This window comes from Pristiophorus japonicus, chromosome 12 (assembly GCF_044704955.1).
Source record: "Pristiophorus japonicus isolate sPriJap1 chromosome 12, sPriJap1.hap1, whole genome shotgun sequence".
In the NCBI taxonomy this organism is placed as follows: domain Eukaryota; kingdom Metazoa; phylum Chordata; class Chondrichthyes; family Pristiophoridae; genus Pristiophorus; species Pristiophorus japonicus.
This window is the reverse complement of record NC_091988.1, coordinates 45230493-45518850: the sequence shown is the minus strand read 5'-3', so window position 1 is coordinate 45518850 and position 288358 is coordinate 45230493. Positions and strand designations below refer to the sequence as shown.

General features: G+C 45.0%; 1 protein-coding gene across 1 annotated transcript; it reads left to right on the top strand.

Annotated features, from left to right (window-relative positions):
* Positions 1 to 65534: 65534 nt before the first annotated feature.
* On the top strand, positions 65535 to 267178 carry slc6a11b (solute carrier family 6 member 11b). The gene is made up of 15 exons (XM_070895378.1): positions 65535 to 66002; positions 66293 to 66528; positions 66842 to 66976; positions 67077 to 67217; positions 67343 to 67433; positions 76901 to 77033; positions 104943 to 105077; positions 229735 to 229838; positions 241961 to 242085; positions 247576 to 247688; positions 256140 to 256277; positions 261212 to 261314; positions 263282 to 263382; positions 264861 to 265031; positions 266072 to 267178. Exons 2-15 carry the CDS (start codon positions 66309 to 66311, stop codon positions 266228 to 266230), a joined length of 1869 nt encoding a protein of 622 aa, XP_070751479.1. The 5' UTR covers positions 65535 to 66002; positions 66293 to 66308; the 3' UTR covers positions 266231 to 267178.
* Positions 267179 to 288358: the final 21180 nt, after the last annotated feature.

The window sequence follows — 288358 nt, the reverse complement described above, 5'->3', positions numbered from 1 at the left end:
GGAAAAAGGCCCACTTTGCGAGAGTGCCTGTCCTGCTGAGAAATCTATTTTCTTGCTAATAAAGTGAGCATTGAAGTGTGATAATCTTGAGGGGTGCATAAAGAACTATCAAGAAAGCAGTGTTAAACAACAGCATGTCAGTAGTCATTTCTAGTTAAAAAAATTAATTCCACATGGATTCCATACTGTAGTCCTGTTTAGAAATAGTATGTGCAAGGCAACATAAATTGTTTGTTTAACAAGTGTTAATCAATGTAAAACATAACCATTATGTTTGAAAACTGCGTGATAATCATTTAAAAAAAAGTTTCCTTCCTAAACAAAAAAGCTTCTACTTAAAATTGGTCCACTTATATCTGTTTAATAGTGACATCCCCAAGTTCAATGGGTTCAAGCACGTACTAGCAGTACGATTGTCTTTTGAATGGCACATTCATACTTGCAGCCAGAAAATGTTTCTGGGTGTGGTACAAACCAGTGTCAAATACCTGTGCCAAATCTGCTCTTCTAATAAGATGAGCAGGAACAAAATTCTCCACATCTGACCTTTTGAAACAAATCCAAAAATAACAGGTGATAAGGTAAATTAAATATGCAGAATTACTTGTTTATCTTCCTACTGCATTTTAATAATAGACTTTCTTTTTTCCTATTTAAAAATCGATTGCTATCGAAAATTGATTTGAGTTGGAATACAATCATCTTTGAAATATATATAATACTGTACTGCTTTATTTAAGTTGCCTTAAGTAAAAATACAGTTACAGATTTTAAAAGCCATTTGACACCCATAGGAGGCTCGTCAATGAAATAAAGGCGCACTGTATTAAAGGAAATGTGGCAACTTGGATAGGAAGATGGTTAGAGGACATAAAACAGAGCATAGTGGTTAATAAATATTTTTCAGACTAGAGGAATATAAACAGTGGCGTTCCTCAGGAATCAGTGTTGGGAATATTGATCTTATTTTTATATATATATTAAAAATAACTGATCTGCATTTGGGTACATAAGGTACAATATGAAAATTTGAATAGGACTCAATGTCACACAGCATGGTTAACTGAGAAGGACTGTAAATGACTGCAGGTTATAAACAAGTTAATAGAGTGGGCAGGTAGTCAGCAGATGGAATTTAGGGCCCAATTTTGGCCATGACTTGCATCAATTTTTTTGGAGTAAGTTGTTTTTTCTGGTGTAAGTTTAAAAAATGCCATTTTCCCCCAAAAGTTCCAGAGTAAGTTAGTTAGCTACGATTTTTTTCAGTTCAGTTTTTTTTTCAAAAAGGGCGTTCCCAGACACTTACGCCAGTTTTGGCCATTTATGTAACTTTGGCCAGCTAAAACTTACTCCAAATCGACTTAGGTCAGCGTATGTGGCCAGCTCTGAAAAACATTGCAGACAGTTAAGAATTCGACGCAGGTTAGTACATTTAAAGCACCAACACTTACAAAGCACTAAACAAAGCACAAAAATAAGCATTCAATAACAAATAAAATACAAGGAAGCTGAGGACCTGCACCAAGACTTACAAACCACAAAAAGTAATAAGCAATCAATCAATAACAAATAAAAAATAGAAGTCCTACCTTTATGCCAGAATCAAGTTTTTTTTAAAGTTCCCCACCCCCCCATCAAAACACTCTTTCTCCCCTCCCCCATGAAAATACTCTTTCTCCTCCCCTCCCCAAAACCCTCCTCCTCCCCTGCACCCCCTAATTAAAACTCTTGAGCACAACCATCAATAAATAAAAAATAAAACTGAAGTCCTACCTTGGCCCGGGAATTCAGCGATCCGGCCGGCCGGTGCAGGAGGCCACTCGGCCGGGGATAGGGTGCGGCGAAGATCGGGGCGCCCCTTCGGCCAGGAATAGGGGCTGCGAGCATCGGGTCCTGCTCACAGCCCACAGGACACGCTGGGAAGGCAGGAGCATGCGCGCAGACTTCACTGTGCATTCGTGCAGCTGCCGGCAGTACTTTCTGCGCTGGCCAGTTGCTCCGCCCCCCACTTCACTAGCTACGCCACACTGGGACACCGGAGACTCGGCAGAGCGGGCAGGATGAGGCCTCTTTTTCTCGGCGCTGTTTCCAGCGCGCAAAGTCGGCGCATTTAAGATTAGTGTGCCGAAAAAAGGGGCTGGGGAAAATTGGACCCATAATGTGGAGAAATGTGAAGTAATACATTGGTCAATGGTAACCCCCAGGAAGTTGATGGTGGGAGATTTGACAATGGTAATGCCGTTGAATGTTGGAGATAGTCATTGCCTGGCGTGGTGCGAATGTTACTTGCCATTTATCATCCCAAGCCTGAATGTCATTCAGTAGAAGTTACTAATCCACATCTTATCCTTTTTCTTGCAACAACTGACAGTTTGACTTCTAATTAATCTGCATGTGGTCAAGGGCTGCTTCATTGCCTGAGGAGTTGTGAATGGAACTGAGCACTGTGAAAATCCTCACTTCTGACAATACTAGATAACACTTTTCATTTTGTCAGGACATCCCAAAGCACTTCACAGACACTGAATTACCTTTGAAGTGTATTCACTGTTGTTATGTCGGTGGATGCGGCAACGAATGCACAGCAACGTCCCACAAACGGCAAATGAATAAATGACCAGGTAATCAATTTGCGGTGTTGGTTGAGGGAGGAATGATGGTCAAGACACTAAGAGAACTTACTGGTCTTCTTCAAATAGTGCCATAGGATCTTTTACATCCACCAGAACACGCAGGCAGAGCCTCAGCTTAATGTCTTATCTGAAGTCTGGCACCTCTGATAGTGCCGAACCCCTTCAACATTGCACTGAATGCTAGCCTTGAAATTATGCTCAAATCTCAAAAGTGCAGCTTGATCTGAAACAGCGGTGAGAGTGCTACCACTCAACCAAATAGATGCTTGGTTGGGTTAATGTTGATAAACAGGAAACAATTTTCCTGTCCTCTTATTCATTGTCATCTTTCAGCTCCACCATTGTCTACTCAAAATATATTTAATCATTTTCCCTGTTTTTAACTTTAATATGCATATCAAGCTCTCAACAGCACTTCCATATTTCACCACCTCTATTTTCTATTAGCAATTCTGTTTCCGTTTTCTTCTCATTCACAGTCCAGTTGAAAGGACTAACCACATTTTGTACTTTTATAGCAACAGCTGACAGTTTGACTCCCAGTTAACCTGCAGACTTCTGCAACTTGATTCCGGTTTTCAAGATGCAATGAGTTGTTGCCTAGGGCTTCTAAAGAGCTCTCTTAGTTTTCAATGGATCGGTTAACCAATTTCGCGCTTGCCTAGTTTGGTGTCACCAACATTTCTAGTGTCACTAAGGTTTAACAGGGACACAACTTTTTGAATTGGTAACATTTTAAATGGGTCTGAGTAGTGTTGGGTACAAGCGATTCCTTCACTCCAGATCATATAGGAATGTCCTCTTGTCTCCACCCACTGACATATGGTCTGACGGCTGCTTACAATGTTTAAAAAGATCTGCAAAAGACATACAGCATGATTTTCTGCTATAAGACTAAGGAAATGAATGCGGAGTGTTTACATAGTGAACAGAAAGTATCATGGTGGGTCACCTGCTGAAGACAGATAACTCAAAGACAGAAGTTCTCGCTCAAAACAGAAGATTTATATATTTTTTGGTCTGTTATGTGGATGCAGTATTTGAACATGTGGTGTGAAGACAGTCGTTAATGATACTAAGGGTCTTATTTTCAGACTATCAGATAGGGGAGCGGGCAGGGAAGTAAACCTGAGTCCATGATCAGATCAGCCAAGATCATATAAAATGGTGGAGCAGGCTCGAGGGGCCATATGACCTACTCCTGCTCCTATTTCTTATGTTCTTATAAAGGTACTGCTTCAAACTATAGAACTATGAAACAACTGCATTTTGTTTTTAGCTCCCTGCATTTTGTTACACTATTGGAAATTTAAGCTACCCAACCGTTGGGGACTGGTGGCAGTTGCAGCTGAGTGTTTAATCCCTTGAAATAAAACCTTTGACCTCTATCAGTAATTGCACAGGAATATAGACGGCAGAGCTGATCAAAAAATAGCGTCCTTTTCCAAAAGTACACCTTGCTCACGGTTTTCAGAGCACACAGTGGACTTCCTGGACAGGACAACAACCAGGAGCACCATCATAAGAACATAAGAACATAAGAAATAGGAACAGGAGTAGGCCATACGACCCCTTGAGCCTGCTCCGCCATTCAATAAGATCATGGCTGATCTGATCATGGACTCAGCTCCACTTCCCTGCCTGCTCCCCATAACCCCTTATCGCTCAAGAAACTGTCAATTTCAGTCTTAAATTTATTCAATGTCCCAGCTTCCACAGCTCTCCGAGGCAGCAAATTCCACACATTTACAGCCCTCAGAGAAGAAATTTCTCCTCATCTCAGTGTTAAATAGACAGCCCCTTATTCTAAGATCATGCCCTCTAGTTCTCCATCAGTAGAAACATCCTCTCTGCATCCACCTTGTCAAGCCCCCTCATAATCTTATTCATTTCGATAAGATCACCTTTCATTCTTCTGAACTCCAATGAGTAGAGGCCCAACCTACTCAACCTTTCCTCATAAGTCAACCCCCTCATCCCCGGAATCCACCTAGTGAACCTTCTCTGAACTGCCTCCAAAGCAAGTATATCCTTTCATAAATATGGAAACCAAAACTGCACGCAGTATTCCAGGTGTGCCCTCACCAATACCTTGAATAGCTGTAGCAAGACATCATTGGCCTTCCTGATCACTTGCTGTACCTGCACACTATCCTTTTGTGTTTCATGCACAAGTACCCCCAGGTCCCGCTGTACTGCGGCACTTTGCAATCTTTCTCCATTTAAATAATAACTTGCTCTTTGATCTTTTTTCTTCCAAATTGCATGACCTCACATTATACTCCATCTGCCAAATTTTTGCCCACTCACTTAGCCTGCCTATGTCCTTTTGCAGATTTTTTGTGTCCTCCTCACACGTTGCTTTTCTTCCCATCTTTGTATCATCAGTAAACTTGGCTAGGTTACACTCAGTCCCTTCTTCCAAGTCGTTAATATAGATTGTAAATTGTTGGGGTCCCAGCACTAATCCCTGCTGCACCCCACTAGTTACTGGTTGCCAACCAGAGAATGAACCATTTATCCTGACTCTCTGTTTTCTGTTAGTTAGCCAATCCTCTATCCATGCTAATATATTACCCCCAACTCCATGAACTTTTATCTTGTGCAGTAACCTTTTATGTGGCACCTTTATGTAATCTTTGGCCTCAAGCTCCAACCCTGTGCTCAGGAAGGAATCCGGAGAGGAACTCAAGTGGTTTGGGTCACCTAGCAAGTTCAGTCAAAAGTAAAACTTGGTTAGGTAGAAAACTGCATTTTCTGGGAGGAAACTAGAGCCCAGAAAATTCCTTCTGTTCTATGGCCTGTACAAGGCCATGGGGCCTATGAGCATTTGCACAAACCATGGTTGCCAATAAAGGTTTCAGGCACTTCTCTGCTGATCTTTGAAAACTGTATGCCTCAGCCTAAAGATTGACCTTTGCATCCAGTATTGGAGGACGTATTTCCCTCATTTGAATTTGTTTTATATTATGTGCCAACAGGCCAGGAAACCGGGAAGTGGCAGAGAGGAGCATGGAACCAAGGATGTGGTAGAGTACATCTCCGAATATTTTTCTGCACCTACCCGCCTTATATCTACCAACAAATTGGCAAGGGACGGCTGGACAGTCTAAGCCAATGCACTTAATGTGAAGGGTCACCCTTGCTCACCTTCTGTGACATGCATTCTTTCTTGTGAGTCCTCTTCTAACTCCAGTTTTAGATCTAGCTGTAACTCTAAGGGCTGGATTTGGGGCTTTTTGGATTTCGGGGCATTAAAGTTAGCGCCTCTGACTGCAAGTTTTGGCAAAATTGTAAGTTGGAGGAGTGTTGGCGTTCAGTCAGGCGTTACACAATGGATTTTGTGCGCCTGAGCCAAAACTTGCGGCAGTAAAGAAGTTTCATCGTTCAGTGCCCTGCAACATAATGTTGTATATTGTAAAGTTTTATTTTGGTGGGGGTGTTTTTGTGACTTTGTTGCAGTAAAATTTATGACTCATCATTTTTGATTGTTGTCTTGTGCATCATTCCAACGTTCATGATGTGCCTTTATGGGGCCACATAGTGTGTCCAGTATTAGCTCCATCCCTCAGTTTCCTCAATTTAGGAGAGCCGGTCCATTATGAGCTGGCAATGTGCGAGTGTTGGTCTGGCAGCATCTCCACACTGCCTTCCCCGTGGATGGTGTGGTTATCCAATGGGGGCCTCACCAGGCTCCTCTTCGTCGTTGTTCTCCTCCTGAGGTGGGCCTGCAATCCCCACTTGCAATGTCTGGCCACTCATGATGGCCAAGTTATGCAACATGCAGCACACCACACACAATGAATTTGGAAACCTGTAGAGGGGAGTATTGAAGGCTACCTCCAGAGCAGTGCAGGCATGGGTATGCCTGCAGGAGATGACATATCTTTTTCAGCACTTCCTTTCGGAAGCGTAGCCTTCTCACACACTGCTCCTCAGAGAGCTGCAGGTCTGAGCATTGGTGCCTGTAAACCCATGGGGTTAACCCTCCTCCTCGGATGTCTTCGGCCTCTCCTCAGCCATGGGCTGACATGGCCAGGAGTCCTTCCTCTAGCTTGACATCGCCTGGTAATAGCAAGGAGCATGATACGCTGACGAACTAGTCGTGCCCCGATTAAATTCTCTCACTGAAGTTGTAAGGGCATGTAATGGCAGATAAAAGAGAAGTTTTCAAGTTGGAGCTCCATGCAGCATTATGTGTGCAACCGTTGTAGTCAATATGACCTGCGATGTAAGATCCCCATCCCTCCATTTAAAAATGCTGCCAATACCGCCTGCCAATACCACATCCTGGGACTGCCTGGTTTTTGTCAGGCATTTCCTGGGGTGGGCGTTAAATGAGGCGTTAGGGCCGAATGTGCCATCCGGGGCGCTAGCACAGCATTGCATGACGATTGACGTCATCATCACGCTAAAAACGGAGGACGGGGCAGTAAGTTTTTGCTTCGGCGCAAACCAATAGCCAAATCTTCCGGCCAGGTGGTAAATCCGGGACGCCTGGCATAACGTCCAAAAACAGCAATTAACGCCTCGCTGAGGGGCTAACAGAGGCGCAAATGAGCTGAAAATCCAGCCTAATTGATGAGAGGTGTTTCAAATTATAATATGAATTACATAGAAATTACAACATGGAAACAAGCCATTCGACACAACCAGTCCATGTTGGTGTTTATCCACCATCCTCCACATGAGGGGAGACTAGAACTAGGGGGCACAGCCTCAAAATACGGGGGAGCCAATTTAAAACCGAGTTGAAAAGGAATTTCTTCTCCCAGAGGGTTGTGAATCTGTGGAATTCTCTGTCCAAGGACGCAGTTGAGGCTAGCTCATTGAATGTATTCAAATCACAGATAGATAGATTTTTAACCAATAAGGGAATTAAGGGGTATGGGGAGCGGGCGGGTAAGTGGAGCTGAGTCCACGGCCAGATCAGCCATGATTTTGCTGAATGGCGGAGCAGGCTCGAGGGGCTAGATGGCCTACTCCTGTTCCTAATTCTTATGTTCTTATGTTCTCATGAGTTGTAGTCCTAATCCCATGTGCTCATATCCCTTTATTCCCTTTTCCTTTAACCGCCTATCGAACTTATTCTTAAATATTGACACGGTCTCTGCTTCATACATCAATTCCAGTAGTGTAGTCCACAGCCTCATAAACCTTTGTTTAAAAAAGTTTCTCCTGCTCCCTGTCCTAAATCTCATATATTTAATCCTATACCTATGTCTCCTCATTCTACAGTCCACAAACACTGGAGAAAAAAAAACTGTTTCTATCTACTTTGTCCCATCGCATCGTAATTTGACACACCTCTTATCAAATCACTCGTCAAGAGTATGGTATCATAGTGGTTATGTGACTGGACTAGTAATCCAGAGGCCTAGAATTAATGATCCGGAGACGTGAGTTCAAATCCTACCATGGCAGCTGGGGAATTTAAATTCAGTTAATTAAAACTGGAATAAAAAGCTATTATCAGTAATGGTGACCATGAAACCACTGGATTGTCATAAAAACCCATCTGGTTCACTAACGTTCTTTAGGGAAGTAAATCTACCGTCCTTACCCGGTCTGACCTATATGTGACTCCAAACTCACAGCAATGTGGTTGACTCTTAACTGACCTCTGAAATGGCCTAGCAAGCCACTCAGTTGTATAAGGCGGCTCACCATCACCTTCTCAAGCGCAATTAGGGATGAGCAATAAATGCCTTGCCGATGACGCCCATATCCCATGAACAAATTAAAAAAAAAAATCTCCTCAAGACTTTCTCTGTGACATCCTTTGTGACTGTGACAAAGGTATCCCTCCTTGTCCTTCTTGATCTGTCTGCAGCCTCTGACACGGTTGACCACTCTATCCTTAAACGCCCCTCCACTGTCGTCCAGCTGGGTGGGACTGCACTTGCCTGGTTCCATTCTTATCAACTAATCTTAGGCAGAGAATCACCTGCAACGACTTCTCTTCTCGCTTCCGCATCGTTATCTCTGGTGTCCCCCAAGGTTCTATCGTTGGCCACCTCCTATTTCTCATCTACATGTTGCCCTTTGGCGACATCGACCGGAAACAGAGCATCAGTTTCCAAATGCACGCTGATGACACACAGCTCGACCTCACCACCACTTCTCTTGACCACTCCATGGTCTCGATATTATCAGACTGCTTGTCCGACATCCAGTTCTGGATGAGCAGAAATTTTCTCCAATTGAATATTGGGAAGACTGAAGCCACTGTTTTCGGTCCCCGCCACAAACTCTGTTCCCTAGACACTGACTCCATCCCTCTCCCCAACTCCTGTCTGAGGCTGAACCGTTCTGTTCGCAATCTTGGTGTCATATTTGACCCTAGAATGAGCTTTCAACACATATTCATAGCGTAAGGCCGCCAATTTCCATTTCCGTGTCATTGGCCATCTCTGCCTTTGCCTCAGCTCATCCACTGCTGAAACCCTCATCCATGCCACTGTTACCTCTAGACTTGACTATTCTAACACACTCCTAGCTGGCCTCCCACATTCTACCCTACGTAAACTAGAGGTGATCCAAAATTCAGCTGCCAGTGTCATAACTTGGACCAAGTCCCGCTCACCCATTACCCCTGTTCTCGCTGACCTACATTGGCATCCAGTTAAGCCTCGCCTCGATTTCAAAATTCTCATCCTTATTTTCAAATCCCTCCAGGGCCTCACCCCTCCCTATCTCTGTAATCTCCTCCAGCCCCACAACTCCACCCTCCACCCCCCAAGATGTCTGTGCTCCTCTAATTCTGCCCTTCTGAGAATCCCTGACGGTAATCGCTCAACCATTGGTCCCAAGCTCTGGAACTCCCTGCCTAAACCTCTCCCCCTCTCTACCGCTCTTTCTTCCTTCAAGACCCTCCTTAAAAAACTTACCTCTTTGGCCAAGTCACCTGTGCCAATTTCTACTTATGCGGCTCGGTGTCAAATTTTTATCGCAGTATCCTCCTGTGAAGCGCCTTGGGAAGTTTCACCATGTTAAAGGTACTATATAAATACAAGTTGTTGTTGTTGTATATGTATTTTCCTCATACTAGGCAGCATCCTAGTAAATCTGCACTGTATCCTCTCTATTATCACAACATATTAATGTGGAGCTCAAAACTACACACTATGCACGAACTGAGGTTTTGTATAGATTCAGCATTACAGCTCAACAACAACTTACATTAATATAGTGTCTTTAACGTGGCAAAAGATCTGAAGATGCTTAAATTTCAACTTCTATATTCTATACCTCGAGATGAAATCCAGTATTCCATTCGTTTTTTTATGGCCTTATACAAAAACATACGAAAATGACGGGCAGGAAAAGACCAGCTGATCCCCACAACACGGTGCCTGAACCATCATGGCTGTACACTCATTCTCCACCCCGACCCCCCTGCCACCCTGGCAGCCATGTCATCTTCTGGGTGAAGTAAAAATAAAAGAAAAAAAACAGAGCCAACAAGGGAAAAACTACTCTGTAACATTCCTCTCTGATCCTCTAGGGCGATCAAAACCAGGCCATGTGATCAAATGGACCAGGTGTTGCCTTCTATTCCTTCTATTCCTTCTTCTTAGGCAGTCCCTTGCTTGGATGACCTTCTTCCACACTAAAAATGAGTTCTCAGGTGACTGATGAGTCTGATGCGGGACCTACAGTATCTGTCACAGGTGGGGCAGAAGGTGGTTGAAGGGACGTTGGTTGAAGGGACGGGTAAGTGGGATGCTTGGGTTGTCGTGTACTCCTTCTGCTGTTTGTGCTTGGCCTCTGTGTGTTCCCGGCAAAGAAACTCGAGGTCTTCGGTACTTTCCTGGATGCTTCTCTTCCAACGGACTTGGGCAAGGGATTCCCAGGTGTCGGTGGAGATGTTGCACTTTTTCAAGGAGGTTTTGAGGGTGTCCTTGAAACAAAGAAACATAGAAACATAGAAAATAGGTGCAGGAGTAGGCCATTTGGCCCTTCGAGCCTGCACCACCATTCAATAAGATCATGGCTGATCATTCCCTTATTACCCCTTTCCTGCTTTCCCTCCAAACCCCTTGATCCCCTTAGCCGTAAGGGCCATATCTAACTCCCTCTTGAATATATCCAATGAACTGGCATCAACAACTCTCTGCGGCAGGGAATTCCACAGATTAACAACTCTCTGAGTGAAGAAGTTTCTCCTCATCTCAGTCCTAAATGGCCTACCCCTTATCCTAAGACTATGTCCCCTGGTTCTGGACTTCCCCGACATCGGGAACATTCTTCCCGCATCTAACCTGTCCAGTCCCGTCAGAATCTTATACGTTTCTATGAGATCCCCTCTCATCCTTCTAAACACCAGTGAATAAAGGCCCAGTTGATCCAGTCTCTCCTCATATGACAGTCCAGCCATCCCTGGAATTAGTCTGGTGAACCTTCGCTGCACTCCCTCAATAGCAAGAATGTCCTTCCTCAGATTAGGAAACCAAAACTGAACACAATATTCCAGGTGAGGCCTCACCAAGGCCCTGTACAACTGCGGTAAGACCTCCCTGCTCCTATACTCAAATTTCCTAGCTAGGAAGGCCAACATACCATTTGCCTTCTTCACCGCCTGTTATACCTGCATGCCAACCTTCAATGACTGATGAACCATGACACCCAGGTCTCGTTGCACCTCCCCTTTTCCTAATCTGCCGCCATTTAGATAATATTCTGCCTTCATGTTTTTGCGCCCAAAATGGATAACCTCACATTTATCCACATTATACTGCATCTGCCATACATTTGCCTACTCACCTAACCTGTCCAAGTCACCCTGCAGCCTCTTAGCGTCCCCCTCACAGCTCACACTGCCACCCAGTTTAGTGTCATCTGCAAACTTGGAGATATTACACTCAATTCCTTCATCCAAATCGTTAACGTATATTGTAAAGAGCTGGGGTCCCAGCACTGAGCCCTGCGACACTCCACTAGTCACTGCCTACCATTCTGAAAAGGACCCGTTTATCTCTGCTTCCTGTCTGCCAACCAGTTCTCTATCCACGTCAGTACATTACCCCCAATACCATGCGCTTTGACTTTGCACACCAATATCTTCTGAGGGACCTTGTCAAAAGCCTTTTGAAAGTCCAAATACACCACATCCACTGATTCTCCCTTGTCCACTCTGCGAGTTACATCCTCAAAACATTACAGAAGATTTGTCAAGCATGATTTCCCTTTCATAAATCCATGCTGACTTGGACCAATCCTGTCACTGCTTTCCAAATGCACTGCTATTTCATCCTTAATGATTGATTCCAACATTTTCCCCACTACTGATGTCAGGCTAACCGGTCTATAATTACCTGTTTTCTCTCTCCCTCATTTTTTAAAAAGTGGTGTTACATTAGCTACCCTCCAGTCCATAGCAACTGATCCAGAGTCGATAGACTGTTGGAAAATGATCACCAATGCATCCACTATTTCTATGGCCACTTCCTTAAGTACTCTTGGACGCAGACTATCAGGCCCCGGGGATTTATCAGCCTTCAATCCCATCAATTTCCCTAACAAAATTTCCCACCTAATAAGGATATCCTTCAGTTCCTCCTTCTCACTAGACCCACTGTCCCCTAGTACATTCAGAAGATTATTCGTGTCTTCCTTCGTGAAGACAGAACCAAAGTATTTGTTCAATTGGTCTGCCATTTCTTTGTTCCCCATTATAAATTCACCTGAATCTGACTGCAAGGGATCTACATTTGTCTTCACCAATCTTTTTCTCTTCACATATTTATCGAAGCTTTTGCAGTCAGTTTTTATGTTCCCTGCAAGCTTCCTCTCGTACTCTATTTTCCCCCTCTTAATTAAACCCTTAGTCTTCGTCTGTTGAATTCTAAATTTCTCCCAGTCCTCAGATTTGTTACTTTTTCTAGCCAATTTATATGCCTCTTACTTGGTTTTAACACTATCCTTAATTTCCCTTGTTAGCCACGGTTGAGCCACCTTCCCTGTTTTATTTTTACTCCAGACAGGGATGTTCAACTGTTGAAGTTTATCCATGTGATCTTTAAATGTTTGCCATTGCCTATCCACCATCAACCCTTTAAGTAGCCTTTGCCAATCTATTCTAGCCAATTCACGCCTCATACCATCTAAGTTACCTTTCCTTTAGTTCTAGACCCTAGTTTCCAAATTAACTGTGTCACTCTCCATCTTAAAGAATTCTACCATATTATGGTCATTCTTCCTCAAGGGGCCTCGCACAACAAGATTGCTAATTAGTCCCTTCTCATTACACATCACCCAGTCTAGGGTGGCCAACTCTCTAGTTGGTTCCTCAACATATTGGTCTAGAAAACCATCCCTAATACACTGCAGGAAATCCTCCTCCACCGCATTACTACCAGTTTGGTAAGCCCAATCAATAGGTAGATTGAAACGTTTGCTCTGCCCACCTGGGGCTCGCTTGCCATGTCGGAGCTCCGAGTAGAGTGCTTGTTTTGGGAGTCTCGTGTCGGGCATGCGGACAATGTGATCCGTCCATCTGATGTTGGTGTGCCTTTCGTGCCTTTCCTGCCAATGGGTTTGCAGGATCTTGCGGCGGCAGCGTTGGAGCTACTTCTCCAGTGCATTGAGGTGCCTGCTGTACATAGTCCATGTCTCTGAAGGATATATGAGGGCAGGTATCACTACTGCTTTGTAAACCATGAGCTCGATGTCAGGTTTAAGACATAGGGCCTATATTTTCCACTTTTTTGCATCGATACTGCCCGCTTAATGTCCATTTTAACGCTGAGATGAGGTATAACGCCCAGATATCACCCATTTAGCAACAAAATGGAGACTAACGCCCATGTATCGCTCACTTATCGCCCAGCATTACTTTCGGCATGTAGTTAGCGCCGAGAATTAATAACACCGCCCGCCCACTTTTTTTTGCTGTAAAGATCAAATGGGCGAAACTAACATCCATAATATCGGCGAGCGTTACTCTCGGCACCTCGGCCACATATCGCCGAAAATATTGCTCACCGAAAAACCCGCTGAGATAAAGTTGCACTCACCTGAACTAAACCCAGCGGTATGGAAGCCATGTTGTAAATCGGAGGTCGGTTCATATAAAAGGCTCCTTCAAGTTCTGGGGAGTTTTGATGTACTGTGCAGTTCTTTTGAGGTGATTTGAACATCTGAACAAACATCTTATCATACTGTGGACAATTTGAATTTATTTTAGGTGTTTTAGTCGGTAAATTTAATGTTTGTGAATAATAGGTATAATACTGATTGTGATTGTAATGGGCCTGTAATTTCTCAGCCTATCTTGATGACTACGCACATGCTGCAGACTAGAGATGGCAGAAGGTATATTCAAGAGCATAATGTGCCCAAAGAGGTGGACGAGAACTTACACGCCATGCACTTACAGGGAGAAGCAGTCTTATTTGAGACAATGCACAACAAGATTATGCAAAATAAAAAACATTTAATGAGAACATTTGTCTAAAATCATAATTATAACTGTAAAAAACAACTCCCCCCCCACCCCCACACGACAAATTGATGACATTTATATCATTCGGAGAAGTGTAAAAATACTGTGACCGATACAACTCCGGCCATGCACCTCACTTTCCTCCCCCCCCCCCCGCCACCCGCTTCTCCTCCCCACCTCTACCCCTTCCCCTTCCTCTCCTGACTCCAACCCACCTTGCCGAGGAGCTCCTCAGGTGCTGCTCCATTGGGGGGGATGACGGCAGAACCGCTGGTTGGCCGGATAGGGGAGAGGACGGTCCCGAGGTGGGAACGTCCTCTGAGCCAGAAGAAAGATCTTCTCCTGGCTCTCATGTGTCATTGGCAATGGGTGTGCGGCACTTTGGGGTGCAGTGCCGCGCTCCAGGACCACTGGGAGCCCTCTGCCACCAGCGAACCTGGCTATCACCTTCAGGGCCTCCGCCATCCACGGCACGTACTCCGACATGGTGACGGACATGCTGACCAGGTATTGGGATATGCCCCCCATTGTCTGTAGGATCTGCTGACCTATGTCAACACTCCTCCTGGACAAGTGTACCATGTCCCCGTTCAGATCTGCCGCTCGTGGAGCAGACCTGCTGCGGCGAACCAACTTCCGTGTGGTCAGCGCCGTCATGGAGACACCTCGGGTGCCCCGTGGCAAGGTGCTTGGGCCTGCTCCCTCCACGGTGGAGGAGGGCATGGCCGCAGGAGCACTAGATGTAATTGGTGTCTAATGCATTATGGAGCTTGGCAATGCACGTTTCTCGAAGTCCGCACTATCATCTGTGGAGAAGGCACACTGCAGCTCCATGGGCGATAATCGGGGCTCCTCAACATCAGATGGATGTTCTTCCGGCGACTCCGGCCCCAGACCCCCAGCTCCTGGGCTCGGTGGTCTTGCCTGGGGCCACGCTGCTGGCTGAGCTGCAAAACATAAATGAGGTTATTAGAGGAGAAGGGGGTGCTAGGGTCACAAGGTGATTCCAACGATACACACAGCATATGCACGACAAAAGCACCACCGCTATCAAAATCATCACAGACATCACATTTCATGACCATGACCAATTCTGCATTGCAATGATTCTCATAAGGCCATCATTATTTATATAACACTTTTATCAATCATCTATCATATATTATTGGTCGGATATGAGTGGGTGTGACATCTATTGACTTTACATTATGGCAACGGTGTATACTTTACTCACGTGGCCTCACATCAGGTTCTGCTGCTGCTTGCGTGGCCGACCGGGGGTGGCTCCCCACTAGTGCCAGCACCCGCTCCTCGATGTCGGTGAGCTCGATGATGACTGGTGGCCCGCCACCCGTTCGCCTCTGCTCGACCCTATTCGAAAGCTTCTTCTGTAAAAGGTAACACCAGCACGACATGGCATGAGATCATTGCGTGAGATCATTGCTAGGTACTGTCACAGAGACTGATACAACACATAACCAACAGATTTAATCATGATTATTACGAAAATTTTTATCTAAAGACGTACACCGTCAACGCAGGTTTTGAATAAAACATTCCCGGTATAAGTGCAAGACATCACATCTGATTTTAATCACTCATTACACTTATATTTCAAATTATATAAATATATAATTAAATGTAAATAAATGTAATACTTACTCTGGTGGATCCGACAAGATCTTTCCAGCGCTTGTGGCACTGGTTGCCCTCATGCACCTCGTTCGTCGCTGACGAGACCATCTCAGCTGTGTCAGCCAATATCTTCTGGTAGACCTTTGGGGTGGGTTTCCCACAAACACCCTGGGTCAATTGACCCCAGCGTGACTCCACCTCCTGCAGGAGGGAGGCATTTGCCTCATCAGAGAATCTCCTCATGCTTTTTCATCCTCCCAATAGTTCCTTTCCCACCTCACTGCTTTCGCCAGCATCCTCAGTCTCCACAGCGTGCTGTGTCGCCTCCTCCATCCCTTCCATTTTAACTATATTTTTTTCCCCAAAAACTCCATGGTAACAACGTTATTTGTGCTCAAACGTCTTTTTGCTGCTGGTAAATCTCCCTCCTACCCCCAACAGCTAAACAACCACACAACACACCCACACGGGCTTTCAGTTCCTCTCTGCTCCCTTTCTCTCTCTCCTCTTCTGCGCATGTATTGATGACCCCTGATTTCCTGGCACACGGGAAACGACCGTTGCCCTGGCGTTGCTATGGACGGCGACAGTTTACGGCAGAAGGTCAAAATTTTTTACGCTCATTTCAGATTATTCGCTGTAATGGCCATTTTATAAAATGGAAAGTTAGGGTTTTAAAAATGGGCAATAATCCGGCGATCTCAAAACCCATATTTACTGCCAACGCTGGAAATAACACCTATTTTTGGCCGATCTGCACAAAAGTGGAACGTCTAGCCCCTGGTCTTCAAACACTCTCTTCCTCAGGTGACTGAAGGCTGCACTGGCACACTGAAGGCGGTGTTGGATTTGGTCATCGACATCTGCCCTTGTTGACAGTAGCTCCCGAGGTATGGAAAATGGTCCACGTTGTCAAAGGCCTCGTTGTGGATTTTGATCATCGGGAAGTAGTACTGTATGGCAGAGGCAGGTTGGTAGAGAACCTTTGCCTTATGGATATTTAGTGTAAGGCCTATGCTCTCATATGCTCTGTGAAGGTGTTGACGCTGGTTTGAAGTTCGGCGTCTGAGTGCGTACAGACGCAAGCGTCGTCTGCGTACTGTCATTTAATGACAGAGGATGGGATGACCTTGGATCTGGACTGGAGACAACGGAGGTTAAACAGTTTCCCATTTGTTCTGTAGACTAGCTCCACTCTAGCGGGGAGCTTACTGAGGGTGAGATAGAGCATTGCAGCTAGGAAGATCGAGAAGAGCGTTGGTGTGATGACACAGCCTTGCTTGACCCCGGTCCGTACGTGAATTGGGTCTGTGGTGGATCCGTTGGTCAGGATCACGGCTTGCATGTCATCGTGAAGCAGGCGGAGGATGGTGACAAACTTTTGAGGGCAGCCGAACTTGAGGAGGACGCTCCATAATCCCTCACGGTTGACAATGTCAAAGGCCTTTGTGAGGTTGTTGTTGTTCCCTGCATTTCTCTTGAATTTGACGCACAGTGAAGATCATGTCCATTGTGCCCCTTAGTGGGTGAATCTGGGAGGAGCTCTTCAGCCAAAGGGAGGTGGTGATTGAGGAGGATACTTGCGATGACTTTCCCTGTGACAGACAGCATTCCTCTCTGACCCCAGGATGATCAAAACCAGGCCAGATCACATGGACCAAGTGTTAGCTATAAAGTCACTTATCTTCTATATCTTCAATCCTACCCCACAACGCAGTGCCTGAACCATCATGGCTGTACACTCATTCTCCACCCCTGAACCCCCCCCCTGCAGCCATGTCATCTTCTGGGCGAGGTAAAAAAAAACAGAAGAAAAAACAGTCAATACGGAAAAAACTATTCTGTAACATTCCTCTCTGACCTCCTAGGGTGATCAAAACCAGGCCAGGTGATCACACAGACCAAGTCACATACCTTCTATATGATGCAATCTTGGCCCCAGTCAAAAACTGGTCCAGCTCCATCTTGAAGGCAATGCAGAGTTAGCACCCACCTTCTTCTTCTTAGGCAGTCCCTCGGAGTCGAGGATGACTTGCTTCCACACTAATATGAGTTCTGAGGTGACTGATGAGTCCAATGCGGGACCTACAGTCTCTGTCACAGGTAGGGCAGAGGTGGTTGAGGGGTGCATGGGTTGTTGTGCGCTCCTTCCGCTATTTGCACTTGGCTTCAGCGTGCTCCCAGTGAAGAGACTGGGTGTTTGACACCTTCCCGGATGCTTCTCCTCCACTTTGAGTGATCTTGGGCCAGGGATTCCCAGGTGTCAGTGGTGATGTTGCACCTTTTCAAGGAGGCTTTGAGGGTGTCCTTGAAGCATTTCCTCTGCCCACCTGGGACTTGCTTGCCGTGTGGGAGCTCTGAGTAGAGCGCTTGTTTCAGCACCCACCACAGCAGCTGGCAATGTATTCCAGAGACTCACAATTCTCGATGAAAAGAACTGCCTAATATCCAGTCTATTCCTACTCTTACTCTTACATAGTTAAAACTCATGTCGCCATATACTCCTCAATCTGTTCAATTGGAATAATCTATCAATAGGGACTCTTTCCTGCCCTTTAATTATTTTATAGAAAGCCTTTGATAAGGTACCACACACTAGGTTATTTTGTCTAATCTTGTGGTATCAGTAGAAATTTGAAACGCTGGATTAGGAATTGGCTCCAATCCCGCAGCCAAAACGTTGTAGATAATGGCTGTGGCTCAGGTTCTAGACATGTTACAAATTGTGTCCCCTAGATATCGGTCCTAGGCACATTACTCTTCACAGTCTTTATTAATGACCTGGATACCGGTGTTGGGAGTATAGTAAGTAAGTTTGCAGATGATACTAAAATCTGTGCATGGATTAAGATGCTAGAGGATTGCAATCAATTCCACCTCTAAGTCTACACTGCTCTAAAGTAAATAGACCGAGGTCCTTGAGCCTATTGGAATATCTGAGGCTCTTTAAGCTAGGGATCATTCTTGTAGCTCTTCTCTGTACCTTTTTCAAGGCCACTATATCACCTACCATGTGACGGGACTAAAACTGGGCACAATACTCCCGATGTAGTCTGACCAGCGACCTGTACAGTGTCAAAATGGTGTCCTTTGATTTATACTGAATGGTTCCATTAATACAACCCAATACCTTGTTAGTTTTAGCTACAGTTTCTCTAGATTGGTCATGAACTTTCAGTGATTTGTTCACAATGATATCAATATCTTTATCTTTCTTGACCTCTTTCAGTATTGTTCCCTGCAAGTGGTACGTGTATTCTGTGTTGGCCCGACCAACATGCATGACATTGCATTTATCCAAATTAAATGCCATTTGCCAATATGTGGCCCACTCCCCAAGCACATCTAAATCTTTTTGGAATTGATTGCAGTCCTCTACCATCTTAATCCATGCACAGATTTTAATGTCATTTGCAAACTTACTTACTGTACTCCCAACACCGGTGTCCAGGTCATTAATAAAGACTGTGAAGAGTAGCAGGCCTAGGACCGACACCTGGGGGACACCACTTGCAACGTGTCTCTAAGCTGAGCCACATCTGTTATCTACAACTTTTTGGCTGCAGGATTGGAATCAATTCCTAATCCAGCATTTCAAATTTCTACTGATACTACAAGATTCAATCTTGTGAAGTAATCCAGTGTGAGGTACCTTATCAAAAGCTTTCTTAAAGTCCAGGTAGCCAATATCTATCAGATTTTCCTCATCCACCACCCTAGTGACTTCCTCAAATTTGTTAGGTTTGACCTATTTTTTCCAGAAGCCGTGTAGTGAATTTCAAATGACCCCTTCCCTTTCCCAGTGATCATAAAGGACATCTCTTATGATCCTTTCTAGCACCTTCCCAATAATGGACGTCAGGCTAAAAGGCCTATAGTGTCCTGGCTCTGATTTGTCCCCTTTATTTGAAAATAGGAGCTACATGAGCTAGCTTCCAGACTAAGGGACCAATCCCTGACTCTATGGAACTATTGAAGATATGGGCAAGGGGCTCACAGAACACCTGTCCAATCTCCTTAATGACCCTTGGCTGGATAGTATCCGGACCTGGAGCCCCATCAATTTTGAGCTTCCCTAATCAATCCAAAATGACAATACTATCTATTTTAATATTAATAATGCTATTCAATACTGAGAGCTCCTCATCTGGAGGAGTATAGACTGATGCAAAATAATCATTTAGCACTTCTGCCCTAATCTGAGAATCATTCTGAATCTGCCCCACAGTATCTTTAGTGGCCCTTTATTGTCTTTAAAGGTCTTTTGACTTCTGACATAACAAAAAAAGCTTTTGCTAGTATTGTCACAATTATGCACCCATCTTCTTTTCCAACTTGAAGTATTGCTTTTAACGTCTTGTGGACTTGAACCTCCAAATTCTTTTCTTCTTTTACATCAGCCAGCTTTCCCCCATTCAAAGTATAATTACTACTTTTACTTTGTTTTTAATCTAAATGTACCACCTCACATTTACTGACATTTAAATACATCTGCCACCCATTCCACCACCTTATCAATATCTCCTTTGTCGATTCCTTTGGTCCTCACAATGATTTACTATGCCTCCTATTTTAGTACTGTCTGCAAGTTCAGCCGTCACTACTTCTATGTGTAAATCATTGATGTACACAGTGAACAGAAGTAGTCCCAGAACAGAACCTTTAAATGCTTTCTCTCCTGTGTGTGCATCTGCAGACACTGCCATCTCCTCTACAACCTTAGGGCTTCCAGGTGTAGGTCTGTTGCTACTGATTTGCTGTACGCTCCTTCCGCTGTTTCTACTTGGTTGCTGTGTGCTCCTGACGAAGGGACTCGAAATGTTCAGTGCCTTCTCGGATGCTTATCCTCCACTTTGAGCAGTCTTGGACCAGGGATTCCCAAGAATCAGTGGGGATGTTACATTTTTTCAAGGAGGCTTTGAGTGTAGAACATGGCATACATAGCGCAGTAACAGCAATACCATTGGTATAAAAGTGAGAATGGCATGCTTCTGAAAGAAAATCTACCCTTATCAGATACTATTACTATAATAACACATTTGTGGATATGCAACCTACCTTGGGGTCGAGCATCCATTGAGCGTTGCAGGCCCAATAAAATCAAGCATGCATTTTTTTCCAGGGATGCAGGGGCTTTACAGTTCAACTGCTGCCACCAGTTCCTGCCCGCTCTGGCACTGTATGCGATCTCACCCTGCAACAAGCCAAATGAGAGCAAGTTCACTTTAATGCAAACACGCCGCTGTCTTTTTTTCCTCACTCCTCTGTAAATATCTTGGACTATTTTTTTCTATGTTAAAGGCACCAAATACATTTAAGTTGTTGCCACAAAACTTATTTCCAATTACAAACATTCCAGCTTAGTGGAAAAATAATTAATGCCAGTTGAAAGGATTTTCAAAAAATATTGATTTTTCTTCTTCCTTTTTCCTGGTAGATTTGGATGACTGCTCATACTTGATTTGTTGTTCTTGTATGCCCTTGCTAGTTTCTCATTGAAACTTTTCTTATTTGCTTTCCTGGTGTTTGATTCGTATGTTCCCCACCTCTTCATTTGTGATTTTCTGTGTTATGAATATGATGTCTGTGCCCATCAGGTGCAACACAGACATATGCATGTACTGTACGATAGCTGCGATGTCATGCCAAAGTGTGATGCCTGAGGGTTGATAGACATACATAGAATTACTGAATACTTGAAAACAGATGTGACACTATCGCCCCGATTTTAACCCGGCAGCTTTGGGTCAGACGCCCATTTTGCGTCCCACCCCATTTTATGCCCCATTGATTTCAGGCGAGCTAGCTTAAAATTGAGGCTTATATTCATTTAAATGGTGAGGATGAAATTGAGAAGAAAAGAATCAAACCAAACTTTGCCAAACACATTATTTTATTTACAAAAGCAAAATACTGCGGATGCTGGAAATCTGAACTAAAAACAGAAAATGCTGGAAATACTCAGCGGGTCAGGCAGCATCTGTGGAGAGAGAAACAGAGTTAATGTTTCAGGTCGATGACACTTCGTCAGAACATCAAGCCATCGTTTCCAAGGCTGTCACTGACCTCATCTCCTCTGGAGATCTTCCCTCCACGGCCACCAACCTCATAGTTCCCCGACACTTTTGCCTCCTCCCTTCCCACTGTCCAGGGCCCCAGGTGAAACCGCGATTTGCTTGTACTTCTTGCAATTTAGTATATTGTATTTGCTGTTCACGTGTGGTCTCCTCTACATTGGGGAGACCAAATGCAGATTGGGTGACCGCTTTGCGAACACCTCTGTTCAGTCCGTAAGTGTGACCCTGAGCTTCCGGTTGCCTGTCACTTTAATTCTCCACTCCACTCCCACTCTGACCTCTCCGTCCTCGGCCTCTTACACTGTTCCAATGAAGCTCAACAAAGCTCGAGCAACAGCACCTCACCATTCGATTGGGCACTTTACAGCCTTCTGGACTCAACATCAAGTTCAACAATTTTAGACCTTAACTTCTGCCATTATTTTGTTTCACACGGCAGCTGTTGATGATTCTGCCATTCCCATTTACACCTTATCTAGACTCATCTTTTGTTTCTTAACTTGCCCCATTACCAACTTCTTTTGCCTTGCACCATCATTCCTTTTGTCTTTTAATCTCTCCTGCCTTCCAACCTATCACAGACCTCTCCTTCCCACCCTCTTTCCCTGCCCCTACACTTGCTTAATAATCTGTTACATCTCTTAACTTTTTCCAATTCTGAAGAAGGATCATCAACCTGAAACGTTAACTCTGTTTCTCTCTCCACAGATGCTGCCTGACCTGCCGAGAATTTCCAGCATTTTCTGATATTGTTTTATTTGTTAATATTGGATTTTTTTTGTTTCAACATAAGAACATAAGAAGTAGAAACAGAAGTAGGCCATACGGCCCCTTGAGCCTGCTCCGCCATTCAATAAGATCATGGCTGCTCTGATCATGGACTCAGCTCCACTTCCCTGCCTGCTCCCCATAACCCCTTATCGTTTAAGAAACTGTCGATTTCTGTCTTAAATTTATTCAATGACCCAGCTTCCACAGCTCTCTGAGGCAGCAAATTCCACAGATTTACAACCCTCTGAGAAAAGAAATTTCTCCTCATCTCTGTTTTAAATGGGCGGCCCCTTATTCTAAGATCATGCCCTCTAGTTCTAGTCTCCCCCATCATTGGAAAGATCCTCTCTGCATCCAGCTTGTCAAGCCCCCTCATAATCTTATACGTTTTGATAAGATCACCTCTCATTCTTCTGAATTCCAATGAGTAGAGGCCCAACTTACTCAACCATTCCTCATAATTCAATCCCCTCATCCTCGGAAACAACCTAGTGAACATTCTCTGAACTGGCTCCAAAGCAAGTATATCCTTTCATAAATATGGAAACCAAAACTGCACGCAGTATTCCAGGTGTGCCCTCACCAATATCTTATATAGCTGTAGCAAGACTTCCCTGCTTTTATACTCCATCCCCTTTTGCAATAAAGGCCAAGATACTATTGGCCTTCCTGATCACTTGCTGTACCTGTATACCATCCTTTTGCGTTTCATGCACAAGTACCCCCGGGTCCCGCTGTACTGCGGCAGTTTGCAATCTTTCTCCATTTAAATAATAACTTGCTCTTTGATTTGTTCTGCCAAAGTGCATGACCTCACACTTTCCGACATTATACTCCATCTGCCAAATTTTTGCCCACTCACTGAGCCTGTCTATGTCCTTTTGCAGATTTTTTGTGTCCTCCTCACACATTGCTTTTCCTCCCATCTTTGTATCGTCAGCAAACTTGGCTATTTTATATTCAGTCCCTTCTTCCAAGTCGTTAACATAGATTGTAAATAGTTGGGGTCCCAGCACTGATCCCTGCGGCACCCCACTAGTTACTGGCTGCCAACCAGAGAATGAACCATTTATCCCAATTCTCTGTTCTCTGTTAGTTAGCCAATCCTCTATCCATGCTAATATATTACCCCCAACCCCATGAACTTTTATCTTGTGCAGTAATCTTTTATGTGGCACCTTGTCAAGTGCCTTCTGGAAATTCAAATACACCACATCCACTGGTTCCCCTTTATCCACCCTGTTCGTTACATCCTCAAAGAATTCCAGCAAATTTGTCAAACATGACATGCTGACTCTGCTTTTCCAAATGTCCTGCTACTGCTTCTTTAATAATAGACTCCAACATTTTCCCAACCACAGATGTTAGACTAACTAGTCTATAGTTCTTGCTTTTTGTCTACCTCATTTTTTAAATAGGGGCGTTACATTTGCAGTTTTCCAATCTGCTGGGACCTCCCCAGAATCCAGGAAATTTTGGTAAATTACAACCAATGCATCCACAATCCCTGCTGCTACTTCTCTTAAGACCCTAGGATGCAAACCATCAGGTCCAGGGGATTTATCTGCCTTTAGTCCCATTATCTTCCTGAATACCACCTCCATAGTGATTGTCAGATTATGCCCCCAATATTTATGTGGCGACGGGGTGCGGGGACTCGTAGCGGAAGGGAAACCCGAAAATGCCTGTAATGTGGAGGTCCTGCTGAATTTAATAGCAGGACCTCATTTGATTTTTTTTCCCTCCTTTCCCCAGCCAACAATCACCAGATTGAGAGGCAGGTTGCCTGTCGGAATAGGAAGGCTGCAGCTGGGGAGTGGAGAAGATGGAGAGATCGTAGGGGTTGAAGAGATTGTGGGTGGATGGGGGGAGATCACGGGGGAATTGAAGAGATTGCTCGTCGGGGGCAGGGGTGGTGGGGGGGGATCAAGGGTCGCGGGGGCAGGTAGTTGAAGAGATCGCAAGTCAGGGAGCAGATTTAAATAACTGACCTGCCTCACGAGACCAACATCACCACCTGACACCACCCCACCTCCTCCCCATCCCCACTCCCTCCTCATCCCCACCCACTACCCCTCCCCTCCCCACCCACCACCCCTCCCCCTCCCCACGCCCCTCCCCTCCCCTCGCCCCACCCACCCCCTCCCCACCCATTCCCATCCACCATCCCCTCCTCATCCCCATCCACCACCCCTCCCCCTCCTCATCCCCACCCACCACCCTTCCCCCTCCTCATCCCCACCCCTCCCCCCCACCACCCTTCCCCCTCCTCATCCCCACCCACTACCCCACCCCCACCCACCACCCTTGCCCCTCCTCATCCCCACCCACCACCCCACCCACCCCCTCCTCACCCCATTCCCAACTCATCACCACCCACCACCCCTCCCCCCCACCCACTCCCTCCCCATCCACCCCCTCCCCATCCACTGCCACACCCCCTCCCTAGCCCCACCCACCCCACACCCCTGCCATCACCCCACCCCATGCCCTCCCTATCCCTACCCCACCCCTTCCCCTCCTCATCCCTACCCAACCACGCCACCCCTCCCCTCCCCCTACCACCTCCGTTAAAACCAGAAGTGGCGGGTACTGGTTGGTTTTCAGATTTTTGAAAATGTTAACCTACCCCTCTTCCCACCCCTGCCCATCGTGGGGGTTTTAAATCTCCTCCCTCATGTTTTTGAGCTAGATATTCATTGTTGCTGCTGTGACAGCTAACATGAAAACTGAAAATTCAATGTGGTAATTCAATGTACAGGATCAGACGTTGACATTTACGGCTTCATGCATTTGAGATATTGCTTCATTGTACCTTCACATTAAAAAGAATATTCCTTATACTCTCTACAAACAGTTGCACCATTCCATTTTGATGTTTGACTGGGCTTTTAATCAGTTTTAATGACTAACTGAAACAGACTCTGACAATCTTTAAATCTCTCTGTTGAAACACGAAGGTATACAATGACCCATTCAAGGCTGCATCTGCTGGTCAAAGGAACAAAGCTTTTCTGCTTATGATCATATTTCAGAATAACTCCATAAATATAAATGAAAATGAAAGGACAGGAATGAAAATGCACAGGCCGTGATCCTTGCAGTCAGGCTGGGAATGTGCCTTTTGTTGCCCCTTAATCTGACCCTGCCAGAGTCTGCACGGTCAATGGGAGGCCACCACATTTTCACCAGCCCGTCCCATGATGCTGTAAACTCTGGGATACCAGCTATCCAGAGAGGGGTGTTTTGCTCCCTTTGGCAAGGGGGCTTATAGTAACAGTTTTTTTTTAAAGTCTTCAAGGGTGCAACCATTTCCTGCACAGCATGAACTATACTCATCTGCTTTTTTTTAACATTACCATTTATCTATTTGACGAGTGTGCAAGGGATGTTGGGAAATATATTTGTTGCAACGGTTCCCAGGCCATAACCATACCAGGAAAGCGAGTGTTGCAGGCCTGGCGCCACTCGGGGTAGCCTAATTTCTCAGAAAAACCCCTCTGAGAAGGGTTATGCAAGGTCTAACACCTGTTTTAGGCGGATGCCCCAGATGCCTGAAATCGTCCAATGCCAATATGGCGTAGGACATTTTTCAGGCATCCTTCAGGCACAGGGCACAATTAGTCATTTTTGCCCGTGTTTTCTGTCCAATTTTTACTCCAACTCCGACTGGCTAAGGCTTCTTCGGCAGCACCTACCAACCTGCAACCTCTACCACCTAGAAGGGCAAGGGCAGCAGGCGCATGGAACACCATCACCTCCACATTCTCTTCCCAAGTTACACACCATTCTGACTTGGAAACATATCGCCATTCCTTCATCGTCGCTGGATCAAAATCCTGGAACTCTCTCCCTAACAGCACTGTGGGAGTACCTTCACCACACAGACTGCAGCGGTTCAAGAAGGCAGCTCACCACCACTTTCTCAAGGGCAATTAGGGGTGGGCCTTGCCAGCGACTGCCACATCCCATGAACGAAAAAAAGGCCTGAGTTTTGCACCATATTTTGCACTTGGTGACTTCAGTGACAGGACCAATACAAACGACAGTCTCCTGCAGCCCAGATTTTGGCCAGCCGGAGGCTGATTAAATTTATGTCTTACAACGCATTCTCAAACAGGAGGATGAAAGAGCCAGAGAAAACCAGGCAAGGACTTTATTTAAACTGAAAACGGCAAATGATATCAGCGGACTAGTCTTTGATGAACGTGACCTGAATCTCATAAATAATGTCTCCTTTTGCTTCCCAGTATTTTTGACATTGTTTATAATCTGCATTTAGCAATGAAATGGGACCATAATCTTTGCATTGAAGAAAGTCCTTAAAACTTCTGAGTCAGAGCCAAAACTGGAGGTTGTGTAACAGAGTCTAACTGCCATCCCTCTGAGAACGTGTGAGTGACAGCTAATAATAAGCTTGAATTCAGATTTTGGCAATAAGCACTGATTAAAATTCAAGCATAAGTCCATCTCTACCCATGGATTTTCCACAGCTGCATTTTATTAACCACCCTTTGAACCTTATTCCACTCAATTGGTACCTGTCAATCATGTTTCGTCCCCTGCTTCCAACGTGACAATAATCAACTCTGAGAAAGTCTTACATTGCTCTATATTTCCCTGCCATTCTGTGTTGTATAAGTAGTATTTGAACATGTGAATCTCCCTATCGATTGCTACTGAGCCTATATGAAACTTTGCCTTCTTATCTGTGATAGATAGTAGCATTGTTGTCCCCTCTACCATTTTCAGCACAGATTTGAATGGTCATCTGGCTTTTCAGCCTAATCGCAACTTCTATTACATGTAAAGCAAGTTAAAGCCTGTTCTATCAGAACAGAATTTAAGACAAAATAGGCTTTAATTTTTACCTCATCTCTTCTATACCAGTTATTTTATTTTCTTTCTCACATTTTTTAACATTCTTCTATCATACAACAAATCCCTAGCTTTCATCTTATTACTTCTGTATAGCCTAAACCATGTCCCACAAAACGATCTATGGTTCTCCCATACAGGTATTCTGGATGTTATTGATCCTTAGGTCTCCTCCATGAAGTGTTCCTCAACCGTCTCTGTTTAACAAACTTTATTAAGTTCTGACGAAAGTTTTCGTAACAGATGCTGCCTGACCTGCTGAGTGTTTCCAGCATTTTCTGTTTTTATTTGTTCAATGAAGGTGTAAGGGGAGCTTGGGGTGTGGGTTCGAATCCACACTCCCCTGAGGTTCTGTACGTGCGATTTATGAGGATGGGTGAGTAATGAGGCACCAGACACAGTGGGTAAGAGTGCAAAATGGCTAATGTTGTTCATTTGGAATAGTAAACACAAAGATAGAGGGCATAGGAAGAGGTCATAAATAGCAGTAATGGCACAATCTCGCTCAACAACACGAAAAATTCTCGCAACAGGAAAGGGGAAGATAAGAGGTTGAAACATTCCACTCACACACAACCCCACCTCCCACTTTCACCCTTCTTACCAATTCCTATCCTAAATTGAGTCTGTGAGGGGGTTTGGGCTATCCTACTCACAATCCTATCAACTCCGGGGTTCTGGGGGGCACTGATTTCAGCTCGGGGTCCCTCTGGGGTGGGTTTTACATTGTTGGTCGGTTCGGTTTTCCTCCTCGATGTTGCGTCGGTTTCTTCTATTTGCCTCTCGGTTGGCTCCTAAGCAAAAAGCTGCTGGAGTTAAGCACACCTTCCCCAGAGCGAGGGCCCTGTGAAGAGCTGACTCAACTCCCCTTTAACTCAACTCAACCACAATGAAAACTGACTCCCACCTTCTTAACTCAACTCTACAACTCAATGCAAAAAGCTGACTCCAACCTCCAACCTCCAACCTCCAACCTCCAACCTCCAACTTCCAAAACACTTGTGTGTTTTTGCAGCTTTTTCTTATAGTCCGTTCATCTTCGTGCCAAAACTGCATGCCATTGTCTTGGGTCTTCCTTGAATAAAATGGGGTGTGAATGGCAATTCGATGTGTATCAATCTGTCTGGAATGGGAGATTAGCCACACCTGCTGTATCCTGTCGCTTGCTGATGGGGTGAATTGTTCACTATCTCGACAGAGGTGCCACTCTGTCTGGGCTGGCCAAAATGATTGCATCAGACCTGTGGGCCTTTGTTTAATTATTCAAACTGATACCCTTTGTGTTGCCTTGTGTATTACTGGGGAGATTTTGCCTGGACATGTTGCCTCTTCTGTGAGGGTTTTACACGAAAAGCTGGAGAAATGTCCTTTTAAAATATAAAGTTGCCTTGTATCCCTTTTCCTGCAAGAACCGAATGTACACTCTTCCCCCTTACGGTAGCTGGCTCATCCCCCATCCGGTTCCGTGCCCCTGCAACACTGTCTGTTACTGTACAGGGTGGCCAGAGTCCCATCATCCTTCGTGGTTTACAGGCTGTGGCTGCAGTTGGTCATTTTAAACATGGCATCTTCCCATTCTCCCTGCCACATGTCTCCGTGGTTGGTTTTGCAGAACCTTACAGTAGGATTATTCTCCATCTAATCTTACTGCCAATGGGTCAAGCACAACTGTAGTCAGGGAATGATTTGAGATGATGATATCTTTCGTAGCCACAACAATCTCCCTAGAATACAGAAGCCAGAAAATCTGAGAGATTGCCATCCCAGCACAAGTGCCAAGATGTGCCTTTGGCACTAACCCTGGCAAAGAATGCAGCTACAAAAGCAAAATACTGCTGATGCTGGAATCGGAAATAAAAACAGAAAATGCTGGAAATCTCAGCGGGGTCAGGCAGCATCTGCAGAAACAGGTCTGTGACCCTTCGTCAGGTATGCAGGTTCAGGGAAGGTCACCTCATTTTAATATGCCAGGCAGGCACGAATGGCCAATAGAAGTATATCTTGGGTGTTCACGAGAGGGGAACGGGGGGGGAGGGGATGGGGAGGAGGGACGTTGCCAGAACCCTGTCTCCCTCCCCCTCCACCACCGCACCAAAGCGTGTGCTGAAAAATAATAGCAACATTTTATTCCACCTTCAGGGGTCCAAATCATTACTCAGGCCCAGACCCCCAAGATAAGCTCCACATATACTGGCATATTGAGCTGCCACTGTTGTGCAGGCTGGGGATGAGGTATCTCCTGGCCTGGCAATCTCCTCTGCTGGTCACATCCTCTCTGATGTTGGTTCTTTGCCTGGGACAGGGGGAGATATACTAACATATGAAAAAGAATAAAAGCTCAACTGGTCCATCTAGCCTGCCCCATTCAGATATGGTGTGGCCCATCTAATCTAACCCCAGTCACGCAATCTCCTGGGAGAGACGAAAAAAAGAGATAAAATGCCTTAGGCAAATTTAGGAAAAAAACTCAGGGAAAGACTCCAATCATATCCCATGAAGTCTACATTTCTCCAATGTAAAAAGACCCAGTTCCCTCACCCCTGCCTTCAAAACCTCATTGTACTAAGTCACTTATTATTTCCTACCCCTGCAGTTCCCCTGGTACAGTTCCAATCTTCACTCCTTCAACTTAAAAGTGCACCTTGAGGACAACTGATATAGTTATTCTACTGCAGCACTGGGTAGGCCATGTTAAGCCAAAAAAGACTTACGACTCCAGGATCATCTTATAGAGGAAGGACAGGTTAAGGCCCATTTCTTTCACATCTAACTTTTTCCTCAAACCCCTTTCCCTCACCGTCAGTACCAAGTTCGAAGAGCTGATAGATACCTTTGTCTGTAAGATGGAGCCTATCTGTGCAATATATCCTGCCACTTTCCTTTCCTCTCCTCCCTTGTTCATAACCTCCCTAGTCTTCCACCTACTCTGGCCTCAATCACCTCTCTCCACCTACTCTAGCCTCAATCACCTCTCCCTGCAGCTTCTTTCTTATCTCTCCATCCCCAACTCCTCCACCATCTCCACGTACTTCTCTTTCATTAGATCCATCTCCTGCCCACTTGGTCCCCTCTCTACTCACCTCCTGGACTGCATGCTAGCTGACATTGTTAATTGACCTTAGCCTCAGACACCATTCCTCTCCCTTTCAAAACTGCTGTCATCAAAAAAACAATCATTGGACCCATCCTTCCTCTCCAACTGCTGCCCCCATTGCAATCCTTCCTTTCCTCTCTAAAGATCCTTGGACATATCATCACCTGCCATCAGCCCGAAAACTCTGATCCATTCACTGCACCATTCACAAAATTCTCTGTTTTGTTACTGTCTCCATCTTCCCATCTTCCCATCCACCTGCCCCCCACCCCCCCCATTCATTCAGGATGAAACAGGGCCATACTTGAAATAGACATTAGAATATGCAAATAGGGGATCTAGCCCTAGTTTGAGGCGCCCTTCCTGAAAATGGGCTGCCCTGAATGCAGCTGGCATTCAGGATAATCATGTCTATATGTAGCTCCTACCGCTCGGGACCAGTCCCAGAATCTGTTTCAGGCTCCCAATTGGCACCCTCCACCCCTCCTAATCACTTCCCCTCCCATCCAATTGCCTCCCTCTCCACCCCATGGGCCGCTACCAGGGAGGAAACCAGTCCAACATGTGCCACCAGCAAACTGCCTTTGGGTGTTCGATTGCTCGCCGGCAATATGCTGATGTCGGATGAACCTCGGGACTGTGGCACATACTCCCAGCACACCGACAATTTGAGGGCCTAAAATGGCCCAAACCAAATTTGCGTTTCCCCACCACCACCATCATATTTTCGACCGACCTTTTATTCAACCCTGCTAATGTCTTCTTCCTTGTCTTGGTGTCTGTCCTCTTATGTACTTTGTTCTCCCCCTTTGTAAAAAAAAGCCTTGAGATGTTTTCAATGTCAAAAGTATTATATAGAATTGTTTAGTTGAACATTATGAGTACACGCAGGGCCGGTGCAACCATTCGGCGAACTCGGCGGTCGCCCAGGGTGGCAGAATTTGGAGGGGGGGGGACCAAAAAATTGAATTAAATGAATCGCTCCAAGGAACATGCTGGGAAATGGGTTCGAATCCAGAGGGAATTCTCCTAACTAGAGCCCTTAATAATGAACCTGCCTTGAGTATTTTGTAACTAGGGCGTGAACGGCATTTAGTGTTATATAGAACTAGGGTGCATTTAGTGTTATATAGAACACCGAGATCCCGCAGAACTAAAAGGGAGCTGGTTGGAGAGGGGGAGGAAACAAAGGTACCCAAGTGATATCGCCCTCTTTCTTCCTGGTTCGTTAATCTGACGCTGCCCTGTGCTGTTCTTTCATTTAAACACCTTGACATCTTTGAAGATCAGGGCAAAGTGGGAAGATTTGGAACCGGAAACGGATGTAGCCAGGCGCTGCTTGTTGCTGAGCTACGGGAGACCATCAAAGTTAGCAGTGGGTTCTCTGTTTTCCTTTTTATTTAATTTTCATTTGATTTTCTTCGCTTGTGGGGAGTGGGGTTTTGTTTTACTGTTCACACGACACACCATGTGAGCCGCCGAACTGTCTGTTTGCCCCATCCCCTCCCTGACGTGGTCCAGATGGCCTCCCAGAGACAGGGAATGAAATGGACACGGTGAAACTGACAGCGGGAGGCGGCAGACACACTCCCGCCATCCCATGCAGATCAGATCAGATCAGATGAGATAACCATCCAGCCCCATGCATTAAAAGGACAAGCACTGTATGAACAATGGGTGAAAACATCCTTTCAATGGAGACAGCTCTGTTGCACAGAGTTTGGCCGCTGCTTCAGATTTATCCTTTTAAGATCCTTTTTGTCTTCCGAATGATTCCCCATTACAAATACTAATCTTGAAAATGTTCTACTTTCTTCCATCTTTATCACACTTCTTTTTCCCCAGGAAATCATCAACTCTCTGGCCACTGTGCTGTATATTTTTTAGCGTCACCTGGTCCAAAAAATGAATGAAGTGCCATTTTATATAATCTACTTTAAAATACAACAGTATTGTCCTCTGCAGAGTGAAACATATCTGGGTCATGATACATGGATGGTCACAGGATACTCGCCAATACAGAATGTGTTGTATACACTGGTGTATAATACTACTGGTGTATGGTACTATAGGTGCGCAGTTAACATACACAGAGGTTTACATATAAAACTTATAATATACAAATGTATATTATATGTGCACTGTAAGTATTATTGGACAAGCTGAAGATGCAACAAGTTGAATATATTTTATCACAATAGTGCCTGTGCCTATTGCAGCTTTTCATTGCAGGGTTTTACTGTGTTAGCAGCGATCAGTTATCGTCCTTTCTCCAGTGTTTGGAGCGTTCAAGGAATATTAATCAGCTGACTGTAAGTTGTATACTTACAATATATCCTAGCACATTGTGAGTACACGAAATAATCACTGCTTATTTCAATTTTCCCAATTTATGACCAAACATTGTGCAGCAGGCTCGGGTGTTTCCTGTCTCACACAATCTTCACCCTGACGAGGACTTCGCAAGAAACATATGGAAAAAATGAAACTCTTCTCCCAGTTTGTGGAACATCTGCTGGACAGTGTTTGGTCATAAATTGGGAAAATTGAAATAAGTAGTGATTATCATTAATAATTTTACTTTGGATATGATAATAAACCAGTGCTTGTAAGACATCTTGCAATGTTTTTGTCCTTTATATTGGAATTGGTTGAGGTGGAGGGGATTGGCGGGGCGCCGGGTGAACAGTTTGCCCAGGGCGCCAATTACCCTTGTGCCGGCCTAGAGTACGAGTATTATATCATCCAATAGGGATATTTTTTTCCACTTTTCAGGCTTATAGCAGGCTTTTCCAATTCCTCTTTAGCAAGTGAGATGTTGTCATCTAAGGCACATGAAACGAGCACTTCAAGAAATTCATCCAACAGTGTCATCATTGACAACTCAGAAGTGAATTCTTTCAAGCATTTTTTATTTTATTGCTAGTCTTCATTATTTGATCAAAAACATCCCATGAAGTAGAAAGACCACTATTTTTATATTTACATTTCATGACCTCAGGACTTCCCGTTACAGCCAATGAAGTACTTTTTGAAGTGTTGTCACTATTGTAATGTTTGAAGCGCAACAGTCAATTTGCATACAGCAAGGTCCCACAAACAGCAACGTGATCTTAAGCAGAAATCTGTCTTAGTGTTGTTGGTTGAGAGATATTGGCCCTGAAATTCCGGCCTCCCCGGGTCCTTACGGAGTTCCTACGGACCTGAGAAGGCAACGGAAATGTCGGTTTCCAGTGCGCAATGCGCATGCGCTGGAAACTGGCATTTCCGATCTGTCAAGTTTCTGGCTTGACAGATGGCCGCATCTCGGGAGCGAGGACATTGTAAGTGGAAATTTCTGATATTTACGCTTAGAAATGTCCTCAAAAATCTTGCGCCTGAAAAAGCAGGCGCATAGCCTACTTTTACAGGTGCAAGTGTTTTAAAAACACTAAAATATATAAAAATAAAGTTATTAAAACATATTTTATTAAAAACCCTCCCCACAACGGTAAGTTTCTTTTTTTTTTTAAATCGGGTATTTATCTAAATTACATTGCTAAATTACATTCAAAGTTTATGTAAAATCATTTATACTTAGCGACAGAATGCCATTCATGTGTGTACCTTATAATTTTATATACTAATAAACCTGTGTAACTATTTTTCGATTTTAAATCGCTAATGCGATAAGCTAATGGTGGCTCCTTCTGTCTGTACATAAGATTCACTTTATGTATTTACTGTTTGTGTATGGGTATTTCACATGGCATGGTGAGTGCTGATTTTTCTAGCAGCTGGATCATCCGTCATCTACTGATATACCTGGCTGATCGCCATTAGATTCCAACAAGATATTTCTTCATATCACATTGCTACTTAGCCCCCATTTAGCCCTACCCCTTCAGAGGTCCAAATCAATCACCTCACCTCAACAATGAATATAATTTTTTAGTGTTTCTTCTTAGAAATATTGAGCTGGAAATTGCTCTTTGCCCCGATTGGGGGCGGTAACCTTCCAGGGCCGGGACTCCTGGATCCTGGTCCGGAAGTCTCGCCTCTGACGCGAAAGTGGGCCGTCCGGTCTTCAAAGGAAGTGCTGAGGAGGCCAGCGCTACGCGGATGCTCTGCACTACAACACCCCTCCCCTTCAATTAAATGGGAGGGCCGCTGTGCACTCTGCAGGCCATTTGGTGGCTGGTACTGGGCCACCAGGGAGGCGATCGACTGGGCCAGCGCAACACCCAAAGCAGAGTGTCGGACTGCACAATGGTGGCCCGATCAACCTGCCGACACAAGAGTTGGCCGACAAATAAAAATGGCGGCACGGGAAGCTGCTTTTGACATTCACCCGCACCAGCCCGGCGGAGCAATTTCCTCTGTGGGGCACAAAGGGGCCGGCGTGCACGGCGATGACGTCATCGCCAGTTGGGCGTCGGCCCGGGGCATTAAACACGGGGTGCGGCACTGTCGGAGGCACTAGCGTCCTCCTCCCCCGGGCGAAAACCCCGGAGGTGCTAACAGGGCTATAAAAAGGGTCAGTTTCGGCCCCATTATTCTGCTTAACAAGAAGCTTCACATCTAAGATCATTACAGTTTTCTTTCAGGATCACCTCCACTTATTCCAACTTAATGCGATACACTTCTTGGTAACTGTTCTCCTCGCCCTTCCAGCAGCTTACGGGAAACACTTACTTCAGCATGCCTCGGAAATCCAATATTTTCCCAAAGTCATGAAGGAGTTTCCATAGTGAATGGTCAACATAGAAATGCTACAATTAATGTCTTACTCTCACATGCCCAATTCTTTTCTTTACAGACACTTTCAAAGGCCGGGTGCCCTACTCAAAGAGTCCACCTTCAGAAAACTCATATTTTGATCCAAGAACAAACAACAGCTGAGACGTTGTTTAGATGGAAAAATGGGTGGTCTGTCAACATGTATTTCTCAGAACAATTAGGCTCTCTGTGAGGTCCTTGCTCGGTGGTCCTGCATGTCTAGGCTTTAGAAAGTGAACCTTACTCCCTGGTGGGCAGAATCGAGCCAGGGTTCAAAGACAGACTGGAAAACAGAGATCTGATCTGATCACCCCAAGAACAGCATCCAGTTTTGCCATCACATTTCTGGATAATTTCTCGCAGTGAACTATGCGTAACTGAATCATAAACCTGCACTTTAGAGATGGGTTTACAATTTCATTACATGTGCAGAGAGAATTTCTCAATATTTATAGCATTTAGAACAGGATTTTTATTTAATGGTCAGATTGAATGCTGAAATACATTTGAATGACTTAGCATCCTGGATAGTCCTTTTTCTATATTATAATCTCATAGGGTGAATATGCCTTAAGAGTTAGGGCTATAAATTACGTAGTGTAAAAGTATCACCGGGTGACATTTGCTGCTGCTGGAATCTTCCTCTTTAGTGCTCCAAGTGGGAAGTGGAGCGCTAAATCAAGCGCCATCACTTCCCTTAAAGCGCTGAAGTGAATGAGAAGGGTGGTATCGGCAGAGCGCTGAGCGATGTTCAGTGCAGCACTGCCGGCTGTACAGGGTCCTTCCATCACTTAAAGGGAAGGGCCAATGATGGCTTGAATGAATCTTCATGCTGTCTGTTGGGCCACGGCACCAGCGCTACGTGCATAGCAGCCCCAAGCACCGAGAGAGTGCAGGGTTGAGCAATCGTGGGGCAAAAAAATTCAGGACACACCAGAAAGGGGAGCTAAATAAATTTTGCCCTACCTGACCACCACTGCCTTTAAATATCACTCCCCAAGTGCCAGCCGAGGTGACAATAGCTCCTGAAGCTGCTGTTGTTGACGGCCAGCGATGCTGCAGGGGACGGGAGCAAATATTACATCCGGGGCAGTAACAGGGATGACGTCTGCGGGGCGCAAGAGAGCAAGGCGGTAAGTGTTAGCAGCAGTGCAAAACCACCAGGGAAGTTTGTGGGTGTCGGTGATTTTGTCGCGCCCAGTTGGTAACCTCTTACCGCAGATGCTAACGGGAGGCACAAACCAGGACAGTTTCTCCCCTTAAGTCTCCATTGGGATGTTTATCACACCTAGGCATGAAGGGTGTCACTCCAAATAAATTTCTACTAGAAAGAACTTAGAAACAGAAATTTACAGCGCAGAAGAAGGCCATTTCGGTCCATCGTGTCCACGCCGGCCGACAAAGAGCCGCATGGCCCTTTGTCAGCAGCCCTAAAGGTTACATATAAACCTATGAACAATGACGGAAAGGCAAAGAGCACCCAGTCCAACCAGTCCACCTCACACAATTACGACACCCCTTATACTGAAACATTCTACACTCCACCCCAACCGGAGCCGTGTGATCTCCTGGGAGAGGCAAATACCAGATAAAAATCCAGGCCAATTTAGGGAGAAAAAATCTGGGAAAATTTGTTTCCGATCCATCCAGGCAATCGAAACTAGTCCAGGAGATCACCCTGGCCATATTCAATTTCCTGCAGTACTTATTATATCTGCACCGTCCAACAAAAGGTCATCCAGTCTAATCCCAATTACCAGCTCTTGGTCCATAACCCTGCAGGTTACGGCACTTTAAGTGTACATCCAACCATCTCTTAAAAGTGGTGAGGGTTTCTGCATCCACCACTCTTCCAGGCAGTGAGTTCCAGATCCCCACAACCCTCTGCATAAAGAAGCCCCCCCCCCCTCAAATCCCCTCTAAACCGTCCACCAACTACCTTAAAACTATGCCCCCACGTAATAGACCCCACCACCAATGGAAATAGGCCCTTACTATCCAATGTGTTCAGGCCCCTCAATATTTTGTACACCTCAATGAGATCTCCTCTCAACCTCCTCTGTTCTAATAAGAGCAAATCCAGCCTATCCAATCTGTCCTCATAAATAAGATTCTCCATTCCAGGCAGCATCCTAGTAAATCTCTGCACCCTCTCTAGTGCAATCACGTCCTTCCTATAATACGGTGACCAGAACTGCATGCAGTACTCCAGCTGTGGCCTAACCAAAGTATTATACAATTTATGCATAACCTCCCTGCTTTTATATTCTATGCCTCGGCCAATAAAGGCAAGCATTCCATATGCCTTCTTAACCACCTTCTCCATCTGGCCTGCTACTTTCAGGGATCTGTGGACAAGCACTCCAAGGTCCCTTTGTTCATCTACATTATTAAGTGGCCTACTGCTTAATGTGTATACCCTTTCCTTATTAGCCCTCCCAAAGTGCATCACCTCACACTTCTCTGAATTAAATTCCATTTGCCACTGCTCTGCCCACCTGATTGATATCCTCCTGCAGCCCATGACTTTCCTTTTCATTATCAACCACATAGCCAATTTTAGTGTTGTCTGCAAACTTCTTAATCATACTCCCTATATTCAAATCTAAATCGTTGATATATACCACAAAAAGCAAGGGACCCAGTGCTGAGCCTTGCGGAACCCCACTGGAAACATCCTTCCAGTCACAAAAACATCCATCAATCATTACCCTTTGCTTCCTACCTCCAAGCCAATTTTGGATCCAACTTGCCACTTTGCCCTGGATCCCATGGGCTTTAATCTTCATGACCAATCTACCACGTGGGACCTTATCAAAAGCTTTGCTATAGTCCATATATACTACTACTACATAGTATGCACTGCCCTCATCAACCCTCTTGGTTATCTCCTCAAAAAATTCAGTCAGGTTAGTCAAACACGATCTTCCCTGAACAAATCAGTGCGGCTGTCCCTAATTAATCCTTGCTTTTTCAAATGTAGATTTAGCCTGTCTTTCAGGATTTTTTTTCCAATAATCTTCCCACCACTGAGGTTAGGCTGACAGGCCTGTAATTACTCAGCCTATCCCCTTTTCCCTTCTTAAACAAGGGTACTACATTAGCAATCCTCCAATCCTCCGGCATCATGCCTAGGTCCAAAGAGGACTGGAAAATGATGGTCAAGACCTCTGCTATTTCCTCTTTTACTTTGCTCAACAGCCTGGGATGCATTTCACCCGGGCCTGGGGACTTATCTACTTTCAAAGCTGCTAATCCCCTTACTACTTCCTCTCAGTAAAATTTATTTCATGCAGAATATCACACTCCTCCTCGAAAGCAGTATTTGCATTGCCCCTTTCCTTTGTGAAAACAGATGCAAAGTATTCATTAAGAACCTTACCAACATCTTCCGCCTCCACACAAAGATTACCCTCATGGTCTCTAATAGGCCCTACCCTTTCTTTAGTTATCCTCTTAATCTTAATATGGTTATAGAGCATCTTAGGTTTTTCCGTTATTTTACTAGCCAAGAATTTCTTTTGCTCTCTCTTAGCATTCCTAATATCCTTTTTAATTTTGCCTCAACTTTCTATATTCCTCTAAAGATTCTATAGTATTTAGCCATAGGTATATGACATAAACATAGAAACATAGAAAATAGATGCAGGATTAGGCCATTCGGCCCTTCGAGCCTGCATCACCATTCAATGAGTTCATGGCTGAACATGCAACTTCAGTACCCCATTCCTGCTTTCTTGCCATACCCCTTGATCCCCCTAGTAGTAAGGACTACATCTAACTCCTTTTTGAATATATTTAGTGAATTGGCCTCAACAACTTTCTGTGGTAGAGAATTCCACAGGTTCACCACTCTCTGGGTGAAGAAGTTTCTCCTCATCTCGGTCCTAAATGGCTTACCCCTTATCCTTAGACTGTGACCCCTGGTTCTGGACTTCCCCAACATTGGGAACATTCTTCCTGCATCTAACCTGTCTAAACCCGTCAGAATTTTAAACGTTTCTATGAGATCCCCTCTCATTCTTCTGAACTCCAGTGAATACAAGCCCAACATAAGCATCCCTTTTTTCCTTAATCCTCCCCTGTAAGTCCCTAGACATCCAGGGGGCTCTAGAATTATTATTCCCAACCTTTTTCTTTAAGGGCACATGTTTGGCCTGAGCCTTCTGGATCTCCTCCTTGTTCCATTGCCTCCGTTGTTCCGACATGATTTACCCACAAGTAGCTGTTTCCAGTCCACTATGGCCAAATCATTCCTTAACTTAGCAAAATTAGCTTTTCCCCAATTCGGAACTTTTATTCCAGGCCTATCCTTGTCCTTATCCATAACTATCTTGAATCTGACTGAATTATGGTCACTGGCACCCAAGTACTCTCCCACTAATACCCCTTCAACCTGCCCAGCTTCATTCCCCAAAACTAAATCCAAGCCCGCCCCCTCTCATGTTGGGCTTGCTACATACTGACAAAAAAAGTTCCCTTGAATGCATTTCAAGAATTCCGCACCCTCTATACCCTTCACACTAAATTTGTCCCAATCAATATTTGGAGAGTTAAAATCTCCGACTATTACTACCCTATGGTTTTTGGACTTCAGAGCAATTTGCTTATATATTTGCTCCTCTATCTCCCTCCCAATGTTTGGGGATCTTATAATACACGCCCAGCAGTGTGATCGCCCCTTTTTTATTTTTCAATTCAACCCATATGGCCTCATTTGATGATCCCTCTAACATATCATCCCTCGTCACCGCTGTAATAGTTTCTGTAATCAGTACCGCAACGCCCCCGCCCCCCCCCATCCCACTTTTTACCTCCCTCTCTATCTTGTCTAAAAATCCTGTAACCAGGAATATTGATTTGCCAAACCTGCCCCTCTTTCAGCCATGTTTCTGTAATGGCTATAATGTCATACCCCCAAGTGTCTACCTGTGCTCTTAGCTCATCCGCCTTATTCGCAGTACTCCCTGCACTAACGTATATACCATTCAGCACAGGAAGACCTCCTTGCTTACTACTTACTAAGCCTTGTTTCCAACTTGCATTTGTATAGTGCCTTTCAGAACCACAGGACATCCCAAGCATTCTACAGCCAATTAAATACTTTTTTTGACTTGCAGTAATTTTTGTAATGTAGTAAATGTGGCAGCCAATTTGTGCACAGCAAGCTCTCACAAACAGCAATGTGATAATGACCACATAATCTATTTTTATTTAGTGATGTTGGTGAGGGATAAATATTGACCAGAATACCAGGGATAACACCTCTGCTCTTCTTTGAAATGGCACATGATATCTAATACGTCCACCCGAGAGGGAAGAATTGGCCTTAGTTTAATATCTCATCCAAAAGAAAAGCATATCTTCTTTATGTTATGAAAAATGTTATTTGGACAGCAACAGTTTAAATATGAAAACAGGCAGTTCCAGCAGTTCATTGGTTTATTAAGATACAGTATGTGTTTGTAAGATTTCCTTTGATCTGAATTACAATGATATTGTAAACATGTTCTAAAACTCTAAGGGCTAGAATATCCACTTTTGAGCTTATCGCCCAAAAATGGGCGTTATTTCCAGTGTGGGTGTTAAAAAATGGTTTTCAGATCGCCGGTTTCTCGCCCATTCTCAAAACACCTAGTTTACATTTTTGAAAATGGGCGTTACCGCGAGTGATATCAAATGGGTGGTAGCGTTAAATTTTTCTGACCTTCTGCCGTAAAGTGTGGCTGTCCTTAGCAATGGCATGGCAACACTCGATTCCCGTGATTCAGGAGGTCAGGGGTCATCATGTCATGTGCAGAAGAGGAGACAGAGAGAGAGGGAGCTCAGAGGCACTGCAAGCATGTGTGGCTGTGGTGGGAGGAACAATGGAGATTCACCAGCAGCAAAAAGCCCACTAAGCATCAAGAATATAGTTTTTGTCCAACAAATAACATATAAAATGGAAGGGATGGAGGAAGCCCTGGAGCTGGTAGCCAGGAACACCGATGGCAAAGGGCTCCCAGTGGTCCTGGAGCGCCACACTGCACCCCAAGGTGACGCACCCCCATTGCCAACCACACGAGAGCCAGCAGCAACATCTTGCTTCTGGCTCGGAGCACGTTCCCACCTCGGGACCATTCTCTACTGTATCCGTGTCCAAGCAGTGCTTCGGCAGTCACCCCCCCCCCCCCCCCAAATGAAGCATCGCCTGAGGACCTCCTCGGCCAGGCAGTTTGGAGTCAGGAGGTGAAGGGGAAGGGGTAGAGGTGGGGGGGGGGGGGGTGGTGGGAAGGGTTGATTTGTACAGAAATACTGATGATTTCAGATTAATGTTCGGTTTAAATGTTTTTTATTTAACAAAACCTTGTAGCACATTGGCTCAAATAGCTGCACCATTACATACTGGTGATTCCTTGTCAAATGGTATAATCACACTTAACTTCAATTAACTTAAACTTTAACTGTCACCAAGGTGATGCCCACCATTGAAATATGACCTGCACACCCAGCAGTGTGTCAGCCTTGTAAATAACACCAACGTTCTTTCAGGCAAAGCGATCGTTGATGAGCTCCTGACGCAAGGTTCTTGTAGCTATCATGCCACCACGGGCCCTTTCATACGGTCTACAGGGGGGCGGGGGCATGGCGTCAGTGTAATTGTCTGGCCCGATGTCAATGTCTGCCTCCTCGTCCTCCTCTTCCTCTCTCTGGTGAGGTGGATTGTCAGACTCATTAGGCAATTCTTTTCCCCTCCTGATAGCCAACTTGTGTAGCATGGAGCAGACCACCAGAAATTGAGCTACCTGCTCAGGGTGGTATTGGAGCTCGCTTCCTGAGTGGTCCAGGCATTTGAAGTGCTGCTTCAGCATGCCAATGGTTTTCTCCACGATATTGCGAGTTGCTCGGTGGCTCTCGTTGTATCGCCTCTCTGCCTCGGTGTCACACCAGGTGGCGAGGCCATATCCTTTGTCCCCAAGCATCCAGCATTGACCTTGTGGCTCATTGTTAAACAAGTCAGAAATAGTGCTCTCACGCAGGATGTGCACATCATGGATGCTGCCCGGAAATTGAGCATTCACTGCCAGTATAATTTGCTGGTGGCCGACAACCAGCTGGACATTCAGGAAGTGGAATCCCTTGCAGTTCCTGAAAACCTCAGCATCCTGAAAAGGTGCCTGCATCGCAATATGCGTACAGTCTATTGCTCCCTGCACCTTGGGGAAGTTTGTAATTCTGGAGAAACCTAGATCCCTCTCATTCTGTGCCTCCCTGGTGATAGGGAAGCTGATCAAGTCCCTCCTGCGTGTGTACAGGGTTTTAGTGATCTGTCTAATGCAGCGATGTGTGGCATGCTGAGAAAGTCCGCAAAGGCCGCCAGCTGTGGCCTGAAAAGAACCCGAGGCGTAGAGTGACAGTGCTGCAGTGACTTTGACCTCGACAGAGAGTGCAGTGCTGATGGTGCTGGCAGGCTGCAGATCTGCCCTTATCAGCTGACATACCTCAGTGATAACCTCTTTGTGGAAGTGCAGTCTCTGAAGGCAGGTGGTGTCAGGCAAGTCGAGGTAAGAATGCTTCTCCTTGTACTTGCGGGGGGTGTAACGTCTGGTCCTCCTCATCTGTCTGTCACTTCATACATTGGGCATATAATGCAGTGCAGCGTTCCTTCTGCGATGTCGAGTCTGCTGCATGTATTTGGTCAACAAGAGAGGATGAGAAAGACAGGCCCCATTGCAGTAGCTCTCTGTTTTCCACCGATTGCACACAAACAAGGAATGTCCCTCTTCAATTCCAATCGGTTACAGTGTGGTCAAGATGTTTTTAGAGATGTTCACATCAACTCCAACGACCCCCAGAGTACATCCGAACTCCACCGAGGTTGAAGCACAGCAGCCTTTTAAAGGACGCGACATGTGATCTACAACATGGCGTCCATATTCGTCCGGGTTAGTTCCACTTTTTGTGGACGATTTTTGAGCGAGCGATATTGTGGGCAAAATGTGTGCGAGGTGCTGAGATTATCGATGGGCGATCTCCATAGCCACTAGTTTGGGTAAATATGCTCTTTATGACAAAAAACGCCGGGCGTTAATATTAAATCTCGGTGTTAATTCCATGTGGAAAGTAACGCTGGGCGATATTATGGGTGTTGAAATCACCCATTCTGCTGATTCCGCCCAAAAAAAGTGGGCAGGCGGTAATACTTTTTCTCGCCATTAAACACATGGGGAAAGTAACGCTCGCTGATAAGTTTCCGAAAAATGCCCGCCAGTTTCCATTTTGTACCAAAATGGGCGCTATCTGGGCGTTATACGTCATTTCAGCGGTAAAATGGGCGTTAAGTGGGTGCTAAGCATGCAAAAAAAGTGGAGGTTCTTGCCCTAAAAGATTTACAATTTCATTCAAAATGCAAAACAGAAGAGTTCTTCACCTAAACATTTACAGTGTTGCTACACATAGCAACCAAAGGAATTCTTGTCAACCTGCGGTAGAGTTAGTGAATATTAATAAACTCGAGGAAAGGGCTACAAAAAGTTGCTAGTATGAACACAGGCGAATTACATGGAATCAGATAAAAGAGGACCGTTTCTGAGAAAACAATTTAACAGAAGGAATCTTATCACGAGGCATGTGGCAACCTAGAGGTTAGTTCTGAAATCTAATCTCCAGCTCACTGGAGGGAATAGTGGAGGGAAAAACTTCTTCAAAGAAATTATATTAATACAAAAGTCACAGATTGTTATAAGTTTTTTTTCCCATTGTGATTTGCAAAAGCAAAATCAACTAGCTATTGATTTGAAGTTTCCTAACAAGAATTACATTAAAGACCACATAGGGTGGCTGTATTAACAGTCTGAAATTCAGATTGTACATTGATACTCACCCATTGTGGGCACTAGTGCACCAATGAAAGTCAAAAACTGCCTTCAGTGGGAATAAAAGACCCTTCCCTTCTGGAATTCAGTTCCTGGTGTTCCCGTTCTCTGAGTATGATTGTTGATTTAAAGCCCTTTGACCATGCTGGCTCTGATCCTTTGCTGCAGCCTGTATTGCAGCAAACTCCTTAATATTTAACTTTGGGAAACATTTATCTAGTATTTCCATATGGCTAATGTTAAGTTGCTGATTAATGAAACCACTTCTAACATAGTCATGTTTTAAGAAGAAATGCTCCTCGATCCCCTATACACACAATGAGTTGTCATTAAAGCAATGAGAAAGCAGTTTATCTGCAGCCCTGAATGGCAAGCCTGAAATCAGAATCCATTATGTTCTAAATTGTAGCAATTTAAAATCATCCAGAAAATCCAAAGTTGGAAGCAGTTTGAATAACTGTTTTATTAAAGTTGCTGTCATTGCAATCTTGATAGGGCATAAGTATTCCATACAGCCCCTTCAGCCCAAAGGGCAGGATAAATATGTACACTCAGTCCGCTGATATAGTGCCATCCCATTCCTATTCACCAATATATTTGCATAAACTCTAATCTACACTAACCATCAACCCTTGGTGGCTTGTATATAGTACCTAATTACTCTATTATTTAACCCATTAAACACCATCTAAATTGAAATGTTCACCAATTTGAGGATCTCTTTAAGTCCAAGTCTTGCCCATTATTATGGCTTATGGGGCTCAATTTTCCCCAGTGATTTGCACTGTTTTTTTTGAGCAGGCTGCTCTTTCTGGCCTAAGTTGAAAAACCAGTTTCCTCAATCAATTTGCAGCAGTGACGATTTTTTTAGATCAGTTTTTTTCAGCCAAAGGGGGCGTAACTAGCCACCTACGCCAATTAGGGAAGTTTGGCCAGCTGAGAGTTACTCCAGTTCTGCCACACTAAAAGAATAGCAGCAATTTACCTCCAACCCTGAGAGAGAGAGTGTGTGAGAGAGAGAGAGAGAGAGAGAGAGAAAGTTGCTGCTATGTGTTTTTCAATTCTTTTAATGCGTTGGCAGCTGGCTGTATGCTTCAGCTCACCATGGCAACCCAACCTTTTTGGCGCAGATCAAGGCTCCACCCCTAAAACTAAAGGTCGGGTTAGGTCACGGCAAAATGTAGAAATCCAATGGGGAAACTTAGAATCGTTTTTTTTGCCGTACTTAGGCCCCAAAAAATTGGGTGTAACTCTTCAAGTACGGCAAAAAAATGCTTTGGGGAAAATTGAGCTGTTTATAACTATCTAGTTCACTTCACCTTTTCTTTTTTGCCGGATGGCAGCCAACTGATATTCCACGGAATTTGGTTTCTTCACCAGTTTTGGTTGGGAAAAAATGGATGCGAGAAAGAGTTGTGTGACTTTAGTAGAAAATGCAATGCATTAACAATTTCCTGGGAACTCGCCATTGGAATGATGTATCTATGCCATAGGGCCATTTTCCAGTGCAACTGTCCAAGGAAATTATGGTCTTACACCAATCTTCATGTTACGCCATAATTTCCTCAGACTTTTGCACTGCTGCATCGAAAACCTCGCCAGAAGTGGGTTAAGTTTATGATCACAGCTTGACCTACATTCAAGACAACATTGACTGAATTTCCTGCATTTACGCTCAGTTTCTCACTGCAGCCAGTTATGCTGGGAAATCATGGCACAGTTGGATGCTTGGTCAACTGGTAGAGGTGTGGCTTACAGCTCTCAAATGGTTCTCAGCCTAAGAGGACCATCAAACGTTTGTAGCCTCATCTCTGCCATTTGGAAATGGTCACAGATTCTTTTCTGCTACTGAGATCTTCAGTTTTGCTATGCAGAGTCCTATGACTGTCTAAAGCCAATATTGTTTTTAAAAAACACCCCCTCAATGTATTCAGAAGGGAAAAAAATTGCAATGGGCTTTCCACTGGGCATTCCCTCATTTAGCATTATTATGGATGAGGTGAAAGAGGAACAGGAGGTAGGAAGCATGGTGCATGAGCCACCATGGCTGGAGACTGCACCAAACCCGCTATCACTCTCCCCCCAGAGTGTAAACAGGGAACGCATGTCATACCAAGCACTGTCAGAGGAGCTGTGTGTCTGCACGCTATCAGAGAAGTAATTGGGTGCCTCTGTGAATAGCTGCAGGAAAACCTGAAGCCACAGTCTACTTCCCGCAGGGCCTGATCAGTCGAAACGAAGCACTCAATTTCTACAGCTCTGGTTTCTTCCAGTCATTCACTGGGGATCTGTGCCACACCAGCCATGGAGCTGTGAGGACCTGTATTCGACAGACGCCATCTACCACTGGGCATCAGACTTCATTGTTATGTTCGCTGTGCAGCAAAGAGACAGTGCCATCAACTTCCACAGACTTGTTGGCTTCCCCAGGATACCTATTGTATCCACATGCCGCTGATGTCACCACTCAAGGGCCCAGTCACATTTATCAACAGGAAGTGATTCTATTTGCTAAATACAAAATTGTCTGTGATGCCCAACAAAGGATCCTGTGTGTAAACTGAGCATCGGTGAAGCTGTCACGCTGCCTTTGTCCTTTGCCATCTCCGACTTATTCAGGAGGAAGGGACAAAGAGGCAGCTGCATCCTGAGGGACAACGCCTAAGCCCTGCAGCTGTGACTGATGGCACCGTTTCATATCAACAACAATCCAGCACAGGAAAGGTACAACCGCGCAGATCCAGCGACCCAGCAGGTGGTGGAAAGAACCATTATGGGAGCCGAAAGCTAGCTTCAGGTGCCTCAGCAGGTCAGAGAGGGAGGTCTTCCAGTGCACCTCTAATAAGGTGGCAATGATTGTAGTGGTGTGCTTTGCACTGCACAATTTTGCCCCGCAGGAAAGGCTCAGCCTGGACTTTTCAGACAAGAAGGCCATTGAACTGGAGGATGCCGACACGCGTGCCTCCGAGCCCAGGAGTGGTGGCCCCTCAAGGAATTGGTGCTCAGAGCTGCCGGAGAGCAGCTGGTGGCACAGTTATTCAGGCAGTGATAGCTCCCACCCTCGCAATCCACTCCCCTCCCACCATCAAACCTGCAGGTGCTTATTGGTAGGTACCTCGGAGTGTAAAGAGCGGAGAAGTTCCCTGGGGGCACAGAAGGTTTGTAGCAAAGTGTGAGATGATTCATTTTGATAGGAGGAATAAGGAGGCCCCTTATTCTTTGGAAGTAATGGAGTAGAGGAGTAATGAGATCTGAGAATACAGATACAGAAATCACTGAAAATAGCGACTCAAGTTGATAAGGCTATATAGAGAGCAAACAAGCACTGGGGTTCATTTCTAAAGGATTAGAAAACAAAAGCAGGGAGGAAATATTAAACTTATATAGAAGCTTGGTTAGACCACACTTGGAGTACTTTAAGCAGTTCTGGTCTCCCTTCTGCCAAAATGATGTTGAAGCTCTGGAGAAAATGCAGAATAGATTTACAAGGATATTTCCAGAATTGAGAGGATGCGTCTATCAGGAAAGATTGAGCAGACAGAGCTCTCTTCTCTGGAAAAGACTAATAAGATGTCTTTAAAGTTATGAAGGGTTTCAATAGAGTGGATATGGAAAAGCTGTTTCCACTTGTGGTTGAGTCCAGAACAAGGGAGCATAAATCTAAGATAGTCAGAAACAGAGCAAATGAAGACTTTAGAAGGAATTTATTTAAACAGTGGTGGTAATGTGGAACTCACTGCCACATGGAGTGGTTGGTACATTTAAGGAGAGGTTTAATGCATACATGAGGATGAAAGGAATAGAGCCATGGAGAGGCAGAGTGGGAAGGAGCAGCAGGTGAACCATAATGGAATCACCCACCTGTGCATGATGAAGGAATATTACAAAGGAGGCTTAGGTTTTGTTATGTATGTAAACAGTGTAACTGTGTAAGACTTGCCACCAGAGGGCGCAACTGTCGGAGGCAGAAGGGTCACCTGCACACCTCGTGCAAGGGAGTATAAAAGGTTGACTGCCATGCTGCTTAGGCACGCTTTAATTGTATTAAAGAGATTAAGGTCACATCAGTTTTAGCTCACAGTACTCAGTCTTGTGGAGTTCTTTAATACCTAACAATTAGTGACAAGTAACAGATTACAAAGTTTCACGTGGTCATGGCTGCCATTGGTATTTTCGAGAGATTTGTAGAGGGTGATGATTGGGAAGCCTTCGTTGAGCGTCTCGACCTGTACTTCGTGGCCAATGAGCTGGATGGGGACGATAGAGCGATCAAGCGCAGGGTGATTCTCCTCACCGTGTGTGGGTCCACAATATATGGCCTCATCAAGAATCTGCTCGCACCAGAGAAACCAGCAGAGAAGACATATACAGAGTTGTGTATGGTAGTTCAGAACCACCTTAAGCCGATGGACAGCGTCTTAATGGCCAGGTATCGCTTCTACACGCACCACCGCTCCATGGGCCAGGACGTGGCGAGTTATGTCGTCGACCTGAGACGCCTTGCGGGAACTTGCAAATTTGCTGGATTTTGGGGGGAAATGCTACAGGACTTTTTTGTGCTTGGCATCGGCCACAAGGTCATTCTTCGCAAGCTGCTGTCTGCCGAATCCCTAGACCTGAGCAAGGCCATCACGATAGCCCAGACTTTCATATCCATGAGTGATAATACCAGACAGATATTTTCCCAGCATCGAAGTTCACCGGCAAGTACTGTGCATAAAATAACATGGCTAGCAGGCAGAACTGCATATGGCAGGTTCTACATGCCTGCAACTGAAAGACCTAGGATGACTCAGAGTCCGCCATCGGGCGTGAAGGGGGGTGCAAAATTCACAAGACCCCCCCACTGTGTTTGGGCTCGTACAAAAGGAAATTTAATTTGGGACAATCTACTGAAAAGTTTGGAACCCTAAAATGCTTATGCAAGAAACTATGAACTTTAATAGAATTTTGAACTTTTACAAGACAAATTCAAGGCTGTGGGCAGGCCTAAAAGGACTAACAGGAGACAACCTGATTAAGGAAGACTACCTGGGTGTGAGGACTGAAGTAACCTGTCTGGAGAAATGGGTATTTGCGAATCCTTCTCCACAAGAGACATTAAAATTACAAAATCACCCAGAGATAGCTACCCACCAACTTGAGTCTGGAAAACCATTTTAGCATATACATTACAGAGAGGCCCAATCTAGCCTGTATGTGAAAAACTAAGCACAAAAGGACATTGCAATTACCAAACTAATATTTCCATCAGGAAACAGTTTTCGAACATCAGCCCACCCGAGACACATCAACTTTTAACGAGCCCGCCAAAATATTACAAAGAAGAGCCAAGCTCGCCAAATTTAAACAAAGAATTCTGAACAGATTTGGCGCCAAGATTAGAACCACTGAAATCGTATAACTGGCCTCTCTTTTCAACAGAGATTAGGTTGCTAAGTAGCTACAAAGTTGCTACTACCTCAGATGCCATACTATACCAGGTGCTATACTGCAAGTATGCCATCAAGACAAGGAGAGAAACCAACGCAACAGTTGTAAACTAACTTCTCCAGCCTTGAAGTCCTGAAGGAAGGAAGGATGTCATCATCGTGGCAGCAACCGACCACAACCAACGTGGTATCAACGGAAAACCACCGCGATCGACCAAACTCGAAACAAAACTCCAATGGGCAAAAACCAAAGAATCGAAAAGTTTCCACTCTACAATCTGATCCTTACCTACCAACAAGTAAAACATTGCCTAAAAGACCGTAGAAACCTATTTCTAACCAAGGAAAATGGGTACTTACCCCACAGATCCAAAACGCGCCTTACCGCATCAGCGGACTCAACCCAACTGAAGATTGTGCAGCAAGAAGTCTTCTCCGACATTCGGGGTATGGCAAGCAGACCCTACCGCATCCAGCGAACCCCGAAACCGCGATCTACCATTAAGGATTGGTAAGCATAGTCCCTGCCTGCCCTGGAGTCTAACCTAGCTAGAATCAGGTATTGGGAGGTGGGAGGTGTAATTCTACTGTAACCCCCTTTGAATATGTGATGCATTGTTCTCTATTAGAGTCATCATAAGCTATTGTAACCCCTTCTGAGTGTATAAGATACTGTTCTTTAATAAGTTGAATACGTTTTGACATTGTACTTTTTTATTAGAGTAATTCTAAGTTTATATTTTCTTGACTGTAATAAAAATCAAAGTTCTTTTGCATTAAACCAGTGTCCTTTGCACTTTGTCACATCCCCCAAATAAATCCAGAGTCTCGAACCCAAGGGAGTGGGAGCGATTCGAACCGCTCAAGTTGGTCAGAAGGGAACCTGACCCCCTCATAGAGACCACCCCCTTACAGGCATGAATACAAATCCATTAGCACCATGTTGGCACTGCGGGGGTAATCATCGAGCCCATCAATGTTGATTCAAGCACTACATGTGCAAAGACTGCGAAACAATGGGGCACCTCCAGCGAATACGCAAGAGTGCTGCGACTCACCATGTGACAGAGTCGGCAGAGGATGATTGATCCGGCACGGCAGAACAAAGAAGAGAGGGAACTCAACCCAAGGAAGAATTGTATGGGGTACACACCTTCTCCACCAAGAGCCCTCCTATTATGATGAAAGTCAAATTGAACGGTATTCCGGTATCAATGGAGTTGGATACGGGGGCGAGTCAGTCAATTATGAGCTAGAAGACTTTTGAGAAACTGTGGGGCAACAAGGCACAAAGGCCCAAACTGAGCACGATTCAGACTAAACTGCGCACCTACACCAAAGAGCTCATACCAGTCATTGGCAGTGCGGCAGTTAAGGTATCGTACGATGGAGCTGTGCATGATTTATCGCTGTGGATTGTACCAGGCGATGGCCCAACGCTATTCGGCAGAAGCTGGCTGGGAAAGATTCGATGGAACTGGGACAACATCAAAGCACTATCTTCAGTGGATGATGCCTCATGCGCCCAAGTACTAAGTAAGTTTCCGTTGCAATTTGAATCAGGCTTCGGCAACTTCACAGGCGCCAAGGTGCAGATCCATCTAGTCAACAATGCAAGGCCCATTCCATCACAAGGCTTGAGTGGTTCCATATATGATGAGGGAGAAAGTCGAGATCGAACTGGACAGACTTCAACGAGACGGAATCATATCGCCAGTCGAGTTCAATGAGTGGGCCAGTCCGATTGTTCCGGTGTTGAAACGCGATAGCACAGTCAGAATCTGCAAGGACTACAGGGTAACGATCAACAGAGTCGCGTTACAGGACCAGTACCCACTACCCAAGGCAGATGACCTGTTCACAACATTAGCAGGAGGGAAGTCGTTCACCAAGTTGGACCTAACCTCCGCCTACATTACGCAGGAGCTGGCTGAATCTTCGAAAAGATTGACGTGCATCAACACGCACAAAGGTCTGTTTATATACCACAGGTGCCCTTTTGGGATTCGCTCAGCTGCTGCCAACTTCCAGAGGAACAGGGAGAGTCTGCTGAAATCGGTTCTGCGCACCGTTGTGTTTTAAGACGACATCCTGATCACCGGTCGTGACACCACCGAAGTCCTGCACAACCTGGAAAAGGTTCTAAGTCGACTTGACAGAGTGGGAATCAGGCTGAAATGCTCCAAGTGTTTTTTCCTGACACCAGAGGTTGAATTTTTGGGGAGAAGGGTTGCGGCAAATGGCATCAGACCCACGGACTCAAAGACAGAGGCCATCAAGAATGCACCCAGACCACAGAACGTGACAGAGTTGCGTTCGTTCCTGGGACTCCTCAACTATTTTGATAACTTTCTACCCGGGTTAAGCACTTTGCTGGAACCATTGCACATGTTGCTACATAAGGGTGATGACTGGGTTTGGGATAAACCTCAAAAGACAGCCTTTGAGATGGCCAGAAATCTGCTTTGTTCTAATAAGTGACTTGTACTGTATGACCTGTGTAAACAATTAGTGCTAGTTTGTGATGCATCTTCTTATGGGGTCGGCTGTGTGTTACAGCAAACCAATGCATCGGGCAAACTTCAACTGGTTGCATACGCGTCTACAGGTCTGTCTAAGGCTGAAAGAGCCTACAGTATAGTCGAGAAAGAGGAGTTATCATGTGTATATGGGGTTAAGAAAATGCACCAATACCTACTTGGACTTCGGTTTGAGCTTGAAACCGACCACAAACCGCTCATTTCGCTGTTTTCAGAAAGCAAAGGTATAAACACCAATGCTTCGGCCCGCATCCAAAGTCAGGCACTAACATTGTCCGCCTATGACTATGTTATCTGCCACAGACCAGGCACGGAGAACTGTGCTGATGCCCTCAATTGGCTACCTTTGCCCACTACCGGGATGAAACTGGCGCAGCCCGCAGACTTGCTTCTGGTCATGGATGCTTTTGAGAGCGAGGGGTCACACGTCACTGCTCGTCAGATCAGGATCTGGACCAGCCAGGATCCTGTGCAATCACTTATAAAAAGTTGAGTCCTCAATGGGAGCTGGTCGGCCATTCCCGGGGAGATGCAAGATGAAATTAAGGTGTTTCACTGATGCAAAAATGAAATGTCCATCCAGTCGGATTGTCTCGCATGGGGTAATCACATGCTTTTGCCAAAAAAAGACAGGGAAACATTCATACGCAATCTACACAGTACTCACCAGGCCTAGTCATGATGAAGGCTATAGCCAGGTCGCATGTTTGGTGGCCCAGCATTGACTTGGACTTAGAGTCAGGCATACACCAGTGCAATACATGCTCACAACTGAGCAATGCATCAAGGGAGGCTCCATTGAGTCTGTGGTCATGGCCCTCCAAACCGTGGTCCAGGATCTATGTAGATTTTGCTGGCCCTTTTCTCGGAAAGATGTTTTTTAGTTGTAGTGGACGCTTACTCTAAATGGATTGAATGCGTAATCATGTCATCCAGTACATCCACTGCCACCATTGGAAGCCTCCGGGCTATGTTCGCCACCCATGGCATGCCCGAAGTCCTTGTCAGTGACAATGGACCGTGTTTCACCAGCTCGGAATTCAACGAGTTTATGAGCCGCAATGGCATCAAGAATGTCGGGTCTGCCCCGTTTAAGCCCGCATCCAATGGTCAAGTGGAACGGGTAGTCCAAACTATCAAGCAGAGCTTGAAATGCGTGACGGAAGGCTCCTTGCACACCCGTTTACCTCGGGTTCTGCTCAGCTACCGGAGGCGACCCCACTCGCTCACTGGGGTTCCCCTGCAGAATTGTTAATGAAGAGAGCACTCAAAACCAGGCTCTCTCTAGTCCACCCAGATCTAAATGATCATGTGGAAACCCGGCTTCGCCGGCAAAACACGTACCACGATCACGCGGCTGTATCGCGTGACATTGATGTTAATGACCCTGTGTTTGTCCTGAATTATGGTCATGGTCCTAAATGGGTTGCTGGCACTGTCTTGGCCAAGGAGGGGAACAGAGTGTTTATAGTCAAACTACTGAATGGACAAACGTGCAGAAAGCATTTGGATCAGACCAAATTGCGGTTCACTGACAACCAGGAACAACCTGAAGAGGACATCACCATCATCGATCCATCAACACACACCCAACCAGCAATCGACCTCGCTGTCAATCACGAGGATGAACCCACCATTCCCAACAGTCCTGTCAGACCAGCCGTGCCGCAGTGCAGCAATAGTCCGACCAACTCACCCATGCCTGAGTTTGAACTCAGACAATCAACCAGGGAGCGTAGGGCCCTGGATCGCCTCAACTTGTAAATAATTTGTATCAAAGACTTTGGGGGGGGTGGGGAGGGGGCGGGGGGAGTGATGTTATGTATGTAAACATTGTAACTGTGTAAGACTTCTTGCCACCAGAGGGCGCAACTGTTGGAGGCCCAAGGGTCACCTGCACACCTCGTGCAAGGGAGTATAAAAGGGTGTCTGGCATGCTGCTTAGGGACTCTGGAGTTGTATTAAAGAGACTAAGGTCACATCAGTTTTAGCTCACAGTAGTCAGGTATGGAAGAACTCCACAAGACTAACAGGTTTACCAGGGAGGCTGCATCTGAGGTGGTCTACCTCATATCAAAAAGGGATGCAAGTACAGTTAACCACCTATAATGCACTCGCTGTAACAGTGAATGCCACCACTGCTTTCAACTTTAATGCCACAAGAATCTTCCAGGCAGCCAACTGAGACAGCTCATGTTTCTGTGTTAATAAAAAATGCTGGAAATCTCAGTTCTGATGAAGGGTCATCGACCTGAAACGTTAACTCTGCTTTTCTCTCCACAGATGCTGCCTGAGCCGCTGAGAATTCCAGCATTTTCTGCTTTTATTTCAGGTTCCAACTTTCGCAATATTTTGCATGTGTATTCATGTTTCTGTGTGTTGGTTGTGAATGTAAGTTATTGCCCTCTTAACTGAAGGAGAGCATGGTGGCTGGCTGCATAACAAACTGGAGAGTTGCAGGAAGTTTAGTACATGTATCTTTCACTGATGTAGCTCTATCATTGTCAGGTTCTCCTTTACTGGAGTAAGTGTGGCTTCATTATTTTCATAGGGGACACCCAATTTTCCTGCTAAGGTGCACGCGTGCAGCCGCGCAGTAATCGGAAAGGTCACGTGCAGGCAACTCACCAGCTTTTACATTGTAAATACTGTGCATGCACAGAAATGTAAAGGGACCGCGTATTAAAAGAAACAGGCCTCGCAGAACAAAGTGCAGCTCACAGGGAACATTGGTGACACCTACGACCAGCCTATATAACATAAGAACATAAGAAATAGAAGCAGGAATAGGCCATACGGCCCCTCGAGTGTGCTCCGCCATTCAATAAGATCATGGCTGATCTGATCATGGACTCAGCTCCACTTCCCTGCCCGCTCCCCATAACCCTTTATTCCCGTAGCGCTCAAACATCTGTCTATCTCCGCATTAAATATATTCAATGACCCAGCCTCCGCAGCTCTCTGGGGCAGAGAATTCCATAGATTTACAACCCTCTGAGAGAAGAAATTTCTCCTCATCTCAGTTTTAAATGGGCGGCCCCTTATTCTGAGACTATGGGACCGAAATTCATCACTCACCGCTCGCTGCCGCCCACATTGTTCTTCTTGATCCGCCCAGTGCCACTTTCCATTTGGCCTGGAGCGGGCGGGAGGGGAAAGTGGCCGGGAAACACCCGCTGACGTCAGCAGATGGCCGAGTGGTGCAACTGACCTCCTGCCCGCCGAGCTCCCTGATTCTTGCGGGCAGGACTCGGCGGCAGAACGGGGTGGACCGCTGGCTGGAGGCTGGATTGTCCCCAACGGTGAGTATGAAGAACCTGAAAAAAAGGTAAGTGAACATTTTTTTTTAGATTTTCTACAGCGATTTAGCTGTATGGGGTTCCCTGAAGGTCTTCGGATAGTTATTTTATTTTTTAGTGTTGATTTTTTTTTCAGCTCTTCGACCTCCATGGGCCCTACTCCAGCCAGATTGGCAGTGTATGTTGTTGATTTGACACCTGTCGACTTTCGAGGGACCTCGGCCATGAATATCCCTACCAAAGTGCCATCCGGTACCTCAGCAGCCATCGGCGGCACTTTGGGCAGCACTTTGGGCGGGCAGAGGCCTTGAAGAAAGTCGGCCCCTATGTCCCCTAGTTTAAATTTCCCCTATGAGTGGAAATATCCTCTTTGCATCCATCTTGTCGAGCCCCCCTCATTATCTTATTGAAACTTATAAGATCACCTCTCATTTTTCTGAACTCCAATGTGTATAGGCCCAATCTACTCAACCTATCCTCATAAGTCAACCCCTCATCTCCAGAATCAACCTAGTGAACCTACTCTGAACAGCCTCCAATGCAAGTATATCCTTCCTTAAATACGGAGACCAAAACTGTACGCAGTACTCTAGGTGTGGCCTCACCAATACCCTGTACAGTTATAGCACGACTTCTCTGCTTTTATACTCTATCCCCCTTGCAATAAAGGCCAACATTCCATTTGCCTTCCTGATTACTTGCTGTTCTGAATACTAACTTTTTGTGTTTCATGCACAAGGACCCCCAGCACCCTCTGTACTGCAGAACTATGCAATTTTTCTGCATTTAAATTATAATTTGCTTTTCTATTATTTCTGCCAAAGTGGATAACCTCACATTTTCCCACATTATATTCCATCTGCCAAATGTTTGCCCACTCACTTAGCCACTCACTTTGCAGATTGTTTGTCTCCTCCTCACAATTTGCTTTCCCGCCCATCTTTTATCATCAGCAAACTTGGCTACATTACACTCGGTCCTTTCATCCAAGTCATTAAAATAGATTGTAAATAGTTCAGATCTCAGCACCAATCCCTGCGGCACCCCACTAGTCACTGTTTGCCAACCGGAAAATGACCCATTTATCCCAACACTCTGTTTTCTGTTAGTTAGCCAATCCTCTATCCGTGCTGATATATTACCCTCAACCTTGTGAACTTTTATCTTGTGCAGTACCTCTTATGTGGCACCTTATCAAATGCCTTCTGGAAATCCTAATACACCACATCCACTGGTCCCCCCTTATCCACCCTGCTCATTACATCTTCGAAGAACTCCAGCAAATTTGTCAAACATGATTTCCCTTTCATAAAACCATGCTGACTCTGTTTGATTGAATCATGCTTTTCCAAATGTCCCACTACTGCTTCCTTAATAATGGACTCCAGCATTTTCACAAGGCTTAACTGGTCTATAATTTCCTGCTTTTTGTCTCCACAGATGCTATCATACATACCTTTCTGCTGTTCCTGTGAAACTTCAAGCATACCACAGCTGAAGGACATCTATGTAAGTAAAATGGGAATCAACAAAATGTTTCCACATAGCATTTTATATAGGGATTTTATAGGTAACAAAAAGCTATGAGCAAATCAAAATACACCTGTAATAATGATCCATTAAAACATCTCAAGAAATTAACAAGCCTCTATCATGGTTGTCTGTAACTGTTCTCTAAGCAAGCTGGTCAAGGCTTGGACCCCAAAGCCTTCATAGTGGCAATTGGAGCATCTGTGGAAAAAGGTCCTAATGTATCTTTGTCTTGCACAACTGAGATCTCGATAGATGATGCCACCGGTGTTACCAAGTACTCTGTGGTAGACTGTGGTGCATACAACAATTGCTCATGGCATTACTTACAGAAAATGATATTGAACTGCTACATATTTTTCAGATCAGCACCACATGTTTCTACCATATGTTATTCTTTAAGTTGTGAAACATCTTCCAGATCTCCAGCCACACTTTCAGTGATATATTGCCATGCTTGTCACATGGTTTGCATGAGAGAATAGTGCTCCCCACCAAAAATCTGCTCACATTTCTCCAGAACACAGGTAACCAGCATGCGTATTGTCTCCTTTGTAAAACTGCATCTTTGAACTTCAATAGAGGCAACGTCCTGAATGACTGCAAATTATTTTACATTTATACCAGTTAAATGGCTTGTTAATTTCTTGAGATGTTTTAATGGATTATTATTATTATAGGTGTGTTTTGATTTGCTCTGAGTTTTTTGTTACCATATAAAATCCCTATATAAAATACTATGTGGAAACATTTTGGGGATTAAATTGGATAGCCCCCGAAAATGGATGTGGAGATTACGATGCGCAATTAACTTGTGCCTGCTGATTGCAATGCAGGCAGCAAGCCAACTTTGTGCTACCTGCTCATTTGAATGATCTCTGCGTCCAGCCAGCGCCAACTACGCTGTTCACTGGTTGGACGCAACAGCAGGGGGGCCAATATCGTGAGTGGCTAGTACCACTTAAAGCTAGTCTGCACTGGTTAAAGCTAGCCTGCACCTCTTAAAAGGGAGGTGCATTGTGGCTAGAGCAGGAGCTGGAAGCCATGGTTGAAGAGAATCTGACCTGGGTAAGAGTGAGGAATGGCACAACAGGGGAGAGAGGGGCCTCCAAGGTTTTCAGACACTGAACTGGAGGTCTTGGTGGAGGAGGTGGAAAGGAGGAGAGATGTCTTGTATCCGCAAAGGAGGGGGGGGGGAGGGAGGGGACCCTCCAGACACATGGGCAAAAGGCAGTGGGAGCAGATAGCCGTTGCAGTCAGTACCAGAAGTCATGCTCCAAGGAGCTGGACGCAGTGCCGCAAGAGTTCAAGGACCTTACAAAGTGATCAACGTCAGTGAATGCATCTTCAAATGTCATATCCTACCAACTGCACCACTAGCCTCAGCCACTGCTCAAATTATTACAGCCCCATCACTCACCTACCAACAATCTCTATCAATCAGGCCTCATACCTAACATTCATATGCTTCACCTCACCCTCACACACTTAGCATTGGTGCAAGCTTCATACCCACATCTCACAGGTTTCACACACTACCAGCTATTCAACCATGACAGCCACTTCAGCCAAACGGATTGCTCATTGACACATTTCCCTCTCTTGCAGGACAAGGTGGCACACAACCGGCAGCAGCAGAAGCTAACCGGCAAGGGGTAGACAGATACATCTGCATGCCCTAACCCCCATGGAGGTGGTGCTGGCCATTGCTGAGGCCGAGGCCAGCAGCGGGGCTGAAACCATAGAAGAGGATGGTATCATCAAACCTAATCCTCCTTCTCACATCCCTCTTTTCCCCTCATCCCACAATCTCGTCTGATTTACAAGCTGCAGATGGTGTAAGCATGCACCTGTAATTTATCCATCTCCCCCCGCCCCCCCGCAGCACAACTTTACTCTTGTGGCTTTTCCCTTTCAGATACCCAAGGTGCAACTGAGCCAGGCAATGGGGGAACATCAAGGAGAGAGTGCTGATGAAGACGCAGCACCATCACTTGGTATCACACTTGCAGCCACCAGTTCAGATACTGATCGTTACCTCTGATCTATCCTTGACCCCCTCCTATTTCTCATCTACATGTTGCCCTTTGGCGATATCATCCAGAAATACAGCGTCAGTTTCCACATGTATGCCGATGACACCCAACTCTACTCACTACCACTTCTCTCGACCGCTCCATGGTCTCTAAATAGTCAGACTGCTTGTCCGACATCCAGTACTGGATGAGCAGAAATTTTCTTCAATTGAATATTGAGAAGACTGAAGCCACTGTTTTCGGTCCCTGTCACAAACTCCGTTCCCTAGCCACTGACTCCATACCTCTCCCCAACTCCTGTCTGAGGCTGAACCAGACTGTTCGCAACCTTGGTGTCATATTTGATCCTGAAATGAGCTTTCAACCACATATCTGTAACATAACTAAGACCGCCCATTTCCACCTTCGTATCATCGTTCATCTCTGTCCTTGCCTCAGCTCATCCGCTGCTGAAGCCCTCAGCCATGCCTTTGTTACCTCTTGACTTGACTATTCCAACGAACTACTGGCTGGCCTCCCACATTCTACCCTATGTAAACTAGAAGTGATCCAAAACTCGGCTGCCCGTGTCCTAACTCGCACCAAGTCTCGCTCCTCCATCACCCCTGTGCTCGCTGACGTACATTGGCTTCCGGTTAAGCAATGCCTTGATTTCAAAATTCTCATCCTTATTTTCAGATCCCTCATGGCCTCGCCCCTCCCTATCTCTGCAATCTCCTCCAGTCCCACAGCCCCCCCGAGATGTCTGCGCTCCTCTAATTCTGCCGTCCTGAGCATCCCTGATTATAATCGCTCAACCATTGGTGGCCGTACCTTCTGATGTCTAGGCCCCATATTCTGGGACTCCATGCCTAAACCTCTCCACCTCTCTTTCCTCCTTCATGGCATTCCTTAAAACATATCTCTTTGAACAAGCTTTTGGTCACCTGTGCTAATTTCTACTTCTGCGGCTCAGTGTCAAATTTTTATCGCATAGTACTCCGTGAAGCGCCTTGGGACGTTTCACTACATTAAAAGTGCTATATAAATACAACTTGTTGTTGTTGCATGCATATTAGAGGATAGATTAGATACGGGATCTGCACGAGGTGAGACATCGCGCACAAGTGGCCTGCAACTAGGGCAGGGGACAAGTATAGTGTAGGTGCCAGCAGAGACTGAGGTCATACATGGGTTCCACTGCACGGGACTCAAATGAGTCCTTCGATAGGGCCGCCTGCAGAAGAATGCTGATGGGTATGCACAATAAAATGCTTGGTGTATTGGGAAGCCTGCCAGAAAGTATGTGGTCAATATCAAGTAGCATGGAGGAGTCCAGCACCAAGCTTGCACAGGGCTTTGCGCAGAGCTTGGAACCCATCCTTTCCAGCATGGTAGTGGTGGACAACTCAGTTCGCAAACTTGTGGACCCAACTACGGTGCAGCGTCTGATGGCCGATGTCGCAGCTTCCAATGTAGAACAAGCGGCAACCACCCGATGTCTGAATGCGACAGTGGAATCTCAGACTGCTGCCACCATGGATGGGGATGACAGTGTTCAAAGGGGCTTGCTGGGTTTCACAGCAATCCAGCAATCTGTCCTCCAACAGATTACTAGGATTGCTAAGGCGCCACCCCAGGATATAGAATCATAGAAATTTACAGCATGGAAGGAGGCCATTTTGGCCCATTGTGTCCGTGCTGGCTGGCAAAGAGCTATCCAGCCTAATCCCACTTTCCAGCTCTTGGTCCATAGCCTTGTAGGTTACAGCATTTCAAGTGCATATCCAAGCATTTTTTAAATGTGGTGAGGGTTTCTGCCTCTACCACCCTTTCAGACAGTGAGTTCCAGACCCCACCACCCTCTGGGTGACAACATTTCCCCTCAAATCCCCTTTAAACCTCCTACTAATTACTTAAAATCTATGCCCCCTGGTTGTTGACCCCTCTAAGGGAATTGGTCTTTCCTATCCACTCATAATTTTATACACCTCAATAAAGTCTCCCCTCAGCCTTCTCTGTTCCAAAGAAAACAAACCTAGCCTATCCAATCTTTCCTCATAACTAAAATTCTCCAGTCCAGGCAACGTCCTCGTAAATCTCCTCTGTACCCTCTCTAGTGCAACACATCTTTCCTGTAATGTGGTGATAAGAACTGCTCGCAGTACTCTAGCTGTGGCCTAACTAGTGTTTTATACAATTGAAGCGTAACCTCCGTTTCTTGTATTCTATGCCTTGGCTAATAAAGGCAAGTATTCCGTATGCCTTCTTAACCACCTTATCTACCTGGCCTGCTATCTTCAGGGATCTGTGGACATGCACTCCAAGGTCCCTTTGTTCCTCCACACTTCTCGGTGTCCTACCATTTAATGAGTATTCTCTTGCCTTGTTAGCCCTCCCCAAATGCATTACTTCACACATCTCCGGATTGAATTCCATGTTACTGCTCTGCCCACCTGACCAGTCCATTGATATCTTCCCGCAGTCTACAGCTTTTGTCTTCATTATCAACCACACGGCCCAATTTTTATATCATCTTCAAAGTTCTTAATCATACCCCCTACATTCAGGTCTAAATCGATGATATATACCACAAAAAGCAAGGGTCCTAGTACTGAGCCCTGCGGGACCCCACTCAAAACAACCTCCAGTTACAAAAACACCCATCGACCGTTACCATTTGCTTCCCGCCTCTGACCCAACTTGCCACTTTGCCTTGGATCCCATAGGCTTTTACTTTTGTGACCAGTCTGCCATGTGGGACCTTATCAAAAGCCTTGCTAAAATCTATATACACTATATCAATCATACTACCCTCATCGACCCTTTTTGTTACCTCATTGAAAAATTCAATTAAGTTAGTCAGAACGACCTTCCCTTAACAAATCCATGCTGACCATCTTGATTAATCCATCTCTTTCTAAATGAAGATTTATCCTGTCCCTCAGAAGTTGAACAATAATTTTCCCACCACCGAGCTTCAGCTGACTGACCTGCAATTACTCGGTCTATCCATTCTCCCTTTTTAAACAAAGGTACAATGTTAGTAGTCCTCCAGCACCACGCCTTCACCCAGAAAGGATTAGAAAATGATGGTCAGAGCCTCTGCTATTTCCTCTTTTGCTTCTCTTAACAGCCTGGGATACATTTCATTTGAGTCTGGGGATTTATCCACTTTCAAAGCTGCTAAATCCTTTAATATTTCCTCTCTCACTATGTCTATTTCATCTAATATTTCTGATTGCAATGTCTGCATCACCCCTCTGTTTTGTGAAAACAGATATAAAGTATTCATTCAGAACCATACCCATATGTCTTCCGTCTCCACACACACATTACCTTATGCTCCCTAATAGGCCCTACTCTTGCTCTTAATGTATTTATAAAACATTTTTGTGGCACCATGGAGCACGGATCCACTGTCCTCTCTCAGGAAGAGAGCATTCGTCCTCCCACTCTTGCCACCTCGCCAGTGCTCTTACTTGTCAGCCAGCCAGCCCATACTGATGCCGCCCATGCCGAGATGGTGCAGTCCGTAGCCAGGCCTTCTAGATCCAGAGCTGCCTGAGGTTGTCCTCCAAGGCCATCTGCAGTCTCCTCCACTGAAAGCCAGCAGCTTTCCACCAGCCATACTGCAGCCATTGGGGTAGCACTGCGACGGAGCATGAGAATAGGCAAAGGAACACTGAAGACAGGCACTAAGGGAATGCACAAGGGTGATTAGTTGACCTTTATATGCAATATGGCATGATTTCATTTATAGATTTTGTTTGGAATGTTTATTTTGTGGTGGCTTTTATTTTGGCATTGTGGCCAAGCGGACACTGTGAGGGTCAGTGACAGAGGGAAGGCAAGGTGTGGGACTGTTGGTGAATGGGGAGTTGGGGTTGCGTTTACTGCTATCGCAGTCAGATGAGTTGTTCATGGACAGCCCGGCCAGAAAGGTACTGTCCAGGTTGCCTCCTCCCTTCCTCTTCTTCCTCCTCCTCCTGCTCCTCATCCTCCGCCTGCTCCTCAGCTGCTCGGCATATAGCTAGTGGCAAAGGCTGTCCCCTCACGATGGTGAGTTTGTGCAACATGCAGCAGATCACCACAAATCTTGAAACCCGCTCTGTCGAGTACTGCAGGGCTCCTCCAGAGCAGTCCAGGCAGCAGAAGCGCTGTTTCAGCATGCCAATGGTCTGCTCTATCACATTTCATGTGACAGCATTGCTTTCATTGTAGGCATGCTGCCCACGCATGCGTGGGTTGCGCACCGGTGTCATAAGCGATGTCATAAGCGGATAGCACTTGTCGCCCAGTAGCCACCCTTTGCTTTGCTGGGGTGGCTCAAATGCAGCCGGCACAACGGACTGCCGCAGAACGAAGGCATCATGACTGCTGCCAGGATACTGGGCATTGACCTGCATGATTCACTGCCTTTGGTCACACACTAGCTGGACGTAGAGGGAATGAAATCTTTTTTGGTTCCGGTATAGGGCAGAGTTGGCAGGCGATGCCCACAAATCGATGCGCCTGCAGTCAATGGCATCCTGCACCATGGAGAAACCTACAATCCTCGCAAAGCCACGTGCTTGCTCCGCCTGCTTATCCCTGGTAAGAGAGTGAAATGTAGTCAGCTCGCTTTGAATAGAGAGTCTCAGTGACCTCCCTTACGCAACAGTGGATGCAGCAAATATCTCCAGCTCCAGCCTGGAAGGAGCCCGACACATAAAAGTTCATTACCACTGTCACCTTCACAGCCACAGGCAATGCGATCCTTGCCCTGTCTTGAGGTTGGAGTTGTGGCTGCAGCCAGTGGCAGATTAAGAACATAAGAATTACGAGCAGGAGTAGGCCATATGGCCCCTCGAGCCTGATCTGGCATTCAATAAGCTCATGGCTGAGCCTTGACCTCAACTCCACTTTCCTGCACATTCCGCTATCAGTGAGGGCATCCTTACTGAAGCGCAGACATCTCATACATTGCTCCTCGCTGAGAACTCCTCCCTGAACATCCTGGGCAGGTATTGGCCCCCACTGAGCCCTTATCCCTTCCTCCTCCCTCTTCCAGCAGCGTGTCCTACTCTCCATGGCCTCTGTTCATTCTCCAAGTCATGCTATATTCCAAGAAGAATTCCGACCAGCGCACCCATGTCCGTGAGCAATAGGTTTGTGCCGATGTCTTGGTCAGCAAAAAGCCCTTCAGCACCTGCCACTCCACTCCCTGTAGACTTTTGCAACTTGAAACAACTGTAGAAAGCACCAAACACTTGTAGAATTGTAGCAACAGCCAGAAGAAATCAACCAGCAAATAACTTATAAGTAGTTGCTGATCCCTTTAAATAGTGCTGGTGTGGGATCCTTCCTGTTGCTTAACACGTGTTCAGTTGTGTGTGCTTAAGAGAGGGTTTTCACTGAAACATTGAGCTCCAAAGCGGCATCGCTGGCGTCAAATCAGCATTGCACGCTAACTGACATCATGATCAGCCTGCATTGTATGCTTCCAGTGGACGTTCACTGCTCCACGCTAACACTTGCACCAGTAGGGCGTCCGGTGCGATTCACCCCGTAAGTGTGCTTGTACGCATTGGACGCCATTTTGCAGCTTTAAGAGCACTCGTTGGGCCCAAAACATGGGCGCAAACTGGACCAATTTCTCACCCTTCGTGTTTTAGTTCCTTATGTGGGTACACAGCTCCAATTTTTGTTGCACCAAATATTCCTTATGCCCATTGCTGAAGCCGACAGTGGTTTATCCTCATCATATGTTTTGAAATATCATTTCTGTTTCTCATGTGTTGTTTTTATGGTAGTTGAGTAATTGGAAGGGATTTACATGGTGGTCTGGTATCTGACTCCCTGGAATTGCAGTGAAGGATGTCGATGGAGCTTCACTGGCAATGAGATGGAGAGGCTCTCTATAGTGCCTGCGTATTATTTTACTTTTAGTTTTGGAAAATATTTTCTGGAAGAGGGATTCTTACTGCTCACTATTTACCTGTTTATAAATTAATCGGGAACCTGTTTACTTGGAAACCTGAACTAAAGATAGACTATATAACACATTATACCGTCCATTTTCCCGCGGGTGTAATAACTTTTACAGGTTCAATTAGCGCCTCTCTCTCACAATTAGGTGCAAGATATTCTGTCCAGAAAATTCTTAAAGGTTACAAAAATTATGTTTCTATTCACAAGTGTGTAAAACAAAACAAAAAATAAATGATTACAATCACAGCAGTGAAGATTCCAGACCGTAGAGGCACAGCCTTGCGGAACTGTACACAAACAATTCAAACATTTGCAACCATCTAAATATTCATGAGTGCCCCGTTGCGTTTGCCACAAGCCAAGCTCTCAGATTTGTGGGTGCTGTTAAATTGTGAAAGCGCGGGAGGATCTGCAAAGGGAAGAATGTGGATTAACTTTGTAAGCTAAACAAATCATCCTATTTGTTTTGATCTGACATTCGAATCTCCCCCCTGTTACCAAACACCCCCCACCCTCCGCTCCCCTGCGTATCAGTGAGGACTATGGACATCAATCACCTCGAACTAGCTGGCTGCTTACTTCTACTGGGACTCCCGCATACATCGCATGCCGTTCGAGTCATAGGTTTGGTGCTCTCTCTCATATCTATATTAACAGTTGCATTTCCTTTTTTAATTTGACGTCTTCAAACGGGCCACCGCTCATCTTGTGAAGATGCAACAAATGCTTTTCGCCTTCCCTCCACTAACTGAACTCACGATGTTGCGCTATTAATTGATACATTCCGTACGGCAAGCGAGAGGGCTCAGATAGCACATGGCTCGGCTCCAGTGAACCGCAGCAGCTTCTGAGAAAAGAGTGCGTTTGTTTGCTCAAGTCAGTCGTTTCGCAGAAGGCATCAGCAGAGTACCAAATGCATCTGAACTGAGCCGCGCACAACACACACACACACACACGCACGAAAAAAGCCGTTGCGGAATTCCCTCGGACCGGCTTTAGTGCATCCAGAAACTGAGAGGGCAGTAGCGAAAGGGAGCAGGCGGGTTTACAGCAATCCTCTGACCGGGTGAGTAATTGATCAGCAGCATGTCAATTGCAGCATTCAGTTGCGCTGTGAGCGGATCTTCATTAATTTATCAATGAAGACCTGTATCTCTAAATAACAGGGGTTTTTGTTGTTGTTGGCTGAGCTGTTCAAACTGTTTTTCGTCTGTGTATTTTCCAGCCCACTGCAAATGATAGTTTTAATACTAATCGATTTGCAGGAGAGAGAAAAAATGTGGAAGTTTTCAGTGGGATCGGAAGGAAAACAAGACGACCAGTGATCCACACCTAAACTTTCTATTTTCCTTTCAGGCCGTTTTAAAACGTCATGACAGCAGAGAAAGCGATTCCAATAATCAATGGGAAGCCAGAAGATGCGATGGACACCGAGGCTTCCAACGTTAATTTAGTTCGCACCAACGACAAGAAAGTGTCAGAAAGAGGCCATTGGAATAACAAAGTCGAATTTGTCCTGTCTGTGGCGGGGGAGATCATTGGATTAGGAAACGTGTGGCGATTCCCTTACCTCTGTTACAAGAACGGAGGCGGTACAGTTACATGGATTTTTTTTTAAAGAATCTTAAAATTAGTATTTTTTCATTTGCATATTAAAATCACTGGTTGAGAGTTTGTTCTTAAAACTGCAGCATGCACAGAATCCAGAAACACCGGAAAATGTGCTGTGTGCAGTTTGATTGAACAAATGTATGTAAATAAGTTTCACCCTCACAGGTACATTAAGCACCGGACTACCTGTGTGTTAACTGGTAGAATAACTATGCATAAAGGCGTGAAATACGTTTACTGATTTGATTCTGTGTTCAGCCGTTGGTTAAGATTGTTGGCCTCGTTTACTTCCAGGTGCTTTCCTTATTCCATACGTGATTTTTTTCATTGGGTGTGGAATACCGGTGTTTTTCCTGGAAACTGCACTGGGCCAGTATACCAGCCAAGGAGGAATCACATGCTGGAGGAAAATTTGCCCGCTGTTTGAAGGTAACATTGAAACACTGAGTCCGACCATTGCTTGCGAATTGCGCGGAAGAAACCTTTACGCTCAGCGAATAGAAAACCAACGTTAACATTCATTTTGCAGGTATCGGATATGCTACCCAGGTGATTGAGGCACATTTGAACGTGTTTTACATCATTGTTTTGGCGTGGGCCATATTCTACCTGTTCAACTGCTTCACAATGGAACTTCCTTGGGCCACCTGTGGACATTACTGGAACACAGGTAAGGTGTGAAGACTGCTGCGCACTTCTGACACCATTAGTTCAAATAACGTTTTGAAGTGTCACAGATTTACTGATTGATAATTGTTGTTTTAATCATGGATTGTTTCTCTTGTTCCCTTGAAGACAACTGTTTGGAGTTTCAGAAGCTGAATTCCACCAATGGCAGTCACATATCCACACGAAATGCAACTTCGCCTGTCATTGAGTTCTGGGAGTAAGTATCGAATGACCTGATTTTAAAAAAAATGATCGTGTAATAAGAACATAAGAAATAGGAGCAGGAGTGGGCCACTTGGCCCTTTGAGCCTGCTCCGCCATTCAATAAGATCATGGCTGATCTGATCATGGACTCAGTTCCACTTCCCTGCCCATTCCCCATAACCCTATATTCCCATATCGCTCAAAAATCTGTCTATCTCCGCCTTAAATATATTCCATGACCCATTTATCCCGACTCTCTGTTTTCTGTTAGTTAGCCAATCCTCTATCCATGCTAATATATTACCCCCAACCCCGTGAACTTGTATCTTGTGCAGTAACTTTTTATGTGGCACCTATCGAATGCCTTCTGGAAATCCAAGTACACCACATCCACTGGCTCCCCCTTATCCACCCTGCTTGTTACATCCTCAAAGAATTTCAGCAAATTTGTCAAACGTGATTTCCCCTTCATAAAACCATGCTGACTCTGCTTAATTGAATTATGCTTTTCCAAATGTCCCGCTACTGCTTCCTTAATAATGGACTCCAGCATTTTCCCAACGACAGATGTTAGGCTAACTGGTCTATAGTTTCCTGATTTTTGTCTGCCTCCTTTTTTAAATAGAGGTGCTACATTTGCGGTTTTCCAATCCACTATGACATCCCCAGAACCAGGGAATTTTGGTAGATTACAACCAATGCATCCACTATCTCTGCAGCCACTTCTTTTAAGACCCTAGGATGTAAGCCATCAAGTCCAGGGGACTTGTCCGCCTTATTCCCATTATTTTACCAAGTACTACTTCTTTAGTGATAGTGATTGTATTCAGTTCCTCCCTCCCCATAGCCCCTTGATTATCCACTATTGGGATATTTTTAGTGTTTTCTACCATGAAGACTGATACAAAATATTTGTTCAACGTCTCTGCCATTTCCCTGTTCTCCATTATTAATAAAATAAAGAATTTCATGTAAAATATACATTTAAAAAATGAATGTGTATTGAAAGTATGTATTGAGCATTTCAATCAATGATGTTTGCCATATATTTTGTAACTAATGAGGAAGCTTTCACATTCTTCTTCACTTCGAATCATAGTTTACAGCACAGAAGGATGTCCATTGGGCCTGTGCCAGCTCTTAGAGGGAACTAGTTGCTATTTGTTAATGGGCTTTTCATGTAGGTACAACAAATTTTAGACACTCAAGTTTTTCCAGTGTTTTATAGACTCCTGTTTTCCAGTTAAAGTGAATAAGATATGTTTTCAATGCATATGCACAGACACATACACAAAGTACTTGGTACAAAGCTTATTGTGGCCATTCTAAATGTTTTTTTGAAGATTTCATATCAAATCAGGGAATTTTAACACACCATTATCTTTTAAATCTAGGTAATCCTTTAGATACAGGAAACATATTTATATGACCCTTTTATGGCTAATATCCTTTGCAATTTCTTCTGGGAAAAAAAATTAAATATACATTTCAGATAATTAGGGAAAAAAGATAGTCAGGGAAGGAATTACAAATGTGCGGAGTTACTGCCCACATAAACCCAAAGGGAAGAAAATGCATCATGTGCATCTGTAATTCATCCTTTGACCATTTGTTATCTAGTACATCACTTATAAGATATTTCTATTCATGCAAAATGGCTGTCTCTAGGCATTAGAATAACCTGCCAGTTATCATTTTCGAAGCTTACTGGTGAAGCATGCTCACTTGGGTGAGGTACTACAGAGTTTCTGGTGGCATGGACATGCTCTGCCTTCAGGATTCGGCACTTTCAGGAAAGGAGGGGAGAAAAATGGAAACATTTTTTAAAGGAATCTGTGAAATAAGCTCAGAATGCAGCTCCGTAGGTAGCGCATATGGCCACACTGCCTCCTTCCATGTCAGTTCAGAAATGATATGTTCCTCTGAGCTGCAGAAACATTATGTGAAAGCAATACACAACATTTGATACTGTCCAATATCTCACGATTAGTTTATTATTGCCGGACATACATTAACCAGACTTCTATTTTAATGACACTAATTTACAGAGATCAAAGTGTGCCACTGTATCAATCTGTAAAGAAATTCATAGGGACCTATAGTAGTATAACGTTCTAAAACTATTGTACTTTACTTTTGTTATTGTGCTGACAATACTGTTATATATAATATATTTTCGTTTAATGTTTTCTGCATATTACTTATGTCAAGTGGGACAAGTAATATCCAAAGACATTGAAAGTTGTCTTGCTAATTGAAGCTTCCAATATGGTAGTAAAGGTTCATTACAATGTAGAATTTAAAAGGAATGAATGGTTCATTAGTTATCATGCTGGAGCATTAGACTTTGAGCTATGGGACCCAAGTTTAAAATATCATCTTGATTAACATTTGGATTAGGGAAGAGTGATTCGTTTATGCCAGATTGCATTCTTGGGAGGAATAGAAAGCTGATGAGAATGCATTCATTCTCATATTGTTGAAGCACACCCTTTGGTACAGTAATCAAAAATTAACAGTAAAAGCCTCTGCACCACTGGTCTAGAATAGCTAACTAATGAAGAAAAAAATGGATGTTATTGGTGGGAAACTTAGGGAAGGGAAGCAAACAGAAAAGTTTTGAAGCATTATCAGAATTCGTTAACAAGCATAAGCTCTGAATAAGACACGAGCAAGTGAGTTATTATAGTCCTTTGTACAAGTGAACCAGAGTTATGCACCGTTGATTGTATGGTGCTTAATTTATTGTGGGAGTTCAAAACGTTATAGAACAAGTTGCAGTCTTCAGCTCATTACATGATTAATTAACTACAGCCCATTATGATTTTATTTAACTACCATTTTTCCAGCAGGCGGAATTAACTATTGCTTTATTTTTTCAATGCAGTTAATTATCATGTAACTTGCTTCTGGAATTATCTCTGACATCCAAAAGACAAATTGAAATACTGATGTTAGCCTAAATGTTTATATGCATCATTTTGTAAGGGATGTATTAAGGGCCAAGGTGTCTTTTCAGTATATAGTATGTAATCCACTCCCTTACTATACAACTGAATTAGAGTGAGAGAGAATCTTAACTCCATATACTGAATGTATTCTTGATAGAGGTCAAATAATTTTTAGTATTAACCGATACATACTTCATGGTGTGATGTACTATGAGACTTGATCACAACTTGCTAATATAGCATTATGCTTTCTAGACCTAAATATATTGAAAATTGAGTACTACAATTAGGCACAATTTTCCGGCTGATTCAGTACTGACATTGAACATAGCCCTAGCGACAAGTTAACCGATCCTAATTACATGCAGTGACTGATAGCAATAGAGACACTCCTCTTATTATAGTATTTGTCATTCAATTTATGTTTGTGAATTATCAAGCTGCTACAAGAAATGTCTCATAGGTAGTGTTGCTCGGTGTCAACAGTTGTTCAGTGGTAGCACTCTTGTTCTGAGTCAGAAGGTTGTGTGGTTCAAATCTCACTCCAGAGACTTGAGCACAAAATCTAGGCTGACATTTCAGTGGGGGAGTGCTGCACTTTCAGAGGCGCTGCCTTTCGGATAAAATGTTAAACCGAGGCCCTGTCTGCCCTCTCAGATGGATGTAATAGATCTCACGGCATTATTTTGAAGAAGAGCAGGGGAGTTCTCCCTGGTGTCCTGAACAATATTTAACCCTCAACCAACATCCCTAAAACAGATTAAATTGCTGTTTGTATGAATCTTGCTGTGCACAAACTGGCTGCTGCTTGTCCTATATTACAACAACGGCCACATTTTAAAAATATTTTATTGGCTGAAAGGCTCCTTGGGAAATCTTAAGGTCATGAAAGGTGCTATGAAAATATAAGTTTTATTTATTTCTATAAAGACATAAGGGACGAATTTCCTTGCCATTTTTGCGTGCAGGAATTGTGCAGGATTTTCTTTTCGCAAGGAAATTTGGGAAGGAGCTATTTTCGCTACTTGTGCGCTTTTAATCCGTTTCCCTTGAATTTCCTCGTGCTTTTTGAGTCTTCCCGTAATCCACCCACTGCTTTTCCAGTGGTCTGATTCACACACCTGAGGCCCATTGGTGTGGCTGTTCCCACTGTCCTGGGTTTGCATTGCTATTGCGCTCTAGGTAACTTAGACTGAGGTGTATGAGGTGTCGTAGCTGGCAGAATGATCTGATCAGGACAGAAGTGAAGAGTTTGTGAGCCTGGAGACTTCAGAGTGATTTCTGTGGCACGGAAATGCTTTTTTAACCTGTTTAATAAAAAAAAATCTACTTAGATCCGAACTTGATTCTGACCGCTTTTCATATGGCTTTTCCTATGGACATATCACTGTTTGCTGTTATCATGGAGGAGGCGAAGGAGCAATACACCATAAAGAAACGGAAAGTAATGCACCATTTAAGGAATAAGCATTCCCCTCACCCCCTCCAAAAAGAATATACAGGCAGCACAGGTCATATCAGAAGCTCTGCAAAAGAATAGTGACAATGCCTGATATGCAGGACGTTGCCATGATGCCTCATCCTTTGGCATTTGAGCCTCCCTGGACTCTTCAGGGAAGAGAATCAGATCCACTGATGGATTATGGATGACAAAGCAGGCATCCAGCTCCCATAGCTGAAGAACACAATCAAGAGTGCCCCAAACAGCAGGAGAGGAGCACCACTGTGAGACACCTGCAACACATGATCAAGAAATCCATCAAGGTGTTGAAAGCAGCCCGGGCAGGTCAGGTGATGGGATCTGCGGTATGCTGCAGATCAGGTGTCCAGAATAGAGATAGCCTATTGTTCGCTTCACAACTTTCTGGACATTCTGGTAAAGCTGCGTTGTGACATAGCTGAGGAAGCGGCACTGGCCCTGCTGGATCTAAGATTGCATAGAACGGACCATCAGGATGATGTGCACTCAGAAGAGTCATCGCTTACTGCTGCATGGAGTACCAGAGGATAAATCTTCACAGAAATTTTCTCCTCTGTCTAACTTGGCATTCCTTGGATACCACAACCTGACCTTTGCTCCTCAATTGCAAATAGAGAGCCATTCATTCAATCCACTACCCATCTTATCATGTAACAACACATCAACTGTCTTTGCTCCGATGCGATCAAGCCAGTAATCATCACCTGAATAAGTCAGCACCAAATGAGCCCTTTTACTGTATGACTGTGTCCTCCATGAATAACAATGTGCCATGTCAGTGCACAGTCTATATTAATACAATAACTGCAAAGTGCAGACAAACAATCACCCATTTCTTGCCTAACTATGCTTCCTCTGGGCATCTATTCTATTGCTCCTTCTATGTGCCAACTGAGGGCCAGGATCACAGAAAGTGATTGGCTCCTCATGCTATACAGAAGGGGCATTCTATGAGGGTAGCTGGGTAGGCATAGTGCAAGCCACTGGGTTAGAGCCTCTCTTTATCAGAGGACAGTATGAAGAGTGTGCTGGTGCTTAAGGTGGGCAAGGAAGGCAATGAAAGAGTGCCCAGTGTGTTACCTTTCCAGCCCTGGTGAGGTCACTGAACTTTTGGTGGCACTAGTCTGCAGTCCCGGGATGAGAGAGTTAGTACCCGGTGATAGCATCACATCCCTGCAGACAACAGAAGTTACATTTCTGGCTGGCTTGGTGGCACCCACACCAAGTGCGTCCTGCCTTCAATTTCTTTGAGGAGGGCTTGGAGGTCTGAATTCGTGAAGTTCTGCATTCTTCCTCACTGGCTTGGTATAATGCTGTACAAGTAAACCATAAATATCACAAAAGCAAGCAGTGAAGGTACTTGAGAATGAAATAAAAGGCCCAAGCAGTTCTCTCTTGCCTGTTTGTCCCCTAGTCTGCTGATGAAGAATGCAGGCTGAGCTGTGATTTTAAAGGATGCACAGACGATTCCAAGTAATGCAGCTGTTTTTACATGGGTTTTGCACCAATACCTTACCAATGGCAATGCAATTGAGCAGACCCAGAGACCACCAACAGATACAGTTTTTTTAAAGGGGCAAAAGCTGTTTAACTCATTTCGAGGAACCACTAGGCAATATTCTTTTGGCAGCTGCATCTCAAACTGCTCTGGTGTAGAGCTTTATTAATGACGAGCATTTACAGTTCCAATTTAACAAAACAGATTAATTCTAATTCATTTTTAACATTTAAACTCAAAACCCTGCAGTAATTTTTGGACTGACCATGCTGTGAAGGCTAGATTATAAGTAGGCAGATAAAGTAACAAGGTCACTTAAAAAATTACTAAAGGAGTAACTATTGACCTGATTGTTTTAGAATCATAGAATCATAGAATGGTTACAGCACAGAAGGAGGCCATTCGGCCCGTCGAGCCCGTGCTGGCTCTCTGCAAGAGCACTTCAGCTAGTCCCACTCCCCGCCCTTTCCCCATTGCCCTGCAAAATTTTTTCCTTCAGGTACTTATCCAGTTCCCTTTTGAAAGCCACGATTGGGTCTGCTTCCACCACCCTTCCAGATCCTAACCACTCGCTGCATAAAAAAGTTTTTCCTCATGTCACCTTTGGTTCTCCTACCAATCATCTTAAATCTGTGTCCTCTGGTTCTCAACCCTTCTGCCAATAACAACAACAACAACTTGTATTTATATAGCACCTTTAACATAGTGAAACGACCCAAGGCGGTTCACAGCAGTATTATGAGAGAAAACAATTTGACACCGAGCCGCATAAGTAGAAATTAGCACAGGTGACAAAGAGGTAGGTTTTAAGGAGTGTTTTGAAGGAGGAAAGAGAGGTGGAGAGGTTTAAGCAGGGAGTTACAGAGCTTGTGGCCTAGGCAACAGAAGGCACAGCCACCAATGGTTGAGCGATTATAATCAGGGATGCTCAAGAGGGCAGAATTAGAGGAGCGCAGACCTCTCGGGGAGTTGTGGGGCTGGAGGAGATTACAGAGCTAGGGAGGGGCCAGGCCATAGAGGGATTTGAAAATAAGGATGAGTATTTTGAAATCGAGGTCTTGCTTAACCGGAAGCCAATGTAGGTCAACGAGCAAAGGGGTGATAGGTGAGCGGGACTTGGTGCGAGTTAGGACTCAGACAGCCGAGTTTTGGATCACCTCTAGTTTATGTAGGCTAGAATGTGGGAGGCCAGCCAGGAGTGCATTGGAATAGTCAAGTCTAGAGGTAACAAAGGCATGGATGAAGGTTGTAGTAGTGGATAAGCTGAGGCAAGGGTGGAGATGGGTGATGTTACGGAGGTGGAATAGGCATTTTTTGTTATGCTGCGGATATGTGGTCAAAAGCTCATTTCAGGATTAAATGTGACACCAAGGTTGTGAACAGCCTGGTTCAGCCTCAAACAGAAGTTGGGGAGAGGAATGGAGTCGGTAGCTAGGGAATGGAGTTTGTGGCGAGGACTGAAAACAATAGCTTCAGTCTTCCCAATATTCAATTGAAGAATATTTCTGCTCATCCAGAACTGGATGCCGGACAAGCAGTCTGACAATTTAGAGACCGTGGAGGGGTCAAGAGAAGTGGTATTGATGAAGAGCTGGGTGTCATCAGCGTACATGTGGAAACTGACACTGTGTTTTTGGATGACGTTTAAGGGGCAACATTTAGATGAGAAATAGGAGGGGGCCAAGAATAATCCTTGGGGGACACCAGAGGTAACAATGCGGAGGCGGGAAGGGAAGCCATTGCAGGTGATTCTCTGGTTATGGTTAGATAGGTAAGAATGGAACCAGGCGAGTGCAATCCCATCAAGCTGTACAATGGTTGAGAGGCGTTGAAGAAGGATAGAGTGGTCAACTGTGTCAAAGGTAACAGACAAGTCAAGAAGGGCGAGGAGAGATAGTTTGCCTTTGTCACAGTCACAAAGGATGTCATTTGTGAGAGTAGCTTTAGTACTGTGGCAGGGGTGGTAACCGGATTGGAGGGATTCAAAAATGGAATTGCGGGAAATAGGGGCACGAATTTGGGAACAGTTTCTCTCTATCTATTCTGTCCAGAACCTTCATGCTTTTGATCATCTCTATCAAATCTCCTCTCAACCTTCTCTGCTCTAAGTAGAACAATCCCAGCTTCTCTAGTCTATCCACGTAACTGAAGTCCCTCATCCCTGGAATAATTGTCGTAAATCTTTTCTGCAACCTCTCTAATTAATGCCTTCACATCCTTCCTAAAGTGCAGTGCCCACAATTGGACACAATACTCCAGTTGAGGCCGAACCAGTGTTTTATAAAGTTTCATCAATGGAATCTGTTTTTCAACGGAATGTGAGAATTAACCTTTGAACCATTGAAATGTGGTTTGCAATAGTAGAGGTGCTGCATCTCGGACAGCATATCAACTTATATGTTCAATGGTTCGGTGGGCATTCATTTAAAATTGTTTTCACTCCTCCCTCAGTTTTAGTTCTGCCAAACAGTGATCATGAATATTTGACCACACCATATAAGAACAAAATAGTGAACTACATTTTCCATGAAAAAAATCTCTCCTGTCTTGAAACATAAGAGCTTTACACAGTTGCAAATATTCAGGAGTGTACTAATCTAAGTATGTGTCTCACAAACAGCAAAAATTGTGGCTCCCCTTACCAGGCAGTCTTTCCAGATAGCATCAATTTCAGCCTCTATAACACAACAACAACAACAACAACAACTTGTATTTATATTGCGCCTTTAACGTAGTGAAACATCCCATAGCGCTTCACAGGAGTATTATGAGATTTAAAAAATTTGACAATGAGCCGCATAGGTAGTAATTAGCGCAGGTGATCAAAAGCTTGGTTAAAGAGGTATGTTTTAAGGAGCGTCTTGATGGAGGAAAGAGAGGCAGAGAGCTATCAACACAGCTCAACCTGGAAGCCAGCTAGTGGGAGTGTCGGTGGATTTTATTATAAGTCCCTGAACAGTTATTCTTGCTGCAAACCCTTTCTCTTGTGATAGTTAATAATCCATCGAATTGTACTCAATTTTTTTTCATGACACAACAGCCTTTGTTCCTCTCATACCTTGAGAATCTCCCTATCATGCTCCTCAACTTCTCGGGCGTGCACCTTATAGTTATTCTGCTGGTCACTGTACATATATAATGAGTTGGAGTAAATACACAAATGACCATCCCTTTGTGCGATGTAAATTCTGTATTAAGACTCTAAAGTCGTATTGTTTATGTTCTAAAAAATGTATTGCATAGTGGGGAATGAGGATTATTAGATAGATTTTAGATTTGGAACAACCTAATTAATTTGTTAATATAATAGAATTTCATAAAGACAGTTTACGAAGGTTTGTGACAAAATATGAAATGCAATTTTAATTGTGTCTGAATAGAGTTAATCATTTGGCACATATGTTCACATTTATTTCCAACTGCTTAAAACCCTTTGCTAAAAATGAAAAACTGTCAAAATGTAACTGACGTATTTCTGGTGCGTATTGTAGTGTGTTGAAAAAAGACTAATTTAAAAAGATTTTTAATAAAATATTATTAATGATCCCCAGACGTAGAGTGCTTGGATTATCGAGTGGAATTGACCATATTGGAAGTATACGATGGGAACTGGCGCTATGTCTTCTTGCTGCTTGGATAATCTGTTATTTCTGCATTTGGAAGGGACCAAAGTCCACCGGAAAGGTGAGTTTATGTACACCTGCCTAGTTATGTTTAACATTCGAAACTATAGAAATATAGACATCATCCGAGCACTGCTTTAGAGTCTGAATGGATGAATCCAGTTTCCTCAGTGGAGTTTCCTCTAAGCAATAGTATTTAATGTGGTTTGACATCAATAGTATCTAATTCTGCTGCTGGCTATGCGATTCCTTCAGTTATGAATGGTGGTTTAGGGTAATTTCCTTTACAAAGTCAGTTGGCCCAACATCATCCAATAAAATGGCTTTATAAAAAGTGCTGATCAACTTCCATATAAAGTAGTTCTGACATACATAGAAATAATTTAGCATTGATTTTAGAACTCTTTAATATTTTACATATTGCATCACTTTTAGTTTTAGGTCTGAAGCAAGCCAGTTTGTACTGTATAATGAATTGGTGTATAGGTTTCTCATGGATTAGTCTCTTCCTTGTACTTAATGATGTCCCTGCGTTTGGTCGGTCATTCAGTGTTACCTTTCACCGAGTAACCGACCTCTTTAGCTGCAAGGGAAGAATTGTCGGAGATATGTATTTATTCATGGCTATGATAAATACGATAAAATGATCACAAGCTCAACAGAATATGTCAATTTTTCCTCGCCCCCAAAAAAGAGCATTCCATTGCCACACAGTATTCCCGCTAATGCCCAGTGAAACACTGGCAAACCTTGCTCACTGAAAACAGGCACATATGAATGTGCGCCAAGGCTGAAATGTAATCACTCCCTAGTTTAATTGGCTCTTGACTTCAAAATTTACATTGAATACTGTGCTTGCCACAAAGGGTATTTTATTTATAAACCTTGTTACAATGTATATATCATAAAAATGTAGAAAAGTTACAAAGCCAATGACAAATGATAGCCACATATAATAGGCTTATGAATTCGCAGTCCACAACTCAACTGAAACGAAAAGAGATAGAATAGTGTTGCAATTCTGGTAGAGAATTAAATAGTAAGCTATAATGATGCAATTTATAATAATAAAAGTCTGTACCTATACTTTTATTAATTAGTTGAAACATCTTTGGTTTTAACGTGACAGCAACACAAAATGCAACCAGTCATACCCAAATGGAGGAGTCTAAAAGCCCTGATTTATCCCCAATCCCCACTTGTGTGTTTACAAGCCCAGCCTCATACATGGTCCATGCGGGTGCCACAGCAGTTTGTTTAGTTACAGTAAAGATAGCAAATTGAGCTTGTTGAGGTTTCAAAATAAGTAAAGTTTGAATGAATTCTGTAGCAGGATTAACATCAAACTGATGTTATAGTAAAATCATGGCAGACCTGGTTTGCAGCCTGGTATTGTCTTTACTAACATCAATACTAAGTATGCTGCCATATCAGTGACCGAACCTGACACACCACTGTGTGATCATTTGTTGTGTTACCTGCAATGTAAGAAATTACAAATGACCAATTTTACAAATATTTCAGTAGGCTCCACCCGTCCTATACCAGGTAAGGCCCTGGTCGTGGTTTCTTCTCCACATTTGAGTTGACTGGACTGTTCAGTTGCGATATTAATTAACTTTTGTTTCAGAAGAAACTGCCTCTTGTGCAGATGCAAATTGCCCTTTGATTACGAAAAAGTCACTGTTTTAGTGAACATTCAACGATATTAGACGCATATTAATTACACCTATCACTGCCCCAAGTACAGCTGGGTAGTAATACTGTAAATGTTACTTTGAGCATGTTTAATGGACAACTGAGACAGAACACTGTTAAAAATAAAAATAAGCTATTGTGAACCAGATTAAAAAATGAACGCAAGCTGTGGACGCCTTCCTTCCACCTTTGCATGTTGTCCAGTTTCCCCTCACACCAGAAGAAACCTTACTTACCCTGATGCCAGCAGCTCAGATTCTGCCATTGGTTGCGCTCAGAAGGGTTTTCAAAAGCACACTATAATGAGCCTAATGGATTCAATGAGGCATAAAGGAACACTGAAGAAAGGAAAAGAGATGTGTGAAAAAAAGGAATGAGCTACATTGTGATGGCCCAGGAAAAGGAGCTAGGCAGCAATGATTATATCTCCTGAAGTGTCTTTTGTTTCAGTTTGCAGTAATAGCAAAGAATGGCCCTTCACGGAGAGGCATTAATAGTAGGGCAAAGATTGATCTCTGCATTCACAGGAGGGAAGAAGAACGTTCATGCGATGCATGCAGAGTTTCTGCTCTCCAACCTCCCCTGTGTGAGGAATTAAAGCAGCCAGTGAAAGATTTGTTTTCCTGTTGAGATCTAAGCATTCAAGGCTGTCTCCAAGCTATTTGTTGGATGTCTTTGTATTTGTGGTTGGAAAGTTTTTCACATATTTGTCGACACCGGAGTAGTGGTAAACTGCTAGCTGAATCAAAAGGCTCAAATGTCAAAAAAATCGTAACCTTGTACTACACAGGTTGATCTAATATCAAATAAACTGGCAAAATCATTATAGAAACAGACTCCTAAAAAGATAGCTACTAATTATTTTCTAACTTGCAGAAAAGAAGTTGTAAAAAGCATAGCAAATATATACTTGAAAAAGAACGATTTGCACGGTTACGGAAAAGAGCAGGGGAGTGGGACAAATTGGATAGCACTTTCAAAGAGCTGGCACAGGAACGATAGGCTGAATGGCCTCCTTTTGTGCTGTAAGATTCCATGATGTTACTATGAAATATAGAGGTATACCTTTTCGTTTTCTGGTACTTTGTATTGGGATTGAACTGTGCAGTTAGGACTGCAAAAAAGGAGTAAGTCAGGCATGAAGCCACAGCTAATGTTACATCAAACACTAGATAATGGCATTATATTAACAGAACATCTAGGAACAAGTTCAATCTACATATACTGCACAGCTTCCAAATTAATGGAATGTTGGTGTTTGAGGGTGGATCAGGGGAGGGGTCATGTGAAAAGGCTTAGGGGCCAAAATTGCCTCTCCTGATAAGGCCTCTGGCCGCCTGAAAGCGGCGGCCATAGGGCACCGTGGAATGGCCGGCGACTCTCCGCGGAGGGGCCGCCAATTTGGCCACCCGTTTTCCTGCCATGGTGTGCACGTGCTGACCCCTTACCAACTGGCGGCGACCCCTTCCCAAAATTGCCACACGGGAAATATCCCTTTTGCGGAATTGCCCGGCAGGAGCAGCACCGCTGCCGGTCGGTGCCCCCGACAGCTTTTTCTGTCGGTCCACTTCTTGTTGGTCGACGGCGTGGCCGCCGTTAAAGGGGTGGCCCGACAATTATGCCCGGCCGAAACCCTCCCTGATGGCCTGGCGTTTGCCAATGAAATGGCTACAGAATTCGCAGCGGCTCTCCCCTTTAACTGAAGAGGAGTGTATCAGCAACACGCAGACATAATCAATGTGGCGCTGATAATTGGTCAGGGCAACAGACCCGATGCATGTGCACTTCCACCCATAGCCGCCATGACTTCCGCCTCGAGCCAAAAAAAACTACAAAGTGCCGAATATCAACGACATCTCCGCCGCATGGACTGCGGTGGAGAAAAACTTCAAGAAATGGAAGGTGTGCCCTGTTTCCATCCGAGGTCAGTTTCTACCCGTTAAGATATTCCGTTCAGTATAATAACTAATTAAAAGTGCATTTCTTTATAAATCCGATAAACACGTATCTAAAAACGAGAACGTTACCTCATCAATGTGAAAGAAGTTATGAGCGGTCATCAATCACGGGAAGTAATTAACGGAGTAACATTTTAATGAGGAAGTTGTCTACAGTTTATATTAATTAAAGTCAATGCAAGAAATGTTTCTATCAGAAGGAAATTCAAGAAAGGTTTTATTATGCCCAAGTTATTGGAAATGTGATTTTGGGCTTTGTGAATAATTATCAAATTCTTGATCTTTGGAAATGTCAGATAGATTTTTTTTGCCTGTGAAAACATATTGTTGTGATTGACTAGAATGATGCAACATTTTAGAGCTGTAAGAATCAATTTATAATAAATGATTAAGGGGCAAGTGAGGGAGCATATTAAATATTGTGAGTGGGATTTACAGAGCTAACTTGGGAATGTATCACTTCAGTAAAATCTGCCTTCCACGAAGCTCAGTAAGAATATAGCTGTGAATCTTTGCAGGAAACCCCCTTCCATCATTCAGCCAGCTGAGGAATAGTTTTGATACACTGTGCGGACACTTAGATGATACGCAGTTCTGTACTTTAGGACTGAAAGCTATTTGTATCAGATGGTTGTGTGGTAGGCAGGCTGTATCGAGATCCTTTGCTGTTGAGATCAATACATCACTTTCTATCTCTGCATCTTTGGTGTGTCCGTCTGTCTCACACCGTAAATAAGGCTTTGCTAAAACCTAGTGATCACTCATTGAATTAAAGGTCATATATGATTTGTGGATCCTATCGATAGTGTGCCATTTTTCTCTGCAAAGACTACACATAAACTACGGTAAAATTGTAGCATTTTTGATGGATCTTAAATCTAAGGTTATTTTAGATTGGAACAGTTGCTAACTTTGCGCATCAAAATGCGACTATAAGTGAAGCAAATCAGGACAAATGAGGAAGAAGTATCAGGATTATGCAGCATTAACCATTATTATAATCACATTATAGTACTGCAAATGATGTCTGGGATACAAATATTGTACAGTAGTCGTTATCGAATTCTGAATCTTGCATTTGATAAATGTTACATTTTCCTACACAATTGCTGTCTGTCATGAAATCCAAATTCAAAATCACAATCGTTGGAATGATCCCACCCGTGTATTTTCTGAGCACGAATGTTAAAGGATCTAGTAATCATTGTTATTAGTTGTTGCCTGTTAGTTGGAGCATCACCCTCATAAACAGAAAGAACAACAACATGTTATTATCTACAGAAACATTTTAATTATGCTGCATTCGGATTTTCTAAAACTGCCCTTGGATTAATGCTACAGCACGTATTATTGAGATAGACTAATTGAGAGTCTAAATCTTGTACAGTATTTAAACAAGTGGTGAACTTTATTTTGTATAACACTGATTAGCATAAACTGCTATAAGACAGCGTAATAAATCTAACAGACATTTACTCTTCTCTGTGCTGATTTCAATCAATACTAAAAATATGAAGTATGGTAGCAATCTCATTTTAACACTATCTTTAGGAACCATATAAACTAGTGAAGAGCATTTTGCAAAGGCAGTTTTAATCACTTGATTGGTAAGATAGCTAGAAGCAGTGGATGTTATAGCCAAGATCATGTAATATCAGGTTTCCCAGTGAGGAATTATCTTATATGTAGATTTGATTATTTAATGTTACATATAAATTGTTGTCCCTTTCATAGCAAGTATCTGTACAGAATAGATGTAAATAGGTTTGAATACTTTGCACAACTTCAGATGTGTTGTACTTGATCATTTTCAAGATCACAAACTATTAAAAGAAAGGTATTCAGTGAATACCAGCAATCAAGTGATTAACGGTGAAGGAAAGTCAAAGAGGACTGATTTTTATTCAAAATACTTCCACATTGTATATTGAAAAAACATAGGCTCATAAAATATTTGCTGACTTTTTATTAAATGTTTACCTCCGTGGAACAGTTTGATGGAACTTGCATATCTTCCAGGCTTTTGTTGATGCAGGCAGAGATTAATATAAGCAAACCATTTCCTCAATCAGCTTAGTGGGTGTTCTTAAGTAATGTGTTTCTCTAATTGAATGGTTTATGATTTGTTTTCCTATTTTCTTTGGTTAAGCTCCTTAGTCACAAGTTTGGACAATAGCCATAGCTAGCCCATAGAACAGAGCTTTCATCCTCCCTGACTCGCTTCATCAGCGGGAGAGTGTTACTGCTTTTTATAGGATGTCTTTTTTTTACATGGGATTTACCTTCACAATAGTATAGCTCACTAAGGCAAGGCTCAGTAAGAAAGTGTTACTCTCAGATATTAGCTAAGTGAGGAGCGTGCATTTATTCCCTCAGAATGGAACAGTTTCTCTTCGTGATAGCGTAGACAGAGACTCTATTTTGTTCTCTTCGGCCTCTCTTTATAATAGTGTAGTCAATTGAATTCTGATCCAAGCTCATGGTTTCCAGGGCCATAGTAATACCCGCCCTCCTGTATGGCTCAGAGACGTGGACTATGTACAGTAGACACCTCAAGTCGCTGGAGAAATACCACCAACGATGTCTCCACAAGATCCTACAAATCCCCACGGAGGACAGACACACCAACATTAGCGTCCTCGACCAGGCCAACATCCCCAGCATTGAAGCACTGACCATACTTGATCAGCTCTGCTGGGCAGGCCACATTGTCCGCATGCCAGACACGAGGCTCCCAAAGCAAGCGCTCTACTCGGAACTCGTCCACGGCAAACGAGCCAAAGGTGGGCAGAGGAAACGTTACAAGGACACCCTCAAAGCCTCCGGATAAGGTGTGACATCCCCACTGACACCTGGGAGACCCTGGCCAAAGACTGCCCTAAGTGGAGGAAGTGCATCCGGGAGTGCGCTGAGCTCCTCGAGTATCTTCGCCAAGAGCATGCAGAAATCAAGCACAGGCAGTGGAAGGAACGTGCGGCAAACCAGTCCCACCCACCCTTCCCTTCAACCACTGTCTGTCCCACCTGTGACAGAGTCTGTGGTTCTCGTATTGGACTGTTCAGCCACCTAAGAACTCATGTTAAAAGTGGAAGCAAGTCTTCCTCGATTCCGAGGGACTGCCTATGATGATGATCCATTTAATCAATGTGGAGGGTTTTCTCCTCACAGTAGTGCCTTAAGAGTTTCCTTTTGGTGGACTCTCAGTGGCACTATCACCTACCTGGCACTTTGTATATTTTTCACTATTCATAGTAACCCACCAGATTAAACTATTCAATTGACCACATGGCTATGTAATTTGGGCCAGAAATAGAGCCACAACCGATGATAAAAATAGGCCTAGAATCCCAGTTCAAGCAGATAAGTAGGGATTGAGTAACATCAATGGAATATTCATTGTGTTGCAAGCCCTCTCTGAAATGCTGTTGGATAGTTGAGTCCTTCCTGATATGGACAGGGCCCAACTATGTCACTGACATGACAGGGCATTCAAAAAAACCTCACCAGTGCCAAAATAAAGTTGATCTCCGGTTGGGAGAGTGGAAAGTCAGGACATCGGATTCTCCTGACCAGCTTAGCAACTGTATTCCACACCATTATCAGTAAGTAGTTGCCACCACTGTTAACCTTGGTACCAAAACCATTTGTTAATCGGTTATATTAGCATCAGATTAAAAATAAACCATATACCATATACCATCATAAGGAGCACCTAGACCAGTGTAGTTAACTAAAGCAGTGGCTGTTTAATTTCATTAAAATATTAGATCACCACAGCAAAGACACAGCTTAAGAAGAAATGCCTTTTGTTATTCTCTTAATGTGCATTAGTTAACACATTTATGGCTCAGATTTCTCACATGAAAGCTGCAGGGAGAAGAATGTTTTTCCTTTCAAGATGATGCAGTTGGATGAAGCAGCTACCCTAATTCATTCAGTCAGAGAAAGGATAACCTTATTCCATCCAGCTGAAGGACTTGGACTGGTCCTTACAAGATCTTTGTTTTTTTTATGATCACTTAAATGGTACTTTCAGATCGAAGACAATAGCAGATTTTCTTCCTTGGCTGTGGCTCAGTGGGTAGCACCCTCGCCTTTGAGTCAGAAGATTGAGGGTTCAAGTCCCACTCTCGAGATTTGAGCACATCGAATCTAGGCCGACACTCCCGTGCAGTACTGAGGGGGTGCTGCACTGTTAGAGGCGCTGTCTTTCGGATGAGACGTTAAACCGAGGCCCATGACACTATTTCAAAGAAGAGCAGGGGAGTTGTCCCCGGTGTCCTGGCCAATATTTATCCCTCAATCAACATAACAAAAACAGTTTATCTGGTTATTATCACACTGCTGTTTGTGGGACCTTGCTGTGTGCAAATTGGCTCCCGCATTACAACAACGACTACACGCCAAAAGCACTTCATTGGCTGTAAGGAGCTTTGAGACATCCGGTGGTTGTGAAAGGTGCTATAAAAATGTAAGTCTTTTTTTTTTCTTTCCTCCCTTCAATTTTTCTGAAGGTGTTAATTTTTCAGTGGGACCTGGACCTATAGGTAGCAGTTGTCTCTCTTATTTCACCCAATGTGTGTGAAGGTTTCGCTAATTTTACTTACTGCATTTTGCGATGATTAAAAATTAATTCATTTTTATATAGAGCTCGTTCTAAAGCAGCTTGATCATCATATCATCATAGGCAGTCCCTCGGAGTTGAGGATGATTTCCTTCCACACTAGAAATGAGTTCTCAGGTGACTGAAGAGACCAATGCGGGACTTACAGTCTCTGTCACAGGTGGGGCAGACGGTGGTTAAAGGGACGGGTGGATGGGTTGTCTGGGTTGCCCCGTGCGCTCCTTCCGCTGTCGACGCTTGGCTTCAGCTTGCTCTCGGCGAAGAGACTCGAGGTGTTCAGCGCCTTCCCGGATGCTTTTCCTCCACTTTGGGCAGTCTTGGCCAGTGATTCCCAGGTGTCAGTGGGGATATTAAATTTTTTCAAGGAGGCTTTGAGGGTGTCCTTGAAGTGTTTCCTCTGCCCACCTGGGGCTTGCTTGCTGTGTCAGACTCCGAGTAGAGCGCTTGTTTTGGGAATCTCATGTCAGGCATGTGGACGATGTGGCCCATCTAGCGGAGTTGATCGAGCGTGGTCAGTGCTTCGATGCTGGGGATATCAGCCTTAGTGAGGACACTGATGTTGGTACGTCTATCCTGCCAGTGGATTTGCAGAATCTTGCACAGGCAACATTGGTGATACTTCTCCAGTGTTTTGAGGTGCCTACTGTACATAGTCCATGTCTCTCAGCCATATAGGAGGGCGGGTATCACCACTGCTCTGTAGACCATGAGCTTGATGCCGGGTTTGAGGTCCTGGTCTTCAAACACTGTCTTCCTCAGGTGACCGAAGGCTGCACTGGCACACTGAAGGCGGTGTTGGACCTTGTCGTCGATGTCTGCCCTTGTTGACAGTAGGCTCCCGAGGTACGGAAAATGGTCCACGTTGTCCAAGGCCTCGTCGTGGATTTTGATAATCGGGAGGCAGTGCTGTGTGGCAGGGCAGGTTGGTAGAGGATCTTTGGGTTACGATGTTTAGTGTAAGGCCCATGTTCTCGTACGCTTTGGTGAAGGTGTTGATGATGGCTTGGAGTTCGGCCTCCGAGTTTGCGCAAACGCAGGCATCGTCTGCTTACTGTAGTTCGATGACGGAGGATGGGACGACCTTGGATCTGGCCTGGAGGCGGTGGAATTTGAACAGATTCCCGTTTGTCCTGTAATTTAACTCCACTCCAGCGGGGAGCTTACTGAGGGGGAGATGAAGCATTGCAGCAAGGAAGATCGAGAAGAGCGTTGGTGCGATGACGCAGCCTTGCTTGACCCCGGTCCGAACGTAGGACTGGATCTGTGGTGGATTCATTGGTCAGGATTATGGCTTGCATGCCATCGTGGAGCAGGCGGAGAATGGTGACAAACTTTTTAGGGCAGCCGAATCTGAGGAGGACGCTCTATAATCCTTCACGGTTGACAGTGTCGAATGCTTTTGTGAGGTCGAAGAAGGCCATGTACAGGGGTTGGTGCTGTTCCCTGCATTTCCCTTGTATCTGCCGCGCGGTGATGATCATGTCCATTGTACCCCTTAGTGGGCGGAATCCACATTGCGACTCTGGGAGGAGCTCTTCAGCCACAGGGAAAAGGCGGTTCAGGAGGATTCTTGCGATGACTTTCCCGGTGGTCGACAGCAGGGAGATTCCTCTGTAGTTACCACAGTCAGATTTGTCACCTTTCTTGAAGACGGTCACGATTACAGTGTCTCTGAGATCTCCTGGCATGATATCCTCCTTCCAGATAAGGGAGATGATGTCATGGATCCGCGTCAGTAGTGCTTCTCCGCATGTTTTAATGCTTCAGCGGGGATTCCATCTGCTCCTGATGACTTGTTCTTCAGTTGTCGATGGCTTTTTCAACCTCATGTTGGGCTGGGGTTGTGCTGAGATGGTGGCGGGTGGTATGCTGCGGGATGGAGTCGAGGACACTCACGTCAAAGGCAGAGTCTCGGTTGAGAAGATCCTCGAAGTGCTCCTTCTAGCGGGCACTGACTGCTTCTCTGTCCTTGATGAGCACCTCTCTGTTCAGCCAGCAGTGGGGTAGGGCCTTGGGTGCTTGGGCCGTGGGTCATCTTGATTGCGCTGAAGAATCCTCGCACATCGTGGTTGTCGGCTAGCTGCTGGATTTCTTGAGCTTTCTCCACACACCATCTGTTCTTTAGGTCATGGGTTTTCTGTTGGACCCCGGCCTTCAGACGTCTGTAGAGCTGCTTTCTTATCCTCGAGTTGTGTTCCTACTTCCAGTCCAAGAATTCCATGCGCTTGCGGCTTATTAGCTCCTGGATATCCTGGTCATTCTCATCGAACCAGTCTTGGTGTTTCCTGGCTGAGTGCCCGAGCGTCTCTTCACAGGTGCTGATTATGGAAGCCTTGAGGGTTCCACACGGGCTTGACAGAGCAAGGTCTTGGTCGAGTGGCAAAGGGATCCTAGACGATTGGAGACCAGGCTCTGCTGTATGGGCCTTGTTCATACACGCACGCGGGCTCAGGAAATCGCTGTTGGTCTGCACTCTGCTGTTCCTGGGCCATGATCCCGCTGCTGGTCTGCATTGCGCCATTCCTGGGCCACGACCCCGCTGCTGTCCTCCGACCTCTCGCTGTCCTCTGACTTCCCATTGTCCTCCAACCTCCCGCTGTCCTCCGACCTCCGATCTCCCGCTGTCCTCCAACCTCGCATTGTCCTCCAACCTCCCATTGTCCTCCAACCTCCCGCAGTCCTCCAACATCCGATCTCCCACTGTTCTCCGACCTCCCGCTGTCCTCCGACCTCTGAGCTCTCGCTGACCTCTGGGCTCCCACTGTCCTCCGACCTCTGGGCTCCTGCTGTCTCCACTGCTGTTTCCCCTCAGGTCGGCTCGTGCCGACACCGCGCTGTGTCCTGGGGCTCTCCTCCTTTGTGCCTCCTGCTCCGCTCCTGTTCCGCTGCTGTTACCCCTCAGGTCAGCAGCTTCAAACATTGTGCTGAAAAACAAAATACTTGCTGCCTAGCAACCACAAAAAAAAATCACACTGGTACTTGAATTTTTAACGTCTTGTGCCATCACTGTAGTGTCTAAATGTCCCTAGCAAGAAGACTCTGATGTGGAAATGTTTATTACCATTTGCTGCAATTTCTATGATCTGCTTCAAGCTCTCCCATACAGTTAAAATAAATGGGCTCAGTTTTTGCAAAATCACAAGATAATTACAATGAGGGAGCCATCCTGAGAGTCTTGTGAAATGTGAAATTGCAGCTGGGTGCAAAACAATTGCTGGAAAACGCGTTCCAACTTTTAGGCCCAGAAATTTGCCTCCTTTGCGTCTCTTGTTAGCACCGCCGGGAGGTGATAACGGGGCACTACCGTCTTTGCGACTGGACGCGGCGAGAGTACCGATGCCTGCAAAATCCCCGATGAGGTGTGCAGCAGCAGTAACCCCTAGCGCCCCGGAGATTGGGACGTCATCGTGCTACGCCTTGGCCCGGTAGCGGCGGGGTGATGCGGAGGTTTGGCTAGGGTCCCTGTACCAGTTTGCAATCCTGCCGGAAAGTGTGCATGTGTGGTTTCAGCTGCCGCTAGGATTGGGCTTTGTTGTGACCCCTATTCACCATCCCAGGCAGACAGTACTCCCCCGCCCAGGAACTCAACGATCACTCAGGGTATTCCACTATTTTAATACCTTGAGTGGCGACGGAATGAAAATTGAAGTATGAGAAAGGGACGAGCGAGGCAGCATCAATGTAGGAGCGGGATTTCTTTAATTTAATCTAAAATAGGTGATGTGCTCAGGACCAGTAAGTGATCAAATATAATTAATAGTTTTACAGTCCTTAGAAATAATTACCACATTTTAAATTTGTCAAAAATCACTTGTACACAGTGTTTATTACCTTAACCCCCTCTCTGGTTTGGTCCTGCAGTATATGATTTCTGTTCGTAGTCAAAGTTCCGCTAATTAATTGCGTGCAAACATGAGAGCTTCATTTCATTGATTTAGTCCAATAGAACTGAAGTAAATAAGTCAAACGATGTGGAGTGTTTTGTTGATATATAATTGATATATAACAGGCGAGCTTCGTACGGAACATTCAGTGCTGATACATAATTAAATATGATGAAGTCAGAATTATGGAGAGTTTAATTTGCCAGAAGCTCAAAAACACGTGTATGAGAAAATGAACAATCAATTAACTGTCCGGCTGTTTTCATCATTTAATAGTTTATCTGGCCGGGCTTCCAGCTTTTGGTTTGTGTGCTGAAAAATGCTTGCATTCTTTTGACTTCCTTACTTTGTATTTTATTTTCTCCTGAATTCAATTAAAAATCAGGTGAAATCATCTGCAAGGAACTCTTTGGTAAGCAGCAGTTTTGGGTGCCTGCTTTCGGAAGGATGTCAAGGCCATGGAGAGGAATCAGAGGAGATTGACCAAAATGTCAGCAGATATGAGAGCCTTTAGTTATGAGGAAGGACTAGGGAAACTAGGACTCTTTTCACTGTTATGGGGGTTTTGATAAAAGTAAATGGGAGAAATGCTATTTCCACTGGCCAGTGGGTCAGTAATCAGAGGGCATGAATTTAAAATCAAAAAGAATGAAGGGAAAAGTTAGAAGAGGTTTTTTTACACAGAGGGTTGTCAGGGCATGAAATGCTCTATCAGAAATAGTGAAAGAAGCAGAATCTATAACCGCTTTTTAAAGGGAAGTAATTAAATATTTGAAAAAAAACGATATGGGCATGGGGAAAGAGGAAGGAAAATGGGTCTAAGTCAATCGCTCTTTTTGAGAACTGGCATGGGGCAATGAGCTGAATGGCCGCCTTTCTTCCCTTAAGTTGATTTCATCTGATTTGGCACGGGTGCAAAATGGGTGGTTGTTGGCCAGGTTACATGTTTTTTCATAATTTAAGCACAGCGAGGAGAAAATGCATAGACCAGTTTAGATAAACTGTTGTATTGGCTAGCTAGACATTGTATTATGCTGCTTTAGTTGCACCTCTAGTAATTTGAAAGCGGTATTGAATGCTTAGTGGAGCAAAGCAAGACTAATGGAATATCAGTTTAAAAACTTACCTCAGAAGATCTGTCTAAATGATTTTCTATCACTTTTGCATTGGCATTGTGTGGCTATAAACAGTGTTCAGCCACCAGACGAGTACATGCACAGTACATCAGACATTACTGTGTGTGGGTGATGTAGACTGATTGCCTGTGGTAAACAGATGCTGCAGCGATTTTGCCTTTCCTTTCCTGTGTTGACCCCATTATTTTGAGTCTTTTGCCAGCAGTATTCAGCCATCTTAGTCTCTGAAATGAAGAATCCTGTTTTCTTAAAAGGGTGCAGCAGTGAAGAGAGATTTGGATAGAAACATTTTTGAAAATCTGCTCCTTCTAGCTATGAAAACACGCAGCTAGCGTCCCAACGCATGGGATACATGATCGCAGCTGTAATTTTTTTGCTCCCATTATTGTCACCACGTTTTCAATAGGATAAATACGGAATGGGTAGTAATTGCTCGGATCCCCAAGTCAATGAACATGCAACACGAACAAAATAATTGAGTCAGGGCCCGTTTGATGGAATGAGGGGCTTTTACAATTATTCTTTCATTAACGATTAGGATAATTCATCTGGTCTTGGCAGAAAAACATTATGAAGAATTACTAAGGGACCCCCACAATATCCAGCTAGCTCTCCCTCAGTCACAATGCACAGTCTGTAGTTTTCAGTCTGATACCCTGTTGCTATGGCTCAAATTTCCCCAGGAGTTGCTCCATTTTTTTTGGAGCAACTTGATTTTTCTGAAGTATCTTTTTAGTTGCAATTCTGGCCATTTAATTTGTGTCACTGTAAATTAGTTAGTTAGGTTTTTTTTTAAGTTTAGTTTTTATTTCAAAAGGGGGCGTTATCAGCCACTTACGCCTGTTTTGGCCATTTAAGCAAGTTTAGCCAGCTAAAAGTTACTCCAAACTAACTTAGGCCAGTGTAAGTGGGCACTCTTGTTCGTTCAGAAAAACCTTGTGGTGACAAGAAATCAGCGCAGGCAGCCAGAGATGGGGTGGGGGGGGGGGGAAGGGGACCTTGCAAAGCACTAAACATCTTCACAACAACATTAAAGAAGCATAAATACATTGAAAGCACCAAGCACTAAACAAAGCAGTACATTTGCACCAAGCACTAAAAGTAATAAGCAATTAATTAACAAATAAAAAATAGAAGGAACCCTGCACCTAAAGCACCAAGACCAAAGTAATAAGCAATCAATCAATCAGTTAATAACAAATAAAAAGTAGAAGTCCTACCTTAGGGAACGCAGCGGGCTGCCGATGAGGGAGCCCATTCGGCCATGGCTAGGGACGGCGTGCTTCGGGCCCCTCCCACACATCCTGCAGCACGCACTCATAGATTTAGCCTACCAGGAGCTACTGCACATGCGCGCAGACTCTAGCACACGTGCAGAGGTCGCGGCACTGTTTTCAGCGCCGGGACCTGGCTCCGGTCCCAATCCACTGGGCCACGCTACGCCATCACCGAGGAGAGGCTGGGGAGCAGCCAGAATCGGGAGGAAGATTTTCGGCGCGCTTGGAGGCGGACAAAAGCGCCGCACCTCGGGATTGGGGAAATTTGAGCTCTCTGTTTCTATCTGGCTTTCCTTCCCTTTCCTTTGCATAATGACTGTTGTTGACACCCCCCCCTTGGAGTTCTGGAGCTGGAAAATTGCACAAATAAATCTCACTGAGATGAATAGCAGGATGTCAACCCATACCTAATCGTTATCCAGCCAACTTTTGCTAAAACAGATGACAGACTACGTTTTATATTTTGTGGGTGATTTTATCATGCCACTGCATGCAACTCTAACAAAGCAGCTGGGACAGGGCCAGTTTGATGGAAAGTGGGATCCATTAAATCACTGTGGTATAATTTGTAGATTTTGTGTAGATTAATTGAAATTGTGCAATCGGCTATAAAACAGTGGGACTCATCAAACAGAAAATGGGGTTGGAGTTCACAGTCCAGGCCACCTCCCTGAGCTTATTTCCCTTTGAATAGTTCATGTGCTGTTCTCATTACACAGTGAGGGGCTTACACAGAATGCTCTACCCAAATAACTATAGCATGGTGGCATGTATGTAACATTATACCTGCAGTATTGCGGGAGATGGGACAGAGGGTTGGAGACCAACTCAAAAGAAGTAAGAAAGAATACTTAAATATTTGAGAGTGCAGCAATATATATTAACAATTTTTTTGTTACGTGAGCTGAAAATTACAGTCAGCATAATGCATTAACACCATCAACATCCTGAGAGTCAACATTGATCAGATACTCAACTGGGCCAGCCACATAAAGGCCGTGGCTACTGGAGCAGGTCAGAGGTTGGGTATTGTGTGGCAAGTGACTCACTTCCTGACTCCCTAAAGCCTCTCCACCACCTATAGGGCACAAATCAGGAGTGTGATGGAATACTGTCCGCTTGCCTGGATGGATACAGCTGCAACAACACCCAAGAAGCTCGACACCATCTAGGACAAAGCAGTCCGTGGTTCAAGAAGGCTCACTACCGCCTTCTCAAGGGCAAGTAGGGATGGGCAATAAATACTGGCCTCGTTAGCGACGCCCATAACCCAAGAATGGATCATTAAAAAGAACTAGTGTAATAGGGAGCAGCAATTCCCAGGGTTGAGTCTCATGATGCCTCCCCTCATTGAGTGCCAGGACTTTTCAACAGGTCTGTGTGCTCCATGCACAGTCTATGCAGTAAAGTTATTTGGAAAGCAGATTAGGGGATCATTGGGTATCTGTTCATCCACAGCTATCCATGCTCAGATGGAATCCGCCACACTCTTAGCCATATCTTTCAGGATATTTTAAACGGACTTAATTGACTCCTGTAGACAGTCCGGAGATTACTACCTTTGAGGTCCTGCTTTTTAATGTCTCTCCTAGCTCCCTAAATTCTGCCTGCAGGACCTCATCCCGCTTCCTACCTATGTCATTGGTACTGATTGTGGACCACGACCTCTGGCTGTCCACTCTCTCCCCCCAGAATGCCCTGCAACCGCTCAGTGACATCCTTGACCCTGGCACCTGGGAGGCAACATACCATTCTGGAGTCACGTCTGCGGCCGCAGAAACGCCTGTCTGCTCCCCTGACTATGGAATCCCCTACCACTATAGCTCCTCCATTCTTTTTCCTCCCTGCTGTGCAGCTGAGCCACCCGTGGTGCCGTGGACTTGACTCTGGCTAAGTATGGCAGAGAGGCACTATTGGCACAAATGCATGACCTCATCTCTCTCATCTGGAAGGAGGAGAGCATGCCGGGAGATTTCAGAGATGCAGTAATCGTGACCATCTTTAAAAAAGAGGACAAGTCTGACTGCGGCAACTACAGAGGAATTTCCCTGTTGTCAGCCACTGGGAAAATCTTTGCTAGAATCCTCCTCAACTGTCTTCTCCTTGTGGCTGAGGAGCTCCTCCCGGAGCCACAGTGCGGATTCCGTCCACTACAGGGTACAATGGACATGATCTTTACGGCGCGATAACTGCAAGAGAAATGCAGGGAACACCAATCCTTGTACATGGTCTTCTTTGACCTTACAAAGGTCTTTGACACCGTTAACCATGAGGGACTATGGAGCATCCTCCTCCATTTCGGCTGGCCCCCAAAAGTTTGTTGCCATCTTCCGCCTGCTCCACGACGAAATGCAAGCCATGATCCTGACCAACGGATCCACCACAGACCCAATCAGCGTCCGAACCGAGGTCAAGCAGGGCTGCGTCATTGCGCCAACCCTCTTCTCGATCTTCCTCGCTGCAATGCTCCACCTCACACTCAACAAGCTCCCTGCTGGAGTGGAACTAAAAGAGAGAACCAGTGGGAACCTGCTCAACCTTCGCCGTCTCCAGGCCAGATCCAAGACCGCCCCATCCTCTGTCATCGAACTACAGTATGCGGAAGATGCTTGCGTCTGCGCACATTCAGAGGCTGAACTCCAAGTCATCATCAACATCTTCACTGAGGCGTATGAAAGCATGGGCCTTACACTAAACATCCGTAAGACAAAGGCCCTCCACCAACCTGACCCCACCAAACAACACTGCCCCCCCAGTCATCAAGATCCACGGCATGGCCCTGGACAACATGGACCACTTTCCATGCCTTGGGAGCCTATTATCAGCAAGGGCAGACATCGGCGACGAGGTTCAACACCGCCTCCAGTGCGCTAGCACAGCCTTCGGCTGCCTGAGGAAGAGAGTGTTCGAAGATCAGGCCCTTAAATCTGGTACTAAGCTTATGGTCCTGTATGGCTCAAAGACGTGGACCATATACAGTGGACACCTCAAATCGCTGGAGAAATACCACCAGCAATGCCTCCACAAGATCCTGCAAATCCCCTGGAAGGACAGGCACACCAACATTAGTGTTCTCGATCAGGCCAACATCCCCAGCATCGAAGCACTGACCACACTCGACCAGCTCCGTTGGGCGGGCCACATTGTACGCATGCCTGACATGACTCCCAAAGCAAGCTCCTGCATGGCAAGCGAGCCCCAGGTGGGCAGAGGAAACATTTCAAGGACACAGTCAAAGCCTCCTTGATAAAATGCAACATCCCTACCGATACCTGGGAGTCCCTGGCCAAAGACCGTCCTAAGTGGAGGAAGAGCACCCGGGAGAGCGCTGTGCACCTCGAGTCTCGTCACTGAGAGCATGCAGAAAACAAGCGCCGGCAGCGGAAGGAGCGTGCGACAAACCAGACTCCCCATCCACCCTTTCCTCCAACGACTCTCTGTCCCACCTGCGACAGAGACTGTAATTCCCATATTGGACTCACTTTTAGAATGGAAGCAAGCCTTCCTCGATTTTGAGGGACTGCCTATTATGATGACACAGTGTAAGTGTTGGATAAAAACAGAAAATGCTGAAAATACTCAGCAGGTCAGGCAGCATCTGTGGAGAGAGAAACAAGAGTTAACGTTTCAGGCCGATGAGATGTTGCCAAGAGGAAAATGCAAGCAGATTATTGGAACTTGAGAATCTTCACAGCAATCTACTGAAATCCCAGGTTTGAAAATTCTGTTAGGGAACTGGACTATACAAATGGAGTGTCATTCAGATATGACATTATTTACAGAAAATGCCGGAACGATGCAGCAGCACAGGCAGCGTCTGTGGAGAGAGAAACAGAGTTAACGTTTCAGGTTGATGGCCTTTTGTTAGAATGTTTACTGTATAATAAAAAAGGCAAACTTAGCCAATCTTGAAGTCAATTACCTTACGAAAGGTCATCAACATGAACCGTTACCTCTGTTTCGCTCTTCACAAATGCTGCCTCCTGAACTGTTGATTATTTCCAACATTTTCTGTTTTTATTTCAGATTTCCAACATCCACAGTATTTTGCTTATGTAAATTTAAGACTTCATAAATTCTTCTTCACGTAAGGTCTAATAGAGCTATTAATGTCTAGGCAGACATTCCAGTGCAGCGCTGAGGGAGGGCTGCACTGTCGGAGGTGCCGTCTTCAGTTGAGACGTTAAACCGAGGCCCCGTCTGCCCTCTCAGGTGGACGTAAAAGATGCCACGGCACTATATCGAAGAAGAGCAGGGGAGTTATCCCCAGTGTCCTGGTCAATATGTATCCCTCAATCAGTGTAACAATAACAGATTATCTGATTGTTATCACGTTGCTGTTTGTGGGAGCTTGCTGTGTGTAAATTGGCACCCCTGGCGGCATCCAGACCTCTCCCCGGCAGTGTCTTGGCGTTCGGGTTCCCTTTGGGGACGACTGGGCCTCTACTTCCCCGCGGTGCTCCGGGTGTGGCCTGGCCAGGGCTTTGTGCAGCTGCAGAGGGCTGGCAGCTCCCATGGAGCAGTGCCAAGGGAGTAACCTACTACTGACTTAAATCGTAAACTTTTAATCAACTTTTAAACTTTTAATCAACTTGAGAAACTTTTTAAACAATTTGGGAAAACTTTTAAACAACCTGGAGAAATTTAAAAAAAACCTCTGGAGAAACTTTTAAGTAACTTTGGAAAACTTTTTTTTAAACTCTGGAAGGAACTTTTAAAACATTCCTCAGAACTCCAACGGACAAATGACCTTCCTAATGTTTGCCCCCAACCAAGCCTCGGGCCACCTACCATCAAGGGCGCTACTCGGCCAACATCTCGCTGTAGGCAGTTAGGCTCATACAGCAGTGCCTGGTCTCCAATCGTCTTGGACCCCTTTGCCATTGGACCAAGACCTTGCTCAGCTAAGCCTGTGTGGTTGACGGTGTGCAACGGCCACCCCACGTTAAAAGAACTCACGCACAGGCATCTTCGTTAACATGAAGTTCGGGACCTGGACTGTCAGGACCCTCATGGACAACTCCCAACAGCGACAGGCCGGAACGCCGCACCGCCATAGTTGCCCGGGAACTTGGACGCTTTGACATTGACATCGCTGCCCTAAGCGAGACCCAGCGGGCAGGGGAAGGCCAGCTCAAGGAACAATGTCGAGGTTACACCTTTTTCTGGAAACGATAACCAGAGGAAGAACGCCGCCTTCACGGAGTCGGCTTCGCCATCAAAAATGAGCTGGTCGACCGCCTCAAAGACTCCCCCTGCAGGGTTAACGAATGCCTCATGACTCTTCGACTGACCCTATCCCGGAACCAATGTGCCGCAGTCATCAGTGCGTACGCCCCAACACTTGATGCAATGGATGAGAACCAAGAGGATTTTTATTCCAACCTCGAAACATCCCTGTCCCACGACCCTGCGGGCGACAAATTGATCCTCCTAGGTGACTTTAACGTCAGGGTTGGCAAAGACACAGCCCTCTGGGGAGGCGTGATTGGCAGAGAGGGGGTATGGAAAGCCAGCAGTACCCTACTCCTGACAAAATGTCTAGAACATGAACTCCTCATCACCAACACCCTGTTCCACCAGAAGGACAAATGCAAGGCATCATGGCAAAACCCTCACTCCAAACACTGGCACTTGCTCAACTATGTCATCGTCTGAGTCAGGGATGTGCGCATCATCTGCAGCATGACAGGAGCTGACGACTGCTGAACTGACCACCGCCTAATCCAATCCATCATCGACATTAACATAGCCCCAAAGCAGAGGGGACAGCAGAAGCAGTGCCGCAAAAAAGTCAATGCCGGGGTACTTAAAGACCCAGCTAAGAGAACCCTATACAGCCAGCGTCTCACAGCTAACCTGGCGTGCCTTGATGACCCTGAGATGCTGAATGCCCACAGCGCTTGGTCTGCCCTCCAGGCCTCTATAACCAGTGCCTGTGAAGAGACACTTGGTCACTCAACCAGAAAACACCAGGACTGGTTTGATGAGAATGATCAGGAGATCCAAGAACTAATAGATCGCAAGCGCAGAGCATTTCTGAGCCTCCAGCAACAACCCAACTCGGCAGCAGCAAAACTGTTATATATGTGTAAACCTGTATATACCTTGTGTAGCCACTAGAGGGCTCATCCCCTGGATTCCCAAGGGATCCCACAATCCCTTGGGAGCACTGGTACATAAGGAGGCCTCACAGGCTGGAGAGGCACTCTGGAGACCTGCAATAAAAGACTAAGGTCACACTTCACTTTGAGGTCACAGTATCTAGTCAGACTCTTTATTCATACATAACAAAAACAACATTACAGGCGGCTCAAGGCTGAGGTCCAGCAAAAAACCCGGGACCTAAAAAAATGTGGTGGATGGAGAAATGACAGGAGCTACAACAACTGGCTGACAGCCACGATATGCGAGGATTCTTCATCGTAGTCAAGGCTACCTACTGTCCAAACACCCAAGGCCCCACTCCACTGCTGGCTAAGAACGGGGAAACACTCATCAAGGACACCGAGGCTGTCAGGACCCGCTGGAAGGTGCATTTCGAAGATCTCCTCAATCAAGACTCTGCCTTTGACTCGAGTGTTCTCGACTCCATCCCGCAGCATGCGAGCCGCTACCACGTCAGTGAAACCCCAACACTGCACGAGGTAGGCAAAGCCATTAAACAGCAGAAGAACAACAAGGCTACGGGAGCGGATGGAATCCCTGCTGAGGCGCTAAAGTATGGCGGAGAGGCGCTGTTGGCGCAGATACATGATCTCATCTCTCTCATCTGGAGGGAGGAGGTCTCAGAGATGCAGAGATCATGACCATCTTTAAAAAAGGGGACAAGTTCGACTGCGGCAATTACAGGGGAATCTCCCTGCTATCAGCCACTGGGAAAGTTGTCGCTAGAGTTCTCCTCAATTGTCTTCTCCCTGTGGCTGAGGAACTCCTCCCGGAGTCACAGTGCAGATTTCGTGCCCTACGGGGGCACAACGGATATGATCTTTGCCATGCCTCGCTGCCATGCTCCACCTCACAGTCAACAAGCTCCCCGCTGGAGTGGAACTAAACTATAAAACCAGTGAGAAGCAGTTCAACCTTCGCCGTCTCCAGGCCAGGTCCAAGATCACCCCAACTTCTGTCGTTGAGAACAGTACGCGGACGACGCCTGCGTCTGCGCACATTCTGAGGCTGAGCTCCAGGATATAGTTGATTTACTGAGGCATGGGCCTTACGCTAAACATCCGTAAGACAAAGGTCCTCCACCAGCCTGTCCTCGCCGCACAGCACTGCCCCCCAGTCATCAAGATCCACAGCGCGGCCCTCGACAACGTGGACCATTTCCCATACCTCGGGAGCCTCATCAACAAAAGCAGACATGGATTTAGAGATTCAACACCGCCTCCAGTGCACCAGTGCAGCCTTCGGCTGCCTGAGGAAAAGAGTTTTCGAAGACCAGGCCCTCAAATCTACCACCAAGCTCATGGTCTACAGGGCTGTAGTAATACCCACCCTCCTGTATGGCTCAGAGGCATGAACGATGTACAGAAGACACCTCAAGTTGCTGGAGATATCTATCACCAACAATGTCTCCGCAAGATCCTGCAAATCCCCTGGAAGGACAGGCGCACCAACATCAGTGTCCTCGTCCAGGCTAACATCCCAGCATTGAAGCACTGACCACACTCAATCAGCTTCGCTGGGCAGGCCACATAGTTCGCATGCCAGACATGAGATTCCCAAAGCAAGTGCTCTATGCGGAACTCCTTCACGGCAAATGAGCCAAAGGTGGGCAGCGGAAACCTCAAAGCCTCCCTGAAAAAGTGCGACATCACCACTGACACCTGGGAGTCCCTGGCCAAAGACCGCCCTAAGTGGAGAAAGTGCATCCGAGAGGGCGTTGAACACTTAGAGTCTCAACGCCGAGAGCGTGCAGAAATCAAGCGCAGGCAGTGGAACGAGCATGTGGCAACCAGTCCCACCCATCCCTTCCCTCAACGACTATCTGTCCCACCTGTGACAGCGTCTGTGGCTCTCGTATTGGACTGTTCAGTCATCAAAGAACTCACTTCAGGAGTGGAAGCAAGTCTTATGCCTATGAATGAATGAATCAAGAGTTACGGGAAGGTCGTGTCTACTAACTTGATTGAATTTTTCGAGGAGGTAACCAAGAGGGTCGATGATGGCAGTGCATATGATGTAGTTTATATGGCTTTTAGCAAAGCTTTTGATAAGGTCACAAATGGCAGACTGGTCACGAATGTAAAAGCCCATGGGATCCAGGGCAAAGTGGCAAGTTGGATCCAAAATTGGCTCAGAGGCAGGAAGCAAAGGGTAATGGTTGATGGGTGTTTTTGTGACTGGAAGGCTGTATCCAGTGGGGTTCCACAGAGCTCAGTGCTGGGTCCCTTGCTTTTTGTGGTATATATCAATGACCTGGACTTAAATGTTGGGGGTATGATTAATAAGTTTGCAGATGACACTAAAATAGGCTGTGTGGTTGATAATGAAGAAGAAAGCTCAGAACTGCAGGAAAATATCAATGTTCTGGTCAGGTGGGCAGAACAGTGGCAAATGGAATTCAATCCAGATAAGTGCATTTGGGGAGGTCTAACAAGGCAAGAGAATACACATTAAATGGTACGACACTGAAAAGTGTAGAGGAACAAAGGGACCTTGGAGTGCAGGTCCACAGATCCCTGAACGTAGCACGCCAGGTGGATAAGGTGATTAAGAAGGCATATGGAATACTTGCCTTTATTAGTCGAGGCATGGAATACAAGAGCAAGGAGGTTATGCTTGAACTGTATAAAACACTGGTTACGTCATAGCTGGATACTGTGTGCAGTTCTGGTCACCACATTACAGGAATGATATGATTGCACCGGAAAGGGTGCAGAGGAGATTTATAAGAATGTTGCCTGGGCTGGAGAATTTTGGATATGAGGAAATATTGGAGATGCTGGGTTTGTTTTCTTTGGAACAAAGGAGACTAAGGGGAGACCTGATTGAGGTGTATAAAATTATGAGGGGCCTGGATAGGAAGGCCCTGTTTCCCTTAGTAGAGAGCTCAACAACCAGGGGGCATAGATTTAAAGTAATTGGGGGGAGGTTTAGAGGGGATTTGAGGGGAAATTTCTTCACCTAGAGGGTGGTGGGAGTCTGAAACTCACTGCCTGAAAGGCTGGTAGAGGCAGAAACCCTCACCAGATTTAAAAAATACGGATGTGCACTTAAAGTGCCGTAACCTACAGGGCTATGGACCAAGAGCTGGAAAGTGGGATTAGGCTGGATAGCTCTTGGTCAGCCGGCGCGGACAGGATGGGCCGAAATGGCCTCCTTCCGTGCTGTAAATTTCTGTGATTCTATGATTCTATGATCCCCAGAGCTCTCTTCAGTATGCTGGGATGCAGACTATCTGGGCTGGGTAATTTTAATATGTTGCATATCAGGAGACCTGTGTATTTTTCCATCAGAATTTAAAAGTTTGAGAGAAGCAGGAAATAGTTATCCAGATTCATGCCAACTTTTTAGTCTGTGTGAAGAAAACTATTTATACTTGTATATGACTGCCAGTATCAATGTAAAAATATCACTCTCAGGCCCAGATGACATGTAAAATTTTCAACATTTGAAATATTTACAAAGGGGTTTGACAATGAGATAGTATACTTGCCAAATTTGGAGAAAAGGTAATGCGGAGGGGGCATTTTGCACAAGATGGAGGAACAGTTAGAGACAATGAAGAACATAAATGTTGAAAAATGTCTAAAGGCATTAATAGCACTGAGACATTTGATTGTAGAAAGACGTTGTAGAGTCATAACAGAAGATGCACACAGGTGTGCAGTATCTAAACAGTGAAGGCTTGGCTGATCACCAATTAAATACTGGGAAATCTTTTCTTTATATCCATAAAGCTAATTATTCATAAATTTCAAAAACTGTTACAAAGTATAACTAGCAGATTGTGGAGAACCATAAGATAATTCTATAATTAATGGTAATTCATAAAAAATGTGGATTTTTGCATTAAATGCAAACAGTTTTGAAAGTTTTAAAAGGAACAAATGTATAAATAATATCTAAAACAACAAATACCTGTTACAATCAACTTTGATGTAAATAAGAGAAATGAAAAATCCCTTTATGAATGTTTTGGAATATGTGGTTTCCCCTGTTTGTTGTATTTTTTTGTTTCCATTTTTTTCTTTATGGGGAGTGAGTCTTTGGCTTAATGTTAGCATTTCTGCCTCAGAGTCAGAAGGTGAAGGGTTTGAGCCCCACTCCAGATAGCTGCGCTGAGTGGACACTAGACCGTGAGGGGTGAAAATGGTTTTACTCTCTGCTCGATTTTCCCGAGTGCAATGAATCACAACTGAATTCCACGTGGCCCGAGCAACAACTTAAGCTGCCCCTGCTTCTGCACTAATTAGCACTTAATTGTCAGTCTCCTACATAGACGTTATCAACGTGCCTGGTATGAAAATTCAAAATGGGCCAGATTTTGCTGGAGCGTGCCCCATTAGACTTGTACACATTTAGATATGAAAATATTTTGCCCACACAGTTGCTGGAAGTGTGAGCTAATAACAGCACAGCAATGGCAACAAGACACCTGGGACCTGGGCCAAACAATGTATCCTCTTCACCAATGCGATTTAAGGATTGAGAAATAAACAAGAAGGACTGAGAAGGAAGGTGAATTAGAGTGGGTGAATGCAATGTCAAATCAGGTAGAGAAAGAGAAATAAGGAGAGGGAAAGAAAGATTGGATTAAGTGAGATCGAAATGGAGACAGAAAGGAAACATAAAAAAATAAGGAATAAAAATGTAAACTTGACATTTTTCAAATCTCCCAAAACAATTCACAACCTAAAGGAATGTGACTCCACGCTTATAGTTGTTCATTTTCTGGGCAAGAGAGGTTTAATACTTACCACATCATTGTGCTGTTAATTACTAGACTTAACTTTCTGTTTAATGGGTAATTAATGTGCAAATGCAGCAACCTCATAAACCTCACGGGGAGAATGAGGCGAGGTGCTGTTTTCGAGAAGCTAACAGCGGAGCGGCGCTAATCCTCCAGCAACTTGTGGCGATTTGCAATTCACGGGGTATCTCTTCCTCGCTTCAAGTTGCTGGTTGATTTGTGCATTAATAACGCCGTGTGTTGACAGGATCTGTTATTTTGTCAGTAAAATACTATGGTGGTGCAGCAGGAGTCTGAGGAAGTTGGAGGTTAAGGCACATTTGGAGACAGAGTAGAGAGCTTTGCTGTGCAGCTGACCAATGCTACATACCCTGGAACTGGCTTATACTGACAACAGTGTCCCTTCCTCTAACACTGGCATCTTGCACTTTGAACAATAGAAAAAAACCCCAACACATCTTTCCATTTTTAGTTTGATGTATAGTGTGACAAGTAATACATTACCCCTGATATTGATGTGCAGGATTAGTTTGATATTATCACTTTTTTTACTGTGGTCTCTCTACTTTGTACATTGGCACTACAACAGTGTTATAGCTGAGGGCTTATTCAGTACTGGTTTAGCCATTGCTATTGTATGCAAGTTTGTTTCTATGTAGTGTTTTCACAATGTTGGGACAATTTTATGAATGTATGCTGCTGTGGGAGCTTTGCCTGCCAGCTGTGTATTCTGGGACAATGCGGATATGCTGCCCACAATGTTCGATCTATAATGGTTGGAAATTGTTCGCAGTGTGTGGCTGCAATTTCTGCGATAAGCGCAGCCCTCAGTGATGATCCCCAATGATCGCCCACTCAGATCAAACCTATTGTGCTGAATTTAACTTATGGGCAACCAATTGGCAGAGACCAAAAGGTGCTGGTCGTCTGCCTCATTTAAATTTGGTGGGTGTCAAAAAGGCGGCCGCCAGCCAGGTAGATTGCGGGGGCTGTGGGGTTTGTGATTGTGACTGGTGGGGGTCCTGGGGCAGCAGTGACCTGGATTATTTTTGTAGGCCCCCGGAGGAGAACTTCTGTTCCTCTGGGGCTCACAAAAGTAATTCGACACTTACCTTTGGCGGGCCGCTTCAGTTCCATTGTCTGTGGAATTGGTGACCAGTTCTGACCAAAAATCGTAATCTGGGCTCCATTTAAGTCATAGCACCCCGATTTCCATATTAAACGGGGCCTATCGCCTGAAACAGGTGGGCACTTTAAACATGCAGTGGTAGGCACCTTTCAAAATGGAGCCAGGCACATCGTCATTGTTAATGGGACGGTAAGGTTACCGACGCTATATTGAGGCCGCTACTGCTCCGTTAATGCCAGACGAAGGCAGTGAAAATCGACCCTATTGTGCACAGCCTTTTGGATAATGTAACAATATATGCACTATTTCTATCTTCCGGGTGAAGTCACACTATGCGATATTAGCACGTACCAATGCATTGACGCATTTGCAGAAATTCTATTGTGCTATTTTAATAACGGCATTAACCCAATGGTTTTGGACAAATTAACACCTTTGTTAACAAATGACCACAGGAATTTCATATATAGCGCTACATTAATATCAGGCCGTGTGGTCTCATCCTATTTGTATTTTATTTAATTCCCTATTCATAGAACCACGGAAGTTTACAGCACAGCAATTTGGTCCATCACGTCTGTGCCAGCTCCTTGTTAGAGCAATCCAAAACTAATCCCCTGCCCGGCTCTCTCCCACAGTCTCTGCTTCAAATATTTATCCGACTTTACCTTAAAAAAAAAGCAGTGGTCTCTGCCTCAACCACTTCCTGTGACAAAGTCTTGAAAACTCCAACCACCCTCTGTGGAAGGACGTTTCTCCTAATTCAATTTTTAGGGGTAAAAATCCTCTTATTGAAAAATAGATGAATGAATAAAGTTTTTCCATAATTAACAACCCGTTACTGAAATTGTGGGAAAGGCTTGAAAATGCTGCTTCTCAGACTGTAGCCCCTTAAATATGGACATTATAGGGACTCATTATTTTTGCTGAAAGTGGAATCTCACTTTGAAAAATCTGCATATTCACTTTATAATTGTAATTTGACTACGTAGTTTGGTGCACTTCTGAATGGTAAGAAAATGACATTATTTTAATGACGTCATTAACCCAACAGTTTTGAACAAATTAACACCTTTGTTAAAAAGTGGCCACAGGAATTTCATATGTGGCATTACATTGAAATCAGTGATGGAATCATGCAATGTCTCACCCCATATATCACTTTTTTAAATGCATGATTTATGTAAAGCTAAATTTTTGAATACACAAAAAAATGATTTTCATATGGCCGGGCGTTATTGCAGATAATGCACGGTGTGTAACAGTCACCAGGTAATACTGATTAATATCGTTTTGTTGGAGAATAGTACAAAGGCAGAGCTGATGGTTTGTATCCTCTTTCTCAGGTGGTGTATGTAACGGCGACATTCCCCTACCTGATGCTGCTGGTTTTATTGATTCGCGGAGTGACTCTTCCCGGAGCTGCAGAGGGAATACAGTTTTACCTTTACCCGGACATCTCGCGTCTGTCAGATCCTCAGGTAGGAACACCATGTACAATATTATATTTCAGTCCTCACCTTCAGTCGATACAAGTAATGAATGGAGTGGCAAGCAGACCCCATATATATATAAAGTTCAGGGACCAGTGACCCAGTTACTGTAAGTAAAGTTCACTGAACGCATGATAAAAACAAACCGTATGATCACTGATTTATAGGGCCGTCATGGTAAATATGTTGGATTGAGGGTTGGAGCCTATAGCCAAAATATGGAGGAAGCTATTGCACAATTCAACATCATTTCTATAAATTGAGGCAGTTTACTGTTTCTGCTCCCAAAAGGCTAATTTCATGATCAGTTCCAGACAAGTGGATATATTGTTTATCAGCAAGCATTATTGTCATATTAGAACTTAAGAGTTTTCTGTCACAGGAGTTCTTCTGTACTTTTGATAGTGATAAAAGTATTCTGTTATGGTGTTCCAAAGTGTAAACATTATTGTCATTATTTTTATTGAATCTAATCTGATAGATTCATTCAATATAAGAATAATTGACAGGAGGTAACTGTGTGTTAGCACAGTATAAGGTCTATTCTGGACAAAGACAAAATGAACTTCAATGAACAGGAGTTAAACCAATGGACCTATGTTGGAATTGTTCATAATTAGAAGTTGAGGGGTCTTTGGTGGGAGGTTCCCTCTCTGTGAAACATGTTTCTGGCATCGGTGTTTATATCGAATGAACTTACTGCCAGTTTGCAAGACTTATGCAGCAGCTCTAAGCCCTGGGGCAACTTTGGTAGAAAACAAATTATATCACAACTTTGTTCAATTAAAAAGAAAGCTTTCAGCTTTTGTGTTATCCATGCAAAGATTGGACAGACATTCTGTTGCCAGGTCTCTGTCGGTGCCAATCTTCTTCTGGCGACTTGCTGTCGTGCAGAAAAAGCCAGGCTGACTAACCCTCTGATATTCTCTTCCTATTGTTGCAATTCCCAGCCTCTCTTCAGTGGCATCCCTTGACGGCGCAGTCAAGATCGGGAACTCAGAATCAGGGCTTCACACCTGCATTTCACCCCTCTCTGGCACAATGTGTTAGAGTCACTGCATCACCTGTACACACTAGTAGTTTTAATTGGGTTTGAGCCCATATCTGTCTCTGTAGCACTATTTTTAGAAACTGCAGCAATTGTCTGTCATAATTTTCTTTTAAGTATAACTTGGATTGGAAAAACACAATCGGAAAATGTACGCCACCCACTGCTTCAGTTGGCAGCAGTCAGTTACACATCACAAAACAGTTCTTGGGCTCCCACTGTGACACACAAAGCTTGCACAAAACCCTGAAGATCACTGGTAGAGTTCCAACTGAAGGCATAGATTGCATCAAATGCCCTACGGTTCATTGCGCATATTATTATATTCATGAGACACACAAAATTGCCCTTTCAAAAGTAATCAATATAAATAAATTTTAATGGGACAAGAAAATAGATGCCACACAATATACCAAAGCTCTACTCATGCAGCATTTTAAAAAAAAGTAATAGAATATATATGGGGCCAGACTTTGAATTGTGGTTCACTGACTATAATTCTGTGTACTGACCTCTATGTCCAACTGCCCAAACTGCTCTCCCATTGAACGAGGTGCCATGACAGGAGCCCTATATCATAAAAGTTACCCCCAAAGACTATTTGGTAACTTGATAACACTGAGCCAATTAGAGTCCAGTTGTAATAGGGTGGGTAGAAGTAGAAATGTCAGGAGAGGACCGCAGACAGTGAGAGGTACCTGGAATAATACTAATAACTTAAACTTATTTGATTCCTTATCAACAACAGCAACTTGTATTTATATAGCGCGTTTATCGTAGTAAAACATCCCAAGGCGCTTCACAGGAATGTTTTAAGACAAAATAAATAAATTTGACACCAAGCCACATAAGAAGAAATTATAGCAGCAGACCAAAAGCTTGGTCAAAGAGGTATGTTTTAAGGAGCGTCTTAAAGGAAGTAAGAGAGGTAGAGAGGTTTAGGGAGGGAGTTTCAGCGCTTGGGGCACGCCCACCAATGGTTGAGCAGTTATAATTAGGGATTCTCAAGAGGGCAGAATTTGAGGAGTGCGGACATCTTGTGGGATTGTGAGGCTGAAGGAGATTACAGAGGCGCTTGGAGGGGTGAGGCCATTGAGGAATTTGTAAACAAGGATGAACATTTTGAAATCGAGGCGTTGCTTAAACGGGAGCCAATGTAGGTCAGCGAGCACAGGGGTGATGGGTGAGAGGGGCCTGGTGCGAGTTAGGACACGGGCTGCCGAGTTTTGGATGCCCTCAAGTTTACGTAGGGTAGAATGTGGGAGGCCAGCCAGGAGTGCGTGAAAGTAGTCAAGTCTAGAGGTAACAACGGCATGGATGAGGGTTTCAGCAGCAGATGAGCTGAGACATGGGTGGAGACGGGCAATGTTACTGAGGTGGAAATAGGCGGTTTTAGTTATGCCACGGATATGAGGCCGAAATCATAACATATCGGGGTGAAACGTCTCAAGTGTTTTAGATGATGAAGTGCAAGTTATTACATTTGCAGTTTGAGACAGAGTGCCCTGCGGGAGTTCTATAAGTAAAAATAACACATCTTGTTACAGAAGGTATTATACTTAGCACCAATTCATTTAACTGGAATCTGTTATCTTAGTTTCAATTTTACCCTTCAGAAAGAGTCTGTATTGGAAGATACATGGGAATGCTGAGCTGCACCTTCCATGATTTCTGAAAGAAATGTTGAAGTAAGTCAGTGCAAGAGTATAGCTGTTTGGACATTGCCAAATCGTATTTTCCAAAGAAGTGGTAGTTGCTTTGAGAGGAACTTGTGTTCACATGTATGGATATGAAGCACTGGCAAAGTGCTTAGGGGTTTTCAGTCCATCTATTCCAATGAAGGCTGTGGCCCTCTAATTACGGCCCACTTATGCCCTATATTTGTGTCAGCTAATGTTAATGATGCTTGTAATTGGAGGGTAGACACCAGCAAACACTAGACTAACTTATATGTGAAAAGACAGACTGATTAAAATAAAAATAGTGTATTTTATCCTGAGCGATGCTGCAATTCTGTTACAAACCAAGAGATTGTTCTGTCTACTATTGATTTTGCAAGTTACAACTATACGCCCTTGACTTTTACAAATTCTTCATCTGAGTGCTTCAAAAAGACTTTACTCAGCGGACTCTGGTATTCCATAGAGCAGCAGCCTACAGGATGTTGATTAAACAGAATCCAGATGTGAGAGGAGTTGCAGTAAATAAAGGGAGTGTTCAGATGTTGAAAACAGCTCCACAAGCAGCCGTGATGCAGTTGCGGTAGATGCAGAAAGTCTAAACAATTACAAAGCGAAAAATGCAAAAGTTCAAGGATCTCTTACTCCATCATTACCAGTCAACTCTGAAAGGAGAGCGGAGAAGTCAGGGTAACTGGAATGCGGTGCGGTAAATGTGAGCAGTCACTGATGTTGATGAAAGCCCAAAGACTTGGTCAGTTTTTAATAGTTTTATGGCTGAACAGATAGGAGTGGCAAGAAAAACGACTGTACAGAGAGTAATGGATACAATTTAAGATCACTTGGTTGACAAGCTATCTACATTACAAAAACAAATGCAAAAGCAGCGAGTCAAAGATCATCAGAAATGCAAATGCAAATATTGTTAACTTGTCCAATTAAAATGAGATCCAGTACATGTCACACACAATAGGCAAGGCGCACATAAAGGAAACATAAATGTGAAGAAAGTTATCTCCACTAACTGAAGAAAATGCTACAACTCAGAGAAAACTGCAACGTCAGACATACCTGGTTGGCAGAAATGGCTTAAAAAGTTGATTGTGAATGGGAATTTATTTATATAGCATTTTATCACATCTTTCAGGTAAAGTGCATTCACTGTTGTTATTTAGACAAATATGGCAGCCATTTTGCTCACAAATGGTGGCACTAAGATGATTTAATCAGTTTTTGGTGGAATTGTAGGGTAAGGTTTAGGCCAGTACACCAGAGAACTCCCTGTTCTTTTTCAAATTTAAGTAATGAATTTTTGACATCTATCTAAACAGAGCAAACAGACTTGGTTTAATATCTCAGCTGAAGGATGTCACCTCCAACAATGCAACACTTCCTCACTGCAGTGTTAGCCTAGGTTATAGGGCCATTTTTTACCTGGAAAATTGCCGTCAATGGGGCAGTCAGGGCCTGAAATTGGGATTGGTAGCCTTACTGTTCCGTAAACCCCAATGATCGACCCACTAGGACTTTTACCCGCTACGGCTGTCTGAAGCGCTTGTTTGAAACAAATGGTAGGCCTCTTTCCCATGAATTTTGGGGTCCTAATGATGTAGTTATTACGTGCTTGAATTTAAAATAAAAATGCTTGACTGTTTGGAGAGGGTGCCCTTAGCTGAAGTGCGTTACCCCGACGGCCAGGTGCTGAGAGAGAAAAGTATATGATCGGTAAAGAGGTGAGTGAAGCTCATCAACTAAAAGCTGATGTTTTTGGGCAGCAGAGTCTTGGCTAACTTTAGCCGCCCTTGTGAAGTCATTGAACCTCTTTCTGCATTGTGTGAAAGTTCTTGATGTAGTGGAGATTTTGCTGATTGCCTCTGCCACCTCCCTCAAGGCAACCTGCACCACTCTCCTAAGGTGCCTTCTTCCCTCAGTGTGCAACAGACAGTCAGTCCCTCTTGGCCCTCACTTCTGCCAGTGACTCATTGGAAAATCTGGATGCTCTTCCAGCTGATGACACCCCGGATCTGCTACTCTTCTGTCACATTACTGAGAATTGTTGTTGCCTTTTAACTGGCTGCTTCCAATAAAAGGCTGGACCAGAGCAGTATTTATCTTCCTCCCAGTGGTGGTAAGACAATGAAGGATATTTTTTTGGCCTCCAAACCTCCTTGCATGTCTAAGGAGGGTTTTGGGAGGAAAACTGAGAATGATAGATTTTTGTTGGGTAAGGGTATTTAAGGGATAAGGAACCAAGGTGGGTAAATGGAGTTAAGATGCAGATCAGCCTTTATCTCATTGAATGGCAGAACAGGGTCGAGGGGCTGAATGGCCTACTCCTGTTCCAATGTTACTATGCTAGAGGCAAAAGGACAATATGCTAACTTATTACACCATCCAATTCCTCTGCCTCCTGACACGTAGATTATTGAATCATTGGTTCTGTTCTGCAAGTAAACGGATTGAAATATTTGATAGGATTTTAAAAAGTAGGTCGCACAATAGTGCATATTTTGAAATATGTTTTGTGGTCTGTGTATATATGTACTACCACTTATATTGTGGTTTTCCACTGCTAGACAGTTAGCACTAGATGAACCTTCTCTATGAACTTTAGTATGTACAATCGTGCAATGCTGGATGAAAATATTTGATCAGGATTAAGGTTTGGTTTAAATATTTATCTTAGCTCAACTATATTGAGTCCATATGAATATGTTTAATGAACAATGCTGATTTTATGCAGACATTCTCTGGTAAAGTCTGTAAGATTTACTATAATACCCAGGCTTCATTGTCTCTACGAAATGTGGATACAACCTTCCTCTTTAAACAATGATACAGTCAGCATGGATTAGTTCAGGTAAGGTCGTGTCTGACTAACTTGATTGATTTTTTTGAGGAGTTAACAGGAGGGTCAATTAGGGTAGCGCGATTGATGTCGATTACATGGATTTTAGCAAGGCTTTTGATAAGGTCACAAATGGTCGACTGGCCAGGAAAGTAAAAGCCCATGGGAACCAAGGGAAAGTGGCAAGTTGAATCCAAAATTGGCTACGGGCCAGGGAGCAAAGGGTAATAATGGTCAGTGGGTGTTTTTGTAACTGCAAGGCTGTTTCCAGTGAGGTTCCGCAGGGCTCAGTACTAGGTCCCTTGCTTGTTGTGGTATATAGCAATGATTTAGACTTGAATGTAGGGAACATGATCAAGAAGTTTGCAGATGATGCTAAAATTGGCCATGTGGCTGATGGTGAGAAAGAAAGCTGTAGACTGCTGTAATATACTTGGGTAGTCAAATGAAGGACAGAAACAAGATGAGTTGCTAGTCCATGTGCTTGTTTTATTAGGCCAGAGTGAATTGAACATACTTATACCAAACCATGTGATAATACATTACACTGCTTGCACCCTTAAAAAAAATGCATGTATTCCCCTCTCAAATACAACAAAACCATGGATCTTTCCCAGCATTACAGCATCACATAACAAAAACTCCTGGCTTTTTAAAATTTGTTCCTGGATGTGTGCGTCGCTAGCAATGCCAGCATTTATTGCCCATCCTTAAATAAACTACAAATTTGCGATGAGGAAAGATTGGATAGGCTGGGGTTGTTTTCTTTGGAACAGAGGAAGCTGAGGTGATTGATGTGACCTAATTGAGGTGTCTAAAATTGTGAGGGGCCTGGATAGAGTGGATAGGAAGGACCTATTTCCCTTAGCAGTGAGGTCAATAACCAGGGGATGTGGAATCTAAAATATTTGGTAGAAGGATTAGAAGGGAGTTGAGGAGAAGTATTTTCACCCAGAGGGTGGTGGGGATCTGAAACTCACTGCCTGAAAGAGTGGTATAGGCAGAAACCCTCATCACATTTAAAATGTACTTCGATATGTACTTGAAGTGTCGTAAACTACAGGGCTACAGACCAAGAGCTAGAAAGTGGGATTAGGCTGGATCGCTCCTTCTGTGCCGTAAATTTCTACCTATGATGCAGTATAAAAGCAGAGTCCCTTTGGTGCTGGATCATATTTAATTTGTTCATTTTATTAACTAATTCACAAAATGGATTTATTTTTAATTACAGCATAAGATAAACCATCTGGTTTTGTTCCAAATTATGATCAAGTTTGTTCTGTGGTACTTATTATAGCATCAAGTCAGTAACTGAGATTGAAACAAGCTGTGCAGAGCTTGAGACCGTGACAGGAATAAACCTGGACTAAAATTGAAACTGCAGAGATATGCGGTGTGAGGATTTAAGATAGAAAGTCTCTCATCTTCCTATCTAATGTTTTCTTCAGTTTTGGGAAAGGCATAAGCAAACCTATTTGTTTGCTTATTTATATTTTCAATAATGTGTGTTTGTGGAAGTCAATAAGTGATGAATTGGAGAGTTCAATGATGGTTTCACTTTCCAGTAACAATTGATGATTAATCAGTTGACTGAGAAAGAAGTGAGAGTAAATTAGTTCAGTAGTTTTGTTACGCACAGTTTTAACTCATTGCAACCTCTGACCTCTTCATGGTCTGGACTTCCCTCGAAAAGCCCCAGTATTTCGGTGGTTCTGCAACAGTAAATGGGGCAGTGAGGTGTTCACCATAACCCACCTCACAAATAGCCCGTCAGTTCCTCCCAGGAACCCTAGCCCGTGATTTAAGCCGTCCACCCTTAGTTTGCCCTGCGTATAAATGGTAGCGGGTGGGCTTGGTTTAATGAAGCCCCTCTACTTCTCTCTTCACTCCTAGCTGGCCTCCCACATTCTACCCTAGGTAAACTAGAGGTGATCCAAAACTCGGCTGCCCGTGCCCTAACTCACACCAAATTCCACTTACCCATCACCCCTGTGCTCGCTGACCTACATTGGCTTCCAGTTAAGCAACGCCTCGATTTCAAAATTTTCATCCTTATTTTTAAATCCCTTCATGGCCTCGCCCCACCCTATCTCTATAATCTCCTCCAGCCCCACAACCCCCACGATGTCTGCACTCCTCTAATTCTGCCCTCTTGAGCATCCCTGATTATAATCGCTCAACCATTGGTGGCCATGCCTTCCGTTGCTCTGGAATTCCCTGCCTAAACCTCTTCGCCTCTCTATCTCTCTTTCCTCCTTCAAGATGCTCCTTAAAACATACCTCTTTGACCAAGCTTTTGGTCACCTGCGCTAATTTCTACTTATGCAACTCGGTGCCACATTTTTTTTATCTCAGTATACTCCTGTGAAGTGCCTTGTGGCGTTTCACTATGTTAAAGGCGCTATATAAATACAAGTTATTATTGTTGTAGTATCCACCCTTATACCACCTCCAGCAAACAGTGTCGCTGCAAACATGGCACTGTGAAGGCCAGTACAGTGGTGGGAGTGCAGAGTGGGGCCATAGTTTCAGGAATATTTTCTAACCTGCAGGTCTGTCAGAGTCTGAGAAGGGACTATGATTTCTGAAACCTTTTTACTTCTCAGGCATTTAGAAGTATTCTGAAATTTAAAGTGACTATAGGAAAAAGAACTCAAGAATTTGTGGGATTTCCGTATGGGAATACCTTGGGGCCTTCTGATTGCACTGCTCCACTGCTCTATCTCAGGTGGGTGCAGGATTGGGGACAAGACCACACGCACAGCCAGGGTGGATTGCCAACACCTGCAAAGGCACATCAGTAGCAGCTTCCAGAGTGAAGTTCACCAGAGGCCCAAATGGGCTGAAGAATTAAAAACTTTTCAGGTCCCTTTGGAACCACTCTGACGAGAGAAGGAACTTTATTCCCTCTGAGATCGATCACCTTACTGTAATAATGGCTAGTGGCCTTCGGAAGGCCTCGAAGGGATTCACGGCAGGTCTCAACTGGCATGAGTTCCGCTGAGCCCTTTCAAGGGTGAAAAGGGAGGAGTTTCCCGTGGAAGGCTACGAACTACCTTGATACGGCGGTAGAAGATTCCCCTGCTCATGCCCTCCAACCCCCTCCCCCAAACTCTAAATTAAAGGTCAGGTCAGGCAGAGTCAGGATCCAGCCCATATTCTGACTGACGCCCCCCCCCCTCCGCCCCCCCCCCCCCAAACCCCCGCAGTCCCAGACGTTTTGGAGCCTGAAGCTATTCATTCATTTCTGAGAAGCTGAATGTGATCATATAACCTCCCACACCTATAAAATGTGTCAGAGTTAAAATTATTTCTGGTATGACTGAATTCTTGCAGGAAATTGTTGCTAAATCGGTCTACCACCGGTGATCAGTTCTCCAAGCGCAACTGTTACAAAACACAAGCAGCAACTGTAGTGTGGCAAATGGAAAAGCTGCCGCTGAATTGGGAAATTCATGTGCAATGATCCCGATTTACCAAATCATTTAGTATATGTGTTTTGCCACATCGTTGGGTGTTGTAACTTCTTACACTGTAAAGGTGGTCCAGAAAAAGAAAGCAAGTTGCCACTGAACGTCAAGTTTTAACAAGGGCAAAGAAGAGAAAGCATCAGCCATTGTACATGGTGTCACTGAATTTCAGCCATATCGCCATGACAGTGAATGTATTATGAAGGTATTGAATACAAAAGTGGGTGGGGTGGTGATAAATCTTTACAAGATGTTGGTTTTACAGTTTTGGGTTCTTCTTTATAGCAAAGGTATTGGAGCCATGGAAAACAATGACACCATAGGTAAGAGGATCGCGATGACAGACAGGGACTGTCTTCACTGGCGTGGAGAATGTTGAGGGAGTATCTGATAGAAGTGTTTAAAGTTTTGAAGGGGTTTGTTAGGATAAATAGTGGAAGAATATTTCCACTGATTAGTGAATCAGTGCAAGGAGGCATACATTTAGAATTAGTACCAAAAGCAGAAAGGAGGAGGTTAGAAAAATTGTTTTTTTTCATGTAACACAATATTAGAATATGGAATAAATTACTGCAACTGGTTATTGAAGCTGAGTAAATCACAGTATTTCAGAGAGGATTCGAAAACACTTGAGGAATAATAGTAGGCCAGAAATTGCGATCGGAGGCTTCCCGCGGGCGGATGCCTCTGACCTGAAGAATTTTGTTGAATCTACCTGGTATTCCAGGAGATTCAGGGACTTGTGGTCCTGGGCCTCAATCTGAAGGCCTGCGTAGAGGCCCACATATCCCATTCGCACATGTCCCTGGGATCACATGTGCCGACCCAACCAATCCAAGCAGGGGTATTCCCATTCATACTTGTGGTGAGTTCCGTATATACGGAATCACCATAAGTATGAATGGGAATACCCCCCAAAAATACACAAACACTTAATATAAATGGTGTAAAAACATCACAAATTTAAAAGTAATCAAAGTGGAATTTAATTAATTATTTAAAACAAAAATTTAATATTTTGAAAAATAAATTTACATTTTAAAGGTTTAAAAATAAACGTACCTTATTTCACAGTTTTTGAAATGTTTAAATTATTGAAATTTATTTATTTTTCTGTCCTTTAAAAGTCTTACGCTGATAAAAGCAATCCTTACATAGGAGTTGCTGAAAATTAGCAGACACTTGATATGTTTTCAATTCCAAATAAGGTCCTCGTCAATTTTTTTTGACAGTTTTTTACCTATCTGGTCTGAAAATTATTTTAGGGTTAATTTGTATTATGATGTTACTACAGAATTACATTTAGTTCACAAGGGGTTAGTATTGTGTTCCGAACACAGATGAGGCTGCACACAGGGAGGTCAAAGTAACAATGACCTCAGTCTTTAATAAGACACTCCAGAGTGTGGAACAGGCCTTAGGGGCCGGCTTATTTTCAGTGCTTCCAAGGGATGCTGGGATCCCTTGGGACTTCAGGGGATGAGCTCCCTGGTGGCGGAACATGGGAGTGCATGCTTTACAGATACACAACATCACTCCCCCCCCCACCCGCTTCCAAAGTCAAAGTGACAACTATTTACAAGGTGAGGCGGTTGGGAGCCTTTCTTTCCCTGGTGGACCACCTCGGTACAAATGTCTGTTCTGGTGTGTTGGCTGTGCCCTCGCTGGGCTGGCGTGTTGTTGGCCCTGCAGGGCTGCAGTCTGTGAACCGCAGCCGCATTTGGTCCAGGTGCTTTCTGCAAATTTGTCCATTGTCTAGTTTGACGACAAACACCCTATTCCCATCTTTAGCTATCACCGTACCCGCGATCCACTTGGGACCATGTCCATAGTTTAGCATACACAGGGTCATTCAGATCAATTTCCCGTGACACAGTGGCGCGACCATCGTTTACATTTTGTTGCTGCCGCCTGCTCTTTACCTGATCATGCAGGTTGGGGTGAACCAGCGAGAGTCTGGTTTTAAGTGTCCTTTTAATGAGTAGCTCAGCCAGGGGCACCCCTGTGAGCGAGTGGGGTCTCTTGCGGTAGCTGAGCAGTACTCAGGACAGGCGGGTTTGGAGTGAGCCTTCTGTAACTCGTTTAAGGCTCTGTTTGATGGTTTGTACTGCTTGCTCTGCCTGCCCATTGGAGGCTGGTTTAAACGGGGCCGAGGTGACATGTCTGATCCCATTGCGGGTCATGAATTCTTTAAATTCGGCACTGGTGAAACATGGCCCGTTGTCACTGACCAGTATGTCAGGCAGGCCGTGGCTGGCAAACATGGCTCTCATGCTTTCAATGGTGGCGGTGGCGGTGCTTCACGACATTATTTCACATTCAATCCATTTTGAAAAAGCATCCACCACCACCAAGAACATTTTACCGAGAAACGGGTCCGCATTGTCGACATGAATCCTCGACCATGGTCTGGAGAGCCAGGACCACAAACTTAGTGGTGCCTCTCTGGGCGCGTTGCTCAACTGAGCACATACGCTGCATTGCCGTACACAGGACTCTAAGTCAGAGTCGATACCGGGCCACCACACGTGGGATCTGGCTATTGCTTTCATCATTACTATACCCAGGTGTGTGCTGTGGAGATCCGAGATGAACGTCTCCCTATCCTTTTTTGGTAGCACTACGCGGTTACCCCACAACAGGCAGTCTGCCTGAATGGACAGCTCGTCCTTTCGTCGCTGGAACGGCTTAATTGGCTCTTGCATTTCAACGGGGATGCTGGCCCAGCTCCCATGCAGTACACAGTTTTTTACTATGGAGAGCAGAGGATCTTGGCTGGTCCAAGTCCTAATCTGGCAGGCCGTGACAGGTGATTTATCATTTTCAAACCCTTCCATGACCGTCAACAAGTCTGCGGGCTGTGCCACCATCAACAAGTTTGCAGGCCGTGCCATTTCCACCCCCCCCCACCGTGGTGGGCAATGGTAGCCGACTGAGAGCATCCACACAGTTCTCGGTGCCTGGCCTGTGGCGGATGGTAGAGTTATACGCTGATAGCGCGAGTGCCCACCTTTGTATGCGGGCTGAGGCATTAGTATTTATCCCCTTGTTTTCAGCGAACAGGGATGTGAGGAGCTTCCAACACAAATTTGAGGCTGAACAGGTACTGATGTATTTTCTTTACCCCGAACACACACGCTAATGCCTCTTTTTCAATTATGCTGTAGGTCCTCGCGGCCTTAGCCAAGCTCCTGGAAGCATAGGCGACAGGTTTCAACTTACCCATAACGTTAGCTTGTTGTAATACACACTCGACTCCGTACGACGATGCATCACATGCTAGCACAAGTCTTTTACACGGGTTATACAACACAAGCAGCTTGTTGGAGCATAAAAGTTTCTGGCTTTCTCAAAAGCAATTACTTGTTTTTTTTTCCCCATACCCAGTTCTCACCTTTGCGCAATAACACATGTAGGGGCTCGAAAAGAATGCTTAACCCGGGTCGGAAGTTACCAAAATAGTTGAGGAGTCCCAGGAACGACCACAGCTACGTGATGTTCTGTGGCCTGGGCGCGTTCCTGATAGCCTCTGTCTTGGCATCTGTGGGCCAAATGCCGTCCGCCGCGATCTTTCTCCCCAAAAACTCCACTTCTGTTGCCATGAAGACACATTTCGACCTCTTCAACTGCAGCCCTATGCAAGCCAGTCGCTGGAGGACCTCCTCCAGGTTTTGTAGGTGCTCGGCGGTGCCCTGACCCGTGACCAATGTGTCGTCCTGAAAGACCACCGTCTGTGGTACCGACTTGAGTGGGCTCTCCATGTTTCTCTGGAAGATCGCTGCAGCCGACCGAATTCCAAACGGGCATCTGTTGTAGATGAACAGTTCCTTGTGCGTGTTGATGCAGGTGAGGCCCTTCGAAGACTCCTCAGCTCCTGCGTCATGTAGGCCAAAGTCAGGTCGAGCTTGGTGAACGTCTTGCCTCCTGCCAGCGTCGCAAATAGGTCGTCTGCCTTAGGTAGCGGGTATTGGTCCTGTAGTGAGAAACGAGGAATAGTTACTTTATAATCGCCGCAAATCCTGACCGTGCCATCACTTTTGAGTACTGGAACAATCGGGCTGGCCCACTCGCTGAATTCCACTGGGGAGATTATGCCCTCGCATTGCAGCCTGTCCAGCTCGATTTCCACTCTCTCCCTCATCATGTGAGGTACCGCTCGCACCTTGTGGTGAATGGGTCGTGCCTCTGGGACCAAGTGGATCGCACCTTCGCCCCGGAAAAGTTTCCAATGCCTGGCTCAAAAAGGGAAGGAAATTTGTTGAGAACCTGGGTACATGAGGCCTCATCGACATGTAATAGCGCTTGGATGTCATCCCAGTTCCAGCGGATTTTGCCCAGCCAGCTCCTTCCAGCAGTGTGGGGCCATCGCCCGGGACAATCCAGAGTGGCAGTTCGTGCACCGTGGCCTCATAGGTAACCTTGACCATGGCGCTGCCCAGGACAGTGATAAGCTCTTTGGTGTACGTTCTCAGTTTCGTGTGGATGGGACTCAGGGTTGGTCTGAATGCTTTGTTGCACCACAGTCTCTCAAACATCTTTTTACTCATGATGGATTGGCTAGCGCCAGTGTCCAGTTCCATGGCTACGGGTAAGCCATTCAATTTTACGTTTAGCATTATAGGTGGACATTTCATCGAAAATGTGTGCACCCCGTGTACTTCAGCATCTGCCTCCTCTCTCTGAGGCTCGAAATTGTTTTGATCCACCATGGATCGATCTTCCTCTGCCACGTGGTGGTTAGCAGGTTTTGTAGAGCTTGCAGCTCGTTTGCAAGCTCGTTGAATGTGTCCCATTGTTCCACAGCTCTTGCAAACATACCCTTTGAAGCGGAATGAATAGGCTGAATGGAAGCCTCCACAATGCTAACAAGGTGTGAATTGCCTTGCATTCATCCTTTGTTGGGGACTCTGAGTCATCTGGGTCACCTGAGGCCTGCTGGCAATTGCAGACTCGTGGGTTCTGCCCTGTACATTTCTGCTCGCAAACACAATTCCAGTTAATTTCTGAACATTGCTCGCATTTGTGTGCTGAGAGATTTGTTTGGTGTTATCACTGGTGGACATAAACACCTGTGCTATTGCAATGGCCTTACTGAGGGTTGATGTCTCTGCAGTCAAAATTTTTCATAGGATGGTCTCGTGGCCAATGTCCAGTACAAACAAGCCTCTGAGCATTTGCTCCAGGTAGCCATCAAACTCACATTGTCCTGCAAGTCGCCTTAGCTTGGCGACGTCGCTTGCTGCTTCCTGACCTTCTGATCGCTGGCACGTGTAGAACCGATACCTCGCCATCAGCACGCTCTCCCTCGGGTTAAGATGCTCCCGAACCAGTGTACACAACTCCTCATACGACTTATCTGTGGGTTTCACCGGAGCCAGAAGTTTCTTCATGAGGCTGTAGGTCGGTACCCCGCAGACTGTGAGGAGGACCGCTCTCCTTTTTGCAGCGCTTCCTTCTCCTTCCAGCTCGTTGGCTACAAAGTACTGGTCTAGCCGTTTGACATAGGCTTCCCAGTCGTCACCCTCCAAGAACTTCTCCAGGATGCCCACAGTTTGCTGCATCTTTGCATTGGATTCATGTACTCGTCGCCAGTTATTGTGTTCCTAACACAGATGAGACTGCACACAGGGAGGTTAAAGTAACAGTGACCTCAGTCTTTAATAAGACACTCCAGAGTGAGGAACAGGCCTTAGGGGCCGACTTATATACAGTGCTCCCAAGGGATGCTGGGATCCCGTGGGACTTCAGAGGATGAGCTCCCTGGTGGCGGAACATGGGAGTGCATGCTTTACAGATACACAACAGTTCGCTCTCAGAAACAGGCACGTTATCCTGCGCTGTATTAGCTGGCAAAGTAGTTGGTGAAATTTTGATCAATTAGTTGAGCTAATTGTGCTTAAATATATAAGGGTTGATTTAACAAATTCGGATTCTGGGCAGTGAACTTCTTGCCTCGAGCGCAAGCAGGAATTAAGGCAAGGAGGCCAGCAGGCCCCACAGGATTTACTGTCCATCAGTGCAAATTTGTAAAGTTACCCCTCTCGTGACTGGATGGCCTAAAAATATCCGTCGTGATGTTTTGGAATCACACATTGCATTGATTGCGAGAACTGTCTGCCTGTATGAGTTGTGTGCTATGGCGATTATGTGTAAAAATTCCTGTGGTACTACCACCAGGGCTGTTATTTGAGCTACGTGAGCCACATTTCTGACCTGGTTAAAATAGAAATGTGGAGACCTCCATTAGATGATATGGGCCCCCGCGTAAACAGCTGCAAAATCCATTTGTCACACAGAAATACCCCTGCTGATGCTTAGCTCTATACTTGGAAGTAGATAAATGAACTGTGGCAGAGTTCAGGTTGGTTTAAAGGCAGACCGCTATATCTCACTTGTTATTGATGCTTATTCCAGATAGCCAGATGTGCTTACCATGTTCTCAACTTGCACTGCAAAATCCATGGGGATCAAAATTCTTCCTGTTAAATCATTTTTGCAAAACTGTTGTCATGACTACAATTGGATTTCCCAACGCTTTTAGCTAAATTTGTCAGCAGGAGAATTTTAATTAATAAGTTGGTTGCTTGCTGACTTAAATAAATGATCTCAGCTTCAACATATATCCGAGGAAATTTACAACATTGCTTATACTGAGTGGCATGACATGGTTTAAAGTTGTTTCATATCATCCTGCACTGGGTGAGTAATTTGTTCAGGTGTTAAATTGTTGGAGACATTTGCCATCCAGCAGTAGCATTCAAACGTTCTGCTGCTTATTTGAAGCACACAGCTAGGAATGAATTCACCTGTGGAGTAATTTTTGAATGAACTAACCGGAACCAGGATAATGTAAGCAAAAGTGGTTTGTTTGAAGCAATCCGTAACATTGCTTGTATGGATGAGAATTGTTTTGAAGAACAAAATGGCGCCCGCATCGCTTCTGTCCACTTCCGGCGCGGCCCGCGCTGAATGCTACCGTGATGAGGGCGATAGCGCGAGCGACACGTGCGTGCGCTGGCAGTATGCAGAGTAGGCAGACCGTGACATCAGTCAGCGTCTAACGCTGATTTGATGCACAACCTGCCATTTTCAACCTCGCCACCCTATTCAACGGCCTCTCCTAAACACACACAGCTGAATGTGGCACCCCAACCACCAGCACAATTTACAGGGATACGTCCAACTTGCAAGTAAGTTGATTATTTCTCTTGTACTGGTTCTTGCAGAGTTTATATGAATACTGACTTGCTGGAAGACATTTATAAAGTGTTCAGGGCATGCTGATGAATGTTGGGAAGGCCTTGGCTGCTGCTGGAAGGCCTCTGACTAAACCACTTGCCCCCAGTCATGGGGGCTCTACCTGCACTCCATCTCGTGTTGCAGCATGACAGGGAGATGGAGCAGAGGTAGCAATGAAGACAAACTGCTCACAGAGGGAGCAGCAGGAGGGGGAGGAGGTCTCTCCGCAGGAGGTCTTACCCACCTACAGTCTTCAGGGGGCACTTGCTCAGAGGCTGCAGGGTGACTTGGACAGGTTAGGTGAGTGGGCAAATGCATGGCAGATGCAATATAATGTCGATAAATGTGAGGTTATCCACTTTCGTGACAAAAACGGAGGCAAAATATTATCTGAATGGTAATAGGTTAGGAAAAGGGGAGGTGCAACGAAACCTGGGTGTCATGGTACATCAGTCATTAAAAGTTGGCATGCAGGTACAGCAGGCGGTGAAGAAGGCAAATGGCATATTGGCCCTCATAGTGAGAGGATTTGAGTATAGGAGCAGGGAGGTCTTACTGCAGTTGTACAGGGCCTTTGTGAGGCCACACCTTGAATATTGTGTACAGTTTTGGTCTCCTAATGTGAGGAAGGACATTCTTGCTATTGAGGGAGTGCAGCGAAGGTTCACCAGACTGATTCCGGGATGGCAGGACTGACATATGAAGAAAGACTGGATTGACTAGGCTTATATTCATTGGAATTTAGAAGAATGAGAGGGGGTCTCCTAGAAACATATAAAATTCTGACAGGATTGGACAGGTTAGATGCAGGAAGAATGCTCCCGTTGTTGGGGAAGTCCAGAACCAGGGGTCACAGTCTAAGGATAAGGGGTAAGCTATTTAGGACCGAGATGAGGAGAAACTTCTTCACTCAAGAGAATTGTGAACCTGTGGAATTCTCTATCACAGAAAGTTGTTGAGGCCAGTTCGTTAGATATATTCAAAAGGGAGTTAGATGTGGCCCTTACGGCTAAAGGGATCAAAGAGTATGGAGAGAAAGCAGGAACGGGGTAGTGAAGTTGCACGATCAGCCATGATCTTATTGAATGGTGATACAGGCTCAAAGGGCCGAAAGGCCTACTCCTGCACCTATTTTCTATGTTTTAATGCTTGTCCTACTAGCATCTAAACCAGGAGCAGTGTGTTCAACAGCTCTGCTTCACCAAGGAGGTGGTCACAGATCTGCAAACTCAGAGGCGGGCGCTCTGTCAGTGGCCCTCAAGGTGACCCTGATTTTCTTTCTCCAGCGGATCCTTCCAGGCTGGAACAGACGACATAGCAAACATCTCGCAGTTCGTTATCCATCACTATATCCATTGCTACATCCAGGAGGTCACGAAGGATCTGTACTCTAGGAGAGGGGATTTCATTGGCGTCTCTCTAAACAGAGAGAAGCAGGAGGAGCACGCACGTGTCTTTGCTAGAATATCAGGCTCACCCATGGTGCAGGGTGCCATCGGCTGCGCACATATGGCTTTGCGAGTGCCGCATATCAATACTGAGATGTACTGTATCCGCAAAGGCACCTACTCACTTAATTTACAGCTGGTGTGCAGTCCAGTACATCATGATGGTGAATGCCTGTTGCTCTGGCAGCAGTTATGATGCCTTCATCCTACACCAGCCCACTATGCCAACAATCTTCCAGCCACCACGTCGAACCCGTGGGTGGCAGCTTGGCAACAAGGGCTAGCCACTGTGCACCCGGCTGATGACTCCACTCGTGGCCAGCAATCATATAATGACACCCATGTTGCCATGGGGAAACTCATCAAGCAAACTATCGGGGTGCTCAGGCAATGTTTCCGCTGCCTTGACTGCTCGGGAGGAGCCCTCTAGTACACACCGGACTGATTGTCCCATTTCGTGCTGGTCTGCTGCATCCACCACAACTTGGCCATCATGAGGGCAAAGCCCTTGCCACCATGGATTCTGGGACCATCTCAGGACGAGAAGGTGGAGGAGGTGGAAAAGGAGAAAGGGAGGAATCAGCGGGCAAATCCAAATTCCGGACAGGTTGTCCATGAGCGCGGCATCAGGCTCCGCTTCCCCTGAATGAAATCCCAAATCTCCACCTTACCATCCCTCTGTCACGAAACATCACAGTGTCCTCTAGACCACAATGTTGAAATAAGAGCCATCACTTAACAAACATTCAAAACATAATTTGGAAATGGTTAATTCCAATATTACATTAAAATTTCAAATAATCAGCCTTGTGCATTCCCTTAGTGTCTGTCTTTCAAGTGCCTTTTCCTATTTCACTGCTCCTACGAAATGCTACCCAAGTGACTGCAGCCTGGCTGACTTTCAATGGGGTCACTGCAGATGGCCTTGCAGGACGACCTTGACCAGCTCGGGACCTAGAAGGCCCAGCTGTAAACTGCACCACCTCAGCAGCAGTCTGGGCTGGTTAGAAACATAGAAACATAGACATTTACAGGGCAGAAGGTGGCCATTTCGGCCCATCGTGTCCACGCTGGCCGACAAAGAGCTGCACGGCCCTCGGTCAGCAGCTCTGAAGGTTACATATAACCTATGAACAATAGCAGAAAGGCAAAGAGCACCCAGCCCAACCAGTCCACCCCACACAACTGCGACATCCCTTATACTGAAAACATCTACACTCCACCCCAACTGGAGCCATATGATCTCCTGGGAGAGGCAAAAACTAGACAAAAACCCAGGCCAATTTAGGGAGAAAAAATCTGGAAAAATTCCTCTCCAACCCATCCAGGCGATTGAAACTAGTCCAGGAGATCACCCTGGCCGTATTTGATTCCCTGCAGTACTCACCATTATATATGCTCCGTCCAACAAAAGATCATCCAGTCTAATCCCAATTACCAGCACGAGGTCCGTAACCCTGCAGGTTACGGCACTTTAAGTGCCCATCCAACCATCTCTTAAAAGTGGTGAGGGTTTCTGCAGCCACCACTCTTCCAGGCAGCGAGTTCCAGATCCCCACAACCCTCTGCGTAAAGAAGCTCCCCCCCCCCCCAAATCCCCTCTAAATCTTCCACCAACCACCTTAAAACTATGCCCCCTCGTAATAGACCCCTTCATCAATGGAAATAGGCCCTTACTATCCACTATGTCCAGGCCCCTCAATATTTTGTAAACTTCGATGAGGCCTCCTCTCAACCTCAAACCCAGCCTGTCCAATCTCTCCTCATAACTAAGATTCTCCATTCCAGGCAGCATCCTAGTAAATCTCCTTTGCACCCTCTCTAGTGCAATCAGGTCCTTCCTATAATTCAGCGACCAGAACTGCACGCAGTACTCCAGTTGTGGCCTAACCAAAGTATTATACAATTTAAGCATAACCTCCCTGCTCTTATATTCTATGCCTCGGCCAATAAAGGCAAGCATTCCGTATGCCTTCTTAACCACCTTATTCACCTGGTCTGCTACTTTTAGGGATCTGTGGACAAGCACTCCAAGATCCCTTTGTTCATCTACACTATTAAGTGGCCTACCGCTTAATAAGAACATAAGAACATAAGAAATAGGAACAGGAGTAGGCCATTTGGCCCCTCGAGCCTGCTCCACCATTCAAAAGATTATGGCTGATCTGATCATGGACTCAGCTCCACTTCTCTGCCCGCTCTCCATAACCCCTTATTCCCTTATCGTTTAAGAATCTTGTCTATTCTGTCTTAAATGTATTCAATGTCCCAGCTTCCACAGCTTTCTAAGGCAGCGAATTCCACAGATTTACAACCCTCTGAAGAAGAAATTTCTCCTCATCTCAGTTTTAAATGGGCAGCCCCTTATTCTCAGATCATGCCCTCTATTTCTAGTCTCCCCCATCAGTGGAAACATCTTCTCTGCATCTACCTTGTCAAGCCCCATCATAATCTTATACGTTTCGATAAGATCACCTCTCATTCTCCTGAATGCCAATGAGTAGAGGCCCAACCTACTCAACCTTTCCTCATAAGTTAACCCTCTCATCTTTCGAATCAACCCAGTGAACCTTCTCTGAACTGCTTCCAAAGCAAGTATATCCTTTCATAAATATGGAAACCAAAACTGTACGCAGTATTCCAGGTGTGGCCTCACCAATACCCTGCATAGCTGTAGCAAGACTTCCCTGCTTTTATCCCCTTTGCAATAAAGGCCTTCCTGATCACTTGCTGTACCCTTTCCTTATTAACCCTCCCAAAGTGCATCACCTCGCAATTCTCTGAATTAACTTCCATTTGCCACTGCTCTGCCCACCTGACCAGTAGATTGATAGCCTCCTGCAGCACATGATGTTCCTCTTCATTATCAACCACACAGTCAATTTTAGTGTTGTCTGCAAACTTCTTAATCATACTCCTTACATTCAAATCTAAATGATTGATATATACCAAAAAACCAAGAGGACCAGTACTGAGCCCTGCGGAAACCCACTGGAAGCATCCTTCCAGTCACAAAAGCATCCATCAACCATTACCCTTTGCTTCCTACCTCGAAGCCAATTTTGGATCCAATTTGCCACTTTGCCCTGGATCCCATAGGCTTTAACCTTCGTGACCAGTCTACCATGTGGGACCTTATCAAAAGTTTTGCTAAATTCCATATACACTACATCGTATGCACTACCCTCATCGACCCCCTTGGTTACCTCCTCAAAAAATTAAATCAAGTTAGTCAAACACGATCTTCCCTTAACAAATCCATGCTGACTATCCCTAATTAATCCTTGCCTTTCCAAATGTAGATTTAAACCTGTCTTTCAGGATTTTTTCCAATAATTTTCCCACCACTGAGGTTAGGCTGACAGGCCTGTAATTACTCGGCCTATCCCTTTCTCCCTTCTTAAACAAGGATACTACATTAGCTGATAGACAACAATGGCACTGGCAGAGTAGCAGTGGTGGAAGTACGAATACAGGTGCTGTGCCGAGAATCCGGAATGTTCCAGAATCCAGACCCGCCGACGCTGCCGACATCGGGGCCCAGCCATTGCCCGACCTCAGGCCTCGCCTTGCCGCCGTTCGCCTCGCCCCGCTTGCCACCACTGCCCTTACCTCGGGGCCTCCTCGCCGACCCATCCGAACACCTCCTCTGCGACAGGGCCGGCTGGCCTGAACAGCTCCTCCGCGGCAGGGCCCCGCTAGAACAGCTCGCCCTCGACCCAGCTGGCCGGCCCAAATAGCTTCTCGGTGGGGCCCTGCCTGACGACCTTATCAACGGGGGCGGCAGGCCCAAACAGCACCTCATGTGGACCCCCCGCCCACCCCCCCCGTTTCTGGTGTTCCAATATCCGGAAATACCCGAACCTGGGCTCGGGTCTTTCCGAATTCGTGACATCAGAAAGACGATCGAAAGTCTGGAAAAGCCCAGAATCCGGAACAGCCTCGGTCCCAAGGGTTCCGGATTCTCGACGCTGCGCCTGTACTGTCATCCTGAGAGAACCCAACAGGGTGGAGCCTCAGCATTTCTAGCCATTTGTTGGAGGACAGATTGCTGGACTGCTGTGACACCTTGGTAGCCCCTTTCTACACTCATAAACCCAGCCACTATGACAGCAGTCTGAGTTTGCGTGCGTCTGAGCTTAGATGACAGAAGTCCGAGCTTCCACTGCAGCACTGCGACAGTGGGTCGCTCCCGCTTGTGCTGCAATGGAAGCTGCGACATTTCCCATCACACCCAACATCATGGTTGGGTCCACAAGTGCTCTAACAAAGTTGCCCATAATTTCCATTCTAGAAATCATGGGCTCCGAGCTCCACACAAAGCCCTGTGCAAGTTTGGAGCCGGACGCCTCCATGCTCCTTAACCATTACAAGAGGCTCTGTGGCAGGCCAGCCATTGCACCAAGCATTTCTGTGTGCATGCCCATAACTCTTGTTCTGAAGGCTATTCCATCGAAGTCCTCAACTGAGTTCTCTATAGCGGCACTTGTGAGTGACCTGGTCCTCCGGGGAGCTGGCGCCTGCACTACCCTTTCCCCCTGGCCCTGGCTGCAGCCCACTCATGCTGGTGACTCACCACTTGCAGACCCTGGCTCAAACTACCTTGTAAAATTGGTGCAGTGCCATTTTCTGAGTTGGTACCTGCGAGTGTCAGATACAGTGACGGTGTCTGCTCTCTGTCACTCTCCCCCTTCACTTCTTGCTGCATAGGCTGGGCTGGTGGTTGTTCTTGGGTATCTAAAAGAAGAAATGCATAAGAGTTGAGTTTTGGTGAGGGGAGGAAGGGGAAGCAAGATGTGCATGCTTACACCATCAGCAGCTTGGAAGTGAGAATAGATTGCGAGATGATGGAAATGTGACCTTAGTGACGGTCCCTCTAATTATATCTAGAATCATCTGCTCCAGCAGGGTCAGGTCCTGCGACCGTGCTTGCCCGCCACCTATTAGCTCCTCCTGGTGTCGGTTATTGTGCCATCTTGGCCTTCAAGACAAAGGTAAGTGTGTTAGTGAGTGTGATGCACAGTGTTTGGGTGATATTCTCTCTCATGTTTGAAAAGCTGGCATTGTGTGCAAGGTGTGAGGCTTGCGACAGTGTTAAGTGTGTGAGGGGGGTGAGGTGAAGCTATGAATGTGAGGTATGAGTCGTGATTGCTAGAGATTGTTGGTAGGTGAGTGATAGGTTAGAATCATAGAATGGTTACAACACAGAGAAAGGCCATTTGGCCCGTCGAACCCATGCCGGCTCTCAGCTAGTCCCACTCCCCTGCCCTTTCCCCGTAGCCCTGCAATCTTTTTCCTTCAGATTCCTTATCCGTTTCCCTTTTGAAAGCCACGTTTGAGTGCCTTCACCACCCTTTCAGGCAATGCATTCCTGATCTTAACCACTTGCTGCGTAAAAAGTTATTTCTCACATCACCTTTGGTTTTTTTGCCAATCACCTTAAGTCTGTGACCTCTGGTCCTCGACCCTTCTGGCAATGGGAACAATTTCTCTCTACTCTGTCCAGGCTCTCATGATTTTGAACACCTCAGTCAAATCTCCTCTCAATCTTCTCTGATCCAAGGAGAACAACCTCCGCCTCTCCAGTCTATCAACGTAACTGAACGCCCTCATTGCTGGAATAATTCTCGTAAATCTTTTCTGCACCTTCTCTAAGGCCTTCACATCCTAAAGTGTGGTGCCCAGAATTGGACACAATTTTCCAGTTGAGGCCGAACCAGTGTTTTATACAGGTTTGTCATAATTTCCATACTTTTGTACTCTATACCTCTATTTATGAAACCTAGGATCCCGTAAGCCTTTTTAACCGCTTTCTCAACCTGCCCTGCCACCTTCAATGATTTGTACACACATACCCCCAGGTCTCTCTGTTTGTGCAACCCCTTCAGGATTTTATGATTTAGTTTATATGTCCTCTCCTCATTCTTTCTACCAAAATGCATCGCTTCACACTTCTCTGCTTTAAATTTCATCTGGCACACGTCTGCCCATTTTACCAGCCTGTCTATGTCTTCCTGAAGTCTATCACTATCCCCCTCACTGTTCACTCTACTTCTGAGTTTTGTGTCATCTGCAAATTTTGAAATTGTACCCTGTATACCCACGTCGAAGTCATTAATATATATCAAGAAAAACACTGGTCCTAGAACCGACCCCGGGGGAACACCACTGTATACTTTCCTCCAGTCCGAAAAACAACCGTTCACCACTACTCTCTGTTGCCTGTCACTGTGCCAATTTTGTATCCATGCTGCCACTGTCCTTTTTATTCCATGGGCTTCAACATTGCCTATTATGTGGCACTTTGTTGAATGCCTTTTGGAAATCCATGTACACTTTATCAACCGCATTGCCCTTAACTCTCTCTGTTACCTCATTAAAAAACTCGATCAAGTTGGTTAAACACGATTAGCTTCAACAAATCCATGCTGGCTTTCCTTAATTAATCCACCACTATCCAAGAGACTGTTAATTTTGTCTCTGATTACTGTTTCTAAAAGCTTTCCCACTATCGAAGTTAAACTGACTGGCCTGTAGTAGCTGGGTTTATCTTTACACACTTTTTTGAACAAAGGTGTAACATTTGCAATTCTCCAGTCCTCTAGCACCACCCCCATATCTATGGAGGATTGGAATAATATGGCCAGTACCTCCGTGATTTCCGCCATCAATTCCCTTAGCATCCCATCCGCTTCTGGTGATTTATCTATTTTAAATACAACCAACCTTTCTAATACCTCCTCTTTATCAATTTTTATCCTATCAAGTATCTGTACTACCTTCTCCTTCACTATATCTATGGCAGCATCCTCTTCCTTGGGGAAGACAGATGCAAAGTACTCGTTCAGTACCTCAGCCATACCCTCTGCCTCCAGCATAGCTCTCCTTTTTGGTGACTAATCGGCTCCACCCCTCCTCTTACTACCATTTTACTATTTATATGCCTGTAGAAGACTTTTGGATTAGCTTTTATGTTGGCTGCCATTCTATTCTCATACCCTCTCTTTGCCCCTCTTATTTTCTTTTTCACTTCTCTGACATTTTTATATATAGTCTGATTCTCAGATGTATTTGCAACCTAACATCTGTCATACATGCTCTTTTTCTGCTTCATCATATTTTCTATCTCTATGGAGAGAAGTCCATCCATACAGATGTTGGGGAGACAGAACAAAGAACCTGTCCTGCCTGCTGTGTTAATAATGGAACAAATAATGAAAATGATTCCGATTTAATGTAAAATATATTTTATTCAAAAGTTTAACAAACGGTTTTTGTACTTAACTTTAATAAAATTATTCTTGTATCAAACTTTAAAGTTTTCAGTTACACTCACTTACAAACTTAAAAACTTTAAGATCGCTTACTAATTTTTAAACTTGTAAATTTACATAACTTACAAAAATCTTTTAGTCTGAGAACAACAGTTACAACAGTAACAATAATAACAACAACAGCAGCAGCAAGGAAAGACTGCACCCATCTCTCCTCCACCTTATTCTAAGACTGCCTGCTGCGCTTGTTCTTGGTGACTCCACTACCCCTGCCCGCAGGCGGTGGCGCAGTGTTTCTGGTGTTGGTACCAAGCTTATTCTTTCTACGATCTCGGGTAATGTGCACCTGTTGGGGGGCGGGGGTGGCGGTAGGCAGCAATGTGGAGGGTCTGGCTTGGGGCTCTTCAGAGGCTGGTGTGGGGATTAGAGTGGTGGGCGCGGGGTCTGTGTGTGTTCCCTTATTGCAGCAGCTAACTCCAACATGCCGTCCCTCATGCGCCCGGACAGTGTGTCAACGACCTGCAACATTCCCTCCCTCATGTTGAGCAAAACTGTCTCAACTACCTCTGACATTCCCTCCCTCATGTTCAGTGATCGTGTTTGCACCATCTCTGACATTCCCTCCCTGATGTTTACTGACATCGTTCCCATTTCTCATGAGATTGCTGTTATTTCTCTCAACAGTCCCGCTACCTCATCACCCACCCCACTGATGGCGTCCAGGAGTGATCGGGTAAGGTTAATGCTCTCCGCACTCATTGCCATCATGTGAACCACACCTGTTAGATCCTGCACCTCAGGAGAGCGTGGTCGAGCTCTCCTTCCCCTCCTCCTCACAGGTGTGGCTCGCACCCCACCACTGAGACCCACAGCCTGGGACGGTGGGACCCTGGGTGTGTGCCTCACTGCATCACACCACTGGGACCCGCAGCCTGGGACAGTGGGACCCTGGGTGTGTGCCTCACTGCACCACACCACTGGGACCCGCAACATTAGAAGGTGGGGCCCTGGGTGTGCTTCGCTGCATCCCAAGTCTGGGACCCGCAGCCTCAGACGTTAGGAAACCATGGAATGTCCCACCAACACTCAAACCACTAGTGACGGAAGGGGCTGGCACCTCAATAGGCGGCACCTGCCAAAGTCAGTACAACAGTGGGGGCTTCATCCATGTCCATCCCCTCCCCCTCACCCCCATGCTCTTGGTCTGGAAGGTGGGATTGGAAGATGTTCTCCTCTTCGGGCTTGTCCTCGTCTGAATCTTCTTCTGCATCGTCAGAGTTGGACTCAAGTTCTGAAAAATATAACAGAACACAGAAAAATGTTTAGCAGCAGAGGAGGGGGCAGGGTGGGTGTCATGAGTAGGCTCACACAGCGCAGACAGCAGGCTGATTTGAAGGACCATGATGAATGATAGCTGACAGAGACATCCCTAGGAACCAAAGCATGGCTAGCCCGCGCAGTACTTAACATTTAGTAAAGCCAGATGGTGGAATTTGCAGGACTTACCCTCTCCCTCGAGTGTGGGCCCAGCTTGTGCAGTGGTGGTTCCTTTTCTCCAGGCAGGACCCATCAAAGCAGCGACACTCTCTTCCAAGGGTGTCAGTGGCTGCAGATTTGCCGGGCCTCCTCCTGTTCGAGTTCTTTCCCTTTTATTATGTGCCACCTTCCTCTAAAGATGAAAATACAACTTTTTAAAGAGGGTGTCTTTCTGCTGGGTGAGACATATACAGCTGGTCACACTTACAATTGCAATTCCATTGAATAAATGAAAATATTACTTACACTAACTACTTGACCAAGGTCCTGCCACTTCTTTTAACACTGGCCTCCAGATCTCGTGGTGGTCACCATTGCACAGTAATCTTCTGCAACTTGCTTCCAGCATTTCTTTATTTCTTTGGGTGGATCTTTTATGTGACCTCTGCTGGTGTGCAGCTCGTGCCATCAGACTTCAATCACAGTAACTAGTGCTTCCACTTCATCCTGTAAGAAATTCTTGGTCCTTGCACCGCGTTGCATCTTGTGTTGCTGCCGATCCGACTTTTCCAATGCTCTCACACAGCATTCCTTCTCATACAACTGGCTCTTTAAAAATGGCCAATTGGCAACCCAGAGCTGTACTGCACATGCGCGTATATTGAAATAATGTTAAAATTGTCTCTTTTATTGTTGCACATGCGCAGAAGGTGTGGCCTAGTTTTTTCGGCGCAGACAGCAGGCCCTACCTCTCCGAGGTGACTGGACACGCTGCGCGGTGCCAAATTTGAATTATACATCGGGGAAACTTTGGAAAACTATTTCTGCTGTATTTCTGGCCTAGAAAAACAGGCATAACTCTGGCAATATGCCAGAAAACCGGCTTGGGGAAAAATTGAGCCCAACAAGTTATCCTGTTAAGAAGCAATATTGCATAACTGTTGTGCAACAAGACAGAAGTTTCCTGCATATGTTTAAACATGTGATTGACCAGGCATTTCTGTGGAAATCAATTTGGTGAACTAAGCAGAGATTAAAGCGCTGTGGGCATGGTCAGCCAGCAGCCAGAGCAGACTTATGCAGTGAGGGAGAAGATCTGTACTATGTAGTGCTTATGCTGCAAAAGTCAAGAGAACTGGTTTGTCTGCAAGTTTATGTTCACAGTAAAGAACATTTCTGTTCAGTAAGTATAAATTGCCGTGCTTATGGAGCTGACTGTGTGAGTATGGAGAAGAAGCAGTTATCTGAGAAAGGTTACTAGTTTTACTGAAGGAGCTGAAGGTGAAAGAACAATCCATTAGAACTGAGAACAGGGCTTGAAATTAAAACTGAAGCATGAGATGTTAGTAACATATTTATATGGGGACTTGGACACATACTGGAAAAGGACAACATTTGCAGGGCTATGGGGAAAGAGCCGACATAGGCATGATGGGCCGAATGGCCTCCTTCTGGGCTGTATGATTCTATAATATGACCTCTATCACTGCATTTCAAAGTAATTCGTTATGCAAAGTGCTTAAGATGTTTTGACATGATAAGCCACTGTGCAAGTGTAAGGTTACAATGGGAAAGGAAGGAGAAAGGTAACAGTCATTCAAAGAAATATAGGCCCTGAACCTGGTGGAAGCTAAGTTCCGCCCAAGTGCCACCCAAAGGACCGTTGAGATCCTGATGGTACTTTGGGCAGAACTTTCATGAAAAAATCCCGGAAAGACCACCCGGCGGCAAAAAAAAGGACTTATGCCACGAATCTAGGCAGCAGCGGGCGGGAGATCCCAATCTCGGCGGCAAATGAGATCCTCGGAAAAATACCGGCAAGGATTGAGTCAGTCCCAGGGAGGGGGGAGCAGATAAAATTTAAAATTTCCAAAAAATAAGAAAAAAACCACTGGAAAACCTTCAGGAAACCCCATCCACCTGAATCGCTGGGAAAAAAAATAAAGAAAAGAAGTGTACCATGCTTTTTTTGCAGGTCTTCATACTAAATGTTGAGGTTAGACCTGCCTCCACTCGGCAATCCTTTTCCCCTGCTGTAGCCGACTCCTGCCCAGACCAAACTGGCAGCTCGGCGGGCGGGAGGACACTTACACACGTTGCGTGTCAGCAGTCATCAGCGGGCGGTCCCCAGAGGTCTTCCCTCCGGCGGGAGGCCTCCACCAAACTCGCTCAGAGGGGAGACCGCCCAGAAAACTCGGTGGCAGCGGGCAGTGAGTCCACCAAGTTCGGCCCCACAGAGATGTACTGCATGGGTCCCACTCCAATGCTCCCAGTAGGGAGCGGCATTCGCAGGTAGCATCTCTCGGGGGTATGTAAGTGTGAGGCTGTGATATTTGATCCATTAGCTTGAATGGATGAAAACCACAGGCTGTGCGTCTGTAAAATATTCCCCATGTCCTGCTTAGTGTAGGCAAACCGGTTTCATTCACAACAGAGTAACTTTACCTGTGGTGTACAGCTTGAATAACAGCTCTGGTCAGATATGCTGAACATTGGACTAATAACACCCAAAAGAATAAGTATAATGGGTTACCATCATTACATGACTCCATGCATCTATTTTGATTGTCTAATGCTTGCATTGTACAGAACAATACAAAATACCCAGATCACAGTAATCACATGTAGTGACCCACTGCTTTCAACAAGTAAAGTTTCTTAAACAAAGACACACAACTTGAATTCTGCATCAGAGTTTTGATAATCAACATGTGCCTCTCAAAATTATTATTTTCCTAAAATTTCAGTTGAGGGAAGCTTATTAATAATTAACTATTGAAAATAACAGCATTTAGTAGTACATCACTGACATTATTGGGCTGCATCACAATTAAAGAGGTGAATCGGTTTGTCAAAATTAAAATGTCAAGAGTTAGATGTCGGTTGGGTATAACAGTAATAATACTTGTTTTGGATGAATTCAGACATTTTAATTACATTTTCACTATAGAGCTGTTTATATCTGGCCAATTTTCTTTCATATATGATCTTGGCTGCACCCTGGACTGCAGACTGAGTTGGTCTGAGGTTCAATTAAAATGTGTATTCATTCAGTTATTTTCAGCTGGTAAATATTGGAGTTTAAAAAAAAAACTATTCACGGGATGTGGACGTCACCAGAAAGGCCAGCATTTATTGCTCTAGAAAAGGTAGGTGGTGGTGAGCTGCCGTCATGAATATAACTGAGTGGTTTGTTAGGCTATTTCAGAGGGCAGTTAAGAGTCAACCACATTGCTGTTGATCTGGAGTCACATATAGGCCAGACCGGGTAAGAACGGCAGATTTCCTTCCCTAAAGGACATTAACAAACCAGATGGGTTTTTACGACAATCCGGTAGTTTTACGGTCACCATTACTGATACTAGCTTTTTATTCCAGAGTTATTTAATTTACTGAATTTAAACTCCCCAGCTGCCATGGTGGGATTTGAACTCCTGTCTCCAGATCATCATAATTGGGCCACAGGGTCCTGAGGACTAGACCAAGACTTTGACTGAATGCCTAGGGTGAGACCGAGGCCTTCAACAGGTGCAAGTGATCAGAGAGAGACTTCTCCCCATTCTTGCCTTAATTAACCATTCCCCCGCCATTTGTCACATGTGGGACCGTTACTCAGGGAGCTACTGCCATGGTTCACATGCAGGTCCCGAGGAGCAGCAGAAATGGGATGGATGGGGGTGGGGAGATGGGCTGGGAACCCAGGTACTACCAACATTTGCATACGATGAGCAGGGAAGGAGTGGCCAGGAATGGAGTAAAACCAGGTCAGGGCGGTGAGGCGATGCTAGGGGGGATAATAAAGGAAAATCCCGCCCTCACTATCTAAGTTTAAAGATTTGGCTGAGGTACGGGAGGGCTGCCAATCCTTGAGGAGAGGAGAGTTGAATACTGAAAAAAAATCTAATAAAATTATTGTTGCCGTTGCATTTATAAAGCATGTAAGATAATGTCAGGCAGATAGAAAAACTTACTGGATGATGTTTACATTGGGTAAGTTGTTCTTAAAGGGGAATCATTTTTTTAAATTAATTCTCGGGATATGGGCGTCGTAGCAAGGCCAGCATTTATTGCCCATCCCTAGTTGCCCTTGAGAAGATGGTGGTGAGCCATATTCTTGAACTGCTGCAGTCCTTGTGGTGAAGGTTTTCCCACAGTTCTGTTAGGGAGGGAGTTCCCAGATTTTGACTCAGCAACGATGAAGGAACAGCGATATAAGTCCAAGTCAGGATTGCATCTGACTTGCAAGGGAACTTGGACGTGATTGTGTTCCTTTTGTAGTCGGTGTGTTGGTGATAATTTATCAGTTATCAAGGCCCTGATATTTACGGGGAGGAGAGAATGTTGGGAAACGCAAACAGACGAAGATTCTGGTAAAGCCGGGGACACAGAGGTCCTGTTGACAGCAGGACCTCATTATCATTTTTTGATCCATTTGCCACCCAGCTGCCAGCCAAATGGACAGCTGGCCAGCAGCAAAGAGGGAATACCAGTGGCAGGAGGCCGTAGCCGGGGACCCTTGGAGACAGAGGGGGGAGAGAGGCCACATTGTGGAGGAGGGAGTGAGACCGCGATGTTGTGGGTGGTATAGGGAGAGAGTCGTGATGTGGAGGAGGAGGAGAAGAGGTTGGCTATTGGGAGAGGTCAGGCTGAAGGCTTCTTTGTGAGGCCCTGAGGGGGCCACTCCTGTTCTTCCTGACCTACAAGAATTTTCAATTTCTTGTATCTTAAGTCTAATAGAAAATCAATGCAGAAATTATCATTTAAAAGAAAATAAATTTATATAGTGACCACCAGACATCCCAAAGTGCTTTACAGCCAATAAAGTATTTTTGAAGTGTTGTCACGGTTGTAAATTAGGATACGCGGCAGCTAATTTGCGCACAGGAAGCTCCCACAAACAGCACTTTGATAATGACCAGTTAATCTGTTTTTTAGTGATGTTGATTGAGGGATAAATATTGGCCAGGACACCGGGGATAAACTCCCCTGCTCTTCTTCGAACTAGTGCCATGGAATCTTTTATGTCCTCCTGAGAGAGCAGACGGGGCCTCGGTTTAACGTCTTGTCCAAAAGACAGCACCTCTGGAGTGTCAGCCTAGATTTTTGTGCTCCAGTCTCTGGAGTGGGACTTGAATCAATAACCTTGTGAATCAGAGGTGAGAACGCTACCTACTGAGCCACAGCTGATACCCTTTGTTCTGCCAATGTGCTGGCAGGTGGCAAAAAGAGAAAACGATGGCATAGACAAAGAAATATAATGGAAGTAAAATTGTTCCAAATTTTTTGGGAGATGCAGATTAAAGTGAATGCTATAATAAGGAAAGATTGTACAGTATTTGTCGATGTTTTGTATATGAAGACAAAAAAAGTGCTCAAGAAAGTGGACTATAATTTGCTATCAAAATAACGGTGAGGCTAATAGCACTCGCTTTGTTTATAAGCAAATGCTGCAGAAAATTCAGACAAAGGGCAGATGCGCGGTTAAATGAAGAAGTCCAAAAGTTGCTATCCGAGATGCGCTGCCCTGCCATTAACTCCACAAAATCAGCATCTCGTTGTCAGGCTCACCACTGAACGGCATGTAGTTGCTGTACTTGTACAGTAGATATGATCTAATCTCGCCATAGAAAGGTCAGTCCTGTCCATTTCAGTCCAAGTACCCTATAAATGACATGTTAAGTGTTAATTACTGACAAACAACCTCTCTGGCACTGAAAATTAACTATTACAAGTGTGGAGCCTCATTCCTTCAGGTTTTAATGGTTGTTGAAGATTTTAAAATTATAAAATTTAAAATAAAAGCTTAAAAAAACCTTTTTCCTTTCTGTCACTTTTTTCTCTCTCTCTCTTAATCTAATCTTTATTTCCTCGTCTTTATTTCTCTTTCTGTGCCTGAATTGGCATTGAATTCGTTGACTGTAATTTATACTTTCCCTCTCAGTCCTGCACTGTTAATTTCACAATCCTTAAATCTGATTAGTTGAGGAGACACACAGTGGCTTGCCCCGTTCGCTCAGGTCCCAGATGCCCGGTTTCCCTCGTTGTGACATTATCAGCTTGACCTTTCAGCAACTTGCGATGCTCAATGGGCAAGGGCAAGTCTAACTAATGCCAGGCATTGTTCATTGCCCTGCTACAGCAGATCATGGCCTAGTGTATAATGGCAGGCATCGTTCATTGCCCTGCTACAGCAGATCATGGCCTAGTATATAGTGTGACTTTGCATTTAAATAAGTGATTGGTTACCTGAAGTTTGGAGTAATTAACATTCATTTATTCGACTGGAATGGAAATGCATAATAAAAGATGAAATGAGGACAGCACCTTGCTCCAGGCAGAGAGCAAGCACTGCTTTTTATCAATGTGCTGAGAGTGCTGTGGCAAGTCAGGTACTGTTAAGTACAAAGATATTTTGGAAACAAGACATTGCATCTGCCTAGATTGATTGTGCATTCATTTTCAAAACGATTATGGACCAAACATCAAATGATTTTCTGAGTAAGAAAGGGGTTGAAGTGTTTACCTGTTTGTTTTACAATTGCTTCTTCCTAAAAAAAAATGTATTTATGCAGTGCCTTATGGTATTGTATTTCTGATCCTTGCCACTGGACCAAGACCTAGCTCTGTCAAACCCGTGTGGTGGCTGGTGTGCAAGGGCCACCACACGTTAAAAAAATCCACGCACAGGCATCTTCCATCCTTCAGGATGTAGTTCAGGATCTGTAATTTTAGGTCCTTCATTGGAACACCTGTGAACTTATCCTTTTTTGGCGTGGAAGTAAGTCATCCTCGTTTCGAGGGACTGCCTATGATGATGATGATGTATTCCTGAAACGTCTGCACTTTACATGCTATGAATTACTTTGAAAATCATCATCATCATAGGCAGTCCCTCGAAATTGAGGAAGACTTGCTTCCACTCTAAAAGTGAGTTCTTAGGTGTCTGAACAGGCCAATACAGGAATTACAGTCTGATTGTTGCTATGTACACACATGCGTTTCTTCAGAACTAAATTGCCAGAGGCAGCGATTTAGGTCAGATGCCCTCACACAAAATAGTGTGTGACAATCAAAATTAATCCTGACCAAATATTTTTTGCTGTCCTTCTCCTTAACCTATTTGCCCATTTCATTTATCGTAAAGTCAATGGGACTGATTTACCCCTGCATGCGTCCGTGAGCACATATTTCAGGGACATAATGCAGGTGCGTTAGGGATGTAGACAAGTTACATTGACTGTGCACCTCTTTTGCATTTGCTTTTCCTGCATTACAACAGTGACTACATTCCAAAAGTACTTCATTGGCTGTAAAACGCTTTGAGAAGTCCAGTGGTCGTGAAAGGTCCGGTATAAATCCAAGTCTTTTCTTTTTTGTTGTACGTTCCCTGGGGAATCACCAGACATGGGGCTCAATTTTCCCCAGTCATTTGCGTGGTTGTTTTGGCGCATACCATTTTTTTTTGGCATAAGTTTTTAAATTAAAGTTTCCCCAAGGAATCTGCGCCAGCGTAACTGAGTTAGTGACAATTTTTTTAGGTTAGTTTTTTTTGACGTCCTGTCTGCGCCAGTTTTTATCATTTTTCAAAATTTGCCCCCAAATGTTTTATTCTCGCTCTGGCCACTCCCGAAAAACCTTCTGGTGAGTTAAGAGAAAGCAGCGAACATTGAAAATCAGCGCAGACGCCATTGTTGTTCTTCGAAATTTTGGATGGAGATAAGAACACTTTAAATATGCATAATAAAGATTCTTTTTTTTAAAAGCTTATAACAGAGCAGATGGAAGTTTGATGGAATTCTGAACTTTTCAATTTTTTAAACTCACATGCCACCACTGAACGTCTTCAAACAGGGCTAGAGGGTCGAAGCGTCGGCCGGCAGAATCGGCCCCGCGCCTGGACGCAGGGGCTGGATCTCGGCTACAAGACAAGCCCAGGGGGGGGGGGCGGGGGGGAGGTGGTGACCGGAAGACTGCACTAGGCATCAAATGAGCCTGGGGAGTTTTGGGGGGGGAGGTGGGGGAGAGCGTGTGGGGGGGTGGAAGGGGGGAAGGTGCTATTGACCATGAACAGAAGAAGTCACAAGACTGCAATGAGCCCAGGGGGGGTTAGAGGGGGGGGTCCCGATCATTGCGCTTGCTCAGACCTGAATATGGTCCAATGGTACCCTACTCCTGACAAAATGTCTTGAACATGAACTCCTCATCACCAACACCGTGTTCCGCCGGAGGGACAAATAAAAGGCATCATGGCAACACCCTCGCTCCAAACACTGGCACTTGCTTGACTATGTCATCATCCGAGCCAGGGATCGCATCACCCGCACCATGACAGGAACTGACGACTGCTGGACGGACCACTGCCTAATCCGATCCATCATCAACATTAACATAGCCCCAAAGCAGAGGGGACAGCAGAAGCAGTTCCACAAAAAATTTAATGCCGGGGCATTTAGAGACCCAGCCAAGAGAGCCCTATACAGCCAGCGCCTCACAGCCAATCTGGCGTGCCTTGATGACCCTGAGATGCTGAATGCCCACAGCGCTTGGTCTGTATTCAGGACTCTATAACCAGTGCCTGTGAAGAGACACTTGGTCACTCAACCAGAAAACATCACGACTGGTTTGATGGAAATAATCAGGAGATCGAAGAACTAATAGATCGCAAGCGCAAAGCATTTCTGAGCCTCAAGCAACAACTCGGGAGCTGCAAAACAACATTACAGACGGCTCAAGGCTGAGGTCCAACAAAAAACCTGGGACCTAAAGAACAGGTGGTGGATGGAGAAAGCACAGGAGATACAACAACTGGCTGACAGCCACGATTTGTGAGGATTCTTCACTGCAGTCAAGGCACCTACGGTCCAAACTCCCAAGGCCCCACCCCACACCTGGCCAAGATCGGGGAAACACTCACCAAGGACACCGAGGCTGTCAGGGCCCGATGGAAGGAGCACTTTGAAGAGCTCCTCAATTGAGACTCTGCCTTTGACGCAAGTGTTCTCGACTCCATCCCGCAGCATGCGACCCGCCACCAACTCAGTGAAACTCCAACGTTGCACGAGGTAGGTAAAGCCATAAAACAGCTCAAGAATAACAAGGCTACAGGTGCGGATGGAATCCCTGCTGAGGTGCTAAAGTATGGTGGAGAGGCACTGTTGGTGCAGATACATGACCTAATTTCTCTCATCTGGAGGGAGAAGAACATGCCGGGAGATCTCAGAGATACAGTGATTTTTTTAAAAAGGGGACAAGTCCGACTGCGGCAACTACAGGGGAATCTCCCTGCTATCAGCCACTGGGAAAGTTGTCGCTAGAGTTCTCCTCAACTGTCTTCTCCCTGTGGCCGAGGAGCTCCTCCCGGAATCACAGTACGGATTTCATCCTCTACGGGGCACAACGGACATGATATTTTCAGCGTGACAGCTGCAGAAAAAATGCAGGGAGCAGCGCCAGCCCTTATACATGGCCTTTTTCGATCTTACAAAGGCCTTTGACACTGTCAACCGTGAGGGTCTATGGAGCGTCCTCCTCCATTTCGGATGCCCCCAAAAGTTTGTCAACATCCTTCGCCTGCTTCACGATGACACAAAGGCCGTGATCCTTACCAACGGATCCATTACAGACCCAATCCACGTCCAGACCGGGGTCAAACAGGGCTGCGTCATTGCTCCAACCCTCTTCTCAATCTTCTTCGCCGCCATATTCCACTTCACAGTCAACAAGCTCCCCGCTGGAGTGGAACTAAACTACAGAACCAGTGGGAAGCTGTTTAACCTACGTCGTCTCCAGGCCAGGTCCAAGATCACCCCAATCTCTGTCGTTGAGCTGCAGTATGCGAACGACGCCTGCGTCTGCGCACATTCTGAGGCTGAACTCCAGGATATAGTTAATGTATTCACTGAGGCATATGAAAGCATGGGCCTTACACTTAACATCCGTAATACAAAGGTCCTCCACCAGCCTGTCCCCGCGACACAGCACTGCCCTCCAATCATCAAGATTCAAGGTGCGGCCCTCGACAACGTGGACCATTTCCCATATCTCGGGAGCCTCATATCAACAAAGGCAGACATTGTTGTGGAGATTCAAGTGCGCCAATGCAGCCTTCGGCCGTCTGAGGAAAAGAGTGTTTGAAGACCAGGCCCTCAAATCTACCACCAAGCCCATGGTCAACAGGGCTATAGTAATACGCGCCCTCCTGTATGGATCTGAGGCATGGACGATGTATAGAAGGCACCTCAAGTTGCTGGAGATATATCACCAACGATGTCTCCGCAAGATCCTGCAAACCCCCTGGGAGGACAGGCGCACCAACATCAGTGTCCAGGCTATAACATCCCCAGTATTGAAGCACTGACTACACTCAATCAGATTCACTGGGCAGGCCAGATACAAGACTCCCTAAGCAAATGCTTTATGCGGAGCTCCTTCATGGTAAAGGAGCCAAAGGTGGGCAGCGGAAACATTATAAGGACACCCAAAGTGCGACATTACCACTGACACCTGGGAGGCCCTGGCCGAAGACCACCCGATGTGGAGAAAGTGCATCCGGGAGGGCATTGAGCTCTTCGAGTCTCAGCGCAAAGAGCGTGAGGAGGTCAAGCGCAGGCAGCGGAAGGAGCGCGCGGCAAGCCATCCCCACCCACCCCTTGCTTCGACGAATGTCTGTCCCACCTGTAACAGGGTCTGTGGTTCTCGTATCGGACCGTTCAGCCATCAAAGAATTCACTTTGGGAGTGGAAGCAAGTCTTCCTCGATTCCGAGGGACTGCCTATGATGATGATGGGGAGAGAGAACAAAGAACCTGTCCTGCCTGCTGTGTTAATAATGGAACAAATAATGTAAATGATTCAGATTTAATGTAAAATATATTTTATTCAAAAGTTTAACAAACAGTTCTTTGTACAGGCAATTCTCGATTATCCGTACACGGATCTAACGGAGAACCCGCTGTAACGGCATTTTTAAAAACTGTCGCACACGCGACTATCTCGATCACCTCAGGTATCAATCACACATAAATTGACTCAGGCGTGCACTCCTTTCTCACTTCACAACTGCCACAGGCATTAAATAACTGTCACACACGTGAAAATATCAATCACTTCAACTAGCAAGCACACATAAATTGAAGCAGGTGAATCCATTGCCATGTATTTTATTATGTTCATGCTATGATAACACGAACTAAGTCTTCGTGGTTGGTTGTATCACCGTCAAATTTCAGCTCTGAGACGTGCACTCTTCCCAGCGGCAAAATCGTTTACCCGGAATCGCCCAATCCCCGAGGGACCCGATAATCGAGAGTTGCCTGTACTTAACTTTAATAAAATTATTCTTGTATCAAACATTAAAGTTTTCAGTTACGATCACTTACAAACTATAAGATCACTTACTAACTTTTAACTTGTAAATTTACATAACTTACAAAAATCTTTTAATTTGAGAACAATAATTACAACAGTAACAATAATAACAACAACAACAGCAGCAGCAAAGAAAGGCTGCACCCATCTCTCCTCCACCTTATTCTAAGACTGCCCGCTGCACTTGTTCTTGATGACTCCACCACCCCTGCCCGCAGGCGGTGGCACAGTGTTTCTGGGGTTGGTACCAAGCTTATTCTTTCTAAGATCTCGGGTAATGCGCACCGTTGGGGGGCGGGGGCTGGGGGGTGCGCGGTGGAAGCGGCAGGTGGCAATGTGGAGGGCTCAGGCGGCAATGTGGAGGGCCTGGCTTGGGGCTCTTCAGAGGTTGGTCTGGGGATTGGAGTGGGAAAGGCAGTTGATTCTGTCAATGAGCACGGGGTCTGGGCATGTTCCCTTGTTGCAGCAGCTAACTCCAACATGCCCTCCCTCATGCGCCCCGATAGTGTCTCAACGACCTCCAACATTCCCTCCCTCATGTTGAGCAAAAGTGTCTCAACCACCTGAAAAATTCCCTCCCTCATGTTCACTGAGAGTGTTTGAACTATCTGTGACATTCCCTCCCTCGTGGTCACTAACAGAGCATCAGCTACCTGTGACATTCTCTCCCTCATGTTCGCTGACATGGTTTCAGCTGACTGACATATTCCCTCATTCATGGCCCCGGACATCGTTCCCATTTCTCGTGAGAGTGTTGTTACTTCTCCCAACAGTCCCGATACCTCATCACCCACCCTACTGATGGTGTCCAGGAGTGATCGCGTAAGGTCAATGCTCTCCGCACTCATTGCCATCATCTAAACCACATCTGTTAGATCCTGCACCTCAGGAGAGCGCGGTTGAGCTCTCCGTCCCCTCCTCACCCTGGGTGTGGCTCGCAGCATTCCAGTGGGACCTGCAGCCTGGGACGGTGGGGCCCTGGGTGTGCCTCGCTACACCCCACCACTGGGACCCACAGCCTCGGACGGTGGGGCCGGAGTGTGTTTCCCTGCACCCCACCACTGGGACCCGCAGCCTGGAACGATGGGGCCCTGGGTGTGCCTCGCTGCACCCCACTGGAATCTCCAGCCTTGCACGGTGGGAAACCATGGGATGTCCTACCAACACTCAAACCACTAGTCAGGGAAGGGCTGGCAACTCAATGTGCGGCACCTGCACCTCCTCCAAAGTGAGTACAAGAGATGGGGCTTCATCCATCCCCTCCACCTCCCCCTCCCCCTCACACTCTTGGTCTGGAAGGTAGGATTGGAAGATTTTCTCTTCTTCAGGGTCGTCCTCATATGCATCGTTAGGGTTGGCCTCAAGTTCTGCAAAATATAACAGAACACAGACAAATGGTTGGCAGCAGAGGAGGGGGCAGGGTGGGTGGCATGAGTAGGCTCACACAGCGCAGGCAGCAGGCTGATTTGAAGGACCACGATGAATTACAGCACATTGCATCAACCTAATCGTAGCTGATGGAGACATGCCCCTGAACCGAAGCATGGCTAGCCCGCGCAGTACTTAACATTTAGCAAAGCCAGACAGTGGAATTTGCAGGACTTACCCTCTCCCTCGAGTGTGGACCCAGCTTGAGCAGTGGTGGTTGCTTTTCTCCAGGCAGGACCCATCAAAACTGCAACCCTCTCTTCCAAGGGTGTCAGTGGGTGCAGATTTGCCGGGCCTCCTCCTGTTCGAGTTCTTTCCCTTTTGCTATGTGCCACCTTCCTCTGCAAAGATGAAAATACAACTTTTTCGAGAGGGTGTCTTTCTGCTGGGTGGGAAATATACAGCTGGTCACCTTTACATTACAATTGCAATTGCATTGAATAAATGAAAATATTATTTACACTAACTATTAGGGGTGGTCACCATTGTGCAGTAATCTTCTGCAAGTTGGTTCCAGCGTTTCTTCATTTCTTTGGATGGAACTTTTATGTGACCTCTGCTGGTGTCCAGTTCCTGCCATCTGGCCTCAATCACAGTAACTAGTGCCTCCAATTCATCCTGTAAGAAATTCTTGGTCCTTGCACCGCGTAGTATCTTGTATTGCAGCTCCGATTTTGCCAATGTTCTCACACAGCATTCAACGTTCTCACACAACTGGCTCTTTAAAAATGGCCGATTGCAGCCCGGGAGCTGTACTGCGCATGCGCGCCCATCGGACCAACGTTAAAAACTTCCTTTTTTTCCCCGCATGTGCAGAAGGTGCGGCATCATTTTTTCGGCGCAGACAGCAGGCTCCGCCCCCCCCCGAGACTACTGGACAGGCTGCGCGCCGCCAAATTTGAAAAATACAGCGGGAAAACTTGGCACAAATATTTTATGCCACATTTCTGGCCTAGAAAAACTGGCGTAACCCTGGCAATACGCCAAAAAACGGCTCTGGGCAAAATTGAGCCCGTGGACATGAGCATTTGAATTGAATGATGTCAAAACTTTACTGGGTTTCTGGCCCTTAAAGGGTGTGGCCAGCCTTTTGGAGATTGGGGAATTAAAAAAAGACTGCCAGAGATCGCTTCGACCCTCAGATCATGGAATTTTCCACTGTTCCAGCCTAGCAGGAGGGAGGCTGCTGACCATCTGGCTGTGGTTTTTAATCTGAAGCCAGCAGGCCACATTCCCTCGCTTGATCTGGGGCACCAACCCATTCTTGGCCATTTCCATGTTCGAATGAAGGCCAGGCATGCAAATGAGCTGAGTCTCGACACTCATTGGGTTTCAGCTGTGCTCCTTTTGAATGCAGTGCAGCATTTTACACTGAGGCAGAGGTGCCGAGGAAAATCAGCAAAAGACACAATTCCATACTCAGTTTTTACATATTGAAATAACAATTTTTTCTTTGTAATCAACTAACCCCTTGTAATGTATGTACTTGTGAGTATGCTCACAGGTTTGTAGAGCTATTGCACTCTCTACACGGGGGTCCTCCCTCTATTTATTGGGGTCTTGGCCTGGAGGGTGTTGCACGGAGCAGTACCATGCATTAAATTTTTAAGTTGGCTCACGGGCTTCCAGGCCGCCTGTAGTTTCTGCGGTCTAGAGGAGTCCGTGTTCCATGTGTATTTTGAATGTGCGAGGTTGCAGCCCATCATCCATTATTTGAAGGGGCTGTTCCTCAATTTCTGATTGCACTTCAGTCCCACACTCCTGATCTTTGGGCACCCTGTGCGGAGGGGAGCGGGCAGGTCGTAAGTCCTCCTCGTAGGACTGCTCCTGGGCACGGCCAAGGGGGCCATCAACTAGTCCAGGCAGCGGGCGGTTGAGGGGGTCGTTCAGCCCGACTGCCTGCCTCTCTTCCTCAGTTACATCCGAGCCAGGGTGTCCCTAGAGATTGAGCACGCGGTGTCCACCGATACGCTCGCGGCCTTCCACGAGAGGTGGGTGCCGGAGGGACTGGAGTGCATCATCACCCCCGGCAACCAAATTTGAATTTGGACCATATAATGTCTAAAGTTTAATTTGTTCAAATTTGTCGGTTTTAGTGCCCCCCCCCCCCACCTTTTGATCAGGGGGCACTTGATTTAATGATTTATTGTTTTACAGGTGCAACTAAAATAGTTGTAGAGCTATTGCATTGTGAGTGGCTTAACCAGTCACGTGATGTTCACAAGACTCAATAAAACCCCAGTCAGTTGGGTCTAGGTCATCCATGGTGAGGTATGCAATTGTGAGCCTAGTGGATGAACTGGTAATGTGTAGTGTGATTGTTAAACCTTTGTTAATAAACCAACTTGTTCTTAATAATAATGTGTTGCTATAAATTCTTAAGTAAAGAATCCATGAAGCAAATACATTACACTCCTGTTGCATCTAAAATTAAGTCCTGTGAAAATGAGAGGAAAAATGGCTAGGTAAACTGTCCACACTGCTGGCAGATTGCGAGATGCGACTCCCTTCTGGTGCTCACAAAGCGGCTTGCTGTACTTAAACAAGTATTACTGAAAGCCACCATTGAGTTCAGCTTGTTATGATTTAAACACATTCCAGATGAATTATTTGACTTACGACCTTGGCATACCTTGACATTCAGTTCATGACAGAAGAAGGAAAATTTACATTTCTGGTTGATGTTATAAAGGTGCCAATTGATTCTGTACTTATACAAGATGCTGGATTTTACAATAGAATGTTTCCTAACCTTTTCAACTGTTGCTAAGCATTAAAAATAGTCTACAGCAATGTTATTAAAAGGTACAAAGGAGAAAAAAAAAGGTACAGCACAATGTAGTACAAAGTCATAGAATCATAGCATGGTTACAGCATGGAAGGAGGCCATTCGACCCGTCGTACCCATGTTGGGTCTCTGCAAGATCACTTCAGCTCGAACTACTCCCATTCCCCATAGCCCTATAAATTATTTTCTTTCAGGTACTTATCCAATTTCTTTTTGAAAGCTATGATTGAAACTGCATCCACCACCCTTTTGGACAGCGTATTCCAGTGATAAATATAGTTAAGTGAAGTAGATACAGTTAAAATGTAAAAGATTGCACTGCCAGGTATAATTGAGGGGAAGGTTCCCTGAAGCTTTTAATGTAACACTGTCTTGTTTTTAAGCACATACACTATGCACAGTGCAGAACCGCATATTTCCATTTGTATGCTGTAAGGGAGGCCAATGCTGTGTAATAGATAATCAAAGCAGCCTGTCCAGCATTTGAGTACGAATAAATCAAGGTTCAGCACACCTGGTCTCACTCTCGCCTACTAATTCCTCTGTGTGCAACATAGGCTGCAGATATGGACGTTGGTGAGGAGACATTGACTACCTGCACAGCAACAGATATGTATAAATAGTTACTTTTTATCCGGTAGGTCCTGCGGATGCCTTTCCGAGAACTTGGGCCTTTTTCCTCAACGTGGAGCTTGACCAGTTGCCATAGGAACTGCCCGAAGTAGAACAATTGAATTCATTTAAGAGACAAAGCTGTGCATTTGGTTATGTTAGCTGCAACAAAAACTCCCACACAATCACCAGCAACATACGTGTTTATTTTCAGATAAAGTTAATAACCAACATTAGGCTTCAGTATTGAGGTAAAGACGGAAAATGCGGGAAATACTCAGCAGGTCAGGCAGCATCTGTGAAGAGAGAAACAGAGTTAACGTTTCAGGTCAATGAGGTGCAGCACTTCACAATGAGATCTAATTTATTGTATAGATTACAACCCTTCAACTCGAGTGTTGTTATGCTTCCACAGAAGGTTTCCTGGAGGCAGTTACAGAACGTCTGAACATGGTCTGATTTATTTTAAGGAAGATGAAGGATCCTATCAATTCTGATGGCTGCAGCTCTTTTAAGACAAATTATTTTGCCTGGGAAACAGATGTCTGTTGCTCAATCTGAGCATTAAAGCAGATCACATAAACTAAAATGCACACAATCTATGTTCTCTGCTTTAGTGTCAGCTGTGGCTCAGTGGGTGGCACACTCACCTCTGAGACAGAAGGTTGTGGGTTCAAGTCCCACTCCAGGGACTTGAGTACAAAAATCTACACTGACACTCCAGTGCAGCATTGAGGGAGTGCTGCACTGTTGGAGGTGCCAACTTTCAGATGAGATGTTAAACTGACGCTCTCTCAGGTAGAAGTAAAAGATCTCATGATACTATTTCGAAGAAGAGCAGGTGAGTTGGAATATTTATCCCTCAATCAACATAACAAAAACAGATAATCTGGTCATTATCACGTTGCTGTTTGTGGAAGCTTGCTGTGTGCAAATTGGCTGCCGCGTTTCCCACATTACAATAATGACTACATTCCAAAAGTACTTCATTGGCTGTAAAGCACTTTGGGATGTCCGGTGGTCGTGAAAGGCATTATATAAATGCAAGTCTTCTTTCTTTTACAATTACAACACAACTTGGATAAATGCACGAACATTGTTTTCAACATATCTATCTGAACCAAACAACGCACATATTTAAAACAATGCTGCTTCCTTGTTGCATTCTTATTTTGATTTTAAGTTTACTTTTAAAGAATATTGTTTAGGAAAAGGAGGACATGACAGCCAAGGCCACTACCTGCAAGTGTGCATCTGCCTTTAGAGCCACAAGCCGGCTCCCATTTGCATCTTTCCTGAACTTCATCTATTCGCACAAAAGCTTTAATATTTGTTCTCAAATGTCGCTTGCGTCTCTTGTTAGTGTTTGTTTAGTTTTTGTAGTAATGCTCGTTTAGGGCTCAGTATTGAGGTCCATCACTTTGTGATGAAATCTAATTTGTGAATGGAAAGCTTACTTATCCACGCACAAAAAAAACTGTTAAACCCTTTGATGAAGGCCAATTTTGACAAAATCTATTGGTTTTCCTGATGGTTGGACGAATACAAAGATTGGGTTCAGTACCCATGAGTAAGACCAACAGAGAGGTTGCAACATTAAGTTCTCCCAACTCCCATCAGTTATGCCTCAGATGACAATCCTATGGTCTTGAAGGGTTTTATGCATTTTTCTGCCATAAGACCATCAAAAATGTCCCCTCCCCGTGAAATCTATAAACTGGCCACATTTCACTCTTGCAGTGTAGCTCCCAGTCCAAATGCAAGAAAAGAGCTAAAGATCTTTCAGTCCCTGTGCCATTAAAGGTGAATTGAGATAATTGCAACACTGTACATTCATTTCAGCTGTTCATGTTGCCAAAGTCTGAATTTATTTTGGTGAAAATAACAATGCTGTTGAGTAGAATATTACAAATGGCAAATGGCGGACAAAAGAATCACTGGACTTTCTGACAGTTTAAAGGTTGACAGGCTGAAGAGCCTCAGTCTTCCAGCAATCTGACTGTTCCTATATTTGATGAAATTCTAAATGTAGGTCACTTTGTAGTTCCCTCCCTCCACACATACATTTTAAAATGTGGCAGAGAAACCGGCCTGGATTTGAACTCCCGACGTGAATTATGCAGACAGGGGCTAAGGAGGACGGGAGAGTTTAACTCACGGGTCTCATTTGCATGAGCCGCAGTCTCTTGCCCAAACCCAGCGGGAAGCAGTAACTGTTAAATGGGCGAGAGTCAAGAGGTTTCTTGCTTGTCCTGGCTCACAAGGAAACAGGAAAACAATAATTTGCTAACCTGCTCTCCCATTGCTCAGCACTGTATAGTCTAGGCTATAAAACCAACAAAACTTTGACCTTATTTCCATTGACTGAACTTTTAAAATAGACTCTGTCCATTCAGACACAGCTAGCATCAGGTTTCCAATAACATCAGACTCCAACCGTGTGTTCAGCCAGTATATGCGGGGGTAGAGGCGAGTCCAGTTGCGTTGCTATAATTTAGCTCTCTTGTTGGTTGCTCAGATGGATTTCCCTGCCCCCTCCTTTGTGCCAGCACTGGTCATTTGAATATTCATATCTGACGGCTTTTGATAGTCGTGAAAATGAAAGTCGATTGGTGGATCTATCTACTTGCGATAACTCTTTACCGTTCGGACAGAGAGAAACTAGTCTTAAAGGCAAAGAGAATTTGCTTATTTTGCAGGAGGAAGGTTAATAGAGTCCACTGCATCCACGAGGATTGCTGCTTCAAGCTCTTCAAGAGCAGCACATGCTATGACCTGAATCCACATCCCATCTCCCTCTTCATTTGAGCCTGTCTTTAATCTCTGGAATATAATTAGCTGTCCGTTTCATGTGTGACATTGAAGATGATGCCCTCCGAACTCAACGGGGAATCCGTACATTGATTATTTAAATGATATATCAATTTTTAATTAAACATGGGAGTGAGTAATAGTTTTCTAATGGTGCATCTACACTACAGCTTTAGACAAGCAGCTGCATCTAAACCTGTGGACTGTAGCTCTGAATTAAAGTGGAGTAAGACTACCTTCTCCAGACAGTTTCACTCCAATGTTAGCTCAGGCCCCAACTCCAGAGTCAGTCTGCATTAATGCTATGATTTCAGCGTCGGTACAAAGTGAAATTGCATCACACGGACACTACGGGGCTGAAATTGAGCCCCGCCCCAACGGGGCGCACCTACCGTCATTGAAAGTTTACCGGAGAAATTCACATCTTTTAATTTTTTTGGTGCTCGGTGCGGTGTTCTGGTCGGCTGCAAGGCGGAAATGCCCTTGCAGCGGTTCAGCCGCCCTGACCAGTCCTCAGCGCCGCGCTGATGGTGTCAACATATGCCCACCGCCCGCCCCCCTCCCAGTTAAAGGGGAGCACCGCTGTGAACTCTGCAGTCACTTTAGTGGCAAACACTGGGCAACCAGGGAGGGTTTCGACTGAGCCAATGGCCTGACATCCAAGAGGGGGTGCAAGGCTGCCTGTTTGCGGCCTAGCCGAACCCGCGGCCATAATTATCGGCCCAACCTGGCAGTCGGCCGCCAAAAAAAAATATGGAGTTGCCGGCAGTGCCCCCTCCCCTTTAAGGGCGGCCGCACTGCCACGCCACAGAGAGGGTACCGACAGCAAAAGCTGTCAGTGGCACCCTCCGGCGACACGCCACTCCCGTGGGGCAATTTTCAAAAAGGCCAATTTCCTGCGGGGCAATTAAGGGAAGGGGTCGCCACCAGTCGGTAAGAGGTCAGCGCGTGCACGCCACAGTGGGAAAACGGGCAGAACGGTCCCCTACACCACTCCAAAATTGAGGAACGGCAATTCCTAAAATAGCGGCCCCTCCGCAGAGACTCGACACCGACCTGTGGCCACCGCTTTCTGGTGGCAGCAGGCCGTACAGAAAGGGGCAATTTCAGTCCCTACAACTGTAGTGCGAAAGAACCCTGAAATACATGGTAATTACCTTTACTGTCTGTTTCTTTAAGCAAATCTCTATCACTTCCACAATAACTGCCCAGTAATGTATCATCAACTTTTGTGTGGATGTCATTTCTAGTCTTGACATTAGTGAGCTTTTGCCTTTTTGCCACCTTTATATTGAAGTTCAAAATGTAACCAAATGCTCCATTTTTGCAGTAAATATTTATCACAAAGGGAATTCTGGCAAAAGAATGATTAGACCCCTCGGACAAACAGATTCAGACTCCAGCAATTCTTAGAGTTACTCTTCCATTACTCGTGCTGTTAGATTCATTCAACGGGTAGAGAATACAAAACAATGCCATGCGCCAAATTCAACTGAATTACATTTGAATTTCCTCCTAGTGAACTGCAAGTGCATTAAATAAATGAAAGGCAATTTTTCTCCTTTTTAAAAAAGAAATCACACTGACAGATTTACACATAGCTCAGTGTAGTTTCTGTGATATTAGATGGATCACAACCAATTTACATTTCTTAAAATCCATTTTTGGATTTTTATTTCTAGAACTAATGCATCTAATACTATTGCGGAGCCACTTGCTAACCATGGACTTAATTAACTCAAAATGTGCAAATGCTGGCTAATTCACCCATGTAGTGTGCATGCCTGCCGTGCTTATTGGTCTGATTAACTGAGTGTAGTAAACTGAGTAGGCCCTGCATTAGTTTGTGCTTACATTGGCAGATGTCTAAATTGACGTAACTATTTGTGGCTGCTTTGTGCTGTCCGTTTTCACATGGCTCTTGACCAGCTTCAAAGTATGCAGTCACTGACTCCTGGGCCACGTCAGTCATTTATCAATACTGTGAGGATGAATACATATAGTGGGTATGTTTTCTGGCTTCCGTAGCCAGTGGCACAGAAGTGCAACAAGCGATCACGTCAACATAGACACCTGATGTCTGCCAACGTAACCACAAGCTAATGCAGGAAATCCAGTATTGCCAGATCTGGGTCATTTTTTCACCATGCACAAGCTTCCATTAAAGGAAGAATGAAAGACTTGCATTTACATAGCGCCTTTCATGACCACCGGACGTCTCAAAGCGCTTTACAGCCAATGAAGTACTTTTGGAGTGTAGTCACTGTTGTAATGTGGGAAACACGGCAGCCAATTTACACACAGCAAGCTCCCACAAACAGCAATGTGATAATGACCAGATAATCTGTTCTTGTTATGTTGATTGAGGGATAAATATTGGCCAGGACAACGGGGATAACTCCCCTGCTCTTCTTCAAAATAATGCCATGGGATCGTTTACGTCCACCTGACAGAGCAGACGGTTTAACGTCTCATCCGAAAGTCAGCACCACCAACAGTGCCGCGCTCCCTCAGCACTGCACTAGAGTGTGGGCCTAGATTTATGTGCTCAAGTCCCTGGAGTGGGACTTCAACCCATAACCTACTGACTCAGAGGCGAGAGTGCTGCCCCCTGAGCCACAGCTGACAATACATTGGCCTTTAAGGCCAAACTAAAGCGCTCGGACCTGAAACAACTGAGAGTTTAATTTTTAAAGTGCATTTAAATTAAGCATAGCACAATTTTCAGTCCATTTAGGACAGGAATGTGTTGTACTCCCCGCCTGGGAATTTGGGGCCCTTCATGAATCGTATATTTGAATGTTACAGCAACTGCCATGGGAATGACAAAATCCGTCACATGCTGTTTGCCAAAAGACATTTTACAAATGTACCCTTTATTGTAACATAGCTCTATAGATCTATCTTTAAATTCACTGTAATCCACTTTCCCAACGCACCATTTGGTTGTGATGTTTAGGTGAACTTCTGCTTTTATAAAAAAATTGGAGAAAGCCTAGTTTTCTCCATGATTAAAGAAAAATTAATGTAATTGTGTGAATGGGTGGCTTTGTAATGTGTGATTCTGAGTACACAATTTTGTTAATTGGTTTGTAATTATGGAATAAAATTGACATTTGCCAGTCTTGCACTCAGAGGAATTTCACCTACATATATGAACTTTATACAGTCAAAGATCTACTCAGAATCAATAAAAGATCCTGTGTCTCGACATATTTGTAACAACTTGTTATAAGTTTTAACAACTATTTACAATCTATATTAATGACTTGGATGAAGGGACTGAGTGTAATGTAGCCAAGTTTGCTGATGATACAAAGATGGGAGGAAAAGCAATGTGTGAGGAGGACACAACAAATCTGCAAAGGGATATAGACAGGCTAAGTGAGTGGGCAAAAATGTGGCAGATGGAGTATAATGTGGGAAAATGTGAGGTTATCCACTTTGGCAGAAAAAGTAGAAAAGCAAATTATAAATTAAATGGAGAAAAATTGCAAAGTGCTGCAGTACAGAGAGACCTGGGGGTCCTTGTGCATGAAAAAGAAAAAGTTAGTATGCAGGTACAGCAAGTGATCAGGAAGGCAAATGGAATGTTGGCGTTTATTGCAAAGGGGATGGAGTATAAAAACAGGGAAGTCTTGCTACAGTTATACAGGGTGTTGGTGAGGCCACATCTAGAATACTGCTGTGTGTGCAGCTCAGACATCAATGGTGCTCATCACCTTGGTGCCAGTTAAAGTTTACGTTGATTGATGTTAAGTTGTATTTAACCCTTTCATAGTAAGGAATCACCAGTGTGTAATGGTCCAGCTATCTGAGACAATGCGCAACAAGGTTATGTTCAATAACAAAAGTTTAATACCAACATTGGTCTGAAATCATAAGTAACACCCAACCCCCGCCCACACCCCACTTTTTCCACCATTGACATAAATCACATGTTCAACATATCCACCAACACAGAATACAAAGGCAAAGCAGGAGCATGGTCCCTAGCCCCCATACATTGCAACAAATTGCATACACCCTGATGGAGATATAACACAGCCATCACCGGCACACATGCACCTCACTTTCCTTCCCCCCTCTCCTTCTCCCCACCTCTATCCCTTCCCCTCCTCGCTCCACAGTGCCTGGCCGAGAAGCTCCTCAGGCGGTGCCTCATTGGGGGGGATGAAGGCAGAGGCGGTGGTGCACGGGTACGGGAGCGGAGGGTGTCGAGGGGGCAACATTGTCTGATGCAGAAGCAGGATCTTGGTCCTTGCTCTCATCTGTCGTTCACAGTGCTGGTGCGGAACCTAGGGGTGGAGTGCCGTGCTCGGAGACCACTGGGAGGCCTGTGGCAGCAGTGTTCCTGGCTATCACATCCAGGGACTCCGCCATGCGCAGAATGTACTCGGTCATGGTGGCCAGCTGTCAGGATATGCCCCCCAATGCTTCGATAAGCTGGTCACCAATGTCTACAGTCCTCCTGGACAACTGTACCATCTCTCCGCTGTCATGTCGCGCTCATGGAACAGACCTGCCGCGTCCACAAGGCCTCCGCGGGGTCAGCGCCGTCCTGGGGACAAATGGGGTGCCCTGTGGAGAGGTGCTTGGGGCTGGTACCTCCAGAGTGGCGGCAGGAATGACCGGAGGACCACTAGATGGCCTTGGGGTGGAATGGCTTCTGGAGCGTGGTGATGCAGGTTCTTTGAAATCTGCGCTCTCATCCATTGAGAACAGACCCAGCGGATTGACGGGCGACAATCGGAGCTCCTCAGCACCAGATGTAGTAGGATCATCCGCCGACTCCTGCCCCACGCCCCCACCTTCTGGCCTCTGTGGCCTTGCCTGGGGCTGCACTGCTGGCTGAGCTGCAAGACACAAATGAGGTTATTAGAGAAGGGAGTGCTCGGGTGACAAGGTGAGTCCAGCGCTACACACAGCATATGCACAACAAAATCACCACTGCTCTCAAAATCATCGCAGACATCACATTTCATGACCATCAACACATTGTGCATTGCAATGATTTTCATTAGGCCAGCATTATTTCTATGACACTTTTAGAAATCATCTATCATATATGATTTTTCGGATATAAGTTGGTGTGTCATCAATTGACTTTACATCACGCAATGGTGTAAGCTTTACTCACGTGGCATCACTTCAGGGTCTGCAGATGCGTCCATGGTTGTCCGGGGGTGCTTCCCCACGAGTGCGAGCACTCGCTCCTCCATCTCAGTGATGTCGCTGGAGACTGGTGACCCCCCACCCATTCGCCTCTGCAGAGACATCATCGTCGATAGCTTCTTCTGTAAAAGGTGACAGGACGACATGGCATGAGATCATTGTGTGATATCATTGCTAGGTACTGTCACAGAGACTGATACAGCACATAACCGATAGATGTAATCATGATTATTATGATTATTATCATTCTTTACCAAAAGACGTACACCGTGACCGCAGGCTTTGAGTAAAACATTCCCGGTAAAAGTGGAATACCTCACATCTGCTGATAGTCACTCATGACTGTTCCAAATCAAATTATATAAATACATAAGTACATGTAAATCAATGTAATACTTACTCTTGCGAATCGCACAAGGTCGTTCCATCGTTTGCGGCATGGCTTGCCCTCATGAACCTCGTTGGTCGCCAACAAGACTGGTCCATATCCTCTGTTAGGCCTTTAAGGTGGGCTTCCTACGCCCTCCCTGTGTCAAATCACCCCAGTGTAACTCGACCTCCTGCAGAAGGGAGGCATTTGCCTCGTCCGAGAACCTCCTGGCTCTTTTGTGGCCTCCAATGTGCTCCTCTCCCACCTCACTGCTCTCTTCAGCATCAGTCTCCACAGTGTGCTGTGATGCCTCCTCCTCTCCCTCAATTATAGGGCAAAATCGGTCAAATATGTGGCTGGTAACAGATAATTTTTGTTTGCCTACTTGCTGTGAAGCTCTAAAGTCTCCCACCTTCCTCCCAAAGCAGCCACAACACACCCAGCTACACCTTCAGTCCCTCTGAGCTCCCTCTCTGTCTCTTTTTCTGCGCATGTCATGGTGACCCTTGACCTCGAGAATCACGGGAATCGAGCGATGCCATGCCGTTGCTAAGGACGGCCACACTTTACTGCAGTAGGTCAAAAAAATTGAACGCTACCGCCCATTTGTTATCGCTCGCGGTAACGCCCATTTTCAAAAATGTAAACTAGGTGTTTTGAGAATGGGCGAGAAGCCGGCGATCTGAAAACCCTTTTTTACCGCCCACGCCGGAAATAACGCCCATTTTTGGACGAAAAGCACTGAAGTGGAAGTTCTAGCCCATAGTCTTAAAATAAGGGGCCGCCCATTTAAAACTGAGATAAGGAGAAATTTCTTCTCTCAGAAGGTTGTAAATCTATGGAATTCTCAACCCCAGAGAGCTGTGGAGGCTGGGTCATTAAATATATTTAAGGCGGAGATAGACAGATTTTTAAGGGTTATGGGGAGCGGGCAGGGAGGTGGAGATGAGTCCATGATCAGATCAGCCATGATCTTATTGAATGGCGGAGCAGGCTCGAAGGGCCAAATGGCCCACTCCTGCTCCGATATCTTATGTTCTTATAAAACAAATATTTTACTAATGCACATTCTCCTCTAAATCTTCTTTGAATTTCGTATCTGTAACAATCGTCAAAATTGGCCATTTTCTTCACAGCGTTTTAAAAACAATTCAAAAATCCTACTGCAAGTATAACATTTCCTGGAAAATGGAATTGTGTCCAACTAAAATGGCTTTTTGTCACATTGATTCGATATTCCATTTTCAGTTGGATGTGGCGCAGAAATCATTTGAGCTCTTTATCTGAATCATGCTTTCAGGATTTGACTTTTCCCCAAACAACATCTTTTTGTACAGTGTTTTGAATAAACACAACCAGAATCTGTTAAGAAATTAAATGCAACTAATAAGACTGCAATCATAAGACCACAGTTACTAATCGCATTAGCTTTAGGTTTTTCGAACTAAATACATAAACTAAATTCCAAATTGATATGGTGGTGGCAACTAGAACAAGTGATGTTCATATAAATACTCAGGGGCCAAGATTCCTTGGGGGAGGTAGGGGATTCTGTAAAACTAGATCTCCTGTGCTTCTGCCCAAAGAACATCCCTTGATAAACTCCAGTCAGTCAGGATTGAGGGTGGCAGGTTGGCAAATAAATCTTCTGCCATCTCCCTTTATGCACAGCAGTCTGTTTGGGGGCATACCTGGGAGCATTCCCAGGCTATCCCAGGAACTTTGCCCAATATGCCCTCCTAAGATCCAGTGGAAGTCACGCCTACTGAGAGCAGGTATGGGTTCAGTACTGTGCCCCAAACATTTCAAGAAGCAAAGCTAATTGATTCCAAGAAGGAGCTACGATATTCTAGCATTCTTTCAGAGTAGATACCTCTGCTGTACCTTTATAGGCACTGACCACCACTCGATTATTAAAATGACTCTATCCATTTCTTTGGGACTGGGTCAGCATTGCTCCCTATATGCAATCAGCAGTCAAACTCTGCTGCGGATCCGGCAATGGAGTCGGGAACCCAGAATATGAAAACCACAGCGTGACAGTAAGGGACAGAATGTATAAGCATTAAAGTATATCAGAAAGTGGGGTCAAAGCAGGAAAAAATGGTAAAAAAACACATTTTAAAGCTCTTTATCTGAATGCACGCAGCATTTGTAACAAATTAGATGATGAGTTGACGGCACAAATAGATACAAATGGGTATGATCTGATAGCCATTACAGAGACGTGACCAAGGCTGGGAACTAAATATACTTGCATTGGAGGCTGTTCAGAGAAGGTTCATTAGGTTGATTCTGGAGATGAGGGGGTTGACTTATGAAGATAGGTTGAGTAGGTTGGGCCTATACTCATTGAGTTCAGAAGAATAAAAGGTGATCTTATTGAAACATAAGAAGTAATGAGAGGGCTCGACAGAGAGGATATTTCCACTCATAGGGGAAACTTAAACTCGGGGGCATAGTCTCAGAATAAGGGGCCACCCATTTAAAACTGAGATGAGGAATTTCTTCTCTCAGAGGGTTGTAAATCTCTGGAATTCTGTGCCCCAGGGAGCTGTGGAGGCGGGGTCATTGATTTTTTAAAGGTGGAGATAGACAGAATTTTGAGTGATAAGGGAATAAAGGATTATGGGGAGCAGGCAGGGAAGTGGAGCTGAGTCCATGATCGTATTAAATGGCGGAGCAGGCTCGAGGAGCCAAATGGCCTACTCCTGCTCCTATTTCTTATGTTCTTAGAACTCAGAACTCAGGTTCAAATGTAATAGTAGCTATAGGACTTAAAGTACTTTGTCACATGCCAGTTGCCAAATGTTCTATTTGTGTGTTCTGTATCTATTTGTCGGTTATTTATTTCGTTATCATTAGTGCTGAAATTCGGTTACAAGAGTCTTTATATTACAGAAGCATGAGAGATTAATCACATTAGCCTTTTTTGTTCAAACTACATATTTCTGGAATTTTAGATTAATCATTATGCATGCACACAGTATAAAAAAATTGCAAGATTGATTTGCAGAGCTGTACACTGCACAAAGCCTAGATCTCACATTAAAGAACAGAATTGCACTCTATTCAATTGAAAAAATATGTATATTCCCATCTCTTTTGTAAGTTTATTTCAGCCTTATTTTGTACACAACTATGCACACTATCCACTTTTCTGTTCTAGCTCTCAGACAACCTGTTCTGAGGCCTCTCCCACTATTGAAGTCCAGGCTGCTCAGTTGTTTTTGCACGTACATTTCTTTTTCTGGTTTGTCCTCTTTGAACTCTGTATACGCTGGAGGTTTGGAGAGGGTTTTTCTTGAAAGGGCTGTTCTAAAACTGTTGGCTAATTGGTAAATTAACCCTAAATGAGAACATTGAGATCTATTAGTATGAGCGATTGAGATATATACAAAGTAATGGGAAATTAATATGTGACTTCTGAGGCTCCATGGATCTGAAGAAGATATTGACCTGAAGCAGATAACGCGTAACGTGCAATAATTGTTTGACATCCCTCGTGCTTTCACAGTTGGCCCAACCTGAGAATAATAGTAAGCAAATGCTTTTCCTAAAACTGTATAGTGCAGTATGCCACTGCATTCATAAAAAAGAGAGACTTGCATTTATATAGCACCTTTCATGACCTCTTGATATCCCAAAGTGCATTACAGTCAATGGCGTATTTTTAAAGTATAGTCACTGTTGTAATGTAGGAAGAGTAATATCAGATCCCCCCTGAACTCTACTCTAAAATGTTACAAAATATAGCATAAAAGGTAACTTTGTAGACTTAACTTACATAGATTTATTCCGAGGAGATAGTTACCGTTTATCGGGGAGAGATCTACTCTGTTCTGGACACACAAGTACAGCATACATTGACTACCTGTACTTTATCACATACTTGTGAATAGTTCCTGTTTACATACTGTACATGATTGTGTGAAGGTTAACATTTGCATGGCATGTCAAGAAATAACCAGTGAGTATCTTAAGGCAAAATGTCATATTTTAAAGTATGCTTTAGATATTCAATTGACATTAAAGTTCATGCAAAATTTAGATTCAGAGAAAGGGTGGACTGAGATAGAAAACAAAGAATAAAATATTGTAATTTGGAGTTTATCTGTAGCGGGAATGTCCACAATTTTGTCTTTATGGACTGGATAGGTGCTTACTCTGGAGCACCTATTAAGTTTCACCTATTAAGTTCCCATGAATTTGCATATATCTCAATCGCTCATACAAAGTGTTCTCAATTAGGGTTCACCAATTAGCCAACAGTTTTAAGAATAGCCGTTTCAACAAACACCCTCTCCAAATCTCCAGGGTACACAGAATTCAAAGAGGACAAATCAGAAAAAGAAATATAAGTGCAAAAACAATTGAGCTGCCTGGGCTTCAAGAACTAAATGCCAGGTTTTAGGAACCTTATGGGTCTGTATATCTGTACCGTAGGTCACTCACTTACTTTTCTCAATTTAAAATATTGGTATTTAACTGCATTTTTTCCTATTATCACTCCAAAATGTATTACTTCACATTTTCTATATTAAACTGTATCTTATCTGCCCACCTTGCTAGCCCATCCATGTCCCCTTGCAGTGTTTCATAATATCGAGTTGCTACAGCTGGGAATGTTTTATCAGCAGGGAACATGTATTTTGTAATCTGATGAGGTCAGTGATCACTTAACATTGTTATCAGTCAGTAGAACTTGGAGGGAGGGTGATGTTGTTAGTAGTAGTCAGCATGTTAGTTGGTATGCAAGCAATCCTGTTTCATAAGTGAAGAGTGTGGGGAGAAGGACTGTATCCATGTTCCCTGGTGTTGAATAAATGCTGGTACACTTGTAATATTGTAAAAGGCCATCACCTTTGCCACTGAAATTATGCCGTGCGGTTAAATAAAATACTTTATGATAGAGGAAAAGGAGCATATATGAATGGAATAACATAATTTCAAGACGTAAGATTTCCAAAACTGAGGATTTTTTTCTACTTACCTGAATATGGAGCCAGGAGGACTTTAAGGGGACAAAATTCACCTCCGCTGGAAATGGGGCACACGTACTGTTTTTGATGTGTTTTGGCCAACTTGATGGGATGCGGCGACCTAGCTTGCAAAATTTTCCGCCGGCCAGAGGCCTTAACGTTGGGGCAATTTTGGCCCCGAAAGATTTTGGCCGCTGCTTGTTCCTGGTTGAGCCTTCACTGACGCAAAAGGACCAATTTTGTCCGGAACTCTGGCGCATCCGTTTCAGCACAGCAGTTCGTGGTCACCGTTGGGTACACGCCCAGCCTCAGGCACGAACCAATTTCTTGGTCCATGTGTTTTCAATCCAATTAGTTATATACTATTGCTTCAATTGAGGGACCATGATAACTGTGTCTCTCGTGTACGTTTTGTATGCCTATTCAAAGTGATGATGGGAGTTTTTAAATTTCAATCTGAAATGGGCGCGAGCTTAGTGGAACCACCCAAAACCCGCCCAAAACCGGCTCCATTGTAGAACGGCGAAAAATCATCCAGCTCTTTGCTCCCCTTGACTCCAGAAAACGGAAAGTAAAATAGGATTGGGGCTCTTTGGTGCAGCAATCACCAATGGTCCCTTTACGCACTGTCGATCAGACCACTCACCACCTGATACAAAATGGGTGAAACATATCTGGTGCATGATCAGCCTATCAGCCTCAACTGGTCCAATTCTGGGCACTGCTCTTGAGGAAGGATGTGAAGGCCTTAGAGAGGCAGCAAAAAAGATTTACAACAATGGTGCCAGGGATGAGGGACTTCAGTTACGTGGATAGACTGGAGAAGCTGGGGCTGTTCTCCTTAGCAGAGGAGATTTGATAAGCAGTGTTCAAAATCATGAGGAGGTTAGATAGAGTAGATAGGGAGAAACTGTTCCCATTGGCAGAAGGGTCGAGAACCAGAGGACACAGATTTAAGGAGATTGGCAGAAGAACCAAAGACGATATGAGGAAAAACTTTTTTATGCAGTGAGTGGTTAGGATCTGGAATGCCTGAAAGGGTGGTGGAGGCAGATTCAATTTTGTCTTTCAAAAGGGAATTGGATAAATACCCGAAGGAAAAAAAAAATGCAGGGCTATGGGGAAAGGCGAGGGAGTGGGACTAGCTGAAGTGCTCATGCATTCTATGATTTTATGATTGTTCTTCAAAATTGCAATCAGGTTCTTACAACGGCATTGGTCCCCGATTTTGCATATTTAATCAGGTGGAAATGCTGTGTGCCTATTTACAGGTCTGGCTGAAATGGGCCATGGTCAGCAACGAGGTGACTAAGGCATCTCCCTCCCCCCTACCCACTCCATTCTCCTCTACCAACTGCCCTGGTATCAGGCAGAAAATGGACAGGCAGCAGCTACAACCGCTCCTCTTCAGTTTGGTATTTGTCTCAGATATGAAGAGAGCCAACACAATCCACTTGTGACTTGTGTCAGTAAACACTGATTGACCTTTAAAATGTGCAAGGCAAATTTTATTTGCTATTACTCTAGTATGAATTTTTGTGTTCTTTTGACATGATGCCACATATCTGTGGGTCCCGAGGCACCGCTGTGTTTAGGACACTTACTTATTATCTTGTTGTCTCTACCATAAGGCCCACCAGCCACACAAAAAAAATCAAAAAGAAACAAATGTTACATTAAAGCTTAGGTTAATAGTAAATAGCTGGCAATGAATCTGTAAACATTTTGCTTTGATTTATACAGTTACTGAGGTTGACAGTGCGAGGAAGTTGAACTAACATCAGTAGAAATGCAATCAATAACCCAGGACATTTCAGTTAACTTGGTTCAATAGTGTGTGTATTCATTGAACTACCTTGCAAAGCCTGCATCTGTAACTCTCCTAAACTACTACTCCTGATGTTATCAGCACACGCTATTTAAATACAAATATTCTAAAGTAAACAGAATTTGACTGAAGAAACAAAGGGTTGCACACATTGTACAGAATTTTTTCAATTGATATTTTTAAGGAGTATCTTTTTAACTTGTCTTGTTAAGGATTTCAACAAAATTGTCGATTAACATCTCAGTTTCCAGTTAGAGCAACACCCAAACCACAAAATGTGGAAACTGAACAAACGATTAAATGAGGAAACACCATCAAAAACAAAAGCTGATGGAGGCTAAATAAGTTTCATTGTTTTGGAATCAAACCAGAAAATGCTGGAAACATCCAGCAGGATGAAAGATGAAACCAGGTCAATGCCTTGGGTGAGACACTCCCCCAGGACTGGACCCAAACCTGTGTCTAACCAGTTTCTGTGGAAGGGTTTAACCCACCCCTTTTCTCCCAGATGCTGAAGACCAGCTATGCATGGCAGCAATCTCTTCCCTTATTGCAGATTATCCACTTTTGATTTTTATTTCTTTATTTTTGGGAGTTATTTTGGGGGGGGGGGGGGAATTGCGGTCGGAGTGTTCCTTCGTACGAAAGACCCCGATCCGAAAAAAATCTATGAAAGAACCTGGTGGTCTCAGAGGAACGTAGAATGCCGGTCGGAGGCGTAGGTTCGCTGTGCAGCGCACGGGGAGATTTCTTTCAGGTATGTACGTACATACTGGAGTCACTTGGGCCTGGACCACCAATCACTGTGCAGTATTCTCATTGATTAAAAATGGGAACTCCGTGTGTACGAGTTCCCATTACTATCAATGAGAAAACCCCCTAAAACACTGAAATACAGCATAATAAATAAATAAGTCAATAAAGCACCTCACATATTTAAAATTAAGTGTAATTAAATGTAATTAAAAGTTTTAGGGAAAATAAATATTTTTTTGAATTTTTTTTAATGTGTTTTAATGGGGTTTAAAATAAACTTACCTTAATGGACAGAGTTTTTAATATAAAAATGAGCATTTAAATTTAATCTTTATATGTTTTAAAAGGTGTAAAAGTTTCAAAGACATTCACTGGGCATGAGTTGGGCAGATAGCCCAATCTCTCCCGCGTGGATGTCCTTCTCCCGGGGATGCGGAGGATCTGTATGGAAAAATCTTGACAGATCGGAAAAGCCTCGTTACCAGCGCATGCGCATCACGCCCCGAAAACCGGCTTTTGCGAGGCCTCGCTGGGTCCGTGCGCACTTCGTACACACCCAACAAGGCTGGAATTTTCGGCCCATTTTAAAACTTGTTGAAATTCTGAGTCAGAGCAAACAAGAGAAATGATGCTTAATTTATTGTAACTCGCGTCTGTGGCCTCGGTTCTCCTCTGACCTGAGAAATCTGTGACGCCGATTGTATGGTTGATGTGGTGTGATATTGGCGTTTGACAAGTCATAAGGCAGAGAAATCTAAAGGTAGAAAGAAAAATTCTGAATGTTGGAAAATAAAAACAGATAATATTGAAAATACCCAACAGGATGATCAGTGCCTGAAAGAGACAGAGAAGTGAATATTTCAGGCAAGACTCTTCAGAGATATGTGATTAAAGTCAGGAATTGCATGAATAAAGAATGCGGGGGAATTCACAATATAAATAGTAGTTCAAAAACAAACGAAAGGGAAGAGAGCAGAGTAGCAGTTAGAAATTGTGCTACAGTTGAAGGGAAAACCAAAAGAAGTAAAGTGATTAAACCAGGAGAGAGAAATAAGTAACATGTGAGTAAAGGGTGGAGTGTAGAGTGTTTCAGTGCAAGGGGTGTCGCAGTTGTGTGGGGTGGACTGGTTGGGCCGGATGCTCTTTACCTTTCCGCCATTGTTCATTATTCCTAGGTTTATATGTAACCTTCAGGGCTGCTGACCAAGGGCTGGGTGGCTCTTTGTCGGCCGGCGCGGACACAATGGGCCGAAATGGCCTCCTTCTGCGCTGTAGATTTCTATGTTTCTTTAAGTATCAGAGCTGAAGGACAGGCTAGGGTGTGTGGCCTAAATAAGCGTTCTTCATACAAATGCATGGAGTATAAGGAATAACTTGAATGAACTGCAGGCACAAATTCAAATTGGAGGGTATGACATGGTAGCCATTACTGAGACATGGCTGCAGGATGGTCGGGACTGGGAACTAAATATACCGGGTTATAAGGTACAGGACAGATAGGGAAAATGGCAGAGGGGGAGGAGTAGCCTTAGTGATTAACGATGAAATCATTTCAATGATGAGTGATTTTAAGAGAGATAAACAGCGAGTGGAGACCTTATGGGTTGAATTAAGAAATAGGAAAGGATCTAAGCCTGTAGTGGGAGTTGTGTGTAGGCCCCCTGGTGGCAGCTCTAAAGTGCTAGATTATATAAATGCAGAGATTAGACAAGCGTGTTGTAAAGGCAGAGTGGTTTTATTAGGCGATGTTAACTTTCATATCGATTAGGATAAGCAGACTAGCACCTATCAGAAAGGTAGCAATTTTTTTGCGTATGTCCGGGATAGATTTCTACAACATTATGCCCCAGAGGCAACAAGGGGGCCATGCTATATTAGATTTAGTAATGAGTAATGAGCCAGATTTAGTTAACAGCCTAACTGTGCGTGAACATTTATTTAATTGCGATCATAATATGACAAAGTTCAAAGTAGCGTTTGAAAGGGAGGAATGCGAAACAGCTACGAAGATTCTAGATTTGGGTAAGGCCAATGTGATGAGATAGAGCCTGTCCACAGTAAACTGGGCAAATCTGTTAATGGGTAAAATGACAGAAGATCAATGGGGCTCAGTGCTGGGACCCCAGCTATTTACAATATACATCAATGATTTAGATGAAGGAATTGAGTGTAATATCTCCAAGTTTGCAGATGACACTAAGCTGGATGGCAGTGTGAACTGTGAGGAGGATGCTAAGAGGCTGCAGGGTGACTTGAACAGATTAGGTGAGTTGGCAAATGCATGGCAGATGCAGTATAATATGGATAAATGTGAGGTTATCCACTTTGGTGGCAAAAACTTGAAGGCAGAATATTATCTGAATGGCGGCAGATTAGGAAAAGGGGAGGTGCAATGAGACCTGGGTGTCATGGTACATCAGCCATTGAAAGTTGGCATGCAGGTACAGCAGGCGGTGAAGAAGACAAATGGCATGTTGACCTTCATAGCTAGGGGATTTGAGTATAGGAGCAGGCAGGTCTTAATGCAGTTGTACAAGGCTTTGGTGAGGCCTCACTTGGAATATTGTGTTGAGTTTTGGTCTCCTAATCTGAGGAAGGACATTCTTGCTATTGAGGGAGTGCAACGAAGGTTCACCAGACTGATTCCTGGGATGGCAGGACTGACATATGAAGTGAGACTGGATCGACTGGGCCTGTATTCACTGGAGTTTAGAAGAATAGAAACATATAAAATTCTGACCGGACTGGACAGGTTAGATGCAGGAAGAAGGTTCCAGATATTGGGGAATCCAGAACCAGAGGTCACAGTCTAAGGATAAGGGGTAAGCCATTTAGGACCGAGATGAAGAGAAACTTCTTCACTCGGAGAGTGGTTAATCTGTGGAATTCTCTACCGCAGAGAGTTGTTGATGCCAGTTCGTTAGATAGGACCACCTATGATGATGATGATGAGATATATTCAAGAGGGAGTTAGATATGGCACGGAGTTAGATATGGCCCTGACGGCTAAAGGGATCAATGGGGTATGGAGAGAAAGCAGGAAAGTGGTACTGAGGTGAATGATCAGCCATGATTTTATTGAATGGTGGTGCAGGCTCGAAGGGCCGAATGGCCTACTCCTGCACCTATTTTCTATGTTTCTATGTTTACCAAAAAGAACAGCCACGGGCAACTACTGCCGCTGTGTCTCTGCTGAACTGGTTCTACTGGTTTTTTCAGCTCTGCTGGCTTCTAGCTAGCGGCTGCTGGTTCACCCGTTCTACCACTTTTCAACTTTGCTGGTTGTTGGCTGCGATTTTACGGCATCGCCAAATTTGTGTCACCGCCGCCATCATCCTTCTGCACCGCTACCGACTCTCCTTCCTACATCACATCCTCGAACTCTCTACAAATAGCTTCTGGAATTCACTCACCTGCTTCGGACAGTGGTTTGTTGATGCTCCGTGCTGGCCCCATCCTGTTCATGTCGGCTTTGTCCTTCCAGGGGACCTCTGACTTTGATCCTGGTCTCCCTACTATTGTATTCCATTAATTACTCCATTTAAACAGGCCTATGTAACCTGAGCTTTTCCCCTGTGTGCATTCGCACACGCATTTTGGCTGCCATTCTGGACCTGAGCCATTCAGTACTTTTCCACATTTTCCCCCTCCTTTCCTTTTCTCTTTATCCCTCCCTGACCGTCCTCTCCTGTCGTCATGCCTTATTTCATCTCTCCTCTCTTGAATACTCTGCCCTCCCAAATCCTTACTCCAACCCTTTATTCCCTAGACCTTCCTACTCTCCTGCCGCCATCCCATACTTGATTCCCTCCTAGATAAGCCTACAACTTCCCTCTGTGTCTCTCTTGGCATCCCAAGAAGGGCCCATCGAGACACTCGTTGCTGCCTCCTTATGAGCAGCAACCCCAACTGTCCCATCGTACTCGCGCCAACCTTCCCGCCCGGCATGCCCACTGGGGGCTAATCTTGCCAATCTCCTCCCCGTTCAATTCACTGCCCCCAGCGCTGACCCTGTGGACGCTGGCAGTGGGTCAGCCGTCACCGACCCTCTCCGCATCTCCAGAATGTCTGTTCACTTGCGAACAAGGCCCTTGCCATCCATGAGCTTATCGTGCACGATAGCAGCGACATCATGACCCTGATAGAAATTTAGTTGAGAGGCGATGATACCTTATCCTTAAATGAAGCCTCCCCACCTAGCTACCTTGCACCTCCTTTGACCATCTCACCTTGTTCCACCCCCTCACCTCCATTAATATTCTCGTTCTCTATCGCCGAACCAAGTACCATAAAAATTTTATTACCGATATTTCTTCACTTCTTTCCTCCCTCTGCCTCTGCACCGAGTGACTTCTCATCCTCGGTGATTTCAACCTCCATCTCAATTCATCTTGCTCTCTCTCCTCTGAGTTCACTAGCCTCCTATGCCCCCTTAATAACTCCCTCCATGTAAATTCCCCAGACCATATACACAGCCACCCCCTCGAACTTGCTATCTCTCATAAGAACATAAGAACATAAAAGATAGGAACAGGAGTAGGCCATACGACCCCTCGAGCCTGCCCCGCCATTCAATAAGATCATGACTGATCTGATCATGGACTCAGCTCCACTTTCCCACCCGCTCCCCATAACCCCTTATCCCCTTATCATTTAAAAAATTGTCTATTTCTGTCTTACATGTATTCAATGTCTCAGCTCCCACAGCTCTCTGAGGCAGCGAATTCCACAGATTTACAATCCTCTGAGGGAACAAATTTCTCCTCATCTCTGTTTTAAATGGTCGGCCTCTTATTCTAAGATTATGCCCTCTAGTTCTAGTCTCCCCCATCAGTGGAAACATACTCTCTACATCCACCTTGTCAAGCCCCCTCATAATCTTATACGTTTCAATAAGATCACCTCTCATTCTTCTGAATGCCAATGAGTAGAGGCCCAATCTACTCAACCTTTCCTCATAAGTCAACCCCTTCATCCCCAGAATCAACCTAGTGAACCTTCTCTGAATTGCCTCCAAAGCAAGTATATCCTTTTGTAAATATGGAAATCAAGACTGCACACAGTATTCCAGGTGTGGCCTCACCAATCCCTTATATAGCTGTAGCAAGACTTCCCTGCTTTTATACTCCATCCCCTTTGCAATAAGGGCCAAGATACTATTGGCCTTCCTGATCACTTGCTGTACCTGCATACTATCCTTTTGCGTTTCATGCACAATTACCCCCAGGTCCCACTGTACTGCGGCACTTTGCAATCTTTCTCCATTTAAATACTAACTTGCTCTTGATTTTTTCTGCCAAAGTGCATGACCTCACACTTTCCAACATTACAACATTTTCTGCCAAATTTTTGCACACTCATTTAGCCTGTCTATGTCCTTTTGCAGATTTTTTGTGTCCTCACACATTGCTTTTCCTCCCAATTTTGTATCGTCAGCAAACTTGGCTACGTTACACTCAGTCCCTTCTTCCAAGTCGTTAATATAGATTATAAATAGTTGGGGTCCCAGCACTGATCCCTTTGGCACCCTACTAATTACTGGTTGCCAACCAGAGAATGAACCATTTATTCCAAATCTCTGTTTTCTGTTCGTTAGCCAATCTTCTATCCATGCTAATATATTACCCCCAACCCCGTGAACTTTTACTTTGTGCAGTAACCTTTTATGTGGCACCTTGTCAAATGTCTTCTGGAAGTCCAAATACACCACATCCACTGGTTCCCCTTTATCCACCTGATCTTTACATCCTTGAAGAACTCCAGCAAATTTGTCAAACATGACTTCCACTTCGTAAATCCATGCTGACTCTGCCTGACCTCGCTACTCCCATCGTGTCAATCACTGATAAGGCCATCTTTGACTACTTCCTCGTATCACTCGCCACCCACACCCCCTCCCCCCCGCCCCCCCAATTCGCCACCAACCCTACTTCCTTCTGTATCCGCCCCTGGAAAAAACTCTCCCCTGAGTCTCTTACAGCGGCACTTACAACTCCCAACTGTCCAGCCTTTGGCCCTCCATTCGCCATGACATTTCTGCAGCTACCGATCTACTCAATCATCACCACCTTTGATGCCCTAGTCCCTGTTAAAACAATGACTCTCTCTCACCCTGGCCGTTCCTCCTGAAACAGCCCTGATCTTCACTCCCTTAAGTCCAAGGGACGCAGACTTGAACGGATATGGCGGACAACTGATGTAGCCATTCACCGCCAGATCTGACTGGACCATATAAAGCATTATTGGGTCCAGCTCTCGTCTGCCAAAATTGCTCACTCTTCCAGAATCATTCTGGAATGTAAAGATAAACTCTGGCTTCTATTCTCCACTGCTAACCGTCTTTTTCAAACCCACTCCCCTGTCTCCACACTAAACCTCCAAATATAACTGTGAGGAGCTGATGGACTTCTTTATCTCTAAGATTGAGACGATCCGTTCGGCCGCCTCTGCCTCTTCCCTTCCTTCTCCGAGCCAAACTTCCTCTCAGGATTCCCCCTGCCCTAACCCTGACCTCACATCTTTCTCCAGTTTCTCTCCGATCTCCCCTCATGACCTTTCAGAGCTCATCCTGTCCATGAGACCCACTTCCTGCTCCCTTGACCCTAATCCCACCAAACCGCTGACCACCCAACTTACTTTTCTGGCTCCCATGTTAGATGACATTGTTAATGGTTCTCTCTCTTCAGGTACTGTCCCCTTCTCCCTCAAATCTGCCATCATCACTCCTCTCCTTAAAAAAACAACACTTAACCCCCTCTGTCCTTGCAGACTACCGCCCTATATACAACCTCCCTTTCCTCTCCAAAGTCCTTGGATGTGTAGCCTCCCAAATCCTTGCTTATCTTTCCCTCAATTCGATGTTTGAATCCTTCCAATCCGGTTTCCATGCCTGCCACAGTACCCAAACAGCCCTCATCAAAGTCACAAACTGTGATAAAAGCAAATTATCCCTCCTCGTACTTCTTGACTTGTCTGCAGCCTTTGACACGATTGACCACTCTATCTTTCTCTAACGCCTCTCCACTGTCATCCAGCTGGGTGGGACTGCACTTGCCTGGTTCCATTCTTATCTATCTAATCGTAGCCAGAGAGTCACCTGTAACGGCTTCTCTTCCCGCCACCGCATCATTACTTCTGGTGTCCCCCAAGGATCTATCCTTGATCCCCTCCTAGTTCTCATCTACATGTTGTCCCTTGGCATCATCAACTGAAAACGCAGCAGCAGTTTCCACATGTACGCTGATGTCACCCAGCTCTACCTTACCACCACTTCTCTCAGCCCTTCCACGGTCTTCAAATTGTCAGACTGCGTGTCCGACATCCAGTTCTGGATGAGCAGAAATCTTCTCCATTGAATATTGGAAAGATCGAAGCCATTGTTTTTGGTCCCCACCACAAACTCAGTTCCCTAGCCACTGACTCCATCCCTCTCCCCAGTTCCTGCCTGAGGCTGAACCAGATTGTTCGCAACCTTGGTGTCATATTTGACCCTGAAATAAGCTTCCGACGACATATCCGCAGCATAACTAAGACCGCCTATTTCCACCTCCATAACATTGCCCATCTTCACCCTTGCCTTGGCTCATCCGCTGCTGAAGCCCTCATCCATGCCTTTGTTACCTCTCGACTTGACCATAATATGGTGGAATTCTGCATTAGGATGGAGAATGAAACAGTTAATTCAGAGACCATGGTCCAGAACGTAAAGAAGGGTAACTTTGAAGGTATGAGGCGTGAATTGGCTAGGATAGATTGGCGAATGATACTTAAGGGGTTGACTGTGGATAGGCAATGGCAGACATTTAGAGACCGCATGGATGAATTACAACAATTGTACATTCCTGTCTGGCATAAAAACAAAAAAGGGAAGGTGGCTCAACCGTGGCTATCTAGGGAAATCAGGGATAGTATTAAAGTCAAGGAAGTGGCATACAAATTGGCCAGAAATAGCAGCGAACCCGGGGACTGGGAGAAATTTAGAACTCAGCAGAGGAGGACAAAGGGTTTGATTAGGGCAGGGAAAATGGAGTACGAGAAGAAGCTTGCAGGGAACATTAAGGCGGATTGCAAAAGTTTCTATAGGTATGTAAAGAGAAAAAGGTTAGTAAAGACAAACGTAGGTCCCCTGCAGTCAGAATCAGGGGAAGTCATAACGGGGAACAAAGAAATGGCAGACCAATTGAACAAGTACTTTGGTTCAGTATTCACTAAGGAGGACACAAACAACCTTCCGGATATAAAAGGGGTCAGAGGGTCTCGTAAGGAGGAGGAACTGAGGGAAATCTTTATTAGTCGGGAAATTGTGTTGGGGAAATTGATGGGATTGAAGGCCGATAAATCCCCAGGGCCTGATGGACTGCATCCCAGAGTACTTAAGGAGGTGGCCTTGGAAATAGCGGATGCATTGACAGTCATTTTCCAACATTCCATTGACTCTGGATCAGTTCCTATCGAGTGGAGGGTAGCCAATGTAACCCCACTTTTTAAAAAAGGAGGGAGAGAGAAAACAGGGAATTATAGACCGGTCAGCCTGACCTCAGTAGTGGGTAAAATGATGGAATCAATTATTAAGGATGTCATAGCAGCGCATTTGGAAAATGGTGACATGATAGGTCCAAGTCAGCATGGATTTGTGAAAGGGAAATCATGCTTGACAAATCTTCTGGAATTTTTTGAGGATGTTTCCAGTAAAGTGGACAAAGGAGAACCAGTTGATGTGGTATATTTGGACTTTCAGAAGGCTTTCGACAAGGTCCCACACAAGAGATTAATGTGCAAAGTTAAAGCACATGGGATTGGGGGTAGTGTGCTGATGTGGATTGAGAACTGGTTGTCAGACAGGAAGCAAAGAGTAGGAGTAAATGGGTACTTTTCAGAATGGCAGGCAGTGACTAGTGGGGTACCGCAAGGTTCTGTGCTGGGGCCCCAGCTGTTTACATTGTACATTAATGATTTAGACGAGGGGATTAAATGTAGTATCTCCAAATTTGCGGATGACACTAAGTTGGGTGGCAGTGTGAGCTGCAAGGAGGATGCTATGAGGCTGCAGAGTGACTTGGATAGGTTAGGTGAGTGGGCAAATGCATGGCAGATGAAGTATAATGTGGATAAATGTGAGGTTATCCACTTCGGTGGTAAAAACAGAGAGACAGACTATTATCTGAATGGTGACAGATTAGGAAAAGGGAAGGTGCAATGAGACCTGGGTGTCATGGTACATCAGTCATTGAAGGTTGGCATGCAGGTACAGCAGGCAGTTAAGAAAGCAAATGGCATGTTGGCCTTCATAGCAAGGGGATTTGAGTACAGGGGCAGGGAGGTGTTGCTACAGTTGTACAGGGCCTTGGTGAGGCCACATCTGGAGTATTGTGTACAGTTTTGGTCTCCTAACTTGAGGAAGGACATTCTTGCTATTGAGGGAGTGCAGCGAAGATTCACCAGACTGATTCCCGGATTGGTGGGACTGACCTATCAAGAAAGACTGGATCAACTGGGCTTGTATTCACTGGAGTTCAGAAGAATGAGAGGGGACCTCATAGAAACGTTTAAAATTCTGACGGGTTTAGACAGGTTAGATGCAGAAAGAATGTTCCCAATGTTGGGGAAGTCCAGAACCAGGGGTCACAGTCTGAGGATAAGGGGTAAGCCATTTAGGACCGAGATGAGGAGAAACTTCTTCACCCAGAGAGTGGTGAACCTGTGGAATTCTCTACCACAGAAAGTAGTTGAGGCCAATTCACTAAATATATTCAAAAGGGAGTTAGATGAAGTCCTTACTACTCGGGGGATCAAGGGGTATGGCGAGAAAGCAGGAATGGGGTACTGAAGTTTCATGTTCAGCCATGAACTCATTGAATGGCGGTGCAGGCTAGAAGGGCTGAATGGCCTGCTCCTGCACCTATTTTCTATGTTTCTATGTTTCTATTCCAAAGCACACCTGGTTGGCCTCCCACATTCTACCCTACGTAAACTATAGATTATCCAAAACTCGGCAGCCCATCTCGTAACTCGCACCAAGTCCCGCTCACCCATCACCCCTTTGCTCCCTGACCTACATTGGCTCCCGGTTAAGCAATGCCTCGATTTCAAAATTCTCATCCTTGTTTTCAAATCCCTCCATGGCCTCACCCCTCCTTATCTCTGTAATCTCCTCCAGCCACACAACACCCTGAGATGTGCCTGTGCTCCTCGAATTCTCTCCTCTTGAGTATCCCTGATTATAATCGCTCAACCATCTGTTGCCTAGCCCCTAAGCTCTGGAATTCCCTGCTTAAACATCTCCTCCGCCTCTCTATCTTTCCTCCTTTAAGACACTCCTTAAAACCTACCTCTTTGATCAAGCCTTTGGTCACCTGCCCTAATTTCTCCTTATGTGGCTCAGTGTCAAATTTTTTGTCTCATAATATTCCCGTGAAGCGCCTTGAGGCATTTCACTACGTTAAAGGCGCTATATAAATACAAGTTGTTGTTGTAAAGAGGTAAGGGAAGCATAAAACTAAACGAAAGGGTTCACAAAAATGCAACAAAACAGCACAGATCCTGGCAAATGAGAATGATGCAAAGGGTCACAAAATAGATAGTATGTATCCTCTCCAGACCTTCGGAGTGCACAGTGTTCAGGGAGGCCAGGCGAGAGGAAGAAATATAGGTGCAGGAACAACTGAGCTGCCTGGGCTTCAAGAGCTAGATGCCAAGTTTTGGGAACCACATGGGTCTGTATATCTGTACCCCAGGTCACTCACTTACTCTTCTCAATTTAAAATCTTGCCATTTAACTGCATTTGTTTCCTATTCTCATCACAAAATGTATTACTTCACATTTTCTATAGTGAACTGCATCTTACCTGCCCACCTTGCTAGCCCATCCCTGTCCCCTTGCAGTGTTTCATAATATCAAGTTGCTGCAGCTCGAAATGTTTTATCAGCAGGGAACATGTTTTTCATAACCTGGTGAGCTCAATGATCACATAATCTGGTGAGGTCAATGATCTCGTAACATTATTATCAGTCAGTATAATTTGGAGGGAGAGAGGGTGTTGTTGATAGTAGTAGTCAGCATGTTAGTTGGCGTGCAAGCAATCCTGTTTTTTAAGTGAAGAGTGTGGGGAGAAAGAAAGAAAGACTTGCATTTATATAGCACCTTTCATAACCACCGGACATCTCAAAGCGCTTTACAGCCAATGAAGTACTTTTTGGGTGTAGTCACTGTTGTAATGTGAGAAACACGGCAGCCAACTTGCGCACAGCAAACTCCCACAAACAGCAATGTGATAATGACCAGATCATCTGTTTTTGTTATGTTGATTGAGGGACAAATATTGGCCAGGACACCAGGGATAACTCCCCTGCTCTTCTTCGAAATAGTGCCATGGGATCTTTTCGTCCACCTGAGAAGGATTGTATCCATGTTCCCTGGTATTGCACAGATACTGATATGCTTGTAATAGTGTAAAAGCCCATCATCTGTGCCATTGAAATTATGCCATGCGGTTAAATAAAATACTTTACCATGGAGGAAATGGAGCCCATATGAATGGAATAAGCCTCAATATTTATATACCATAATTTCAAGATTTATGACTTCCAAAGCCGAGGATGAAAGTTTTTTTACTTACTCGAATATGGAGCCAGGAGGACATTAAAGCCTTTGGCCACTGCTTGTTCTCGGTTGAGTCCTTACTAACGCAAGAGGACCAATTTTGTGCATACTCAGGTGCATCAGAGTCAGCGCAGCAGTTCATGGTCACCATTGGGTACACGCTCGCCTCGGGCACAAAACAATTTCTAGGTCCACGTGTTTTGATAATGAACATCATAAAATCCAATTAGATATGTACTACTGCTTCAATTGAGGGACTATGATAATTGTTTCTCTCTCATAGGGAGTCCCCCGGAGTCGAGGATGACTTGCTTCCACACTAAAATGAGTTCGAAGGTGACTGATGAGGCCAATGCGGGCCAAGTCCCGAACTTCATTTTAAAAGGTGGAAGATGCCTGTGTGTGAATTCTTTTTAGGTGGGGTGGCCGTTGCAGACCAGCTACCACACGGCCTTGACAGAGCAAGGTCTTGGTCCAATGGCAAGGGGACCCAAGACGTTTGGAGATCAGGCTCTGCTCCATGGGCCTAGCACACACACACACACACACACATAAGAACATAACATAAGAACATAAGAATTAGGAACAGGAGTAGGCCATCTAGCCCCTCGAGCCTGCTCCGCCATTCAACAAGATCATGGCTGATCTGGCCATGGACTCAGCTCCACTTACCCGCCCGCTCCCCGTAACCCTTAATTCTCTTATTGGTTAAAAATCTATCTATCTGTGACTTGAAAACATTCAATGAGCTAGCCTCAACTGCTTCCTTGGGCAGAGAATTCCACAGATTCACAGCCCTCTGGGAGAAGAAATTCCTTCTCAATTCGGTTTTAAATTGGCTCCCCCGTATTTTGAGGCTGTGTTCCCTAGTTCTAGTCTCCCTGACCAGTGGAAACAACATCTCTGCCTCTATCTTGTCTATCCCTTTCATTATTTTAAATGTTTCTATAAGATCACCCCTCATCCTTCTGAACTCCAACGAGTTAAGACCCAGTCTACTCAATCTATCATCATAAGGTAACCCCCTCATCTCCGGAATCAGCCTCGTGAATCGTCTCTGTACCCCCTCCAAAGCTAGTATACCCTTCCTTAAGTAAGGTGACCAAAACTGCACGCAGTACTCCAGGTGCGGCCTCACCAATACCCTATACAGTTGCAGAAGGACCTCCCTGCTTTTGTACTCCATCCCTCTCGGAATGAAGGCCAACATTCCATTCGCCTTCCTGATTACCTGCTGCACCTGCAAACTAACTTTTTGGGATTCATGCACAAGGACTCCCAGGTCCCTCTGCACCGCAGCATGTTGTAATTTCTCCCCATTCAAATAATATTCCCTTTTACTGTTTTTTTTCCCATGGTGGATGCCCTCACACTTTCCGACATTGTATTCCATCTGCCAAACCTGAGCCCATTCGCTTAACCTATCTAAATCTCTTTGCAGCCTTTCTGTGTCCTCTACACAACCCGCTTTCCCACTAATCTTTGTGTCACATACACACATTCCGACTGACCCCCTCCCTCCCTCCCTCCCTCAGGTCCTCTCTCCCTGGTTTTCAGAGATCACAGTGTAGGTGAGCACAATAATCTTGGAGCAGCTTGCATATTTGTCCATAGAATACTGACCCTGTGCCCCGGACCCCCGGCTCCAGCTCCATGCTGCTCTCCATGCACAGGCTCTGCTGTGCTTTTTCCACTCTCTCTCCAGCCACTCACACTTTGGCGTATTCTGGCCTCGTGTCCTGACCTTGCTGCTGGCCTCGGGGACTGACCTCACTGCTGGTCCTGTGTTCCGACTCACCCTGCTGGCCCGTACAGTACCTTCCCTGGGTCTCGACCCCCCCCTGCTGGACCATGCAGTACCTTCCCTGGATCCTGACCTACCTGCTGGCCCGTAAAGTACCGTTCCTGGGTCCCGCATGGAAACCACTGCTCCCGCTCCCTTTCCCGGTCCCCGGGATTATTTTCATCATTTCCTCTCCGGCTGGTCGTAAAACATCACCTTCCTGAGCTCCTAAGGTGCCGCTCCTGGGCTCCGCTTTGCTGAGGTATGGTTGGGCCTCGACCTCGCTCTGCTCCCCTTGACTCCAGAAAAAGAAACATAAAATAGGATTGGAGCTCTTTGGTGTATCACCACCTGATACAAAATGGGCGAAGCGTGATCAACCCATCAGCCTCAATTGGAGTATTGTGTCCAATTTTGGGCAGTGCACTTTAGGAAGGAGGTGAAGTCCTCAGAGAGGGTGCAGAAAAGATTTACAACAACGGTTCCAAGGATGAGGGATTTCAGTTACATGGATAGACTGAAGACTCTGGGGTTCTTCTCCTTATGAGAGGAGATTTGATAGAGATTTTCAAATCATGAGGGATCTGGACAGAGTAGATAGAGAGAAACTGTTCCCATTGGCAGAAGGGTCGACAACCAGAGGACAGAGATTTAAGGTGATTGGCAGAAGAACCAAAGGCGACATGAGGAAAAACATTTTTAAACAGCGAGTAGTTAGGATCTGGAATGGACTGCCTGAAAGGGTGGTGGAGGCCGATTCAATTTTGGCTTTCAAGAGGGAATTGGAAAAGTACCTCAAGGAAAAAAGATGCAGGTCTACGGGGAAAGGGCGGGGAGTAGGACTAGCTGAAGTGCTCTTGCAGAGAGCTGGCATGGGCTTGATGGGCCGAATGGCCTCCTTCTGTGCTCGAACCACTCTATGATTCTATGAAAAGGTACTATGAAAAAAAACTTGCACGGGATATCAAAATCTACACAAAGAATTTTTATAGTTACATTAGGAAAAGGAGGGTGATCAGGAGCAATGTTGGCCCTTTAAAAACTGAGAGACAATGGCGAAATGGCGGACATGTTGAATAATTACTTTGCGTCAGTATTTACAATAGAGGAAGAGGATAGCATGCCGGAAATCCCAAAGAAACTAATATTGAATCGGGGACAGAGACTCAATAAAATTAACGCAAGTAAAATAACAGTAATAAAAGAAATAATGGCACTGAAGAGTGTCAAATCCCCAGGGCCAGATGGTTTCCATCCCAGGGTTTTAAAGGAAGTAGGTGAGCACATTGCAGATGCCCTAACTATAATCTTCCAAACTTCTCTCGATTCAGGAACCGCTCCTTTAGATTGGAAAATTGCACATGTCACTCCACTATTTAAGAATGGCGAGAGGAGGAAACCAGGGAATTATAGACCAGTTAGCTTAACATCTATTGTCGGGAAAATGCTAGAGTCTATAATTAAGGATAGGGTGACTGAATGCCTCGAAAATTTTCAGTTGATCAGAGAGAGCCAGCATGGATTTGTGAAAGGTAGGTCATGCCTGACAAACCTGGTTGAAGTTTTTGACGAGGTGACTAAAGTAGTGGATGGGGGACTGTCTATGGATGTTATTTATATGGACTTCTAGAAGGCATTTGATAAAGTCCCTCTGAAGAGACTGTTATCTATGGTAGAAGCCCACAGAATTGAGGCAAATTATTGACCTGGTTAGGAAATTAGCTGAGCGGCAGGAGACACGGAGTAGGGATAATGGGTAGGTACTCAGATTGGCAGGATGTGACTAGTGGTGTCCCACAGGGATTTGTGTTTGGGCCTCAAATATTCACAGTATTTATTAATGACTTAGATGATGGCATAGAAAGTCATATATCCAAATTTGCCGATGATACAAAGATAGGCGGCATTGTAGGTGGTGTAGATGGAACCATAAAATTATAAAGGAATATTGACAGATTAAGTGAATGGGCAAAACTGTGGCAAATGGATTTCAATGTAAACAAATGTGAGATCATCCACTTTGGACCTAAAAAGGATAGAACAGGATACATTCTAAATGGTAAAAAGCTAAAATACAGTGGATGTCCAAAGAGACTTGTGGGTCCAGGTACATGGATCATTAAATATCATGAACAGATACAGAAAATAATCAAAAAGGCTAATAGAATGCTGACCTTTATTTCTAGATGACAAGAGTACAATGGGGCAGAAGTTATGCTGCAGCTATATAAAGCACTGGTTAGACCACAGCTGGAGTACTATGAGCAGTTCTGGGCACCACACCTTAGGAAGGATATATTGGCCTTGGAGGGAGTGCAGCGCAGGTTTACCAGAATGAGACCTGGACTTAAGTTAAGGGTTAAGTTACAAGGAGTGATTACACAAATTAGGGTTATATTCCCGAGAATTTAGAAGGTGAAGGGGTGATCTGATCGAAGTTTTCAGAATATTAAGGTGAACAGATAGAGAAGGTAGAGAGAAACTATTTCCGGTTGTTGGCGATTCTAGGACTAGGGGGCATAGTCTAAAAATTAGAGTCAAACCTTTCAGGAGTGAAATTAGGAAACACTTCTACACACAAAGGGTGGTAGAAGTTTGGAACTCCCTTCCGTAAATGGCAATTGATGCTAAGAACATAAGAACATAAGAAATAGGAACAGGAGTAGGCCATAAGGCCCCTCGAGCCTGCACCTCCCTTCAATACGATCATGGCTGATCTGATCATGGACTCAGCTCCACTTCCCCGCCTGCTCCCCAGAATCCCTTATCCCCTTATCATTTAAGAAACTGTCTATTTCTGTCTTAAATTTATTCAATGTCACAGCTTCCATAGCTCTCTGAGGCAGCGAATTCCACAGATTTACAACCCTCTGAGAGAAGAAATTTCTTCTCATCTCTGTTTTAAATGGGCGGCCCCTTATTCTAAGATCATGCACTCTAGTTCTAGTCTCCTCCATCAGTGGAAACATCCTCTCTGCATCTACCTTGTCAAGCCCCCTCATAATCTTATACGTTTCGATAAGATCACCTCTCATTCTTCTGAATTCCAATGAGTAGAGGCGCAACCTACTCAACTTTTCCTCATAATTCCACCCCCTTATCCCTGGAATCAACCTAGTGAACCGTCTCTGAACTGCCTTCAAAGCAAGTATATCCTTTCGTAAATATGGAAACCAAAACTGCCGCAGTATTCCAGGTATCGCCTCACCAATATCTTATATAGCTGTAGCAAGACTTCCCTGTTTTTATACTCCGTCCCCTTTGCAATAAAGGCCAGGGTACTATTGGCCTTCCTGATCACTTGCTGTACCTGCATACCATCCTTTTGTGTTTCATGCACAAGTACCCCCAGGACCCGCTGTACTCCGGCACTTTGCAATCTTTCTCCATTTAAATAATAACTTGCTCTTTGATTTTTTTCTGCCAAAGTGCATGACCTCACACTTTCCGACATTATACTCCATCTGCCAAATTTTTGCCCTCCCACTTAGCCTGTCTATGTCTTTTTGCAGACTTTTTGTGTCCTCCTCACACATTGCTTTTCCTCCCATCTGTGTATCGTCAGCAAACTTGGCTACGTTACACTCAGTCCCTTCTTCCAAGTCGTTAATATAGATTGTAAATAGTTGGGGTCCCAGCACTGATCCCTGCGGCACCCACTAGTTACTGGTTGCCAACCGAGAATGAACCATTTATTCCGACTCTCTGTTTTCTGTTAGTTAGTCAATCCTCTATCCATGCTAATATATTACCCCCAACCCCGTGAAATTTTATCTTGTGCAGTAACCTTTTATGTGGCACTTTGCTAAATGCCTTCTGGAAGTCCAAATACACCACATCCACAGGTTCCCCTTTATCCACCCTGGGAGTCATTTTAATCCCCAATAACGGATGGATTTGGGACGGATGGGAAGTAAGGATTTCAGTCCCCGTTGTGATCCACCCACTTCTGGTTTTAACGGAGGCAGATCGAGAGGCGGGCGACCAATCTGCTCTCAGGAGGCAAGTTGGTCATAGAAATCTTTTAAGGATGCTGCATGCTTCCATTTTTGCCTTATTTTTATTTTTAACTAATGTCGGGAAACCCAGCAAGTAAAAGGAGGCAAGAAGGTTCGATCCATAAGATTATTACATTTATAGCACTGTTTGTAGGCCAGAAGGAGCAGGACTGTTCCCTCCGGGCCCAACAAATAAACCTCTTCACAGACACAGTGACCAGCTAAACTCCCCCGCCTTCTCCCTCCTCCCGACCTCCAAAATCTCCCCCCGACTTCCACGATCTCTTCCGACCTCCACTTTCTACCCCCAATCGCCACAATCTCCCCCTCCCCACCCCTCCCGTGATCTAACCCCAAACTCCATGATCTCTCCCGCCAACCTCAACGATCTCCCCCCCCGCCATGATTTCCCCCCCACCGTGATCTCCCCTTTGACCACCACGATCCACCCCCAACTTCCATGATCCAACCCCGATGACCTCTGCCCTCTGATAATCTCCTGCCGCCCCCCCCACCACCGCTGTGTGATCACTTCCCTCCTGTTATTTTGCCCTTCCCGTGCGATTTTCCTCCTCTCCTCCCCCACCACCCCCTCCCCCCCTCCGGAATCTCTCTCTCTCTGCTTCCTCTCAACTGCCCGGTTGTGGCCTTGTGCTGCAGGCATTCCCGGCTGATAGGCTTCCAGCCCATTACTTCGACTGGCTGTTGGATGGGAAACCTGTAGAAAATATTTAAAAGACGTAGTTTCAGCAGGACGTCCGGGAACCCTTACTTCCGGGTTTCCCTTCCGGAAATCATTCCCCTCTCCTCGGCTCTCTCCACAGCCCAAATTAAATACCGGGACGTTGTCTGCTGTCTTATTAAACAGTGCAGAACAAATCAATAATTTACAATAAGAATCGTCTGACTTGCATGTTAGAAATTCCTTAAGGCAAATAAACTGTCCAGACAAGAATGCTCTTTTAAAGTGAGTCGGCATATTAGTTTTAAGTTGGCTTTGGCCAGCTTTAACCGAAACAACATTAAACAGGCTCTGTCGTGCCATAAAGGCGGATCAATGATGAAGAATTAAATAAGTAAAGTTTTGCCATTAAGTTATTCTGTTCTAACTTATTATATCGCTACCAGCAAATTTAGAGTGACTATTGTATCTTTGAGAAGCCACATACGTAATGGGGCTGAATTCGCGGCCCCTGTCGGCATGTACAAGGTGCACATATATCCCTGGGGCCCCGCAAGTTCCGGGTTTAGGCATGCACTGCGCATGTGCCTAAACCCAGAACTGTCTTGACAAATCATACGTATATGGCAGAAATGGGCATTCGCGGATGGAGAGTCAGGCTATTTGTCCAACTTCTGCCCAGGGAATGCCCGTGGAATTCTTATAACTGATAAAAGCAGGCGTAAGGCCTGATTTTATCAGTCTAATACTTCTAAAGGGCAGAAAAATAATTTTTTAAGAATAATTTAAACATTTAAAAACCTGTGAAATCAGGCAAGTTTATTTTTAGACCCGTTAAAATATGTAAATTTACTTTTAAAAAAGTTACATTTTTGTTTTAAATAATTAATTAAATTCCATTTTGATTAAATTTAATTATGTGATGTTTTTAAAACATTTATTTTAAGTCTTTGTGCATTTTTTGGGGTATTCGCATTCATACTTATGGTGATTTCGTACATATGGAACTCACCACAAGTATGAATGGGAATATCCCTACTTTGATTGGTTGGACCGGCCCATGCGATCCTAGGAGTGCTTGCAAAACGCCTGCTTCTGGGACACGTGGGCCTCTATGCAAGCCTTCGCATAGAGGCCCAGGGCCTCAAGTCTCCGAACCTCCCGGACCACCAGGTAAGTTCGTACAGAACATTGGTTAAGTCACATTTGACGTCTGCGTGTAGTTCTGGGTGCAGGTAAGAAATTAGAGCCATGGAAAAGGATACGGTGAAGATTTACCAGAATTTTACATAATGAGAAGCTATAGATACAGAGAAAGGTAAAAAAAAAAGAGTTTTTTAAACTGGAATAGAGAAGAATATGCAAGGATCCAATAGAGGTCTTCTAAATTATGAAAGGTGTTGAGATGGTAAAAGGTGAAGGGTTGTATCTACTGGTTGGCAAAATGGTAGCAAAATGGCAGAGACTGAGGCTTATATAGTATAACAAAGGGGGCATGTTTGAAGAAACGGAGTGACTCCTGTCAACGAACCGGAAGTTATCGGAGGGCCCACATTTAAAAAATAATGTCGCCAAATTAAAAAAATAACATTCACAGTAGAAGGAGATCTGCGTAACTGCCAACTTTTATTTGCCCAAATCTAGAGAAACAAATATTAAAACATTCCCGTTGAATTGGCTCGATAAACATCCTCATTATTTAAAAGTGTTTTAAGCGTTTTTTCCCTGAGGGGGTGGTCATGAAATAAATCCCTTTATTATTTGGAATATTTTCCATCTTTACAGTTATGATTTATAATTCTGCGGAATCTCTGATTTGAGAATAAGCACAGGCAAGAAATCCAGAGAAACGAATATTAAAACATTCCCATTGCATTGGCTCGATAAACATCCTTGTTATTTTCAAGTGTCTTATAACGGTTTCTTCCCTTGTTGGAAATTTATTATAAAGAAATGCAAATAAAATAAAAAATGCGCTAAATTTTCCCAAATCCGCTTCTTGATTCTTCATTTTGGGAAGTCCGACAACAACAAAAAACACGGGAACTGCGTATGCGCAACTACCTCTGGTTCCTTGGCAGCAGTCGTGTCTTTGAAGAAAAGGTGTTCACACCGAGTTATTAGAACACGGAGAGGTAGAATTTCCACGGTGGTTCTACCAATCTCCCATTTACCTAGTTGCTTCAGGGTATTGTGCCATGGTTATAATGGGAGAACTTCCACGGAAATCATACCCTGGATTGCTTTAGCACAAATGGAGAATGAGACAGAGACTATAATTTAAAATGGAAATAAGTATTTGAAAAGGACAAATATAAAAGGATATAAGGAAAAGTAGTAAAATGGCTTAAAGCACATAGTTCCAGTTAAAGAGCTAGCACCTGTATAGGCTAGGTGGAATAATTGCTACCATGACCAATGTTCCCCTAAGCGGTTGTGTATCGATCACAACGTTCCACACAGGCCGCTCACCAGTGCTGCCACTGGAAGAGATAAGGTCATGTATAACACTTTGCTACTTAAATGCCAGCAGGAAATAAAAAGAAAGAAAGACTTGCATTTATATAGCGCCTTTCATGACCAGCGGACGTCTCAAAGAGCTTTACAGCCAATGAAGTACTTTTAGAGTGTAGTCATTGTTGTAATGTGGGAAATGCAGCAGCCAATTTGTCCACAAGCAAGTTCCCACAAACAGCAATGTGATAATGACCAGATAATCTGTTTTTTTTTTATCATGTTATGTTGATGAAGGGATAAATATTGGCCAGGACACCAGGGATAGCTCCCCTGCTCTTCTTCGAAATAGTGCCATGGGATCTTTTACACTCACTTGAGAGAGCAGAGAGAGAAATGACACAAGAATAAAATCCCAAAATGAAAAAAATAACAAAGTTCCCAGCAGAGAAAACACATACAGTAAAAATGGTACCAAAAATTCAACCCTCCTTCCTCCCACCCCTCCCCCCCCGACCCCCATCCCCAAACTTGATGTATGCCTACCATTAAGAAACCTGCTGGAGGAGGCCAACTCCCAGGATCCCAAACCACCTATTTCAACTGGGAAGGCAGCGTGCCATGTTCACAGGCAGGAGTTTCTGATGGTAATGTTTTTCAGGGCACCCATGGGCACCCCGTAATCTACATCAGTGGAGCTGCTCAAGAGGGGATCCACAACCCCAAATGGCAGTCAGAAATACTGTTTACTAATTACTTTTAGATGAAGGACCCAGGTTAAATAATTAGCAATGGTAATGAAGCCCATACATGCCTGCAGCAGGGCCTCACCGTTTGAGAAATCAGGCGAGTGCAGCTATATGCCCGGCTTTCCCACCCCGACCCACTTCCTGCGAGACTCGGTGAGACTGCTGGAGCCTCAGAAAATTTACCTCAATGTAAACGCAACCATCCTCGATGCGAGTAATGTGACTCCCTGAAACCTTTTAAAGAGGAATTCCTAGAAACAGGTCTTTATGTGTTCTGTGATATAAGTGAGGGGTTTGTGCGGCTATTCTATAAATATATGTGTGTTCATAAATCGAATGAAATATAGGTTCAAAGTGAGGGCACTGAGAAGTGCCAGAGGATGAACAAGGGGCATCTGTACTCTCCCATTGCCTAGTAATGAATTTATTCATTCGGGTTGATACCCAATAAAAGTAGGAACACAGAAAAACAACTGCCTAGCAACCTAAATAAATCTGAAAATGGAGTGTAAAAGAAGTCATTTTCATGTAATTGGGTTCTTTCGAAAAAATACTGTCAAGTGTACAGTACAAAAGCAGCTGATTATTTTGCCTGATGTATTTCCTATTTTAACAGAATAAAAAGTGCTGTATTCAACAATTTTCTCAAATAAGATCTGACAGTCAAGACCTCTGAACAAAATACATAAATGAACACTGTGGAGGTTGTTAAGAGAGAAGGGAAGACTACGTGGAGAGTTTCCTCCCTCCACCCCGCCCTCACCCCCCCTCCCCCCAGCTCGATCTTAAAAAATATAGGGGAGAATTTTACGCTTCAGTGCTCTCAGCACGGAGCTTTGTGCGATGGGAATGGATGTTGGGAATTCAGCCTGCCTGATTCTCGGCCCACATGATTCACCGTCCATTCATTTTAATCATGCGGGCAAAAACTAGGTGTACTCACCTCCACGTCCAAGTTTCTGATAGGCTGTCCATTGCGTAGAGCCCTGCAACGTGAAGTGTAACATTTTAACCCCCTTACATATGCCCAATGTAACTGCACCGACTCATTTCCCAACCTGTAGTTTCTTGTACATACCATGGAGTAGAGTTTCCTCTTTGATGCTCAGGCGTAAAACATCACCCGGATGGAGAGCACAGAGGAAGATTGGGCAGGAAGGAATGCACGGCTGTAACAGAAACTCAGGTGAGCTCTGTTATGAGCGTGTGATCCTCCCTTCCTAATTTTCCTTGATGTGTTTTCTGCAGATGGTGTTTTACACTCAAGCAACTAAAGAGGAAGATCTCACCTTCCCCCCGCACCCCCCGCCCCCTCCCCAAGACCACCTGCCTTTTAGCATCGGCCTTGCTCAGTGGCAGCACTCTCACCTCTGAGTCGGTAGGTTGTGGTTTCAAGTAGCTGCACGATTGGAGGTGCCCCCTTTTGCCAACGTCCCATCTGCCCTCTCAGGTTGACGCAAAAGATCAGGGGGTAACAATTCACCTCCGCCCGAAACGGGACGCACCTTCTCTGCCACATGGGTTGCGGCGGAGGTGCCGTCGATATTCGGCACTTGGACTTTTTTTTATGCTCGGAGCAGATATACTTGTGGCTGAGGGGCCGCTCCGCCCCGATGAAGGAAAATTTGCAAAATGGCTGCTGCTCCGCGGAGAGTCGGCGGCCATTCCGCGTCTCCCCGTGGCCGCCAGAGGCCTGATCGGAAGGGGCAATGTCGGCCCCTGGATGGTACTATTCATAGAAGAGCAGGGATGTTCTCCTGATGTTAACATTTATCCCTCAACCAACAACTCCCAAATACAGACAATACAGTAATTTATCTCATTGCTGTTTGCGGTCCATTGCTGTGCACAAATTGGGTTCCGTGCTTCAAAAGTAATTCATTGGCTGTGAAGAACTTTGCGACATCCTGAGGATGTGAAAAGCCCTATATAAATGATATTTCTTTCTTCTCTTTCCTATCTTCCTGTCTTGGCAAAGTGAAGAAAACTGAGTTCTTGTAAGATTTTTTTAGTTTTGAGCATTTAGTGGACAATTTGCATCTTGCCTATTTTGCCCAGGTTTTGTTTTCTGTGGAGCTGCTGTTGCAGATTTATGATCTAGGTAAAAGTTCCATAAGTTGGTCTAAAATGGTAACCATTTCCAGAAAATAGGTTTGGTAATACACGCTGCGATATGTGTGCGCACTAGGTCCATGCAGCAGAGCTGGTCTCCAGTCGTCTTGGGTAATCCTTGCTACTGGACCAAGACCTAGCTCTGTCAAGCCCGTGTGGTGGCTGGTGTGCAATGGCCACCACACGTTAAAAAAAATCCACTCATGGGCATCTTCCACCCTTCAAGATGTAGTTCGAGACTTGGAATTTGGGGTCCTTCATTGAAACACCTGTGAACTTTTTGACGTGGAAGCTCGATTCGAGGGACTGCCTATGATGATGATGATTCCTGTTACTGTGCTGCCTTGGAATATACACAGCCTGTCCTTGGCACTGAAGGAGAAGGCTGTATTTGACCTGTGAACTCAATTTGAAAAATGGAAGATTCAGTAACTAAGTTAGCTAGTCCAGAATATAAAATTAGCTGAGCATTTGTTTGAAGGACATGTGCAGTGTTCATTGTTTTGTATAGATTATAGAAAATTCTTGTAAAGAGAAGGCTAGATCACCATCTGTTCCTTGTCAATGGGCAGAAATGTATAGTGCATGCTATATTTCTAAGAAGAAGGAAATAAGCTATGGAATCTACAGAAAATTGCAGAAAATACTATTATTTGGCAATCACAATCTGAGAATGGTGTCAACTATGCTGTTATTATCAGACTGCTGTTGCATATGACTTGAGGTTAAGAGAAAAGGTCAGTTCAGTTGAAATCATAATGGGGAATGATCGTCTATTTTCAATTTTGCAACAGGACAATACTTGTATTATATCTTTTGTAAAATAAAGAAAAATATTGGCATCAGCCAAGCATGACGTAGAATACCTTAGTGTTCCTGGAACAGTGTTGCTGGTAAGTGGAGAGCAGATTGGAAGTTTGGCTGCTCCCCAGTGTACGCCATCACAATTCTGTATCGATTACTCTAATGAGCAGAAAATCATGGGGTCGTTGAAATTCCAGATATGTGCTCACATTGCAAGTAGCTCTGCACTGGGGGTGCGAAAGACAAATATCTACCCTTGTATTTCAGCTAATATTTGAATATATCAGCCGTCTAATTTAAGGAGCAGGGTCAATGTTTCCTCTAATGTTTTTTGTACTGACCGGGCCATGAACTCCTTTGAGTGCAACCTTTTTGTCTGCGGGCAACTTTTACAACAGCAACAATAACAACAGCAACAACCACAACCACTTAAAAGCAAATACACAGTATTGCCATATTGCCACCCCACTGTCTCAAATCATGAGACAATCAGACAAGGTTCGATACAGGTTTAACATAACTTCTCTGCTTTTGAATTCTATTTATCTAGAAATGAACCCCAGTGCTTTATTTGCACTTTTATGGCTTTTGTTTAACCTGTGTTGCTACTTTGATTGATTTATGAATCTCTCCCCCAGATCCCTTTGCACCTCTACCCCATTTAGATTCTTATTTTCCAAGGAGTAGGTTATTCCTCCGACCTCACACTTAGCTATATTGAAATTAATTTGCCATTGACATGCCCTTTCTGCAAGTTTGTTTATGGTAGAATTCATTACAAGCTTTTAGTTCGTCATGTACAAACTGTATTTTTTTTAAACTACTTGTCAGAAATGACTGGGATATAAAAGAACTGCATAATAATGCATTAACACTTCAGAAATATCACTCGGTTACAGTTATGCATCGACAAACAATCCTAAAACCCAAAGTAAACTGAAAGAGGCATATCTATACGTGCAATTAGTATTAATTTTAAAGTTCTCAACGTATTAGCCCATCCCTCATGTCACGATAACAATGGCTCCACAAGCAGCAGGAGCAGCGGCTTTACTGTAGCGCTGACGTGCTGTACATCCACATAAGTGATTCGAATATTAATCACAATTCAACCAGACAACCAACAAATATAAAGCTGCTGTAGTCTTTAGTTCGCAGTATTAAAAAAAACTGAACAATTGAACAAGAATGGGTATCCGTATTTTCAACTTCAATCACTTCCATTTATAAACATTGGGGTGAACATTGCAGTCGGAGGCTTCCTTTGGATGAACGTCTCCGACCCGAAAACATTTTGCGAAAATATCTGGTGATCACGGAGGCACCTTCAATTGTGGTCGGAGGCCTTCACTCGAAGCACAGTGTGCGGGAAGATGACTTCCCCGTATGTACGGAAACGCTGGAGTCACGTGAGCCTGAACCACCAATCACTAGGTAGTATTCTCATTGATAATAATGGGATCTCCATTTGTGTGCGATCCCATTACTATCCATGAGAAAACTCTCCAAAAACAAGAAACACTGTATAATAAATTAAAAAAAAAACACCTCACATATTTAAAAATAATTGAAATTAAATGGAATTAAATGTTTTAGAAAAAAGTATTTGGGCGATTTTTTTTTTAATGTGTTTTAATAGGGTTAAAAATAAACTTACCTTAATGGACAGGGTTTTAACATAAAAATGTATGATTAAGTTTAATTTTTATATCTTTTAAAAGTCTTACGCTGGCAAAAGTATGCCATGCCCCTGCTTTTACCAGGTGTAAAAGTTTGAAGGACATTCGCTGGGCATGAGTTGGGCAAATAGCCCAATCTCTCCCGCGCAGATGTCCTTCTCCTGGGTATACGGAAGAAATCTTGACAGATCGGAAAGCCGGTTTTCGGCGCATGCGCATCTCGCCCCAAAAACCTGGCTTTTGCGAGGCATCGCCGGGTCCATGCATCTTCGTAAGCACCCGACGAGGCAGGAACTTTCAGCACATGGTCTCCTTGAACCAGCACTCCCACGTAACATGTGAGCAATGCAATGCAGCACAAGTGCAGAAAAACACCGACACAATTTGCGTCACCGAATTAAAATCAAAAATCAGGAAAAGCTATGATTTAACAGAAATAAATATTAATCTTGTTTCCAGGACAGGAGAACCAATCAGACTAACTTGGAAGTGTTTACTAACATGGTGATGTAAAGATGTTAATTTACGAATTTCACTTCTAATGTTTTGCTCTCAAACATTCTTCACAATATTAATTCCTGCTCTTATCACGAAAAGTTTTGAATTATTTTAGATATTTTGCAATTAAATAACGGGAAACAAACTTTGTTGTACTCTCAGGGCTAGAATTTCCCCAAAACCCGCCAGCGCCCGATTGCCGCCCAAAAAACCGCTACGACTGGGAAGATTATCGCCGGCAAAAACTTTCCAAAAACATTTTTTAAATCCGCTCAGCAAAAAATATGGGCCTTGCACCCCCATCTGGGCGGAAAAGTGCAATTTTGGCTAGATTGGGCGGTGCCTAAAGAAAATGGGCGAAAAATAAAAAAATCTATAAAAATTTACACCGAGGTTGCGGGTTGGGCCGAACACCAAAAATTAATTTAAATAATTTTTTAAAAAACCTAACTAAAACACCCCAAAAACATTCCCAAGACATTTTTTAATTAAATCACCCCAACAGATTTTGAAAATAAATAGTAAAAAACCAATCACTTACCTTTTTCTTGCAGACCTACTTACTTACCGCCGAGCTCCACTGATCCTCGAGGGCATTTAAAAATGTTTTTAATACTTATCTACGGCTCCCCGCTCAGCCAAAGATCGCACCACGGCGATCTGTGGACGGTGCACGCCGGCGGTCCACTCCCCATCGGGACTTTGAAACCGCCGGTGTGCCTCAGCTGGGGAATATTTTGCCGACCCAGTTCTCGCCCCAAACGGCCAATACCGCCGAGAAACCGGGCGGTAAAAGAGTGGAAATTCTAGCCCTCAGTTCTTAATCTCCTATTTCAAACATTTATACCAAATCGAAATTGTACATTATCAGTTTAATCAGAGTATTTTCTGTGTCTTTCTCAATAAACAAATAGTAGCTTTTTCTAAAGTAGCTTCCTGCACTTTTTACACATTACACAACTCTTGTTACTATTAACACTCCACTAAACGTTTCACAGGAAATCTATGTTTACATTATTCCTAGGACATATTCGGACTATAGAACGACAGACAAAATACAATGGTTTGTGTTTTTCTCCTTTTTTGGTTCTCTTCCTAAATGTCTTAATATATTTTTTTAAGTCAATAAAAAGTAATATGTAACTCCGACAAATCCTTCCCACCCTCCCCCTCCTCAACAGCACAAATCCTGCCGGCGATAACCTTCCCAGCCTTAGCGGTTTTTGGGCGGCAATCAGGCACTGGCGGGCTTTGGGGAAATTCTAGCCCTGAGAGTACAATGAAGTTTGTTTCCTGCTATTTGTTTGCAGAGGACACTAAAATAGGTTGTGTGGTTGATAATGAAGAGGAAAGTCATGGGCTACAGGAGGATAATCAACCTACTGGTCAGATGGACAGAGCAGTGGCAAATGGAATTTAATTCAGAGAAGTGTGAGGTGATGCACTTTGGGGGGGCTAATAAGGAAAGGGTATACACATTAAGCGGTAGGCCACTTAATAGTGTAGATGAACAAAGGAGTGCTTGTCCACAGATCTCTGAAAGTAGCAGGCCAGATGGATAAGGTGATTAAGAAGGCATACGGAATGCTTGTCTTTATTGGCTGGGGCATAGAATATAAGAGCAGGGAGGTTATCTTAAATTATATAATACTTTGGTTAGGCCACAGCTGGAGTACTGCATGCAGTTCTGGTCGCCATATTATAGGAAGGACGTGATTGCACTGGAGAGGGTGCAGAGGAGATTTACTAGGATGCTGCCTGGAATGGAGAATCTTAGTTACGAGGACAGATTGGATAGGTGAGTTTGTTCTCATTGAAACAAAGGAAGTTGAGAGGGGACCTCATTGAGGTGTACAAAATATTGAGGGGCCTGGACATAGTGGATAATAAAAGTATATTTCCATTGGTAAAGGGATCTATTACGAGGGGGCATAGTTTTAAGGTAGTTGGTGGAAGGTTTAGAGGAGATTTGAGGGGGGGGCTTCTTTACGCAGAGGGTTGTGGGGATCTGGAACTCGCTGCCTGGAAGAGTGGTGGATGCAGAAACCCTCACCACTTTAAAGAGAGGGTTGGATGGGCACTTAAAGTGCAGTAACCTGCAGGGTTACGGACCTAGAGCTGGTAATTGGGCATAGACTGGATGTCCTTTTGTTGGACGGCGCAGATATAATTGGTAAGTACAGCACGGAATAGAATACGGCCAGGGTGATCTCCTGGACTAGTTTTGATTGCCTGGATGGGTCGGAGAGGAAATTTCCCAGATATTTTCTCCCTAAATTGGCCTGGGTTTTTATCTGATTTTTGCCTTTCCCAGGAGATCACATGGCTCCAGTTGGGCTGGAGTGTAGAATGTTTCAGTATAAGGGATGTCGCAGTTGTGTGAGGCGTACTGGTTGGGCTGGGTGCTCTTTGCCTTTCTGTCATTGTTCATAGGTTTATATGTAACCTTTAGGGCTGCTGACCGAGGGCCATGCGGCTCTTTGTCGGCCGACGCGGATACGATGGGCCGAAATGGCCTCCTTCTGCGCTGTAAATTTCTATGTTTCTATTTAATAGCAATATATCTAAAATCCTCCCCTGCCCTCCCCCTCCTCAACTAGTGGGAGGACAGAAGATTGGGAAGCATTTAAAAGCCAACAAAGAATGACTAAAAAAATGATTAAGAAAGGGAAGATAGACTATGATAAGTAAACTAGCACGAAATATAAAAACAGATAGTAAGAGTTTCTGTAGGTATGTAAAAAGGAAAAGAGTGGCTAGAGTAAATGGTGGTCTCTTAGAGGACGAGACCGGGGAATTAGTAATGGGGAACATGGAGATGGCAGAAACTCTGAACAAATATTTTGTATCAGTCTTTATGGTAGAGGACACTAATAATAGTCCAACAAGCGGCTATAGGGGGGAAGGAGCTTAACACAATCACAATCACTAAAGAGGTGGTACTCAATAAGATAATGGGACTAAGGGCGGACAAATCCCCTGGACCTGATGGCTTGCATTCTAGGGTCTTAAGAGAAGTAGCGGCAGGGATAGTGGATGCATTGGTTATAATTTACCAAAATTCCCTGGATTCTGGGGAGGTCCCAGCAGATTGGAAAATTGCAAATGTAACGCCCCTATTTAAAAAAGGAGGCAGACAAAAAGCAGGAAACTATAGACCAGTTAGCCTAACATCTGTGGTTAGGAAGATGTTGGAGTCCATTATTAAAGAAGCAGTAGCAGGACATTTGGAAAAGCAAAATTCGGTCAGGTAAAGTCAGCATGGATTTATGAAGGGGAAGTCATGTTTGACAAATTTGCTAGAATTCTTTGAGGATGTAATGAACAGAGTGGATAAAGGGGAACCTGTGGGTGTGGTGTATTTGGACTTCCAGAAGGCATTTGACAAGGTGCCACATAAAAGGTCACTGCACAAGATAAAAGTTCACAGGTTGGGGGTAATATATTAGCATGGATAGAGGATTGGCTAATGAACAGAAAACAGAGAGTAGGAATAAATAGTTCATTCTCTGGTTGGCAATCAGTAACTAGTGGGGTACTGCAGGGATCAGTGCTGGGACCCCAACTATTTACAATCTATATTAACGACTTGGAGGAAGGGACTGAGTGTAATGTAGCCAAGTTTGCCGACGATACAAAGATGGAAGGGAAAGCAATGTGTGAGGAAGACACACAAAATCTGCAAAAGGACATAGACTAAGTGAGTGGGCAAAAATTTGGCAGATGGAGTATAATGTTGGAAAGTGTGAGATCATGTACTTTGGCAGAATGTTTTTTTTAAATGGAGAAAGATTGCAAAGTGCTGCAGTACAGCAGGACCTGGGGGTACTTGTGCAGTATGCAGGTACAGCAAGTGATCAGGAAGGCCAATGGAATCTTGGCCTTTATTGGTGGCCAAAGGGGATGGAGTATAAAAACAGGAAGTCTTGCTACAGTTGTACAGGTATTGGTGAGGCCACACCTAGAATACTATGTGCAGTTTTGGTTTCCATATTTACGAAAGGATATACTTGCTTTGGAGGCAGTTCAGAGAAGGTTCACAAGGTTGATTCCGGGAATGAGGGAGTTGAATTATGAGGAAAGGTTGAGTAGGTTGGACCTCTACTCATTGGCATTCAGAAGAATGAGAGGTGATCTTATCGAAACGTATAAGATTATGAGGGGGTTTGACAAGGTGGATGCAGAGAGGATGTTTCCACTGATGGGGGAGACTAGAACTAGAGAGCATAATCTTAGAATAAGGTGCCGCCCATTTAAAACTAAGATGAAGAGAAATTTCTTCTCTCAGAGGGTGGTGGATCTATGGAATTTGCTGCCTCAGAGAGCTGTGGAAGCTGGGACATTGAATAAATTTAAAACAGAAATAGACAGTTTCTTAAATGATAAGGAAATAAGGGGTTATGGAGAGCGGGCAAGGAAATGGATCTGAGTCCATGATCGGATCAGCCATGATTGTATTGAATGGCGGAGCAGGCTCGAGGGGCCGTATGGCCTACTCCTGCTCCTATTTCTTATGTTCTTATGCAACAGCACAAATCCTCCCCTGCCTCCTGCCCCCTCTCAAAAGCACAAATGCTCCCCTGCCCTTCCCCCTCAACAGCATGGTTGTATGTTTGTGTAAAGCTACTCACTTCTGTCGATCGCTCAAAATCAGATGTTGAGAAATTTCAATTTTAAAACGTTTTAAGCAATTCAGACCCTCTTTGAAAGCATTTGGGGCTCGACTTTCCACTTCACATCGCCACAGTATGGCTCACATATCGCCCAAAATGGTCCTCTATTGCCCATTTTGGGCAAAAAGTGGAAACTAGGCCGGAAAGATCGCTGGAAAAATAAGCCCCCCCAAGTTTCGGCTCACTTGGCCGAGCTGATCGCCGAGCTGATCGCCGAGCTGATCGCCGAGCTGATCGCCGAACTGATCGCCGAGCTGATCGCCGAACTGATCGCCGAGCTGATCGGCGAACTGATCGCCGAGCTGATCGCCGAGCTGATCGCCGAACTGATCGCCGAGCTGATCGCCGAACTGATCGCCGAGCTGATCGCCGAGCTGATCGCCGAACTGATCGCTGAGCTGATCGCCGAGCTGATCGCCGAACTGATCGCCGAGCACATCGCCGAGCTGATTGCCGAACTGATCGCCGAGCACATCGCCGAACTGATCGCCGAGCTGATCGCCGAGCTGATCGCCGAACTGATCGCCGAGCACATCGCCGAGCTGATCGCCGAACTGATCGCCGAGCACATCGCCGAACTGATCGCCGAACTGATCGCCGAGCACATCGCCGAACTGATCGCCGAGCTGATCGCCGAGCTGATCGCCGAACTGATCGCCGAGCACATCGCCGAGCTGATCGCCGAACTGATCGCCGAGCACATCGCCGAACTGATCGCCGAGCTGATCGCCGAGCTGATTGCCGAACTGATCGCCGAGCTGATCGCCGAGCTGATCGCCCACACATGGCCGATTTGAAGTTTCAGCATATCGCCATCACAAGGCCAGGCTGATCACTCGCCGAGAATATGGCTGGGTAATAGTTGCTTTTCCTGGGCTTTACTGAAGAAAATGGGCACTATGGACGCCATTTTGAAGATCGGAGGCAGCTAAAAAAAATCGTGCTTTGATAGTTGTGAATTATTTAAGGGTCCTGTATAGATAGATCTACTCAGATTATTATATTTAACTTTACCAATAGTAGCCTAGTTGATTAGGCATTTTTTAGTGAAAAGTGCATGTATACCAAATGAAAATAATTATTGAAAGTGATGGGGCCTAGTGTTAGACTGGGACTGGAATAGAGAGAGTATTAGACTGAGGTTGGTATACAGTGTTAGACTGGGGCATGTATAGAGAGAGTAGTTTAATAGATTGACTTTCTTTAGTGAAAAGTGCACTTATAGCAATTGAAAATAATTATTGATAGTGATGCGGCCGATGCTTTCTGTGCCATTACTCGTAACTGCTCACAAGCTGGTTTCTGAAAAGATCAATCGAAGAGGTGGCAGAGTAATGCATAGACAGACAGAGGAGACAGAGGAGGCGAGCATACAGTTAACGAAGGTACTTGGAAAAGCAATCTTCCCTCAACTTGTCTGAAAACGCGTGTCTTAGGAGGCTGCACTTCCGTAAGGAGGTCATTGATGAGATTTGCCAGCTCATCAAGGGGGATCTGCAGCCTTCCAGCACCATCAGAACCGCACTCTCCGTTGAGGTGAAGGTTACTGCAGCCCTAGCCTTCTACGCATCGGGATCCTTTCAGGCTTCAGCTGGCGACATCTGTCATATCTCTCAGTACGCTACACACTGCTCCATTTGGCAGGTGACTGAAGCCCTTTACGCTCGCAGGATGGACTTTATAAGCTTCCCAATGATCAGGGAGGCACAGACCGAGAGGGCTTTGAGTTTCACAAGAATAGCAGACTTTCCCAAGGTGAAGGGAGCAATAGACTGCATGCACATTGCCCCGAAAACCCCCTTAAAGAACGCGGAGGTGTTTCGTAACAGAAAGGGATTCCACTCCCTGAATGTGCAGCTTGTTGTCGACCACAATCAAACAATTATGACAGTACTTGTTCTACACTTCCTGGCAGCATCCATGATGCGCACATCCTACATGAAAGTGCTATCCCTGACCTGTTTGTCAATCAGCCAGAAGGTCACGGTTGAATGCTGGGGGAAAAGGGATATGGCCTTGCCAGTTGGCTGATGACCCGATCCACTGCGTAATCCCGTCACTGAAGCAGAGAAACGTTACAATGAAAGCCACATAGCGACACTCAACATCGTCGAAAAGACAATTGGAGTCCTAAAGCAGTGCTTCAGATGCCTGGACCATTCTGGTGGCAGCCTACAGTATCACCCTGACCAGGCCACTGAGTTCATTGTGGTGTGTTGCATGCTGCATAACCTAACTGTAAGAAGAGGACAACTAATGCCAGATGGGGCTGCAGGTCCACCTCCAGAAGGAGGGGAGATGGAAGAGCCAGCCGGCAAGGAGCAAGAGGAGGAAGAGGCTGGTGAGGACCTCAGGGAGGACAATCAGCCTGGCGATGTAGCCATGGTCACACAGTCCCCTCCCCCCAGATGACCCAGAAGACCATTACCCCGTGGGAGTTACGCAGCTGCAAAGATGTTGCGTCAGCAGCTCAATAATGAACGCTTTGCATGAACTTGCATTGGGGACAGTGAAATTTACATTTACAGTTATGGTTAAACAAAAGTTGCATTTGCGTTGAGTTATGTTGAGTTTCGTTTTAGTCTTGCCTGCACTGGTCGTGGCTGTCCATTGTTGTACAACATTTGCATTAATGCTTAACTGAGCTAAAGTTATATTGTTATTGTAAGACAATGCACAACAATATGTTAGATTCATAAAACTTTTAATTTTCATAAAACGATTTTTATTCAACAAATCCCAACTCACCCACCCACCAACAACCCCTCACCCCCCGCCCCCCCCCCCCCCCCGCCCATAGCTATATTTGAATATTAACATTTTAACATTTTAAACATGAAAAAACACCCCCCCTCCCTACCTGCGGCCACATCCCCCTCCAGATCCTTTTCCTCCTGCCCGTTTTGGTCCCCGCAGACCGAGACGTCGCTGGCCTGCAGCGGGCAACGCTAAGACTTCCTGCCATTGGTGGTGTGGGAGTGGAAGACGAGGGTAGTGGCTCGTCTTCCGAGTCCAGAGGAACTATATGCTCTGTACTCGCTTGCGTGCTCGGGGTGTCACCAGGATGTAACACGACACCTTGGGGTGCAGTGCCGTGTCCAGCCAGCAACGCATACCGAAGGGCATTTGTTGCGGCTGTCTGTTCGCGGACCCCTTCCAGGGTCTGCCGTGCTACCTCCAATAGCTCGGGTAGCACGGCAGACACCTGTGAGAAGATCGCGACCGTCTCCGCGCACAGGGACATCAAGCCCTCCAAGTGAGCATCCGGAGACGATTGCGGACCTCGCTGACACGGCCTCCCTGGGGTCGGCGTGCGCAAAATGGGGCGCCTCGGCTTTGCCGGCTGCACGCCGCTCGGTCCTGGTGCCTTTTCTGTCTCAATTGGGACGACTGCAGGATCATCCCCCCCAAAAAATGTCGTCCTCCTCCTCGCCAAGCTCAGTAGGCATCTGCTGCTCCTCCTCCTCCTCTTCAAAGTCTCGGGTAGGTGAAGGTGTGGGTTGCACCTCGACCATGGTTTCGGGTGAAGTTAAAAGCAAATTAGAGATTATTAAAGAGCTTAGAGCATAAGGGTGCACATTAACGAGCGACTTTACATATCAATACATTTCACTACCCCAGAAAGCTGCAGCAACTGCTTCTTATGCACAAACGCTACATGCATGACATGACATAACATAATTCGTATATTCCGTATTGCATTATATTTACAGGACATCACAGTACATTACTCTTTAATACTGTTTGACACATTACTCACGAGACGCATCGTTGGGCTCCGCCAGACCGCGTGTGGAGGCCGAACGAGTTTCAGAGCCTACGAGCGCGGCCACAAGCTCCTCCAGGTCTGTCAGTGGAGTCAACAGAGCAGGGCCCCCCCCCCCCCCCCCCCAGTACGCCTCTGCTCTGCCCTGTTGTTAGATATCTTCTTCTGCAAACGAGAAAGGAGCATAGCATAAGATAATAGACTAAGTAGTATCATGGAATCACAATAGTTAAAACATTACATATCTTGACACATTGCTTGACACATATACATCTCTCTATGCTGCAGCAGCCAGAGGGACTTCAATCCCATCAAACGCTCGCAGGACAGTTACAACACGAGTCCAATACAGATTGACACCCCCTCTACAATGTCACATCAAACACTTCAAGGACAGCTACAGCATGGGGTTATTTATAAAGTAAAGCTCCCTCTAAATAGTCCCAGGGCTCAGAGCCCTATCGGGATCTTAACATGGAGTTTATGTAATACATATATGAATCATAAAATACAATTCCACCCAGGAGATTCAATGTTATAGTCACAATTTTCATAAGTAAAATAAAATGCTACTTTTGCTGCAGCCACCAGGCTATTCCAACATTTACGGCATTGGTCCGAGCCCCTTACCTCATTAGATGCTGAGGTCACCACGGCAGCAATCTCTAACCAGATTTTACGATATGCATGCAGTGGGGGTTTGCCATGTGCCGAGTTAAGTCCCCCCAGTGTGCTTAACTCATTAACCTCACTGCTAAAGGGCTTTGCCCTTTTCCTCTCTCCCTCCGACACCTCTACTTGAAATTTATTCACTTCAGACATTTCTCTGCTTCCTTCAGTGCCTTTACAATTGCTTCTCTCTCTCTCTCTTTCTTCTCCACCCAGTACCTTCTGAGCATGTGTGATGTCCCCTGACCTCCCGAAACGCGGTAAAACCAGTCGGATAAAAAACAAAATCTCACACATGCGCAGAAGGCCGTTGCTAGGGAAGCTTTTGACTTTCTCGTTCGGTGGGCAAACGCGATATCGCCGAAAAATCAGATTGCCCATTCCACATCGCCGGCCTAAAGCCGAGTGGAAAATTGCACAAAAAATGGGCCATGTACCAGCGATCAGTAAGGCTGAGACGTCCTACATCGCTGGAACAAGTTGTTTCCTCTTTTTCTGCTGCCATTTCCTTCTGTCTCTCACAGTCTCTGAGGTACAAACGGGGGCACACACTTTTTCCCTTTTTTCATAACATGTCTCTCTCCCTCTGTCCCTGTCTCTAGCGTTCTCTTGTTCTATTTCTTTCTCTCTGTCCCTGTCTCTCGCTCCCACTCTCACTCTCTCTCTCTCTCTCTCTGTCCCTGTCCCCCTCGCTCCATCCCCCTCTCTCTGTCCCGTTCTCTCTGCTCCCGCCTCTCTCTGTCCCTCTCTCTTTGTCCATGTCTGTCTCCCTGTCTCTCTCTCTCCCTGTCTCTCTCTCTCTCCCTGTCTCTCTCTCTCTCTCTCCCTGTCTCTCTCTCTCTCTCTCTCTCCCTGTCTCTCTGTCTCTGCCTCTCTCTCTCTTTGTCCCTGTCTCTCTCTCTCTCTCTTACCTGTCTCTCTCTCTCTCTGTCCCCCTCGCTCTGTCCTCCTCGCTCTGTCCCCCTCTCTCTGTCCCTGCCTCTCTCTGTTCCTCTCTCTCTCTTTGTTCCTGTCTTTCTCTCTCTGCCTCTCTCTCTCTCTGTCCATGTCTCTCTGTCCCTGCCTCTCTCTCTCTGTCCCTGTATCTCTCTTTCTCTTTGTCCCAGTCTCTCTCTCCCCACAGTGTGTCTTTCTCTCCCTGTCTCTCTATTTTGCCCCATTTCTCTCTCCCAGTCTCTCTGTCCCAGTCTCTCTCTCTCTCTCTCTTTCTCCCCCCTAGTTTATCTCCCTCTCTCTCTCCCCATTTCTGTCTCCTCCAGTCTCTCTCTCTCCCAGTCTCTCTCTCTCTCTCGCTCTCCAAGTCCCAATCTCTTTCTCTCCCAGTCTCTCTCTCTCTCTCAGTCTCTCTCTCTCTCTCCCAGTCTCTCCCAGTCTCTCCTTGATACTCTCTCTCTCTCCCCCAGTTCCAGTCTCTCTCCCCAGTCTCTCTCTCCCCTAGTCTCTCCCACTCTTCTCGCAGTCTTTCTCTCCCCCAGTCTCTCCCTCTCTCCCAGTCTCTCTCTCCCAGTCTCTCCCTCTCTCCAAGATACTCTCTCTCCCCCAGCAATCCCAGTCTCTCTCTCTCCCAGTCTCTCTCTCCCCCAGTCTTTCTCTCTCCCAGTCTCTCTCTCTCCCCCTAGTCTTTCTCTCTGTCTCTCTCCCGCTCCCCATTTCTCTCTCTCTCTCGTTTCTCTCTCTCACTCTCCCCTTAGTCTCTCTCTCTCTCCCAGTCTCTCTCTCTCTCTCCCAGTCTCTCTCTCTCTCTCTTCCAGTCTTTGTCTCTCCCCAGTTTCTCTTTCTCTCTCTCCCAGTCTCTCTCCCCAGTCTCTCTCTCTCTCTCCTCCCAGTCTCTCTCTCTCCATCCAATTTCTCTCTCCCAGTGTCTCTCTCTCTCCCTATCCCAGTCTCTCTCTCTCTCTCTCTCTCCCTCCCAGACTCTCTCTCTCTCTCTTACTTTCTCTCTCTCCTAGTCTCTCTCTCTCTCCCAGTTTCTCTGTCCCAGTCTCTCTCTCTCCCCCTAGTCTCTCTCTCTGATTGCAGACCCGGAAGGGTATGGGACCTGCTGCTGGTACACATTCATAAATCAGCCCTTATATTTCAGTTTTATAAAGTGTAGGTCACAGGGCCGGCGCATTGATAATTGGCGCCCTAGGCAAACTGTTCACCTGCCACCCCACCAAACCTGGAAATCCCGGTCGCTGCATCCCGCGGGCGATCGACTGAAAAAGTTAAAAAAGATACACACGTACCTGTTCCTGCTGTGCCCACGAGAGATCCCGGTCCTGAGGCCTTCACTCCCTGTGCGTCGCAGCGTGTGCATGTCTGGACATCCGTAGGTTGGAGCTGCAGTCACATGGCTCTAGACAGCCAATCCAGGTACAGTATTTTCTCATTCATAATAATGGGAATTCCATGAGTAGAAATTCCCATTATTATGATTGAGAAATAGCCCCCAAACACCCAAAACACAAATAAAAAATAGAAAAAAATACACTACATATTTAAAATTAATTTAAATTAAAGTTATTAATGTCATAAAAAAATATGGGGCAAAATTTCCGATGTCCCGGTCCCATACAAAGTTTCTACGGATCTGGGAAGGCATCGGAAAAGCTGGTTTTCAGCGCACAATGCGCATGCGTTGAAAACCGGTTTGTCCGATCTGTCATGCTGGAGCTTGACAGATCGTAGCCAGATCGGGAACGAGGACATTTGTATGGGCAAGATTGGGCTATTTACCTATATCTTGCGCGGCAAATGTCCTCAAAAATTTTGCGCCTGAAAAAGCAGGCACATAGCCTACTGTTACGGGCGCAAGTGTTTTAAAAAACACAAAGAATTGTAAAATAAAATTATAAACACAGTTTATTGTTAAAAACCCTCCCCACTATGGTAACCATATTTTTAACCATAATTTAAAAAACTTTTTTAAAAATCGGGAAAATATTTTATTTTTATAAGACATAATAACTTTAATTTCAATTAATTTTAAATATGTGTGGCCTGTTTTTTATTTTTTATTATTTTGTGTGATTGCTTTTGTTCCCATTAATAGCACTGAGAACTCGTAGTTACGCGAGTCTCAGCGCTATTAATGGGAACCTGTGAAATACTTACCCGATTGGCTGAGCAGTCACACATGACTGCATCTTCTGCGTCGGGAACCTCTGCACGGGAGCGCACTTCGCAGCGCGGGAGGAGAAGGCCCCCTAGACCACCAGGTAAATTCGTAAAAAATATCCATCGAGGAGGCAATTGCCCGCGGGAAGACCCCCAGAGGAATTTCTGGGCCATTATATTTTTCTGATTTTTAAAAAAAAGTCTTTTTAATTATGGTTTAAAATAAACTTACTGTAATGGGAAGGGTTTTTAACAATAAAATGTGTTTCTTTGATTTTATTTTATTATGTTTATGTATGTTTTAAAACTATTATACCTGTAAAAGTAGGCTATGCGCCTGCTTTTATCAAGTGCAAAAGTTTTCAGGGCATCTGCTGGGCAAGAAATGGGTAAATACCGCAATCTTGCCCATGCGAATGTCCTGGCTGTGGAGATGAGGAGGATCTGTCAAGCTGGAGCTTGACAGATTGGAAAAGTCAGTTTTCGGCGCATGCACATTTGCGCATAAAACTGGCTTTTGCAATGCCTTCCCGGGTCCATACACGCTCCGTACAGACCCGGGGAGGCCGAGATTTCCAGTTGGGATAATACCTACAGTGCACATATAGTATACATTGTATATTATAAGTTTTATAAGTATATCTCTGTGTACGTTAACTGCGCACCAATAGTACCATACACCAGTAGTATTATAACGAGTATATACAACACAGTCTGTATTGGCGGGTATCCTGTGACCATCCATGTATCATGACCCAGATATGTTCACTCTGCAGAGGACAATACTGTTGTATTTTAAAGTAGATTATATAAAATGGCACGTCATTCACTTTTTTGGACAGGCGACGTTAAAAAAAAATACAGCACCACAGTTATCAGAGAGTTGATGATTTACTGGGGAAAGAGAAGTGTGATAAAGATGGGCGAGAGTAAGACATTTTCAAGATTAGTATCTGTAATGAGGACTCATTCGAAAGACAAAAAGGATCGTAAAAGGATAAATCAGAAGCAGCGGCCAAACTCTGTGCGACAGAGCTGTCTCCATTTAAAGGATGTTTTCACCCACAGTTCATTCAGTGCTTGTCTTTGTAATGCGTGGGGCTGGATGGTTGTCTCATCTGATCTGAGCTGCGCTGATCTGCATGGGATGGCGGGAGTGTGTCTGCCGCCTCCCGCTGTCAGTTTCACCGTGTCCATTTCACTCCCTGTCTCTGGGAGGCCATCTGGGCCACGCCAGGGAGGGGGTGGGGCAAACAGACAGATCGGCGGCTCACATGGTGTGTCGTGTGAACAGTAAAACAAAAACCTGACTCTCCACAAGCGAAGAAAATCAAATGAAAATTAAATAAAAAGGGAAGCAGAGAATCCACTGCTAATTTTGATGCTCTCCTGTTGCCCAGCAACCAGCAGCGCCTGGCTACATCTTTTTTCAGGTTCCAAATCTTCCCACTTTGCCCTGATCTTCAAAGATGTCAAGGTGTTTAAATGAAAGAACAGCACAGGGCAGCGTCAGATTAACGAACCAGGAAGAAAGAGGGCGATATCACTTGGGTACCTTTGTTTCCTCCCCCTCTCCAACCAGCTCCCTTTTAGTTCTGCGGGATCTTGGTGTTCTATATAACACTAAATGCACCGCCATTCGCTCCCTAGTTACGAAATACTCAAAATACTCAAGGCAGGTTCATTATTATTAAGGGCTCTAGTTAGGAGAATTCCCGTTGGACTCGAACCCATTTCCCAGTGCATCCCTTGGACAGATTCTTTCATTCTTTTTTGGCGTCCCCAAGTTTTGGCGCCCTAGGCGACCGCCTAGTTTGCCGAATGGTTGCACCAGCCCTGGTTTGGTCGGCCTTCACTTGGAGTATGATATGTTTGGGATATCGAGGCACTAGAGAAGATGCACAGGATGACACCTAGAGGGGCGCTAAGGGAGGCATTGCACGCCTCTTTTAGGGCGCTAGGCCGGCTGAGCAATGGAAAATCCCGAGCTAAGCAGCCGGCCTCGGAGCCCCATAACAGAGGTGTGGGGCGGGGGGGGGGGGGGGGGAAACCTGCAAAAAACCCACCAAAAACATTCCCAATACATAGCACATGCTACCACAACATAAATCACAAAGAAAGTTTTTGTTAAAGCAATCACATTTACTTCAGGTCAGCATTACTTCCCTCTCTGCGGCCGCTACAGCTTGGACCGCCTGCTTTCACAGGCATTACCGCCAAGGCGCGCTATGGAGCGCTAAGATTCGGGCAGCAACCAAAAATCGAGCGGATGTCGCAACCAGAGGTGTTGCACATCGGCTCGCCTCTCCCGGACAGTACTGCTCGGCCCCCACCGCTCCCCCCACCCCGCCCCCGTCGATACCGGCACCGAATGTCCCAGCGGAGCACTGGAAGGTGGCCACCCGGGTGCAAGTGCTATCCGCCGCCATTGCCGCCACTCTGGGGCTCTAAGAGGGGCAGCAGAATATCCAATTTCCACCCCAAAATCTGGTTGTCATCACATTGTATTTTTGGGGATTTGCTGTGTGCAAATTGGCTGCCTCGTTTCCTACATTACAACGGTGACTACGCTCTTTAAAAAAAAAAAGTATTTCATTGGCTGTAAAGCGCTTTGAGACGTCCGGTGGTCGTGAAAGGTGCTATGTAAATGCAAGTCTTTTTTTCTTAGGAGACTGTCATCCATTGGAACAGGTGTGTGTGTTAAGTATGAATACATAATGGACCTTTAAGAAGCTTGGCAAGTTCACGAGTGAGAAGAACAATGCAGTCTATTGTAATTCAGAGTGGGATGGCATTAGTTAATCAAACCCACCAAGTCATGGTTAACCATTATCTCCCAAAGCTTGCTCAAAATTACCCAATGGAGTTGGAAAGGAATATCCACAACTTTTTCTTACAATTGGTCATTTTCTTTGTTTTTGTTTCCTCAAGGATTTAGCATTACTGGTGGCTAATTTCTATTTATAGTAGTTACATTATTTTTAGTCCATTGTATGATTTTGCAATTAGTGTGCGATAAGTTAAAATTATAGGGAATATTCAGTGATCCAATGCTCCCAGTGGAGGGCATGGGGTCAGAAATCAACCCGCTCTCACTTTGAATGGTCAGTCCACACTGGATTGCTGAATTTAACTGTACAGTTTTTGGGCACTTGGTTCCTGAAATGTTCATAATTTTTTACAAAACCATGGATTAAATGAACACAGACTGTAAGAAATAAGGTGGTTGCCAATAGCAACAATAATTTTTTGGCATTAACCCAGCACAGAAATATTTTTCACAGATGGAATTGTGTTCTTGACAAATTCATCTGGGAGGAAGAGATGAAGGCACTTTAGTCTTTCTCATCTTTCTTCGATGACAGCAAAGGCCCATTACAGATTAAGCTTGTGACTTATAAGCCAGGTTCCACAACAGTTTTCCCATAGATCTCCCGGGTATTTTGCCACAAATCCACCTCATGCACAAGATCCAGGACAAACTGTGTGGCAAAAGGAGGAAAGAGTTGAATGGATCACTACGACTCTCACTGACCTGTCACTGAATTCACTCGACCCAAACTCAGCCTCGTGGCGGGCACATCTCTTTGCTAAAGCCCCTCACATAAGCATCTGGATTAAGCAGCGAGTGGTGTGTAAGCCTACTATGTGGCATTACACTGGACATTTAGAACATTAAAGTGACTTGTACTTTGCGGTCAGTCTGTGTAGGTCCTTCAACCATGTTAAAGGCAGATGTCCATTGATAAACAAAATTCTTAGACTTTGGACAAAAGCTGTTAGGTGTTACTTTGAACGTCTGTATACATATCCAGGGCTTGCTGTCTTCTTAAATTTTGGGTGGGAAGTAATGGGTGGCGTGGCATAGTGTGCAAGGGAAAGGAGCTCCCAATGGTTGCAGGGAGGGGGAGAGTTACCTGGACGCTATGTTCCAAGAGGCAGTCACACCCCTTAGGTTAAATAATTCAAACTTGGTCCGTGGTCAGGAACGGCTGGGTGTGACTACGAGCGAGGTAGATATGGGAACTCAGGAGGGAGTGATGGAGGAGCCTCGGCCCTTGCTCTTGGTCAACAGGTTTGAGGCGCTTACTCCCTGTGTGGATGGGAGCAGGGACTGCAGGGAGGATGAGCAAACTGACCACAGCACTGTGATACAGGAGGCCATTCAAGTAGGGGGTGTAAAAGGGGACAGTGTAGTTAGGGGGATAGATATTGTTCTCTGCAGCTGAGAGCATGAGTCCCGAAGGCTGTGTTGCCTGCCCGGTGCTAGGATTAAGAACATCTCCTCAGGGCTGGAGAGGAACTTGGAATGGGAGGGGGAAGATCCAGTTGTCGTGGTCCACGTAGGTACCAATGACATAGGTAGAACAAAGAAAGAGTTTCTGCTGAGGGAGTTTGAGCAGCTAGGGGCTAAATTAAAAAGCAGAACCACAAAAGTAATAATCTCTGGATTACTATCTGAGCCACGAGCAAATTGGTATACGGTCAATAAAATCAGAGAGATGAACACATGGCTCGAAGACTGGTGTGTGAGAAATGGGTTTCGATTCCTGGCGCACTGGCACCAGTACTTGGGTAAGAGGGAGCTGTTCCATTGGGACAGGCTTCACTTGAACCGTGCTGGGACTAAATAACTAGGGCTGTAGAGAGAGCTTTAAACTAAATAGTGGGGGGTGGGGGAGGGAGGGTTCAGGTGGGAGGAAATTTAAAAGACAAAGAGCAAGGAGAAGGCAATAGAGCAGGGTAGCATTGGGGAAAATGATAACCAGAGTGTGACAGGAAGGGACAGAATGTATAAAAATAAGAGTGTATCAGAAAGTGGGGTCAAAGCAGGGAAAAATGGTAAAAAGACAAAATTAAAAGCTCTTTATTTGAATGCACGCATCATTCATAACAAGCTAGATGAATTGACAGCCCAAATAGATACAAATGGGTATGATCTGATAGCCATTACAGAGACGTGGTTGCAAGGTGACCAAGGCTGGGAACTGAATATTCAGCGGTATTTGACAATTTGGAAGGATAGACAGAAAAGAAAAAGAGGTGGGGTAGCTCTATCCATAAATGATGAGATCAAGGCAGTAGTGAGAAATGATATTGGCTCAGAAGATCAAGGATCCTCTTGGAAAGAGTGATCATAGCATGGTTAAATTTCAAATTCAATTGGAGGGTGAGAAAGTTGGGTCTCAAACTAGTGTCCCGATTTCAAATAAAGCTGATTACAAAGGTATGAAGGTAGAGTTAGACTGGGAAAATAGATTAAAGTGTAAGATGGTTGATGAGCAGTGGCAGACATTTAAGGAGATATTTTACAACTCTCAACAAAAATATATTCCAGTGAGAAGGAAATACTTTAGGAGAAGGGAGACCCATCCGTGGCTAACGAAGGAAGTAAAGGATGGTATCAAATTGAAAACAATGGCATATAATGTTGCCAAGATTAGTGGGAGGCCAGAGGATTGGGAAATTTTAAAAACCAGCAAAGGACGACTAAAGAAATAATAAAGAGAGAGAAGATGGATTATGAGATTAAACTAGCAAGAAATATAAAAACACATAGTAAGAACTTCCACAGATATATCAAAAAGGAAGAGGGTAACTAAAGTTGGTCCCCTAGAGGATGAGACTAGGGAATTAATAATGGGGAACAGGGAAATGGCAGAGACTTTGTACAAATATTTTGTATCGGTCTTCATGGTAGAAGACACTAAAAACATCCCAATAATTGATAACCAAAGGGCTATAGGGAGGGGGGAACTTAATACAATCACTATCACTAAAAAAAAAGTACTCGGTAAAATAGTGGAACTAAAGGTGGACAAGCCCCCTGGACCTGATGGCCTGCATCCTAGGATCTTAAAAAAAGTGGCTGCAGAGATGGTGGATGTATTGGTTGCAATCTACCAAAATTCCCTGGAGTCTGGAGAGGTCCCAGTAGATTAGAAAACTGCAAATGTAACACCCCTATTTAAAAAAGGGAGACAGAAAGCAGGAAACTATAGACCAGTTAGCCTAACATCTGTCATTGGAAAATGCTAAAGTCCATCATTAAGGAAGCAGTAGCAGGACATTTGGAAAAATCATAATGCAGTCAAGTAGAGTCAGCATCGTTTTATGAAAAGGAAATCATGTTTGACAAATTTGCTGGAGTACTTTGAGGATGTAATGAGCAGGGTGGATAAGGGGGAACCAGTGGATGTGGTGTATTTGGATTTCCAGAAGGCACTCGATAAGATGCCACATAAAAGATTACTGCCCAAGATAATAGCTCACGGAGTTGGGGGTAATATATTAGCATGGATTGCGGATTGGCTAACTAACACAAAACAAAGAGTCGGGATAATGGGTAATTTTCTGGTTGGCAAATGGTAACTAGTGGGGTGCCAGAGGGGTCGGTGCTGGGGCCTCAACTATTTACAATCTATATTAATGACTTGGATGAAGGGACCGAGTATAATATAGTCAAGTTTGCTGACGATACAAAGATGGGTAGGAAAGCAAATTGTGATGAGGGCACAAAGAATCTGCAAAGGGATATAGACAGGCTAAGTGAGTGGGCAAACATTTGGCAGATGGAGTATAATGTGAGAAAATGTGAGGTTATCCACTTTAGCAGGAAAAATAAAAAAGCTAATTATTATTTAAATGGTAGAGATTACAAAATGCTGCAGTACAGAGGGACCTGGGTGTCCTTGTGCATGAAACACAAAAAGTTAGCATGCAGGTACAGCAAGTAATCAGGAAGTCAAATGGAATATTGGCCTTTATTACAAGGGGGGTGGAGTATAAAAGCAGGGAAGTCCTGCTACAACTGTACAGGGTATTGGTGAGACCACACCTGGAGTACTGCGTACAGTTTTGGGCTCCTTATTTAAGGAAGGATATACTTGATTGGAGGCAGTTCAGAGACGGTTCACGAGGTTGATTCCTAAGATAAAGGGGTTGAATTATGAAGAAAGTTTGAGCAGGTTGGGCCTATACTCATTGGAGTTTTGAAGAATGAGAGGTGATCTTATTGAAACATATAAGATACTGAGGGGGCTCGACAAGGTAGATGCAGAGAGGATGTTTCCACTCGTGGGGGAATCTAGAAATAGGGGCCATAGTTTACGAATAAGGGGTCGCCATTTAAAACTGAAATGAGGAGGAATTTCTTCTCTCAGAGGGTCGTAATCTGTGGAATTCTCTGATGCAGAGAGCTGTGGAGGCTGGATCATTGAATATATTTAAGGTGGAGATATAGTTGGGGTGAAGGGTTATGGGGAACAGGCAGGGAAGTGGAGCCGAGTCCATGATCAGATCAGCCATGATCTTATTGAATGGCGGAGCAGGCTCGAGGGGCCAAATGGCCTACTCCTGCTCCTATTTCTTATGTTTTTATGTAGGCTGCATATGGAGTGGGAGTTGTGTGGAAAATGTGACTTTCAGCAGCTCCCTCATCCACTCCCCAACCATTTGTGCTTCTCTCCAACCCCTTGCTCCCATTGTGTCCTCTACCACTTTGTTATCTCATGGCCCCTTCCCCTTCTGACTAATCCATTGTTTTACCCTGCCTCTTTTTATCTCTCACATCCTGGAGCCTCTCTCTTTCGCTCCCGCTGAACTTAATACATTTTCTGAAGCTGAGAGAAAACAAAATAAAAGTGCAACTGAAGTGCAATTAGTACACTATTATTTTTCTCACTCTATTTCTCACACACAGACACAGAGACACAAAAAACACACACAGCATTAATGATTTAAAAAATAGTCAATGTAAATATTAACTTAGTATAACTTTTGAAATTTGTCTCTACCTGTTTTCAAAGTAATTCAAAGAAAAGCTACGGGACAGAAAATTATCTAAGGACAAATATTCAATCAATGAAGCTACCTGAATAGTACTGATGCATTCTGGGGAAATAGACACACTGCACATGCTCAAAATGCTCAATCTGAATTCAGCCTACAGCATCACAGCTCTGAGCAACATAGAAACATAGAAAATAGGTGCAGGAGTAGGCCATTCGGCCCTTTGAGCCTGCACCACCATTCAATATGATCATGGCTGATCATTCACCTCAGTACCCCTTTCCTGCTTTCTCTCCATACCCCTTGATCCCTTTAGCTCAACCCCAAACTCTTAAGGGAGACGAAATGTTCAAGTAATTTTGGCATTAAACGGCACAAAAGACATCTCAGTGGATAAATGTAAACAGGTTATTGTGAAATATGTATTTTTTAAATTTTGTTTAAACTGTTACTTTGGACATTACAAATGTTAATTACTGCGAAAAAACTGGTGACATAAATGTTTCCATAAAGCATCTTGAGTGAGGAATACTTACCGAGACTATGAGTGTTATGTGACATTTAGATGTTATGTGACAGATGGTGTGGCAACTGTAAGATTTTTAGTTCCATCCGAACACCATCAACAGGCATCAGTGTTCCTTATAAGCTGCGCAGCGGCACAGCTCTCTGCCAGTCCCACGCAGTCCGGGACTGGCTTTTGCAATATTGAAGTTCGTGCATGCATGAAACTGTGAACGGGCTGCGCACCCCAAAAAAATGACGGGAATAGTGACAGGCATGACAATATTTCAGGAAAATGTAAACACTTTTATAATGGATTTCATCATAAGAGCAATTTGATAATTGAACTTTTCAATAAAATGTGCGCCCTCCACACACATAATAACATTCATTAACAAACAACTTAACAGTTCAGAGAAAACGCCACAGTGTAAAAGCTTCCCCACAGTCTCATTCTTGGATCATCTGCATTATCTTTGCTCGCCGGTTAAAGGGTTAAATACCTTTCACATAATGTACACTTGCAGATCGGGGACATTTATTTTCAAACATGTATTTTAGCTGGTTATATAAATTCTGACATCAAAATATCATCAATGAATGTTTTAATTTATTACAAATAACAGAACTGGTTAACATTAGCTGCTGACAAACATGGCAATTAGAATAACAGTATAATGCAGCATGGCCTAGTAAATGGGATTCCCGCTAATGAGAGGATTCCTTGGATGGTTGTTTCGGCATCTATTCATTTTCATATATCTGTGGCATTTGTTGATTTCGGATGACTGGAGAATGGAAATATTTGCTCATAATCAGAATGTTCCCATTAAGAAGCTTCAATTGTACTAGAATCAACTCACACCGACAAAGATATGATGCATTACGTAACATAGAGAATTATGGTAATGAGGACTGTTTTGTTTCTCTGAATGACAGTGCCACTTCCTGTTCTTTGTCAAAACAAACCCTTTTCTTTTCTCATGACCTTTGGTGTGTACTGTTTGCCGGCGAGTTAAACACATGCTTGAATAAGTGTATCACTCAAAGCCGCCCTGCAGACAACAGTGCTGTTCACCAATCTATGGTATTGCAATGAATAAACTGAGAATGTGTTTTATCTGAGCTGACAACATCAACTCGAGCTAAATTACTAATGCAAATGGCACTGGAATTTTATACAGGTTGAATCTCCCTTATCCGGGACGCTCTTATCAGGCACCACCCCGTGTCTGGCACCATTGGTGGCGCATGCACAGATAATTTTTTTTCGTACTCACCAATATTCTCTGCTCTCCTGAAGACGGAGACTCCTTCCTCGGTCCGATTCTGAAGGCACTGATTGCCTAAGTGGCCTTGAGGGTGGGTATTCAAGTTGTTTGTCGGGGGGGGGGGGGGGGTGGGGGGTGGCGGGGGAGAAAGGTTCAACCTGTACTAATATTAATTATATTTTGAAAAAAAGTACCTCTTCATTACTTTCAATGAGTCTAGGAGATTGTGGTGGGGAGGGGGAGGTGATGGTGGATCGTGGGGTAGGGGATATCTGTATCGGGGCTGGGGCTGGGGGCTGGCAGTTGTAAAAGACGGTAGAACATGCGACCTCCCCTCGTCCGGCAAAATCCCTTATCCGGCACAGGCCAGGTCTCGAGGGTGTCGGATAAGGGAAGTTCAACCTGTACCTACTTTTGTCTTGGAAAACTGTATATTTTAGTGAGATTTAGCACACTGTCCTGCTAAATTAGGGGGGGAAATGGTAAGTATCAAAATGTAATCATGACAAAGCATAGTGAAAAATCTCATATCATTTTTCAAAATTGAGAAATGCTAAATGTTGATTTGAATACATCGAGTATATATTGCATAATCACAATGCTATCTTTGTGATTATTTCCTTTATGCATTTACACGTCTGTGCGAGAGCACACCAACTGCTTCATGTTCTCACCCTCTTGAGTGGAACGGAAAGTTATTCAGCCAGTTTTTCTTGTTGCTCAAAGACCATGTCCAAACTGTCAGAACTCCTCTGGAGGGGAAGCCCAAGTGTGAAGCATTTTCAACCAAAGTGGTTTGTTTTGTAGAAAGTCTAGGATTTCTAAGCTAACTGGTATGGATGAATTTTCCAGTGAAAATAAACAAAATATATATCTTTATTTAAAGTTACGATATAATACACACAACAACAGCTTGCATTTATATAGCGCCTTTAACAACAACAGCAACTCGTATTTATATAGCGCCTTTAATGTAGTAAAACGTCCCGAGGCGCTTCACAGAGGTGTTACAAGACAAAACAAATAAATTTGACACCGAGCCACATAAGAAGAAATTATGGCAGATGAGAGGTAGGTTTTAAGGAGCTTATTAAAGGTGGAAAGAGAGGTAGAGAGGCGGAGAGGTTTAGGGGCCAAGTTTCGGCCTGAGTTGCTCCTGTTTTTTTGGAGCAACTGGTTTAGAATGGAGTATCTTAAAAATTGCAATTCTCGGCATTTAGTTTGCTCCAGTTCTAGTCAGTTAGAACAGTTTCAGTTTGGAACAGATTTTTCTTTTCAAAAGGGGGCGTGTCCGGCCAATTATGCCCGTTTTGAAAGTTTAGGCAGTGAAAACATACTCCAAACTAACTTAGAATGGAGTAAGTGTAGATTTTTGTACGCTCAGAAAAACCTTGTCTACACTTAAAAAATCAGGCGTAGGTTACAAATCAGGTGCAGGGAACGGGGGGAGGGAGTTTAAAAGGGAAGTTTACAAACATTAAATAAAGAGCCATCATCAATAATAAATGATAAATACACCAATAAATCAACCCAAAAAAAATCAATAAAAAATAAAAAAAATTTAAATAAATAAAACATTTTCTACTTACCGACTGCAGCACCGGGAGTCCTCCAACAGCGTGCTGGGACAGCTCCCCTAGTGTGTCTCTGTCAGTGTCACTATCTCTCTGTCTGTCTGTGTGTGTGTGTCTCACTCTCTGTGTTTCTGACAGCGAGGGGAGGGGGAGAAGGGGGTGGGGGGGAAGGAGGGGGGGAGAGAGGAGGGAGAGAAGGAGAGAGGAGGGAGGGAGAGAAGGAGAGAGGAGGGAGGGAAGGAGAGAGGAGGGAGGGAAGGAAGGAGAGAGGAGGGAGGGAGGAGGGAAGGAGGGAGGAGGGAGGGAGGGAAGGAGAGAGGAGGGAGGGAGGGAAGGAGAGAGGAGGGAGGGAGGGAAGGGGAGGGAGGGAAGGAGAGAGGAGGGAGGGAGGGAAGGGGAGGGAGGAGAGGAGAGGGAGAGAAGGAGGCTGAATAGCTGGGCCCAAGACTTCGGGCTGGATTTACAGGTAGGTGGCGTCGGGTGTCGGGTCTTGGGTCCTGGGGGGGGGGGGGGGGGGTTCGCGGAGATCGGGGGGGGGAGAGGGAGAGTCGCGGAGGTCAGGGGGGGAGAGAGAGTCGCGGAGGTCGGGTCATTGGGGGGGGGGGGGAGCGGAGGTCGGATCGCTGGGGGCAGGGGGAGCGGGGGTCCAGGGGGGAGCGCGGAGTTCGGGTCGGGTCACCGATGGGGGGGTGTTGGGGGGAGCGGAGGTTGGGTCGCCGGGGTGGGGAGAGCGGGGGTCGGGTCGCATCTGGTCCGGGGAGCGGGAGTCAAGTCTGGTCAGGTCCGGTCGGGTGGGAGGTGAGCCTTATCCACAGCAGCCCCAGTGAGGCCATTCGGCCAGGGCTAGGGGCTGCGTGCTTCGGGCCCCTTCCACAGTTTTGGGCGCCTGGAGCTACTGCACATGCGCACCCACTGTAGCGCACATATGCAGAGGTCCCGGCACTGTTTTCAGCGCAGGGACCTGGCTCCACCCCCCCACAGCTCATGCTGCGCTGCGCCCAGTTCCACAGGACCTGCAGGGAGCCGGAGAATAGGTGATTTTTTTTTAGGCACACTTTGTGCCGCGAAAAACCGGCGCGGCCCGAAATTTGGGCCCTTCGGGAGGGGGTTCGTTATAATCTACCAAAATTCTCTGAACTCTGGGGAGGTACCAGCGGATTGGAAAGCAGCTAATGTAACGCCTCTGTTTTAAAAAGGGGGCAGACAAAAGGCAGGTAACTATAGGCCGGTTAGTTTAACATCTGTAGTGAGGAAAATGCTTGAAGCTATCATTAAGGAAGAAATGGCGGGACATCTAGATAAGAATAGTGCAATCAAGCAGATGCAACATGGATTCATGAAAGGGAAATCATGTTTAACTAATTTACTGGAATTCTTTGAGGATATAACGAGCATGGTGGATAGAGGTGTACCAATGGATGTGGTGTATTTAGATTTCCAAAAGGCATTCGATAAGGTGCCACACAATAGATTACTGCAGAAGATAAAGATACGCGGAGTCAGAGGAAATTTATTAGCATGGATCGAGAATTGGCTGGTTAACAGAAAACAAGAGAGTCGGGATAAATGGGTCCTTTTCGGGTTGGAAATCGGTGGTTAGTAGTGTGCCACAGGGATCGGTGCTGGGACCACAACTGTTTACAATATACATAGATGACCTGGAAGAGGGGACAGAATGTAGTGTAACAAAATTTGCAGATGACACAAAGATTAGTAGGAAAGCGGGTTGTGTAGAGGACACAGAGAGGCTGCAAAGAGATTTAGATAGGTTAAACGAATGGGCTAAGGTTTGGCAGATGGAATACAATGTCGGAAAATGTGAGGTCATCCACCTTGGGAAAAAAAATCAGTAAAAGGGAATATTATTTGAATGGGGAGAAATTACAACATGCTGCGATGCAGAGGGACCTGGGGATCCTTGTGCATGAATCCCAAAAAGTTAGTTTGCAGGTGCAGGAAGGCGAATGGAATGTTGGCCTTCATTGCGAGAGAGATGGTGTACAAAAGCAGGAGGTCCTGCTGCAACTGTATAGGGTATTGGTGAGGCCGCACCTGGAGTACTGCGTGCAGTTTTGGTCACCTTACTTAAGGAAGGATATACTGGCTTTGGAGCGGGTACAGAGACGATTCACTAGGCTGATTCCGGAGATGAGGGGGTTACCTTATGATGATAGATTGAGTAGACTGGGTCTTTACTCCTTGGAGTTCAGAAGGATGAGGGGTGATCTTATAGAAACATTTAAAATAATAAAAGGGATAGAGGCAGAAAGGTTGTTTTCATTGGTCGGGGAGACAGAACTAGGGGGCACAGCCTCAAAATACGGGGGAGCCAATTTAAAACCAAGTTGAGAAGGAATTTCTTCTCCCAGAGGGTTGTGAATCTGTGGAATTCTCTGCCCAAGGAAGCAGTTGAGGCTAGCTCATTGAATGTATTCAAATCACAGATAGATAGATTTTTAACCAATAAGGGAATTAAGGGTTGCAGGGAGCGGGCGGGTAAGTGGAGCTGAGTCCACGGCCAGATCAACCATGATCTTGTTGAATGGCGGAGCAGGCTCGAGGGGCTAGATGGCCTACTCCTGTTCCTAATTCTTATGTTCTTATGTTCTTATGTCCAGAGGTTAGGGCCCAGGCTGCTGAAAGCACGGCCACCAATGGTTGAACAGTTATAATCAGGGATGCTCCAGAGGTCAGAGTTTGAGGAGCAGAGACATCTCGGGGAGTTGTGAGACTGAAAGAGATTACAGAGATAGGGAGTGGCGAGGCCATGGAGGGATTTGTAAATGTAGGAAAATGCCCCAGGAAGATATCCCTAAATAGCTGAGTTGTGTCATGGACAGGAGAATTGATGTCTCTGCCTGGCAGTATAAATCATCATCATAATAGGCAGTCCCTCGGAATCGAGGATGATTTGCTTCCACCCTAAAAATCAGTCCTTATGTGGCTGAACAGTCCAATACGCGAACCACAGTCCCTGTTACAGGTGGAACAGATAGTCGTTGAGGGAAAGGATGGGTGGAACTGGTTTGCCACATGCTCTTTCCGCTGTCTGCGCTTGATTTCTGCATGCTCTCGGCGATGAGACTCGAGGCACTCAGCGTCCTCCCGGATTCACTTCCTCCACTTAGGGCGGTCTTTGGCCAGGGCCTCCCAGGTGTCGGTGGGGATGTTGCACTTCATCAGGGAGGCTTTGAGGGTGTCCTTGTAATGTTTAATCTGTATAAATAAGCTACTGCCAACATACATGTAAATGCAATAAAATGCCTGTCTTCATTTCTATTCATTTCCTCCAAATATTAGTAAAAGATTTGGCTTGAGTATCGAGCAAGGTTCCCCAGTTTATACACTTTGTAAAACCCACAACTATTTTGTTATCATTAGTAATGCGAGAAGAATACATCCTTTTAAATGGCCTGTGGAGATCTTTGATAATGAGAAAGAAAGAAAAGAAAGACTTGTATTTATACAGTGTCGTTCTTTCACAACCACCGGACGTCCCAAAGCGCTTTACAATCAATGAAATACTTTTTGGAGTGTAGTCCCTGTTGTAATGTAGGAAACGCGGCAGCCAATTTGCGCACAGCAAGTTCCCTCAAATAGCATTGTGATAATGGCCAGATTATCAGCTTTTTAATGATGTTGATTGAGGGATAAATATTGGCCTAACTCCCCTCTCTTCTTCGAAATAGTGCCATAGGATTTTTTACATTCACCCGAGGGAGCAGATGGGGCCTCAGTTTAACGAGAATGTATTTGTATCCGAAGAGATAAAATGTGAATTAGGCCGAGAACTCTTTTCGGCATAAGAAAAATAGAGCGGTTGAATGCATTTCAGTCTTTGAGGCTTGACTCATTACTGCACCTATCACATTGTAATTAGAATAAATAAAAGTGTTTACTTGCAGCTATTTACTAATAAAAAAGAAAGCATCGGCAAACATGCAGGGCTAAATGTGAAGCTGATATTTGAAATAGCACATGTGATATTGTCAACTGGTATTGCCATGGAAAAGGTGATAATATGACTGTGATTTGTAATTAATTCTTGTCCACTGCTGCACTCTGAGATTTTAACATCTGTAGCTGCAGCTGCCTCTTCTCCCTGCACAGAACCCACATCAATGGTTCAACAACTGAACTGTGAAGGAATTTAACCGAGATTACACAACAGCAAAGCCTAGAGTTATGTTTGTGTCTGACCGTTGGCGTTCTGCACCATTACCAAGCTGCTATCACCTCCAGACTATGGGATGCTGCCCTCAAGTTGTGTCTAAGCCTAAAGACCTCACATGCCATCTGTTCAGTACAATCTTTACTTTGTGGCCTGTCGTTTATTTTCATATAAAGCACAATTAATAGCCAATGGTCTTGCGTCATATCTTTGCCTTTAGACCACACAAGAGCTCCCATTCTACCTCATGTTTCTAACATTACGTTACATTAGTGATGGACAGTTTGTTTCACAGACTATAATTGTTTGAAGGAGCTGTAATTGGTAGCCAATACTCTTTGGATGAAGTACGCTGCTCCTGGGGCTACTGAATTGCTCGGTGGGTCAATGTACGTTGCAGTGTGTCCTGCAGTCATCTCAGAGTTGAACAGCATTGAAAGTGCACCCATGAAAGGCATTAATCATTTTCACATTAGTCTTCCTAAATGAAGGCTGAACAAATTCTAGATTCAGTCAATCTATGTCATACAAATATAGATTAATAAGCGTGTTTTGGTAGTTGATAATAGGTTGTTGGATATTTTAATTGCTGACTATCACAATTTGTGAGGGGGCTAATGAAGTTAGTGGATGATTATTATCCAGCAGACAACAACAACAACATGTATTTATATAATGCCTTTAATGTAGTGAAATGTCCCAAGGCGCTTCACAGGAGTATTATGAGAAAAACTTTGACACCGAGCCACATAAAGAGAAATTAGGGCAGGTGACCAAAAGCTTAGTCAAAAAGATAGGTTTTAAGGAGCGTCTTGCAGGAGGAAAGAGAGGTAGAGAGGTTGAGGCAGGGAGTTCCAGAGCTTAGGGCCAAGGCCACAGAAGGCACGGCCACCAATGGTTGAGCGATTATAATCAGGGATGCTCAAAGAGGACAGAGTTTGAGGAGCGGAGACATTTTGGGGGGTGTGGGGGTGGAGGAGAATTCAGAGATAGGGAGGAGTTTGAAAACAAGGATGAGATTTTTGAGAATACATGGAATATAATATTCATAGTATATTTGGATTATGGTATCTTGATTATAGCATATTTCAATTGATATACTTCAATTAGGGTAGCCTTGGATTGGTATATTTGGATTTTTGTACATCTGGATCGTAGCATACTTGGGTACTTGCATTAAAGTATACCCGGATTATCGTATATTTATAATGTAGTATACTTGGGGCTAGACTTTCCACTTCACATCGCTGGCCTAGTGCCCATATATTGCACAAAATGGCCTTCTATCGCCATTTTTGATATGTCAGTCCCGGGATGGCGGGACTGACCTATCAAGAAAGTCTGGATCAACTGGGCTTGTATTCACTGGAGTTCAGAAGAATGAGAGGGGATCTCATAGAAACGTTTAAAATTCTGACAGGTTTAGACAGGTTAGATGCAGGAAGAATGTTCCCAATGTTGGGGAAGTTCAGAACCAGGGGTCACAGTCTAAGGATAAGGGGTAAGCCATTTAGGACCGAGATGAGGAGAAACTTCTTCTCCCAGAGAGTGGTGACCCTGTGGAATTCTCTACCACAGAAAGTTGTTGAGGCCAATTCACTAAATATATTTTAAAAGGAGTTAGATGTAGTCCTTACTACTAGGGGGATCAAGGAGTACGACGAGAAAGCAGAAATGGTGTACTGAAGTTGCATGTTCAGCCATGAACTCATTGAATGGCGGTGCAGGCTCGAAGGGCCGAATGACCTACTCCTGCACCTATTTTCTATGTTTCTGTTTTGACTGAAAAGTGGAAAGTTAGGCTGGAACATCGCCGGAAAAATGTCCCCCCAACTTTCGGCTCACATCGCCAGCACACCACAGGGCTGATCGCTCGCCGAGAACATCGCTGGAGAATAGTTGCTTTTTCCGGGCCTTCCTCACAGAACTCGGCACTACGGACGCTATTTTGAACGTCGGAGGAAGGGCGGAGGCTGCTAAAACAAGAGGGCTTCATTTGTGAGTTAAGGGCTTTTTACAGATAGATCTGCTCACATTTATACTTATATTTAATAATTATAATAATATTAGCTTTTATTTTTGTAGATTTTATTACTAGAAAGGGCATTTATATCAGGTGATAATAATATTAGCGATAGTGATGGGGCCTATAGCTTCTCTGCCATTACTTGTAACTGCTCACATGCTGGCGTCTGAAAGGATCAATCGAAGAGGTGGCAGAGTAATGCAGAGGAGGCGAACGTACAGCCGACAAATGTACAGGGAAAAGCAATCTTACCTCAACTTGTCTGAAAATGCGTGAGTTAGGAGGTTCCGCTTACGGAAGGAGATCATCGATGAGATATGCCAGCTCATCAAGGGGGATCTGCAGCCTACCAGCAGCATTAGGACCACACTGCCATTGAGGTAAAGGTGACTGCAGCACTATCCTTCTGTGCATCTGGATCCTTTCAGGCTTCATTCAGCTGGTGACATCTGTGATATCTCTCAGCACGCCACACATTGCTCCATTCAACAGATGACTGAAGCCCTTTACGCTCGCAGGATGGACTTTATAAGCTTCCCTATGACCAGGGAGGCACAAACCAGGAGGGCTTTGGGTTTCTCGAGAATAGCAAACTTCCCCAAAGTGCAGGGAGCAATAGACTGCACGCACATAACCCTGAAAGTCCCTTTACCGAACCCGGAGGTGTTTCGTTGCCAAAAGAGATTCCACTCCCTTTAATGTGCAGCTCATTGTCGACCACAACCAAATTATCATGGCAGTAAATGCTACATTTCCTGGCAGCATCCTGATGTGCACATCCTGCATGAGAGTTTGTCAATCAGCCAGAAGGTCATGGTTGAATTCTGGGGGATAAAGGATATGGCCTTGCCAGTTGGCTCATGACTCCCCTGCGTAATCCCCTGATGGAAGCCGAGAAGCATCACAATGAAAGCCACATAGCTACATGCAACATCGTCGAAAAGACAATTGGAGTGCTCAAGCAGCGCTTCAGATGCCTGGACCACTCTGGTGGCAATCTGCAGTACCATCCTGACCAGGTCGCTGAGTTTATTGTGGTGTGTTGCATGTTGCATAACCTAGCTATAAGGAGAGGACAACAAATGCCAGATGGGGCTGCAGGTCCACCTCAGGAAGGAGTGGAGGCGGAAGAGGCAGATGACGAGGAGCAGTAGGAGGAGGAGTAGGCTGATGAGGAACTCGGGGAGGACAAAACAGCCTGGCGATGAATCCATGGTCCCACCACCCCCGCTCGCCCCCCCCCCCCCCCCCCCACACCAGAAGCCTGGAGAAACCCCATGGGAATTACGCGGCTGCAAAACTGTTGTGCCAGCAGTTCATAAATGAACGCTTTGCATGAACTTACATTGGGTACAGAGACAGTTACAGTTACAGTTAGACAACAGTTGCATTTGCGTTGAGTTATGGTTTAGCCTTGCCTGGCCTAGACATTGTTGTACAACAGTTGCATTAATGTTTAGCTTAACTTAACTTACATTATTATAAGACAATGCACAATAATTGTTAATTTCAATAAAAAAATTTTATTAATGTAACACAACATTTCTTCATTTGTAACAACCCCCTCCCACCCACCCCCCCAACCCCCCACCCCCAATTATAAACAAACAGTAACAATAAGATAAAAAGAACACAACAATAACAATAACAGTAATAACAACAATAAAAATAACAACAATAACATCCTCCCCTACCTACCTGTGGCCACGTTTCCCTCCGGATCCTTCCCCTCCCCCCCCCCCCCGTATCTTAGGCCCACCTGCCCTTTTGGTCCCCGGAGACTGAGACGACGCTGGCATGCAGCAGGCAACGGAAAGGCTTCTTGCCGTGGTGGGGGTGATAGTGGCACGATCGGCTGTTGGGGGGGGGGCTGTTGGAGGGGAAGACGAAAGGGGGGAATCGTCTTCCGAGTAAGAAGGAAGTTCTTCCTCCCGATTCGCTTGAGTGCTTGAGCTGGTACTCGGACCGAGCACGATACTTTGGGGTGCAGTGCCGTGCGCAGCCAACAACACATGCCGCAAGGTGTTGGTGGCGGCGGTCTGTACACGCAACTCTGCAAGTGTCTGCCTCGCTACCTTTGTACGCTCAGCAAACATCTGTGCAAAGTCCCACGTGAACTGGTTAAAAGTCTGGAGATGCTCGCAACTTATCGCGACCGTCTCCTCGCACAGGGAGATCAAGCCCTCCAATCGATCGTCTCTCGGAGGCGAGTGCTGAACTCGTTGACCCGACGTCTGTGGGGTCGACGTACGCAGTATAATGCGCCTTGGCGTTGCCAGCTGCATGCCGCTTGGTCCCGGTGCCTCTTCTGCCTGAATAGCGTTACTTAACGTGGCCTCAGGTTCACCCCCCTCCATAACAGATTCCTCTTCCTCCGGTTCGGTGCTTGATTGATACTCCTCCTCCTTCTCCTGTTCTTCCGTAGTGAGTGACACCTGCATGGGTGCAGGTGGGGCCTCCACTTGCGCCTCCGGTTCACCTTCAAAGCATAATTGAGCTTATTGAGCTTAGATTAGAACAGAAGGTTACACATTACCAAGAGATGTTACATATTAATGCATCATGTGAATTTCACTGCCCCAAAAAGTTGTCGCGGCTGCATCAATCGCAGATGGATAGAACAAGGGAGTGAGGGTTTATGGGGGGGGGGGGGGCGGGGGGTGGCGCACAGAGAAGGGGAGAGTTGGCCAGATGACCTTCCCCTGCTCTTATTGCTTATGTTCTTATGTTGTCAACCTGAGAGTAGCACAAAGGCTACATGCATGACATGGCATCATTCGTATATTGCATTATAATTACAGGACGTTACATTACTTTAAAACTATTTGACACATTACTCACGAGACGCATAACGGGGTTCCGCAACACCACGGGTGGTGGCCGAACGACTTTGCTGGCCCACAAGTGCGGATGCACACTCCTCGAGGTCAGTGAGCGGTTGCAGCTGAGTGATGCCCCATCCGGTGCGCCTCTGTTCGCTGCGGTTGTTGGATATCTTCTTCTGCAAACGTGAAAAGAGCATGGCATAAGCTAATTGACTAGGTAGTATCATGGAAACACAACAATTTCAAACGTTACATGCAAATAGGATCAACAATTGATGCAGGGTTATAACAAAGCTCAGCGTGTTTAGGAGCTACAACTTGACACATACATCTCTCTATACTGCAGCAGCCAGAGAGGCTTAAAAAGGGCACAGGTCCAGACACTAGCAGGGGTATATGTATATGCATGTATGTATGCATGTATGCATTTATGTATGTAAGTAGAGAATTTACAACATTTACAACAATTAATTAAATCCAGGAGATTTGCTATTATAATTATAATTACAATCTTCATCAATACAACATAAAATCTGTACTTACTCTGGCTGAAACAACCAGGCTGTTCCAGCATTTCTGGCACTGGCCAGACCCCCTCGCCTCATGGGATGCCGAGGAGACGACATCCGCTATTTGGGCCCAAATCTTTCTGTAGACCCGTGTTGGAGGTTTCTCACTGCCACCCCAGGTTAATTCACCCACCTTGAGTGCACCTCCTGGACGAGGGCCTCATTGGCCTCGTCGGAAAAGGGCTTTGCCCCCTTCCGACCCCCCTCCACACTATCTGAGGAAGACATCCTTATTTTTACAATCTCTGGTAAGTAATAAGTAATTACGTAATAAGTATGTATAATGCTATCTCTTTTCTATCTCGAATGATCTAATAAGTATCTCTGCTAAGTAATAAGTAATTAAGTAATAAGTGTGTAAACTGTTATCTCTTTTCTATCTATCTTCTCTCGAACTCTGCTTTCCTCCTCTCCTGTCTCTCTCTCTCTCCCAACAGCCTTCTGCGCATGTGTGGATGACCCTTGACCTCCTGAAACAAGAAAAGCTGTCCACCGAAAAAAAAGTTGCATGCGCAGAAGGTTGTAGATAGGGAAGCTTTTGCCTTCCACATTGCTGGCCTATTGCTTTGCCCATTTAACATCGCTGGGCCATCGCCAGGATGAAAATCGCGGACCAAAAAAATGGGCGATGTGCCAGCGATCGGTAAGGCTGACACATCGCCAAGGCTGGAACACCGGCCATTTTTTGGGTGATAGCCAGCAAAGTGGAAAGTCTAGTCCCTTGTTTATAAAATACTTCAATTTGTAAACTTGTATTATAGAATTTTTGGATTTGTTTATTTAGATTGTAGTATGCGGGAGTACCTTCACCACAAGGACTACAGGTTCAAGAAGGCAACTTCTCAAGGGCAATTAGGGATTGGCAATAAACGCTGGTCTTGTCAGTGACGCCCACATCCCGGAATGAATTTTAAAAAAATGCTTAATTATGGTGTGCTTAGATTATAAAATACTTGGATTTGCACACTTAGATTAGATAAAATACTTGGATCTGTAGACTTATATTATACTGTACCTGGAGTGTAGAATACTTGCATAATAATGTAGTGTACATGGATTATATTATACAGGTGTATACTGTACTTGAATTTGTATGCCTGAAATCTCTGTAAAGTTTGACATCTGACGTTATTAAACAAGATATAATATACAGAATTAATGGCATTTTTGTGGTTGCAACATAAATCATAATGGGTCTAGACAGAGAAGATAGAGAGAAACTGTTCCCACTGTTGGAAGGGCCGAGAACTCGAGGACACAGATTTAAGGTGATTGGCAAAAGAACCGAAGGCAACATAAGGGAAAACTTTTTTATGCAGAGAGTGGTTAGGATCTGGAATGCACTGCCTGAAAGGGTGGTGGAGGCACACTCTAAAAGGGAATTAGATAAGTACCTGAAGGAAAAAAAATTACAGGGCTACAGGGAAAGGGCGGGGGAGTGAGACTAGCTGAAGTACTCTTGCAGAGAGCCAGCACGGGCTCAACGGGCCGAATGACCTCCTTCTGTGCTGTAACCATTCTATGATTCTAAATTGGCTTTGGAGTACAAATGAAAAAACATTAAATGTGCGTAGCTCTGTCTAGGGCCGAGTGACTTGTGGAATTCTATCGGAATATTGCCTGGCTCTGTGCTCTTTACATTATTCATCAGTGATATGGAACGAGGGTGGGGGGTGAAATTCCCCTGTTGTGCACCTCCCATTAGCGCTTCTGCAGGGCGCTACTGGCTCTCGCGAAATTGCGCGGAAGTTAGCGGAGACGCGTGCAACATTGCGCTCCACTTCCTGTGAGGGACAGTAACCCCAATTTTGTGGCTGGGGTAGAACTTCCGTGCCAGGCGCAGGAAGTCCCTCCCCAACTGGGTTACCGTCTCTAAACGTGGCACTGGGGAATTTCTCCCCCAGGGTGTTTTTTCTCACCTATTTTCTCCTCTCCATTCTTCTCCTGAAGGCAGTGGACTTATCACTGGAGAACAGTTCCACTGTACACGCCAGTACCTTATCCATTATTAATTATTCATGTGTGAGTCTGGCGTAAAAATAAAAAAGGGAAGGTGGCTCAACCGTGGCTATCTAGGGAAATCAGGGATAGTATTAAAGCCAAGGAAGTGGCATACAAATTGGCCAGAAATAGCAGCGAACCTGGGGACTGGGAGAAATTTAGAACTCAGCAGAGGAGGACAAAGGGTTTGATTAGGGCAGGGAAAATGGAGTACGAGAAGAAGCTTGCAGGGAACATTAAGGCGGATTGCAAAAGTTTCTATAGGTATGTAAAGAGAAAAAGGTTGGTGAAGACAAACGTAGGTCCCCTGCAGTCAGAATCAGGGGAAGTCATAACGGGAAACAAAGAAATGGCAGACCAATTGAACAAGTACTTTGGTTCGGTATTCACTAAGGAGGATACAAACAACCTTCCGGATATAAAAGGGGTCAGAGGGTCTAGTAAGGAGGGGGAACTGAGGGAAATCTTTATTAGTCGGGAAATTGTGTTGGGGAAATTGATGGGATTGAAGGCCGATAAATCCCCAGGGCCTGATGGACTGCATCCTAGAGTACTTAAGGAGGTGGCCTTGGAAATAGCGGATGCATTGACAGTCATTTTCCAACATTCCATTGACTCTGGATCAGTTCCTATGGAGTGGAGGGTAGCCAATGTAACCCCACTTTTTAAAAAAGGAGGGAGAGAGAAAACAGGGAATTATAGACCGGTCAGCCTGACCTCAGTAGTGGGTAAAATGATGGAATCAATTATTAAGGATGTCATAGCAGTGCATCTGGAAAATGGTGACATGATAGGTCCAAGTCAGCATGGATTTGTGAAAGGGAAATCATGCTTGACAAATCTTCTGGAATTTTTTGAGGATGTTTCCAGTAAAGTGGACAAAGGAGAACCAGTTGATGTGGTATATTTGGACTTTCAGAAGGCTTTCGACAAGGTCCCACACAAGAGATTAATGTGCAAAGTTAAAGCACATGGGATTGGGGGTAGTGTGCTGACGTGGATTGAGAACTGGTTGTCAGACAGGAAGCAAAGAGTAGGAGTAAACGGGTACTTTTCAGAATGGCAGGCAGTGACTAGTGGAGTGCCGCAAGGTTCTGTGCTGGGGCCCCAGCTGTTTACATTGTACATTAATGATTTAGACGAGGGGATTAAATGCAGTATCTCCAAATTTGCGGATGATACTAAGTTGGGTGGCAGTGTGAGCTGCGAGGAGGATGCTATTAGGCTGCAGAGTGACTTGGATAGGTTAGGTGAGTGGGCAAATGCATGGCAGATGAAGTATAATGTGGATAAATGTGAGGTTATCCACTTTGGTGGTAAAAACAGAGAGACAGACTATTATCTGAATGGTGACAGATTAGGAAAAGGGAAGGTGCAACGAGACCTGGGTGTCATGGTACATCAGTCATTGAAGGTGAGCATGCAGGTACAGCAGGCGGTTAAGAAAGCAAATGGCATGTTGGCCTTCATAGCGAGGGGATTTGAATACAGGGGCAGGGAGGTGTTGCTACAGTTGTACAGGGCCTTGGTGAGGCCACACCTGGAGTATTGTGTACAGTTTTGGTCTCCTAACTTGAGGAAGGACATTCTTGCTATTGAGGGAGTGCAGCGAAGGTTCACCAGACTGATTCCCGGGATGGCGGGACTGACCTATCAAGAAAGATTGGATCAACTGGGCTTGTATTCACTGGAGTTCAGAAGAATGAGAGGGGACCTCATAGAAACGTTTAAAATTCTGACGGGTTTAGACAGGTTAGATGCAGAAAGAATGTTCCCAATGTTGGGGAAGTCCAGAACCAGGGGTCACAGTCTGAGGATAAGGGGTAAGCCATTTAGGACCGAGATGAGGAGAAACTTCTTCACCCAGAGAGTGGTGAACCTGTGGAATTCTCTGCCACAGAAAGTAGTTGAGGCCAATTCACTAAATATATTCAAAAGGGAGTTAGATGAAGTCCTTACTACTCGGGGGATCAAGGGTTATGGCGAGAAAGCAGGAAGGGGGTACTGAAGTTTCATGTTCAGCCATGAACTCATTGAATGGCGGTGCAGGCTAGAAGGGCTGAATGGCCTGCTCCTGCACCTATTTTCTATGTTTCTATGTTTCTATGATAGTAAATGGCAGGAAGCTATTTGACAATGGTAGTCATAACAGCGAACACTGGATCTGTCCTCACTTGGAGTCCACATATGCACCTTTCCAGCAGCGGTTGTTGGATAACAATCAGGAGCAGGGACCATGACTGATTTTCCTTCTCCAAACTAGCAATGCTAAAGCCAGTTGTAGCAGCTGTACTGTATTGCTTTTCTGCCTGAGATCAGTTATTTAAGCGCCGATCTTCCTACTCTGTACAGCTAAGCCACTACAGGGGAAAAAGTAATAATAATTATTAAGTTTGCTGATAAAATTACAGTATTTGGCCATGTGACCAATGGGGATCTGGGCAAACAAACAGATGGAGTAAGATATATCAGATCAAATGTGAAAAATTGTAAATTAATGCACATTGGTACATGAATCGGGAGCCTCTTATCAACAAAAGCAGACATTGATGTGGAGATTCAACATCGCCTCCAGTGCACCAGTGCAGCCTTCGGCTGCCTGAGGAAAAGAGTGTTCAAAGACCAGGCCCTCAGATCTACCACCGAGTTCATGGTCTGCAGGACTGTAGTAATACCCGCCCTCCCGTATGGCTCAGAGGCATGGACCATGTACAGAAGGCATCTCAAGTCGCTGGAGATACATCATCAATGATGTCTCCGCAAGATCCTGCAAATCCCCTGGGAGGAGGCACACCAACATCAGTGTCCTCGTCCAAGCCAACATCCCCAGCATTGAAGCACTGACCACACTCAATCAGCTCCGCTGGGCAGGCCACATAGTTCGCATGCCAGACACGAGACTCCCTAAGCAAATGCTCTATGCGTAGCTCCTTCATGGCAAACAAGCCAACAGTGGGCAGCGGAAACATTACAAGGACACCTTCAAAGCCTCCCTGATAAAGTGCGACATCACCACTGACACCTGGGAGTCCCTGGCCGAAGACCGCCCTAAGTGGAGAAAGTGCATCCGGGAGGGCGTTGAACTCTTCCAATCTCAACGCCGAGAGCGTGAAGAGGTCAAGCGCAGGCAGCGGAAGGAGCGTGCGGATAACCAGTCCCACCCACCCCTTCCCTCGACGAATGCCTGTCCCACCTGTGACAGGGTCTGTGACTCTCGTATTGGACTGTTCAGCCACCAAATAACTCACTTTAGGAGTGGAAGCAAGTCTTCCTCGATTCTGAGGGACTGCCTATGATGATGATGAGGTATGTGGTTGTTAGCAAAGTTGGAAAGGGGAAAAGATTTAAGTGGAATTATCAACTATTTAATAAAGGACCCAATCAATATTAAGCAGCAGCACTAAAGGAAATAGTAAGAATGCTCACAAGATTATTTATTTCAAATAAGTTAGTTCAATACTGAGGAACACACTGGTAAAAGTGTGTGTTGATTATGTACAACCTCAGGCAGCCTAATAAATTGTAGATAAGAACTACTTGCATTTAGAATGCTAATTAAAATAAACTCGGTGACTATGTCATAACTTTAGGAAATGTAAGACACATAAAAGATCAGATTATATGGAGCAAAATTGGTTCCAGTTCTGTTGAGACCATGGGTGTGTCACATTTGGAATGCAGTTGATCATGATTTATTATAATGTGCTATTGTAAAATTATACTCACTTACTTTAGGGTCATGGAGTATATTCTGTTTTCTCTTAGAAACTTTACTTGCAGTCATTTACCTCCCATAGCAAATTACATGAATTAAGAAGTGTCTATGACAGAGCAAATTGCACATTGTCCGTGGAAATCAAAAGCATAAATTGTCTTTTTTGGATCTGTAATTTCTAGATTCACATTTCATGAACTTCATTTGAGTTCAGAGCTTGTACGATGCAGTCTTTCCTTCACTGCAGGAAACTATAGTTCTGAATTTGTGGGACTCTTCTCCAGGCACAGTGTCTTGCTTGCTAAGATCACAGTTCACAGAATCAGGTGGCAAAGGTCAGGGTGCCTGTTTCATGATGCTCCCAATTGTGCAGCCATTACAGTCGGAAGCTGAAAAATTAAACAGCTCTATAAATCACTGGGTTTATAGGTTTTGTATCATTACAGTGCCAATATTATGTCATAAAATAACATGAAAAACATATATTTGGTTGGGAAAAGAAATCAGAAACAAACCCCACATATGTGATGTGATCATAAACTGGCAGTCGTTATTTATTCAGAACGTTGCTCTTTATCCGATGGCTTGTGTAAATGTTGGCCCTGATTTTAAGTCTGGGTGGCTGGGTGGGTGGCAAGGTGAATTGGAGGCTCAGCTGCTGCTTCAGAAATGAGGCCCAGGCTATTTGAACTCCATAGGCTTCATTTATATCTGGCCAACTGATTTCCGCCTGAAACAGGCGGGAAGCGAAGGAAAATCGTGCTGCCCGAAGGCTGCCCGCCAACACAGGTTGGGAGTAGGATTGGATTCCGGAACCATCTTGCGGGGGTGTTGTTTTAAAGATGGCGTGGGGGTGGGAGGAGTCTGGAGCAGGGGAGGCCTAAGCTTTCCTTGTGGGACGCAGGGGAGCTACAAGTGCTCCCTGCTGCTTTAATACTTTGATAGTATTGCTGATAATGGTGTTTTTTGATTATTTTTTTAACATTTGGGTACTGAGATTCATTGAAGAATATTGACAAGTCTATTTCCTTGCAGGTCTGGCTGGATGCTGGTACCCAGATTTTCTTCTCCTATGCAATCTGCCTTGGATGTTTGACTGCACTAGGAAGCTATAATCCCTATCATAACAACTGCTACAGGTAAAAGAGTCATTTGTTAAAGAGGATTTTTGAACATTCAAGGCACTGGCTGTTTTTCAACAATTGTTCTATGAAAGGCCAGGCTGTTTACAAAGTGAACAAAGAAAGAAAGACTTGCATTTATATAGTGCCTTTCATGACCGCCGGACGTCTCAAAGCACTTTACAGCCAATGAAATACTTTTGGAGTGTAGTCACTGTGTAATGTGGGAAAAGTGGCAGACAATTTGTGCACAGCAAGCTCCCACAAACAGCAATGTGATAATGACCAGATAATTTGTTTTGTCATGTTAATTGAAGGATAAGTATTGGCCAATACACTGGGGATAACTCCCCTGCTCTTCTTCGAAATAGATGGATCTTTTACGTCCACATGAGAGAGCAGATGGGACCTCAGTTTAGCGTCTCATCTGAAAGATGGTACCTCCGACAGTGCAGCACTCCTTCAGCACTGCACTGGAGTGTCAGCCTGCAGGAGGTTTTGTGTGTGGAATAGCAAGACAGAGGCGGTGTCACAGCAAGACTAAGTCAGTGTCAGTCAGTGCAGCAATGCTGACTTTTAAAGTAAGGTCGTTCCATAACAAGGGCAGAGTTTCTGTAATTTCGTGTTTTTGATATTTTGAGCAGTGATATAAATAGGAAAATCTCACGTTGAAAATGGTATTCTGTTCATTCATGCAATACATGTAAAATAAACCAGCTTGTTAATTTACATTTGGCCTTTTCACACTTGAGTGCTTATTAGCTTGCCTTCCGAAAGATAGGAGAAGCTTGTGGGGATTGAAATCAATCCAATATTATATCCTGGCACAGGCTCGACGAGCCAAATGGCCTTCTTCCGTACTGTAACCATTCTATGGGCCCAGGTTTCCGCCCCGGAGGTGCGCCGACTTTCTAGAATAAAAAGGGCACCGAAAAGTTATCTTCTAATTCTCCGAGCTCCTCAGGACGTCTTCGGCCTCAGCGTAGCGCAGCACAAGGGATGGGGGGCGGAGCCAGGTCCCGGCGCTAAAACAGTGCCGGGACCTCTGCAGATGCACGCTAGAGTGTGCGCACATGTGCAGTAGCTCCTCGCAGCCCGAATCTCTGCGATGCTGCATGGGAGGGGCCCAAAGCACACCACCCCTAGCCCTGGCCGAATGGGCTCCCCGGGCATTGAAGATGTGCTTAGTTATCGGGACTTGTGCTTCCTAGAAACATCCACACCGATTATCGCTGGGATGATCCGATTAACTGGGAGCCCAGAAAGCAACGTCTGCCTGAGATGTCTGGGAGGGAAATCGCTGGTTTCATTGACAGACCGACTGACAAATCACCCGATGGGAAGTAAGTTGGAGGGAGAGCACATTCATTTGCTGTGGTCGGGAGCTACACAAGCCCATGTTCGGAGTCAGTCTGTGCTCCATTCAGAAGATGGGCACTCCGGCCATGGATGACTCTGAGCTGGACTCGGGATCCACAGTCTTTGAACATTCTCTGACAACCACAGATTTCGACAAAGTAAGGAGATGACAGTTCAAGACCGCATCCGCAGGGAGAGTGCCTAGACTAGGGGAGAAACGGCCTGCTTTTATTCCGGACTGGTTGGAATTCTAAAAGTGGAGTCTGGAAGCACCAAATTAATAAACACCTAAATTAATAAGCGTCTAGGTATAAAATACGCCAATTCCAGTGCGTGCTCCAGTCGGCAAGGTAGGATTTCTAATTTTTATTACTTGATTTAATGTTCATTTATTGTTATTTAAAAATTATGATGGTTTCTATGCATCTTTATGGATAAAAGTGAAGTGTTTAATGCTTTGTAAAATCCCCTAACTTCCCTCTAACTTCCCTGCCCCCCCCACCCCTCCCCACCCCCCATCTCTCGCTGCCTGTGCCTAATTTATAAAGTGTAGGTAAGGTTTTTCTGAGTGTACAAAAATCTACACTTACTCCATTCTAAGTTAATTTGGAGTAAGTTTTCACTGCCTAAACTTGCAAAACAGGTGTAAGTGGCTGGTAACGCCCCCTTTTGAAAAAAAACGGTTCTAAAATGAAACTATTCTAACTAACTAGAATTGGAGCAAACTAAATGCCGAGAATTGCAATTTCTAAGATACTCCATACTAAACTAGTTGCTCAAACAAAATAGGAGCAACTCAAGCCGAAACTTGAGCCCTATGATTCTATGTCTATAATGTGAACGATCCTGATAACCAGTGCACACATCACGGGATCTTATTGTTGCAGCTCCCTAGTCATGCTATTTTTTATGTAGATATTGGGTCAGTAAAAGCTGCTTAAGTGAATGCCTGGTGCTGCTGAATGCAGGACAATATCTAATACAGACCCACACTTTGTAACAGTCTTCAAATAGTCAAAAATAAGCGAGCCCAAAATTCCGAGGTTCCTGTTTTGCCCCTGGAAGTGCAGCAGTGCAGGATTCCAAGACACTTGTAGAAGAGGACATGGAGTTCTCTAAAATTCATGGAATAGGGTCTTTTAAATAATCAGACTGTACAGGCACAACAGAGGCACCCACACTGACTGCCCAGTGGAAAATCAGAGGAGCACCCTGCCACTCCAATGGAAGAGCGGGAAGTCCTTATCAGGCCAAAGGTGTCAGTGCAAATATTTTTGTTCTTTGCCCCAAAAGCAAGCGTCTTTTCTGGGATTGGTTACTTTTGCAGGGAAGCATATTTGGAGTCTTTAGAAGGCCCAGTACAGAACACATACCAGCTCTTGGGTTTTCATTGGCGTTAAGGAGGGTGTAATGGGCAGAATTTCCCAGGAATAACCCCAGATATGCCCCCGGTGCTTTCTGTTGATGTGGGGGAGTAGGGGCTGGTTGAAGACACCCCTGATTGGGTTTGGCAGGTAATTTGTGCAGGGTAGAAACCTGGCAGCTCTGGGTTCTGTCCCAAATTGAGGCCGTCTGGTGGGAATCCGGGACTTTTTTTCCCTTCCCACACCAACGTGAAGAAGGATACTAAATTCCCATTGTTGGATTAGTTGCAACATAGGTACAATTCTGAAGAGGTTTGATGGATTAGGTATTGAATTCTTTCTTGCTGGCTGCAGTACAAATGGGGTTACCATCAAGCACTGTTAGTTGACTATCAAGCTGCAGAGTACACATTATTTTCTGTATCAAAAGGACTTACCTGTGCCTCTGGAACAAAAGGTGCTTTGATATGCTAATATCTGTTGAGTGCCATTAGTGTTATTCTGTCCAGCACCATCTCAGATAACTGTCTGTGTAAATATGAATGCCTGTAATTACATGCCATGAGCTTCAGAGAGTACTGGAGATTATCTTGGCCAGTAAATGGCCCAGACATTTGGAAGATTGTGAATGACTGCCATCTGCTGTCAGGATGCCTGCAAGTAGCACGCAGCATAGTGCTGGCACTTCCACTGGTGGAAATGGTCAGCTGGAGCCTTAAATAGTGGCTGCGTCTATTTGTACTGCCAAAATAGTCGCCTTGTCTTTGATTGGCTCTCCAATATAACTTGACCTATTGCTGATTGGTCCCCTTGGAGGATTAGCCACACCCTGAAGTTCTTCTGGAAGGTGCAATTGGAACCGCCCAGCCCAAATTCTGACTGACTTTCCAATTTGTAATTCGATCCATTTTGACTTCAGAAGCCACAGAGGATAGATCTCCCCAAAAGCCACCAAGTTCCAACCAGTCCCTTACACCAGCGCAAGTGCTGCCTCCCCCAGCCAAAGTGCCTTAGCCCCCTCCCCGCCATAGATGGGGCATTGTGTGCAGATTGTTAACAGGTTTATTGGGTATAAAGTGAATGGTGACAGTGTCGTGACTTCTGGATTTCATCCACTCCAATGATGTCCCTTGTAACACATGCACCAAGCTTACCGAGAAATCGGGTGTGGGTGTAAAAGGGGTTTGGAAGAACCTCTCTCCCCTCCGATTCGCCCCCCCCCTCCCCCACCCCCGCCGTGTGTCTCTCTCTCTTGCTCCCCCTCCCCCTCAGGCTGTCTCTCTCTCTCTCTCTCTCTCTCCCCCCCGCCACCACCCCCAGGCTCTCTTCCCCCCTGACCGCCTGCAGCTGCGCTCCCCCCCCCCGCCGCTCAGCGGGAGGCTCAGGATCCGATCGGAGGCTCGGGGCTCAGCGGTCAGAGAAGCAGGCTCACAGAGGATCAGCAGCTCAGTCGAACAACCCATGGAGCAACAACGTGATCAGACCGATTGCAGGGTCCCACTTCCGGTTCCGGTTGGGAGGCATCGGGGAGGGAGTCTCGAGAGGACACAGGCGCAGAAGGACAGAAAAAGTGCTGTACAAATAGTCAGTCCCTTAAATGCTTCCACCTCATTCCAGGCATGCAGCAAAGCTGTCATGTGACTCGGATCCTGCACCTTGGAGCGTCTCGTGCAGCATCACCTCCGCTTTGCCAGCTGTCAAATAGAGGGATCAACCGTTGTGCTGCTCCACCCTTGACCACAGTCTCAGGCACACACCTCCACATTTACTGTGCCAGCTACTAGCGTTTTCCAGACAATTTCTGTTAAACTGCGTTTGCAAAGAAAGAAAGAAATGCTTGCATTTATGTAACGCCTTTCACCACTACTGGACGTCTCAAAGCGCATTACAGCCAATGAAATACTTTTGGAGTGTAGTCACTGTTGTAACGTGGGAAACGCGATAGCCATCTTGCACACACCCTGGCTACAGAGAAGGCTGATGGGTGTATACAACAAAATGCCTGGTGCATTTGGAAGCTGGAATGCAAAGTCAAGGGGCCCGAAATTCAGGCTCGCCAGACAGCTGGTGCACCGACCTTTTTCTAGATGTTGTTACCGTTGGGTCCGACAAGGCGGAATCTTGATCCATTTTCAGCTCTTTTGGCAATTTTTTTGGAGCGGACGTGCGGCAGTAAGTGCTCGTGAGGACGGAAGTGGGGGCGGGACGGAGCCTCTGCCGTTGTCAGTCAGTGGCTGAGCGGTGATGACATCAGTGCACGCGTGTGTCACCACGTCTCTCCCCTCATTTAAAGGGGAGAGAAGCAGTGATTATTTAGGTCAGCCATTGGGCCACCTGGGAGGGTTTCGGCTGGGCTAGCAGCCTGGCACCCAAGAGGGGTTCATCATCATCATCCTAGGCAGTCCCTTGAAATCGAGGGAGATTTGCTTCCACTCTAAAAGTGAGTTCTCAGGTGACTGAACAGTCCAATATGGGAATTACAGTCTCTGTCACAGGTGGAACAGACAGTGGCTGAAGGAAAGGGTGGGTGGGACTGGTTTGCCGCACCTTCCTTCCACTGCCTGCGCTTAATTTCTACATGTTCTCGGCAATGAGACTCGAGGTGCTCAGCTCCCTCCCAGATGCACTTCCTCCACTTAGGGCGATCTTTGGCCAGGGACTCCCAGGTGCCAGTGGGAATGTTGCTCTTGATCAGGGAGGCTTTGAGGGTGTCCTTGAAACATTTCCTCTGTCCACCTGGGGCTCGCTTGCCGTGTAGGAGTTCCGAGTAGAGCACTTGCTTTGGGAGTCTTGTGTCGGGCATGCGATCAATGTGGCCTGCCCAGCAGAGCTGGTCGAGTGTGGTCAGTGCTTCGATGCTGGGGATGTTGGCCTGAGCGTGAGCACTGATGTTGGTGCGTCTGTCCTCTCAGTGGATTTCCAGGATCTTGCGGAGGCATCGCTGGTGGTACTTCTCCACCCAAGAGGGGTGCCAGGCTGCCTCATGGCAGCCCGGCTGAACCCGAGGCCATAATTGTCCGGTTGATTGGTAAGTCGGCCAGCGGAAAAAAACATGATGGTCGTGGCAGTGCGCCCTCCCCTTGAAGGGTCGCTGCGATGTCGTGGCTCATACAGAGAAAACAAGGTGCACCGAAAGAAAAAGCTGTCTGGGGCACAACGCGGCGGATTGTGGATTATTCAGGTCAATTTCTCACAGAGTGGGATAGAGGTGCCGGAGAGCGGAGGTGCCGGAAAGCGGAGGTGCCGGAGAGCGGAGGTCGGAAATGTTGGAGATCGGAGGTACGGGAGATCGGAGGTACGGGAGATCGGAGGTATGGGAGATCGGAGGTGTTGGAGATCGGAGGCACGGGAGATCGGAGGTACGGGAGATCGGAGGTACGAGAGATTGGAGATGTTGGAGATTGGAGGTACGGGAGATTGGAGGTACGGGAGATTGGAGGTGTTGGAGATCGGAGGTACGAGAGATTGGAGGTACGAGAGATTGGAGGTACGAGAGATTGGAGGTACGAGAGATCGGAGGTACGGGAGATCGGAGGTACGAGAGATTGGAGGTGTTGGAGATCGGAGATTGGAGATATGGGAGATTGGAGGTACTGGAGATTGGAGGTGTTGGAGATCGGAGGTGTTGGAGATCGGAGGTGTCGGAGGTGTTGGAGGTTGGAGATCGGAGGTGTCGGCGGTGTTGGAAGTTGGAGGTCGGAGGTGTTGGAGGTCGGAGGTGTTGGAGGTCGGAGGTGTTGGAGATCGGAGGTACGGGAGATTGGAGGTGTTGGAGATTGGAGGTGTTGGAGATTGGAGGTGTTGGAGATCGGAGGTGTTGAAGATCGGAGGTGTTGGAGATCGGAGGTGTTGGAGATCGGAGGTGTCGGAGGTGTTGGAGGTCGGAGGTGTTGGAGGTCGGAGGTGTTGGAGATTGGAGGTGTTGGAGATTGGAGATACGGGAGATTGGAGGTACTGGAGATCGGAGGTGTTGAAGATCGGAGGTGTTGGAGATCGGAGGTGTTGGAGATCGGAGGTGTCGGAGGTGTTGGAAGTCGGAGGTGTTGGAGGTCGGAGGTGTTGGAGGTTGGAGGTGTTGGAGATTGGAGGTGTTGGAGATCGGAGGTGTCGGAGGTGTTGGAGGTCGGAGGTGTTGGAGGTCGGAGGTGTTGGAGGTTGGAGGTGTTGGAGATCGGAGGTGTTGGAGATCGGAGGTGTTGGAGGTCGGAGGTGTCGGAGGTGTTGGAGGTCGGAGGTGTTGGAGGTCGGAGGTGTTGGAGATTGGAGGTGTTGGAGATCGGAGATACGGGAGATTGGAGGTACTGGAGATCGGAGGTGTTGAAGCACAGCGGTGCTGGAGAGCGGCGGTGCGCGCTTTGATGATGCACTTGGGGCGTATGGCAGCAGTGGGGCGGAAGTGGGGAGCGCTCAAAAAATCCCCAAGCTGAATTTGGATCGTGGCGGCCAATCAACTACAACGCAGTGGCCACTCGATTCCGCCGCAAAACGGCAATAACGGGCCTCATCCGGACTCTTAATTTCGGTCCCATGGAGTATAGAGGAGTCCGGCACCAACTTGGTGCAGGACTTTTACAGAGCTTGGAGCCCATCCTTTCCAGCATGGAACTGGTGGCCAACTCCATATACAGACTTGTAGACCCAACATGCAGTGTCTGATGGCCTATGTCTCAGCTTCCATTGCAGTCAAAGCAGCTTCCACCAAAAGTCCAAGTGCTGCACTAGAAGCTCAGACTACTGCCATCACTGCTGTGCTCAAAGGAGCTTCCAGGATGTCGAAGCAGTCTAGCAAACTGTCCTCCAACAGATTACTAGGATTGCTGAGGTGCCACCCTGGGGGTGTGGCAGAAGCTCCATGGCGGACAAAGTTGCTGTCTTCTCTCAGGATGGCAGCATTCGTGATCCCACCCCAGCCACTCCGACATTGCCCTTGCTGTTGCCTGTCAGCCAGCCAGCCCAGACTGCTGCCGCCCATGCCGAGATAGTGCAGTCTGAAGTCAGGCCGACTGGACCTAGAACTCCTCGAGGTCCTCCTCCACGGGCATCTGAAGTCACATCCACTGAAATTCAGCAGCCTTCCACCAGCCGTGCTGCTGCCACTGGTATAGTTGTTTGTAGGAGCACTTGGACAAGGTAAAGGCACATGAAAGACAGGCACTAAAGGAATGCACAAGGGTGATTCGTTTAATTTTGTGTGCAATATGGCACGATTTAATTTACAAATTTGGTTTGGAATGTGTATTTTGTGTTGACATTTTTTTGCATTGTGGCCAAGAAGGACAATTTGATGGTCAGTGATGGCAGGAAGGAGGGAGTGTGGGACAATTGGTGAATAAGGAATTGGGGTTGAGGTTACTGGTATCGCACTTGAATTAGTTCTTCATGTAGAATGCAGGCAGAAATGGGCTGTATCGGATGCTGCCACTCTTCCTCATCCTCCTCTTCCTCCTGCTGCTCAGCTTCTCGTCTGATAGGTGTCGACAAGGGCTGTCCCCTCACAATGGCGAGATTGTGCAGCATGCAGCAGGCCACCACAAGTCTTGAGGTTCACTCAGCCGAGTACCGCAGGGCTCCCCCAGAGCAGTCCAGGCAGCGGAATCATTGCTTTAGTGCGCTAAAGGTCTGCTCTATCACATTTCTTGTGGCAGACGGCTCTCACGGTATGCACGCAGCGCGCATGTGCGTGGGTTGCGAACTGGAGTCCTGAGTCATGTCGTCAGCAGAGGGCCCTTGTCTCCCAGTAGCTACTCTTTGGTTTGCAGTGGTGGCTGAAATGCAGCTGGCACTGTGGACTGGCGCAGAATGAACACATCATGACTGTTGCCAGGAGACAGGGCATGCATCAGCCGCACGTTGAGGGAGTGGAATCCCTTTCAGTTCCGGTATAGGGCAGAGCTGACGTGCTGCACACGCAAATCTGTGTGCCTGCAGTCAATGGCACCTTGCACCATGGGGAAGCCTGCCATCCTTGCAAACCCTTGTGCTCACTCTGCCTGCTTCTCTCTGGCAAGAGGGAAGTTATGTCTCTTTGAATAGAGAGCCTCAGTGACCGCCCTTATGCAACAGTGTACTGCAAACTGTGAAATGTTGCTAATATCGTCAGCACCAGCCTGGAAGGAGCCAGACGTATAAAAGTTCATCTCCACGGCCACCATCACAAGCACTGACAATGCGGTCTTTGCCCTGCTCTGAGGTTGGAGTTGTGGCTGCTGCAGTTGGCAGGTTTCAGTGTTAACATCCTTTAGTGAAGTGCTGATGTCTCACACACTGTTCCTCGCTGAGGTTCAGGTGGGAGAATCGCTCCGTGAACACCCTGAGTTGATATGGCTTCCTGTTGAGAGCCCTTCCCCTCCTCCTCCCTCTTCTAGCAGTTTGTCCTGCTCTGCATGGCCTCTGCTCATTCTCCCAGTCAGGCTCGATTCCAAGAGGAGTGCCTACTAGTGCACCCATGTCTGCGACAACTGGTTTGTGCAGAAGCCTTGAAGTTAGCAAAAAGTCCTTCAGCACCTGCCTCACCACTCTCTGTAGACTTTGAGGGGCCGAAATTGCCCATTTCTTTAAGAGCCGTGACTGCCAACTCTGAGGTCGGCCCGACAATGGCACCTATGGGTTCGGCCAGGTCTCCAACCAGCAACCTGACATCCCCTCTTGGGTACCGGGCTGCTGGCCTGACCGAAACCCTCCCTGGTGGCCCAGTGGGCCCAAGTAAACTAACTGCAGAGTTCGCAGCGGCCTTCCCCTTTAACTGATGACTCTGAGCGACATCCGCTCTGCTCTGAGAGCACTTCCACCCCGCAGCCACCCCAAACACCGCCTCGATCGAAAAAATATCAAAGAGCTGAATTACGCTCTACATGGGGCGGAGAAAAAAATCTTCAACAATGGTGAGTCTGCCCCCTTTCGGTTGGAGGGCAATTTTGGCCTCCGAAATTTGAAACAACTATGGAAAGTGCCAAAAACGTGTAGAATTGTAGCAACAGCCAGAAGAAATAAACTAGCAAATACTCTGTAAGTAGTTGTTGATCACCTTAAATAGCACTGGTGGGGGGGTCCTTCCTGCTGCTCAACGTGTGTTCAGCTATGCAAGCTTAAGAGAGGGCTTCGGCTGGGACATGGAGCTCCGGAGTGGCAGCGTGGTGTCAAATCAGCATCGCACGCTGATTGGCGTCATGATCTGCCTGGTCTGCACACTTCCGGCGGAAGTTAAGTGCATGCTCGCTAGCCTCCTTAGCAAGGTGGCGCCAGTGCGCTTTGCGTCAGAAGTATGCGCGTGCGCCGCAAACACCATTTTGGAACCCTAAGGGCACTAGTTGCACCCAAAAGACAGGTGCTACTGAGCCCAATCTTGCCCCCAACATGTCTCAATGCCAATAGCACGCGCAAAGCGCACTGGGAGCCTACAAACGAGCTTATGGCCTTTTAGGTTCTCCATAATGCCGCTGGAGTACCTGAGCAGATGCCCTTGCTTGGTGCAACTGCTCCCAGCCCGTGTCTGGTGTTCCTCTCCCCCATGCCAGAAATTCAGCCGCTGCATAACAGACAACCATTAGCCCTTTACTGGCTCTTGACACTTGACATTGAGTGACATGCCCAGGGAACCAGAAGACTTTGCAAATTATCTTCCCTCGCATTATCGATGAGGTAAACTCATTTGTGCATTCAAGGTGCATCAGTGTTTGGCTTATGTTTCAGGTTGGCATTTTATGACGTATTTTAAGAGTTCACTAGATTAATCCCTTGGTTGTCCTATGAGGAGAGATTGAGTAGATTGGTCCTATACTCTCTGGAGTTTAGAAGAATATGAGGTGACCTCATTGAAACATACACAATTCTGAGGGGGATTGACAGGGTAGATGCTGAGAGGTTGTTTCCCCTGCCTGGAGAATCTAGAACTAGGGGGCATAGTCTCTGGATAAGGGGTCTTCCATTTAAGACTGTGAGGAGGAGGAATTTTTTCACTCAGAGGGTTGTGAATCTTTGGAATTCTAGAACATAAAAAATAGGAGCGGAAGTAGGCCATACGGCCCCTCGAGCCTGCTCCGCCATTTAATACGATCATGGCTGATCCGATCATGGACTCAGGTCCACTTCCCTGCCCGCTCTCCATAACCACTTATCGCCTTATCGTTTAAGAAACTGGCTATTTCTGTCTTAAATGTATTCAACGTCCCAGCTTCCACAGCACTCTGAGGCAGCGAATTCCACAGATCCACAACTCTCAGAGAAGAAATTTCTTCTCATCTCAGTTTTAAATGGGCGGCCCCTTATTCTAAGATTATGCCCTCTAGTTCTAGTCTCCCCCATCAGTGGAAACATCCTCTCTGCATCCACCTTGTCAAACCCCCTCATAATCTTATACGTTTCGATAAGATCACCTCTCATTCTTCTGAATTCCAATGAGTAGAGGCCCAACCTACTCAACCTTTCCTTATAAGTCAGTCCCCTCATCCCTGGAATCAACCAAGTGAACCTTTTATGAACTGCCTCCAAAGCAAGTATATCCTTTCGTAAATATGGAAACTAAAACTGCACACAGTATTCCAGGTGTGGCCTCACCAATACCCTGTACAACTGTAGCAAGACTTCCCTGCTTTTATACTCCATCCCCTTTGCAATAAAGGCCAAGATTCCAATGGCCTTCCTGATCACTTGCTGTACCTGCATACTAACCTTTTGTGTTTCATGCACAAGTACCCCCAGGTTCCGCTTTACTGCAGTACTTTGCAATCTTTCTCCATTTAAATAATAACCTGCTCTTTGATTTTTTTTCTGCCAAAGTGCATAACCTCACTTTCCAACATTATACTCCAGCTGTCAAATTTTTGCCCACTCACTTAGCCTGTCTATGTCCTTTTGCAGATTTTTTGTGTCCTCCTCACACATGCTTTTCCTCCCATCTTTGTATCGTCAGCAAACTTGGCTACTTTATACTCAGTCCCTTCTTCCAAGTCGTTAATATAGATTGTAAATAGTTGGGGTCCCAGCACTGATCTCTACCCCAAATGGCTGTGAATGCTGAGTTGTTGAATATATTCAAGGCTGAGATAGATTTTTGGACTCTCGGGAAATCAAGGGATATGGAGATTGGCGGGAAAGTGTTGAAGTCGAAGATCACCCATGATCTTATTGAATGGCGGAGCAGGCTCGAGGGGCCGTATGACCTACTCCTGCTCTTAATTCTTATGTTCTTACGTTCTTATCACAGTAGAGATGACTAGTATGAACTCTTCCTGATTTTGATGTGACAGAAACAATGCTTTTATTTGTTGGAGTTAAAGCTGATAACCTTCTGTTTAAAGGTGCATTCAATATAGTAATCACGCTGAATATTAACTGAGCAGTTTTCTAGTTAAATGTCAAATGTTTATTAAACGCAAAAGCTGTTTTGAGCATTAAGTAAATGTTGTTGCTCTTTTGCAGGGATTGCATAATGCTCTGCTGCCTCAACAGTGGCACCAGCTTTATTGCTGGTTTTGCTATTTTCTCTGTATTAGGATTCATGGCTTATGAACAAGGAGTGCCGATAGCAGAAGTAGCTGAATCAGGTGGGTCGCAAGCAATCGGGTAAATTGTGAATGATACAAAGCAAGTGAACTGATTCAAACATGAGAAACCAGATAATGTCATAGAAACATAGAAACATAGAAAATAGGTGCAGGAGTAGGCCATTCGGCCCTTCTAGCCTGCACCGCCATTCAATGAGTTCATGGCTGAACATTCAACTTCAGTACCCCATTCCTGCTTTCTCGCCATACCCCTTGATCCCCCTAGTAGTAAGGACCTCATCTGCAGATTTGAGCACACCATTGCTTTCTACCTCAACATCATTGCATGCATTCTTCACGAGTATCCTGGGCTAGAAATTCAGTTGGTTAGCGCCCAGGCGGGACAGTAAAGGCTCAGAAATGGCTTAGCGACCATGTGTCGTGCGAGCAGCGCCTCCCGTGAACTTCTAGCGCCACCCACTTCGTGACGTTAATGAATGTGCAACACCGCCTTATCGCCACGGTCACAAAATTGAATGCTCTCGCCTGCTGTAGCGCCTGCCGCTAATTCCTACAGGGAAAGCAGGCATCCCGAAGAAGCTGCCGGGGCAGGTGGGTGGTTAAAATAGAATTTTTTTGTACTAATGTATCTCTCTTAGATATTCAACACTGTGACTAATCTCCATTTTCTTTCAGTTTTCGGGCGGTTCAGCTGATCTCCCCTTTAGGCCCTAGGATGCTGGTTTCCTAGCGCCAGAACTTCAGCAGCGCTCCCGCGAAAGCGCCCCAAGAATCAGAGTTAGCGCCCTAAAAGGGGTGTGGAACACTTCCCTTAGTGCTCCACTCCCCTCTTGGGGCACTAAAAATCAATATCCCAGTTGGAGGCGCTAAACATCGCCCGGCGCTAAAGTTAGCGACCAGGCGATGTCACCGCCTCAAACTGGGCTATAATGAACTTTTAGCCAGTGTCTCTTAGAGAGTAAGGGGTAAAACTTCATCTCAGGCCACAGTGTAACATGGGTGGTATTGAATCGACTGCCCGTTATAGTCCCCACTCAATATTCAGTCCCATTGACTTCAATGCAAAATCCCCCATTTTGCACTCCTGTGCAGGTTAATTGCTACTCCATTGTCTTTATTTTCGTTCCCTTGTCTTCTCCCCTTGGGGAGAAGGATAATTCAAACTGTAAAGTTCCACAAAACTATCAGTGATGCTCTGTGACCTGATGAGAAAAGATTGAGTATCTGCTGAGCAGGGCTAGTCCTGACTTTGTTTTTGGGCCCTGAGAGAGAATGGACTCAATTTACCTCTTTTACCGATTTTTGGCTCCCAGGTGGATTAACAGCCGATTTTTTTTTTGTGGCCAATTGCGCCCGAAAAAAAAGTTGGAACTTTCGGCAAAGTAAAATTTCATTTTGGCGCTGCGGTACCCAAAGATAAATCTGGGGATGGGGCTTCAAGTCTGCGCCAAAAACTGAGGTTGCCAGAGTAACAAGAGACACACTGAGGGAGGTTGCCAGGGTAACGAGAGACACACTGAGGGCTGAAGCTCCATCCACCTGCGAGTTGAAGTTCCACGGCCAGGGCTTGCAGACGCGGGGGGGGGGGGGGGCATTTAGCCCGGGGTTGCAGCAGGACCCGGAGGGGAGGGATTGAAACGGGACCGGGATTGGGGCGGGGGGGGGCATTCAGCCCAGGGTTGCAGCAGGATCGGGATTGGTGAGAGAGGCCATTAGGCCCAGAGTTGCATGAGGAGAGCCATTGGGCCTGGGGTTGCAGCAGGATCAGGAGCGGGGGGTGGGGGGGTGGGGGGGGCAACACTAGAACAAGTAAGTAATCTTTAATGTAAAGAGATGCAAGGAACATACTAAATATGATCATTATGAACTATCTTTATGAGCAAAACTAAACTGCAAAGAAACAGTTCCAATACAGACCTGAGTACCGATTTCCTTAACTAACGTAGGGTTTTTCTGATCGGTACTTAAGGCCACTCTGAGCCGTCCTTAAAAATATCGGTGTTGGGGAAAATCGCTTAAATGGCCAAAACGGCACGGAAATCAATTTTCACCCAGACCTGCGCCAAAAAATCTTGCGTACAAAAAATCCGCCGGTGTACAAACTTTGAAGAAAGTTGCGGAATCAAGATTGCCCCAAAAAAATCAGTGGATGCCAAAAAACCGTGCCCACTGGTGGCGAAAATTGAGTCCAATGTGTGGAACTGTCAACACAAGACTGAGTTACAAACTGGGGATTAAAAACAGAATGTGCTGGAAACACTCAGCAGGTCAGCCAGCTTCTGTGGAGAGAGATAACATTTCAGGTCGATGAACTTTCATCAGAACTCGTACACTTCCAGCATCTGCAATATTTTGCTTTTGTTTTAGAAACTAGAGAAAAATGTTGGGGAACAGCAGGGATGTCCAAATGATACTTAAAGCTTTAACTTGCCACCTAATTGGGAGTTTAATGGTTTATTTCTAGGGTAACCGATACAGCTTATATCAAAATTAATCTCTCATAGGCTGCAGGGCAATGTTCCCTTCCTGGTTAGCCTGGCATCAGCAGTAGGAATATTCCACAACCTGAAGCTGGATCTAGGAGACATTATGCTGGTTAAATTACTAGATTCGGCAGTTTTTGCTCATCATGATGAGGCATTAGAAAATGGAATAGAGTCCCACTCTTCCTCTCCAGCCTCAAGCACTACCACAGATCTGGTGCAGAGCAGAGATCTGCCTACACTGCCCCAACAATGTGGCTTAACCTAACCTCAAACACATACTAGTGTACCAGTGTGTATTCCAGCTATTCTTGTGGACTTTCTGAGTTTTTTTTTTACTAATTGTACAGCAGCTCCCCCCCCTGTCCACTCTCCAATTTATTGTTTTTTTCCTCATAAAATTTTGTTTATTTGTCTTGCCTTCTTTAATTTTTCTGTTGCCAGATTTTTAAAACATTGTTCCATTTGTCTTGTTTACTTTATTTTTTAAACATTCCTTTATTCCCTTTCGTTTTCTTAAATCATTTTCTTTCTGGTCCTGTTTTTTTTTCTTTGGTCATGTCTTTGATTCATTCTGCAAGGCTGAGGAGAGATTGGAGTGCTGGAGGTCAGAGGAAGTAGCACAGAGAGAAGCCGAGGCTCTATAACGTTGTGGAAAAGCAGCAGAAAGAAGTTGGGAGATGATCAAGGGCTGGTTGTAAACCTGGGCAGTTGTTTTATCTGCATTTCAGCTTCATTTAAGCTGGAAAAATAACACAGTCCCAAGAAGCTGGAGAAAAGCTGAGCGGATAAAGCTTTTAACAGCTTCATATTCACAAGTCAAAGTGTTGCACCATCCAGTGGCAGCACTGAGGAATCGTGTTTACCATGAGCACACCAACCAGTAAAAAAATCCAGTTTCCATGGAAGCCACATATGAGGGTTTACAGCCTCCTTATTAAGAGCTGAGACTGAATTTAAAAGAAAAGAATAAAATAGCTCAGTTCTGTGTCCTTTATTTGGGAATGTCAAATAAAATTATTTCCACCGTTGTTTATTATTGAAAAGGAAGTATGCTGTACTAAATTCTGCCAAACTACATATTTAAGGCAGATGAATATGGATAGATATAACTGAGCAATACATCATTAATGTAATAAGGATCCATATTTTCCTCTATATGCAAATGTTGACAAAGAAGGCCGATCTGAGTAAATAGGAAGCCATCAGTAAAAACATAGAAAATAGGTACAGGAGTAGGCCATTCGGCCGTTCGAGCCTGCACCACCATTCAATATGATCATGGCTGATCATGCAACTTCAGTACCCCATTCCTGCTTTCTCTCCACACCCCTTGATCCCTTTAGCCGAAAGGGCCACATCTTACTTCCTTTTGAATATATCTAACGAACTGGCCTCAACAAGGCGGTAATGGATTTTTGTCCGTCTGTACTATTACTCTGAGTCTTGTTTGTATCCTAAAATGTGTTCACAGGAATTTGCAGTAAAAACCCAACTCCATTGCAAAATCCTTTTTTGGCTGGACAAAGGTTAATCAAGAATAATTTTACATAGGGAGGTATATACAAGAATTGAAAATGAGTCTTGAATGCCTGTCCATGGTAGCATTGGTAGAAGTGACCATTGCACTGACCTTGTGAAGACATAGGCCAGGATTTATCTTTCTCTGCCGCCCTGTTTTTTAGTGGGAATGGGGCAGTAGCAAGGTCAAAATAAGCTTCACAGGAATGCCAGGGCGCAGTGCAGGTGCTCAGTCACAGGCCAACCTCACCATCTCTGACAGCAAGAGCCAAATGAGTGCCCACAAACTGCATTGGCTTTGTTCGCTGGGGTCGAGGAGGTTAAATGTGGGGATGCTCCCTCCAAGAGCCGACCTTTGCTGGGCACTGTATGCCAATTTGCCCTGGAAGAAGATAAAGAAAATGAGGGTAAGGTTAGCAGTTGAGGAGTGTGTGGCAAGTGGCATGGGAAAGGTAAAGTAAGAGATGTTGGAGTATCAGCCTATTAAAGTGGAGGAAGGAACTTTAGGGTTCTGCATGCCAGTTCTCAGTGTTAGAGGAGCTGTGCAGCCATAGTACAGGATATGGAATTAGAGTCAGCCTTAGCCAGAGTGCTATGTGAAGGGTTTGTTGTGGAAGTGTTGCTTTAAGAGAGTGAAGAATATGCTGGTGCCCAAAGTGGGCAAGGGAGAAAAGGAGAGCATCCCAGTGTGTTACCTTGATGACTCTGGTGAGGTCACTGAACTTTTTCTAGCATTGTTGTGCCACCCTGAGGCACTTACACCCAGCAGTCAGTGCCTCCTGATTTTGATGTCATTGAGGAGGGTTTGGAGGTCTGAACCAGTGTTCTTCTCTGGCTTGGTGCCATGCCCTGCTGTTCACTGTGCCCAGATGCGGTCTGCATAGACATAAATCTATATGTGGATAATAAAAATATTGTTAAAACATGCAGTGAAGTTATTAGAGAATGAGGTGAACTGGCCAAGCATTGTTACTCTCTTAACTGTTTGTCCCCCAGTCTCCTTCAAAGTAGAAAGGAAATCTGTATTTTGGCAAGTAATGTGCATTAAATGAAATCTGATCATTAAGAAGCAGAATCCAATAGCCATGCCCTATCTGAAAGCCACAATACTGCTGGAAATCTGAAATAAAAACAGAAAATGTTGGAAATACTCAGCAGATCAAGCAGCATCTGTGGAGCGAGAAACAGGGTTAATGTTTCAGGTCGATGACCTTTCATCAGAACTGGAAAAAGTTAGAGATGTAACAGGTTTTAAGCAGGTACAGAGGCAGGGAAAGGGGGAGGTGGGGGACCAGAGAACAAAAGGGAAGGATCAAACACGAGAAGGGAAACTGAAAGCACTGAAGGTGAACAAACCATGTCCTATCGATTTGATCACCTGTTTATGTCTTTACCATATGATTTTAACTTACTGGCACTATCCTTCAGAATTAGTGAGACTTGAAAGATGTGTGGGTGCCTCAAAAGTTGCCTCGATTCTGGAAATATCTGATATCATTATTAACATTTTCATGTTTATCTTTAGGTCCTGGGCTGACATTCATTGCTTATCCGAAAGCTGTCACTATGATGCCTCTTGCACCATTATGGGCTGTTCTATTCTTTTTGATGCTCATTTTCCTTGGACTGGACAGTCAGGTAAAATAAACATGAAAACGATTTCACTTTAAGGAATGTACATGTGTTTTGGCAAACCATGTAATTGAGCTGGAATAAGAGCTGTGGTGCTGTCGGACTTTACAATCAGCCATCAATCACACTTGTTGACAGTGTACCTCACCGGCAGCACAGCTTATTTGTGGCTCCATGAATTTTCAGATGTAATTTCAGATTGATTTTTTTTTGTTGCAAGGTAACTCTAAAATAACTCATTTTAACTCGGGAATCACCAAATCGTTAAAATTAAAAACTCAAACAACTTCTACATAATACATTTAATAATAAATTAATTACCAAGACAATTCAGGCTGTCCCTATCAAAACTTATAAAGGTTCCCTCGTAGAATGGGTGCTCTTTGTGTTTGTCATTTTGACTGATGATTGCAAAAAAAGCTCATGTATAAGTAAGAGGCCAAAGATCCAAACTAAGCTGATGCCCCTTGTGCCCATTTTCGGAAATCCATGGATCTCAATAACATTTTCAGTGCAAACAATGATGACTGTTCAACTGAAAATGTGGCTGTTTTTTTGTTGTTGACCAGAATCTAAATGATGTAAAGAACCTTTCTCAAACAACCTGATACAGTGCATGCTCAGAGATAGAAGGGAAAGCAAAGTGGCCGGAGAAGCAGATTGGTTCGGAAATAGGTTTAGAATTTCGGCATCCTCTTGGGTTAGAGGTTAGGTGCAGTGGTAGTGAAGGGACCAGATATTGGGGGCAGAATCAGTCTCTGTTTTTTTTCCGCACATGGAAAGCAGTAGGGGTATAGGCACCTCTTGTGCCTGCACACCCTGCAGCCTGATTTCATTTTGGGAGTGTGTCTGGAAGCATTCCTGGGCTTCCCTTGACAGACACTCCTATGCCAGCTGCATGCAGGTCTAAGTGCCTACGTGCGGGCATGGCAATGAAAAATTCAAATGGCAATCGATCCCAGAGGAAACAATTGTCATTTGATTCCAGGGGCCAACTGCCCTTGGAGCCAAAGAAACAATTGTAAGAGTAATTGGTTTAAGCTAATTGAAACACATAAAATTCTTAAAGAGCTTGACAGGCTAGATGCTGGGAGGATGTTTCCCCTGGCTGGAGAGTCTAGAACTCGGAGTCAGTCTCAGAATAAGGGGTCAGCCGTTTTTTTTTTATTCGTTCATGGGATGTGGGCGTCGCTGGCAAGGCCAGCATTTATTGCCCATCCCTATGTGCCCTTGAGAAGATGGAGGTGAGCCGCCTTCTTGAAGCACTACAGTCTCTGTGGTGAAAGTACTCCCACAGTGCTGTTAGGGAGGGAGTTCCAGGCATTTGACACAGCGACGATGAAGGAACGGCAATATATTTCCAAGTAAGGATGGTGTGTGACTTGGAGGGGAATGTGGAGGTGATGATGATCTCATGCACCTGCTGCCCTTGTCCTTCTAGATGGTAGAGAACATGGGTTTGGGAAGTGCTGCTGAAGATGCCTTGGTGAGTTACTGCAGTGCATCTTGTAGATTGTACACACTGCAGCCAGGTTACGTTGGAGGGGGTGAATGTTTAAGATGGCGGCCACCAAAGGGCCTGCAGAGTGCGCATCGCCCCCCCACCCTTTAAATGAAGGGCATTGTAGCGTGTCAGCGCCCCTCGAAGGATGTCAAGCACCGGAGACAGCGATCCGCCTCCTTGGAAGGGCGGACGTGCCCAATTCTGCATCGGGGGAGGTACTTCTGGGTCGGGCAATAAAAGTCCCAGCCGGAAATTTACCACCCCCAATAGGAGAGCAGGCAATTTTGGCCTCCCCTGTGTTCTACACGCGGACAAATCAGTGGACATCATGAAGAGGTGACCTCCAGCAGTGACACGAGTGGAGCAGTCAGCTACGACTCATGTCAGTGACATTTTAATGCCATTATGTAGCAATGCGCAGGCAACTGAAGGCGTGGCTTCCAAAAGCAATGATCACTTCCACACCACCCCCCCCCCCCCCCCCCCAAACACACATCATGGTCAGTTACAAATAAAGTCACAGATCCTCTTTGTCCTGATGCAAAAGTTATCCAGACAGCCACACACACCTGTACTCTCTCATGGGAGCATTTTTGAGTAGGACACATACCCAAGGCTTATGTAATTCACAATTCATGAATTCCGTGCATCACATTGAATAAATACAAGAAGAAAACACAGCGAATGCAAACACCAGAAACACTGAATAGAGGCCTTACCCTTGCAATGTATTTGCTCTCTCTCATTCTCTTATTCCATAGAAAAGAAAGGGCTGGTAAAACAAGCAGAATGTATGCCTTTCTTAGCAAAAACGAAAGCAATTAGCAGTTCTGTGATTGTAAATATGTGCAATCAAAAGTAATAGTGACCAGTTGCAGAAGAACTGAGCAATGACACCCTCACAACCCTGCCCAAAGTGGCTGGTAGCTACTCCAGACCATCATCCTCCTGATCTGCTATTGTGTGCTGTTGCTGCTTATCCAGGTATATGGTGAAGCCGGTGACAATGGCAATATTGTTCAGCATTGCCGCATACTGTTACGACTTTGCGGACCTTTTCTGGGTTATATTGTAAACTGCTTCCTTCCCCTCCCTCTACCTTTGCCTCTGGCTGACTGGAATGTCATCTGCATTGTTGCTTTCACACTCCAGCTATCTGCTCAATGACAGCCTTCAAGGATGTCCTTGTGCCTCGTTTTATCTGTCCTCTGTTGAGCGTGGGATCTATGCAGAGCTGTTATCCATCATGGTTGTCTGCACTGAGGAATCAGTCTTCTTTTCTTCCTTCCTCAAAAAGCTTGTCACGTTTGATAGCCTGAGAAAGGAAGCATCATGCTCCCAGGAAGCATGCAGGATATTTGTAACAGGGACCTCACATCTCCCCTATTTAGGTATACGTAGGGTAGATGCACAAATAGCTACCTGTGTACAGTCACTGATTTCTTTACTATGGAGGGACCACTAATTTGGTATAATCACCTTTTCATTTGCTGCTGAACTTTATGCAGGTTGCATTGTCGCAAAACACAGCTTTGGTTACCTCCTTTGTGCAGTGAGAAATGACTATGGGCTAGATTTTACACTTTTTTTGCATGCCTAACGCCCACTTAACATCCATTTTACCGCTGAAATGACATATAATGCCCAAATATTGCCCATTTAGGCACAAAATGGAAACTGACGCCCATTTTTCGGACACTTATCACCGAGCGATACTTTCCCCATGTGTGTAACGCCAGGAAAAAATAATACTGCCTGCCCACATTTTTTGGGCGGAATCATCAAAATGGGCGAAACCAACACCCATAATATCGCCCAGCGTTACTTTCCGCACGTAATTAACACCGAGATTTAATAATACCAACCGCCCACTTTATTTTGTCATAAAGATCACATTTGCCGAAACTAACGCACAGGAGATCGCCAGGCTTCATTTTCACCAACTCGCACACATCTCGCCTACAATATCGCTCGCCCAAAAAAACGCCAGGAAAAAGTGGAACTAACCGGAACTACTTACAGCGGTATGGACGCCATGTTCTAAATCACATGTCGCATCATTTGAAAGGCTACTCTGCTTCAACCTCGGGGGAGTTCGGAAGTACTCTGGAGGTCTTTGGAGGTGATGTGGAAATCTGAACAAATATCTTTATCATACTGTGGACGATTGAAATTTAATAGGTGTCTTCATCGGGACATTCATTCTTTGTACCAATTGGTGGAAAATAGCTATTGGAATGGGGCCTGTCCTTTCTCACCCACTCTTGATGACCAATTACATGCTGCAGACTCGATATGGCAGAGGGTACATTCCACAGCATTATGTGCCCAAGGTAAGACATGCCAGACTGATGAGGAAGACCAGACGTTACAACCCCCGCAAGTACGGGAACAAGCGATATTACCTCAACTTGCCTGACACCATCTGCCTTCTGAGACTGCGCTTCCACAAAGAGGTTATCATTGAGGTATGCCAGCTCATAAGGGGAGATCTGCAGCCTGCCAGCACCATCAGTACTGCATTGTCCGTCGAGGTCAAAGTCACTGCGGCACTGTCGTTCTACGCATCGGGTTCTTTTCAGGCCTCAGCTGGCGATATTTGCGGTATATCTCAGCATGCCACACATTGCTGCATTAGACAGGTCACTGAAGCCCTATGTGCACGCAGGATGGACTTTATCAGCTTCTCTATGCCCAGGGAGCCTCAGACTGAGCGGGCTCTAGGATTCTACCAAATTGTTAACTTCCCCAAGGTGCAGGGAGCAATAGACGATACGCACATCGCGATGCAGGCACCATTTCAGGATGCTGAGGTTTTCAGGAACTGCAAGGGATTCCACTCACTGAACGTGCAACTCATTGTCGACCACCAGCAAGTTATTATGGCAGTGAATGCTAAATTTCCGGGCAGCATCCATGATGCTCACATCTTGCATGAGAGCACTGTATCTGACTTGTTTAACAATCAGCCACAAGGTCAATGCTGGATGCTTGGTGACAAAGGATATGGCCTCACCACCTGGCTGATGACCGCCCCCCCCGGTCTCCCCCCCCCGTGTGACACCTACACCAGAGCCGAGAGGCGATACAATGAGAGCCACAGAGCCACTTGCAAAATCGTTGAGAAAACCATTGGAGTGCTGAAGCAGCGCTTTAGATGCCTGGACCACTCAGGAGGCGACCCTGAGCACGTAGCTCAATTTGTGGTGGTGTGCTCCATGCTGCACAACTTGGCTATCAGGAGGGGACAAGAATTGCCTGATTGGTCTGACAGTCCACCTCACCAGAGAGAGGAAGAGGAGGATGAGGAGGTGGACGTTGACATTGGGCCAGACAATCAGGCTGACGCTGAAGCCATGCACCCGTTCCCCTGTAGACCGCATGATAGCTGCAAGACTCTTACGTCAGGAGCTCATAAATGAGCACTTTGCCATGACAGAATATTGGTGGTATTTACAAGGCTGACACACTGTTGGGTGTGCAGGTCATACATCAATGGTGGGCATCACTTGGTGACAGTTAAAGTTTAAGTTGATTGAAGTTAAGTGTAATTATATCCTTTGATGTTAAGGAATCACCAGTGTGTAATGGTGCAGCTATCTGAGCCAATGCACAGCAAGATTTTGTTAAATAAAAAACATTTAAACCGAACATTTGTCTGAAATCATAAGTATTTCTATAAAAACCAACCCTTCCCCCCCCCAACTTCTCCTTCCCACCTCTACCCCTTCCCCTCCTGACTCCAAGCCGCCTGGCCGAGGGGCTCCTCAGGCAATGCTTCATTGGGGGGAGATGACAGCCGAACCATTGCTTGGACGGATACGGGAGAGAACAGTCCCAAGTTGGGAGTATGCGCCAAGCCAGAAGCAAGATGTTGCTCCTGGCTCTCGTGTCATTGGGCGTGCAGTGCCGCGCTCCGGGACCACTGGGAGCCCCCTGCCACCAGTGTTCCTCGTTATCAGCTCCAGGGCCTCCTCCATCCCTTCCATATTATTGAACAAAAACTCGGTGCCATCTATGTTCTTGGTGCTTAGTAGGCTTTTTGCTGCTGGTGACTCTCCTTCGTGCCTCCCACAACAGCCAAACAAGCACACACCACAGCCACACACGCTTTCAGTCCCTCTCTGCTCCCTCTCTCTCTGTCTCCTCTTCTGTGCATGTAATGATGACCCCTGACCTCCTGAATCGCGGGAAACGAGCATTGTCATGCCATTGGTAAGGACAGCGACACTTTACGGCAGACGGTCAGAGAGATTTAACGCCAACGCCCATTTCATATCGCTCGTGGTAATGCCCAATTTCAAAAATGTAGTCTAGGGGCTTTGGTAATATGCGACAAACCGGCGATCTGAAAATCCATTTTTACCGCCCACACCGGAAATAACGCCCATTTTTGGGCGATCTGCATAAAAGTGTAAAATCTAGCCCTGAGACCTGTGATGTTCCTTGTGGGTGTCTGGAAGAACCTTTGTGACATTAAAGTTGGGGTTTGTGGTGTCTTTCACTGCCACTAGTAGTCCCTTCTCTCAGGCAGTCCCTCGGAGTCGAGGATGACTTGCTTCCATACTATGAGTTCTCAGGTGACTGATGAAACCAATGTGGGACCTACAGTCTCTGTCACAGGTGGGGCAGACAGTGGTTGAAGGGACGGGTGGATGGGGTGCTTGGGTTGTCATGCGCTCCTTCCGCTGTTTGCGCTTGGCTTCCACGTGCTCCCTGCGAAGAGACTCGAGCTGTTCGGCGCCTTGGTGTGGGTGGCTGACTGTGCTGGAGGTCTGTGTAAATCAGGCTCAGCCCCCTCCCCTCCGTGGAATCTAAGTTGCTCCCTGTTAGATCCACTGCCTGAGGCAATTTATTCTGCTAGTGCCGCAGCTTCCTTTCCTTCCATATTCCCAGGCGATCCTTTCCTCCTGTCTTCCCTAGGGACTGTACCTTTATGTCATGGAAAATTTGTGTTCACCTATGACCCCGAAAGATCCTAGGCAGACAGGAGTATAACTCCTGACAGGGCCATGCTAGCCAGACAGGTCGGAAAGTGGGAGCCAGATCAGGGGTGTCAAACTCATTTTATATGATGGGCCTGATCCAAAATACTGGCACTTGGTGAGGCTCACATTCAGCAAACCATATTAGCTCCTCGATAATAATCCTTAATTTGATTATAATTTTCACACGTCTTCAATTATTCTATTTTTATATTTCACAGATGTTACCCATTTGAACATTTTTTAATATATATATTTATTCCACGTCCCTCCCCCGACACAGAATGTCCTTTCCCTGTTGAGTTTGTACAGTCTGTTTTCTTCCTTATCTCCATTTTAATTTTTCGGTTTTAATTTCTCCATTTTGGAGACAGCTTTTATCTCTTGTATTTATTTTTTTGGTATATATTTGTCTTTCACATTTAAAAATAATTAGTCAACTATTTAAACAATAACTATGAAGCTGTTGGCTGAATTTAAGAACTAACTTATTGAATTGCTGAATTATTGAGTGATTAATATGCCGATGTCATGTTGGTAGCCATGTACAGCATTGACTAATTTGTTTTAAAATTGCTGAGATGATTATATGAATTTAAAGAACTCCTTTTTGGAAGAGTGTTAAGTGCCAATGAGCTGTTGACAGTAATTAATTAATAATACAATAATTGGCCAGTTTCATTAATTAGCTGTGTTTCTACCAGCCCATGCAAAGTCTCCCTTCTGTTCTTGCCCTCCTGATCCTCATCCATTGAGTCAACCTGCCGCTGCTATTCCAGATCAATTACCGTTGGCTTCTCTTCGGCATCTCTGAATGCCCTTTCTGCTTTTTGCATCTGTCAGTCTCTATGACTGGTTTCATCTCCAAATCTTTCCCCCCATTCAGTGCGCCCACTCAAAAATAGTCTGCAACTTTCCAGAAGATTTTCCTTGCACACTCCTAACTCGAACATTCATGGTATGTCCATAGGCCAGATGTTCCATGTCCCATACATTTGATACCCCTGAGCCAGACTAAATGTAGTCCACCAGTCCTCCTGGTGTTGTGTGTCATGTTAATGACCTGTCCATGTCAAAATATCTTTTGTTATGGAAATACCAGAGACAAAACAAAATTGTTACAGACTTGCAAATTTAAACATCAACTGTGGAGAACCATGATCTGCTGGATGTAAGGCAAGATAATATTCCGATGAAGTCTAATATCTTGTTCTGGACAGACCACTGGAAAAACTGGGTTGCCTCTCATGTTCCACTCGGCACAGGAGATCCTAACTAAATAACTCTGCTCCTGCTCCTAGTAGATGAACAGGTACACAGTAATGGCCGTTGAACCCATGTTGTGAGATAGAAAACTTTCAGCTGAGTAATGTCGGGTTTCTCCCCTTATTCTCATGATTTAACAAGGTCTATCAAAAACTTTAATTTCTGTGATCTCATTTGAGGATGGAACATAGGAACAGAGAGTAGGCCATACAGCCCCTTGAGCCTGCTCTGTCATTCTATTCGATTATGGCTGATCTGAACCGCAACCCCATTTACCTGCCTTTATTCCATTTCTCTCGATAACCTTGCCTAACAAAAAGCTATCAATCTCAGTCTTAAAAATGTTAATTGACGTAGCATCTACAACATTTTGGGGGAGTGAGTTCCAGACTTCCACTACACTTTGTATGAATTATTTTTCCTAATTTCTGTCTAATTGGCCGAGCTCTATTTTTAAGATTGTGTCCCCTTGTTTTGGATTCCTTCCCCAGAGAAAGTAATTTCTCTGTGTCTACTCTATAGAATCCCTTTATCATTTTATATAGCACATCGACTAGATCACCCCTCAACTTTCTAAACTCAAGGAAGAATTGCTCAGAGTTGTGGTATAAATAGATGAAAAGTTTGTTAGGGCTTTCTAATATTCTTTACATAAATATACATATGAAATATGAACCATGAATTTCAACATTTTCCTTGCAGTTTGTCTGTATGGAAAGTCTGGTGACAGCTATAATAGACATGTATCCTAAGGTGTTCCGCAGAGGGTACAGAAGAGAACAGCTGATTTGTGTTATCGCAATTGCATCATACTTGATTGGATTAATAATGGTAACAGAGGTAAGATAATTAAACTAAAGCTTTTGTACATTTTTTGGATGCATACAAGACTGGATTAATATGTCAAAGAGAATTAGCTTAAAATTGGGGGTCTGGAACTCACTGCCTGAAAGGGTGTTAGAGGCAGAAACCCTCATCACATTTGGAAGTGCACTTAAAGAGCCGTGACCAACAGGGCTACGGACCTAGTGCTGGAAGGTGGGATTAGGCTGGGTAGCTCTTTCTTGACCGGCACAGAAACAATGGGCCGAATGGCCTGCTTCTGTGTCATAATTTTTCTATGATTCTATAATTATTTACAGGTCATAACAATTAAAGTAACAATTTACATTTTAAATTGGATATGAAACAACAACTGCAGCAATTTACATTTATATAGTACCTTTAAGGTAGAAAAATTATTCACCGAGACATAATCAGAAATAAAAGGACACAGAGATAAAGAAGGAGATATTAGGTGAGCCCAGCAGCTTGGTCAAAGAAGTAGGTTTTAAGAAGGGTCTTAAAAGAGAAGATGGAGCTGGAGAGGCTGAGAGTCTTAGGTAGAGAAATCCAGAACGTGGAGCCGAGACAGTTGAAGACACGGTCACCAATAATGAGAAAAGGGTGGGAAATGGCACAAGTTTGAGGAGGTGCCCATGAATATGGGTAGGGAAGTTTATATAATGGGTGAGGTTTAGGGAGGACAGGAAGGCAGTGAATTCAGAGTAGAGGGGCAAAGAGGATCTGAGATTGAGATTGAAATCACAGAGGATGAGAAGTCACAGTGCAGAGGCTCAAAGGACAAAAGTTGGAAGGATATCTTAGTGAGAACCTCAGTGTGGGGCATGGGTGGTGGTGATAGACATTGAGGATTTTAAAGGAGAGGCAAGTAGGATGGAATAAGGTGAAGTGGTCAAAAGTGGAGAAGGTACCAGAGGAGGAAGGGGGGAGACTCAATTGGTGAGAGGGCCTACGCCATCACCACAGTGGTTTTGACAGGGCTGGTGGTGGGAAGTATAGCCAGGTGATGATGCTTCAGTATGGGACTAAATGTCGCCACCCCTGAGCTATGCTTCAACCAAAACCAGGATGTCAATGCATTCATCTATATTAAGGCCAAGGAATGCAAGGGTCCTATTCACAACGAGGAGTTTGGTGATATTAGCCCCCAGTGGGTATGCTGGGCATGAAGTGTGGTATGAGATGAGGATGAGGTGGATGACATTGTTGCTAAAAAGGAGACAGCGATGGGTGCCTCAATTGGCTCTTTGCAGAATGCCAAGAAAAGAAAAGATAAGTGGATCTGGGCTTATTCAAGGGTGCTTCAAACCTGGGACGGGGCAGGAGAGCAGGAAGGCAGAGGAGTAGTGATGGTTTGGGGTACGGTTTTGGGGAGAATTGAAAGGTGGCATCACTGGGTGACAGGAAGGGGATAAAAAGGAGAGATGGGCCCAAGATAAGAGAAATAAAAAGGGAGATCGAAGTAACGGGCTCATTAACATCAGCCAAAATGTGCACACAAATAGACAAAAAGGGATTTCACATGACACAGTCTTGGCAGAGATTAGGAAAGAGCTGTCTTGGTCATAAACACAGGACAGGGAGGAGACAATATAAAATAGTCCAAAGCTAGCCAAGAAGGAGTGGAGAGTTGGCCAAGAGCCAGCATGGTTTGATCCAGGAGACCGATAGAGGTGGCCTCAGATGTTGGCATTGTGCACCAGCAGGTCAAGTAGACCTCCAAAGGAGAGAGGAACACTGGGAGTGAAACAGAAGGACCAAGATCAGGGATCTAGGGGAGGGTCTAAGATAAATCCACGGGATCAGTACAGATAAGAGAGCTAGTCTAAGGAACAGCTGTTGGAAGGTGGTGGCACAAACGATCAGGAAAACAGTGCTCATGATTGGAATCCTTGGTAACATGGCAAACAAACAATTGCTTTTTGGACTGACTGTATGCAAAACAAGGAGCAAATTGTGCTTTCTTTTCAAAGATACTGGACCATTGACAGGACACAAGTTGAATGGGAACAACTTCAATTAATTAATTTTGAAAAGCAGTGAAGATAATTATATTCTGAAATATGATGGGTAAATCTTAATGGGCTCCTGAAAATCAAAATTACAAGCTAGAATCTGCATAAACTGGACTAACTTTAATTGGATAATTTTAACTAACATTATTATTGAGTGTGTTTTATAACATTTTATTTATAACAATAAAATAATAATTCAGCTACCACTTGAGTATGGGCAAGTTCCAAATTGGTGTTGTTAACACAATTTCTTTGGCTTACATAGAGTACAAACTATTTTATTTCACAAAATGACCATAAACTAATTTTAAAAATATATTTTAGGAAAATGGAAAAAAAAATGCTCCTAAATTAGAATCTGATGATAGGCGGTATAAAAAAATCAGTTTGGCCCAGAAATTGGGCGTGTAGTGGACGCAGTGAACCGTGACTGCAGCTGGATGGATAGGCCCAAGGCACACGTAATCTTGGGCCTCGGGCCTGATTATCATCGAGCCAGTGAGCTGCGGACACATGATGGACGTCCCCAGGCAGCTTTCTGGCAAAGAGGAATCGGAGATCGGGCTGCTGCGGAGCCAGCAGTGGCCCTCGGGTGAGTCCTTAAAAGTGGGGGATGATCGGGTCGGGGCAATTGGAATGGGAGGGTGGCAAATCCAATCGGAAGGGCAATTAGTAGTAGCTGGAATGGGCTGGGTAATGTTGATCAGGAAGGGTGGGGAGGGCAGAGTCCAGGATCGGCGTGGGTTGCTGTGATAGTGATTATGGTGGGTGGGTGGGTGGGGCGTGGAGCGGGGGGGATGGAGCAGGGGGGGGAGGGGGTTGGGAACATGATCGGGGGTGGGAACAGTGGCTGGCTGCGGACCACATGCTTTGAATATGGAGCTGGGTGGGGCAGTCCTGCTCCTCCCAGCTCCACATTCGGGTAAGTACATTTTAAACACTTATTGTGGCCTGCAGCAATCATTTTAAGGACTGTCTGTTGGGCCGCAGGTAGGCCCGATTTTCCTGAACGCAGCCAGTATGGCGCCAACTGCGTCTAGGTCAACCCAGTATTGCAGGTGGTGGGGGGGGGGGGGCTGCAAAAATTGTTAGGCCGCTTACTTGAATAGGAAATGGGCTTAACGCCCGTTTCAGGCATGGCCCTGAACTCCAAATCTTTTGCCTACACCAGTATGAAGGACGGCGCACTTCTAGCTGGTAATGAGTCTGTTTCCTGCCTGTCATATTGGAGGCTTAGGATGCCGTTTAGCACCTGAAAAACAGGCACTGTGAGGTCATTGTACAGAGTGACCTTGTCATGTCGAAGCACTTGCCTCTCTCCTGTGTTGTGCACTGAAGTCCCAGTGGAGACAAACAATCTATCCTGCTTGCCAATGCAGTCTATTCCACTTAAGTTTGTAGACTCGAAGGTGGATACTTTTAAGGTTATATCTGTTATATTTAAGATTTTTAAAGCCAAAGTTGATTTCTATTACATTCTGTTTTTTAGGTTTATAATACAGGAAATAATTTTGCTGCCCAGACTCACATTGGACTGTGCAATGTGTTAACCATTTGTACACAGTCTACTCCTGACAATTCACACAATTGACTAATCAACTTTGAATTAAGAGGAGTAGGTTGCATGAGCAAGCTGCTATAATTAGTTTAACCATATTCTAAGTTGCTCTTTAAGGAGTCCAAAAATATTCATTTATTCTAAAGAAATTACTTTTTCTACTACAGAATACATTATACTCCACTCCTCTTAAATAGATTCTCCCTGGAAGGGCTACCACAGGAAAAAAAAGGTAATAGTTTGTCAATGACACTGGAAACATGTCTCTTGGGCTGCATCTTAGTCCAAGGTTCACTGTAAGATTTGGAAGCCACAGAGGTGTCTGTGTCCTCCAGGAGTGGCTAAGTGGATATGACAGTGGACAGGAGCAGTTTAGAAAGTAAGCTAGCCAAATTAAGTAGCTGGCCTTAAAAGTAAACATACTGAATTACTGGGGCCCATATTCATCTCACTGCTGCCCCGTTTTTTAGTGTGAACTGGGCGGTACTGAGGGGAAATCAGAGCGCTTGATTTTGGTCTCATTATCGGCCCATTTTTTGACGGGATCGTGGCAGTAGTGGGACCGAAATCACTGTGCAGTACTTACCACCCAATTACCGTTAACATCCTGCCTAACGCAGTTTTGGAACTGACCGGGAAATAGGCATTCAGTGCCCCTGCCCGGAATGGCTGGGCGCCTCCTTAATTTATACACATCAGGGTCCTATGACCTATATAGGACCCAGATGCAACTTTAGCATCCAAATCGGCTGTGGGCGCACTGCGCAAACCCCCACCAGGTGGAACTCAACATGGAGTGGTCTAACCAGGGGCTCCTTAAAGGGATTGCTGGAAGCCGCACTCAAGACACGGCAGGTAAATTCTTTTAACAATTTTCTTGTGGGTCCAGGAGGAGCACGAAAGCGCTGGTAACTCAGTATTCTTACTTACATGAAACCTGATGAACAAAATCGATTGGGGCTCCCGCTAACATCGTTGAACCACCGGCCACCTGCCTGATCTCCGCCCAGAATAAAAATCGTCCTGACCCCATCAGCTCTTCTAATTAACATAAGTTGGCTATTATGAAATCATGAGGGTTATAATTGAGAGTACATTTTCCTCAGATGCTGGTTAATTCTTCCATTCTACACAAGATCAAACTTGTGAACTGACATTTATTGTATTGATTAACATTTATTTGCTAACGGTTGACTGCCATTTTGTTTATGTGATGTCTGTTTAGATAACAATCGACTTAAAATATCTTCAAAGAGGAATCATGTATAGTGAAAGCAATTTCCAGATGTACAGTTAGCAAAACAATGTAAACATTTTGTGAGAAATGAAATGCTAAACGGTTTTCTTTCTGTTGGAAGGGAGGAATGTACGTTTTCCAGCTGTTCGATGCGTATGCTTCGAGTGGCATGTGTCTTCTGTTTGTGGCCATTTTCGAGTGCATTTGTATAGGCTGGGCTTATGGTATGTCATTTATAAATCATTTTATATTCACTCATTGTCAATGGGTTACTGCTTAGTCTGTGGATTATTGAAAGCTGAGACGAAATAAAACTGATCAGCTGATAGAGGATATGTGCACCTCATTCATTGGCACTGATATTTCTGGTTATGTGAAAGAATAATAATATTTTGTATCTGTGTCTGCCATGCACCAATAGAAAAGTCAAAGGTCTCATAACTGGAGATAGAGGAGTCAGCATTGAATACAATAAATATTTCATTCATTATATACTCCTCTCCAAAGCTTGGCGTATTGCTTTGGAAATAATAGTGTCGGTGCGTATTAAATACATTACAAAACAATGAGTTCTTTCTGGAAGAAAGTAGCTCTCTTCGCTTGATCAAAGACTTGTTAGAAATTAGTTTGTAATAAATTAATCGTAACAGGATGCTGATATGACATTGATACTATAGGACAAACCTGCACATACAAAGCTTTAATTGTGGGTGGGATGACGGAAGGAATTGGTACCAGCAAAGCTTTTGTAAAAACAGAACTTAATGCTGATCTACAGTGCCACTTGTTAACATTTACATATAAAAACAACAATAATATATATAATAGTGCCTCTACATCTGGCATAATTGCCTATTTTCTTAAACCTGGAAAGACTAACAAGTAGGGAGACTGCCACACTAGTGAAACTGTAGATGGTGCTGTTGCAAAACAGTCTACATTTTTCAAGCCTTTTAGTTTACATGAGAGAGAAAAGAAAGACATTGTTTTTGTAATAATACGTCTAGAGTCTAGACAGAACTGAAATCTCCCTAGCTCCAAATAATAGATTTAAAAAAAATAGGTTTGTTAAATTGCAGGTCTTTCTACTCTTAAGAAAATTGGTATTTCTCTAGAAACACAGGGCTGACCATTTTAGTTATAGAGCCTATTCACAGCCTCACTGTAAGTCACTGTCATTATTTTCTGTCGCCCTGGATAGCTCCTGAGTGAAGAATTCATGAGTACATTACAGCTGGCCAGCAATACGGTGGAGATAAGATAAAAATATATATCAAGGAGAAGATATTGAGGAGCCGAAATTGCCCCTTTTTTATGGCCCGTTACCGCTTCCTTTTGTGCCCTTTGGGGGGAATTGCCACATGAGAGCGCAGTCGGCGCCAGTCGGTATCCCCGACAGTTTGGTGGGGTGTGAAGCGGCTGGGAGCTGCAGCCGCCCTTAAATGGGGAGGGCATACTGCCGTGGTCGCCATTTTATTTGAGTCGCTGGCCCAGCCGAACTCATCCCTGGTGGCCCAGTGGGCGCCATTGTGGCCTCACTTTAAGTGAAGGGGGAGGACGTTGCAACAGGTCAGCACAACGCGGCACAACATGCTCAGCACAGCGCTAAATAACACCGCCCACCTTACGCCCCGCTCCCGACTCTGTTCTGCCCAATTCCCGTCTCCACCAGCGCCTGAGAACACCGGGAGGCTTCCCAAAATACAAATTCCCGCATATCGCTCCATTCTCTGCCCCATCTCTCCAGGTGATAAATCTTCAGTTAATTCAAATTATCGTCCCGTCGAAGAGCGATTTCGGCCCCTGTCACTTTATTCCTGTCATTTGCTCTGTTCTTGGGGTTAAGACATGTATCTATGTAAGGTTTCTACATATTTGTGAGGCTAAATTAGGGGAAAGAAAAAAAAAATCGTTAATCCATTATAATTTAGCAACTGTGAAAACATCCACAGTCTCCTTAGTGTGCATGTCTCCCGAGCTATACACAACAGACGGATGTAATCATTCATTTTAGTTCCTGTGAAATAAAATATTTCCACAGTGTGACAGCCCACACAGGTTGCAAGAAAAATTACAAACCAAATATGATTGTAAAATACTGCATTAATATTAAATCATGCAGATAATGACACAGCCTGTTTTATGCACGGCGTGATACTTGATATCCTCCCAATCTCTCGCATGTTCACAGGGGGTACTCGATTCTATGACAACATTGAAGACATGATTGGGTATAGACCATTCATTCTGATTAAATGGTGCTGGATGTTCATCACGCCTGGTATATGTACAGTAAGTTCTTAAACTGTTACTGTACCTTTTTACAACTGCTTTTATTTTACTTTCAGTTAACAAAAATATTAATTATACAAATTGGTTTCAATGTCAAATAATATTTTTTTAAATATGAGTATATTTCATCCCCTAATTGTAATAATTTGCACATCAAATGTTTTAATATCTTCTCTAAGATTTAATCTTCATTTTACTTCTGTACCCAATGCAATTATCCTTCTTTTGTATTCCTATTTTTGTTTATAATAGTATTCACTTATGCATGTGTGTATGTTTTAAAATTGCCTCTTAACAACATAAGCGTGGTTGTTATTTTTTTATTGCTAAAACATACGTCCACTGGATATTTTTTTTAAAGGAAGGGAACAGGGCAAACTGTGAAAGCTGGTGCAAAAGCAAAATACTGCGGATGATGGATATCGGTGTTATAAATAGAAAATGCTGGAAATACTCAGCAGGTCAGGCAGCATCTGTGGAGAGAGAAACAAAGTTAACGTTTCAGGTCAATGACCTTTAGTCAGAACAGTATATGAGACCAGTAGGTGCAAAATGCAGTATTAGTATTTGGCGGACCCTCGTATCGAGGATGACTTGCTTCCACACGGAAAAGGGATGAGTTAATAGGTATTTCGATGAGCAGCTCACAGCCAGCAAATTGTGTGTACGATTCCACTCCTGAAGAGTACATTTTGAACATCTACTTTCTCAAATTATTATAAGCAATACTTCACAAACATGCCATAACATTGGATTAGAATCATACTGCATGTGGTTACATGCCTAAGCATTGGGCAATAACCTTCCCAAAGGAGTCCAACGTCGCTGCATTTTGGAGTCAGATCAGAACCCGACACCATAGTTTGACTAATTCCTGGGATGAAGGGATTGTCCTGTGAGGAGAGATTGACACTATATTCTCTAGAGTTTAAAAGAATGAGAAGTGATCTCATTGAAACATAAAATTCTTAAGGGGCTTGATAGATGCTGGTAGGAGGTTTCCCTTGTCTGGGGAGTCTAGAACCAGGGGTCACAGTCTCTAAATAAGGGGTCAGCCATTTCGGACTGAGATGAGGAGAAATTTCTTCACTTAAGGGGTTATGAATCTTTGGAATTCTCTACCCCAGAGAGCTGTGGATGCTCAGTCATTGAGTATATTCAAGACAGAGATCGATGGTTTTTAGATATTAAGGGACTCAAGGGATAAGGGGATAGTGCAGGAAAGTGGAGTTCAGGTAAAAGATCAGCCATGATCGTATTGAATGGCAGAGCAGGCTCGAGGAGCCAAACATCCCACTCCTATTTCTTATGTTCCCATGTTATACTGTTACTTTTGTAAAACTGTTTTGTAGTGGTGCAGTGTAATTGCGGCCTAAGTGAAATATTTGGGGAGCAAATTTAAGATATTTTGCATGAGCACCTGAGAATATCTGAAGCAAACATTTATTTTAAATGTTACTGAAACGTTCTTCTTTCAGGCGATTTTCATTTTCTTCATTGTGAGATATAAACCGCTCAAGTATAACAACATATACGTGTATCCAGACTGGGGTTATGCACTAGGGTGGGCCCTGGCTCTTTCTTCCATGATTTGCATACCTCTGGGATTTATCTTCAAACTATGGAACACGGAAGGAACCTTTTTAGAGGTAATTACAAACAGATATTTCAATATTATCAGTTTAATTTAATTGTTCGCCATCTGCTAAGTGCTGTTTGTTGCGAGCTGTCTGCGCTTCTCCTTGCCAAATCGTCAATCACTTAACACCTTTGTGAATCTTGTCTTATGTTAAAAGTTGAGACTGTTGTACTTAAATTATGATAAGAAAAATACTTTTACATTTACAGTCAATAAGCTTGGTGTTGGGTACTTGAAAATCTAGTTCATGGACTGGAAAGGGATTACATTCCAACACAAATAGCAACTTAAATCTGATATCCTGCTCCTTCCACATACACTTTGCAATGGCTGTTCCAAAGTAGTATTATTGTGACATTTATTTTTTGAAAAAAGGTTATAACTTTTACTAAGGGCTCTGGGGTAATTGCACTGCCTTGTATAATACGAGTCAGAAAGTGCAACGTTCAAGTTAGCTGTATAACACCATATATGGGTGCTAGAACTGACCTGGTACAGCCAGAGTAGGGAAGGAGGAAATGCAGCTAGCAATTCTCACACATACAGACATCGAATGAGAATAAGATCACTCTTGGCTCTAGTACCCTTTATGGTTAAATCCCACTTCTCTCTTCTTCCCTTCCGTGCTTAATGGCACATGAGGAAACCCATTCCTTCCACGAATTTACAACCAGCAGATTGAGCTCTGGGTTGTTTCCATAATAACATCCCTTTTTACATGGGCAGGTCATTAGCCTGACTCGCAACCCCCACCAGGAAAACCCTCGAGATATGATGTGAGTAGGGTGGGGCGGTCTGCTCCCATCGGATGTGAGAATCCCGCTGGATGTCAACCCAGAACTCTCGTCTCCACTCTCCAGGACTTATGCTTAAATAGTCCACCAATATTTACTGTCTAGTCTCTCACATCAAAACTGGTCACTTTGATAAGTGCAGCCAGTGCTCGTGGAACCATAACATAAGTCCTCATGATCAAAGAAAGAGGGGAGAGGTTAATAACCTGACACTAAATTGCTTTCTTTTAAATCCTTGTTCATGTTACCATTTCAGAAAATGAAGAAACTTACAACACCCAGTCCGGACTTGCGACGAAGAGGAATGGGATCACTTAATGCGGACACATGCTGCAGCACAATTAATGACTGTGATGGTAAACTTAAAAGCGATGGACGCATTCCTACCGTCACAGAGAAAGAGACGCACTTCTGAGCAAATTCCCCGGTCTGTTTTGTAAAAAAAAAGCAAAAATGACATCACTTAATTATAGAGGCCTGCTTATTTTGCACAAACTTTATTAATGTGTTAATTCAAAATTAAGCATTATATACTTGTTTTTAAAAAAATGTGACTTTTTAATGATTGTATAAGTAACTGATTATATATAGTACTTGATATTAGTGAGCTCATGTAATAATGTGACACTGGTAAATGTTTTATAGCGATTCTAGTGTGGAATCGATGTATAATGTGTTGTAAAACTTTTATACTTGGAACTCTTTTTCATTATGGAAGGCACAGTGTTTAATGGACATTTTTGCTTATCTGTAAGTATGTAAAAGGCCATTCCAAGTCACAGCGCATGCTTGTGGAGCCATTATTTTTGAGCCTTCTACCTATGTTCATGTAGGTAAGTACAATGAAGGCCTCCAATGTTAAGGAGGCAAATTAAATACACTTCTTCAGTTGTCACTTCTGAATCATTTTTGATGGAATTTGTTATTTAAAGGCTTTTAAATTTACAATATTTCTATAGATATGACTTTCATCATTTGTATATTTTCCCTAACCAAAGGCCCATAAACATACATATTTGATTGGTGTGGTCCAAAATATATTACTAAAGTGTTCTGCTTGTAAATGTATGCTATTGATACCGAATAACCCACTACTGATATTTTTTACAATTTTTCAACTTTCCTGCTGGTATTTGTTATTTTCTCAGACAAATATTCAAGAAAATGTGGGGGAAAATTGGTTCTTTTTAGTTTCTGTAAAGATTATTGGTACATAGTAAGGCCAAGTAATCTTCCCTTTTTAAAAGAATTTGCATTATTAGGTGTGGTGCCAAGTTGTTTCACACACTGGAGAGTTTTTTGGCACAAGGTTTTATTGTCTGCTTACTTATCATTTTTAAAGATAAATAAAGTTATCAATTTACTTCACTGCTTCTTACTTTTTTGTGGAACTGATGTGTAGCCTGGAGCGATGGGACAGCAAAATATCGCTGTATATAATGTTTCAATGGAAATTGAAAGAGATTGGTGTAAATCCTGTGTAAAGTGGGTCTAAGCTGCTTGAGTGCATGAGAATTGGTGCGCAACCTTTAATTAGACAGCCCAGCCGACCCACTTCAGTCACTGACACGGGAACAACCATGTAAGGAAAGAGCAGATCTTGGCTCACTCATTCGCCTCCCAGATAACTTCACTGCATCTCTCGTCAATCTTTTTCTCTAACATTTCAAAAATACTCATAGCAGGACCATATGGAGCAAGTACCTAAACAGGGCGGCAAAGCAGGGCACCCAGTCACTACAGAAGAATGCTACAGATTTTCCTGACTCAAATCCCCTTGAGGAAATTGTAATAAGGAGGCACAGTTTCTTGGTGTCTGTAGCAGCAAGCAGACCAGGAATGCTACACGTCACAGCAGCGAGGGAAGTGGCACTGACACTGAATGCCAACCCTCTTATCCCAGGACTGCCAACCACTGCTGCAATAAGTTTAATTATCTCACCAGGGCAGGCAAGGTAACTCAGCCATTTCTTCCTTATCTACCATGGGCATTAGTACACTATTCGCCCTTTTAAAGCCTTCACAATGTACTCCGATTAGGGGGTGGGGAGGGGGGGCGCGGGGGCTGAACTGTTATTATCCAGTGACCCTAATGGCAATTACTTAATACACAATCTGAAAACCCCTTCCTCTGCTTTAACTGGCTGGTACCCCCATATTTCTTACTTTAGTTCTTCCATGCCACTTGCCACAAAGTCCTCAATTGCTATCCGTCCCCGTATTTACTGTTTACACTATCTCCTCGCTAGAAAAATTAAGAGATAAAGCCTGCCAGAGACAGGCCACTTCATGGGTTATCCCCACCTTTAAATCCTTCATGTCATACAATGAGGAGACAATGGATCTCCTCGAGAGGCACTCTGCTTCTGCAGTGGGAGATGGTAATATTGGTGGCATATTGCCAACACCAGGTTAGTGAGTGAACACCTAAACTGTCACCCTGGCATCTCTGTGAACAGAGACTAACTACCTCCTGGTCAACTAAGATGGTAGATGACGGCAAATTGAAGCCCACCCATGGGTTCTGGCACAGACATCATGCCCCTTGTTCCACTGCCACAATGCCCCCATGACTCACTCCTGCATCATTCGCTTCTTTACTCCCAAGCGGCAGTTGACTCAGATGTAATGAGAGTGTCCGTGAGGATGTGGCACTGGGTGATTCACAGAACGCGACAGAGCCAGGGGATTGGGAAGTGAGTGAAGATGTGCCACCTTCCTAGCGGTGGCTAAGGAAAGGGTAGCTTATGACTTTGGAGTTGTGGGATCCAGAACTCATAGGTATTCACCTGAAGGATGTTCAAGAAACATCATACCAATGGGCAAGTCCTGAGCTTGTTCTCTGAGGATGTGCAGCAACTGGCAGGTGTAACTCACGAGTTGGCAGCTCTCCTTTGCAGCAACAGTAGGGAATCTTTTTCTAGATTGCAGGCACCAAAGAAGTGTGTGGAAATTTTAATTGGAATCTGCAACAGACTCTTGAACATCCTGAAGAGTTGGAGATCTTGGGAAGTTAAGAGTTAACAGTTGAACTTCTTTGTATCATGGAGAAATCTTTCCAAGATAAACAAGATAGCTTTGAAGTATGTGAGGAATGCATGGCTTTTCCTTCAATACGAAAAGTGTTTGTCCAGGGAAATAGGTGACAGTAATGTCGTCAGCCATGAGTGATAAAGGTATAACGGGTAGAGGATTCATTGACTATAGTATAGGAAGATAACGGTTAATAAAACCTGTTCTTCAAAAAGGTTAAGAACTGTTACATCAGGAAGTCTTGTTTGAGAAATGTAGCTTGGCAGGAAACAACTACAACTGTTTACATGAATAAACTGTCTTCAAAGCATTTTGGAATAGATACGTCATGAGGTCTTATCTTTGACATGTACCTTTGATGTAGGAAAAATATGATATATAAAGAAGCATGTTTTTCAACAGGTTTTTAGAAAGCTGTAAAGATACAGAAAACGAAAAGCTGCTCTCTCTCTATACAGTTAGGCCCATCACTGTGCTGAATATCAATAAAGTTTGTTCCATATAATCTGCCATCAAGTGAATCATGCTTACTCGAAACGTGTTGTTGTGAACCACAGAATGAAGGAGGTTGAATGTGAACTTGGATGCCCACCTAAGAAGCAGCCGTGGGTGAGTTGGTGCCTCCACTTCCATGGAATGTATTCAAGCAGAATGTGCACATGACATAGTGCATTGTTTTTCATTGAGGTTAGAGTCAGGAAAGAGTTAGCTTATTTGATGCTGACTTACTGATTTGGGTGATGATCTTGGCATGTTCATGTAAGGGGAAAGAGGGCCGATGTTATGTGATGATGAGGATCTAAGGAATTCCCATTTATTGGAAAGTGGAGGAGAAAGAGGTAAGGCAAACTGTGTTACAAAGAGAAGACCTGAGTGATGAGATATGCTCTGTTGCCTCTTGCAGGAGTAATTGAGAAATCCTCTGAGTGTTGGCCATCGTGATGCTCTCCTCCATTTTGTTCTGGTTCCAACAAAGCCAGGATCTCCTCTTCAGCAATGTCAACATCCAGCCATTTCTGAATGGTGGAAGTTGTGAAGAGCAAGTTATAACTATTTGTAACACATGATCTGAAGCATACTGCAGAGCGTTCCCAATCAGCCCAGGCAGCAAAAGCAGACCCTTAAGACCCCAATCGTCCTCTTATTGACCTATCTTGTAAAAGCATGTGCCTCATTGTAGCTGCTGTTTGGACCATTCTTACTGGGATTATTATCCATGTGAGAAGAGGTGCAAGCTTTGTCACTCAAAAGCCATCCATTGCCTTGATTGAAGAGGCCAGGGAGGACCAAATTTCAAAAAAGGAATGCAGTGTGACAACTTCCAGTAAATGTCACAATCTGCATATTAACATAAGAACATAAGAATTAGGAACAGGAGTAGGCCATCTAACCCCTCGAGCCTGCTCCGCCACTCAACAAACTCATAGCTGATCTGGCCGTGGACTCAGCTCCACTTACCCGCCCACTCCCCATAACCCTTAATTCCCTTATTGGTTCAAAATCTATCTATGCGATTTGAATACATTCAATGAGCTAGCCTCAACTGCTTCCCTGGGCAGAGAATTCCATAGATTCACAAACCTCTGGGAGAAGAAATTCCTTCTCAACTCGGTTTTAAATTGGTTCCCCCGTAATTTGAGGCTGTACCCCCTAGTTCTAGTCTTCCCAACCAGTGGAAACAACCTCTCTGCCTCCATCTTGTCTATCCCTTTCATTATTTTAAAGGTTTCTATAAGATCACCCCTCATCCTTCTGAACTCCAACGAGTCTACTCAATCTATCATCATAAGGTAACCCCCTCATCTCCGGAATCAGCTCAGTGAATCGTCTCTGTCCCCCCTCCAAAGCTAGTATATCCTTCCTTAAGTAAGGTGACCAAAACTGCATGCAGTACTCCAGGTGCGGCCTCACCAATTCCCTGTACAGTTGCAGCAGGACCTTCTTGCTTTTGTACTCCATCCCTCTCGCAATGAAGGCCAACATTCCATTCGCCTTCCTGATTACCTGCTGCACCTGCAAACTAACCTTTTGGGATTCATGCCAAGGACCCCCAGGTCCCTCTGCACCGCAGCATGTTATAATTTCTCCCCATTCAAATAATATTCCCTTTTACTGTTTTTTTTTCCAAGGTGGATGACCTCACATTTTCCGACATTGTATTCCATCTGCCAAACCTTAGCCCATTTGCTTAACCTATCTAAATCTCTTTGCAGCCTCTCTGTGCCCTCTACACAACCCACTTTCCCACTAATCTTTGTGTCGTCTACAAATTTTGTTACACTACACTCTGTCCCCTCTTCCAGGTCATCTATGTATATTGTAAACAGTTGTGGTCCCAGCACCGATCCCTATGGCTCACCACTAACCACCGATTTCCAACCCGAAAAGGACCCATTTATCCTGACTCTCTGCTTTCTGTTAGCCAGCCAATTCTCTATCCATGCCAATACATTTCCTCTGACTCCGCGTACCTTTATCTTCTGCAGTAACCTTTTGTGTGGCACCTTATCGAATGCCTTTTGGAAATCTAAATACACCACATCCATCGGTACACCTCTATCCACCATGCTCGTTATATCCTCAAAGAATTCCAGTAAATTAGTTAAACATGATTTCCCCTTCATGAATCCATGTTGCGTCTGCTTGATTGCACTATTCCCATCTAGATGTCCCGCTATTTCTTCCTTAATTATAGCTTCAAGCATTTTCCCCACTACAGATGTTAAACTAACCGGTCTATAGTTACCTGCCTTTTGTCTGCCCCCTTTTTTAAACAGAGGCGTTACGTTAGCTGTTTTCCAATCCACTGGTACCTCCCCAGAGTTCAGAGAATTTTGGTAGATTATAACGAATGCATCTGCTATAACTTCCGCCATCTCTTTTAATACCCTGGGATGCATTTCATCAGGACCAGGGGACTTGTCTACCTTGAGTCCCATTAGCCTGTCCAGCACTACCCCCCTAGTGATAGTGATTGTCTCAAGGTCCTCCCTTCCCACATTCCCGTGACCAGCAATTTTTGGCATGGTTTTTGTGTCCTCCACTGTGAAGACCGAAGCAAAATAATTGTTTAAGGTCTCAGCCATTTCCACATTTCCCATTATTAATCCCCCTTCTCATCTTCTAAGGGACCAACATTCACTGTCTTTTCCGTTTTATATATCGGTAAAAGCTTTTACTATCTGTTTTTATGTTTTGCGCAAGCTTACTTTCGTAATCTATCTTTCCTTTCTTTATTGCTTTCTTAGTCATTCTTTGCTGTCGTTTAAAATGTTCCCAATCTTCTATTTTCCCACTATCCTTGGCCACCTTATACGCATTGGTTTTTAATTTGATACTCTCCTTTATTTCCTTGGTTATCCATGGCTGGTTATCCCTTCTCTTACCACCCTTCTTTTTCACTGGAATATATTTTTGTTGTGCACTATGAAAGAGCTCCTTAAAAGTCCTCCACTGTTCCTCAATTGTGCCACCGTTTAGTCTGTGTTCCCAGTCTACTTTAGCCAACTCTGTGATCATCCTCTTTGTTTAAGCATAGTATGCTCGTTTGAGACACTACTTCCTCACCCTCAATCTGTATTACAAATTCAACCATACTGTGATCACTCATTCCGAGAGGATCTTTTACTAGGAGATCGTTTATTATTCCTGTCTCATTACACAGGACCAGATCTAAGATAGCTTGCTCCTTTGTAGGTTCTGTAACATACTGTTCTAAGAAACAATTCCGTATGCATTCTATGAATACCTCCTCAAGGCTACCCCGTGCGATTTAATTTGACCAATCGATATGTAGGTTAAAATCCCCCATGATTACTGCCGTTCCTTTTTCACATGCCTCCATTATTCCCTTGATTATTGTCCGCCCCACCATGAAGTTATTATTTGGGGGCCTATAAACTACGCCCACCAGTGACTTTTTCCCCTTACTATCTCTAATCTCCACGCACAATGATTCAACATTTTGTTCATTAGAGCCAATATCGTCTCTCACAACTGCCCTGATATCTTCCTTTATTAACAGGTCCCAATTGTTCACCTCCTTTCCCCCCTTGTCTATCTTTCCGAATTGTCAGATACCCCTGTATGTTTAATTCCCAGTCTTGGCCACCCTGCAACCACGTTTCAGTAATGGCCATCAAATCATATCCATTTGTAATAATTTGTGCCGTCAACTCATTTACTTTGTTTCGAATGCTGCGTGCATTTAGGTAGTGTTTTAATACTAGTTTTTAAACCATGATTTTTAGTTTTGACCCCTCCTGCAGCCCCTTTATATTCATACATATTGTCCCTTCCTATCACCTTGTGGTTTACACTTACTCCAGTGCTACTCTGCTCTGTTGCCTCCTGCCTTTTGCATCCTTTCTTGGGGTTCTGTTCATCTGAGCTCTCACCCACTCTAAATAGCTCAGAGCCCTCTCCTGGGTTCCCATCGCCCGCCAAGCTAGTTTAAAGGCCTCCCAACCGCACTATCAAAACCACCCGCGAGAACATTGGTCCCGTCTCTGTTGAGGTGTAACCTGTCCGACTTGTACAGGTCCCACTTACCCCAGAAGCGGTGCCAATTGTTCAGGAAACTAAAGCCTTCCCTCCTACACCAATGCCCCAGCCACATATTTATCTGACTAGCCTTCCTATTTCTACCCTCACTAGTACGTGGCACTGGCAGTAATCCCAAGATTACCACCTTTGAGGTCCTGGCTTTCAATCTTACTCCTAGCTCCCTAAACTCAGCTTTCAGGACCTCACCCCTCTTTCTACCTATTAAGGGCATGCTAGCCCCTTCTACTGAGATGGTTGATGGGATGTTCTTGGGATGACACAACGTCACATGGGCCCCATCGATTGCACCCTGGCCTGTGGAGAACATAGGAATGGAGTAAGACCATTCAGCCCCTCGAGCCTGTTCTGCCCTTCATTTAGAGCATAGCTGATTTGTACCTCAACTCCATTTACCCGCCATTGCTCCATATCCCTTCCTGCCCTCCTCCCTCTTCTCACTGCTCTCTGCTGTCATCTACTTGTTGCGCCCCTTCCTCCTTCAGCCCCAAAGGCAAACCCACAAAGCGATTCATGACTGGAATAAACTGCTTCCGAAGCAGACAAAAGCAGTCTAGTCTGCTGCCAGGACAAAGTTGGTTCTAGAAGTCAGAATTCACTTTTGGAATGCAGAAAATAGCCAAAAAGAGGCAGATATTAACTAGCAGCCAAAGAGGACAAACCAGCAAGTAACCTGTATGGAGGGAATAAGCCCTTTGAATAGCACTCCTTCAGGGTCCTTCACGACTGTTAGCACCATGAGTCACTGGGAGCGTTCATAACTGGTGAGTCACACATTGTGGCAGACCAATTTCATAAAAGGTTCCTACAACCAGCTTGGGACCATTGTTTAATTTTTATAATGAGCTTCTGAATTGTTCCAATGCCCTGATGCCGGGGGAGGGGCCAATCCAATATGCTGCACTTCCGGCACAGGATGGACGCATATGTACTGCCCGCCATATTGGTCCCTTAGGCCCATATTTTACACCTGAAGGTTGGGCACAGCCGATCAAATTTGTAGGCTCAGAAGTCTATCGGCAGAATGGCACAAAATAAAATTGCTGAACGTGTTTTCCAGCTGCAGAAATTGTTAGTCTAACTCTAGAGTCTTCAGGCTCAAAATCTCTTAACTTATGCCTGTACCAGCCGATCCTGGCAACACCTGCACCTTACAAACAAACCTCGGTCCAAGCCCCATTAGTCCTCATTAGCATATATTGAAATGAGGGGACTGGTGACTCAGCAGACGGACTGCGGGAATGGCCAAAAAGCACGAGAGAGCTTGGGAGAAGTAATTTAAAGGCAGAAAAAGGATGGATACAGCTTCTGCCCGATAGTCCTGCCACAAACATTTTCTTGCCCTGTTTACGCACTACTATAATGCTGAAAACAGAGAGGAAATTCACCCTCATGTTAAAATAGAAGCTAATGGGAAACCCATGAAGCAGTGAATATTCTCCAGCTGCATTGTGATATATCACTTCATTCTCATGGTAAAATGTTACACTCGAGGCTGAGTTTATCACTGATTACCAATGTGCAGGAAATAAAAGTCCAGGTGTTCATTTGCATTTGACTGGTATTCACAACCGTTTGCCCATTCTGACATGGCATTGAATCTTTAATGCTATTAAGGTAAATTATCAATTGAACCAATTATGTATGCAAATTGAAAATCCTGAATAGTTTTATGGCATATACTGCTGGAACTCTGGGGTCGATTGAACTCTGGTATTCCCTCTCTAAACCTCTCTGCCTTTCTACCTCTCTCCTCCTTTAAGATGGTCCTTAAAACCTTCTTCCTCCTCCTCCTTCTCCTTCTTCTCCTCCTTCATCTTCTTCTCCTTCTTCTTCTCTCCCTCTTCTTGGTCAAACACTGGGTGGGCAGCTTGCATTTCTTTGGTTGTGAAATGAGGTAGACACAAGAGTGGAGTTGTGGTGATGGAAGGGCGGGAAAGTAAGAGCTGCATGCCAAAAGAAGGATAACATATGAGGATATCAGCATCTTGTATCCTTTCAGCCCCGCTGCTGGCCAAGGGCCCAGCCCATGCCTCTGCCAAGAATGGCCAACGCCGTCTCCTCCAAGGGGTGAGGTAAAGCTAGGAATGAGAGATGTGCCTCATGATTGGTACAGATTGTTGGTAGGTGAGTGATTGTGGGGGGAATCATGCATTGAGAAGTTTGTGAGGCTAGTGGTGCAGTTGGTAGGAGATGGCTTTTGAAGGTGCATTCACTGACCTTGGCCACTGGTCTGAAGTCATGAACTTCTTTGGCACTTGAGTTGGCGGATGGGGGGTGACACTGCTGGCAGTGATGGCCTTGGTAATCTGGTCCCACATAGGTTTCTCTAGAGGGCCTTCTGGCCCCTGTGGTTAGAGGACTTCTCTTGCAGTGTTGACCCCCCTGTACAAAGCTGGGGTTCTGCGTGCGAGATCCTTGGTGCCCTTTCCCTGGCTTAATGAGCTATTTGTGTTAGTGCTGAAGCACTTTTCTCATTTTGTTAGGTGTGGAAGGGAATCCAGCTTTAAGAGCTAAAGACTATCGAATTCTTTTTAATGTTAATTTTTTTCAGAATGCACTTGAGGTGTCAGGACTAAATAATGTTTACTTTTACGTCATTTTTATTTTTATAATTTCAGAAGGCATTGTCTAATGTCACATCTTGGGTAGCCTCCTCCAGCAAGGCAGTACTAGAACATCAACTACAGAACTGAGGGATCTGAGTTCTGCCTAAATTCCTGCCAACCCAGCACCACCCCCTCCCACCCGAGAAAACTGTCCCATATCGGGTCTCTTCCAACCCAGTACGTTTTGTGCTTCGGTCTCTTGCTCCTTGTCTGTGGTCATTGGTGGCGATTCACAATAAAATCAAATTTCCCACTTTTTGTGAAGCTGTGGCAACTATCGGGAAGGCTTTATTTGCAAAACACAAGGGGTGGAATTAATGCAGGGATTATCACGATTGTCTGTTATAATTTCAACAGAAGAGCGGTGAAAAACCCTGAAAAAAACGGGCAAATATAGTTTATGTCATGTTTCTGTGTTTGCGCAGATCTGTCCCCAAAGCTATGGCGGACAATCGGGAGAACCCCTGTGGGAATGCACCCCCATAGACTTTATTATGTTTTTGGCTGAAAGTAGCAGGATCATATTAGTGAGATCTTTTTGTGGCTCAACTTCTGTCCATTGTACAAGAATATTTCTGCTACTCCTTTGTCTTTTTTCATCCTCATCTCCACATGCATTGTCCCGAAAGAGGTGATCTGCGTCAAGGACTCTGCCAATGCTGTTCCTCATTTGGTTGCTCGGAAATGTCTTTGCCAGAACATCTCATCTGTTTTGGGTTCATAAACATAGAGAGAGAGCCACTTAAAATGCAAATCAGATGAATATAGAACTTATTTGCATGGGTTTTTTTGTAAACTGATTTTTCTTTGTTCTGAATGCGCCAAGCATTGTTCATGTGCAGCCCTGCGCATGCATCTGCAATTTATATGCAAATGACAAGTTACAAGTTACAAGTTACTGTTAATCACTGTCTAAAGCTTTTAAATGAAAGTGAAAGCATCACTGCTATTGTGTTGGTGCAGTGGGGTATGAACATTGATGTAATCAAACCAGCATGACTGCCTCCCTGCTGTGCACATACAATTTTCCAAACTCTACTACATCAACTTTTGTTTTACAATTTAGCAGGTTTGTGAAGAGTCAAGTTACTTTATTGTTTACTTCAACTTCTATGTAAATATGTTGTATGTACAATACAATAACTGGTATTGTAAAACAAAATGAATTATCTTTTGCAGAGTATCTCTTCGGGAGTATTTCATTATAATTTTTCATGTTCTGAGATGTTGCTAAGAGACTTCTGTACTTGACTAATTCAGTCATTCTTTTTTATTTTCATTGCAGAGCACATGGATGGCTAATATTAAATTGGGAACCGTGGTAGATAAAAATGAGGGGACCTAATAATTGATGAGTGATTTAGAGTGGACTGAATGCGCATGCCATACTTTCAAAGGAGGCCTGGTGTGACAACTGGTGCTCCTCAGGGATCTGTTTCGGGTCCTCAACTTTTCATCATATTTATTAATGACTTGGAGAAGGACTAGTGTGTTGTACGTTCAAGTGTTCAGATGACATCAAGTTAGAAAGGACACAGTAAGTAGTGCAAATGAGAGCAAGAACTTGCAAAGGAACAGAGACAGATTAAGTGAGTGGGCAAAACTAGGGCAAATGGAGTTCAATGTGGGCACATGTGAGGTCATCCAGTTTGAGGGCCCAAGAAAGATAAATGGGAGTCTTTTCTAAATAGTGACAAATTAGGAACTGTAGAGGAGCAAAGAGATGTGGGAGTCTGTGCACAAGTCATTAAAAGATGGTAGACAGGTACAAAGAGCAATCAAAAATGCAAATGAAATGTTAGCCTTTAACTCAGGGGGCTGTAATACAAAGAGGAGAAAATTATGCTTCAGTTGTATGGAGCCTTGATCAGACACTATCTGGAGTACTGCGTTCAGTTTTGGACACTGCACTACAGTACCTTTGGCCTTGGATGGCGTGAAGAGTAGATTTGCCAGAAAGATACAGGGGCTTAGAGGGTTAAATTATGAGGACAGATTTCATAAACTTGGCTTGTATTCCCTTGAATGTAGAAGATTGAAGGGTCACCTCATTGAGCTGTTTAAAATGTTAAAAGGATTTGATAGGGTAGATATGGAGAAACTATTTCCTCTGGTGGGGAAGTCAAGAACATGGGGACATAATCTTAAAATTAGAGCCAGGCCAGTCAGGAGCAAAATGAGGAAGGACTTTTTCACGCAAAGGATAGAAATCTGAAACTCTCTCCCCGAAAAGGCCATGGATGCTAGGACAATTGGAGCTTTCAAGACTGAGCTAGATAGATTTTTTTATTAGATAAGTGTATCAAAGGATATGGAGCAAAGGCGTTGAAGGACAAAACAGCCATGGTGTAACTGAATGGCAGAGCAGTCTCAAGGGCTGAATGGCCTACTCCTGCTCCTATGTTTCGAAAACATGTGCGACACCCATGCAAAAAAAAGATGATAAAATGGGGGATTTTGAAAAAATAGAGCAAAAGCTGCAAAGGCAATAGATTTGAAATGAAAGCTGAAAATGCTGACAAAATATACTGAGGCGATTAATGGCCCACTCCTGCTGTTATGACAGAGAGAAGGTCATTGATAAGGCAGCTGAAGATGGTTGGGCTGAGGATACAACAACCATCATTCTTTGTGTCAGGTATGAATACAGTCAGTGGAGGATTGTCCCTTCAACTCCCCCTGACCTCAGTCTTGCTCAGTCTCCTTGGTGCCATACTTAATTGAATGTTGCCTTGATGTCAATAGCAGCTATTCTCAGCTCTCCTCTGACAATCAGCTCCTATGCCCATGTTCGGATCAAGGCTGTGATGAGGACTAGGGCTCAGTGGTTCTGAGCATTGGTGAGCAGGTTATTGATAACACTATTGACGATACCTTGCATCACTTTACTGATCATGGGGAACTAGTTGGTAAGGCAGTAATTGTCGGGTTAGATTTATCGTGATTTTTGTGTATAGGAATAGCAATGTATAAGGGATATACACTGATGATTCCAGTGTTCAGATCTATTCACAGCCATATCGACAAGGAAGCAGCCCATGTCAACCAACAGTAGGATCTGGATAACTCTTCAGCTGACAAGTGACAGGTAACATTCATATCACATAAATGCCAGGTAATAACCATCTTAAACAAGAGGAAGCCCAGTCATCTCCCCTGACAGTCAACATCACCACCATTGTCAAATGCCCCAGCATCAACGGTTTGAGAGTCATCATTGGCCAGAAGTTTGCATAATGTGATTTAATGGAAGCTCCAAGACTACAGACTATAGAACTTCAGACTATATTTGTTATCAATAAAAACTGAAAATATCATCTAGAATTTTTTCAAGGTCAGCATCCTAAACAGAAAATTGATAATGTGAACAGTGTTCTCAATTTCTCCATACTCTGATGCTGCTGAAATCATTCTGTCATTAAATCCAGCATGAATTGGCGTGTAATTTCACAGATTGCAAAAGTACATTTCTCGGAACACTGCATTTTATACAGTTTTAAATCATTTCTATTTGGCTTTGCTGGTTGTCATAGAAACTCAACGAATGTATGTAATGCTGATGTGAATACCTGACATGGCTACAAAGGAAATAGTATTATTTTTTTAAACAGTGGCAATGGATGGTTTTCCTTATACTAGCTGTCCTTATTTCTGTCATACTCCTTTTTGTGACATAGCCAAAAAGCTCTTGCGTCCTGCCATGATTTTGGTGCGCGAATTTATGATGTTAGTCCAAAGATTGGAAATTAGTTTAGCTTCTGTTTCAATTTATCTCTGTCATGTCTTTTATAACTAATGCTATCCTGAATATATTGAGGATCCATCTTGAACCATGGTGTGAGTTCAAGAAACAAAGCCACAATGTTTGCTAGCATCATCAGCTAACAATGCCAATGGATGATCCTATCCTGAGGTCCCCACCATTATAGATGCCAGCATCCAGCCAATTTGTGGGGCGTTAAGGAGCGCCTGAGTGCACTGAAAGAAAGATAGACTTGCATTTATTTAGCGCCTTTCACAACCACCGGACAGCCAATGAAATACTTTTGGAGTGTAGTCACTGTTGTAAAGTAGGAAACGAGGCTTGAACCCACAACCTTATGACTCAGAGGCATGTGTGCTACCCACTGAACCACAGCTGACACCTGGACAGAGTGAAGGCTATGGACCTGACAAGATCGCAGATGCAAAGTTGAAGACCTGCTGAATAACTAGCCACTGTTCCAGTATAGCTATAACAATACATCTATCCAACACTGTGGAAGACTGCCCAGGTATACAGCAAAATCCAATTTTTGCCTCGCTGCTCCATTTTCTCATCAACCAGCATGTACCTGCAGCAGACGGATAAGGACAAAAACTTGCTTCCAGTACTCCAGCAAGGATTGTGCAGCTAGACATGGTGATGAAAAATTCCAGCCGTTTCACCACATGTGAAAGGATGATTATGCTAACTGGGTTTTGTACAATCTAGCAGGTAAAGGTCTGACAAAATTATTTTGCTGTCTGGGTTTATTGCTAAGGTGAGAAGGAGCCACGAAACAGAAATTTCTTACTAAACTTAAAAATTTGCATTTTTCCCTTGCAACCAAAAACCTTAAATTAAAGAATTTAAATGCAAATGAAGAGCATTTTTCATATTTGGACAGTCTGGGAACTAATCTTTCTCAACATTTGATGGGTGCAGTGTACCCAAAGTGTTCAGCAGTTGTCCAGATATGGTGAGCCAGGTCATTGGCATGGCCCGTCTGCCTCCCTAGCACAAGCCCGTTCCCTGATAGGGCCTTGCACCAGGAAATAGGGGCAGAAACAAGACCTCATCTGTAGGGCAGAGATGTCTGCAACAAACGGCCTGTCCATCAGCCTCTGGGCCTTTTGCAGTCTGTCAGAGAACAGAAAGCCCCATGGTCCCAAGATCCAGTGGGCCACTGAAAAGAACCGATCTGACCAATCTTTCTTTGCCCTGCTGCCAAGACACCTTTGAGCCTCCGATCTGAGAAGGTGCGGGCACAACGTCCACCGGTAGCTTCTTGGGTATCCCTGCGTTCAAATGCTTCTGGGCCACAAGAACAGGACATTGAAGAAATTGGCCCAATACACCCTCTCCCGCCTTGTTACCATTGGAACTCTGGGCCTGCACATGTTGCAGATGAAAATCCTGCTCCACCCCTCAGGGGGAAGCCCCGGATCTCCTGGGGCAACACAAATGGGGCAGAGATTCCTGATGCTGGGTGCCTTTTTCCTTTTTCCTGACCTTTACACTTGGGTAACAAGCATTCCCAGAGGCAAACGTCAGGGACATTGGTCCCATGGTGTCCTGTATTAAAGGCAAGGACTCATGCTGGAGTATGATTCCAGAAGTGTTAGTGACTGGCATAATTGCTGCTGTCAATGTATAGCAAATTGGGAGAAATATTCACACATACTTGCTTTTTCAGATGGGTAATGGTATCAACAATGGAACACGTATCAGCATTGAAGATTGTAACTTTGAAGAATCCATTAAATCCATGAGTTAAAAGATCTCTTTTAATTTTATTTCTTATTTGACATTTACTCTGATACTGGAAATAGTTTATAACAATTTCTGGGTACTCAGACTATTATGAATCTAAATTGAAAGGTGTAAATCAGGAACTAATCTATACTGTGATCATCTTTCAGCTGCCTGAGTAACTCGCACAGCATGGCTATTTACCAATGGCACCCATTGTTTAATTAATAGGAAGTTACTTTTACAGTTTGGGCTTTCTCCCATAGTCTTTACTCATGCAAGCAGTCAGACAAAAGTCTCCAGACGCAGCCAAACCCTTTCATGAACTAAAACCAGCATTTTTATTCTCTGCTGCATATAGATTGGCATAGCCTGAGTCATGATAAATCACTGTCACATTCTTCTGGATGGAAGGTGTTGTCAGGGGGAATCAGCTTTTCACAATGTCTCGAAAGGACCTGCATAATGATCAAACCTGGGGGCCTAGAAATTTTTTGACTGGTTTTAATGACATAAAAGGGGTGCCTAAACATTCAAAATGGCAGGTGGTATGCATGCACTCATTCTGTGCCCGGAGAGCGCCATCTGCCGTATTGGTGAAGGCCCCTACATAGGTGTCCAAGGCCTGTGCCTGAATCAGGCTGTAGGCTCTTTGCATATGCAGATAGGGCGGCCTCAAGTCTATTTGAGGCCCCCTCTGCAAAATTCATTCGGGACTTAGGCGCTTTGCAGCCAAACCAACGGTCCTTAAAGGGATGACCAGAGACTGTTTCCGGATGGACAAGATTTTTTTTTTTTTTTACTTACCTTATTGTGGAGCCAGGAGTGCACACACCTATTTGTTCCTATATTGAAAATAGAAAGTAAGGAATAATGATATTATGTAAAAACAAGATTCCATTCTTTCATCAGAACCTATGGACCAAGATCCTATAGTACTGAGATCTGTTCTGTAGCTCAGCACACCTCTAACACCTCGCAGCTATAGTTGTGGCACACATTAGAAATTGTAGAAAATTCCCCAGCTGCTTATCTTCTATGCCATTCAATTAGCATCTTTTCCTCTGTGATTCTTGTATTTTTCACAGCAGGAATCTCCTGTTGAGCACATGGTGAATGTTTTCTAGCTGAAGCTGTAACACAAAGGTTAGACATGCCAAGAATTTGACCAAATGTGTTTTCTATGGTATTGTGCGCCCATTCTTCCTAATTTACAAAGTCGGGCACATTCGAGGATGACTTAGTCCCTATATAAGCCGATCTTTCAGTTACACCAATCAGAATCATAAGACATTTTTTCTATGACATGCTAATTCTCATTCTCCAAATTTTTATTTCCCAACATAACATCAGAACCTTCTATTGACTATTTGGCAGCCACTGAATCACACCTTCTTCCACTGCAGAGGAAGGATGTACACTTCTTCGTAAATCAATAACAACTTGTATTTATATGATCATTTTAGTGACCAAAAAAACCCCAGGGTGCTTCACAGAGGCCTAATCAGACTAAAGTGAATGCCAAGTTAAAGGAAATATTAGGAGAGATGACCGAACGTTTGGTGAAAGAGGTGGATTTTATGGAGGGCCTCAAAGGAGGTGGAAGTAAACAAATGGGGGAAGAAAACCACACCTTCAGTGGAAGATCAGCAGACACCCTGGGGTGACCTTTCAGCACAGGACTGGCACATACAGGCACAGTAATGGTCAGCTGTGGCTGAAAATTGGTTGAACTTCCTCGTAAGCATGCTGCAAAGCCGATCTTTGGGGTGATTCTGTGGGGTGGCATAGAGGGACACCTCCTTACAATTACCTCATGCAATAACTGTTATGTTCAGAATAAATCCACAGGACAATATCGCAAGCTCAAACTGTTGTGACCTTGGTCTCTTTATTTCAGACTCCAGAATGAGGAAGCAGCATGGTGAGTCACCTTTGATACCTGCTTACCCCAGGGTGCACAGGTGGCCCTTAGGTCTCCTGCAGGTGTGCCCCCTGGTGGAAAGTCTTACATTTGGGTAAGGTCTACATACATACATAACATCACTCCCCCCCAAAGTCTTACTGTGCAAGTTATTTGCAAGTTGAGGCGATCAGGCACCCGCGCCTCTGGGTCGATCACGTGGATTGAAGTCCAGACATGGTGGGTTCATCCTTGTGGTTGACTGTGAAGTTGATCGTGTTAGTTGATCGGGTTGCTGGGGGCCAGGTCCTTTCATTGTGGCTCCTGGTTATCTGTCGTTCGCAATTTGGTCTCGTCCCACTGCTTTACTCGTTAGCCCGGTACATGGTTTCACAATCAAACACTCCATTTTCATCACATACACTCCATTCCCTCCCTTGGCTAATGAGGTGCTAGCAGCCCGACTGGGGCCCTGAACATGGTCTACATCACTTATTCTGATGTCGCATGGAGGGGCCGTGCACTTGTGGTGCATTCTCTGCTAATGGCATGCGGAAGGCTTGGTTCTGAGGGATTCAGACTGGTGATTGCGTAACACCCAGGATAGCAGGATCTGTAGGGAGTCTACCGTGGCACGGGTGGGGCTAGCTTTAGTGATTTGGGCGCTGACCCTAAGGTCTGGCAAGCCCAGGATGGCCGCAATGGCCTTGAGACTTTCGGTAATGGCGGGAGGCCTAGTGGTCCCCGTGTAAATTGGGCCGTAATATGGGGGCCCTGGACCACTGACAGAGTGTGGCCGCCTTGCCTTTCTTAGGGAGTTAGATGTGGCCCTTAAGACTAAAGGGATCAAGGGATATAGGGCAAAAGCAGGAATGGGGTACTGAAGTTGCATGATCAGCCGATCATATTGAAAGGTGGTGCAGGCTCGAAGGGCCGAATGGCCTACTCCTGCACCTATTTTCTATGTTTCTATGTTTCTGTGTTTCTGCCTTGCTTTGCACCGTTAGGATGGGTCTAATGTCTTTTTGGCAGATAGGTTGCCACATCCCGTCTAGCAGTTCACCTTTGGCAGGCGGTAACATGGGATCCTGGCTGGTCCAGGTCCGAAGCTGGGGGGCCGTTACGTTTGACCCCTCGCTTTCTTGCACTTCCATGACCGCGAGTGGGTCTGCAGGCTGCGCCGTTTCCACCCCGGGGGTGGACAATGGTAGACAACTGAGAGCATGGGTGCCGCTCTCTGTGCCTGGCCCGTGGCGGATCATGTTACAGTGCACAGACAGTGTTGGACATTCTCGAAACAATTCATCGATAATGGTGCTTCTGCTCTCCCAAGCTTGTGGGATGAGCAGCTTGTCTGACACGAGCTCATATTGGGACACTCTTTGGTACGTCTCTTTAGTCCCGTGATCACAGGTTGCTGCTTTGTTTAACTTATTTGACACATGTTCAATCGTTTGGGGCTCACCCGCTACTTTTGCTTGCTGCACAACACTCCCGACCCCATGCGGTAACATCTTACTTGCTACAAATGCTTTGTTAGATACATATACAACTGGTTGGAGTTCGCCCGCTACTTTGGCTTGCTGTACAACACACCCGACCCCATGGGGTAACATCTCACTTGTTACAAGTACTTTGTCAGATACATATACGACCGATTGGTGTCCGCCCGCTACTTTGGCTTGTTGTAAGGTACCCACAACCCCATACAATGGTACATCATTGGCCATGAAAGACCACTCGCACGGGTTACATGGTGCACACAATTTATTTGAGCGTGGTGGGTTCCTGGCCTTCACCGCAGCCGCCCCTTTACCTTTGCCCCAAACCCAGTCATCTTCCTTGCTGGGCGATACATTCCTCCGTTCCATTGCAGCGACCTTCTGTGGTCTGGACGCTCTCTCGTCCCGTGGTCTGGACGCTCTCTCATCTCATGGTTTGGATGCTCTCTCGTCCTGTGATCTGGACGCACCTTCGTCCCATGGTCTGGACACTTTCTCATCCCGTGGTCTGGACACCCTCTCATCCGTGTCCATGATGCCGACTGCCGTGATCTTCCTCCCCAGGTATTTTGCCTCTGGCATCGGGAAGACGCATTCGGATTGTTTCGGCCGGAGTCCGACTCCGCGTGGTCAACCTGGAGCCTCTTCCATCATCACAAAGGAGTCGTCGGCTTCTGGAGGTGGGTACCGCACGTGTACCTCTGCTCGGTTGAACTTTATCTCCTCGTGGTTGTGATGAGTGGCCTGTGCCTTGGGGATCTACAAATGGGTCTGCACTTCGATGCCTGGTTCAGTTGGAAGAGCGGGTTTGCTCGGTCTTTGAGAAGGGGAGACCTCGTTCGCTGGAGAGGGTACGCCGAGGTCTTCCCAGTTCCATCGAATCTTCCCCATCCACCTCCTGCCAAGCAACGTTGGTCCATCACCTGAAACAATCCACAGTGATAATTTATGCATTGCTCCCTCATGGAATACTCTTATGTCCGCACTACCAATAACTGGTATCAGCTCTTTGGTGTAGGTGCGCAGCTTTGCCTGAATCGGGATCAGCTCAGGTCGCTTGGCTTCATCGCTCCACAGCCTCTCAAAAGCCTTCTGGCTCATGACTGATTGACTCGCCCCTGTGAATGGAGTGCCGTTAAGCTTAACTTTTAACATTATCAGAGGGCTTTTGGTGATGAAGGTGTGTATCCCATATACTTCCTCTTCATCCTCAGGTTCAGTTGCCTCTTCTGCTCATTCATCATGATCCTCGCTGGATCGGTCGTCCTCTCCTGACTCTGCCACATGGTGAGTCAGAGATCGTTTGCACATTCGCTGGAGGTGCCCCATTGTTCCACAGCCCTTGCACACATAGGGCTTGAATCGATATTGATGAGCTCTATGGCTGCCCTGCAGCGCCAACATGGTGCTAATTGATACGCATTCACGCCCCACGGCAGACTCTGAGTCACTCTAGGCCTAGGCCTGGCCTCTGCAATCGGGCGGAGGGGTGGGCCCTGCCCTGTGCCGTTCTGCCTGCTGCAAACATTATTTTGTGCACGGTGCTCGCCAGTGAGCTTCGATTCTGTGAAGATATCTGTTTCGTGTTATCGCTCGTGAATATGAAGGCTTGCGCTATCGTGATGGCCTTGCTTAGATCTAAGGATTCTGCAGACAGCAGTTTGCGAAGGATGGACCTCGTGGCCAATTCCAAGCACGAAAATGACCCGTAACATTTCCCTCAAGGATCCTGCAAAGTCGCACTGCCCTGCAAGACATCTTAGGTCGGCGACAAAACTCACCATGTTCTGGCCCTCGGAGCAACGGTGCGTATAACAGCGGTACCTGGCCATTAGGATGCTCTTCTTTGACTTGAGATGTTCCTTACCTAGTGTACACAGCTCTGCGTAAGATTTGTTCATAATTTTGACCGGTGCCAGCAAGGTTTTTAGGAGGCCATATACCGATGACCCACATATGGTGAGGAGAATCGCCCTGCGCTTGATCGCCGTCTCAGCCTTGTCCAATTCGTTGGCCACAAAGTACTGGTCAAGGCGCTCAACAAAGGCTTCCCAATCATCACCTTCAACAAATCTCTCAAAAATACCAACGGCAGCCATTACCGTGTGAAAGTTCGTGATCCGTTACTCGTCGCCAATTTGTTATGTTCAGAATAAATCCACAGGACTATATCGCAAGCTCAAACTGTTTTGACCTTGGTCTCTTCATTTCAGACTCCAGAGTGAGGAAGCAGCATGGTGAGTCATCTTTTATACCTGCTTGCCCCAGGGTGCACAGGTGACTCTTAGGTCTCCCGCAGGTGTGCTCCCTGGTGGCAAATCTTACATTTGGGTAAGGTCTACATACATACATAACAGTAACACCTTGACTTCAGCTACCATATAGGAGTTCATCGGCTCTGTCATTTATCTACAGACTTATAGCTGAAACAAAGGTTCCCTGCACCTTAATTTTCACGTAACATTCCTTAGTCTCTTCCAGCCTGTATTCGCTACTCAGGATGTGGTCTCCTCTATATTGGGGAGACCAATTGCAGATTGGGTGACCGCTTTGTGGAACACCTCCATTCAGTCCATAAGCCTGACCCTGAGCTTCCAGTCGTCTGTCACTTTAATTCCCCGCTCCACTCCCACTCTGACCTCTCCGTCCTCGGCCTCTGACACTGTTCCAATGAAGCGCAATGCAAGCTCGAGGAACAGCACCTCATCTTTCATTTAGGCACTTTACAGCCTTCTGGACATCAAGTTCAACAATTTCAGACCATAACCTCTGCCCATATTTGGCTCCCTTCTCCCCGTGCGCCCCGCCCCACCCCCCCTCCCCCCCGCCGATCTTATGTAATGTTTTTCTCTCTGTCTCCCATGGCAGCTGGCAATTATTCCACCAGTCACACCCTATCTAGACTAACCTTTTTAAAACTTTTGCCACTACCATTTCAAGTCGGCCCATCATCCCTTTTGTCTCTCTAATCTCTCCTGTCTTCCACCCTATCACAGATCTTCCTTTTTGTTCTTTCTTCCCCTCCCCCTTTCAGTGCTGCTTGAGAATCCATTCACTTTAAACATTTGCCAGTTCTGACGAAGGGTCATCAACCTGAAACGTTAACTCTGATTTTCTCTCCACAGATGCTGCCCGACCCGCTGAGATATCCATCATTTTCTGGTTTTATTTCAGATTCCAGCATCCGCAGTATTTTGCTTTTGTATTAGAGGTTGAAGGGATATGGAAACAGGGTGGATAAATTTGAATACAACTATTTTCTCACATAGATGGTAAACAACACAGACGATTTGGGCCTGTTTCTGCGCTGTAACTTCTATGTAATTTCCATATTTCTGTATATTCTTATCTTATAGGGTTGTCTCCGATAGTGTAGCTGGAGCAGAAACAAGGCGATCAGAGGCACTGAATACACCCTAGGACATATTTTGATCTTGTC

Excerpts from the sequence above, each read along its gene's own strand:
- slc6a11b (XM_070895378.1), top strand. The coding sequence starts at position 66,309 with ATGACAGCAGAGAAAGCGATTCCAATAATCAATGGGAAGCCAGAAGAT. Across the intron at positions 77,034-104,942 it reads GACCAAAGTCCACCGGAAAG|GTGGTGTATGTAACGGCGAC; the intron begins GTGAGTTTATGT and ends CCTCTTTCTCAG. Across the intron at positions 263,383-264,860 it reads TCACGCCTGGTATATGTACA|GCGATTTTCATTTTCTTCAT; the intron begins GTAAGTTCTTAA and ends TTCTTCTTTCAG.